This window comes from Myiozetetes cayanensis, unplaced genomic scaffold, assembly GCF_022539395.1.
Source record: "Myiozetetes cayanensis isolate MyiCay16 unplaced genomic scaffold, myiCay2020 scf6-25, whole genome shotgun sequence".
In the NCBI taxonomy this organism is placed as follows: domain Eukaryota; kingdom Metazoa; phylum Chordata; class Aves; order Passeriformes; family Tyrannidae; genus Myiozetetes; species Myiozetetes cayanensis.
The window spans coordinates 57,910,403-58,198,760 of NW_026087853.1; the positions used below are offsets into that span (position 1 = coordinate 57,910,403).

The 288,358-nt window shown below is 39.7% G+C and overlaps 3 protein-coding genes and 1 long non-coding RNA gene across 5 annotated transcripts; 1 reads left to right on the forward strand and 3 right to left on the reverse strand.

Moving 5' to 3' along the window:
• The first annotated feature begins 243 nt into the window (after window positions 1-243).
• Window positions 244-13,516, forward strand: CSRP3 (cysteine and glycine rich protein 3). The gene is given in 7 exon segments (XM_050335632.1): window positions 244-303; window positions 305-512; window positions 5,964-6,095; window positions 9,723-9,891; window positions 11,305-11,440; window positions 12,108-12,201; window positions 13,317-13,516. Coding segments are annotated over 7 exon segments (879 nt in total). The 3' UTR covers window positions 13,397-13,516.
• A 1,018-nt stretch (window positions 13,517-14,534) lies between these two features.
• Window positions 14,535-16,442, reverse strand: LOC126650626 (uncharacterized). The gene is made up of 2 exons (XR_007631454.1): window positions 16,300-16,442; window positions 14,535-15,411 (listed from the first exon to the last, which is right to left on the reverse strand). It is a non-coding gene; the product is annotated as an uncharacterized LOC126650626 (long non-coding RNA).
• Window positions 16,443-19,066: 2,624 nt separating this feature from the next.
• Window positions 19,067-33,872, reverse strand: ZDHHC13 (zinc finger DHHC-type palmitoyltransferase 13). 2 transcript variants are annotated; one of them, XM_050335630.1, is made up of 17 exons: window positions 33,806-33,872; window positions 33,206-33,339; window positions 32,566-32,688; window positions 32,020-32,097; window positions 31,397-31,541; window positions 30,091-30,155; window positions 29,353-29,515; window positions 28,445-28,570; window positions 27,979-28,112; window positions 27,095-27,199; window positions 25,308-25,428; window positions 24,557-24,619; window positions 24,085-24,178; window positions 22,620-22,703; window positions 21,308-21,465; window positions 19,959-20,056; window positions 19,067-19,274 (listed from the first exon to the last, which is right to left on the reverse strand). In XM_050335630.1, the coding sequence occupies exons 1-17, from the start codon at window positions 33,824-33,826 to the stop codon at window positions 19,139-19,141; spliced, it is 1,848 nt and encodes a 615-aa protein (XP_050191587.1). In that variant the 5' UTR covers window positions 33,827-33,872; the 3' UTR covers window positions 19,067-19,138. The 2 variants fall into 2 exon arrangements, with proteins under 2 accessions (XP_050191587.1, XP_050191588.1); XM_050335631.1 differs by lacking the exons at window positions 33,206-33,339; window positions 33,806-33,872 and having other exon boundaries at window positions 31,397-31,564; window positions 32,566-32,583.
• A 10,798-nt stretch (window positions 33,873-44,670) lies between these two features.
• SPON1 (spondin 1) lies at window positions 44,671-222,659 on the reverse strand. Its single transcript, XM_050335596.1, has 16 exons — window positions 222,246-222,659; window positions 215,427-215,533; window positions 187,380-187,513; window positions 166,764-166,837; window positions 166,011-166,133; window positions 161,006-161,154; window positions 75,070-75,134; window positions 55,380-55,581; window positions 54,251-54,391; window positions 53,834-53,909; window positions 53,215-53,397; window positions 52,702-52,872; window positions 52,420-52,587; window positions 51,386-51,550; window positions 49,207-49,470; window positions 44,671-48,449 (listed from the first exon to the last, which is right to left on the reverse strand). Exons 1-16 carry the CDS (start codon window positions 222,466-222,468, stop codon window positions 48,286-48,288), a joined length of 2,409 nt encoding a protein of 802 aa, XP_050191553.1. The 5' UTR covers window positions 222,469-222,659; the 3' UTR covers window positions 44,671-48,285.
• Between the last annotated feature and the right edge of the window lie 65,699 nt (window positions 222,660-288,358).

Below are 288,358 nucleotides of genomic sequence, written 5' to 3' on the forward strand. Positions count from 1 at the left end.
TCTATTAAATCATGAACTGCAGAATTAAATGCTATTTGGGTTACAAACACTGTGTTCCAGGGGATGCTACAAACAGTTTTTGATTCATTATTATTCTTGACAATTTAATACTGGCAATGTGACCATTAATAACTTAATCCTCACTTCAAGGGGCTGATATTTCATGATTCACATTTAAGCAATGCAGGAGAGTAACTATACAACTTCAATCTTTATTTCTGATCTGTTAGGCTGCAGTCAGGAATGTCCTTTAGGTGTAATCCAAGGGGCTGCATTGTTGTCCACCTACTCACAAGTGGACACAGGGGGGGCGGGGGGAACAAAATGCCAGGCTTTTGTCAGAGGTTATTTTCAGCTTGGTGATAGCAATGGCATTGCTCAGATCCCTGAAACTCTCATTCCCCTCCCCTCCCAGCTTATAGGGCTGACAGGGCATTTAAGGAGGGCAGGGACCCCTCCTGTTCCAACCCTTGGAGGCCCAAGGAGAGAGGGAGACACTTCAAGCAACTCTGGTGAGTTGAGTCCGGCGGGTTCTGCCAAGACTGTCTGATACGAGGGTTTGGGCAATTTTTTTCCGAACAGGTGGTTTCTTAACAAAGAAAAACGTGCCTGGATGGTACAGAAACATGATTCCTACAGAGCTGAGAGCAGTATTTTAGTTTTGGAGCAGCCAGCTGATAAGAGATTCTTCTGGGCTTCTCAGCCTGGGGAGTAGCTACTGGTGTTGCAAGAACAGAGTTGTGGGGATCCTCATTAGAGACGCTCATTTTGACTAGGAAAGGCTGGGTTACTGAAGTTTCGGAGTGCTTAAAAATTGTGTTTTAAAAGCTACTGAATTACTTGTTCTAAAAAGGATTGGGTTTTAAAAAGCATATGTACAAAGTATACAAATTTGGGTGCTTTCACGATTTCTCAGTTAATGGTAATGCAGAAGTAAAAAAACCAAAACAGCCACCTTCAACCTTCAAAATATTTAATGTTAGTGACCAATTGGCTTTATATCAAATAGGAATAGAACTTCTATGCAGACTTAGCAGAAAATGGCTAGGCAATTGGATGCAGGATGACAGAATTATTCCCACATCCATCACTTAAGCATTACAAGAGAGTGGGATTGGTCAAGTCTTCAGAAAAGCCCCAGTAATTTAAATAAATAAATACATGGTTTTACTCTGAAATAATTTTACCCTTAGGTAGAAAGCTTTTCAAAGAATAAGCCTTGTATGTAGATAAAATAATTCTGTGTCTTAATCATCACGGTGCTATTTCAAAGGAGGTAATAGCTTTACTTGGCACTTAAAAGACTTTAGTGCACAGAAAAGGATTTAGAGAAGGATCTTGTGAAAGGAAAAGTGAAAGCTGATAGCCCAGGATTAGGTCTGGAAAAAGGAATGGGACACATTTGTACAGCAGGATGCAGCTTTCCACAGCCACATGGATCAAACTGAACTCCGAGCACGTATTTACAAATATGTGAGTGTGGGGTGTCACTGGTTTTTAAGTCAGAACGAAGCACCTTGCCCTACCTGTAGGATGAATGAAGTGCCTTGTCAGGACACCGTATTTTTTGGAGATGCAAACTTAAATTTCTGCAAAAGTGTGCGTCAAGGAAGTTTCAAAAGAAACGTGGCATCCCTATGCTAGAAAATAACTGATAACTTGGAAGGTATGACACTATAACTAATAAACTTAAAATTCACCTGTATCCAAAGTCCACTGGATGAATGAGAAAAAATATGAGTATAAACAATAACATAGAGAGAAACTAGAGCAGCATTTTATTGCTACTGTATAAAGGAAGAGATATATTATTACCCCCACGGGGCTGGTGGGGCGAGTTACACCCAGGACGGTCAAATGAGTCACTGGTGGTCACAGGACAGGTCACAGCAGAGCTGTGATTAGATACCAGAGTGAAGTCCTGGCTGCATTGGCATCTCCCACGGACTTCAGAGGGGAAAAGAATTTCAAATGCAGCCTTGATACTTGAGTTTCAGTGTGGGCAGGGATATTTGGGTTTGATACCATTACTGCTTGTTCATTAGGTAAGGCACTGGTATTCTTTGAGTCCAGACAAACCATGTAGCTGGGACTAGAATGAAGAGACAGATGGAAGGCACACCCTACCCATCAGTCCCCATCCAGCAATTCCACTACCAAGTGCTCACAAAGACCAACATTTCCCATTCTGTTTATCCCCTCCAAAGCCATCCTGTAGCACATGTGGCACCCGAGATAATCCTCCCAGCCACACAACACACAACTTCTGCAGCCCATTCAGATAAGGCCTGAGCTCCAGACTGTCCAATACACCAGCATGTAGAAAGGAAAGCCTTGTGTTTAGAACAGAAGCACCAAAAAGCTACTTTCAACACCTTTTTTCACCTGCAGCACAGCCTGGCACTAGCACTGCCTTTTACTCCTCTACACAACTGCATCAGGCCAGCACTGCATCCACCACCCATTGAGATCAGGGGACCTAAATATATTTTTGGGTTATACTCTTATCAATAGCACTTTGATTAGAGTAAGGCACTCCGTGGCAGCGATGTGACACCCAGATTGGTACAGTATGACTAACAGCCCAAAAGAAGACGGCTCACAATGTTTCCATGCCTGTGCAGAGCACACAAGCACTTCAAAGGCTCCCTTGCTCCAAGCCTGGCCTATATAGTAGTGATATAAGCTCTAAATAACGGGAGGCATGTATCCCTGGCTGCACAATGTAAATTCTACTCCCTATAGTAACTGCATGTTGAGGAATGATACAAGCTGCAGAACAGCAACAGAGTGAGTACAAGAACACTCCTCCAGCTTAACAGTACCATGAGTTGCAGTACTAACACTTAAAAGTTTATTTAATAATAAATAAACACATTTACTACGTTTAGGATGAGTCCACTCTACTTCCCACTAGAATATCACAAGAATATAACAGAATATAACAAGCACCGTGTGGTCAGCAGACACTAAGATTAAGATTAAGACAACTAAGTTCAGGGAATTTCAAGGGGATTTAGATACTGACATCCAAAGAAATTATGTGAAATGAAGATTTTTGGGTATATTTTTTTTCTGATGACAAGTGGGAGACCGAGTTCCATTTGCACATTGTGAGGATGGAGATTTATCCACTGTTACAGTTTAGATGAGCAGAAAACTATGAATGCCATGTACCCTGTGGGGTTTATTTGCACAGGCAGCATCCACAGGGGTGGCACTGCAGTTCAGTGTCCAGAGAGATGATCAAAGCAAGGACAGGACCTGCCCTGGTACCTCACCCAGCTGTTCCTCCAGCCAGAGCAGACCTCGTGGCATACACTGCTCTTCCTACCCCGGCATCCTTATGGGAATAGTTTTACTGTGACTTTCTCCTTCCTCCTCCAGCTTCCCATCAGGTGATGCCAAGAAAACATGGAAAATGTGTATGCATGCCCAGTCATGTTACTATAATTATCCTCAGGGACAATGGTTCTTCTAAGAGCTCCAACCATGGCCCCTGACAGCACAAGGTTCACTATCACGCGTTATCAGACTTTTTCAGAGATTATTTTCCCCCTTCAGCTAATGATGTAATTGGAGCTGCTTTCCAACAGCAAAAGACAAAGTTGCTTGGTGCGCCTTTGAGGGGAACTAACACAGCACAAACAGCTTTACAGAGACCAGAGGTACAAACCTCCCTGGCAGCTGCCAGCGCTGCCTCAGCTGGGAAGGGATTCCACTGGAAACCTGATTTGAAAGGGAACACCACCAACACAAAAATCTCATTTTAATTTTCAGGAAAGTGTCACAAAACTGATTTTTACCCCCAGTCTCTCTTCCTTCTTTTAAAAATGTTTGAAGCATCACTTGAACTATTTTCATAAGAGAAAATGGCAGCAATATGAAAGTACTTAAAAAATACAGAATGGTAGAATGAGAATAAGATTCTACCTACATGAAAGATTTCTCTCTGTGCATTTAAAAGAAATGAAAAAAGAATTTAGCAGTGCTGTTCAGTAAAGGCTTCACTGAGGGAGAGGGATCAAATCCACTATATGTTTCTTGCATGCAGTTAGGTTTGTTTCTTATTCCAGCTACATCAGGTTTATGCTTCTTACTCGTTACACTACAGATAAACAGAATTAGAGGAAAGCTGAGTTTTCTTTTCCTTTTTGCATCATTATTGTTTTGGAACTGCCACGGCAGTTCATGAGCAGCCTCCCAGGAGAGCTGAGAGGGTCTGGAAGAGATTAATGATGGTGCTGCTGTGTGACAGCAAAGGACTGGGCTGACTGAGCTGGGGAGGGTGTTCAGCTGAGCATAAATCAGCCTCACAAAGAGGAGGGGAGATTGGATCCTGCATGAGGATGACAGGTGTGCTGTCTACCCACAGGTACCAGTCACAACAGAGACTATTTAATTACGCAGGGTTAAGGAGATACTAATCACTGCTGTGCTAAGGCAGAGAGGCTCGGATGTGCTGGTACCTGCACTGTTATCAAACACTTGACTGCACAACCTGCTCACATTGCCATGTCTCCGGTGCTGGGGCTTCAGTGTGTGCACACACTGCCATGCCACCTTCCTTTAGCTGGACAGATGTGTCTCTTACACCATTGTGGGATTTTTGGTGTATGCGTGCCCAGAAAGAATTCCCTCTGGGTTGCAGAGCTGGCACACAGACACTGTTCGTTTCACTCTGAAATTCAGAAGATTACAGAACAGAAGTCACTAAGATGATGATAAGCAGGAGACATTAGTGTCCAGTGTGAATATATAGTAAAATATTAGTCTAAAATGCAAGTAATTGAAAATACTGGCTTATGTTACATCACTACTGTGATTCAGATCACTGCAAACTCTCCTTTATCTCTCACTTGACCTCAGAAGAAAATCCTCAGGTGGCAGTCTCGATTCAGCCTTCAAAACCCTCTTCTTAGTTGAAAGTACCTTATGGTGAATTTAATCAAACACAAATAGCACAAGCAGGCTTCAAAATAACTATAATAAGAAGGTGAGTGGTTTTCCAAGAAGGAGAAGGAAGGTCCGTGCCAGGAGCTTGGAACAACCTGATAATATGATGTGCAGGTGACAAGATGACGTCCCAGCCTTTCCAGAAACGATGACTCAAACAAGAAAACAGAAGGGCAGCCTGAGGGCTGGGCTTGCTTCTGATGTGTGATAGCACAATCATCAGGAAGGGCACTGAGCCACCAGGCCACCTGAGCTGGGCTCCTGCCCCTCACACTGCCCTCCCGTGACCTTGGCCAAGTCACTTCAACAGACACCGCAACAGCAACTGCTGCTCTTCTTTTCCCTTATGTTTAGAGTTCAAAAACAATTGACAAAGAGAGAAAAAAAACCCACCTTAAGCGCCTTAGGAACCTGACTATTATAACCTCACAACGGCTGAGCAGCACAGGGACCTTGCAGCTGCCTCGTGAGGAATTCAGGGAAGCAACAAACAGCTTGTTTCTGTTGATGTGCCCTCTTCGAAGTGCCCTTGTTAAAACTTCAAGGTGGAATTACCCAGGTATGAACTGTATAAAAAAATATCATGCTGGCAAAAAAACACGTGACCAAGGCAGCTCATGGGGCAGTGGATGAAGCAGCACTTGCTTTGGAGAGGTATAAACAGTCTACCTGTTAACAGAGAGTCGAGGTAGGAAACTGTTCTGTAGAAAATTTAATGCCAGATACTGTCCACACTTTTGCTTCAACTCCAGTAAAGCTTCATAAAAATTTGCCTCAAAAACCAGATCAACCCACACTAAGCAAAAACTGAGGGGGAAAAGGCCACACTGGGGTACAGAGGAGGGCAGGACTGAAAGAAGATGACTATTTGATGGAAAATACATTGCAAGTATGCAAGAGCAGTTGACTGGAGAGGGGGAAAAATACAATACCTTTTTTTTTTTTTTTTTTTTTTTAAATCGAGCTGTTCTGCTTAAAATAATTCACTTTGCAATCTGATTTTCCAGGTTCCCTCTCAGAGACAGGGATGCCGAACTGGGGGGGCGGAGCCAAATGCGGTGCCTGCGAGAAGACCGTGTACCACGCTGAGGAAATCCAGTGCAATGGAAGGAGCTTCCACAAGTCCTGCTTCCTCTGCAGTAAGCTGGGCTGCCCTGGTTCAACTTCACAACATCCCCATAGCTCTGTATAAAACCTTCCATCAATTCTAGCACATTTGCTTTTATATTACTGTGCAGGCAGTTTTTTAGCCCTTTACCCCAAGCAATCTGCATCTTGGGCTCCTGGCTTTTCTCTTTCCAAGCATTAGCTGGTTTTTGTTAGGGACACTCGAGTGCTGCAGGGTCATGGTATTAGGGCTCATCTCCAAAAAACCCTTCCCCTCTCTCCCACAACTTGGCATACTACAGGTTTGCTTCAAGTTAAAAAGTCCAGCAGAACTAAACAAACACTCATCAGACAGAAGGATGTGTTATTAGGCTGTTAGAGGAGATGATTACTTTGACAGTGAGCCCTAACATTAATCCATTTCACACAGAAAAGCTGCAAGACATCATCCTGGTGGCACCAAAACCTTGCAACACTCTGCACTTACCTTAGTCTCCTCCTCCCCATATTTCCCTTTCATTTGCTCTTTCCCTCCCACACTCCACTGTGATGTTTGGCAGGTGGCTTCCAGAAATCTTGCTTTCTCTGCAGAAGAGCTAGCACTTAAAGAAACAAAAAAAATCAGAGAGAAGGTATCAATTCAGCTCTGCTTGCCCTTTGTGGAGAGAGAGCAAACAATTTGCTAAGAAGTAAAAGTAGATGAAGAGTTTATTTTGCAGACAATGCTTGAGATTTAGTACCTTTGCAGTATAAATTCCATCTGAATCCAATTTCTCACCCTCTTTTCCTGGATGGAAAGAAACTTCTTATTTGGAGGCACGAGGCTATTACACACTTAGCTGACGTGGTGCAGTCAATGCAGAACAAGTTTCAAAGGACACACTGGAGGCTTTCTTCAAGTGCCCTGCAAGTGATGCCTAAAAGGCAGAATAAGAAAGAATTCCTTCAAAAGCTTTTCAGCTATCTGACAACCTTCAGCCAATTCTTACAGAATGGTAAAAGAAAAAAAAAATCTCAGTCTCAACTGGTGCCTTCTTATTGCTTCCATGTGCAGCTTATAATAATTAATATTAAAAATCAGAGAAACTAATGAAAATAAGCATCTGTCCTAATAGAACATAGTTAACAATATTTCTCAAGTTTAATTTCATTCTTAGTATAACTGATTTTTTTTTTGGTGATTCATGATAAACAATATACATACATCACATTCTGACAACAGTTTGGTTTGTTTTGGTGGTTTTTTTGGTTGGTTAGATGGTTGTGTATTTTCTTGTGTATATTTTATTCTGCTTTATCTTTCCCTTGTGATTGTAAGTCTGAGCTAAATCACTGGTAGGTTAGATACTAAAAAAAGTATTCCCATCAGAAATATGTTTAAGGTCAAAAAGTAAAGATGCATCTAAGCCCAGTTGGCATAGGAGAGGTATGTTAATTGGCTTTACTTTTACCATGATTCACACACACCGTTCAGCAGCTCCAGATGCCTCAGGATCATGTATCACATTCAAGGGCTTTTCTATGAACCAATTATAGGATTTCATTTCTCAGCAGAAGGAAACCAATCCTCCCCAACGTAATCTCAAGGTATGGAAAGAGTTAACCCGTTTAGCTGAGCTTTTCTATATTTCAATATTAAAAATATTGCAAATATGTCCTATATTTTACATAATATTTGACAAATCAGACAAAGCAGAGCAGTAGTTTTCAACCAAAGAGTTCAATTTCAGCAAAATTATAAACAATTCAAAGCAATCTGTTGACACAGGAAGAATCAGACAAGCTAAACTCTAAATCCCACTCTCTCTGCTCCACAGTTTTTCCCTACAAACGTTATGAGAGAGAAACCTCTTTCCAGCAGTCCCTACTTCCCGTGCTGCTGTTTACCTGCAGATTGTTGCTTCCCTGTCAGGTTTTGCTCAAGCTGCAGCTGTGAGGGACAATTTGGCAGGATCTCCCACTGTCAACCCGAGCCTCCTCGGTGCCGGAGGGTGACCAGGATCTGCTGGCAGATGAGAGGTCTCAAAGTTATTTCAACAATAGCACTTCAAGGGCTTCTGCTCCATCTGTTGTGGTGAATTGATACCCTATCCCTGAGGTACCAGAAATAGAAACACTTTATCTGCTGCTAGAGTTTCCATCATCCCTTAACTCCCTTAGCAAACATAATTACCATCTCCGAGCAGAGGAGACTGGAGCACGAGGGGATCAGATTCACACATTTACAGAAGCCCTTCATTTTATCTCTGTTAACTATAAAGGTCTTTGCAAAACATTTTCCCCTCTGTGCAGTACAGGGAGGAGGAAAGCCAAAGATAAGCAGAGGGCTGGGGACACATGAGTAGTATTTTATGCAGTCTGGTCTAGCAGAAGGTCTCCCTGTCCATGGCAGGGGGTTGGAACTGGATGATTTTTAAAGTGCCTTCCAACCCAAATCATTCCAGGATTCTATAATTAAAGCCACAGAGATTCCAGTATTGGCTTAAATTACCTGAGGTGGATGAACTGGACTCACAGGAGGATATTTAAAATAAACACAGGGGCCAGGGACAGATCAAACCCTCAGTTGGCTCCTCTAGAGCTCGCACTTCCAGCCACTGTCAATACTTCTGTATTTCACAGCTTTCTGGTGCATACAGGAACTAAGAAACTCGATTTTCCAAGCCACCCGCAGCTCATGCATGACTGGAACGCCCTCTGCAGGACTTGTACTTGCTCAAAGCATAGATTCTCACTTAACCAAGGCCCCCAAATAAGCAGCTGTCAGTAGAGTCTAATCCTTCCAAGCTGAGGCTTGGCTTAAAGTAGTGCTGCAGAGGACATAACTTGTATTCCCTGGTGAAAGCTGGGCATTCCTATGGCATCTTCTGTCCAAAAGTCTCCCAGACCTTTCCTAGCGAGCTAAGCCAAGCAGTGTTTCTCCGTCACAAACACCACTTGTAAGAGGTCTCTGTTTTGGGCATGGCTTTAGTCATACTCCTGTCATCCCAGAGGAAGTCACACGGAGCTGAGATTTATTTGCTCTGCCTTGGTGCCACAGCTCAAACAAACAAATAATAGCAAAAAATCAAAACAACCCCCCCAACAAACAAACAAACAAACAAACTCAAACAAAAAACCAAACAAAAACCACCACACCACCTCCTCCCCCCCCAAAAAAAAAAACCAAACAAAAACAACCCAACAACATATTCTACCTGTCTCTGGACATGGTATGATGTTAAAGCCTCTTTTAGAAACAAACCTCATCAAAATAGCCTGGGCTGAGCTGAGAAAGCCACCACAGACTCATGAGAGAACATTCTGAAAGGTCCAGATGCACAGTGGAATCAATGCCCCTGCAACCTCCTTCCCCCCCCCTTTTTTAAGGAGTTTAGGATGGTTATCTCGAATCCATCTTAACTTCACAGACCTAGACAAATTGCCTTGCCAAGCCCACGGTTTCCCTGGGGTTACACCATAACTTCAGAGAGGCAAAACAGGAGCCTGTTGTGTGCACACACCCAATTTTAGCAACAGCCCAGTCAAGTTTCACACCGACCAGCTCCTTGTCCCGTATTTTTAAAGGTAAAACCCACTAAATGTAACTACTCTGAACTAGGTGAATTCGAATCCGAAAACACAGGTGTTGACAGGTGCCTCTCTCTGCCTGTACCCAGTGGCCTGCAGGAAAGCTCTGGACAGCACCACAGTGGCAGCTCACGAATCCGAAATCTACTGCAAGACCTGCTACGGGAGGAAATACGGTCCCAAAGGCGTCGGCTTTGGGCAAGGGGCCGGATGCCTCAGCACCGACACCGGAGACCACCTGGGCCTGAACCTGCAGCAGTGAGTTAAACCCCACCGACAGCACCTTTGTCTGGCCCTACTTTGCCTCTTAGCAGGGTGTTTTAGATGTTTTATTCTGTCTCCATAACAACACCCAGCGTTAGTAGCAGAGCAGGCTTTCCTGCACCCTTTCCTTCCAGGGGCACGGTAATTTACCCGTTTTTAATGATGCTCAGTCTCTCTAAGCCTTCTTCACAAATTATTTTCTCCTTCAATAGGCAATTATCGTGCAGAAGCAGCCTTTATATGCCACCACAGCTGTAAATATCCACTGCAATTGTATGCTGCCATTTGTAGCACAGTGGTAAAGTCACATTCACTATAGAAAATGAGAATATATTTTTTTTTTTTTAATTTTTTTTTTGCTATCAGAGGCTAAAATCCAGTTAGGTTTTACTCTTAAGAGAAATAATCACACTACCACATACTGCTAGCTCTCCTCTCAGTGGGGGAAATAACATTTCTAAATCCTCCCTGTGGCTTGAATAACACTTACAAACACACTGAGGATGTGTTTGAACAAAGGAATTCTAATGGGATACCATCTTCCAAAAGCACATAATTAGCTCTGACAGTACGTTTTTACAGGATTTTTTTTTTTTTTTTTTTTTTACAATTCTCAAAGCTGCACATTTCCAAATCAGCAACGCTTCCTTCTGGTATAACTACGAGGAAACCAATTAACCAGTATGCTGTGTGGGGAATAAAAGCTTAAACAATGTATTCAAATGTGGCTCCTTGTGCCATATGAAGCCATTGTGGGCAGAGTTCTGCATCAAAAACTGTCACATCCTGTAGATATAATGACCTGTTGCAGTCCAACAATCCAGTCATTCAGAAATCGTTCTGTGAAAGGCTTTAAGCACAAATCCATAACGCACAACGGCCAGAAACACAAAGCAAAGCTACTCCTCTGATGTTGCTTTTGACCCTGGGCCAGGTAAAAACCCCAATTCCCTTGTCCAAATGTTTCACTGCCTAATGAAACATCTGCATGCAAAAAATCTGTATTTTTTATTTTTATTTTCCACTCACTGAGTAAGAGCAGACAGCCAGTTACAAAGGAAGAGTGGTCTTCTGCTTGTATTTTCCTCCTTGCCTCTCCATAAAACAACACTGTTTTTTTACTCTCACTTTTCATTAAATGCAATCCTTTCTGCATGTGGCTGCTGTCAGCTCCATGTACTCAGCCCAGAACAGGTAACATCAGGGCCTACAGTACCAGCTTTTCCATCACACAACACAGAAGTCACTAGAGTACTTTGATTTTCTCCCTTTTTATCCCCAGTTTGCACGTCTGAGAACAGCAATTTAGTATTTTTCACCCCTTACCAAAAAACCCATGAAATACTTTTTCTAAGGAAGGTAACACTTGAAGCAGCATTTAAAAAGCGCTGAAACCTTGTGTTTTAGGGGGTCACCAAAGCCTGCTCGCCCTTCTACACCAACTAACGCTTCCAAGTTTGCCAAAAAGATGGTAGATGTGGATAAATGTCCCCGTTGTGGCAAGTCAGTGTATGCTGCAGAGAAGATCATGGGAGGAGGAAAAGTAAGTAGTTACTTCAGCACTAGAACCCAAACACAGTTTTATAAGGGTGATAAATTGTAGCTAATAGGTCCTTGATCATTTAAATTTCCACTCATAGTCTCGATGAAGAAAATACGAGGTAGCAAATTGCTCGAGTGGGATGTACTTTCAGGTCTTGAAATCATGTGCTTTTTGTAAATTTTCTTCAACTTTTCCCTTCTTTTTGATGTCTGAAGAACAACCCCTGGCTGCTGTAAAGCCTGGCTCTTCCTCCACCTCTGGGGGATGTTTAAAAACATTTATTTGCAGTGGCAATTACAGATACATTAAAGAGATCCTGTAACCAGAAAAGCAGAAGCCTTTCCCAAATGACATGCAAAGCTCTCTCCTCGAGGAACTCTCATAGAATGTGATCTCTGCACACTGAAGAAGTGGCCAAAATGAGAGCAGTATCTCCAGCTCCCTGCTTTTTACTAGACCTCCATTAACAAGTGTGCACCACTAACAAAGTCACTCGGTGACTCTTGACGTAACTGAAAAAAAAGACTAACCTGGGGTGACTAAGAGCGGAAGCCACGAGATCAGCAGAAAGATTTTAACCTTTTCACACCGCAAAAAGCGGCAGTTCTTCGCTTCTTGCACCTGTGCCCTTTCTGTGATGCACAATGAATTGTCTTCATCTCCTCAGCCTTGGCACAAGACGTGTTTCCGCTGCGCGATTTGTGGCAAGAGTTTGGAATCCACGAACGTTACGGACAAAGACGGAGAGCTCTACTGTAAAGGTGAGAGTTGTAGAGCTAAAATTAGTCCCCTCAGACCTAGGAAAGCCATCATGACTTACCTTGTCCCATGCTTAACAACTTCAGGAAATTTCATTTTGCCTTTTTTTTTTAACAACTTTCTGAAAGCAAAGCAAAGAGCCGTGGTGACGTTGCAATTGCAGCTTATGCTATCGACATTTAAAGTTTAAAGGTGTGATTTTTTCCTACAAATATCCCTCAGATCTACCCTCAGATCTTCTAACAGAACATTGGCCATATCTGCTGGGCAGGCTCTTGTTCACCTGCACCTCATCTCACTCAGTAAAATAAAAAATCCACGTAGATACAGATCTTCAGAGGTCATCTGGAATTCTTGCCAGTTAAAGATACTTCCACTGTATTGGTAGCACAGAAGATAATGCATTGATACTAAATGACATATCTTAGATGTTTTCAGATCCAAAAAGTTCACAGACTTCACTTGACTCTCAGAAACAGCCTGAGGGGGAAAAATATGCCAAGGTTTTATACCCCAGGCTAAACTTCATAGAGAGCCCTAAAGAAGAACACTGAAGTTCTGTGACTTTGGGTACAATCTGTCAGCCACGAGTGAGCAAATCACCACATTTGGAGAAACATGCTGATCATTACTGTTACTTCCTTAGCAGAGCTGTGACAAAAAACTATGCACAAACTGACCAACACACAGTTCAACTGGAATGGTTTAAATGCTCATCAATAGTTTCAGATCTGTGCTCCAGTTCTTTCACCTCCTAGAAAATCTCTGACTCACTTACTCAGCCTGTATTAGTCACCAGACCAAGTTTTACCAAGTATTTTCAGATAGGAAAGTAGCTTTAATGAAAATATTACTTAGCTCTTAAATGTGTAGTTTCTTAATTTTTTTTTTGAGATCACCAGATGAGACTTTGGTGTAATTCAAACGTGATTTTAGTTTCACTATTAAAACCTGCCAACACTCGTGGGAAATAGGCTATTTCAGATCTCCTTCCTGTTATTGACTCAAATTTGGTAGTGATCTAAAAACTAAAACCAAAAAGACATTTACCCCTACCTGAGAACATTCAGAATTCACAAACATTCATCTTTCTGCCCCCCACCTCCTTCTTTTGCAGTTTGCTATGCAAAAAATTTCGGTCCCAAAGGAATTGGGTTTGGTGGCCTCACTCAAGTGGAAAAGAAAGAATGTGAATGAGAAGAAATGGATGCAGCAGTCCCAAACTGATGTTGATGCCACCAAGTGAGAGCTGCTCAAGTAAAACATTAAACATCACATATTGCTAAGAACATAGGGCATTTGGGGCAAGATTTTCCACCTTGCAGGAAGAATTTGTGAGCTTATATCTTAAGAAATTCGTAGATTAGGTTACAAAGGTGCAGCGATAAAAGTTTTATAGTAAACAAAGACAAAAAACCCTTGTGTAATATTATTGCTTCTTAAACTAGTATTTAGCACATTTTAGACTGGAGTTTTAGACTCAGCTCAGTGTCCCATAGAGGTACCTTATGGAGTGCAGGGTCTGAGGGTCCCAGCTATTTTATTATTATTGTATTTTCCTCTGTTCACAGTGTTACTCTGTTCCTACCAATCTCCTAGGTGTGTTTTGAACATGTTGGCCTTCTGTGTTGTAGGTTAGAGGCAGAGGTTATTCACCTTGAGACAATTAAAAAGGGTTTGAAATTCTTTCTACCAAGGGGAGGTATTTCCAAAGAAAAACAAAGCTTTCCTAGAATGCAGCACTGTAAGTTTTGTTACTGTCTGTTTTCAAGCTACAATAAAGTACTGACTGCTTCACATTATTGTTATTTGAATTTGCTTGTGCTTTTCCATTCTACAGTGTTGCAGATTTCGAGATGAACCAAATCCCCCATTTCTTAACTACAAGAATTGAATTTCATTGCACTACTTGACTCTTATGTTGTCTAGATGGTATTTAACTTTAATTTTCTGACCTTGATCTCTTTCCCTGTGGGTTTTCATTGCTACCAACTTTGACTTACATTCACACACAGTGTCCCAGTGGCCCTCCCAGACTGACACTGTATCCTTTTCTTGGCTGACATCAGCCATTAAAGATCCATGCATGCAGCTGGGAATAATTCCCTCTTTTTATATACAGTGCTATTTTTCCATCATGAACTTACCCATTTTCATACACTCACGAGGCATATGAATAAATAAAGTAAAAAAAGAAAAAAATGATTACTTAATAAAACTAAACATCAGGCAGAGTCAGGCTTTCTCTTATGGTTTTGTGCCTACCTGCTCTTCAAAACCTCACTGGTCACATGTCCCTTGAACTTATTTCAGTGTGCAAAAATACACTTAGGAGTATGAAAGCTCTATTTTATTACATGTAAACCTTTCAAATACAAAGACTCATTGGAGGTTTTCACAGCATAAGAAACAAGATTACAATGTAACCATAACATTAAGTTTTTGAATATGAACATTCACCTTAGATTTCAAATGTAATTGTCTTCTACTATCTGCAAGGATAAAGCAGAGGGTACCAACGTGGTTTTGAAAGCACTTGGAGCCAACTCTGGGGGAAAACCCCTGTGCCTGCCAGGAGTTCTCAGTCTGTTTGTCCTGCCAGCTCCTGATCGGTGTCAGAGCCACTGGGAGGGACTCAAAACCCAAAGAAATCCCAAATCCTATCGAGGGACTCATCCAAAGGAAGAAAGCCACTATTGCCATTAACAGCTTCAAAACCTGTTCAAAATTGTAGGACAGCAATACTGGGATTCACAGGAACCTTCTTAGCGCTCTTAGTTCCATTTTAATGTATCTTTAGTCCTCAAGGAGCTGCTTTGGAGAACTTACCCTGGGATTTAGAGGCCAAGCAGGGCTTGCTTTGGATTGCCTTGGGCCAATGGGGTTAAACACACTCTCCTACCAAAACAACTGCTGTATCCCCTAGAGATTACCCCAAGTTTTCAGATAAAAATGTCACCTCTGTCCCCACTGAGTCACCCCAGGTTTTGCCAGTTGGGAGCTGCAAGGAGGCTGTAAATTCAAAGGCAGAAGGAGAAGATCTATCAGCAAAAGGCAGAAAGAAGGGGACAGGTTTCAGAAAACATTTCTGCAATGTCATTAATAACTATTTCCAGTTTCCCAGTGAGAAGAACATGAATGCACCGCCACCAAGGCCTGACAGTCCCCTGAAGCCAGAGCTCAGCACACATCCGGAGAGGCAACTCCATCATCTAAAAGAAAAAAAATAAGAGGTAATTTATTTTTTTTTAAAGTCATTTCAAGCTCTTCCAAGCAAAGCAAGACTTGCTCTGGTTTCAGTTGGGTGCACAGTGAGCGGTGGGCACAGGGCAGGTCATTAATGCCCACCGGGATGGTGCTTTCTGGGGGAAGAGCAGCTGATGGATGGCCTAAGTCCAACTGCTGCCCCTGGACTGATTTGCACAGGACAAACCCTCTGGCAGGAAGGGGTTTTGTTCCCTGCAATGGTCTTTGCCCAGTGTGTCCCTGTGGACAGTGCCAGGCCGGGGACAGGCACAGGGAGCTCTCAGCACTCTCTGCTCCACAGACAATTCTGGGCCCCTGGGCAAACTGCCTCTGCAGGGTTCAGGGGTCTGGTGGGTTGTTTATGGCTGATCCTGACCAGCCCAGGCCACCCCATCCAGCCCCCCATCACTGCTCCATCCCACACCCGGGGGGGGGGAATATTGATATCGTGTGGAAATACTCCCCTTCCTTTGCTACTCCGTCCTTCCTTACACACCCATGGAACAGGTTTGCTCCACCCTTTGTTCCCAACAACAGCTCTGCAGCCCGAATCCCAGCTCCCACAGACACAAACTAAACACGCCGAGGGCGATGCTTCCATCAGCCCCTGGCATTCCGAGCTCCCCGGAATATGTGATTAGGGATATGTGATTTCCGTGTGTATTTCCCACATAGCTGTTAACTGCTTCTAACAAGCTGCCGTTTGTTCCCGAGGCTGATAAGGAAGGCGGGGAGGGAAGTCTGGCACTGTAATTAAACTACACCAGCTGGGGACACCGAGAAGCTTCCTCTAAACAAGGAGCCAAAGTGATTTATATAGACGATAAGACTGGAAGGGGAGGAAAAATACCTACTAAAGGCGCATGCTCCAAGCCGGGTTCATCCTGCGGACATCGAGGAAGACAAAAAAATCTTCATCACAGAGACCCCGGCCCACAGAGAAACCCCCAGACCACGGACGCCGGTAACACAGCCCAGGAACATGCATGGGAAAAACTTTGCAGCTGAGCATGTGCAAAAAGCACATGCCCCGGACTATGTATGGATCAGAACCTATGTACTGAGCATGTCTGGACGGGAACCCGGAGGGTTCAAAAGGGAACGATTGAGAGCTTGGGGGGGCGGCGGCGAGCTGTGAGAGAACTTTGTTTTGTTCTAAACAGCCCCTCCCCCTCCCGGCGCGCCGATTGTTTATCTACCGCTTATTAATAAATTTGCTTGCTATTGTAAATTGGCTTCTTCAATTCCTTTAAGGCATTGCTGGTAACCTATAACAAGCCCAGCTCCAGCCCCTGGCAGAGCTGCAAACACCGCCCGGGCTCCTGAACCCCCAAACCAATGCTCAGGCTCCCCCACGGGCACCCGCCCGCCCCTCTCGGCACAGCCCGACCCCACAGCTCTGGGACCCCAGCGGCACCCGGCCCTCCGCCCCTGCCTCTCCACCCTTCCCAGCACACACGGCAAGGACCAGCCCGCAGTGGGGAAAAGAGCCGCTGCCCAGGGAGCAAACGCCAACAGGCAGGAGAGGGGAAACGTGTCCCTCTGACTCACCCCACCCCACGGGCGCCCCGCCGGGCCCCGCTCCCCCGCCGGGGACGATCTCCTGGAGAGCCTGAAGTTGTGTCTGCCGCCGTGTGCGGCTCCCGGGGGAGATCCCGGCGGCGCAGCCCCGACAGCATCTCCGGGGCACGGCGGGACCGAGCGCGGCGGAGCGGGGCGGGACGGGAGCGGAGTCCCCGCCCGGAGCTGCCCGCGGCGGTGCTGCCACCGCCCCCGAGCCGCCGAGCGCCCCACCCCGTCCCCACGGCGGGAAGCACCGCGGCGAGACGGGCTGCGAGTGCGGGGTGCGGGTCGGGGCGGAGGGGAGGTCAGGCTATAGGAGAGATGCCTCTCTGAGGCGGAGGAGGGGAGGGACTCCCGCCGCCATCTTGGCTATGGCTTTTGAAAACTTTCGGTCAGAGCGGTGCCGGCTTTAGTGGCACCAGTCCGGGTTTCCCTCCATTCCGCACTCCGGGAAAAATCCAGTCCGGGTTTTCCCCCATTCCGTACTCCGGGAAAAATCCAGTCCGGGTTTTCCCCATTCCGTACTCGGGAAAAATCCAGTCCGGGTTTTCCCCCATTCCGTACTCCGGAAAAATCCAGTCCGGGTTTTCCCCCATTCCGTACTCCGGAAAAATCCAGTCCGGGTTTTCCCCCATTCCGTACTTTGGAAAAGTCCAGTCCGGGTTTTCCCCCATTCCGTACTTTGGAAAAATCCAGTCCGGGTTTTCCCCCATTCCGTACTCCGGGAAAAATCCAGTCAGGTTTCCCCCATTCCGTACTCGGGAAAAATCCAGTCCAGGTTTTCCCCATTCCGTACTCCGGAAAAATCCAGTCGGGTTTTCCCCGCCCCCCTCCCCGCCCCCCTCCCCCCGCCCCCCTCCCCCGCCATCTTCTCCCGCTTTTCCCCATCCCCGCTCGCTCCCGCTGTTCCCGGAGGACGCTGCGGGACCGGCAGTCCCCGGAGCTGTGCGGGGTCCGGCGGGAGGGGCTGGGGGGCTGCGCTGGCGGTCGGGGCTCGGCTCGGCTCCCGGGGCTGGCGGGGCTCGCTGTGGAGCGCTCCGTGCCCGTTCCGTGCGGGGGCTCGTGGGAACTCCCCTTCCTCGAGGAATGACCCGTCCTGCGGCTTCTGGAGGGGTGAGCTGAGCTCGGAACAGCGCGGGGCGGCTGGATGGGCAAAGGCAGCCTCCTGCTGCTGCTGCTGGAGCGCTTGGCAACCCAAAAAGGGGTGCAGATTTTCTCCCCTTCTTACGGAGCACGGTACTGGGGCTGAATCGTTCCCAGGGAAGTGTCCGCTTGAACGAGGTGTTTCCCAGCGACATTCCAAGAGCCCTGAATGCTGGGCTTTGGGTCTTTGCGGGGACTGCTCTCTGGAAGCTCTTTGGAGAGAGGGCAGTCCGGCAGGTGTGCTGTCCCACACTCGGAGGGCAGGCGGCATCGCTTCCCTGTGCGCCCCCAGGGAGCCGCCACCTCTCCCCGGCTGGGAGAGGGGGAGCGGCGGGCGGAGGGAATCCCTCATCCCTCACCCCGGGGCTTCCGTGGAGAGCCGGTACTGCTGCTGCCGGTGCCCGGGTGCCCGTGGCCGGTGTCCCGGCGCTGCCGGATCCTGCCCGGCCGTTCCCTGTGGCGGAGCGGCCGCGGGGGCAGCGGGGCCAGCGGAGCCTCCGCGGCTCAGGGGCCGCGCGGCCGCGGGGGGAGCTGGAGGGGCCGGCGGCCCCCACGGGGAAGAACCCCCCTGTCCTTGGATCCCTGCGGCATCCCTTGGGAGCTGCAGCCCGGGCACGTGTGTTTTCCAAAGCTGTTCCTGACATGACTGGGGACAGGACAGGATTTGGGCAGGAGCTGCGTGGTGCCCTCAGCACTTGCCCTTGTGCAGTCCAAAGAAAAGGTGTTTTATTGCATTCCCAGGAACTGCTCCAACAGCTGTAGACTTCCCCCTGCCTTCTCAGGTTAAGGATGAGGTGACAGCAAGAAGGCAATTGGTGGGATTGGAGGCCACTTGCTGCATTTTGGTCAGATGTGTAACCTGTGGAATGGGTGTGTTTCCTATGAGAAAAAATTCCGGAGTAGCAGACACAAGAATTTGTAAAAATTAACAAAATATCCAGTTTTATTTAGATTTCAACTCAACCATTTCAGAAATTCAGCAAAACTTTACACAGAATGAACATTTTTCTCCTTTGCCAGATGAAAAACATTGTACTGCTTGGTCCAGTCAATTATGTTGGGTTTGAACATACCAAAGCAACTGCACTGAAAGAAGTCTGCAAGATTCTGGAAGCATCCAAGACTGAAAAGGAGAAAAATATGCATTAATAAACCTAAAAAAAAAAAAAGACTGCAAACATCAAAACTGCACATTCACCACATGACAGTACTTCAGATATAAACCTGTCAGTTTTACAATTGTGGAGTTGAGTTTTTTTTTAATTAAACAGTTCTCTATTGAGCATTATTCCTTTGCTGAACTTTTACAACCTGTTTTACATTAACATATCAGAGCAGATGAAGTTGAACTCAAATATTTAAACGTTAGTCCTTAGTAAGATCCCATCTGTTAACACGGAAACAAAGAAACAGGGAAACCTTGGTACCAATTTCTCTAAATACTGCATGAGAAGTTGTAAAGGGGCCAGTTCATGCCTTAATTCTCTTTCTGATCCTACACAACAGAGAGACTGATGAACAAATTGAAGGACAGCTCACCCTCACCCCAAAATATTATTTACTGATTAGTGCTACGGACTGATTTTGGCACAGCTATTTCCTGTGCACGCAGCCATGCACAAAAAACCCCCCAGGTCTTGTGCTGGTTGCTGATTTCCTAGAGAAAAGGAAGTTCTCTGTAAGGAAAACAAGGTCCACTTCCTCCCCTTAGCACAACTCTTAACAGGCATGACTGGCACATCATATTTTTTGCATTTATAAAGCAGTGAAGCAAATCACTCAAAATACTCTGTTAATCAACACCCACTTGTATGGAGTTCTCCTGAGTGAAACAGGATGCTTAGATGACTTTCTCTGCATCAGGAGGTTCATTCTTTCATGAGAGGTCAGCCCCAAGAATGCAATCTTAGTGAAAGGAAAATGTAAGTAATAGTTACAACGTGAACAGCACAAAGCAAAATCCTGGTGATGCAAAAAGATACCAGTGAGAAGGGAGGTTGCCCATATCTAACAAATGAGTAACTACTGCTATGAGTGATGGCTGAGAAGTGTGTTTTTAGATGTCACCTGGGCTAAAACAGAGGCCAGGAAGCTGTAACATGAATGCTCCCACTGACAAGGCAAGTTTAATTGGAGTTTTTTTGCAGAAGTCTAAGATCTATCACAGTTAAGCACCAATCTCCTCAGGGTTTGTCTACATTCTACCACACAAAACGGTAGAAAAAGATCCCCGGAAAAAAAGGCCAAAATGCTTCAACAATAACTTTTCCCTTTTCTTGACTCTCTGTTTTCTTTCACTGAGTTTCAGCAATGAACTTGGGTTTCTTTTCTGCATTTTTCCTTACCAATTCCATTTTAAAATTTTTTTAATCAACACAAATCTTACAAACCCTCATAAACAGCTGCAAGGGTCCTTCACTGAATAACACAGTAAATATCACAAAGAAGTACATTTACAAGTCTCAGTGACTTGGTACTACAGGAGTAGTACTTGGTACTATATCAGTACACCTTTACAGTTGTGGAGTTGTTTTGGTTTTTGTGGTTTTTTTTGTTTTTTTATTAAACAAGATGTAAGACAAGTCTTTAGCTCAGTATGCTTAACACACATTTCAGTGACATCTCTTCTAAAAGCTGCTAACGAGCTGTCTCCCCAGATGTTTTAGGACAGCTTTTCTCAGTTTTGTTTGCACAGACAAGCTCTGAGAAAAACGTGAACAAGAAATTTGACAGTCCTCAACAAGATAAAATCCAGGTCATATGCTTTTATTGTTGCAAGTGGAATTTAATACAGTCTAATGACACACTGCCCAGCTCTGCCACTGAATCTTAAACTCAGGACTAATTGTGCTATTGAGCATTTGTGTCATTTTTGGGGCACTAATACCGGTTCTGTTTGTCAAATACATTTCTCGTCTTTAAATACTTTCTAGAGGTTTGGAATTTTTGATGAGTAGTAAACCCAGAGCTCAGTTATAGGAATGATCTGCAGACTGTGATCCTGCTTTTAACAGGGTGCATTTCAGTACTGCCCTGAGATTAAAGGGAAGCTCCTCGATGTGACTGAAAACAGTTAAAGGAAAGCAGACACAAGGTTTTCATGGGAGCAAATCACCCAGGGAAAAGTTTTAAGCATAAACTGAAGGGAAACAGTACCTGATAAAGCTGAACAGCGAGCCACAAGGAGGCCCAAACAGTGTGGAAACAGGCTACTGCAGCGATGTAGGAAACCCAGGGGGAGCAGTACGTGACCTGTGTGAAGTACGTCCACGCTCCATCCTGCTGGTAACTTGTTGGGCAATGGTTGGACCAATCTGAGAAGACACACAACCAGTTACTTATTTTTTTAAGCCCTTAAGAACTGAGCAAGGATTATTTGCATGAAATGACTACTACATAGCAACATGCTCTAGAAATACCGTGTTTAACATATCCCCTTCCCACTTCAAAGCACCCACATAGATGCCTGACTGCTTGTTATTCTGGCTGCATCATCTTTACATTCTGGGTTCATAGTCCACAGAAAGAACATCCAAGAGTTTATCGTTTCTCTTAAACACCACCATTGACAAAAGGAGACCTGATGGTGACAGTTCCAAGACAGCAGTATTCCACCACTGTCAAACAGATGTAAACTAGCATGTCCAATTCCTGCAAATTTCTTATGAGCTACTTAAAGTTTATCACACCCACATTTAATGTATTAAAAAGAAAAAAAAAACAAACCCAAACTACAAGGAAAGCAACTCTTTTTTTTCTTCTCTGTATCAGTAGAGCAATAAAGAGGTTTTCCTCCCACATTCCTTCACATACCGAAAATGGAGAAAACTCTGTGGTGAGTATTGCCTCATAATGTGAAGCAAAATGAAATAAAATTAACTCCCTCTGCTTTTTAATTTAAAAGGTTGGTGCCGTGGTAATTCACCCCCAGGAAATACATTATAATGGTTCTCCTCTCCCCTCTAAGAAATTTCCTAATTTTTAAAAGCAACAGTTCGAATTTACTAATGATATACACAGTTCTCTTCAAAGTTATCACTACATTAAAAACAGAAAAGAAATTCTTGCAGGTATCCAATACAGATATTTCCAAATAACAAGAATCAACAAAGCTTTTGTAATAATGTGTTTACAAACTTATTTTCTATTACAGTAGAGGGCATCCAGATTAGAACCTGTAACCTGACCTTCCTCCACGTGGCTTCTCTATTTCACCTCTTAACAAAAATTCTTCCTGCTGAATGGACATCCCACTAGAGTTGTGTCTTTTGTGTTGAGCAAGAACTACGGTATTTGAGTAAAGACCATGATGTATTGCCACTTATTTACACAATAATGCCACTGCTGCAATATGGCATCACTTGTGCAGGTATAATTACACTTGCTGGAAACAAAATGCTGAAAAAAAATAAACACCAGGCACACACGCGCTTGAAAGGCAAAGTAAAATAAATTCAGGGATACGTACACAGAAGAGTTCCATAAAGCAGCCAGACACCTGTCATCGTTAGGAAAGTCAGGAACAACAGGTAATAACAATGGTTCCCAACACCTGAAATTGAGGCAAGGAAAAAATAATAAAAAAAAAAAGTTTGACAATTCAAAATTCAGCAGTATTTGCATTTCCCCTGAAGTTAACAGGAATAAAAAGCGAGTCAAAACCATTTCTTGTTATTACCTCAGCCATCCACAAGAGAGCTTGACAAGGCTGATCTCCCTCTCAACTTTCTCCTGTAAGCCACCCCAATTTATAGAATAGAATTAGTCCTGATAAAGTCAACCAGGATTTGTGTCTTCTTCAGAGCATGCCTTCAGCTGTTTTAGCTGGATGAGGACTAATTATGCAACCACAGCTCTCCCCCATGCACAGGAAAACTGTCTCATATCGCTGAAAAGTCTAAGCTATTCAATTTGATTGTTTGACCTTGTGTGCTCCAGAACTGCAAACATACACAAAAACATCCCAGACCTCTGTCAGAGAAATGTTCCATGAAGATATAAAATTATCTTTATTTATATTACAATCATATTGCTCAGAGCTTTCAGACAATGAATCAGAAGTATGTCCTACCACCTTTGTAAATAGCAAAAGCCCTAAGAGTATTTCCAAGGATTTAACATAACAAAAATATTTTAATATCACAAAAAAATTGGCAAAAAAAAAAAAGGCTAAAAATATATTGTTACAGATGAAAAGGTCTAACCTTCCTATCTTGAGTATCACCAGTGATGAGCCAGGAGGGAAGAACGAGGGTGAGAGGAAAGAACACAAGAGCATGAACAACGCCCTGCGGGGTTATCTCAGGGGTCCAGCTGCTCCTCTCACAACTGTCTCTAACAGTGAAGGAGGCAATGGAAGGCTGGGAGGACACCCAAGCCTGGCCAGTTTCTGGAGTTCACTCTCTTCACCCACAGCCACTGCATTAAAATGTCAGAGTGTGCACACTTGTCTAGTTCTTTTAGTATCTACTTTTGGACATGTTGCCCAAAAAAGTCTGTCTGACCCCCTTTCTGAGCCTTCTGACTCTGCCTGTATCTGCAAACCCTCACAGCAGCAAGCACCAAAATTTCACTGCCTGCCATGTAAAGACAGGACCAATTTTAAATCCCTATTTCTAGCACGATGTGCTTGTTAAGTGACAGCTCTGCATTCACTTTAGCCACCATCTTCATATTTTTTTCCTTTCTTTTTTAACGTCTCTGTCACATCCCCTGTTCCTTCTTCTCTCAAAAGACAGAGTTCTAGACTTTGTAGTGTCTACTCCTTAGGGTGACCACTCTATCCCTTTAATAATTTTATTTGACTTTCTCTCTTCCACCTAACTGCATATTCTTGTGTCATGTGGGCTCTCCCTCTTTCAGGAGATAAATGTTACTTCTGCAACCTTTAAAATATGTGGCATTTTCAAATTTGATAAAACACACGCTCTCACCTATGCACTGTCCAGTCCAGAGAGAATGCTGATCATATCTGGCCACACATGCTTGGCAAGCAAGGCAATGCACAGATCTCAGAGGCTTCCTTACCTAGTTGAGGATGAAGGAAAAGAATACACTCACAGCAGAAGCATCTGTTTTGCTCAAAGTTTAAAGCATCAGCTTACAGGTTGTGCACATTTTGCACAGTTACTGTGTAGCAGACCTCACAACAGAACACAGATGAGAGCCATACACCTTAATTTTACAAAAAAAAAAAAAGAGATGGAAATAGGTTTTTTTTAAAGATTAGAGTCCAAGCATCTCAAATCATCTCTTGTCACTGTAAAATATAAAGAAATTCAAACAACATAGAACAAACCCCTCATGTAACACTCAAATGACAAGCAGAGAGGAAAATGTTTTTTTACAGCAGCACTGAGTAAAATGCAGGTTCACAAGGAAAACAAATACCAAATGCCCACTTACCAGACACGATGTGCAGAACGTTCTGAAGTCCAAGCAACCTGCTTCTGCAAGAGCTATAATGTTCTGAAAGACAAAGTATTTTGTGCTTGCATTTGGATCACATTTTCATAAGTGCTGTGAAGATTTTTACATTATGACTTTTGCAGTCTGTAAGTATTTTGAGTGCCAAGCACTGACAGGAATAAAAACTTGCTATTTGAAAAGGTCCACAAGAAAACACAAACCAGTAAAGACTAATGCAGTTTAACCCATACAAGATTACACAGGAAAGTACCTCTGTGTTGCCAAAATTAATAAATAATGTGAATTAATTATTCTTTCAAGTGAGATGGTGTTTACATACAAGGCATCTCTCACATAGTCAGCCAGACTTCAGACTACAGTTCTCCTTGCTCGTCTCTCTTTTTAGCCACAGGCAACTGGAGCAGAAACCCCACAGTATTTCTATTTCTTAAGCGAAGTTCTATGTGAATTTATATCACAGATAACACTGGTAGCTCTGTAAGATGTTTGGCCAAGCTCACACTTCTGTGAAAAAGGATGGAGGCAAGGAAATCATGGCAGGATGATGAAGACAAGGAAACAAGCAGTGCAGGAGGAGAAATTCTCTTGCTGAAAACTCTTAAAGGAAGAATATTTCACTGCTCTCAAGTTTATCAAAGCTGCACACAGTGACAAACAGATCAACCTCAAGTACATACATATTGCACCAGGTTACAGGCCTCACATTTGCCTTGACAAAATCACCTACCTCTTTTCTTTCTTCTTCTGAAGTCTTTATATACCCAGGATCGGTACTCCAAGTTTTATAGAGATAATAAAGAAGACCCATCATGCTGAACATGACAATGATTTCAAGAATTATATTTGTTATATGTAATTGTCAGGTTAAGGAATATATTTTTATACCATGTATCACCACTGTTTGTCAAACAAACAAAATAGTCTAAAATTAGTTTATGTTGTTTTACAAGCAACACACACAAAAAAATTATCTTCACCCTTAGAGCAGGATCTTCTCTGTCCTTCAGAGGCCATCATATGAACAGTCCCTGATGCCCTCAAGGAGCAGGCAAAGAGCCCAAGCTTGAACTGCATCTCCAGTGACCCCTCAGTCACTCTATAAAACTGCACTGCAAATAACCCTTAAAATCAAAATCCAGTACTGCAGCCTCCAGGTTGCTTTGTCTTATGAACTAATGCCACTGCAAACAGTCCTGATTGAAATCAAGATGATAAACTATGAAATATTGGCACTGTATACTAGCAGCTGTGTTTGTTACAATGCAATTGCAGGGTGCAGTTGCAGGAGTCAAATGATGGTGCATTTCTTGTGGGTACTGCTGGTCTATTTGCGTTGCTATTGGTTTTTTGGAGCTAATTGAAATTGTTAATTAGAACAGCTGGATTTTCATTCGGTCCAGAGGAACAGTCTGACAGACAAATACAGGTAAATAAAATCCTGAAAACTTTTATAACACTCAGACCTGTGACCAGTTCCAGAAGGAAAACATATTAATGACAAAAAGGGGTTGGATAGCGAAATGGGAAACTATCCACTGACCCACCTCACCAAGCTATGGTTAGACCTTCAAGGACACCGCTGTGCTCATTATCTTCAGCAAAGTGCCTGATTCAAATCCCCTGTCCCTGGAACTATTTTTTTTTTCCCCTTATGATGACACCAAGAAAACCTTAAAGCTTCACAACACAGCACTGAATAACACAATTTTCATTTAGACAAGCACGTGTATTCCAGCAGGAATATACTTGATCAGTTCATCGAAGTTAATCCTGGTAATTCTATTATGGACATCTTAATTGGGAACAGCACAAAAAAAAAAGGCTGAATTAAAAATTAATTGAAACCGTGTAGCAATATATTATAGCTGGTTTAGTACAAAATTATTTACAGTTCTAAGTATCTTCCTAAGTGCCTTCTCACCAAACTTTACCAATAAGTACATGCCCCCTGTGTAACAAAAGAGCAAGGCACTGAAGAGAGTGCAAACTACTAAAATGGTTTTGTACTCAACAATGAAAAGCCTCTTCAAAGAAAGCAAGTGAGAGCTAGAAATTAATCCACTGTATACTAAGGATTCAGAGTGAATAAAGACAAACAGGAGACTGGACGATCTATTTTGCAGGAGCACAAAGAAATTTGTTCCTTTTTTGGGGGTGTGTGTGGAGGGTGTTGTTTTTAAAGGCAGAAGCAGGAACACCACTAACTGCCAAATCCTTGTCATTTTAGAAAGAAGAGATGCTTTTAAAATTATTATGAATGCATCTGTTATCCAGTTACATCACATGCCAAAATACATCATAGACTACATGATAGACTCCATGAGGAAGATTAAGAAGTCACAAGGAGATGCTAACAGAAACAACTGGATTTGTAACTGAAATCTTCATTTTGATATTCCAGTAAGATATGAAACAGTTCAGATTATAAAGAAGACAAAAATCTGCTAAAGACAGAAGAAGGTACATATTCTTAGTCTGTAAATAACTTTAAAGTATAAATTCTGAGTATAAAGGATATCGGGCAGGAACCAGAAAAACCAGGTCATGGACATCCAAAAAACTGAACTTAGCAGAAATGCTGTGGGAAGGTACCTTAGATTCTTGAGCCCCACAAGTTGCCTGAAAGAATATTAAAAGAAAAAAAATAATATCTTTCAAAATATATTTAAAACACAAGTCCACAGAATATAAATAATTTGGTTTGTTATTGTAGAAACTTCATGCACACGATATATTTCAAGCCTCTCAAAGCAATCAAGAGCTATCACTCAAAAGGATTCTTTATCCAGATGGGCAGGGGGTTGACAATGCAAAAATAAACCTGAAGAGTGCTCTGTTCCAGCCTAATATTATATATGAGAAGTGCTGTAGCACTGGGTGAGAAGTACAGTCTCTGTCTATTTGCCACATTAATGAACAGTGACTGTTGCAGGAGCTGTTGGAGAAAGCAGGAAAAAAGTACAAAACAGCCCAGGATAACACTGGGAGCTCTGGGGAGGCAGAAGGAGCGGGAATGGCTCACTAAAACCTGTTCTCTGTCAAAATACAGCAGGACAAAGTTGTGATAAAACACATTTGTGAGCACTGTGAATGGATCTCTCAGTGTCTATCAGATGAAAACCATCAATAACACTCTCTACATTAAAATTAGCTAACAAACTGTTTGTTGGTTTTTTTTTTTTTTTTAATCTTTCAGTGACAAGAAGCTGTTATTGTGTACACCTAAAGACATTCAATTTCTATGGTCATTCATTCTAAAAAGTACATACATTTAAATTCATCACACACTCTGCAACCACATCTCAGGAGGTATCTTTTAAACTATGTGGAACTAAACTTTGAAAATGTATCACGTCTCTGACAATTAAATACACACACAGAGAGAAAAAGCCACAAACCTGACAAACAGAGCCATCCCAAACAGCAGGCAGAGAAGCAAACCTCCTTTCAAAAGCCAAGAATCAGAACTTAAGTTCACGACGTATCCTACGGCCCACATGAACGCCAAGGAAGATGCCACCATCAGGAAGAGCTGTTAAAAGTATTATTGTGAAAATATTCAAGTTATTGCTTTATTGTTATTGTATTATTGTTAAAGTATTCAAGCAGGAATGTAATAACAGATGCTGAAAGACTCAAGATAGGGAAGACAAGGTGACACATCAACACATCAAAAGCAGGGGAGGAGGAATGACACAAAAAAACCCCACTCAAGACACTGCTGTGTGCTTTTAAAGAGTATTTTTTGTGCGCTCAATTTCAGTAATCTAAGAAATTGCTTGTTAGAATAGAGTTAATTTGCATATCACTCTAAACACAGCATGCTGTAGTTTTATTTCCATTAGTTATCACTCGGGAAATTACCTCGTATTTCTCTACTATTTTCAGCAACCTGTTATTTTTCCTGCTTCTCATTCTTTCTTCTTCTTTCATCATATAAACCATGAAGTGATTCTGACTTTGATAAGCAAGGTCAAGCGGTGTCTCTCCCTTTAACAACAGGAAAAGTTATTTATTTATGCACTTAACACATAAATACTTTCCCTTTTTAACAGAAGCACGAAATGAATATAGTTAAAACAAGAATAACTGGGCAGTTACTTCTCAGCTCCCCCTTCCCCCCCTCTATTTTTTAAGGCAAAGTAAGCTAAATTCAGAGTTTTAACATGCTTTGTAATTCTGAAAACTGACACTTGCAAACAGATTGCATCCATCTGAGTTATCTGCTGGACTGCCTCCAGTAACATATCTACATAGTCATAGGAATCGATACTTTCAACGTTTACAGTTCTCACTATCAGTTTTTACAAATATTAACAAGAAGCCTTTCATGTGTGACCAACCCAGGCATTGCCAAACGCCAGCTTTCACATGTATTTTGAAGTCTTTGTGAGTCTGACTGGACATGAAGGAACTGTCACTTTTTAAAATCTGCCCCAGGCCATTAGTCTTCAGGACAACATTTTGAAGTAGAAAGCAGCCAAATCAAGAAATGAAGAAATGAAACAACCCCCTCAAGAAAATGAAGCAATGTTGAGGGAACACAAGGCTTGGCTATTCATTAAACAAACGCTGTAAAGAACCTGTGCATTCATACTTTGAGCCACACCTCAAGGAAGCTGCTAAGTCCTTCTGGGGCAGTCTAAGAACTTCTGCTCTTAGTCAGCCCCTGTTCCAATTGACACCCAATGTGGAGAGGGCTCGGACTTTTCTTTACATTTCTTTTACACATTTATGCTACGTGGGATGAAATATCATGAAAGAAATCATACCTTGGCATTTTTTATGTCCAGGCTGGCACCAGCTTCCAGCAACAGATCCACTGCACTGATATTTCCTGATGCTATTGCCCAGTGCAGTGCAGTATTCTTTTGAACATTGTCTACAGCATTGAGAGAGGGGTTAAACTTTAAGAGAAACCTCGTGGGTTCTGGTCTAGATGAAAATAAAGTATAACAGTTAACGAGCAGAAGAGAATCTAGGCTGGAAATGAAACTTTTGAATGCCTTATAAATGAAAAAAAAAAAATCAGTGAAACAACAGGAGATATGCAACATCCTGTCTCAGAACAAGCTCATCAACAAGAGATCCAAGTTTAGAATTCAGGACCCGCCCTGAAGGCTTTTCTCCAGATCATGTAACCTTACGATTTTAACAAATAGGAGGTCTATAACACAGATTGTATCTTCTACAACACCAGGTGTAAGCTTCTATCTCCACATTTTACTTGTTCTAAATGCGTTTCACTGCGTCTGCTTCCATTTCTTTTCATTTTGGGGAAAGCACAAGGCGGCTGCAGATGATTCAGCCACAAACCTAAACTTCTTTTAGAAATTCTTTCTTTGCTATATCCAACGAGCTACTTCCTAACTCCTGATCTCTGAAACACTGCATGTTTTAGTGAAAGGAATGTCAGTTAAAAAAAAAAAAAAAAAAAAGGTAAGAAAAAATTCACCTCACTGCTTCTTGGGTACAATAAAATAGACCCTTCTGAGTTATTCACTACTTACCCCATGGCTTTTTGTGCTGTTAACATTAAAGGTGTTTGTCCATTGAGGTCTGTTGCGTCTATGTTCTAAGAATAAGGAAAAAAAAAACCAAGCAAGTGGTTACCAGTGATTTCAGGAAACAGCCAGGTGGTCACAACTGGCTTAGCTTCACGAATGAAAAGAAAAATGGAAAGAAACCAAATGACACCAGCCAAAAAGCCAACACTCATTTAAACTTTCTTCCTCCCTCTACGAGTCTTGCACGTCATTCCTTCCAGAATATTCTGTGTTTTCACTAAGGTCACTTCTAAGGGAGAGTCTCCACTAAGGATATTTTCAAGTGAATCACGTTAACCATCCTCCTTGTGTAAACAGAATGCATAACAGAACGACCAGGTACATCAAACAGGTTTATTAAAACAACAAAGGATTGGTTGATTGCATATCTCAAAACATAAACACGTAACTTGTATTACCTAATTTTCTCCCTTCTGAACCACGAAGGTTTCCTTGCTCCCTGCTCCCACCTATCATTACATTAGAACAGATTTACTTGAAAGAAATGATTAAACACTTGGATTTTTTCAGCAGAAGATAGGTGAGCTAACAGCTTTAGTAAGTCTGTGACATACACCACTATAGCTACATCCCAGAAGTCAGTTATTCTACCAAAGAGAACTCTATGAGAAAGAAAATAAACTTAGAAAATTTTTAAATCTTAACACTCAATGTTTCTAAGAAACAGTCTTGATTATATAAAACCTCTTCTCTCTTTTTTATTAGAAAACTGTTATGCTTGTCATTAATTCTGCTTATTTCAGATGCAAGCTAGGAGATATCCACTACCATGGATACAAAATAAAGAAAACACAGAAATTAATAAAAATTCAGACCTAGTCTGATGATCTATTCTGATCATACTTCAATTGATGGACAATTCCATGGATGACTAGTTACAAAACTGTAATCAAATCATAAATGATGTATATCCATCATATACTTTTTGTTCTCAGGTTTAAATGCCAGTTGTCATTTACACAGCACCACAAATCTGCTCAGCCTTAGCAACGCTCCTTAAATACTCTGAAATGGAGGTGAATCTGGAGATGGGGGGATGAGAGGAACAAGGGGGAGTGTTAAAAAAAATAATTAAAAAAATATATTAAAAAAAAAAAAGGTAAGTTTATCTGAACTTATAACACAGAAAAATAGTTCTAAAACACCTGCCTTTCACCTAGGAAACAAACCAGCAAATTCTGAAATGCATCCCACACACAGGCAGCTACTCACGAGTGGAACACAACACCTGGGACCATCACCAACATACCTGGCCTTTTGATATGAGGTAAGCTACGATGGGCATGTGTTGGAAGAGCACTGCTAAATGAATGCTACTGAATCCTTCCCCATCAATAAGACTGGGATCCGCTCCACACTTCAACAATAACATGACCATGGGTAGGTGTCCTTGTCTATAACGATACATGAAATGAAACTATAGAGATGGTGGAAAAAAAAATGGGTATTTTAATGAAAGCATTGCCCTAATAATTCTCAGAGAGACCCCACAAAAAAAAAAAACAATTCTCTTTCAGATTCTCATGCTTTTATTCAGGAAAATACTTTTAAGCTACAAGTTTGTATCAGGAAATTTATATTAAATATATACCTTAATAAATCAGCCTAGGGCAAACTGTTAATTTAGAATAAAGTGGTTTTTCTACAGTAATCTCTCCTGTAGGCAGTCATCCAAGCATCCAACTCTGGCAGAAGGCTGATAGTCCAGAAGAAAGCACTGATCTTCCAGTATGAGAATTGGCACTCAGAGAAGTTATCCCAGAATAATTATTTAAGGTTATGTTTTCTCCAGACAAGCAGTGCTTTGTTCTTTGGACCCCACAGAATGCTCCTATAGCTTTTAATATCAACAGATTTACACTTGCAACATACCTAATGGCCCAGTGAAGGGGAGTAGAATTCAGATCTCCACCCAGCTGATCCACTATTGCACCTTTGGAAATATAATATCTGTGTAATAACAACACAGTAAGATTAAGAACATAATAAGACATAATAAATATATACTAATGATAACATAGCTCTAGTAGTGTGGCAATGGCTCACAATAATAATAAAAAATCACTAGAGAAGCAAATCAACAAAAGTTTTTGCAGTGAAGGACACTTTTGTAGAAAACGTTTGATAAAATAATACAGTCATTAGCAAGGTACTTATAAAATCAGCTGTCATGTTTGTTAAACAAACCAAACCTAGGAAAATGATTTCATGTACTACATGATTTCACATAGAAAGAAACCATGCTATCTTCACATTGCAGCTGACATTTCCACAGAGGTAATTGGGTTAAAATTTGAATTTCATGCTTTACGCCTCAAGCAGCACGTTCCTTAGTTTTCAAGTACAAAAGCAACAAAGAGATTATAAGTAACGGTGGCAGAATACTTGTGTTACTTTCACAGGGACTCCTGAACTTACTTAACCAGTTCCTGTCTGTTGTTTATTGCTGCCCAGTGAAGAAGAGTCACATTTTCTCTGTCTGGTTGTCGAACATCGTATCCTGCTTCTACCAGTTCTCTGCATCGCTCTAGCATTCCATACCTTGAATGAGGGGAAAAAAAATCAGTTTATTTATCATTTGTTAAACATCTCTAGTTTGGAGACAGCCACATACTAAAAAAGAATAAATCTCTGTGAGCATCACCCAGCAGTTCCTATTTGAGCAAATTCCGCACTGCATTCAATGGAAGTCTTGCAAAAAGAGCTGGGCTCTTAACAAACCTTCTACTTAACAAACCTGCTTGAAATGAAATACCTTTGTTTATGATAAAAATATTTACAACAGTAGCTGTAAATGATCTTTCTTCACAGAAGCACAGAATATGCTGAGCTGGAAGGGACCCACGAGGATCATCGAGTCCAACTCTTAGCCCTACACAAGGGCCATCCCCAAGAGCCACACCATGTGCCCCAGAGTATGGTACAAACTTCTTCCACTACAGGAAGAAACTGAAACGAAACTGAAAATGTTTTTCTTTGTAAGAATATCCAGCCTGGCTCACGTTTGAGGACACTCCCATCTATTTCACCACTTGGCACACTCAGAACATGTACTTACTGTGTGGCCTTGACAATATCGCAGGTGCTGGGGTCTTCAACGATGGGGTACGGTCCCGGCAGACCTTCATCCCCGTGGGCGCCGTGATTGTTGTGCATGTGAGCTCGGTGAGGCCCATGGCAATGGCCTTTACACTGCCAGTTAACAAAGCATTTACCAGCCATTACTATTTATGCCTTGCACACCACAAACACCTCCCTCTTTACCACGGCGTGTGTCAAGTTCCGTTGATACAAACGAGGCCGTCAATTTCAGGCACAGTTAAACACAGCCAACAAGAGACGAGTCCTTTCATTCGCGGAGCACAGCAGGGATGTGCTTAAGATGTGCACCAGATTTCAGAGGCGCTCACCACCCTGCAGGGCTGGCCCCTTGGCAAAACGCCTTCACCCACAGCAGCCCCCGCCACAGCAGAAATCACGGCCCTGGGAAAGGCTTTAAACGCGCTCGGGAGCCGCAGTGCCACCCACGCAGCCTGGTGGGAACCCCCGCCGGGGACAGCCCGCCCGCGGCCCTCGGCGCTCCGCACCCCCCGCCCGGGCATCGCCGGCCCCTCCGCCCCGCTCCCGGTCCGATCGTATCCCCGGGCTCCCCGCTCACCGCCGGGCCGCTGCCCGCCATCCCCGCGCCCTCCAGCTTCCTGCTCCCGCTTCCTGGGAACGCCGGCGGGGCGGGACCGCGGCTCGGGGCGGCACCGGCGCCGTGAGGGGGCAGGCCGGGAGAGTCGAGCCTGCCTTCCCCGGGCCGTGCGGGGGGGAATCCGTCCCTGATCTCCCGTGGCCGTGCGGGGGATGGCAGGGGATCCGTCCCTGACCGTCCCTGACGAGCCCCAGCGCTCCGGCTCGCGCGGGCGGACCAGCGGCTTCCCAGCTCTCTTCGGTTGCGCCCGAAAAGAGGTTCCTTTCCCCCTTTTTTGCAGGGCAGCCAGCCGCACGGAAAAAAAAAAAAACAAAACCAAACCTCTTTCGGTTTCGCACAGTATATTTTTCACACACACACACACACAAGGTCTGGGACAAGAAGCGTTTTCTGCTGGCGAAACTTCGCCGCTGGAAAGGGATGCCCCCGGGAAGGGTCTGGATGGCGAGCCTGATGAGGAGCGGCTGAGGGAGATGGAGGGGGCTCAGCCTGGAGGAAAGGGATGCTCAGGGGGGACCTTCTCGCTCTCTACAGCTCCTTGAGAGGAATAGTGCCACCACTTGGCTGGCCTCGAGAATTCGGGGCCGTTTGGAAGTCATACCTCCAGCGCCCAGCCGAGCCCCGAAGCCCCCTCATTGTGACAACCAGGGCGAGGGAGGAGCCGCTGTTATGGGAGAGGCCGTGAGCGGGAGCGGTCGCCCCCTAAATAATCGGGGATGACCTGGGAGAACACCCACAGGTGTCCAACACCCACAGGTTCCAGCGAGCCCAGGGTCTCAACAGCTTTCAATTGTGAATGAGAAGGAAAGCCCGGAGAGAGAGAGGGTCAGTTCTTTTTCCTACCTCAAAGCTGAGGCTGAGAAGGGGAAACCTCGGAGCTGACAAAAAAGGACCACACACGAAACACCACTCAGCTTCTTGCCCATCCCACCTTTGTGAGTGGGAAATTTGGGCTGTCCCATGGGACAGTGCAAAGTCCTCGAGGAGGGTAAGCCCTGCTCAGCAACAACCCAACCACCACGTGAGATCTACAACATTCCCATTCTGGATCCAAGGACAGCATGTGCAAGCTACTGGGAAGAAAGGAGCTCTATCCCAGTCATAACCAGTCCAATGTGTTACTGTAAGTTGGCAAATAAAATCTTCTAAGACTCATTTTAGGGCAGGCATTATTTATTTATCCGTACTGGGCACACAGGGAGGCTCTTTCTTCTAATTGTGTGTGTCCTGTTTTCCCTCAGGTAGGGAATTACTTACTTACAATTTTCCATAATCATCAAGTGTCTTACATATGTGTGAACTTTCTGAGAGAAGCAGTGAATATGTAACTAGCTCTACAAAGTTCTTCAGAAGTCCTTATTTGGTCACTGGAGGTCTTCTGGTGGTCTCTTGAAGGTCTCTGGTGGTTGTTTGGAGCTCGAACTTGTCCACCGAGCAGTGTATTTGCAGTGTCTTTGCTCAGCATCTCTTATCGAGAACTTACTTGTGTGACAACTAATCTAACTCAAAGCATTCAGAAACTTGCTTATTTTGCAACTACCTGAACAGAAACTTCTTTTGTAAAGGCTGGGGGGAGAATTACTGAGCAACGGAGAATTATTGCTTGCAAGCAATCTGAGCCTCTGATATATCGGAAACCCTGCTCTAAACAGGTTTTTCCCAAAGAGCTGTCAACAGAAACCTCTTCCTGATCCTCAACAGCCACTTTGGAAGAGCTCCCTGGAGATGGGGGAATTCCAACTCCCTTTGTTGCTGGAGGAACGGGTCCAGCATAGAGGGGAGGGTGATGTCAGTTGACACCTCTGCAGTGTCCTGGGAGCTCTGGGGTGAATGCTGGTGGCTCCAGGACTCTTCCTGCTGTCCTGCTGCTGTGCTCCTGGGAACTCTTCACTGGAGCCAGCTGGGCTCCCATTTTTACTTCCAGGCCTTTCCTGGCCACATGCATCTTCAAGGATGAGCAATTTCTACTACTGATACCTGCAGCTCCAAGGGAGCAGGGAGACCTGTCCACAGGGTCTTGTTTGTCTGGAGTCCAGCAGGTCTCGCTGAGGCTCCCAGAGAGACAGATGCTTATGGAAGAAGACACTCAGAGGAATGTAGGGTTTTGGAAGGATGGAGGCTCTCAGAGGAACGGAGATTCCTGGAAAGATGGAGGCTTTTAGAGGGAAAGGAAGCTCTCAGAGGGAAGGAGGATGTTCAACAGAGGTTGATTCTTGGATGGATGGAGGATCTCTGATGGAAGGGCAGAGACTCTCCAAGGGGTGGGGACTCTTGGTGGGAGCAGCCTCTCAGAGGAATGGAGGCTCCCACAGGAGCTGGAGGAACTGGACAAGCCGTGGCAGGACAGGTGGCCTTGCTTCACCAGCTCCTGCAGTTCTACCCACAATGGGTTCCACCTGTGGGTGGGGACAGCTGTGTGATGTCAGAAACCCCATCCTGGTCCTCATGGCAGCACAAATGGAGGTGTTGGCTACTGCAAAATGTGAGGGTGGAATGGTGAGATCTTTGCAAGGTTTAGTGAAGGCTTTGTAGGAACAACCAGAAAAGGAATGCTCATAGGGATCTGTTGGATGGGAAGCAGTTTGGAGGTAGAGGAAATGAATCCATTGCTGCCATTGGCCCTTCAGGAGCAAGATGAATCTCTGGGAAAGCAGCTGGAAGGAAAGAATCCCACTGCCATAAGGTCACCTGGTGTGTTATGGGAAGGCAGTGCATGTTCTTTTTTGGGATTTTAGTTGGAGTTTTGATCACATCCCTCACAGAATCCTTTCGGAGAAGGTGTCCAGCTTTGAGATGAGCAGGTACAGGGTGTGCTGGGTGAAGAACTGAGAGCTGTACTGCTTTTTGCTGATAATTGGAGTTCCTTTCTTCATAGCAGCTGGCACAGCACTGGGTTTGGATTCAGGATGGGATAACCAGTTGGATGGTTGGGTTGTTGCTGAGCAGGGCTTGCCCTCCTCAAGGACTCTTCAGTGTCCCATGGGTCAAGCCGTGTCCCATGCTCTGCCAGCGAGGAGGTGACAACATCCTCCTTCTCCTCCTCATGACTGTGTCCTGCTTGGCTGAGAATGTTCCATCCGCTCTGCTCCATGGGGAACCCCTTTGTCCCCCACAAAGCCCTGGTGAGCACTGGGGTGAGGCAGGGCCATGACATGACACAGGTGTCCTCTCCCACAGGACTGACATCACCACACAAGAGGTGCCACCACCGCCCGGCTCCCAGCGGGGTCACGATGGGCCGTGTCGGAGCCATGAGCGACGGCAGCATCCTCCTCTCCTTGTTTGTCCTGCTGCTGGCCACTGCAGCTGTCTGGCTGGCCATCGGCCACTGGCAGCAACGGGTGCTGGGGACACCAAAGAACCAGGGGAGCCTGGCCAGGGTCTCCCCGAGCAGCCAGGTAGCCCCAGTGGAGGCTCCCAGTTCCTCCACAGCTCAGGCAAACGCTCCCCAGCATCCAGATGCTCCTGTGAGCCCCGAGTACATCCCCTGTGCCTGCGGCCCCAACTGCACCCCCTGCGTGGCAGTGGCCCAGGAGCTGCAGGATTTGGTGATGCTGGTGTGGGTTGGGAATGGGATGTCTTTCCCACTGGACTCTGAGATGTGGCAGGTGCTGTGGGAGAACCTGGAGGAGCTGGTGGAGCGAGGCCACCTGCCCTGCTGCAGCTCGTCCGGCTCCACCAAGAGCCCCCGTTCCTCCAAGAGCCAGACCCCACAGAGAACCTCTGTCCTTCCAAGAGCCCTCATCCGTCGGCAAGCCTCCGTCTTTTCTGTATCCTCATTCCTGCCAAGAACCCGATTCTGTAAGAGGCGCTCCATCCTTACAAAACGACCATGCCATAGGGGAGCCGTCATCCCTCCGAAAGCCTCCGTTCCCTCCAAGAGCCTCCATTCCTCTGAGAGCCTCCACCTTCCAAGAGCCTGCATTCCTTCCACAGGCCTCCTTTCCTCCGAGAGCATGCACCTTTCGGGAGCTTCCATCAGTTCCACAAGCCTCCAGTCCTCTGAGAGCCTCACTTCTTCCCAGAGTCTTCATCCCTCCAAGAGCTTCAGTGAGAACTGCCAGACTCCAGATGGAGCAGCCCCCGTAGACCAGTCTCCCTGCTCCCTCGAAACCACAGGTATCAGCAGAACTCACTCATCCCTGAAGATGCACATGGACGAGGAAAACCTGGAAGTAAAAATGGGAGCCCAGCCCATTCCAGTGATGTGTTCCCAGGAGCAAGCAGCACAGCGGGAAGAGTCCTGCAGCCACCAGCGTCCACCCCTTGACTCCTGGGATGCTGTGGCAGTGCCAGCTGGGAACACACCCTGTGTTGGAGAAGCACAGAGGAGCAGCCTCAGTGCAGGAGAAGACCCTCCAGTGGCACAGGAAGCTGGATATCCCCCATCTCCAGGGAGCTCTCCCCAGCCAGATGTTGAGGACCAGGATGAGGTTTCTGTTTGCAGCTTGGATACTTCTGCAGAGCATCTGTGTTAAATAAATCAGCTTCTTCCCGGAGAGCTGTGAGTGCTTCCACTGGTCTGGTTTTGACTGGCACAGGGGACATGTTCTAGACCTGGTTCCTGCATCTCCTGACACTGGCCAGAGTGCAGGAATGAAGAGGGAACATGGCTCAGTGGAGCCTGAGCAGGAGACAAGGCAGCATCCTTGGGGACACTCCCTGTACTGTGGGGCGTCCATCAGCCTGTGGGACAGAAGTGGGGGCACTCCCACCCCTTGGGGGGCTGCCCTCCCTTGACTTTTCCCCCTTTTCAGAGGGGATGTCCACAGGTAGATGGCTTTATGGATGCACTGAGCTGCTGGACAGGGCAGTTGTTTCGTGCCTTCTGTGGGGGTGAGTAAATGTCACTGGGAGAGCAATGAGGTGAGTGGGGGATGAGGGAGGGTCATGCGGGGTCCACCCCAAAAAAGCGAGGTTACAGCCCCAAAGTGCCTGAAAATTCATGAAGGATGTCTGTGTAAAATACTGAAAACTATAAAGTTTCTCATTTTTATATCTAATGGAAAAAATTAATCTATTAAAAATAGATTTCAAAATAAAACCCCATATCTGTTGTATTACATGCAGGATTTTAGATTATAAGGAATTCTGAACATGGATCTGTAGGGTTTGAAAACACAAATATTATGCCTATGTATATATATAAATGAAAAACTAAACAGCTCAAAAACAGGAGAAAATTTTATCTGTTTGAAGGAAATTGGTTACACAGAGCTGTTTCTGAGTTTTTTCCTCTCTCCCTTCGCTGTAACATCCCAAAACTGGGATCTGGAGTGGGACTTTAATTGGGGCTCGTTAACTCGGAGTGCCACGGCTGCCTCAACAAGCTGTGTGTGCTTTTCCAATCAGCACTGCTTCTTCCCAGGAGTGATGGAGGTGTGGAGATATTCCCTGTCCTGCTCCTCCCCAGCCTGCCTGCAGGGTCGTCTCCCGTGGCACTGCTGCAGCTTCCCGGGAGCCGTGGATTGGGCACGGACAATAAATGCTGTGCCATCTGCTGCTGGGAACGCCTCCCTGCAAAAGCACTCCCCGGCTTTCCCTGGCCACGTGCGATCGTGAAAGGTAAGTGGGGTCTGTTTGGTACCCGTGGCTCCCATGGAGTGTTTATTATTAATACATGATAATAGTATGAATGATACATTAATGCCAGTCCCTTCCCTTCACCAAAAAGGAGACATAGTGGTTAGTTTCCTCCTGGAATGGTTAATGGCATCACTGTGTTTTCAGGTAAGGAGTGCACACTTTTAGGCAACATTCTGGGTCGCTTTGGGTACTAAAACGAAATGTAAATTTTGCCTCCCAAGTCAAGACTAAATGAACTATCATCAGGAGAGCGAAACAAGACTTAAGCATTTTGTTTCTTCCCAGACAATTGATCAGTTAACTAAGGGGATTTGGCCTTTTTAATTCTGGAATAATGCATCCATGATTGTCTTGTTGAACCACTTCTACAATAAAGTGGGAACCTCTGTCTCATGACATTCCCAAAGCTATCCAGAATCTGGGTATTCTTGGATTCAACAGTGTTCTAGTCACTTTCCCAGCAGGTTTGGCACGTTTGTTGTTCTGTTTCTGTGTAAAACAAAGCCATTGCTGTGTGAAGTGTGTACACAACATAACAAAACAAAGAACCTCTAGAAAAACAAAATCAAGTGATTTGTGAGTATCAGCTCAGTTTTTAAAGCTTTTCAAAATACCTGAGTCAGCCTTGATTTCAGCTGTCAAATCACTGGCACCAGGAGATATTAATGATTATATTTATTATTCATTTGCTCTATTTTCTTCAGTAATTTAATTTGTTTTGTCCTTTCTTTGGCCTTTGTTACATTTTATCTCTTTTGTTGTTTCTTTCCTGTCATCTCCTGGCTGTGGGAAATGTGTAACTTGGAGATATAAAGAATTATGAATTTGTTGAAAAGTTAAGTATCAACCATGTGAATGTTATGTTTTTATACTACTTCTGCTGGTTTTATTGCAGCCAGAGAGGCACTCAGTTTTATGGGGCTCCCAGAGAGATTGATTAATATTTCTTTAATTATTAAAAACAAAAACAGTGTGAGAGGGTATTGAAGAGTTTCTAAAAGAGCAATGAAGGTTCAAAAAACGGTCTATGCATTTATTTCCTCTTAGAGACACTGAAATCTTGCAGCAGTCACTGGGCAGTTTGACTTCCACAGACTCACGCAGGAAAACTACTGAACTAGGTTATTTATCAGCAGTAACCCAAGCTTGAACTGAGGAAACACCAAAATTACATTGAAAACCACCCTTTATTTTTTTTTTTCTTGGTAAGATCTTTGAGTAAATATTTTTCCAGTTCTGGACAGTCAAGTTCTTTATTGTAGAAGGGGTTTGTTGGAGGACAAAGGGTAGGTGTAGACTCTTCTGCTCACTGTGTGGCTGAGCCAGCTGTAGTTGCAAAATACCAATACGTGGCACCATCTTTTTGCCAGTAGGCTGTTTGGAAAAAAAATTATCAGGAAATATTATCCATCAGGAAAACAAAACAAAGCAAATTGCAGCTGCTGGCGTGGACTGGTAATTAGTCAAAAACAAGCTGGTGTTTTGGGCAAGCTTTTTTAGCAACCCAGCATTTCATGGTATGAAACAACAAGCTGAGGGAATCGTCTCATAATTATGGTAATAATTAATATTATCTACAGTTGCCTTTAATCCAAAATGAAGTCAATGTCGTGTATAAAACCCATTTAAAAGGGCAGACATAGGTGTTGAGCAACTAAAAGCTTGCTGCTGGCCTCCTGTGCCTAGAGAAACTGCAGCACTGGCAGCAATCAAAAGAGATGGTTCACATATGGCAGTAAATCAACAGTGATTCATCCAAGAACCTTTTGAGAGAACATTATGGGGCAAAAATATATGCTTTAAGTAAATAGCATCACACAAATATCCGCTATCCATTGGATTACACGGATTTACCAACTGGTACTTGGATGGCTGCAGCCTAATTTAATCTGACCTGTGGACAATAGATTCTGTTCTTTTGGTGAATTGCACAATAATATAATGGCAAAAATCTCCTTTAACAGTAAGCATTCATTCAGAGTCGTCCATGTAAAAAGTATCGTATGCACCTGGAAAACATTAAATTGGAAGCACTCTGAAAGTATATGGTTGTCAAAGAGTCTGAAATGTGAACTTCCAGAAACTTTTCCTTTAAATACTGAGATTTTTTTCCCTCTTTTGTTCTTCCTGTTGGTGACTTTTAGTGCTGTGTTTGTTGGCTTCCAGTGCCATCTAGTGGAATGTCGTTTTATTTCTCTCAGAGGTGATGTTCCAGTACAGACGTTTCGAGCCTGTGTACATGCAGATGTTGATTTCTTTCTGTACGCTGGTGTGTCCTTCAGGAATGATCCATTTACAGATATCTATCCTCATTTCTGATATTTAAGGCACATATAAACTTGAATTCAAAACGTTGTGGAAATTTTAGAACTATATGTTTGCAAGTGGATTGATTCACAAATATTTCACTTTGCCTTTAATCGCAGAATCACAGAACATGCTGAGTTGGAAGGGACCCACAAGGATCATGGAGTCCAACCCCTGGCCCTGCACAGGACCATCCCCAAGAGTCACACCATGTGTCTGACAGTGTTGTCCAAACACTCCTTGAACTCTGTCAGGCTTGGTGCTGTGACCACTGCCCTGGGGAGCCTGTTCAGTTCCCAACCACCCTTTGGGTGAAGAACCTTTTTCTAATATCCACCCTAAACCTCCCCTGATACAATTTCAGGCCATTCCCTTGGTCCTGTCACTGGTCACCACAGAGAACAGATCAGTGCCTGCCCCTCCTCTTCCCCTCACGGCTTCTGAGAGAGCGTGTAAATGTTTTAACCATTCCAAATAGTTCAGCTGCTTGTTTGCACTCGGAAGTGCTATTCCTATACTTGTCTGTCTTGTTCTCTGTGTGTCTTTTTATGTGTGGTATAAAAGTTTTATTCTGCCATTCATAAAACTTCATGCACTTTGAATTCATGATGTAGTTATAATCTAATCCCTTCTTTTCTTTCCTTATAACTTACAGTCTAACCTCCTTCTTTTCTTCTCCAGACACTGCTTTGTTTCCTTCACTGCTGAAATGGGCTTAAAGATACTGTAAGTAAAAAACTTTTTTTTTGCTCTTTTAAATTCTGATTTATGTTGATAAAGTAGTATGTGATACCTTGAGGTTTATGGGTAAAGTGTGGGATCTGTTATTTATGAAGTATAAATCCTAACCATAGCCTCACTAGTCCTATCTGGGAAGGTTACTTAAGGACACTTAACCACTGGCTACTCCTATATATTGTGCTTACTTTACCTCCTCAGGAGCTGGATGATGATTTTCAGATCCCTTGTTCTGCTCTCCTGAGCTGTTCAGGGGCAGGGATAAGCCACTGGCTCTCTGCAAGTGATGCTCAATACCCCCTCCCCCAAAAAGTTTGATAGTGCCTCTAGAATGTCAGCTCTGGGACTTTTTATTCTTCTAAGCCTAGCCCTGGCATCAATCTTGTCCAGTTTAGTTTTACAGTCAGTATTAGTGGAACAACTGTGATGCTTTCTGTATAGACTCAATCACACCACCTTCTCTGTGCCAGCCCCAGCCACTGCAGGTGCAGGGGGGGATGAGTTTTTGGCAGCACCATCCAGGCCTTTCAGCAGGAAGGAGAGCATTGCTTGGAAAGGTTCTGTGATACAGCCACGATTCCTGGTTACTCTTTTTCTTTATATGCATGTGTGCTCTCTCTCTCTTTTTTTTTGTCTTTCTTTGAAATGTATATCAAATGTATATTTTAAAAGACCCGTTTCACAGTACCCTGCCCTGAAAAGGAAGCAAACTCTGAGTCAGGAGAGGCTTCATTTCTCCTACTTTTGCAAATGTGGTACATAAACAGAAAGGGAGTGCTTTCCTGCCTCAGTGTTTGCAAGTTTATTACTGATGGCAGAGTAACTGATGTTCATGAGGACTTCTGAAAAGAAGGTGATAATGCAGAGCTCCCAGCTTTAGCATTTTAGATGCATTAGGCTATCTAGACCACATGTGAAAAATGTCACTGCCTGCCGAGCAGCTAATGTGCCCATCAGTTATGGCACAAATTGTTCTGTCTTTTGGAAACCAGAGGAGGCAAAACTCGGTATCATTCAGGTCGCCTATAACTGCTTTGTTTTGCAAAATGCTATGTGAAGTGACTGAGTCCCAAAGTTGAAAGAGTTGCAATAAAGATCTTAAATGGGTTTGCACTTGCAGCAGAGAACAATAAGTGCCTTAAACTTGGTAGCAAGGGGTTTTTTAGCATATTTCTATTTACTGGTAAAGGTTCCCCCCACCCAAATAGTTAGTATGCTGCTTCCTAAGTGGAAAAAAAACCACAACCCAAACTAAACCATGAAAAAATTGTGTCAGTATGTGCACACTGTATACCCCATATATGTGTGTATGCATTTACACACACACACACTATAGCTTGCTTTACAGACTAAGAGCCATGTGACAAGATGCTGTGGCATCAATAGCTACATTAGAAATGGAAATGATAGTCTGCAATGATAGGGTTCAGATTTTAGCTTAGAGCTGTGCATAATTTCAGGGTTTTGCTGTTCTTTTTTTTTTTTCCCATCCCAAAAAACTCTGTTTCTGTGGCCCTGATACGGTCAGCTCTCTCTAGAAAGGGAGTGAATTGATTTACTGATATTACAAATCCCAGCTGAGGACCTGCTCCACCCACCATCTTTCTGCCATGCTGGTTGTGCATAGAGCACCCTAAGTGACGTCAGGGGGTGCAAGATGTTACACACAGTTGGATTTCTAGAGTAGCAGCATGGCTGAGTGGCTCCCCTCACCTCTGTGCTTTCTGTGTAATTATCAGTGACACACTTGCACTGGCAGTGTCCCAAAATAGTTTTCCAGTAGCACAAAATATCCATTGAAAGCTTCACGAAACCTCAGACTTTTTGGAAGTTCATTTTTAACAGTTTTTCCTTTCATGTATCACCAGGCTTTATTTTTTTTTTAATGGTTTCCCTTTTATTAAAAATCAACAACAGCAACAAAACCCACATGAGAGTAATACACAGCAATTTATGTAATGTTCTTGAGTTACCCTGTGACTTTTAGAGAGCAACAAACCATTTGACAAAGACCTTGATGCAGACAACTTCTGAGTAGAAAGGATGACTGGTTCTAGTAAAATCCCCCCACTCCCAATATTCTGTTACCTTGAACAGGAGTAAAATGTAAATAGGAACATGACTTGGCTCCTCATATTAATAAGTGGTTTTCGGTGTATGTGATCAGTTGAACAGAACCTCATACAAGTGTAAAATTCATAATAAAGATGTCTTTATTCCAAAATAATAATAATAATAACAATAATAATAATAATAATGTATTAGCCAGACACCTACAAAACATCTACACAAGACTTTGGTAAGAAACGTCCATGGTAGCTTTTTCATAATTCCACAGCAAACAAAAACAAAGAAGGAAATCAAAAAATGCAATTAAACAAAACTTTAACTTGGTATGCCACACACACAGAGTCCTACTGTACATTTGATAAGCCCCTAACTTTTCTTTTTTGTTATGTGTAAAGCTTCTACAGTTTGTATATTAGAAAAAAACCCAAAACATACGCACGATGCTAAGATCTGACAGTCGAGGTCTACAAAACTGGAGTGACATCTGTGCTTTCAGTTCAGCAGGATTATTCAGGACATCAGAACAATAACAGTTCTTATTTTTATTGACTGATAATCAGTGGCTATTACACTACTAGAAAGTTTACAGTAACAATGCAAGACTTCTACATATTGTATATCAGAGCTTTTTCTCTTTTTTTTTTCTGAATAGAAAATCAACCTCTTATTTTTTCTTCTTTTGTTTTTGTTTGTGTTTCTTTTTTTTACAAAATGTAACAAGCTTAAATATTTCTCTTGTATCAAGTTAGAAGAAAGACAAGTGATTTGTAAAATGTTTCAACAGAAAAACAGTGTGAAAAACTGAACCTAAGCAGGAACGATCACACATTTTTGACCCGGTGCAATCTACCTTGTCATTTCATATCTTAACAAGGTGGGGGAAAAAATAATTTCTAATTTTCGTAATTTACATGAGCCTAAGAGAAATGACTGGAAATCACACTGAACAGCCTTCTAAGAGGAAAAAAAAAAGTATATGGAGAATCAAGTTAGTGAGAACTACAGAGAAAGGAATGCCAGATTGTTTTAATGGGCAGTTTTGTGGGCACATTCAGAAAGATACTGAATATTTCCTGTACACCTAAAGATGTATTTGGACTATGTAGCCTTTGTCAGAGGGATTATTTAACAGGCAAAACAGCTTGATGAACTGGAACAAACGTGAAAATGGAAATACAGCAATGGTTTTAATTGGTTATTTGCTGAAACAGGCATGGTTTTGCAAGAACAGCTTTACCAGTGATAAGGGTTGATGAGATAAAATATGGTTCATGAACTCGTAGCACTCTTTTTCCATTCCGGAGAAACTTTCTTCTTCTGCTCTCCCTGTCCCAGGCTCTCGCAGATCCAAGCCTCCAAACCCACACATTTTATGCTCAGAGGTGATTTCTCTGAATGAACATTCTCAGCTGGGACAGCCTCTGTCAGCTCAGCCAGAGCGGCTCACAGGGGTAGGCGGGGGTGAGTAGATGTAGCTCTGCCCTGGCACTGATCACTGTAGCCCTTCTCTTGCAGCTATCTCTTTCTTCACCCAAAATATGCTCAGCTGGTCAGTCCTTCAGCTTCTATATCATCCCACATGGTTTTTTTGTTGGGTGTTTGTTTTGGTCACGAGAGGGTGATGTGCAAGGTAAGGTCATAAAGCGTCAGTGAGGGACCGACTCGCTGCTCTGCCGTAATGGCAGCGCTACAGAGACATAAACTGCAGGGTTTTTGAAGAGGCCCAAGAGGGCAAACTATCTGAATTAATATTATTAAGTGAGCCAAGCTGTGCAAAATGTAAAATGTTTGGTTTTAGCATTAAACCTTGCTGTGTTCTTTTTTTTCTCCTCGTTTGGTTGACCGCAGGCTTGCACCCATTTCATGTAGCAGCAGCAACAGGAGAGGTTTATTCCTGTGGTTGGTTCCATGGTTTTCCTGGCCCTTCCTTCATTCCAAATATGCAAAAAGCAGTACAATGCCTTGAAGGGGGTGGGATGCAGCAGCTGTGGAGGTGCTGAGCAGCACCTGCAGTGTTCAGTGGAGAAATAATTATGAAAAGCCCTATGACGTAATGCAACCAGCCCGTCTGGGTGCACCCTGTTCAGGTACAGGGGGGTAATGAGAGGATCCCCAGGGTGGTGATGGTGAAGCTGAACATCCTCAGTGGGTTGTGGTGCACACAGTTTAAGGGTGGGAACACTTAAAACCCAGGTGTCAGGGTTTTGACCAAGTGTTAAGGAAGTGAGTAAATTAAAATTACTTAAGGCTGCTTTGAAGACACCACAAAATGAAACTTTTCTCCATTCATTTCTCCCAAGCTTGTTTTAAGAGTCAGCATCAACAGTCTTTATTTTCAGTGCATTGTTATTACTTCTGTAGAGACATAGGTGTATGCTGCTTTTCCTGGGCCAAAAGACAACCACCTGTTATCTTTAATGCTGTTTTGTTAAACCTACAGGACAATATTGTATTCCAATAAGTGAAGCCCAAGGGTCTTGCTGATTACACCTGATTACACATAGGGACAAGAACTAATTTCTGCAGGAGAGGGTATAAAATAGCAATTAGAAAGGTGAGGAGCTATTTTCTAATCTCAGGCAGTTTGTTGATCACTCAAGTGGTCAGGGAGGGAATTTAACCTGGCTAGTATATCTACAAATGGCTAACCTTCACAAATTTAGTAATTTTTAGATTATTCTATACTCTGAGTAAAAAAAACCCATAAATGACAGTGCTGTAAATGTATTCTTGTGTCAGTCTGTAATTACCTTTTTTTTTTGTAAAGACTGTCATTTCATTTCAGAGGCTCCCTTCCCTCTGTTTGTTATAAGGGATACATGAGAACCTGGCTCACCTTTTCTCTACCATTTTTGGTATATTATAAACCTATTTCCCTGTTCACCTGTGATTAACATCCTCATGAAACTGAATCTAATTTTTTAGTGTCTCTCATGTGGGAAACTTTCTGTGACACAGCTTTTGCAACTCTATGGACCAATTTCTGTTGGTTTTGTATCTACTTTGAGAGGCAGTGGAGAGATCCAAAATAGGTGTATGGAACCTAAATATTCACATGTTTTCTTTCTGTGCTGTTTTGACTTGAGTGTGTAGTGGTCAGACATCACTACTGAGCTACACAAATTATTTTCTTCTTAAGTTTTAATGAAACAAAGACCATTTTGCATGGACCACAGCATCCATGTGAAGAAAAGTATTTAGGATTATTATTGTTATTATTATAACTATCAGCTTAACCCAATGGTGTAAAAAGATAAACATGCACCTTTAATATTATTGAACCAGCATTACTGAAATTACTCCTTGGCATAGTTGTGTAATTATGTAGGCACTGCTTTGGATTTTTAAAATCAAATCAAGAGAGAAACCCTCCCTCATATGAAACACTTATTTTAATATGCATGCATCCCATGTCTTTACAAGTAGTATTTCTATATGGCTATTCCATGTCCACAGATATGTCTGTATTTTAGTTAAATAACTCATGATGACTTACTATTTTTATGCATTAAGGGCTGGCTGGAGTACCAAAGATTTACTCTCAGCATAAATCTGTGAGGAAACATTTATAAAATATTTTTCTTGCACCAGCAAGACTAAAAAGCAAACCACACTGCAAAAATGAAAACTAATATACACTTTATATTTTTCGTTGTTGTTGTTGTTGTTGTTTTTAAAAACCAAACCAAGGTTGACTTTCCATTTAGCTCAGAGTGCATCACTTGGAACCTTGTGTTTTGTTAACAAGGATGAACATTACACGCTCTTAGCTCCTTTTTGTCTTTGCAACTGGTAAACTGAGTACTTTTGGACCTCTTCTTCACCATCATGTAGCGTTCCTGAATTCCACCTCCACAGAGTGTAGAACATTCTGTCCAAGCAGTCCATGGTTTCAGCCTACAAACTGAAAAAATAAGTGATTTGGTTAATTTTTTTAGTAGTAGAACCACCTGTTAAGTATAGTCAAGGTGCATTTGTCAAACACTGAAAAAAAAAGGTATTAAAAAAGAAATTTACTGTCTTCATTATCTACATTATAAAAGGCAAACTAACAAATTGTTAAATGTCAGACAAGCATGAACCACAACTTAGCAGTAATTCCTGTCCACATAATGTAAACTACAGCCCAGGGTATTGTGTTTTGTTGATCTGAGGAATCAGTACTTGATAATATTGTCCCCTATTGAAAAAGCAGCACTAACAGATCTCTCAGATCAGACCGAGCCTGAATCAGATTATTGAGATGGAAATTAATTCAGTTTTCAAATTCAGCATTGGATCCAGGAACAAATATTTCAGAAGTTCAAAGGCAACTGGATGGTAGAGATTATCACCCAGATCTGCAGAAACTGCAATCAGTCCTTTGCCAGGTGTAAATTTCAGATTTTTTTCACATTCCATACTTCTGTGTGGAGTAGCTAAAACACTTTCAGTGGTGGGACGTGGACAGATGTGAGCCTTTCCCTGACTCAGGGCACACCTCAATTTTATTGCACAGGTTTTTGGTGACGGCAAACACCGAAAAGGAGCTGCGTTTTATTTTATTGCTAAAACCTCCCCTAGACTGAAATGCTGGAGTTGTTCTTGCAGCACTGTGTAACTCCTGCTTATGCAGAAAAGACAACCAGCCTCGAGCATCCCAGGAATGGTTTCACGCTCACCTGGATATTGCTCGCTGTCTATGTTCTTTTTGGCTTGTTCGCTTCTCCTTTTCTCCCGGGCCTCTTTCCAGCGCCTTTTTTCCATGCCCGGGCCTCGCAGGCATTTCCTTACTCGACACTTTGAGCGCTGCACGGTTTCTGGGCATGCTGTTCCTCCAAACTGGGGCTCTATTTTAATCATCCTCGTCCTGATCATGTGGCCCTTTCCACACGAGGTGTTGCATTCGGACCACTGGGACCACTCGGTTAGCTCGCAGTCGATGGCTGCGGAGAAACAAGAAACACGACACGAAATCCATGAAATCTGAACGTAAGGTCAAGAAGCAAGATGTGCCTGATGAGTTTTTACGCCCCAAACACGTGAACACAACTTAAGACTCCAGGCTTCTCAGCCTTCTCAGATTTCCTGAGTCCATTCCTAGCAGAAGTGTCGTGTGACGCTTTCCTCAATTTCTTCTTCGAGAGTGGTGCTGGCAGATCACTAAAATTACAATGAGCACATAAATAATTCTCCTGCGTCTTCTTCAATTTTCCCACCCATATGTCTGTTTTGTAATGAAAAGCTGTTGAAAATTGAGTTATATTTAAAAAGAATTTGCTGCCTCTGAGATCTAAGCCTTGCTTTCTGGCAGTGTTATGCAATAAGCTATATTCACTAATACCATTAAAGTTTTCATCTTTCAGCACTGCTTAACACTTACAACCCCAGTGAATAATAATCAAAATGACTTTTCACATCATTTAAGAAAAGCTGAATGAGCAATTACAGTGTAAAAGCCTTTTTTAACCAACACTTTCTGTGGAAAATTATGTAATTTGTGATAAAACCTCATAAACCAGCTGGCAACAGGATGCTAAAAGCAATCATATCTCATTCATTCAGCGGCACCTTAGGCTATCACCCTTCACAATGACTGAAAAGCAACTAGAAATTTGCACTGCCCAACAAGTGGGGGATTTTAATGGAGTAAGGTAAAAAAATCATTGCAGCTGTCTCCACACCATGCACTGGCTTATATGATATTGCAGGTTGCAAAGTGTATCAAAGTTCACAGATGTATCAAAGACAGAGAAAGCCTCTTTTGTGCTCTTGGTGTGAGCCAAAAGAATCAATCCCACAGGTGATTTTAACTCTTATTTCCTTCCTTCCAAGAACACCTTCTGCCTTAGAGCAAAAAAAAAAAAAAAGGTTTTATAATTCTGACTTATTTACTATTAGGAAGCTCACAAACAGTTGCCTGAAGTGTGTTAAAGAAGCAGAACTGTATTCCAGTCCTGGAGTGCTGTGTCCATTTCTTGGCTCCCCAGTAGAAAAGAGACATGGACATACTAGAGATGACCACAAAGACAGGCAGGACACAGGCTGAAGCACATGAGGTGGAAAAAACTGAGGAGGATCTTATTGCTGTCTTCTACTACATAGTGGGGAGGGTACAGGTGAAATCGAGACAGAACCTCCTTAGAGGTACAAAATAGAAGGATGAGAGGCAACAGGCATAGAACACGGGAAGTTTTGAATAAGTGCAAGAAAAATATTTTTCTCTGTGAGGGTGGTTAGACACTGCAAGAGGGGCCCAGAGAGGCAGTGGTGTTGTTATATTTGGAGATAATAAAACTTCACTGAGCATGGCCTTGAGCAACTCTGACTGGATCTAATCCGAACAGGTTTTCTAATCTGAAAATCTTGGGTATCTGGGCAGGGCACACTGAGGTCCAGCTGAGCTTTAGGCATTCTCTGCCTCATCCTCTTCCCCTTTTCACAGGTAGAAGAGCTGCAGGCTGACCAGGGGGACCAGTTTGAATATATGCAGGTCTCAGGGGTATCATCTAAACACTAAGGAAAGGCATTGAATGTTAAAAATAGTCTTCCATTTTCTCCCCTTTACACAGCTGATGATTACTTTGGATTCTAAGAGGATATGTTCTTTCCCCCTGCATTCTGTATTGACCAATATTGATCACCAGCACAGGGTTAAGACAAGCTGAATTTAAGACATGATCATGTTCCAGCTCTCAATTGCTGAAGGTGCATAGTAACAATAATAATTATTTTTTAAACAATGCACAGCTGATGTCCCTCCCATCTAAGAAGTGGTGCTTAAATGGTGATAGAGTTTTGCCCCACAGACTGTTACACTTGGAATTATTCTCCTCTTTCCAGGGGATTGCCCAGACTCACGGCATTCAGGCAGCATGCATTTTTCTGCTTGTTCCAGCTCCTCGTTGCAGTCTCCAAGCTCAGCAGCAGATTTCAGCATCCTTTGCCGGGTTCTCATTCCCTTCCCACATGTTACACTGCAGTCACTCCACTCAGACCAAGGAGAGAGTAGACAGGGGATGGTATCTGACGTGAAAATAAAAAGGGAATGAGTTCTTGTCATAAATAAATTACGAAGGTGTGAGTTTTGAAAATAATACAGGTGGAAAATGTCCTATGTTTTATCTGTCATCAGCCAATTATACTTTCTTGTCACAAGCTAAATGATGTTGCTGAAGAAGCTCAGAAAACAGTATATTAAATTGAAAGGTTTGCTTGATTTTAATATCTTTTCTTTGCTATCTTTTTCTGTAGCTCATTCCTATCTGCAGAGCCCCAGTGCATCTGAGGAATAAATGCTTTAGGAAGCTATGTTTCAATCATAACTCCTGTAAAAAACCCCTGGATTGTTACAGTGGAGAGAACTGGAAGTCAAATTAACTTAGTCTAAAATGTGAAACTTCCATATTTTATCTACCAAAACCATTTTTAAACTTATCTCTGCTTTTGAAGAAAATCTTAATGTTTCTTAAGAAATTAAAAATTATATTAATAGGAAGGGTGAGACTAGCTGACTGCACAAAAGGAGCACCTGGATTTCTGAATGGCCCGTGGGCTAAAAGGAGAGGGCACGGTTTTATTTGTTTTATTCTAGCCTTATGACTAAATACACCTCATATTCCACAGCTTCAGAGTTGTTTAGGTATGGCTTGCTGATACACACACCATCGTGTGGGACATACCAGTAATAGGATACCAGTGAACTTTTTTTTTTACTGATGCTCTCATCCTGATGGTGAATGTGGTGCTTCATGCACATTCCCTAAGAAACCTAATTTTAAGGAGAATAAGTAAAAGCAACATTGCTTCTACTTTAGCTGTGTTCTTTGTGTGCTGGAACAACGTGTCAGGTGATGCCTCCCTGTAGCAGAGGAGATAAATTCCCAGACACTTACGGCATTCAGGCATCATGCATTTCTCTGCCTCTGTAGTTTCTGCCTTGCACATGGATCCATCAGCAGGAGTCATCTTGATCATTCTGTGCCGCCTCTTCATCCCTGTGCCACAGCTGGCACTGCATTCATCCCACTCGCCCCATTCAGTGACAAGGCAGCTGCTGGGAGCTGTTCAAAGTGGACAGAGGGAATTGTTCATAAGGAGGGCTCATATTAAAAAAAATGGTTTGGGCAGTGCTCGTATTACAGGCTGGATTTTATCAAGTTGAACAGAATACTTACAGCACTCCTCATTTACAATACACTTCTCGGTCTCTTCAGTAGGCACTTTGCACATGGAGCCATCCTCAGGGAACTGCTTTACATATCTCTCCCTAGATCTCGTTCCCATTCCACAGGAAACGCTACAGGGGGACCATGTAATCCAGTCAGACATCATGCAAGTGGAGCCATCTAAAATACAGAGAACCATTTCAATTGCAAGTATTGGCAGAACTGATGACAAACCTGTAGCTGCCCATTTCTGTGCAGCATTCACTCTGATGCTGCTTTTCACATCGTCCTTTCCCCCATTGCTTCCTTTACTCATTTCCTTTATACTTTGTGTTCTTCATGCCCTGACTCAGCTGAAATGCAGAATTAACCCCAGACAGCCTCAGTTTGTGTTCTTCAGCAGCTGTCCCTCTGTTTGCCATAACTGAAGCCATACTACAGGAACCAACAGCCTTAAGAACTTTAAAGGAAGAGAAAACCCTACAAGGTGTTCTTCTCCTCCACATTTCACTCCTGAATTACCTTCATCACTGCAGCCTGGACCCATGCATGGCTGAAAATCTTGGGTATCTGGGCAGGGCACACTGAGGTCCAGCTGAGCTTTAAGCATTCTCTGCCTCATCCTCTTCCCCTTTTCACAGGTAGAAGAGCTGCAGGCTGACCAGGGGGACCAGTTTGAATATATGCAGGTCTCAGGGGTATCATCTAAAAAGTAAAGAAAGGCATTGAATGTTAAAAATGGTCTTCCATTTTCTCCCCTTTACTTGGCTGATGATTACTTTAGATTCTAATAGGATACATTCTTTCCTTCAGCATTCCATCTTCTCCATTTTAGCCCAGGAGAAACAAGAATTACCAATTGCCAGCTTTCACTTTAAAAAAATAATTTTTATCTGAATCCCAAAAGGCTTCTCTCTTTTATCACCTGTATTGTTATTGCCATCTTCTAGGTATGTATGCAATTTCTTTGCTCTGTAAGGGAGGGCTAATAGTAGATAGCAGAAGAGATGAAAACCTAAATCACTGTTTGACACCGAGTGGAATTTTTGCTCCTGAGTCAGTTTTGTTCCTTATCTACACACGATAGGGGAGAATGAAACAAAATATAAATTAGTACTGCATGAACTAATTTAAAATGTACCTTCTTCTTTTTCCTCCGGTGCCAGATCTGCCACAATATCATCTATGTTATCGGGAACGATATTGCATTGCTCCCCCTGCAAAAACACCATTGTGGACACTGAATACAGGAAACTCACACATGAATGCACAGAGAGGGGCTCAACCAGTATAGTGGGAGGCATTACTGCATCTGCAGCACCTTTTTCTCTTTGAATTCCTAGGCATACTTAAAGAAAATCCCCAATTAAGCAGATGCAATAATTACCAGAAGTAGAACTAATACCTTTAGACAGTTGTAGGTTTGTTCTGCCATTAGCTTTGTTGTGAGCAGGGTAAAGAGTGTAGAGTTGGGTGGGAGGGGGAGGAAAGATTAATTTTCTGATTTATGGAGTGGGTTTTTTTGCACTCACTTGAGAATTTTACGTGTGTATTATACCTTGCGTGCAATTCTCTCGATGACAACTCTGGCTACCAGCTTGATAGACCCTCCTTCTGGATCATAAAATGGGCTTTGGGGATGATCTAAGCTTGTGAGTGGCCTGATCTTCTCTTGAGGCACTGTAGGTTTGTTAGGAGACTGCAATCAAAAAGAAAAAAAATGTTAAAAAAGAAATTAATAATTAATAATACCATTAATTTGCAGAAATAAAAATTTCTCCGAGACGCTAAATCGCAAAATTCCTGTGTAAGATGAACTCGGTACATTCATACTTAATGGTCAGGTTTTTTGGTGGTTTTTTGTGTGTGTGGGTGTGTGTTTGGGTTTTTTTGTGTGTTGTTTGCTTGGTTTTGTTTGTTTGTGTTTTGGTTTTTGTTGGTTTTTTTTTGTTTTACTTTGTCAGGAATTACTTCTCTAATAGTTCAGGATTCAGGCCTGAAGCTGCGTTAACAATAAGCTGCATGCTTTGTTGTCTGTTAAATATCTACATTAATAAAACAAAATAAATTATTCAACATGCCCCCAGAGCTGTATTATAACTGGAGAAATTCCTCAGGTTTTAAAGAGGCCGGGTCTGAAAGACAAAATCAATGGCATCTTGTCATCTGACATGGGAATACGTGTCCTATTTGAGGATGGGACTAGTCTAGTCTCACTTCAGCTGTCTGTGCTGTGTAGGTACCTGTTGCTTATTCAATTCACTTATAACTCATTTAGTCCAAACCTGGACTTTAGCTGAGGATGCTCTGCCCAGGGAAAGGTGTAGATATTCAAGAACCACAGACAATGCTGTGCAACGTGCTCTGGGATGACCCTGCTTAAAATAGGGAGGTTGGACCAGATGACTCGTGGTGGTTCCTTCCAGCCTTACCCGTTTGTGATTCTGTGGTGGTAACGTCCCAGGTGAAGTGATATTATCCCGTTAATAATAATGCTTAAGGACTTCAGACAAAATAACAACAGTAACTGTAGCTAACATCTGTTTAAATTACTTCTAACTCACTATAAGAAGAATTTTTGCTGGAGCAGTATAAATTCACATAGAACATCACCACGGATCAAATAGCTTTCATTCTGCAGTGCTTTAAGGTAATATATTAGAATACATTACAAATAGTCCCTGTACCTCATAGGTAACGCCACTGTCCGTGCCAGCATCCCAGGGGATTAAATCCTGAACGACTTTCTGGACCCAGCCACAGTCCTTGGTGCAGAGATCTTCAGCAGAGAGCCCCACATTCCAGTCGGGGCTGGGGCCCAGCATGGTAAGGAAGGACATCAGGTGCCGGTGGCGATCAACGGAGAACTCAGCAGAGGGAGCAGCTCTCCTGCAAATCCAGAGGAAGGGCATCAAAAACTGCATCCAGCTTTGCTGCTACAGGGAATTCAAACCGGGAAATACCGAACCCCAGCATGGTTCATGGGGATGGAGGAGCAGGACAGGGAGAGGGGCAGCTGCTCGGCACTCCTGAGTCTCGGTCTCCATAAGGCTTTGGCGTCATTCCAGGTTTGCAGTTTAAGGGATGAAAGAGATGTAGCAACTCAGAGCTGCAGCAGTATGCTTGTGTCTTAGTGGTATAGTAATAAAAGATCTGTTCATTACACTTAAAAAAATTAGGACAAAATATCAGAGGAATAACCTGAGGCCTTGACTGATGGGATGTTTTTTACCCCTCGTAAGGGATCATGTAAGTTCTAATGCTGAAAGTTCTTGGAAGCGCTACTGTGTGTGAAAAGCACTCATTAATAGAGTTTTAGTGCTCATGTAAGTGAGAGATTAATGGCCATTGCCAGCCCTAGAGAGTTCAGCCAAGGCTTCTGCAGCTCTTCTGCCAGTAGGTGTGAAAATGCCTCTATTCATCCAGCCTTTGTCAGCCGTTCCCTCAGGAAGAAATCTGCTGAATCACGTAGGGCTCTGCCACGCTGAGGAGCAACTGCCACGTCCCTGTGCACGTGGAAATAAAATCAGGCCTGACTGGAGGCTTCTGTTCACAGAAGCTGGGCTTCTTGGGGGTGTTTTTCTCATGAGCAACGACAAATGCAGAATTATTTAAAATTTTATTTTGGCAATTCTGCTCTAATAAATACTGGTCTGATGTCAACCCAAGTTTTCTTCAGCTACAGAACTTCAGGTCAAGGAAGTGTTGTTTTTTTTTTTTCTAATTTTGTGCCAAAACCCACTGTTTTAGAGCATCTAAAGACCACATTCATCTTATATATAAGAGGGTTTTACAGTATTATTTATCTTTCTGGTTTTTGTTTTGGTACCTTATAATAATGCACACACACATATGCATAATAGTGTACATGCAATGTTCTACTGGAGTCCTAAGGAGTTTATTCTTCCCATAAATCTTTGTATACCTGTAAAAATGCAGTATTTTACTTGTGTATTTTTTTCTCAGCACATTAGAAAAAAACAGAACAGCCCAAAGACAATGATTTTGAGTAGTTAACACACAGTTTCTGATGTCAGATATCTAAAAGTTAGCATGTTTAGTTCCCCTTCAAGAGGCAAGTTTCAGAAATAGGCATTTGCCAATGAATAAAATGGCCATTTCTGTTCCAGAGTCTTTAGAAGTTGTTTCTTACTGTGTAAATTATCTTACATAGAATTAAAGACTCTGAGCAGAAGAGTAGCTAAGTGTTTGATGCCATTAATCCTGCCTTTCCCAGAAAGTAATGCAAATTACTTTTTTTTTTTTTTTCCCCATGAGACATAGAAGTCTGGTTTCAATGTGTGTTTGTAAAGTAATAAAATAATGAATGATGATATCAACTTCACCCTGTGAACACAGTATCCTGCACATATTTGTCAAGTACATAACAGTGAGTGGCCTTCAAAAGCCTGTCAACTGACTTCAAGCAACTAAAGGATTTACTGCATTATGAGGATTTTAAAGAATTCCCTACAGGAATCTTGTATTTCAAACAGTACACAAAAACAGTCTAAGCAGTACACTGTAAAAATAACGCAGAGATGTGTGTTTGTATACCTGACTTTTAGGTGGAGAAGATGTCTAATGTGGATCTTGCAGAACAGAGATGCAGGTTCAACAAGGGCAGTGCAAAGAGAGGAAGACACAATCGCACCATTTAAAGGCAGAGGATTGGGAATCACTTGACTGCTTTAGACACGTAGGGATGGAAAACTCTTGTCACCTGTTAGGCTTCTGATAGGCACATACAATTAAGGCTTTGAATGCTTTTTTAGGAGAATTAGTATTATTCATCGTATCAATATAAATGATTTGAGTGTTTAAATTATGAGAGTATTTAAATTATAGTTGTATCAGTGTTGAAACTGTGTGAAGGAACACTTTAGAGGGAGATACTCTCTAGCCCACAAACTTCTGGAAGTGTTAAATGACATCAGTAAACTTCAGCCTCCCACATTTTTTCCAATTTCAGAGCACATTGCAAAAAGTCATCTATCTTAGACAGATAGGTAGTGTTATGGACATTATACTGTACTTTATCCCACCACAGATTAACACAGAAATGTGAAGATCAGTAGAGGACAAATGGGAGAATGTTCTCTTCTCTTCCTTCCTCCACTCCAGGGCAGACAGGTACCCAATGCACACACACTTTGGCTGCAGTGCAGCACAAAGTGCTAAGTTGGGCACTGTAAAAATCTTTAAATGCAGTTTGAGAATGAAGTATTTGAAATATTATATTTCATATATATAAATGTATATATATATATAAACATAAACATAAACCGGTGTTGTTGCACTTGCTACTTTATTCTCTTAATTAATTTCTGTGTGGATGCTTCTAAGCACTATGAATACAAATTTGAACAACTGTCACATAGTGTTGCCCAACGTTCAGCATTCTGAGTCCTTCTTGAGTTACTGTAATTAAGGAGAAATTGGCTGACCTAAGGCACCATCCACATCTACTCCTCGGGTGCGGGGATAGGCACTGAGTGGGCTTAGACAACAGAGAACTCTGATGGGTTTTGTTTGGGTTGCTTTTTAATAATCTGACAAATTTCAACTATTTCCAGTGTCATCCACGTGAATGATGGATTTCTGAAGTTGGCAGGAGTCTAAATCCTTTGTGTGTACCTCAGCAACACATGTGGCCCAAGCATCCTGAGGCTGCACTATGGAATTCCGTGAAGGAAACCAGTGTTAAAATGTGCTCAGTACAACCTAAACCCAACTTTTTTTTTTTTCATTCCTGTATTGCCAACTCGCTGGACGAAACAGGAATGTGGATCATCTTCTTTCTCTCTTTAAAGGCTTTCAAATGTCAAGGAAGTGTTCCAGGACAGGTTAAGCCCGTTTGGTGAAGCCCACAGGAAACCCTGAGGTTTGTAACGGAGCGATGTGAATTTGCACTGAGACCGACAGTTCCCTTTTCCTTCCCCTGCACATCTACATGCTACAAACCAAACAGGAGTTGCAAAGCAAATCCTAAACATCAGGTAAGTGCCAGATGACAACCCTGAGAGCCCCACAGGGCAGGGGAATCCTGCTTTCGTTGGCTGAAGCAGACAGTACTTTTCCACTGTGAGCCTGAGCAGCCTGCTGGCAATTCCTGTCACATAGTACAGAGTGAGGCAAAGTACTAGGCAGTGTCCTGCATCCTAATGTTTTCCATTCCCTTTATTTCTATTCTATTTTATTTTTCTTAGCACGATTAGGATCTCCAGCTATAAGGATGTTGTATACTGAGCAGTGTAAGAAAATGGTCTTTTTTTTCCTCCTCTGTTTTTGCATGTCTGTGTGTTTTGTGGAGTTTTGGATTGTGGGGTTTTGTTTAGGTTGTTTGAGATTTTTTTTTTCTTCCTTTTTTAAGGCTAAAAGAGCACAAACATGATTCTGCTTTGCAAGTTTTCTCCCTAAGTGACAATCTAGTTGCTATCACTACTGGGGGTGGGGGTTAAAAAAGCCTTTGACAAACCAACAGAAAGCTCAGCTTGCTGCAAAACACGTTTTTGAGTGTTGAATCAATATTGTTGTGCTCTGATGAGGTCCCTGAAAAAGGTAACAGAGCACACACAAGGAAGGTGGTTGTGTAGAGTTCCGGGATGGAAATAGCAAAAATTGTGTTCTGTGGAATAAAACTTTGTGGTTACTTTTGGTTTAATATTTGGTTGACACACAAGTAAAAGAAGCAGGAAAAGGCAGCCTGAGCATATACTGGTTTGTTGTTTTTTTTTTTTCTAGGATACTAACTAGCTCAAGAAATAAGACCATTTGTAGAGCTGAGCTTGCACCACGGTGCATTTTGCTACAGGATGCCACATGTACTATATTCATATAAGCAGATGATTTGCCTCACCCATGAATAAAGAATTTTCCAGCAACACAAAAGCTGATTATGTAAGGACAAATTTGAACATGAAGAGCATCAGTATTTCCACTGCAAAGGTCTGTGTGCTGCAGAGACTCTCTTGCTTGCTCCCCAGGCTGGCTACTCGAGATGATTTTAGCTGTGGCAGCACAAATGCAAATAATTTTTCGAAATAAAATAAACCAATGTATTAGATGCTTGTTTTGCAGCAGTGGAGGGAAAGCCAACAGTTCAAAGCATCTTCAGAAATACTGAATATGTGCAGTGCTTCATCACTATCCAAGTTCTGACTTTGGTCATGGGGGAAAAAAAATAATGTGATTAAGTGGGCAATTAGAGAGAGAACAGGGGAGTGTAAAATACTAATTTTTATGGTAGCCTTTTGAAATTAAATTTTAATTCAAGTAGTCTTATATATTTTATGCTGGGGGAAAAAAATCTGATATATACCATGGAGAGAATAACTACAGGGAGCATAAAGTAGTTTGAAAGAGCCCTCCAGATTTTTTCACAGAGCTGTATTAAGGTATAATCATCCTAAACCCACTGTTAGAGTCTGGACACTAGATTCATTTGAGTATACCAGGATTTGAGGATAAAACAGTATCCTTTTCAGATAGGAAGAAAAATGTAGAAACATCAGAGAAACCAAAGACTGATGATTGTTAGAGGTGGGAGGTATTTGAAAGCCACGTGGACCCCATTGCCACTGGTTTAGTATCAGTTATAAATGGTGCTGCTGATGGGGAAACACCTTATTTTTTTAAGTTAAGAGTTCAACCATGAAAACTGAATATTTTTGGAAATACCAAATGAATTAGTCCATTCTACCCCTGGTAAGCAAAAGCAGCGTCCTTCTTTTTTAGAGGCTTAGACAGCTTACCAGGATGAACATTCTTATTTACTCATCTTTAGAACTTCTTGTTATTGATACAAACAACTTTATGAGCATGGAAACACACTTCACACCCCTGAACTTCCAACTCTGCACCACCTACCTACCAGCAGCACCTACACAACATCTGTTTTGCTGAATAAACTTTAAAGTCATAACATCCTGAAAAGCGAACGAGCTTCAAAGAAGAGAAAGGAGGAAAATGAAGATCTAAAATTGAATGGAAAATACTCTCTTAGAAGCCTGAAAGTAACAGAAAAAATTAGGTAGCATATTTAGATGATGTATTGTTAAGAAAACCATGTGTTAATTGATGGAAAAGAGTTAATACTACTAAGTGAACAACAAAGTTTTATGCAAAGGTATCAACACCTGAAAGTAAACACAGAACTACAGAGTAGCACAGAAAGAATCCTTTTTAAGTTCTGCTTAAATGCAGGGCAGGTAAGCACTTCAGCTAATGAATAATTTAAACATGCACATGTCCCAAAAGAGCCAGGGAAGGGAAAGCTACAATAACATGAACATTGAATCAATGAAATTTGAGTGACATCCATATAGAAAGCTGAAAAGCACTTTAATGCCAAGCTGTTTGTACCTCAGAGCCCCAAATCAGGGGAGGTGACAGTAAGAGATTGGATGTTTTATTTCATAATGAAAGAATGAAGGAAACCACAAAACTTCTTATACATTTAGCTTTTGGACCACAAAAAGGCCTACATAACAATCTCTTACCTTGCTGTGTGTAAGTGCTTAAAATGAGAATGTTGCCTAAGACCAGCTAAAAAGGGGTGGGTATTTTATTGCATATGGAATTAGGGGATTATGTGGTTGCCATTGTATTTAAACCAACCATCAGAGCAAATGTTGCTCTGAAATATCATTAACCTGAGGGATTTTTTAAAGCATTACAGAAGGAAGGGACTTCATTCAGACATTTTCATATTGTCATCTAAGCATACCTGGACTGCTCGTGTAGGTAACAATGATATATTATTCATTAAAATAGCAGCTGTTTGATTTAATCCCTTCATTCATCAGTGGGTATGCCTTTTTTATACGATTAACAAATGTGAACAGGCTCTCTACACACACAAAAAATCTCAGATATCTCAGGGTAGGGCTGCAGTTTCTCAGACTGCTTATTTTTGTGTATGTTTTTTTGCAGGTTGTCACAAACCACTTAGGTGTGGTTATCCCACATGGTGCTGGCAACTTTTGCTCCTGCTTAGAATAACTTTGTGTCGCTTAGATCACTTACTGAGCATTCACAATCAAACTGTGTTTCAGGAATCACTGGGCAGATTCAGGAAACTTGTCTTCTTTGCTTCCCAGGAGATGATTTGCTATCATCAATTTAATTAATTCTGAATATTAGATTATAACAAATATCTCCATTTAACAAAAAAGTCCCATGACTCTTATTCACTGGAATATCTAAAAAAAAAATGTAGACACTCTTTCAAAATCCTCTCAAAAAGTTTAACATAGCGTTGTCTTGCTTTTCAAAACCATTTAATTTGCAAATGCCATAAGAATGGAATTGCATTTTATGTTTCCCAGGGTAATCTCTGAGGACTCCAACACCTTCATTAATACAAGGCACATTCCAGTTCATTGAGCACCTCTATCCATCCAACATGCACGTGCCTTTTGGTATCCAGAGGTGTGAATTCGAGAGAAAAATGCTTAATTATCATTGCATTAATAAAAACTCAAAGGGCTGACAGTGGGAAATTTGAAATCTCGCGAACAGATTTCTCTTCACCAGAAATTTCAATGGCAAATTGTTGCAGTTACTCGGTGAGTATTTACACAAGAATGAGGAGTCAGGATTAGTAAGTAGACATATTATTGCATGAAAATAATGCTTACTTGATTAATCACAAGATTATAAAGGGAAATTATTTTGGCTCGAGGAAAGACAACAGATGGCTGGGAAATAATCATAAAACAGTAACTACCAATGGGAGGAACATGTCCAGAAAAGCAAAGCAAGGACAGAATGGGATGGGTAAGTTTGATTTAACTGGATGGCCATTAAGTTCCGTGAACAACTAGTATAAAGTTCTTGCAGTGATTATTCTCAGTTAAATCTTTTTTGTGTGTTAATACTCAACTTTTTCCTTGCCTTGTGACATTTGAATTTTAAGTGGAAGGTAAATGGTGACAGAAAATGGAACTGCCATATGTGCTTGCTCTGACAAAAAATGATCCTTTTTTTTTTTTTTTTTTTTCTTTTCCAACAAACACATATGTTCTTACTTAGGGGTTTGGTTGGCTTCTTATTTTTTCTTGAGATTGAATTATGAATGTCTTAACGTGGGTGTCAGACCATCTGTCAGACAATGAAGCTCCCCCAGGTCTCAGTAATACACATAACACTTAAGACAATTCTTTTTTTGTAAGAATAAGAGTTTTGTGATTAGGGCTTTTTTTAGTCAACACTTAATAAGTGTGTTCAGCTATAAATGGTACTCAGGTAACATGGTACTTTGCTGTGAAAAAATAGGAGACTGTGTTATCTTCTCATTTAAATGGAGCTCTTTAGAGACATAAAAATAGAGTGAAATAACCATGTTGTAAGGGCAGCACATGCTGTTACGTTTATTCATTCTCCTTTAGCTCTTAAAATATTAGTAAGTATTAAAAAATTGTAATTCATATGATTAAAGCTTTTATCTTATATTAATTATTCAAATACATACATGCATACACACAATCTCAAATTTAGATGAATAATAAAACTCATAAAAATGTCGATTATTTTATATGAATTTTTTAAAAGTACTTCAAGTAGAATTTTTGGCTTTGGTGAAACAAACATTTCTACTTCTTGGATAAAATCTAGAACTCATGTTTAAAGAAAGCCTAAAAAAATGTGAAACAATAAGTTTACTGTTTAGACCCGAGTCTTACATGAACGCTTTCATCTTGAAGTCAAAGCCTTTCAACAGAGGTGTTTTGATCAGGTCTGCTGATGGATAAACTGCTCATTCAACACAAATTTCTCCTGCATCCATTTACTGACACGTCTGTGAACCTTCCAAAGTCACACAAGTGGGGATCACCTGACCTGATTAGGGGCCATGAGACAGGACATCAACCACGTGGGGGAATGACACCCAGCAGGCAGGAAGGATTTACCACAGGAAATATCCTGACATGAAATACAGTTTAGCCATCAGCCAAAGTGAAGAGCTGGAGCACACAGAATTATTTGATGGCTCCGAAGAAATTTATGCATTTTCCCCTCTGTTTTGTTTTTGTGCATTGGATTGTCCTTTAGGCATGACAATTTCTGATTAGACTGGGGGTTAGAATTCTGGTTTTGACAACATTAAACCTCACTGGATGAATCTATCTACAAAATCATAAAAGGAGAAAATAGCTGAGCTAGACACACCATGGTGTTGCCATAGAAACAAGAGCCTCTGGTCTGCTCATTCCTGTCATTTTGTACACAAAATCTCCAAACTTTCAAAATGTTCTCTGCTGTCATTTTGTGGAAGGAAACTTCCTTCACATCCAGACTGACAGATATTGGCTTTTACCCCATTTTTTGGGATAGACAAGCACAATGTGACAGTGGGAGATAACAAGAGAGATAAGGATTCACGGTGGGGGAAAAAAAAAACCTCCAGAGATTTACAGAAATAAAAAGTAAAGACATATGCTATAGTGGCACTGAGGAAATAAAATGTGCAAGAATCACAAAAAGCTGCTTTATAGAACACCATGTTTGGGGGTGGGGGGAAACAACAGAAATCTCTTTCCAGGCTATCATCATTTTCCATTCCTGGCATGCATGTCATCAAACAAGTTAATATAACTTTCAGCTCTAAGGCTCAAAATAGTACGGCCCCATTCATTAAACAGCACAGATCTACCAAAATGTTGTATTTTCATTTTTTTGTTGGTGTATCTCTTTGCAGTAGTAGGTACCATAGGATGCCTAGAAAGTTCTCCAAGAATTAATTGTTACTTTCCCAGCTTATGACTCACTAGATGTTTTGAAAGTCTAGCCTCAGAAATATTATTTATTAAAAATTACACTCCTGTTCCCTTTGGAGCAGCTGACTGTGAAACCTGAGTTTTTTACTGAGCCTTTTCATCATCTTCACGTAACACTCTGTGAGAAAAGTATTTTTTTCACAAAGCTATGACAAGAGATCTCATCCAAAAAATTGAGTCCATCAATCTGAACAAGATATTTAATTGAAGTGCTTTCCTTTCTCCTACAGGTAATGCATTTTTCCTCTGAGAACTGGCTTTTTTTTGCCTTTGCTATATTTCCTGAGAACGCTTTTATTATAAAGACCTTAATTTCTAAGAAAATCAGTTTGGATTCGAACATTTCTTAGTTTTAGGACTTCAAGATAATGTTTGTTTTTTTTTTTTTACTTGTAATTCATGTGAGGAAAATACCACGTATTGTTGAATCCCCAAAGAATGAGTATTTCCCATTTACATGCCTGTGTGTTATATAAATTCAGGTCCTGATTATATCTTGCAAGAGTAATACTGCCAGCCATGCTATAGTGTGCAAATGCCAATTCCATGTGCTGCTCTCCTCCCCTCCTTCCTGAGGTTTCACCAAAATAGCTCAGTTTTAACTACCAGAAATGGTTTTGCATTCCAAAAGCTTCAGTCCAAAAGCGCTTCCCCCATCAGCCTGAACTCTGCTTTCTGATTTTCTTCTCACTGCATTTCACTGGCTTGTGCAAAATTATTGTCCATCCATTTATGCTTTACATGGCATCTCTGATAAGGTCAGCTTCTGAAGAAATAAGGAGCTACCAGATGTTACCAAGCAATCCCAGGAATACTGAGATCTCTTTACATTCATTGAACTTGGTCAGATGTGGACGAGTTTTTCAACTCATTGATTGCCGAGTCATTTTTCCAAAGGATGGCAACACAAGACCCTAATCAATAACAGCCATTATAACACTCTAAACATAAGTAAAACGTTGTATTCTCCTCTAACTTGGCATGAAAAATTGAAATTTCCATACTCAGCATGCAGAGAAATTAAACCAATTGAAAACAAGTTACTGTAATCAGTCTCCTACAAAGTGATACACAACACTTCCCGCATTTTGCACTTGTTAGATAAATGAGTCCATTGGTCAAATTCACTCAGACAAGAAAATGATTGAACATGCTATTCCTCTCTGTTCAGGCAATCCTGAAATCACTTTCTCTTATTCTGTGCCAGCAATGAATTGTAAGGTGCAATGACACTGCACAGCATTGTGTGTGAGTGCAGAGGGACAAAGCGTCTCTGGGTGTTTTAGGTGAGATGCACTTCTGAGGTGAATTTCCCTTCGTGCTCTGCTTCATATCCTGGAGCAATCTCGGAGTGCAGACCTGATTTCTTCCTGACTAATCTACCTTGGAGCTTTTCCTCTGCCTTCCCGCTGCCACATTCCACGTGACCTGAGTGGTGGCTGCCCAAAGCAACCTCCCAGCCCCAAAATTTGTCACTGTTTCACACTCCAGATCCTGCTCCTGCTGCAGCGTGTTTCTTACAGATGCAGATAGTTTAGGTAGCTGTTCATTATAGACATTGCTCATGGCTATAAATACTTACACTATGGAGATTGTAATGCTTTCACCAAAGAACTAAAGCAGGTTTTTTAAGTTGAGACAAGACATGCCTCACACAAAACCTTTGGAAAGTATTCCCAGAGCGCCTATTTAAGGGAAAAATATGGGCCATACAATACAACATTGCAGCTTTTATTCTTATAAAAGCGTGGATGTACTCGCAGAGAGTCACTCAGGGAATTTAAAAAATACTTTCAAGCATCTCAAAATTTAAATCAACAATCATCTGTCAAGAGAAAAGCACATCATAATTCTTAAGGAAAAAAAATAGTATTTTCTTTTTGGATAACATAAATCCAGTGAGATGTCAAATATAACCACATTTCACTCATCCTACTTCATTACAATGGCAAGTCACTGAGAATGAATTTGTAACTCAGGCAGTTCATCAGCCTATCCCTCGTTTCAATTCTTCATGCTTTAGCTGCCAGCAATTTTATAGCCTTTTATTTTCAGTCGCTCGTGATGACTTGTTATCAATGAGGTGGGCTTGTACAAATTTAATTATTTCTTTGCTGCAAGTTTTATTTTCCTGGGTGCAGCTGCTGCTGATTGAAAGGATGCTGTTGTGAATTCAGGCAGGGCAGATCTGCTGTTGCAGTGGCAGGGACTGGTTTGGCTTTTATGGCTGACTTCCCAATATAAGGAATATAAGACATAGAAATAAATAATAAGCATCCTTATTTCTACATAACCTCCTGCTGACACAGAGTCACACAAGGAAAAAATATACAAGCATGATATATTTTTCAAATCATTAGGTGGAACAGTGTTTGTAAGCAATTTGTGTAACCAAATATTCATGATATCCAGTGCACAGATGATTAAAGGACTATGATACGACCTTTTCTTACCACTTTGGAGAAAATAACAAATAAAATTTATATGATGGCCATTACAGCTGGTTAATTGCAGTTCACTCTGCATTCTGAATGCCATTTAAACCCAAACACAAGTATGAGTGTTCAAATGTGTTGGTGGTTTTTTTTGGTTAGTTTTTTTTTTTTAACGTTCCCAGGACTTGATTAATTGAGCAACTGAATAATTTACTCATTTCTAATGTAAATTTTTATAAATTACATTCTGATGCCAATATCAGCTGCTTATGGGTAGCTATTTATTTATTTATTGCATGGCATCCAGGAAATAATTTCAGCACTCTTAATGGGACAGCACAAGAGTTACATCAACTAAAAAAGAGCATCCAGTCTCAGAATTTCCTCACCTAGACATCATGCAAAACTAAATGTTTGTGTCTTCATAATATTTTAAAAGAAATCATGGTACAATTTCATTTGATATCCAATATTTCAAGTGGAAGTGGAATGATTAAAGTAAATTAGTAGGTATTTTTCAATGAATTTTAGTTTGCAAGCTATGAGGAATTCGGTGTGGTACTTGTGAATAATTCTGTCAGCCCTCAATAAGATGCTCTAGGAAAGCTAATTCACAGAATTCATGTACAGACATGGTCAGGTCTCCAGTCTCCAGGGCTCTGGGTATTTAATTTTTTTTTTTAATCTCTGTTATCAAAGCTAAAAGGTCCATTGATTTTAATGTTCATCTCTCAGTGCTGCTTAAAATTTAGTAGAGAACAGCATTTGGCACTGACACAGCAAACATCTGCCTCCAGGGGGAAACAGAAGGAGGATTTCTGTTTGGGTTTGGTGTGTTGGTGTGTTCCCTACTGAGCCAGCAAGTTAGTGAGACACTCCAAACGTAGGTAGCAGAACAAGGTACCTACCTGATTCTTAATATAGCCTATAAATATATTTTAGTATAGGTCTTATTAAAAGAAAAGTGCCAGCTTTAGTTATGGCTCGTGTTCATGTGCATTTTATCTATGTATGCAGTTCAGAAAGAAATAGATTGTTCACACAGATGAATAGGTAAATTATTTTCTCAAATCCTGCAGAAAGACAGGTATACAGATTAATTACATAAATCCTAAAAAAAAAAAAGGTTACTTCTAGTAGATTTTCAGAAAATTTTAAAAAGATTCTTCAAATAATATATTTATTTTATAGGACAACACCAAAAGAAATGTCTACAGTAATTCTTTAATTCTAAAGAATTACTCCATCTATTAGGCAAATGTTGTAATTTTGTCCTATTTCCAGCACGAAGAAATTAAGCAAGTAATGGAAAGTCAATTTCAACTAGATAAGTAAATTGTACTTTAATTTTAAAAAGTGCATCTTTGAACAGAAACTCTGGGGTTTTGAAGTTGAATTCAGTAACTAACAGTCAAAAAAAGGAGTCAAATCCAAGTGTTTTCTTTTCAAAATTACTAATCCCTTCATTCCATTTTAAGCAATGTGAAGGTTGTTTAAAAAAAAGAAAAAAAAAAAAAGGCTAAAAATCTGGAAAGGGAACAAAATATTTTTGTTCTCCAGGAACAGACTCCCCTCCCAGGCAACCAGGGAACTGAAAAGTCCATCGATTGTCGTTTCAGAAGTGCACAAAATAAAGACGGAGGGATGGCTAATTAATGAGAACATGCAGCTGATTTGTACTCATTCCACACATACCCTCTCCCCGCCTTACAAAGTGGTTGTTAACTCACTGATTGCCAAACATTTCAGGGACTCATCTCCTTCAGAAAACTTCTGTCTCTCCTCCCTTCTTCTTAAGGGGAAAATCCTAGCGATTGCTGTCTTTCTATGGCTAATAAATATTCAATTATTCATGCAAAAGAGCAAGGCTTGAGCTAGAGGAAGGTGCTATGTGATAGTGGGTGCTGGCTGGAGTTTTACATTCAGAGGTAAAGGAGGGAACCAGGGGAAAGCAGAATCAAGTCCAGACAGTTCAAGTCCATGGGGTGATAACCTTTATTTTGCTGCTTATATGGATATGTGGCTGACTTGAAGATACTTGAAGATCAGGCCCTTACTGATGAAATAGGCAGGGCAACTGCTAAATTATGGAAGCTGGTAGGGTTTAGTTGCAATCTGTTGCCTAATAGAGGCCCCTTCCTTCTCGTGAAAATGTAGTGAGCTTTGGGAACGCTGAAACTTGGTTGTATTTTTTATGCATTTGGTAACATTGCTAATAGCTATTTAAGTGTGTAAACACTTCAGGAAATGATAGTTTGTGAATTAGGTGTTTACAGCAAACGGTGCTAAATGCCTTCCCATGTTCTTCTGTAAATTAGCCTCTCTCTGAAGCTCAGAAAAATTGCAACATGGGAGGTCAACAGAGAGGTTCAGTGACACATCGTGTTTACATGGAAAACGTTTGTGTTCAGCTCTCTGCCATCTGATGGAACTGATTAGGTAACATCAGTAATATCAACATAGGCACAAATTGTTATTAAAGCTCTTTTCACCACTGAACTTAACTTTTATGTATGCAGCTGTCCACATAATCTTGGGCAGTTTTACACAGGGTTGTTTATCAGTGAGATAACACCTCATTAAGGCTGTGTGAGTTGTAAAGAGTAGAGAATCAGACACAATAAATTGAGATGTTTAACAGTGAAGAATAAGACGAGGAAAAGGAGTTATTTCATTGCATTTCAGAAGACAGTGAAGAGTTCTGACTTTGGAGGTTCTCCACTTAACAGCATCAAAGTAATTGCTCACTGATCTAATGTGGAGGCCACTTTAAGGAATAGAAGTTCTATGGGCACAGGAATAGCAGCAAAGTAAAAAAAAAAAACAAACCCAAAACAACCAACTCCCAAAACTCAAAAATTAAAAACATAAGTAAAATAAAAATAAAACAAGAAAAAAAACCAAACACTGAAGCCCCAGATGGGGCTTGGCTTTCAATTCCCAAACGCCGTAATGAAAACTTATCGATCGTAGCAAATTCGCTGCAGGATCAAAACGTATAACAAACATTCTTTTGCCCCAGTTGTGACAGAAGAATCCTGGAAGATTGAAAGAGCTTTCGTTCAAGAATAAAGGAAGGAAAAATGCAGCAAAGTATGTCAGCATTTTTCCCTCCAGCTGGTATGATCTGTCAACTCAGACTTATTTTGGATCAGAGCAGTTTTGCCTTCCTCGTCACCTCTCCACAGAATACTCCGTGTTTGATTTGTGGGACAGTGTGCTTTGTTGCCCAGTTTAGTCACATTTTCTATCTCAGTGCTAAAACCTCCTTATTTGGGAATATGCTGGTATTTTCTGATATCCTCTTTGCAAGCCAGGGAAAAACAGCCCTAAGATCTTTCAGGTCAGAGAAAAGATACACAAAACTTGAAATGGAAAGAGGTTGTGGGATAAATTTAGGAGATAATGAGATAAGCATACTAACTTATAAACTTTGGACTAAATCCTTGTATCCATCTGAATTATGCTCCTTTTCTGCTACACTTCACATTCCAGTGTGAACACTGGGGTGTTTTCAGGTAATCTACAAATAAATGGAAAAGAGCTGCTTAAATGGATGAGAAAAAGAGTAAAACCAGAGGACCATGACTACTGACACAAACTGCACAGAGAGATGAAATGGAAACAGGAGAGACAATAAGGAAGGAAAAGATAGTTTTCCAAACTTCAAATAGTTCAGAATTACAATAAAGAAAAATGCCTTTCACTTCAGTGTATATTGGTTGTAACTAGGAATGGACTCAGGTGTAAAAAAGTTGGAAAGCAGTGGGGTTTTTTCATTAAAAAAAAACTAAAATGAGAGAGGAGTAAGAAAACTCTTCAGATTATTTCAGAAAAACCTAACCTTTTAATGTCAGGTGCTCTCAGCACACCCTTTACCTAGATAAAATTGTAATATTTTGTCTATAGGTTGATCCACTAAATTTAAAATTATTTAAAAAAACACCCAAAAATTAATAATTAAAAAACACATTATGTACTTAGTAATAATTACAGTCATACTGCTGGAAAGCCCTATCCAAACATATTTGTTCTTCTAGCTAGGAACGGGAAACAGGCGTCTTCTTTTTGCAGAGAGGTGAGGTCTTGACTTTTTTTAGCATCTGAAAGGTTTAAAAGAATGTTAAAGCTACTTTGGTTTTTTTTTGTTTGTTTTGTTTGTTTGTTTGTTTTTTTGTTTGGGGTTTTTTTGTGTCCAAATGAATATCGCCTTTTTGTGGACCAGGAAAAGACAGAATAAACAGCTAAAAATACTGGGAAACTCACACTATCTCTACTGATATTTAATAATTTTTAAGGTCTGAGCATTTCATAGTGGGATACATGACATTATTTCCATCCTGTATCTGATCCATGTTTGTATTTATCGATGTTATGCTACACATGTCCATGGAAGTTTGTATTCCCCAGTGTGCATGGGGATGTCTGCTTCCCTGGTTTACAGGGACAACAAATAAGGATTACACACAAGAACTGGGATTCAAATACTTCTCCCTCTGTGTCACAAGAGAGATGTCCAGATTTGAAATAAAAAAGAAATAATGAATAGAGCCAAAAATGGGGGAAAAAAAAATAAAATTAAAGAAAAGGGAATTCAAGGAAAATTTTAAAAAATTATTAGCTCCTGGCTAATTCGATGCATACTAAATTCAAAAGTCTTGCCTTCTTTATCCCAAATTCTTCTGTCATGGCTTGATTATTTTACAGGTGCCAGATATGCAGATTTGCACAGCAGTGGTATTATCTGGTTTTGATGTGTTTTATCCTCCACACTGCCAAAGGCCAGTGATTTGCAGCTGAGGCTGAACATAAAATTTGATTCTGCCTGAAACACGGCTGTGAGGAAGGGAGCAATGAGGTGTGCTCTTGTTTATACAAGCAAGATAAGAAAAACTGCTTTGATTTGACAGCTGTGCTGGATACTGATACCAGTGTGCTCAAGGAAGAATGCACTCCCTGCGAGCACTTTAAAGTCAGAATTTCAGGCACACGACTCGGTAATACAAATATAAGCAACAGCAGAATGTTTTATTACTTGGTCTGGCACTCGTCCTTCCCATGCTACCAATATTCTCCCTCAGCTGGGCAACCACAAAACTAGTTCACAAAGATCACCCAAATCTGTCTCCTCCTGCATGTGAGAACTCAGGAGGGTTTTCTGCATCCTGGAGCCCTGGATAAGAAATGGAATGAAGGATAATGAAAATGAGTGGTAGGAAGAATAATAATAATGGAAAACAGTGACAAAGAACACATATAGGGACTGAGAGAGGAATGATCAAAAGCAGACAGTGAAATATGGCAGGATACAGTTTCCACACCAATAATCCTACTGGGGGATGACAATATGCTAAAGGATATTAACCTTAATTGTAACTAACAGAAAGCATTTCAGAAAATTACTTACTGTCGTCGTTTCCTTCCCTGCTGAGGGCTGGCAACTTGTTTTGGCCCCTACTGTAATTTCTTTTATCTCATATCTGAAGCTAAAGAACTCTCCCTGGGGAGCCACAGTGCCTGTCCTGGCTGGCAGTTCCTCTGAGCAGGCAGTGGGGCTATCACACCATATTATACATTAGATATATAACCCATGATTGTGCAAAAGAAGAATATTCACAACTTTTAGTCAATTCTTGATTAGTAAGATGGTTGTGCTATGCATAATAGCAGACCAAATGTTTATCCTGAGGAGCCATTATCCAGTACTTGCACAGATCTAATCTAAATTCCAAGAAGGAGCATCCATTATAGCAAATGGGGAATTAACACCAGATAATGGATATTGGAAGTTTTCTCCTCTGGTGTGCTTGACCGTATTTTTAAATGGAATTTTGAAGTAGGACATCATGGCAATAGATGATTAAAAAATTGTATAAAAAGCCAAAAATCCAACACTACCTGTAAGGTGAAGGGTTAGAGGAAACCTTGAGGAGCATTTGAAAGCAAAAATATAAAGATTTTTTGATGTTACTGAAAGGTAAGAATTGTCATATAGAAAAGGTACGAATTGACTGGAAAAACATCTGGAGGATGTTGCCAAAGCATTTGCAGGCATGTCTGTAAAGAATATGCCTTAGAAAGTACCTGAAGTTGTTCACACTCAACTTTTTTGTGAAGCTTCTCAGGGCCATATTACACTCAGCACTATGATCAGGGGAAACACACTTTAATTAGCTTTGATTTTTGTGATGTAACATGTTCAAGATAATGGATTCAGAGTCTGGAGCAGGAGATCCTCTCTCCATCTTCTGTAAGAAAAATACAAACCTGCTCTCCTGTCAATGCCAAATCCATCCAAGCACCCACAGCAGTCAGTTCCTAGTAGTATTGCTCACTTTAATGCAGAAACATCATATATAAATGTTGCTTTATAGAAGTAAATGAAATTGGAATGAAAAAATGCCTGGCTTGTTTCAGTCTGAGAAGTCACCAGAGCAGAACAGAGAAGAGGACAAAAGTTTCCACTTAAAAAATTAATTTTGAGTGATAAAAAATTAATTTTGAGTGTTAATTTTGAGTGAACAGAAAGAAGACAGCAAGGGGAAAAAAAAAATGCTAACCACAGCCTCTACAAGGCAAACACCAGCAAATCCAAACCCTGAACATTTCAGTGGGATAAGACCATTAACATAGAGATTGCCATTACTGTCACCTCAACTGATCACTTGCACTACACCTGCCAAAAAAAAGCCTAACCTGAAATTCCTGTGCAGAGCCTACAGCTCTGTCTCAGGGTTAAAATACATTGAAGTGGTGGAAAATCCATCTCATGCTCAGGTAAGCTGCTCTGGAGGTCAGTCACAGTGGTAAAGTGTTTTCCCATACCTTTAGAGAGAGACTCCTTGTCACAAATTTCCTTAGCTTCCCTGCTAGGAAAGATTTCATACTTTGGTCTTATTTGTTTGTTTTAGTTGTTTGTTTTGTTGTTTGTTTTTCTTCCCCCACCCTAGATTAAAAAGGGATCATCTGTCAGAAATCTTTTCACTGTTTAAGATGTGTTCACCTCCTAGCCTCTTTTTTTTTTTCTTTTTTTTTTTTTTTTTTTCCTCAGAGAAGGAGGTGATAAAGTGAATAGCTTAAGTGCTAAGCTGCTTAAGAGTTTCTAAACCCCTTAGGGTAGGGAATGCTTTCTGAAAACTGAACTCTCTTGCAGTTTTTTTCTGACCACCCTCCAAATTTTCACACACTTCCTGAAATACAGATGACAAAGGCAGGCACAGTGTCTCGTTAACTGCTTCCCTTACACTTTTTACAGAGGAATCAGGACTACCTGGTCGGTACAGTCTTGCAGTAAACTAAATGACCTGCTTCTCAAAGGATTTAATGTGACTGTCAGCTAATCAGGTGACCCCTTCTACTGAGTTCTCATCTTTAGCCACCTCTTGTAGCTCTCACTCATTTGGGCTTGGATAATTAGTGTGAACTTCGGGCCAAGTACAGATAAGTTATTCAAGAAACATCCCCCAACCCAAACCTGTAAATTCAAGAATATCCTGAAAGAAGACTTTTGTCCTCTATGCTGCTGAGTGCCACAGAGCCCAGAGTTAGGACCCTGGGAAGGCAGTTTGCTGTCTCAGTTGGTGAAAAAACCGTGGTTATAGGACCATCAGGATCATGAGGACACCATGGAATGTTTCAGAAAGGTATTTTGAAGAATTAGTCCTTTGAGAGTCGCTGGATGAGGATTTGCTGTATCGATACAAAGCATTGTCACAGTGTTTGAGACAGGATGCTAAAAAACCACTGCTCCTACGTGCAGAATAGTATGACATATATTTGAGCAAACACTGAATAAACACCATCACTTATTTGTAGAAGGCACAAACTCCACAGGATAGACCTGCTGCAACAGCGAGGGAACAAAAGCATGGAAAAAATGAAGACGTGCTAAAGAGGAAAGAAAGTGAGAAGCAGTTTCTGGAAACAAACAAACAAACAAACAAAACCAAACTAAAAGCCAAAACAAACCCTCTCCATAGCCACTCACTCCCCCCCAAAAAAACCCCAACAAACCCAACCCAACCAACCAACCAAATAATTTATCAACGTATTTTTAGATGATTTCTTTACCAGAGTGGATGATCATGTGGGACAATTAGAGCAGCCCTTTAGCCCACACTCCACCCAAGGCTATCGAGACACACAGTTCCCCACTCACTTACACGTTCAGAGGTTGCCAGGCCGGCCACTGTGCTTTGGCTTTGATGACTGTTAAAACCTCATCGCTCTGTTAAAAGAGGCAAAACAAATACTCAGTGACTGGGACGGTTTTACAACGGGAGTGATGTGTCTTACAGAAAAAAACCAAACCAAAATAACACCAAAACCCAACTATGAGGCACTATATCAAACTGTGCCTCCCGATTCTGACCATGAGAAATGTGCTTTGTCCTTTTTGTTATCTGGGCACCTTGTGCCCTCAGCTGCACAGGGTCCAGCAGGAAGCCTTGATGAATGCAGGAGACAAGAGCAGCAAGCAAAGGCAGTCAGACCTTGGGCAGGACCTGGAGTGAGCTTAAAACACCGACGTCAGTTTGCAGACAACGCTATTTTTGCATCGTGAGCCAAGAGAAAGCTCTCACCAGGAATTCACCAGGTTAAAAAAAAAAAAAAAGGACAGAAAAATTGCTCTTAATACATTACAGATCTACGGACCAAAGTTAGAGGCAGCTCCTCCAGGCAAGCTAACACACTCTGTGAACATGTATGATATGTTATTTATTATTCTTATACATGTAAGGATGTAAAGAGTCCCAGGTGGATGCGCTGCAAACTCCTCCACTGACAGCATTTTCTCTCCGCTCTCCATTTATGCACATGAAAAGTATAGGGTGAAATACAGCAGCCATCTGTGGAAGCTCACAGTGTGGCAAAGCACTGGGCAGAGATTATTTCCTGAAGTCTGTTTTAATTCCTGCATCAGCAGTTTTAAACTTTATGTTGGCGCAGGAAACCCAGGACAAAGGCAGGAGACTGTTAACAAGGCTCTGGTGCCCAAAAGACATCTATCACACTTTTTTTGGAAGCATTTTCCCCATCTCCCCTAGGAATCCACCCGGAGGAACACAAAGTTCACAACTCACTCGCATTATTTCTACTGTCTTTTAAAAATATTTCCCAATTAGACCAAGAAACCCACTTCATACATTACCAGTAATTGGCACTTCCAACAGAGTTGACCTTTCAGTTTGGTGATAACAGTGCCATTTCTTGCTTGATAGCAACAGTTCTGACATCCCAGGCTGGTTCTAGGCCATACACACCCTTCTTCAAAGGAAACAAATTTCACTGGTTGTTTCTACCACTGTCACTATTTCCAGACTCCCTCTTTCCACCAAAGCAAGGGCACTGCAGCGCTGATGGGCCCTCTCTGTGACACACAAGGTTTTCAGTCTCAGGAACACATACGTGCTGTGACCTCTCCCTTCAGCTGAGTGGATGGGTAAGATGGATGGTCCAAGATGGATTTCTTGGAAATCGTTCATGTACGTACAGATGCTTGGCCAAAGCCCAGACTACACGAAGGGTGCCGAGCTAAGAGAGCTGAAAGTCCGACCCCGCAAAGGCGAGTAAGTATAAAAATACTTTCTCCAACTCCCATAACTAGTGATACAGTTGGAACAAAGAGAATTTTGAGTTGAGAGGGAGCAGTCAAACAGCAGGCAGGAGGGCTGTGCCAGCAGGCAGATCCACCAGGGCAGGCAGGCACAACCCTCTCTCCCAGCCTGCCTGCTGGGCTGGGTGGAACCAGACAGAGATTAAGATCCATGCAGGAAGGATGCAGCACATCCAGGTTCATCTACAGTAACCTCTACATCCCTGCCTTCAAAAATAGAAGGGAGCTTTGCACCCAAAGGGGTTTAAAAAGAAACTGATTCAATGAATGAAGTTAAAAGTCTGAGGTTAGAAGGCATTGCTCCTCTTTCACTGACAATGGAATTTGCCTCGATTTTTAATTTTCCTTGTTTCAACATCCTGAAACTTTTCAGCTAGGCATATCTCCATTTACTTGCCTTGAGAACACATTTGCATTCAAAATTATTAACCGTGTATTTTACCTCCCAACAGAAGTCTGTTATGAGCATAGATGATTACATTTATTAAAGGAATACAGTGCTTATCTAATAGAAGGCAGTAATTATGTCACTGCCATCCAAACCACTCATGTCTGAAAGCACTTCAACACATGCTATTCAAATTAAAAATGCATACCAAGAGTAGATGAACAATGACTAATAGATTAGTAGTAAGTGCAGAGGGAAGGAAATAAGGAACAGAGCATGGTGCATTCAGACATCCCTGAATTTTAAGGAAGGTGAAAATTCAGATGCAAGCGCTGAATTCATGGATACTTCCCAAACCAAAATGAAAAAACTCAGAATCCAGTGTTCTGTCGAGCCTGGAATGGAAATACAAGTTCTTTTGTACCTAGAGCTCCTTGACAGTTATGCTGGATTAAGATACAACTTGAATTAAATCATCGCTATTCCAGACTGATATTCTAATTGTGCAGTTGTCTCTATCATGCAGATTTGCCATATTTATATATGTATTTTTTAAAGTGTAACTCCTACACTGCTAGCAGTGCCAGTGTCTATTCACATGCACTGGCAGACAGACAGATGCATGAGCAGATACTTCATGCAGTAAAGAGCTTTCCTTGGACAAGTGTTTACATCAAGAGGATGAAATCCTGGAAAACAATACAGGAAATCCATCCTTGGGTCTGCAAGGCTGTTGGTCCAGGATCCCAGCTCCACCTGCCACACGTGCTGTCACCAGCCTGCACCTCCCCAGCCTCCTGCAGGGATCAGGCTCAGGGAGTCCCCCTGGAAAGCAGTGACCAACTTCTGCCTCCAGACTCCCCAGGTGACTTCCCCGTTTTTGGGGGAACATGATAAACTGAAACAACCCAGACAAACAGGTGTTATCCACCTGTTCAGAGCCTCGTGAACAACCCATAGACAGAAAGCAATCTACAGGAAAGATACAGTGCTTGGATTTCTGGCCAGTCTCTTTCAACTATGGTTATTGGCAGATGGTAGAAACTGAGAGGATGTGAAATGCCTGAAGAGAAACCCACAAATTAATAATATGTATTATTACATATTACATTAGCTGATGTAACCCAGCAGCCCTGAATAACCCAAATGCACAGACTTTATAGTAGAGGCATAGACCACCACATATTTTTTTTATGAATTTCATTAACATTTCCTTAGTGCTTGCTGTCCTGCGTTTGTACCCATTTTTCTCTTCTTGTCATATTCCCAGTGTTTTGCTTTGATTTTTGAAGTAAACAAACTCTCAAATTCACGTCAAAATACGGGAAAGAGAACGAGGATGTTTTGCTGTGGTATGCTGCAAGTTGTCTTGGGAGCAATGATTCACAAGTAATAAAAGTGTTACATTTCGAAAAAGAAAACTAAGATTGTTTATGAAATGATGGAGTGTCGGAATGTTACAACATCAGAACAAGGTGAAGAGAAGGGCACCAATGCTCTTGCTTGGAGCTGATGAAAATCCTTTAGGTCAAGTCTGATACACACCACTTCCAACAATGAAAGTGCACCTCACCTGCACTGGTGTGTCCATGGATGGAAGCAGCACCTCTGCTACCCCTAGTCATTAAATTAGTCCATCTCTGGAGTCATCATGGCAAATCCCTCTGAAATGTGTGGTTGGACGTCATCACTTGCAAAACTTGACTTTGTAGAGCCTACTGAAGCTTCTTCTCCAATCTCAGTTATCAGTACAATTATGTGATTCCAGTTTCCAGTTGAAAAAGAATTGCTCCTTCTCTACACACTTAAAACTTGCCCAGAAAAAGTCCAGTGGGGCCAAAGTAGTTTCTAGATTGACTTCGATATAATTTGGATTTTGGCCTAAATTAAAACATGCAAAAATATCAAACAATCCACCCTTTTCTCCAGATCCACTTTCTACATAGGTGTTCAAGCTGGGAGTGGGTGTTTGACTCACCAGCTGTTCTCCAAAAAGTCCTAATAGCATGATTTTAAAAGGATGATAATGTCATTCTAATACCTACAGACTGACTAACATTCTGAAGTTGATAAAAATCAACCATTTGCTTTACATCCATTTGTTCCTGCAACGTACAAATGAATGCTCGTGAAGAATAAAGTAATTAAAGGGCAACACATAGTGGTATAAAACCACTGCTGAGTTAGATTGCTCAACTTTGCACCTACAAAAGATTAAAAACATTTCCTCAGCTTCAACTGAAAAGTGGGACGTAGCTCAAAAAGGCAGCATTAAAGACAGAATTTGATCTGAAGCCTTTCTCAACCAAGGGGATTTAAAAGAACAATTTTAAAGGGTAATATCCATTAAAAAGTAATGAAAGCTCTCAGCAAAAGTTTTAAGTATCATCTGAATACCTTTAGAATGAAAATGAGATTAGTAGGATCTGGAAAGCCACGTAAACCATTCCATGTGCCCCTGCTGCCTCTTTGGTAAATGACACAATTAGTATCTTTCCTACACTGGAAGTTATTTTTACAAGTTTTATTGCTGTTTTTTATTTTATGTGTGCCAAACATCAGAAAATATCACTTAGCACCTCGTAATAAGGAAATGATTCGGTTCAGCTGAACAAATGACAGTGTGTTATCTGACATCCAAATCACAGCCAGATCCAATGAACCACGGGAATGAAAAACACCTGGTTTGGGCCAGAGCTTCATTTCACTCATTTCATACTGCTGCTGCTGCTTGGCATTCATTCCACTCTTTCAGAGCAGAGAACATTTAATTCCTTCCACAACACTCCTCATACTATCTGAATGCCTTTCTATCCACAGTGGACTCATTTTCACAAGTTTCTTGGAAAACAGTAAAAGTAGCATTATCTTCAGCTCACAGATGATGAATTGGATGTCTTCTGGAAACAAACCTACATATTTCAGTTTTAAGATAGCATCTCCCCTGCAGGATCATCCTTTCCCTCAAAAATAATTTGTTATTGAAGGAGAAAGAGAGAAAGTGAGAATGAAAAAGTATAATGCATAGTATGTCTTCTGTGGGGAACAAAAAGGCTATAAAAATTAGAATGATACAGTGCTTTGGAGGGAGAGTTGGGTGCTCTTAAAATCTGATTAGTCTTCTATGATTAGTATAAATAGACCCCCCTGTGGGCAGACACACAGAAATTACTTTAGGATGAGGAAAAAAAAAAGTATTTTCAGTATCCTGAAGACTTCTTCAGTTCAGAGGAAACTTTTAAGAGAATACAGACACCTGTTTGCATGCTCTGAGCAGCCAGGCAGTCTACAAGGACACCTGAAGTCCCAGCACCACAGGTAAGAGGATGGTACAAAATACAGGGCTAATTAATGGTCGACACATTATGGACTTCCATGATGTATTACTTGAAATACAGCATGTTTTCTCCAGGTTGATAAAATCTGTAGACATCTCGCCCACCTCAGTTTTACAGACGTATTTGAATGAAAAAGGGACACTGATGTGGGCACGCTGCTGAAATTTGTGAAAACTTCAAAAGAAGAGGGAAGTAGCTGTCTTTTCTGTGATAATAAAATATTTCTGTGATGATAAAATGTTTCTGTGATAAAAGCAGTTACATACAGCTTTCTTTGCTCTGGAGTTCAACTCCATGTAAATATACACGTTTGCTTTCGAGTAACTGCGAATGTTTGGTTAACTCCATCATCAATCAACCTGCTTTGGGTCTGCCCAGGTTTCTGAGGATTTCTTGTTTATGTGGAGCATGGCATAAGTTTCCTGTAGCTATCAGCATGCTCATTACCAGGACTTATTTTCAAGGCTACTCTCGTGAGGTGGCAATACATCTGTTTTTCTGTGGGTGCAGCCAAGAAGGCTGCTGAAGTTGTCCCAAGGCTGAAATGCAGTTCAGCATGAAGAGGTTTCTTAATGAAAGTATATGCAAAAGCTGTTTTTAACTAGTTCATAAAAAAAAGGAGCATTTTTGGAAAGGTTAAGCTTTTAGTTAGGAATTGCTTCATTTGGGAGCGAAAAAAGCCCATAATTAAAGACAAAGACTTATTTTTACCACGTGACAACAACTAAATTCTCTTTAAATCTATGATTGACTTAGATTCAGGCAGATTATCCTAAAGCCAGTAGCTCAAATTTGGAGTTATCATAAGCAACAGCAAAAATGCATTTCAGTCTGTGGAATTATACCAGGATCATGTTTGTCTATTTTACTTTGACTTCTCTATGTTTATGACAGCAGTTTTGTGGCAGCTGAGAAAACCACCCACATTATAAGATATATAAACATGCATGAGTAGAATTCATTATTTGTCCATAGTATGTACAAATTCAGTATTTGCCTGTACAAATAGCCACTTGTTTAATTAAAAAGTCTTATTTATTTCCTTAAAAAAATAGGTGATGACATTTCAGAGAATATAAAATCGGTGCTTTTCAGTTCACCAAATATGAAAATCTGGGGAATTTCCAGGCTTTTAATAGTAGCCAGTCAATCTGGGGCTTGAGATGGATAAAGAAATACTGCTGGCGTGCAACTGAATGAAAATGGAAGGAAAGCTGAGCATTTGCATTCAGTCCTGAATTGTTTCTGTCAGAAAACATCCCTGCTTAAGGAGAGCAAGTAACCCAGCACTTCAGACAGTCCCAGCTTAACTGATGGGCTGGACAGGAAAGCTTTCCTGAACTGGACACTTAGAAATTTTGTGTTCACTTCTACAAAGAAAATTCTCTCTCTTAGATAACAAGGCTGAGAATTTTTCCCAGATGTGGATGAGATTGCACAGATTACAGCTGAAAATGCATATTTAAAAAAACAAACAAACAAACAAAGCTTTCAAAAGGAATCATGGGAACTCCTGATTTGATTCAAAATCACTAGGATGGGATGTAAAAAGAAGCATGTTGATTGTTACTCTTAGTCCATCCCCCAAAAGCACTGACTCACTTTGCATGAACAACCTTCTGCATTACCTGTCCCAGGGGGTTTTTCTTTCAGTGAAGTGTTTGTTTCAGGAGGTGAATGTAGGCTGAAATTAATAACAGAGCTGTTGCTAATGGCAACCCTGAAAACTGAACACGTTATTTTATTTCCATTAAGTTGCTGTTACATCATCCAGAGTGGTCCCAATAAAGCAATAATTTATTTCTGCCTAGTATAAAGCTTATCAGTATGTGTAAATGAGCCCTAGGTATGCTCTGGGTATCTGAGCTGTCATTTTCCGTGGCTGAGCAGAATCTTTAGGAAAAGGGTCTCCCTTGGGAATCCAGTTCTTGATTGCATGTTGATTTTCAACTGCACGTTTTGCTTCCTTCTCCATAGAATGCTTTGCTGTCTCTAGGACTATAGAAATATTTTGGGATCCTAAACTACTTTGCCAAAAACAAGGGCAAATCTTTTTGCTGCATCTCAGAATGGCTACTTTTTAAAGTAGGGGATAAATCTAGATTTTGAAGCTGACCGTAAGTGATGTAACTCCCACCCTGTGGGAGTTAATAGGTTTATCCAACACATACCCTTCTGTCCTTCTTCTGTCTTAACCTTCCCAATTCCATCAATCCTTTAGACTAAACCAGCTTTTAGACCTATGTGCTGTAAAACTACTGTTAAATTCTCAAATGTTTGGAAATGGTGAGCACAGCAGGAAAACACAGGGGAAAAAAACCCCCTCAAACAACAACCCAACACACCCAGGCATTCTGTGTGCAATAAAGCAGCTGTATGCAACTGAGTGGCAACCTGCAAACAGCAAAACAAAAAACTGCATTCTCTGGAGATAATGATAAAAGTGTTTTTAAGCACTAGGTTCACTCACCACATCCATACTCAGGTAACTACAGCGGTTTTTTTGCTCAGGCTCCTTGAAATAGTTTCAAAACAGTCAGGGATGAAAGCATTAGACAGGCTCTTGGGCATGTGATGAATAAGTGAGTTTCAACTGCTTAAATATCAGCAGGAAACCTCAGGAGAAGGCTGGGGCTGTTCTGAGAAACAGCCCAGGGAATGGGGACAGAGAACAATTCTGTCATCTGGTAAATTCTGGCAGGGAGACTCCAGGTGTCACGATTTTTCATTCTGCTGCTTGGCTCACACATTAGCCAAATGTAGTAGTTTGAACAAAGAAGAAATAATTATTTGGATAATAGCAAGTGATTTTAAATAAGACCAGCAAATTAGCTCAGGAGGTGAGCTCTCCTGACCCTTCATAGCTCTTTGACAAATCAGTGTAGGCTTTCCCCCTCCCCCAATTTAGAATGTACAATAGAAGTATACTAAATGTGCTTTAGCTGTCTCACAGAGGCAATCACAACAGCTTAATTTTCCTTCTGTAAAGATGCTGCATCTAAGCCACCCTTTGCTGTTCCTTCCGAAAAAGCCCAACCCAAAACCACCAAAAAAACCTCAACCAGAATTACAGCCTTTAAACAAATTAAGGAATCGAGGATCCTACCATGAGTTACATTTTCTGGAATACTCTGGAAAGGAGTATTCTTTTGGAGACACTGATTTCACATCCCTTCCTCCCCCCACACGTGTTCAGCACTGCCCTGACAAACAGGTTGCTGCCATGGGGGCCGTTCCTCTGGCACTGTGTAGTCCCACTGCAGTGAGACTCAGGTTTATGCTTTGGCATTAACCTGTCTCGGAGTTTAATGATCAAAACACGTGCACCTCAGATTTTTAATACAGTCAGCTCAATCTCTGACAGGAGAGTGGGGTTTTAGGAAGAATGTCAGAGATTTCTGCAAGGAGCGGAGATGTTGCCGCTTTTCCCATCAGGGCCTGCCTTTACCACCTCCTTTCCTTGCAACATGCCCTTCCTTGGAAAAAACAGCTCAGTCTGCACTGTGTGACTCAAGACTATCCACTTAGCCCTCCACAGATAGCAGCTCCAGTCTGATATCCCTGATTCTGCCTGTCTACTTGAATTTTTCTCACCTTTGCTTCTGCCCTCCTGTAAGTCAGGACAGATAAACAGACAAGGTGATGGACTGCACTGCCCGTGCTGTGGGCAGGAGTGGCTTTTTGGGGGTGGTGGTGGTGGGTGGATGGATAGCTTCTGTTTTTCTCTGACAAGCAACTCTCCTGCCCTGCTTCCTAGTGGGGATTAGTACACAAGAAAGGTCTTGTTTAGGTAGATGCTACGTGAGCGTGGTGCTGTCCTCCCAGCCTACCACCTTCTGTGCTTAAGCAGTGCCACCAGTGTCAGTCATGCTGGATGTGTCCAGCTCAAGCTGGGCACTGGGGAGACAGATAACATCATAGTTAAAGGCTGTAAATACTGCTCAACAGCTATCTGTGCACGTGCCAACCAAAATACGGCTGGTGTGCAAATGTGACTGTAAGTCCATCGCCTCGGTCCGTAAATGGTGGGCAGCCCAAAGCCTGGTGGGCCAAAAAGGTTGCAGTGTGAGTAGGGATGCCTCTCAAGGTTACTCCTCGGGGTTCAGGGTGTCCTTATCACGTCAGATGCCTGGGAAGTGAGTTGGGAATAAGAGCTCTGAAGCTTTGAAGCGTGAGCTGTGCGTTAGGAGGGATTGATTGCGCACGTGCAGTCCTTTAGACATAAATTGTTGACCACCTCTGTGACTGAGCCTGGATTCATCTGCACCTGAACTCCCCTCTGAGAAGGAGTTTAGAACACAAGGGGGGCTTTTCTGAACCTCATGACTCAGTGGGAGGGTCTTCCTGACAGTTTTGTCTGATCCCATCCTTTACACAGTAAATTCTCGAGTGGACCTTGCCATCAAATCTTGTTAAACCACTGTCACATTTACCATTGAATTGTTTTAACTCACTGTCCTCTAAAAATCAAATATATTGCTGCTTCTCTCTTGTAAGAAGTGCATCTCCCCATCTGCAACAACAGAGGCAAATCCAGAAACCAAGATTGACCCTGAGAAGTTTCCTTTCTGCTTCCTAGATATTTATGGGATCTGAGCCTAGGTGATGTTCTCATCCATCTCTGAGGGCTTGCTCTTGTGCTCCAGCAGTTAGGCAGCAGGGAAATAGTTCTTTGTTGTTGCTTGGTGGTTTTTTGTTGTTGTTTTTGGTTTTTCGTTTGTTTATGTGTTTGTTTGGATTTTTTTTTCAAGCTATCCAGCACTAACTGTTCCCTCAGATGAACTAACTGTTCTCAGGTCAGCTGATGGTTATCTCCCTGCCTGGTGCCCACAGCACTTGTCACTTAAAGAGCTTCAGGTATCTTTAGTTCAGGTAATATGGCTATATTTTACATGTGCCACTGAGTAGAATTAATGTTAAAAGAGGAATCACATAATAATTACAGCTTTAAAATCAGTAGGAGCTGCTATTAGAGTGACATCTGCACTTGATATAATTAACATAGTAGGCAAGAGCTATTAATTCCACTGTGGAAAGCACTGTTTGGGTTTCTGTTTGCTTACTTAGAAAAGCAAAAATAGAAGGGAAAACCAAGAATTAAACCCTGTAGCCACAATGCTGCTTGTCATCCTAAAGGAATCAGAGGTAAATGGGTGATGTTGTCTCTGTAACAAGGCCCATATGAAAAGATGTGTTTGTCTGAAGGAACGTCTCTAAAGTACTCTGGAAAAGTCATAGGACATCAAATTGCTGAGTGCAGCATTCATGGAGTCATTTTATTATCAGGATATTTCTAAATTAAAGAACATAAACAGAGGCTTGCACTCTAAAAGAAGGTATTCACCATATTGCACTGTACTCACACGCCACAATATTAATTCTAAAAATAAGCAAATAGTGAGAAACAATCTCACTGCAGTGATGTCAGGAGGAATTTAAGGAATTTGGTTTTATCTGTGAGATAACGCTGACTGGTAGGGACCCACCTATAGCCTGTGTACCTCAGTGTACTGCTAAAAATGCTTGTGGTGATGTACATCCTTTGCTATTCACACAGCTGTTCTGAAATTACATGTACACTGCCCTAGTTATGTGCTTATCTCTAAAGCTTATGTTCTGAAGCTAGGTTTAAATGTTAGAATTTGGCTGTTAGTCATGTTATCATGAAATGACACACAGCATTATTATGACATGAAACAGGCATTTTGATTATTCCATGACATGTTTGGTGCCAAAAAAGCACGTTTCTCATTCCAGTAGTAAAACACACATTTCTGTTCTGATAATTTCATTTATATTCCTTTAAGTCTCTAATAGACCCTCTTCTGGTAACTCTGTGATCAGGATTGTGCAGTATTAGAATTGTCCTCAGTTCTTTTAAACCAGGGATACCATGTACAGATATTTATTCTCCTTCATCCTTTATTTTCTCTCCCTCAAGTCCTGTCTCAGACCAGGCTCCTGATGGGGCATTTCCAGAAGAACACTGAGCACAAACAGAATTCTCCTCTTTATTTTTACAAAAGTAGCAGGCCAGACTTGTCCCCACTGAAATCCTAATTCCAGGTGTTAGGCCACTTTATTAAAATGCTTCGCTATTCCATAAAATAAAATAAAACCAGGTTGTTTCCTTTTTATTAATCTCCAAAGAGATTAGAACTGCTCTGTTATTGCAGAGCAAATTTCCAAAAGTGGTTAATAATTGGAGCAGCAAAGCATGGTAAATGCCACGTCTCATTACCAAGCCAGTGCCTGGACTCTATTCACTGGAGTAACTTTAAAGACACTCCATCCTCTGGCTAATCAGAATGGATGTTTTTTTAGCATTCATGTTTCTAATGCAAAAGCATGCAAAATTCACGGGGCTGTTCCATCTTGTCTCCTCCTGACACTGCAACTGTACACTGAAATAAACTGGATGGAAATGTTCTCTTACAACAGAATTGCTGAGCTGTTGCACCACAGTAACTACTGAGAGTCTATTAAATATGCAATTACTGTGGCATTCTCTAAAGTCTGATGAGCCAATTAATAGCACTTTGTATTTTCATGGCACCTTGCCTCAAAGGGCTTTAAAATGCCTTTAAATAATGACGCTCCAGAGCTCTCCTGTAAATCATTTGCACCATCACACCCAGAAAAGTTAGCAGACCAACCAAACCACTTACAGCTCAGAAAGTTGTTTTTTTTTTCCAAGCACCCCTGACGAAGTGTGGTGTGTCTGACTGACAAGACTCCAACACTGACCTCAGCACTATGATGATGCAACAACGTGCCTTATGAAAATAAGCCTGGCAATCCACTGTCACTGGTCTTATCTGCAGCTCCAAAGAAGTGGCACCAGGTAACCCATAGGTAAAGGTGGGGACACTAAGCTTTGTCTACTTAGCCCTGAATAACCAGTTGCTCACCTTTCTGGAAGCCAAAGTAGCTACATACAAACACGGCACCACCTGCACTGTGGACTGTCAATTCGAATTTGCAGTCAAAACGTTAATTAATCAATCCAGCAAGCACAATCGAGTTCTCTGTGAAACACGTTGGCTACATTATTTTGTTATAAAATAACAAAGAGATAATCTGTGGCTCAAACCACATCTTTCACAGAACCAGAGCCCATGTAAAAGCCACCTGAAAGGCTGGCTATAAGCCAGACTGTGAGCAGGCAGGTTGTCAGCTTTGAAGAGCAAATGTATCTCTTTGGATATTCACCCAGCTATAACAGGCTTATTAATGAGGAAACTTGTCTAGGGAAGAAAGATGAAAATGTTGAACAATTTCCCTTTCCCCCAGTACCATCCACAAAGCTGGAGGCTTGCTATATCTCATCCTGTTCTGGAATCATTGAGTTATGATCTATGCTCGGGGAAAAAAAAAAAATCAACCATGAGAGAAAATTCTTTCCCACTACAAATTCACCCTCATTCATCTTTGCCTCAGTCAGAAACGAAGTGACCTTTTGCCATGCCATGCAGTACTGACAACTGAAATGTCAGAACTAAGTTTTGGACACGAACAGAACTTTGTACTGTGCCATGTGCTGTGCCAGAAATCCAAACAGAAGTCAAAACATTTCACAGGAGCTATGCAAATGAAACAAAAGAGAAAATATGACATGATCTAGAAAGAAATCACACAGCCAAGAAAAATGGAAACCCGGTCTCCAGTAAGATCTACTCTGATGATTAGGAAAACCTACAAAATCTTTTCAAAGCCTGGGAACTTAGATCCAGAAGTCTCTGTTGATGAACCATCCCTGCTGTCTTATATGGTCTTTCTCCTCCCCACCACCCAGTTGGTTAATTAATTAAACATAGTCAATGTTCAAACTTTAGAATTACTTGAAATTTTAAGCCCTATTTCTTCTGGTAAACTCTTCTCCCAACAGACAAACATTTGTGAAAACTCTGGGAACAAAACCCAGCTCTACTGAGCCAAGATTTAGTGCTCTGAGCCACCCAGCTTCAACTTCTCCAAAATGTTCTGCTCATTTTAGAGATGAAAGCAAACTTCTTTCTCACTCAAAGATCTGAAAAGACCCCGATTGCTAACAGGCTTACACCTTATCAATTATTCATTTTCTGAGTCAGAGTTGCTCTACACAACAGGCAAGAACATTTGAAAGGGCAGATATTATTCAGGAATTAATTTAGTTCTGAAATAACCGAATTATACAAAAGTTACGACTCTTTTTGAAGGAGGTGCTACTTGCTATAAGCATGGCCAGGTGAATCTGAATTTAACAATTACTGGAGTAATGAGGAAGTTTTTTCTTTCCATCTGTTTTACGTGTTTTCCAGGTACAGGTATCTCCAAACTGCTCTGAATTCCTTTCTTCCTGATCAGGGATACAGTTCCAATTGCATCACCCCTTCTCAAAGACTATTCTCTTAATCACTACTTCCTGCATCTCCACAGGAACTTACAAAAAGCCTTAAACCATTTACAGTTTCTTTTTTTAATGCTTTCAGGTCCGCATTTCTCCTGATTTGTTCTGCACAATTCTTCTACAGTAAATCATCCAGCATTATTGCTCCCACGTGGCTGCATGCCTTTCATTTTCCTGAACTAACATCCAACCATCTTATTGACTGCAGCTGCTATTAAATACACTTTGGTGTCAGCAGTGATTTACTTTTTAATTATATTATTTTCTTTTAGAGGAGTGGTCCTATTGTTTTCCTAACAGCTACTTTAAAGGCAGCGCTCAAATAAATGAAACCTCAGCCTCTGAGCCAGGAAAACAACTTAATTCACAATTCCTCAACAAAAGAATTCCCTACAATAACATTCTTGATGAAAATATCACCACGCTTCCCAAATCTTTTACATTTTAATGTGATGATAAAGGGGGTCATTTCCTTGAAGTATGTTCTAGCTGAGCATTCTTGGAAGATTCTTTTGCTGAAAAGACCAGGGGGGACAGTACAAAGATAAGATTATTTCTGCCTCTCTTCCAAAAGCCTGAGAGACTGTTTTACCAGTTTTCTATTTCAGCTGCAAAGACAAGCAGTGAATCAAATGCTCACCAAAATTAAAGGCTAGGGATTTGATCTCAGGAGAAGGCCCATTTCTGTCCTCTGATATGTGCATGTCATCTGTCTGCAGGAGCACAGTTATGCTGTGTCTGGGGAAATATGGAGCATACAGGTAAACTGGTATTTCTCCAGGGAGAGATCATAATCAGTAAAAACAAAAACGACCACAATCCACTGCAAACATGCACTCTCTGCAGTGGAAATGCGAGGCAAGAATACATTCCTGAACGGGGAAGGTACAAGTTTACCCACGTTCTGTTGAGTTGATTTGAAGCAATATTTCTTGAAAAAATGTTCTGGGAATGCACTTGTGTATTGTTTCTTTTACACATGCATGAAGTATCAGATACTAAAAATACTCGTGCAATCTTATTAAACATCTGATGCACTTCCATTACACAGAAATATTATGACCACAAATGATAAACTTGCCCACCAGTTTCAGATCAGGTAATTGCTTTCAATTTCTACACTACTGGCCTCTATTAATCTGACTGAATAAAGAACAAGGTATCGTGCATTTTTGTGACATTATTTGTTTTTAAATAGGATATGCAGAATTGAAAAGTAACCAAATTATATCTATGGCCACTATTTCTTCTGATTCTGTGCACCTGCCAAAGCAACCCAGTGCAGTGCAAGGGTAACTCCATAGGAGGCTGTGATTTTTTTCTCTGTTTTTTTCCAGCTACCTTAATCCTTCTGAAGGTCATTTTCTGTTCCTCGCAGCAACCATCTTCAAAAGAACAGAGAGGAGGGGAAAAAGGGAAAGAGCAGATGTTTTAGGCTAATGAGCAAACAACAACAAAGCAGTTGCCATGAGGGTCTTGACATTGCTTTGAATCCAGGCCTTGTTTATGCAGTATTAGAAACGTGTTTGGTTGCTGAAAAATCATTTTCCAAGGAGCAGTTTCCAGCCATTGTCCCCCTCTGCCACTGAACTCTGAAGGAAGTGCCAGGAAGAAGCCAAAGTGGTAAACCCCGCAAGGCCACCCCAAGAAAGCATTAACCACCAGTGTCTCCATTTACCCATTATCCAGACACAGCTCCAGCTGGAACTGAGCTGTGACAGCCATCCCCTTGCTCTTCCAGAGGTGTTCAAACCTCCCACTCTCCCTGTAGCTCAGAACAGCAGTGGTCTGGTTTTAAGTATTCTTCAGCCATGGACTGACTGGAAGAGGAAAATGAGCCTCAGATAAATGCCAAACATGCAGCCCATTTCACTTTGGGTCAAACCCTTCCTTTCAGATATAAATATTTACCTGCTGGAACTGAAAGCTTTACAGGTATTTCTGAGGATAGAATCTAACTTTTGGTGTCAAAGACAAGAGGCCAAGCATTTGTTCCTGCTGCAATCTCTTGCTGGTATTAGAGCAGAGAGCTCTTGAAGTATTCATTATCTCTGCCTGGTTTGGTTTTTGCATCTGTTTGCTTACCTAGGCAAACAAGGGAAGATATATTTAGGAGCTCCATCATTCTGCAGCCCACAGAAGGCTTCATGAACACACAGTGCCAGCATTTCAAAATCTATACCACCTACATACCACTCAGTTCCATTATCTTTACAACAACATTAGCTCTGATGTGTCACAGAAACCTCTAGGGCCTAGAAATGACTTAAGAATTAATTATATGAAGCACAATCATTAAAAAAAAATAAATTAAAACATCATGGTTTCTCATTCTATTTCATTAACATGATAGGAAAAAAAAAAAAGACATGCAGTAAGTTTTCATGTCCACATTCACAAATTTTTGTGCCAGAACAAGATATTGAAGGTGAAAAAAGAGGTTTGTGCCTATTGCAGTGAACAAAGGATTTCAGTCACATGGCTTTATGTTGGGCACCATAAAACATAGTTCTATGAAGTTAGACAAACCCCTCCAACAAAATGTCATGGATTCTTTTGTTAGTAACGTCACAAAGTTAAAGACAGGATCCAATTCCACGTTTGGAAAGTTCCTGCAGTATTTTGGGCTCCAAGCCTAATAAAATAAAACAAAATAGATGTGTTCAGCGGCTCAGGGTGTTTGCAGCTTTGGGCCTTTAGATGGTCAGATTGCACATCAGAGTCACTCACATATTCCAGGTGCAAAGAACCACCTGGCAAGATGCATGAAATTGAGTAATATTTGTAATCATCATGGTTTAAAGAACTGTGACAGATTCTTGAGGATAGCATCCTTTTCTCCCTTTTATTATGCTATATCTGTATGTTCTGAAAAGAGTCAGAAATGGTTTCACCTTGATTCATTTAGAGAGGAGAAGAAGAAAAACGAAACAGGATTCAGAGGAGTATTGAGGTTATTGCTGACATCTGTCTCAGAAAATTTAAAAAGTTTTAGAAAGAGTAAATTCATTTATCTCAAAATGATACCTGTGAAATACAGTGCTAAGGATTTCCATGAGTCAAAAAGGACCATTCTAGAAAGAGATCAGAAAAAAAGGAATAATGGCCTTCAGCCTCACAACTGGAGAGCCAATTGCAGTGGGACAGGCTGTCTTTTATTAGTCAAACTTCCAGACCTCACAGAAGACAAACAAATTCTCAGAAGAGACATCTAATAGTAATAACCATTTAGAAATTTATGTTTGTTTGTATTTTAACATAAGGCCATATGGATGCATCTTTGCTCTCTTGAGAAGCCAGAGGCCTCCCATGTTTGTAGAACTTCAAGTATTTATTGTGGTTTTCCAAAAACTTGGGTTTTTATTCCAGGCTGCAAAATTGAAATCCTTTACAAGGAATTTGGCCTTGGAAAAACCTAGTCCTTGAAATCACCACAAGCTATTGCTATTAATAAGGTGTGATTAAGGAAGCTCAAGATCGTTTGCAGCTTGAAATGCTGGAAGAGGGGATTTTCCATTTCGGTAGGAGATAGCTTTTCTTAAAATAACTTCAGTGAAAATAATCAATTGCTTATTCATCTTTGAAGCATAATTTCTTCTGGAATACATTATAACTCGAGGAGTTGCTGTTAAATAAAATGCCTGAAACAATTCCCCTACCGAATTCATCACCCTGATTTCCATCCAGCTCAGCAGGCAGGCGATGTCAGGGGGTCTTGTAGAACAATCTCTTCTCAGCACTGTCAACTGATCAATTAGCATGAAACTGGTTAACACCTTCTCCAGTCTTATCTTCCTATCCACACACTGCTTCTTGAACACCTGCCTGAGGGGTATTTTATCTCATGGCAAGTAAAGGACTTATTCTCATCAATGTATGCAAGATCTGAGAGAACTGGAATTCAGTAAGAACCAGTTTATCCAAGTTTTTGACATTCCTTGGCTGTTTGGTAAGTGAGGGTCCAAGCACAATAAAGAATATTATTTGGTAAGAACTCTTCATTTATTCATTATACACACATATCTGTAGGCAAAGTTCTTGTCATAAAGTTCTTATTGTCTCACGAATGGAGAAGCAACTCTTGAGTTACAGCTATTCTTGTGCAGACTAATTTACAGTATAGTACTGGTAATACATTGCCTTGAAAAGAGAAGAACCATGCTAATAGCCTGAGAAATTATTTTAGAAGAATAAGATCTCTATTGAAATAACAGAGTTCCTAGCCATTAATACTATTTAAAAGTTTGTATTACTGTTATAATTCTGCTATTTTATGTCAAACATAAAATCAACTTTTCAATAACACATTTTAACCTGCAGTTAAAGTGCTGTGATTTCTTACATGCATTCAGCCAATATACTGTGCAGCATAAATATGCAATTTTATCACACAGCAACTGCAGCACATATAAGTGCTTTTATTGTATTGTTTGCATAAACAGGATTCTGAAACCCTCTGTTTACACATACAGGGTGGTATTTTAAACAATAACAAATAGAAAATCATTGGTTTCTTTTCTACTGTACTTCATATAAGCATGGCATAAATGTCTTCATTCAAGTATTTGCCCTTATTTATTGTAGTAAGTTTCTGTTACAAATTGGACTTTTATAAGCAATTCCTTCTTTGGAAGAATGGCAGAATGCATGAAAACTGGAAGGCATAGTCAAGGAGGGGTAGGTATGATTCTTTAGGAAATAATAAGAAGATATTAATTCAATGAACCCACAGAATCAGTGAACATTGAGATGCTTCGCTGCTCTAAAATCCAAAGATGCAGCTTGTGTATACACTCTGAAAATCTGCAAGTCCTAATCTAGTTTCTAACATATCCTAAATCCACAGATGATCTGTGCTTGAAATAATAGAAGTGCAATGATATATTCACAATAGGCACGAGACTGAAAACTGATGCTTAAAAATAGGCTCTTATCTCTCTTGGTAGTGCTTTTCTGGGATGATACTGCAAGACAGGAATGCCTGCTTCAGTGGGAAGATGCCACCACAGTGAGATTCTACTCACTGTTTGTCTTGAGCCATCTGTGGTTACTCAGGCTCAGACACCCCAGTGCTCCCAGTGAAGGGCAATGCTACTGTCTGAGCTGGGAGAACATTGCAAGGAAAGGGAAGGCAAAGGGGAAACAATTACACTAATTGAATAAATAAGAACCAAAATTTAAAGTCAATATTCCAGTGCTTTAAGGCAGAGCAAGAGCAGAAGTTTCCAGGGTGCAGATCTCTCCCAGTTCCTAAACAGAGACAACTGAAACAGGGATATCCAGGAGCAGTGGACTTGACTCAGGGAGGCTTGTATAAGTGCAGTTATCAAAACAATAACTGTTAGCTGAAGTTAACCTTGACAAATTACACTGCCTCCACATGTGGAGCCTCATTTCAAGCAGTCATATTAGTATATTCATATATTCATATTAGTAGACCTTTCAGCATCGAATATCTGCTGCAATGCAGAACAAAATGTGATTTCTTGCTTTTTGTTTCAGGTATTTTCAATAGCATTAACAGTGCTATCCCCAGTTACCTTGCCTCAACTAATTAATATCCCAAAACACGATGAAAGCACATCAGTGTCGATTCTCTAACAGGAAGCATTTGTGGGTATTTGTGGGTCTATAGTGACCTGTTGTACGCCTTTTGTTAATGAACACATTCACATCCTAAGCACTGAAGTCACCACTTTATCCTATAATACATCAGTGATTAACATTAATTAACTTTCACACATGGTATGGGAGAAATAATAACACAGCTTCATCTTCCTGTTTCAGTATTATTCTCCTTGTCTGCTGCTTCACGTGCAGCTTTAATGATCTTGTTAATTCCCTTTTTCTCCCCATATATATTTTTAACATCCTGTTGGTTTTTGACTTGATAGCTGCCCAGGGCATGGATTATCTCTGTCTTACATGCCTATAAAAATATAACACACCTATACCTAGAGGCACTGGTCAGGTCTTTCAGGCACTGCTGCAGCAGCAAAAATCAATAATACTTGGTATAGCGGAAATGAAAGAAGGTTATTATATGTGAAACCATTTAGGAATTAATGGCTTTGCAGGTATGGCAACAGAGTTCCTTCCTAATTCCCTTCCTTTGCCCTTGTTGATTGTCCAAGGGGATTTAAACTGAGGCACACAGGTAGTGGTTTCTCTCTGTGGGATAAATTAGTTTGTGCAGGTCTCTTTGCTGCCATGGCTAGCCCAGTTCAAAGCTAGTTTGGGTATTTGTGCCCCGGGCTGTGATCACAGAATGAGGGGTTAGACACACAGAGGTAGATTTCCCTTCTCAGAACTCGGCTTCAGGGGCTACTCAATCCCTCTGGTTAAACTCCTGTGGTTTTGGAGTCATCTCAGGTCACTGCAATCTGCCCACAGCGTGGCCAAAGCCACCAGGCTTTCACAGGAAGCATCTCTATGCGCCTTATTCCCCCACATTCCTTACAGTTACATCAGTGGTGCCCTACGTGGTCAGAAGGATTTGATTTTCAGTCAGCCCAGTCCATCAGAGCAGCTATTGTGCTGTTAAACACCAGAAGCTGTGACTGGCAGAAAGGGTGAGTCATTTGCACGGTAAACACAAGATTTTGCCCTCTCATCTAAAGTCACGACCGCAGGCTGCTCTCGGGAGTCGTGTGCTCTCAGTCTTCTTGCCCCAGAATCATGAACACTGAGAGAAACAGGAGGAGAAAGAGACAGGAGGGAGAAGAAGAGTGCATTTTGATTAAGGCAGTAATTAAGTTCATGTTAAGGCAATATGTTGTGTATTATCCTTTTGTTGGTGCAACCTGTTATTCCTCGTTAAGTGGTATTCATCACAGAGCAGGAAATGAGTTCTGAAATGGCCAAGACACTGGGTAAACCAAGGGTTAATATCATTACAGCTGGATGACAGTCTTTCAGTGAAACAATACCAATTTACTGAGGTCAAAAGACATTGAAGAAATACACATTTCTTTCGATCAGCTCCTTCAAAATGTGGGCAGTTCTCTGCTGGAAGCACACTTGGTTTCCCATCCAGCAAAACTTGGGAGCCTGGGATCTCATTTAATTTGCTCACAACTGCTGCTTGAAGGTCTGACAAATCCAGGAGGAGCACACTGCACATGTTTCTAACAGGGACTCAGCTTTTCACTCAAGCCACGACTTTTAGGTTTTTTTTGGCTCCCTGCCACGGAGTCGAAATGAGGCCGATTCTCCCCCTCCTGTAGCTCTGGGTTTCCAAGCTGCCTGTTGGCTGTGCCCAGAGGAGCGAGCTGGAGAATCACAGGCTCCTTGCAACACTGGGAGCCTTGCCTGAATTTCAGGCTCCTCCATCACCCTGGCCAAGTTTCCGAGGGTTGAAGACAACCATTACTGTCTCCCTTTCGGAAAACAAACACGCAAACAAAAAACCCTCAACGCAAAACAGCCTCCGCAGAACTAGAAAAAAAATATTCCAGCTCCCTGGAAAAGCAAACATGGTGCTACCGAACGTCTATGAATAGCTGATGTAGCTGTCTTAGGCTGCAGGTTTATTTTAGGCTGCTCTGAGTTCAGAACTAAAATACTTGAGGTGCTGGAAGAGCATCTTAAAACGCCTCACACATTTTACAAAAATCATGTGTGAGTACTCAGGAATGCCTCTCCTCAAAAACACTACTGTATTTCCATAGCCTATTACTGTTGATTAGGAGATCAAAATGCAGAAAGAGATCTTATTAAACAGAAAAAAGTAGTTCAGTTCCATCCTTAAGCAAATTAGCATCCTAAACTGGATTTCTAAGTATACTTTAAAGAGAAACAGCTGTTATTAAGCCACTAGATATTTTGGCTTAAAAGGGACTAAAAAGTAGGGAATAGCCTCATTTAAACAGCATGCAAAAGAGATGTGGGAGGCAGGATTATTATCTACATTATGCATGACTGAAAAGTAAGCTCCAATTCTGTCTCCTTGTGCTTCTAAACCCCATTCTGTGGAGAGACATTATCAGAACAATTCACAGGAACGTGTGAGAGTGGTCTCAGTTTGGATCCTCTGTGGGGTTTTTGAGAAGCACGTGACCCTACTAGACATGAAGAGTACATTCTGCCAACAAACTCTGCCAGCAAAATTTCATATGTCTGCATCCAAGTGATGCCAACCACATCTAAATAAAACTATTTGTGTGGTCAGTTTATACGGATGCACATGGAAGTCCAGCTGAAAATCTGGCCCTTAGGGTATGAACTAGTTAAATAAAAAGATGCGTGTGCTCTGCAGTTGGAACCAAAGATTTCCTATGAGTAAAAATCTTACTGAAAACAGTGTTTCACGATTTCCATATTGGAAAGGTTCATATGCTGCATCCCCCTGCTACGAACAAACAAAACTGTTTTACCCTGCCAGCCCAGACACCGTGGTTTATCACATTTAGATGCAAAACTATCTCGAGAGAAAAAAACCAGGTTGAATGTTGAATAGAGAATGAGTTACATTCATAGATCCTAACAAATGTGTGCATGCTTAAAGATCTGTTTTGTTGACAGTCTTTAAATATTCAGTTCCCTCATTCTGCTCTCTGAAGAAAGATAAAAATCGTAGCTTGCAATTCTTCCAGTCTGAGAGTAAACCAACTGAACTGTCCAGCTTGATACTCCCTTATTCTGACCTTTTTTAAATCCACTGAAAATTCCCTTTGTCACAGCTGGTCATTTACTGAGTAACAAAATACAACCTCCTCTTTGTTCAGCCCCGTGACTTATTAGGTTGTACATACACTGCTCATGAAAATGAACATTGATTATTGCTGTGCCCTTTGCTGATGAACAAGCTTACTGTACCTATCATCCCTGTGCATCCCAGCTTGTAATGTTCCCAATGGACTCAGTGAAGATGTGAGGATAAACGTCAGCGCTGCTCCTACGTGGAGATATCCACAAATGAGGCCTGTGTGTTTCCAGTGAACTGTCAATTAAAACATTTTGGATGCTTTTCCCTTGGCGAGGAGCTGTACTCAGTAACATGTTTATAAACAGGTTTACACAGCCCTTTAAAATTCTATTTTTCCCAGATGATGCAGTAAACATTAAAATACATTAGTGATGAGCCATACACATAAACAAAATAAACCTCCCAATTAGAAAAAAAAAAAAAGAAGCCGAAAAACAAACATAATAAAAAATCAATGGAGTGGAAAAAATAAACCATCAACCATATGCTGACTTAGAATATATCAGACTTATTGGCAGCTTCTGTGGCTCTGCATAGTTCATTGGACCACAATGCAGTGGAGGGACATTTAGGCTGCCAACATGAGCCCTGGTAGATCTGAGACTGTAAGAGTGTAAATATCCCCCAAAGCCCCTTTTACCACATTTATTCTCATTTTTCTTTGAAATGCTCTTTGCCTGCACATTCAGAACTATAACAAAACACTAAAAGAGGTTTTGAGGTTGATTTAAATTTTATTCAAACCAGGTTTTATGGTGTTGGTTTTTTTTTTTTTAGGCTATTTTGGTAATTTCTTCATTTATGGGCATTTCTTTTCAGAATTGCCAGTGACCCCAAATTTCAGTTATTGCTAGGTTTAAGTGCATTAGTCACTCAAGCAGAGTGCTGACTGTTTTAGTGTTTATTGTTTTGTTACATTATATTATATTATATTATACTGTTCTATTACATACCTTATTCAAAAAGACCACAATGAACTAAGGCTCCTTTTCAACAATGAAAGAACTGAAGGAAGATGCTGTGCACCAATATTCAGCTATACTGGACTGAGATACCACTGACAGACAACACTTCTTTGCAAAAAACTCACAAATCAAAGTAATGACCAAAATCTAATAGGCTTTGCAGGAAGCTGACTGATGGGAGAAGTTTCCCCTTTATTCTGTTCTGCAGGTGGCACCAGGTTATTTGCCAAAATCTAGGGATTGCTGTGGTCTCAGAAGCCCCCACATGGCTCTTTCCCTTCCAAGGATGCCAGAGCTCCTCAAGCAACTTCAAGAAGTGAACAGGTTTGACAGTTTTTGCCTGGAGTTATTGCTTATTTCTCAGGTCTTTGTCAGTAACAGCTTCCATTAATTCACCTCAGAGATGCTGGATAGATGGGGTAATTGGGCTTTGGGGATTTTGATGGTCCTTTTTTTTTTTTTCTTTTCTTTTTTTCAATTGTACTGACCATTAGAGTATATTCCAGCCACAAGGAGTAGATGGGTAGAGGCTCATTTTTGCCTCATATAATAACACACCAGGGGACCACAAAGCTTATATGTGGCTTTCCATGTAACACAGCCACTTGCAGGTGAAAGAACTTTTTAAAGGACATGTTCTCAAATTAGCTACCGAATATTTTTATAATGACCATTCAAAAAAACCCAAAAAAACCTACCCACAAACAATCAAACAAACAAACAAAACCCCCTCTCTTCTCCACAGCATTATTTTTGAAAGTGCCCTCCCTGGTTCCTAACACCAGAGGAAGAAGTGAACCTGTTTGAAATAACTTACAAATATAAACTGTGCTCATGTGTGACCATTCTCTCTCTTTCTGGGAACTGAGGAGGATCTTTATTTATAAACTGCAACTAAGTTTGTGTTAAATGTCTTTCTTTGTGGAGTGAGATATCAACCAGGATAAAATCTTTGATACTCTGCTAAGTACGAGATGAAAGCAGAGCAATTAAAACAAAAAAATAAATTAACAAAACCAACCTCCAAAAGTCTCCTACGAGGAAATCAAAGTCTCTCACCTGATAGGCTTTCAGTCAGACAACTGATTTTGTGTGTAAATACTCATATTTTCAACAGCTTTGGAGTTCTGAGGCACTAGCAGCCTAAGACATTATGAAAAATAGGGCAGTCAAGACCAAAGAAGCAGAGAAAGATGTAGCTGAAAGTTAATCCTGAAACTGAGCTACAGAATTCAGTGACTGAGTGAGTGGAGTACCTGTCACACGAGGGGAGGCTGAGAGAGCTGGGACTGTTCAGCCTGGAGAAGAGAAGGCTCAAGGGTATGAAAGACAAAGCCAAGCTCTTCTCAGTGATGCCCAGTGACAGGGGAAGGGGTAATGGGAATGCCATTTAAAAACATGAAAATTGTGTTGGGGGCCATTGTTTGGTTGGTTGGTTTGGCTCCCTAGGAGGGTGGCCAAACACTGGCACCAGTGCCCAGATAGGCTGTGGGGTCTCTCTCTTTGGAGACTCTCAAAAGACACCTCCCTGAGCAATCTGCTCTGACTGAACCTGCTCTGAGTAGGGGTTTGGGGGAGATGGATTCCAAGGTTCCTTTCAACGTCAACAATTCTGGGACTCCCCCCTGCTTTTCACTCAGAAGTCCTCTCTGTGCTTGCACTTCACACCCTGACACAGGAAGAGGCAATGGAAAGCATTTCTTGCAAGTGTAGCGAAACTCATCCAGTTGCAAATCAAAAGTTGGGTATGAACTAGTGCTGATGGAAAAGGATGCTCAAAGACTTGAAATTCACACTTCAGCAACACAATTAACTTTCTTGTCAAAGACAGAAAAAGTGATATCGACCCAGCTGCAAAAAAGGTTATAGACAGAGCTGTTGTCTTATGCTCATAATTAAATATTTAATTTACAGTTATTACCAAATGTTAATTAGAATATGTTTCTGTCAGCCTTCTTTAAGCAAAACATTTCTGTCGAAAAAATCTACTGCCATCCTATTGAAGACAATATTTTGCCTCACATGGGGCTGCAAATAATGCTCCTGGTATTTTTTAACTCTACAGTTCCTGAGTATCTTGTTCCCACACCACATGGATAGGCAGGATGAATACCAAGCACAAGCAGAGTGAGTATTATTATCATTTACAGTGTGGTTACAATAAGGCACCTTTATACTTTGACAGTACCAAGAGATCTTCATTTGACCTCAGTAACAATGGACTGAGGAGCCTTCACACGCAATCTGTTTTAATTTGGTGTGCAATTTGAGAATATTTTCAATATTAGCTTTGAATCAGCTTTGTTCCTCTGGTTCTTAGACTATCCAAATACAAAAACTAGCTGGAAAAAAAAAAAAGTGTAATTATTTTCTTAATTATCTTTAACCAGAATTAACTGTTGTTCTAACTACGGGCAGAGGTTTGCACAGAAAAATGTGTACCTTTTTACTAATTTCAAACTTGCTATGGTTCTTACTGGAATGAATTCCAGCAGATCCAAGAATGAATACTGTCAGCTGGCTTTTATATGATTTTATTTTCATTGAGAAAACTAAAATATAAAATATTTCCAATAAACTACAGTAAATTATATAGAAATTTTTTATTTTGTGGCTCTATAAATGAGACACGAATTGGAGGTACCCCAGGACAGCTGATTCAATTAATATAAATTTAATAACAAAAGATACAGGTTTTGGTGTATAATCAGATTTTTTTGAGCTGACATTTTAGTGCAGTTACTTATGAATTTTTATTTCAATTTAATATATACTGGGTCTTGTGTAAAAAGTATAAGTAGAAGACTATTAATTATGCCTAACAAATTACATCTCCAATGGTCCAGAAAACTCATTGAAATGAAACTAGAATTTAATTTACCGGAGCCTAGGTCAATAAAATATTTGGAATTCTTCATTTTACTTCAGTATAATTTCTGTTATTACTCCACATAAAAGTCTTCTTGAACTTTAATGCGAATAAATATCCAACATCTAACTCTCAGAAAAGCTTTACCTTAGATTTCAAAATCAAAGAGCTATAAGGTGTGATTCTGTATAGATACAGAATAACATGAAAATTTACTTCCAAATTGGAGCACAGAACTGCAACACCAGAAAATAAAAAAAAACCCAAAAAGTATATCCATTTGAAATTCATATTCAGTTTTCATGTAGCTAGATGTGTTCAAAGGCCACTGTCAGACTCTCCTGCACATTTAAATGTTTATTAATACAGTGGTAATGATCAAGGCAATATATGCTTAAAAGACTAGTTCAGATTGCCAGTCTGCAAATAACGGAGCATTATTTGAATCTCACTTGGGCCCATCCAGAGAAATTCTTACCCTGCATCCACCCCTCAGAGAATGTCCTGTGTGGATGAAAATCTACTGCCAAGAGTGAGGGACTGAGTACAGACACGGTGTGGGTGTCCCCTCAGGGATGGGAAATCCCCAAAGGGAATCCAGACAGTTGTTGGGGTTATGTTGCCTGAAATATCTAAGCATACTCAGCAGATTTCTTCTGAGAAATTACAAATGTCCTGTTAAAACTCCTATTAGTTTGTTTTCATGTATTTCCATCACTGTTATTCGGAAGCAGATAGTTTAAAAAAAAAAAAATAGAGCAAATGGGAAGCCACATCCAGCCATTTCACCAGTAAACTTCCTCAGTATATACATGTCATTTGTATTCATTATTCTTCGTGCCAGATTGTAGGTTTTAGGCTATTGCACAACATAATGATTATGGAGTACCAATAATTAATACATGTTTTTAGTCTAAAACTTTTTTCTCCCCAGTACAGAGCTGTTTTCTCTACAGGCTTCACAGTGTTTCCTCAGATGAGGTACCCAGGTATTCTCCATTGTTTCATTACAGAAAACTTGAGGAATGTACAGAAGATATTTGATAAATGACAAGTTTTTACAACTGACCACTCGTGCTATGATTGTGGATTCTGCTGACACCTTAAAAACTTCCTGTGGAAAATATTCATATTGAGAACTGTTACCTCTGTCATGAGTAAAAATCGTCCTGTTGACTTCAAAGAAACTGTGAAAGCTCAGAAATTAGTGTAATCTGGGGAGACACAGGGGTTGTGTTGGTTCCCTTGGTATTTTTCCTGCTTTTCTATCTCAAATCATTAACTATTCCTTAAAAATGAAGTACTGATGGATGTGGACAAAAAAAAAAATTGAAAAAAAAATTTGTGCCATCAATTTACCTGCAGAAAAAATTACATTTATATTTCTCACCAATGTTCTGCCAGTAGGTGCCTATAGGACAACAATAAGGATATAAAAAAGCCATCAGCAAACTGGAGAACATGAAAAGGTGGCATCATTTTTCTAACATCCAGTACATCATCAGCCTGGACCTGGCAGCACCATTCAGAGTGAAGAAATAATTCATTCCCCAGTGCCAAGGTAGTCTTTGCAGTCCCAGGGAGCAGAACAGAAGAGTTAATCATATGCACACTGTGCACACTTGACTATTTAAAAATAAGTTGACATTAGGAACTCATTTTAGTCCAGCCTGTGAACAGTTACATTTCCTGACAGCTGCCCATTTGAGATGGGACCCAGGAGCTTGAATGCTCTGAGTACATGACTAACTTTAGTAGCCTTATTTCCTCTCAGTAACTAACAATTATAAATATTTATAGACAGTCACGGGCTGAAACTGGAAAAGAAGAAGATATGATGAACTAGTGAGAACCTCAGCCTTGGTCCTTGACTTTCCCTTTATTTTCTTGACAAAATGTGTTTTCTTTCACACAGCTTTGCCTGATTTATCCCGACAGCACGCCAGGCTTTGGTGGATGGGTAAATCTCTGGTGTTCATCACTCAGCACCTCCAACTGTTCTCTGGCAGCTCATCTGTACTCTGAACAGGCTGGCACACCACCGAAACACTGCATTCCTGGGACAGGTGAGCAGGTCAGGATGGAGGCTGTAAATGCACAGGTTGGCTCTACATTAATGTTTAGAAGAACCAAACAGCAGCAGCTCCCATTCAAGTTCGGGCAATTTTTTGTTAAAAAGTTAATGAGGCAAAAGATCAATTAATGTTTCATTATCTCTCTTCTGTTTTCTCACAATGTTTGTATGTGCCAAAGAGACAGCACAGGTGGCCACTCGTTGAAGGGGAGGAGTGATTGTGGCCATTACCCCAGAGAAATCAGAGTTGTGAGAGGAAGAAATGTGTGGATAGGAAAAAAAAAAAAAAAAAAAAAGAGAGAGAGAATCTGAAAAGCCAGTGGGGCAAAAGGGATATAAAGTCCGCTTCCAACTGAGCTGGCAGAAAGTCAAGGCCTGTCAAGGCAATAACTGCAGTAAAACTGAAATTGTCAGGCACTGTTAGTCACTGTGTTCATGTGCTACTGCTACTGGAAGCATTTAAAAGAGGTGTCAACCACTGCTATTTAAAAACACAACCCCTGCTCTACCCGCCCACAGCCCACTCCAACCACCACATGGGTGAGAAAAATAAATAAATCAGGCTACTCTATGTGACCTTTTTGTTCTGGGGGTCTCCAGCAGGGTCAGGAAGGAGACTGCTCAGGTTCTCTTTTGTGAAGGAGATGAAGGACGATGCTCCTCTGGCATGGCTAGAAACACATTGGAGATGTGTTGCTGATGGGGATGCTGAAGAAAAGGATTTTTTTAAAAGGCTACACATTTTGTATGTGGATACCTAAAATATTTTTTAGTTCATTCTTATTTCTAGGCTTTCTGATGCTGGATAATGTATTTCCAAGGTATATTATTCTTCATAAAGAACCAGCGGCCTCGCTGATGAAAACTTCTGAAGTATGTATAGAAAAATCAAAAAGCTTTGAGATGCCACCCACGCCTGGAGCTGCCACTTATTGAGGATCCTACAACCTCTACTTCAGTGGCAGTGCAAAATTGCACTGTATTACTGAAATATTGATGTAGGTAATAAATGAGGGATAATGGTATTTCTCTAATAGCAAGAGGGTACAGCCATTCATAAAAAAGTGGTACAAGAGATACTTGCACTTTAAAAGATGCTAAATAATACATAGTGTCTTTGATCACACTGTCATTAAAATTAATATATAAAAATTATGTACTCTCAAACGCAATACTAGGAAAGGTGGTCATTTGCCACCTCAGACTAGATGGCAAGCTCTGATCTGCAGATTTCCTCCTTTCCCAGTTCCCCAAGAATGAGGCCTCAGCACGCAGCTATGCTTAACCCTGGTAGTAATTTGGAAAGAAAAATACACTGAAAACTTGCTAAATAATTTTCGTGTGATGAAAAATTTGGCAACATACTGCAGAAATTCAGGAACAGACCAAATGTACTGCAAGGATCACTTATTAAGTGCAATTCACTCACTGAAAAGGTTTATAAATGCATATAAATATAATGCCCGGACTTTAGGAACAAAGCGTGTAGAATATATAATAAAAAATAAGATCCCAGAAAAATAAGGCTGGAAATGGGTTGGGAAGCTGCAGCTAGTCAAGTAAGATGAACCATGAAGACCACTAATTCAGACTTTTGTGTATAATCTTGTAAATAACAAGCAGGAGAAAGGAAATTATAGCATTTTGTCACCATGTTATGTAGACAAACACTAGTACTGGATTCTACATGCAGGGAAAAAACCAAAACAAACCAACAAACAAACCAAAACAAACCCAGCCAAGGGAAAAAAGCAGGAGGGAGAGAAAGAGAAAAGGCTTTTTAAAAATCCAGAATTAACCAGATATTAAAGAAAACGAAAGACTTGAGGACACTTGATTGATTAAACTTCTTTGCAGAAATGTTAAGAAATTGTTTCCTGTCTTTTATACCTTAACTGTGAAAATACTTCAGGTAGTAGCTAGTTCTCAAATCTGATACGAAACCCTCCCCCAAAACTCCACAAAACCCCACGAGATCCAAATGGCCTCAAGTTAGAAAAGCCAAGTATTAACCTTGACATTCTGAAACAACCTCTCCACTTCCACCCCTTTGTAAACAAATTAGAAATGTAACTTCCTCGCTTGCACATCTTTAGATTAGCAGTAGGCTTAGGAATCAACTGAGGAACTTCTCGGTGAAGTAATGACAAAAAAGTAAGAGGATGTTTCAGGGAATGCCAGAAACACTGATGAATTTAAGTCATCAGTTTTTTTTTAATTAGGCCCTGAGGCATGATGGTGCACGAATTATGATGATACATATCTCATTTGGAACTAGCAGGAAGGATGACAACGCTTTTTGATAATGATAAACTACGAAAGGTAAACATTAACACTCGACTGGCTTACAGGATGATATTTAAAACAGCTGCAAAGGATGAGATGGGTCTCTTCCCTGTATCGTTCAGCAGAGTAAATAAAAATAAAACATCTGGTATGAAAGGTATGAGAGAGGTCATGTGAACATTTAAAAGTACGGAGTTGAGAGCTCCTCTAAGACAGGAATTAAGAGGTATTTGTTAGCAGAGGAAAAGAAACTAAAACTCTTCAAATAGAAACAAATGAACCGGGTGAACCCCACTTCAAACCACCATCCTGGAAGGCTTGTGGGAAACACAGACATAGGTGGTTTTTGGTTTTGTTTTTTTTTTTTTTTTAAGGGGTAGCTTTTCAAACCCACTTTACAGCACCAGCAATACATGGGCAAAAATACAAAAGTTCCCAAAAACCTTGTGCATCACTGAAATGCCACTGAACAACCACCCAGGTGGAAAGCAAGGCAGAACGAGTTTTTAATCGTTTTTGAGGCATCTTCAGCATTTTTCACCTGATTGTTAAATGCATCAGATATTCAAAGGTGTTGCAACATTGGAATAAAACATGTTTTAAAACCCATAGGCATTTTGAATTTAAAAGCAATGGAATGGCTGCTGCTGATGGATGGAGCATCCCTTATCTAACAGCTTCTTTGAGAGGCAAGGCCATCCAATTGCTCTGCTCTCTCCCTGCATGATTTACACCATACCTTGTTTTTTTCCAAGGATAAAATGCAAAAATCCCCCTCTCCAATAAAACAGATGTATTCTCTGAATCCTTTAAAAAGAAAATACCTGTTTGAAAAATCATTTAACCAAGAAGAATCCAGTGAAATGAAAGCATCACTCTGTACTACAGTACTATTTTCCCTTTTTTGGACAGCCGTTAACTAAATTAATTACCTTGCTGCTGAGTTAATTAGGTAATATTAGTACATAAATACCCCAACTAATTATTCTAAGCTAATAAAAAGACAACTGCTTTCAAACCCGTTTGACACAAGCGTATATGTTGAATGTAAATTTTCCCATTTGCTTCCCAATCCCATTTTAATTAAAGCATTATAAATATCAGTCATTCTCATAAATGAGTTTTATAGCATCACAAGCTAATCACTCCAGAAAAATAAATGAAGAGACAATAATCCCTCGCATAATTATACTGCCAGTTAGAAGGAATGGGTTTAATAAATGGCTCATCAATTTCCAACTTTTAACATAAAATGTTCGCCAACCAAATAAATGTACCTGCAGCCTAATTGCCTGAAAATGAGCCCAGAAAGATATGGAGAAAACACATCTTTTTATTGGCCCTCATAATTGCTCATTTTGGCTACTTCTTTGCTGTTTTCCAAGGAACCATTTTTATAGCGTTAGTTATTAATGAAGACAAATGATATTAATGAAGAAAATCTTGACTGCTGTCAACTTTCTGGGCCCCTCAGTACTGTCTAGTGTTTTGTTTTGGTGTTTTAATAGTGAAGGCTTAGTTCTACTAGCATCAAATTTTGTTGTTTAATAACAGTGTGATTTATAAGAGGAAAATCAAGGGTTCAGGCCAATGCTAGTCAGTATTCAGAACTAAAGACACCAGCTAAAAGCTTATAAAATGGATAAAAGTTGATAACAAAAGCTTGATAAAAGCTCGTAAAGTGCGTGTTTTGTGATTTTATGGTTGGCTTTTTCCAATGCATTTGAAGAGAAAAGGATTTTCTGGCAGTCGTAGTCCAGAGTATTAAAAGCTCTTCTTTCTTTTAGGAAAATATTTTGAAATCTAGCAAAAAGAGAAGAAGGTAATTTCTTTAATTAAGATCCCATGTGGAGGAGCACACTAATTTCTTCAGCATATCTGTGAACCCACAATTTAAAGAATTACACAAAAGAAAATAAAAAAAAAAAGGAAGAGTCAACAATAAACACTACATGAACTGGGTAAAACAGATCTATCAAGAAAATGCATTTAAAGTAACATTTAGAACTTCCTGTGATTTCTACTAGCACCAGGAAAATATTAATCATGTTCAGCAAACATGTTTTCAAGATTTTCATCAGAAGTTTTTTTTTTTGCAAATGGAAAAACATAAAGTACTTCATTTCAGCCTTCTGAAAGAGTAAGATATAAACCTTATCTTCCCTATTTCTGTCCTTGGCTCATCAAACGTTATTTCTCTGATTCAAGAAGCTTAAGTCTATTTAAAAAGACCAAACCAGGTTCTCTGGTTGTCACTGACACAAACAAAAATAGGACTGAGTTTTTTTTTCTGCCAGCATCACTGAACTTTTCAACTTGTGACCTAGTCCTGGAAGTTTTTATTCAGTTTTCAGAGAGTGGCCCTGTGAACATCCCCTCTCCTCAGAGCCCAAACTCTTTGTTTGAACCTCATCACCAGCCCATCTCCACCTGCATTTTAAGCAAGTATATTATTTAAGCAAGTGTATAATTTGCACATTAAGAATCTGAGGATCACGGGGTCAGGCAGAATACTGATGGCAGCAATACCAAGGCAGCAATACCAAGCAATACCAATTTAGCTGTAAAACATTATGCTCACATTAGTACACCAAAAACAATAAGAAAGGGAAATTATGTCTCAGAGTACTCAGGTTTGAGTCGTGCCTGAGTTAAGGAGGTGACACCCTCACTACTTACTAATGTTCTATGTCATCTATCAAAACAAAAATATCCCAAATTTTGTTTATATGTTGTAAAGAACTATCCACGAAGCTCATATTTGACCTAAATTTATTTGAAAAGTGTGCAAATAATAAACCTTCTCCAGAAGTAAGCCTTTTTTACTACCTTCATTAATTTGATTGAAGATAGCTTCTAAGCAAATACTTCTTTGAAAACAATTTGAATGTAAAAAAGAGATGACAGTTCAAAATCAGCATGCCCCAGTCTGCAGGGACTATTTCTAAATCCCCAAAATGTGGTCTGAAATGAAGACTTGTGTTGGATTTTTAGAGACATGGCAGCCAGCAACACGGCAAAATTTTGAAAACGAGTTGTTTTCTTTTTCCAGTTACTCAAGGGCTAAGAAAGAAGATTTGTCTGCTTCAAATTTCCCTTCCAAATGCTGCTTTATCACTCCAGGAATTTTTAACCCTCCAAAGGTGCTTTTACTTCTTCCATCTCTACAGAACAGAGATCCATAACCCCAGGGGTCTGACCCAAGCACAGGGCTGTGGGCACGCAGAGATGTCTCTGGGAAGGCTGTTTGAGGAGAGGTGAACTCTTCCCAATAACCTGAAACACCGAAGCTGTGGGTGGGCTGAGTTCAGCATTTCACTGCACACAAGTCAGGCACGAACCTTCCTCCGAGCTGCATGGATAAACTTATCTGGCAAAGCCAAGACGGTTCTGAATCGCGATACTTTTTTTTGCAGAAGTACTTCTATCTGATTTACAGCCTATTCTCCACCTCCCTTCCCCCCATAAACTTAATTTCTTTTTTTTTTTGCTGGTTTCCTATATCGACTTTTGTTTAGCTTTCTGTAAACCTGTTTAGGCACATAATATATAAAGCTGGACATGTGAGTGCCCTGAATTCTGAACCTCATAGCAGGGGTGGGAAACCAGAGAGGGAAAAAAAAACCAGGATATGTTTATTTATCAGCTCTTAAGCACAGCCAACGCTGCCATGGACCATTGCCATATTTCTTTATCAAACACGATAGTGAGTGAGAAGTACAGCCTGTTTTCAGAGTGTTATGGACAGTGCACCCCCCGATCTTACTCTGAGTTTAGAGCATTAAAAAAAAAATGTTGCAGGAGATAAAGATCCCCAGTGTGTGGCAGCACCAGACTTAATGGCGTGTCACTACCACTCACTTTCACTGTGATTATCTCCAACAGGCAGGGATGGGGAGCCAGACTGGGAATCCATTTTCACTGAGCAGATATCAGTACAACATCTGCCCCACCATGTATTTATAAAAATCTCCCTGCTGTTCCAGGAATCACTTGAGCATGAAATAGCTGAGTTCCAATAAGTAAGAATTTCTGAATTTCTGGCATAACTGATGCCACAGTAAAACCCTTCAGCAGAAGCTTAGTAAAGATTATTCCAGCACTGGGCTAAAGGAGTAGCTTTCATTTTGTGCTACTTCTAACATATCTTAAATCTTCCCAGAAGTATAGCTGAGAAAATTAAAAACTATTTCTTAAATTATTTTCTCTTGTCTAGGTACACACAAGTCCTGTATATATATATATATATATTTTAAAGGCCTGCACTTTCACTTAGGTAATTCAAAGTTTAAATCAAGACTGCTGCCCTATTTAATCACTGGCAAAAAAAGAAAAGCAGCACCTAAAATACTTTTCCTTGCCAGATTGTTTTAGGTTGAGATCATTTTGGAGATCAGTTCCCATAGCATATATATACTCTATTTACTAGGCAACAAAAATGCACTGAGCTCTTCTAACCAAAGAAATTGAAATAATAAGGACTACAAAGTATACTTTTTGTCTTAACTCTTAGTTTTATACAACTAATACTATACAACAACGAAAATATTAGTCAGATTTCTATACTACATCTGCTCAGTAGTACTGAGTAGAAAATATTATTTTCCCATTAGCATTGTTCTTTCTAAATATGTGAGGCCTACAGGGATAGCAATTGACATTTTCCTTTGAGAAAGAGAACTTTCCATAGAAAACTCATTTATTTTTTGAACTAAAAATCACGTTCAGAAAGTGCTAACACTGCATATACTAGTTTGATTTCCCTAATCCTCTGAGAAAATCAGCTTAAATACAAACCTGCTCAATAGTTTTCACCAGAAAATTAAAGGAGGAGCAGAAGGACCCACCCACAGCTGTTTCCAGTAGCCAAGTGTCCAAAATGACCATGGCCAGCTGCAGTCCTAGCAACATCCTGGCTCCTTCCTGGAGCATCTCAGGAATGGCTGGGATCCAGCAGCAGCTTTCCTCTCTGGCAGGGTTTTCTGCCAAGCTCTGAACAAGTCACTGCCCTGCAAAAACAGACTCATCCACCTGCATGGTGGTGTCAGCCTTGATGCCCCCGGCCCCACGGAGACACATCACCTTTGTGACATGCAAGGTGTTTGAAAAATGATGTCTGAGGAGAAACTGGAAACCCCAAGCCCTTCCCGCCGACAGGGACGGGATTGGCAGCAGTCCTGTGTTTGGGCACGTTCGGGTCTGTGCCAGGAAACAAAACTCACCTTCCTGGCAGGGCTGACTCCTGTCTTTAGGGAAGCACTGGCATGCTTCCTCCCAACAGATGCCTGAGGACAAAGCCTCAGGAGGCACCCTCAGGGCTCTTGCCCTGTGCAGTGAAAGGAGCAGCACTGCAGCAGGAGAGTGATGAAAATCTCCTCCAATGCTTTCTGCATCCTGACAAACGCAAGAGCTTCCTCGGAAGGGGAAGCAACTGGGTTCATGTTTCTGAATTGTGCAGACAGTGGGTTTGTGGACGTGCAAGAAAGTCCAAAAATGTTGCTTATCCAAAGAAAGCACTAAGGATGTCCACTAAGTGTCTGAAAGCCGCTGTGGGAGAAACCCAGCTCTGAATTAAGGTGCAAGCTTCTACCAGGAAGGTTATTAAACACGAGAATACCCCTGATGGGGCAGTTTTATTGGGACTTCAAGCACTGAAGGGTATGACCATATATAGTTTAAAATGTATACTTGAAACTGAGGCTTTGGGAAATTCTATTAGCTGTGTAAACAAAGATCAAACCAGAAAACAGCTTTGCTCCTTTCAGGTCACAGCCTCCGGATGAATATCAAATGACACGATATTTGAAACTGGGCCATGAAGGGCTTCTTCTGGTGGGATAAGAACAGCAGATATGGAACCAGAGCCTCCTATTCCACGGTTAGATTACTTCTGCTGTGTTTATTGCATGTATTTAGAGCTCCCTTGCATCAAGCCTTCTGTTGCCTTCCATGTGCCAGAAAGCTCTAAGCCCTTCGCTCTGCTGAGTTTTGGGAAAAAACAGAGGCAGAATTCTGACTCCAGAAACTCTTCACTATGCAGCTCCAAGTTACTGACATTTCTAGACCTAAATGTAAAATACATTAAACAGCTACTATATCATATTATATTATATTTTGTAATTCTTTCTCATGTGAAAGCTGGGGACTTTCCAGTCCGAAGAGTTGGCTCTCGCTCTTCCTCTGCCATTAATTTCCTTCTCAGAGGATGGTCTGCTGAATTGGGGATTTTATGCTTTCCTTATGAAATCCAGCTTAACTTTTAAGCAGCACGATCACTTTTGCAAGGCATAGAATAATGTATCACCAGCATTTTTAAACACTGGCTGTTTCTCCGAAAAGCTGTCACAGATATTAGTTGCAAAGCTGGGGAGATGAGTTAGGAGTGTGAGGAGGCAAAATTTGTTTCTCAAATAGCCATCATCTCCCATTCAATGATGTATCATTTCCCAGCACTGCTGCCTTGGCTGAATTCCAGATGGATCCATGCCTACCAGTGGCACTTTTTGTTTTATTCCAGTCTCCTGAGATATCCATCACCGTAATAACAGAGTTGTCATTTAATTACAGGCCACATGTTGTAGTATTTTGTGTAATTTCTGCATTCTCTACACACATTATTTATACATTCTATATGAAAATAAAAAATGCTACCATAAACCAGATCATTATGAGAATTTAACACAGACAAATCTAAAAATACTCTAGAAAGGCTGTATCTCCCTTGCAAATATTTGCATTGCCATCTCACCACAATTAGGGAGCAAATAAGCAGCACACAGGCAGTAAATACCCACCCCATGTTCTTTTCCATCCCTCCTTCTGCCGTGGCAGTGGTGTTTCTCTGCTTGGCAAATTAAGAGCACAAACATGTAGAACATCTGGACGTGTGATGGGATGAAAGAGACGGTGGTTCCAAATTGTTCACTAAGTGAATGTTATTCCATGTGCCAAAAATGCTTTGACAGGCCCCCTTGAAACATAATTTCAATTATATATGCCTCTGCTTTCAGAAGCTGCACTGTAAACATCTGACAGCTTCGCTCAGTGAGTCTGGTTCCCTGGGGTGCCTGCAGTCCAATCTTCTGATTGAAGAATTAAGAATGCATTTTGCTCATCATTTCTGTTATCTCAGTTAAAGAGATCTGGGGAAACTTGTGTGTGTCTGCCTCTTATTAACAGAAACATTTACAGATTTCTTGCTGGATGTTGAATCCAGCTAAACCAACAGGGAGTACAGATCAGTGAAATCAGGGCCCTTATCTAGGAAAAAAACCATCAGATTGCTCAGTGTCAAGGATAGCCTTATTTAGCACAGGGGAATAGAGGAGTTAAAGACTTGTCAGACTGCATGCAAATTGCCAGTAGAGCAAATGGAAAAAAAGGCCTTTTCTTTATATTTAACACATATTAATACAGAAATCACTAAATGAGAATGAGTCCAGAACTCCACAACCCATATTTCACAACACAATTGCATTTTAAAGGAAACTTCTTTTACAAAATCCTTCACAGTGGATGGGTTGCAAAGTCAAAAGACTGAAAACTATCAATGTATCTGTTAACATTACTTGTTATAACAATATATTATGTAAAATAGGAATCTCTGATGCTTCCCTGAACCTTACCTACCTTTTAAGACAACTTTTCTTATCCAGATATCCTATGCTTACAGCTCTCCTAGAAGCTGTGGCTCCCATGCATGGCACACTATTTTTAAACTCCCTTTCCTTACATTTTAGATATTTCTGAAGTCCATTGAAATTTTGTAACAACACACACTGCAAATGAAGTATATGGGGCTTTACAAAGGCTGTTTTCAGAGCACATGCAGGATGAATTTACTACCAAGAGATATGATTAAGACTTACACAAAGAAAAGTCTTCACAGTGACCTTTCTCCAAAGGCAGAAATCATTTTTTTTTTTTTAAGGAATAGGTTAGCACAAGCACCCTTCATGTGAAGAACTACACTGTCTGAGAATATTCATTACAGAACAGCAGTCTACAAATAAATACAAATAATACTAGGCTTGTGCTGTGCTGGTGGCTTTTTGCCTCAGCTTGGGGAACAGGGACACAACAGGGACATTGCCCTTGGCTCTCCATGGGCTTGCAGGGTGCAGGATTCCTGGGATTGAATGTTCCCTCTGCTTCCCTCCAGTGCCTGAGCAGAGCTCCTTCAAACAGCTCTCAGCTCTCCTGTGCATCCTCTCAGCTTAAATATGGGGTGAATTAACTTCATTAAGGGGGAGAATTAGTTCCTCTAGGTCAGGAGGTCCTGGAGTGCCTGGAGACCTTCGTATTTCAGAAACCATCTGAACTGGAAGTAAATTAAAGCTCAAAACTAAACTCCATCTTAGGCTTTATGCATCATTTAAACACACCTCATTGTGAAGTTACAAGCTTAAAAGAACAACTTTTGACATCTTCACTCAGTTCTAAAATTACTCTTTCATCCACCAGATCTTTCAGAAGTTTGTTTAATTAGGGTAGAATGGGTGAGGGAACAGAGGCAGAAGGACTCCTAAGTCAATGACCTTCCTCCCAACTACTTTTCTCATTAGCTTTACTGGAAACATAACTTTCTGGCCCATGTTGGCTACGAAAATTTGCAGGGGAGGACAGTTCATGCAATAACTGGAGGCAAAGCTGCTTTTAGATTACATGGCTCTAGCTCATTTTTACATGTAATAGATGACACAAAAAGCCTTTTCTGTTGGGCTCCTCGAGTACACCATACACACAAAGATATAGATGGATAGATAGGTAGGCAGGTAGATAAGCAAAAATATATCTAGAAATGCCTGCAAACACCAGTATAGACTATGTGCTTATGTGGATCTGATGCTGTGACTTGGCAGCTGTGATGGCACAGACTGTCCAAAAAATAAAATCTTGTTCACAGAGCCACTGTGCTCAGACTGTGCACTCAATCCACAGTGACAGGGAGCAACACACTTGGCTCTAGCAGTTCTCACACGTGTTTGCCAAGAAATAAAAAGTCTCAGATTAATAAGCCACGAATATGGTTATGGAAAGCTTTGTCAGAGGAGGCCCTAATGGAATATTTGCACAGGAGCAGTTAATGCTGTGACATAATGCAGCCTTTGACTCAGGGATATTATGTTGGTGTATGCTTTATCTTGTTACTTATGCATATCTTATCTAGGTGCAAATACAGGTATTTTAGTCTACAAACACATGCATACATACAGGTTGCCATGCTCTGTCATGGCCCTAGGCACAACAGCATCCTTTTGACTCCTAGGAATCATTTCTTGGTCCCTCCCCTCCCCTGCACATAACCACTGTTACTTGTTTTTGAGTTTTCCTCACCCCTGTTTTATTTGCTTTTGGCCAACTCTCCTTAGCAAAGGCATCTGTTCTGTTGCTACTAAGAACTTGGAGAGGAGAACTGTCAAAGTTTCATTTTTCCTCCTCGTTGGTGCTATTTTTACCTTTCCTCTGTGTGTGTGACCTGCAGGAGGGAAGCTGGGCTCTTCCCTCTGGCACTCATTACCTTCATTACATCCTCCTCTGCCAAAAAAGGCACCTTATATTTGTTTGTCATCTGTTTACACCGCCTTACAAAGCAGAAGTGGGAAGCACCAAGGCTGTACTTCACTCATCATGCATTTTTCTGGAAGCTAATGGTCTCCAAGTTGTTGTATTATCTCCTGCCCTCCCTCTCCATAATCAGTGCATTGTTCGGGGACAGGTGAGGACTCTTAAAGGAGGTAAAAACCCTGAAAAAAGATAATAACCCAAATTTTTGCACTAGCCACTTTTGAGAGCTGCCTATGATTACACCCACACACACTTTTCCATGTAAACAATGCTGCAGCAGCTCAAAGAAGCCATGCAATCATAAATATAGGGGGAAATGACATGTGGGCTCAGAGGCAAGTAAAAGGGGGATTATAAATTCAGGCAGAAGAACAGAGGGAACTCATAAAACAATCTTTTCTGTGGTCACCCCTCCCCGTAAGATGAGGTTCATCAAATGGATTAAGTGCTTATGGATTGGCTGCTAGTGGATTGCTACAAATCTAGATAAATTAATAAGGAAAACCTTGCCATGTAGGACATGTATGTAGACAAACCATTTGGGTGAGATAACTACCAAGGTAATTTTCTTAATTGGTACCAATGTACTACTTTTTTTTTTTTTAATAGAGCTGCCATAAAAACAAAATGATATTTTTACATGTAGAGAATCTGCCAACTGTTCTATTTGTACCTGATGAAAGACTATGCAGCCAGCTTACTGAAAATCACTTGAAGGAATTTAAAAGCAGAATAATAACAAAACTGCTAGAGGGAAGAACAGGAGAAAGTCTGCTGTAAACATGAGAACATAATGAAAAAAGAATATAAAAAATCATGTAAGAGTACTGTCGCCTGGCTCTCAGAAAATCGAGCATGGCATAAAAATAGTGATGAGTAGCAACAGGAACAAAAATATGAATCCTTTGAGATCTTTCATCAAGACAGAGGAAAAAAGATTCGTTCTTCCTGCTGTTGCAGATGGTTTATCTATGCATATGTGCAAAGCATCATTTCAAGCTGCTGTTCTTCAACAAGCAACTACAATCGACTCCCAGGGTCAGTTTGCTGCCATTACATCCCAGCCCTGCAGGCATGCTCTTGGGGCTGCAACTCAGAGAGCAGTTGGTCTGGTTTAAAAACCAACCTGAGTGAAACAAGAAAATTAGAAAACCACAGGACTGTTTTTGAGGAATTCATTTGGAAAGGCCGAGATAAACATTTTGTGATCGTCACCGGTTACTGCACACCAGTACTTGGGAGTCAGACAGCCAGGTTGTTGAATGCAGTTACTCCACTCAGCAACACAAAAAGGAAATGTCCAGAACTGACTCTTTTCCTCCTACACACTTTTGTGGTTTTGGGAGAGAAAGGCCAAAGCAGTCTGACAGGGTTGGTTACAGTCCTTTCTTTCTGTTGCTGTTGGAAGGAAACTTCGCTCTCATTCCCTGTGCCTTTTCCAGAAACAACTTCCTACTCCCAGAACTGCCACATGAAAACTGTCAGTCAGGTACTTGCTAGGGGCTCAGATGCAGGCATGACTGAGCTGAGGCTCTGCCCTACCACCAAGAATGGAGCTGGTTCCCCAGACCACCTGAAATCACTGGGAACAAACAGCAGAACGGAGCAGATACATTATGGAGCTTCCAGGGGCTCATACTAAACCCAGAAGCTATATATTTGCACAGTTTCAGTAACTTGTTTGAATTCCCTATCTAAATTTTATGTGGCAATTTGGCTGCTATCTTTTGTCTAATTAGAACTAAATGTAGGCAGTACTTTAACTCTATTAATTCCCTTAATGTCATTATCTCAAGTTTGCAGAGGTATTCAGTAATGTCTACACTGCTGCCCTTTACGAAAGGTTCATTGCTTTTCCAAGTAATAACACAGGCTGAGGATTCAAGGAGTGATTTAGTTAGAGCTAAATAAGAATGACTTGAATTAAAAGAAGAGACTTCTTAATTTGTTCTGTAATTTTTTTTCTTCCTTTTGCATTATCATTGCTTTTCCATCTCTCCTTTAATAAGATGCCTCTCCCTCCTCCCTGGCACCTGTCTACTTGCAAGGACCTTTGCATCTATCTTTTTCTAGTCCTTCTATTTTTAGTGCACATCTGTTCCTGTTTTGACCTCAATTCTTTCTCATCTGGGGCTTAATTTTTCTACGTCTTCCTTCTGCCAGATCTTCTCACAGCTGTCGGATCACTTCTCTCTAGCAGATCCATAATCTTTCTGTTGGTGGTAAGTGCCTGGACTCCCTCTCTTGATGTGGTAGGAGAAGGCAGGACCCAGGAAACCCCTGGTCAGCTGTCCCACCTCCATCACCCCTGCTCCCTGACAGAGTGGGCGAGTTACAGAGGTTACAACTTGCTCTCTATTTTCTCCCTGTTCTTCTTTTATGCTTTTCTAATACCTCAAAATGCTACCAACAACTGCAAATCGAACTTGTTGGCACGCTTTGCCAGCGTGACAACAAATTCCCCTTTTGTTCCTTTCACGGGCAGAATTTCATTTTCCTTTGGATCAGTAACGAGGAGATTCGTTTCGTTCTACCTCGTTTCTTCCCTTGGCAGCGGGATTTGGAGCACGAACAAGGAGGTGGAGGAAGGTCTTTAAGGCTTTACTCTTGGCCACAGAAACATGTTTGCAGAAGGGGAGTGTTTGTCCTCATCTCTTGGGTGCACCTGCTGATGCACCCAGTGCTGCCCTGAGTGACAGGAGTGCCAACATCGCGGACAGCGATGGTGCCTGTGGGCACTGGCCCTACCCACACACCCCAGTGAGCAAAGCACACAAAGCCCTCTGCCCCTGTCATTACTGAGAACAAAAATGCTGTTGCTCCACCTGTAAAAGAGGGAGAAAAGAGTGTCGTGGTTGTGCAAACACGGACTGATGAACATAAATATTTCCCCTGTTTAGCTGATGTGCGCCGTACTTTTGTTGCAGTCAAGCACCCAGGCAGTTTCAGTGTTACAAAACAGTGGTGTGGTAACTGAATACATTAACATTTAAATAAGACACTCAGGCTAATATTTTTAAAAATTTAATTTAAAAAAAAATTACTTTGTGCTCAGCGTGTATTATCCGAAGGCCACGTATACCTTCAGCAAAATTCAGATTACACAGTGAACACGCCAGTGCTAGAAATTTCTACCTCTAATTGCATGTAATATTGAAGGAAAGAGACACATGCACTGCAAATAGTGCTCAACTGAAACGTTAAAAATTATCCCTTCTGCTTTTTCTTCCTCTTAGAGCACAAAGAGAATCTAATTAACATGCTTAGTGTCTCCCCAAGATTCAATTCAAACTCAAAGTACCCTATCAAAGGCTTAAACATCAGACAGAAAATGATTTGGGATGACTGAGCTATCTCTACAAATACACTAATTTAACTCTAATGGGCCCTTATGAAAAATGATACCAAATGCAGTTGAAAGGCCTCTACCTGCTTTTAAGGGAGAATAATAAAGTTATTAGGAATTTTCTTGCACCTTAAAGCTGTCTTGCAGTTGTTGAGCATGATCGTGTAACTTGATAAATGCAGCAAATGACAGAGTGCCTTGTGAGCAGACTTGTGCGTGACATCCCTCTTTTCAGTGATCTTTTCTCAATGAAGAAAGTTTTCTCTCTGTCTCACAGAGACAGAATCTTCCAGGATCTGCAATTTTTTAGGTTCTCTCAAATTTCACCCAAGAGTGTCATTTACAGGTTTGTCATTTTTTCCTATTTTGTACTTTTTTTTAAAAAGCAAGAAATTTCTGTGTATTAGATTTCCACCTACCCTGATAGCATTTCCCATCCAAGTAATTTCTTTGATGCCACACCCGTGCATCTCCACCTCGCAGATGATAAACCAGCTTTCACCATTGCTTATCACGTGCTCAGGGCTGGTGTGACATTTCAAGCAAATGCAGGATGTTAATCAGCTAAATTATAAAGAAGAAGGAAAGGAACACAACAGCTGCGTCTTCCAAAACCCCCTTACAGATTGCTACAAAGCAGACCCTCCCTCATCCAGCACACTAAAGGAATAGCTCCCTGTAATCTCTCAGTTTTCCTGTTTTATACAGGCAGGCTGTTCTGAGCACATTAAAGCAGTGTTGATAAGAGCAAAATGGTGTGCATTTTTTTCGGCCCAGCTTTCAAAGGAATGTTAAGAAGGAAGGTATGTCTAAGAACCGGGGCCTCACCACAGCACTCTTATTAGCATTTCTTCAAAGATGCCTTCTACTCAGGTCCCAGCTACAAAGCCCAAAATCTGCATTTGAATGCAGATGTTCGGAAATGAAGTTGAAAACTGTCGGGGTCTTGCACAAAAGATGGGCATGAGCCATAAAACCAAAATGCAGCAAGAGGAAAAAGACAGTAGGAGTGCACAGGTAAGCAGCCCTCGTGGTGCTGGACGTGGCATCAGAAAAAGGGAAGCTGCCTCTATTGCAGAAGCTCTGAGGTGATCACAAAAAAAGCAGGCAAATTTCAGTCATTTGACTTGCCACCAATTACCACCAGTGTTGATGCCAAGAAGGTCCCTTACTTTATGAAATTAGGAAGACTTTCAATGTCTCTAAGTAATTACTGCCAAGATCACTGAAACAGAGGTTCTAAGATACCCAGACCTGTGAGGTGAGATCCTGATCCTCCACAAAAACACACAAAAAACTCAGGAAGGATAATTATGCAGCCAATTATGCAGACAATTTTTCTTCACAAGCCCAGGCAATTAGGGTTCAAATCTCAGTAGGCTTATTTTATTCTATACAGTTTATTTGAGCCAAATGTGTATATAAAAATAAATATTAATCAGGCCTTTTGAAATAACTGTTTAGAACAGGACTTAGGGCCATGAATTCCATAGCCAAAACAACCCTGAATAAATATTATTTCTTATCCATTTTGTATTTTAAGACCTTTGATTTAATCAGTTATTCATATAATCTGGGGAAAAAAGTAAGTAGAATCTCCTGAATAACTTTTATTTACTATTCCTTAATTCATACTCCACGCAGAAAAAGACATTTAAGAGGCAGTTAAGGCCAAGAGACCCTAACAATAGCTGAAAGATAAAGGAAGACTACAAGAAACTAAATGCTGCCAAAATACATTGTAAAAAAAAAAAAAAAAGGATTCCCTGTAATTTCATGGAGCAGTATTCAAACCAAATGTTTGCTTATGCATGCCCTGTGAATTTGAAGCCATAAAAAGTTTGTCAGTAGTTCAAATTTCTTCTTTTATGCTTCCTCTCAGCTTTCTACACAGTATGCCTTGTGAAACTTTGTCTCAAACAGAACATCTCTGACAACCTGTGCCTCTCACAGTGCTGATGCTTCCCTGTTGCAATCACCTGAGCTGGGTTCTCACCACAAGAATACAATGTTTGTGCAAGAACTATGACTTATTTTTAACATTACTTGCAGGCTTTGATATTGCACATAAACGGATTAACTTCTCAAATTGACAGAAAAATGTTACATCATGTACAAATGTGACCATTTCAGTGGTTTTATTCCAGGAAGATAACTGACAGTGACACCTCATACCCAATTTTTTCAGCATCCTAGTGACTCCATTCATAACCCTTCTCAGTTATAAATTACTACACTGGGGCATGAAGACTTATTGCAATTTAGACCTTATCAATCAGTCCAATCTCCGGGACATAACACTTAATATAAAGTTTCGCTTAAAATACTTGTCAAGAACACATGACAGATAGCTGTCTTCATCTTGCCTGTAGTGAAAACCTATAAAGAAATTTGGATCCATTACAGTTTAGCTGTCTAGGAATATTCAGAGATTTCTTTTACAAAAACATATATTTACCTTTTTTTCTCCCCGTGTGCTTTACTTGTTTGCAAAATTCCTAACTAATCCCCCTAATTTTTTTGTCCATTTCATTTACCTCAGTTAATGTTTCCACAGACAGCCATTCTTTTTTTCTTCCATTCAGATGTCACTTTGGTTCACTTAAACTCTTTGAGAACTGCATTTCATCATTTAACCAAACTTGTGTTCCTGGCCTTTCCTTTCCTTTCCGCCTGTGGCAAACTTAGGTCTTATCAGGAAAAAAAACTCAAAACACTGAAGTTTAAACACGTGCTTTCAAAATGATTTTGGAAGACAACCTTTTAGATGGACTATGAAAAAAATTTTAGATGTTACACCCTAATTTTTTCAAACTAAATCCCTTGAAAGATTAGCTGGAATTCAGTGGAGAATTCCAAATAGCTTTAAATAAAATCTGACACTCTAAGCTGATGTTTCATTTATACCTGATCTTCAGCCAATAACTGAGCATGTTCACGACTATCAGGTCTGATTTACTAGCACTGTCAAGCATTGCAGAGTTTCTCTTTCAGGAGACTTGGAGAAACCTGCAACATTTCCAGAAGTCCACCAGTGATTAATCACTAAAGTAACCTACCAAGGAACCCACTGACTTCCTCATGCCTCTTCTCCAAGTTCAGCCTGGATTTCTTCCCAGAAGAGAAGACTCTGTCAAAGAGAGGCTGTGCTTGAGCCACACAGAAGTTCCTGATGTCAGTCTAAAAGCAGGTGTACAGTGGAAGGATCTATTGATCCCACAAAACTCAACTCTACCATGAATCTGCTATGGAATATGAACAGACATTTCCCCCTTTTTATTGGTAAGTTTTTTATAAGTGGACCCATTCTCATGCTTTATTCCTCACTCAAAATTGCCATGTAACTAGAACTGTGCTCATGTGAGATTTGCATAAAATTGTCCTTGTTGTCAAAGAGCTGTTGCAGAAGACATAAGTTACCTTAATCTTCCTATAAATTATCAAGTCTTTAAAGATACCTCCCTTGTAAGTCAATAAGGAATAAAGCATATTCTAATTATTTTTTTTTCAAGTTCATACTTATTTAACAGATCCTAGTTGCTTACCACATAATTACTTGATTAGTTTCTAATTACAAAGCTGATGGAAGTCTCCTGGATTTAAATTGCAAAATTTTGACTGATGAACTTTAACATTTTCAATTTGGAAAGGAGGAACTGAAGGCAAGAACAAATAAAAATATCCCCACTGGAGCGACAGAGACCGAGACATAGCAGGAAGAAAATTTTGGTGAACCTTATTCAGGATCAGGCAGATAAGCAAGCATTGTTTCTATCCTGATTGCTCAACTGTGAGGTCTATGCACACATTCACATATTATTACATGTCACTCAGTGTATAAAAAAAAACCAGTCCAATATCCATAACAAATTCAGGCTTTGGTCTGCAACAGTTAAATATGAATGGGTCAGATTTATTTGGAATACCTGAGAACTGCACGTCAGGGAAAGCCCAAAACAAAAATGACACCTTCATCTATCGTGAGACCAGAAATTCAATGACACATAAATGCTGTGTTATGATTCTGGACCATTTTATAAAGACCTATTGTTGTAATAGACGTGGCAGGAATTGTCTTTGTCACATAGCACCAGCTTACACTTTCGCCTTTTAAGCAGACTGGGCTTGTATGGAGAGATCTTAATTCAAAATATATAACTCTGAACATGCTCAGGAAGTAACAGGCTACATGACAAATAAAGAAAACAAATGTAATGAGGTTTTATAAAGGGGAAGGCATAGGTTCAGTAAGGGAAGGAGAATCACTAGTAAAATTGTCAGTCCCTACATAACCCTCCACGGGCTGAACCATTAATCTACTTCTTGCAAATCATGAACATTGTCTTAATATTTGTGTTATTGCTTTTTATGAGCTGCAGGGACAAATGACATAACTGCACTAATATAAATATTTGTCACAGCAAACTGTAACTGGCATCACTTCATCATCCTCATACACTGAGAATTACTGCCTCCATCAAACTTGGTACAATGTCTGCTCTGCATAGTTACAGGGAAAAAGAAAAAAAGAGAATAAAGAACAGAGGGAGAAGCCACAATTTATCTCAGGACTTTTCCTTTTGTGGCTTAATACAATGGTTATTATGCTACCTTGTCAAGCTGGAGATAAATGGAACAGTTGGACACTGAAGACCAAAACGGTTTCAAGCCAGGATGTGCTTATAAGTTAAGAAACAACTGGAGGCAGCCAGAGCTCAAGGAGAATTGAGTGCTCTGAGAGAGGATGTTATTCCAGAAAAACAGTATACTCTCCAGCTAGTCTTTTTTTTCTTTTCTCTTTTTCCCCCCTCCTGTTGTTGTTGAAATGTTAGCATCAGTTGGCACTCCCCATCTTTCTACTCCCCATCTGCCAACATTTCAGTAAAACACCGATCTGATGAGAAAGGTGAAAAAAACAACCAGGTTCAAACAGAAAGTTGCGTAAAAGTTCATGCATGATTCAGTCTCCTGTAGGGCTTTTTAGTCTACAGCATAAATCTCTAAAGCTGGAATGTAATAAAGAGGGAAAATAGTGAAGGAAAATGAGTCCTAAAACTTTAAAGACCGCATTTTACCCTCATTATTCACACAGAGCAGTACCCTACCCGCTGCCTTCAGCATGAACAAAACCCAGCTACTTTCAAAACAAGCAACAGGGAAAACTTGAGTGCTGCACGCATACACCTATTTTTAAAATGTATGGTCCCTGGCAATATTATAACTTTGGCACCAAAGTTTTTAATTTCCTGTGTGTTACAATTCTAAATGTAAGAGAATCAAATATACTCGGGTTCATAAAAGAATGGCCCTTCAACAGTGCAGGTGTCACTGAGCTCAAACCTCACGCTCACAACTTGGACTGCAGCGCTCCCAGACCAGCCCACGCATCAAGCAGATTGTCCAGACTCCATCTGGACAATTCTGCAGTGGATCACAGAATCCTTCTCCTCAACAGGTCAGGAAAGGCCTCTTCAGTTCAACGCAGAAGCAGCTCCAAATTGTAGCACTTTGTCCCCAACCCAAGATCCTGATTCCCTCTGTGCCATTCACAGCCTTTATCTGCCCCTCTCTTGCCGAGCAGGATGACACAGCCCCACAGCCAGCACTGCTGTTGCAGCTCAAGAGGTGGAAAACAGGTTGGCTGAGGACCCTGAAGGCTGAAGAAGGCTTTATGTTCCTAGTCAGGGACTGTCATAGGCACCAAGCTAGAGAAAGGATGCGTGTTCCACTAAATGGAAAACAAAAATTTGCAATCTCAATTTATCATTGTGTGTGAACTTAGGACAAAAATCCCCAAACGAACAGACAAAAGGTCAAAATTTAAAATGGAAACAACTCTACCCTTGAAAATATTAGAAACAAGAGGCATCATAATCAGAAATGCAGAAAATCATCTGATTTTCAGTGAAAATGTTACTGAAATATTGTCTTCTTTACTCACAAGTACTTTGCAGCTTCCCTACTCTACTTCCTATCTCCACAGTGCAATATATTTACAGGTTTTCACAGTTTTTAATGATTTCCAAAAGAGCTGGGGTGCTATGTGTAAACATTGATCCAGAAGTTTGAATCATTAACAGCTTAGACATAAACTGAGGAAAGGAATGAAGAGAATTGATTTTCTATTGTGTGGAAATCAACCACTGGAAGGTAACTTGGAGCTGGCTAGTAAGATAATTTATTTTAAACAAAATGTTTGCGTAACAGTAGCAAATTCTAGATTGTTCTATTCTTTTGAGGCAATGAAAACATTTTCTGTGCCATCTTTGTCTCTTGGAAATTGCAGTGCTGTAACTAAGCAAGAGCTAGTTGGCAAGCTCTTTTGGCATCTGTCCTGTTAAGTAATAAAATTCACTCAAACTGCAGTAATAAATGTTTATATAGGTGTTTTTATGTGTGTTGGGTTGCAACTACATGACACAGAAAATCAGAAAAAAACCCCAAACATTGAAAGCTCAAAGAAAGAAACAAGTTACAACATTTTTCTTCTCAGATGACACAAGATAATTTAATACCTCAAGAGCTTTCCTCACAGAAAAGCCATTGCCCTCCATTTCTCATAATCTGTCTTGTACTTTCTTATAAAGAAAGAAAGACATTCTAACTATATATTTCTTCAATCTGTCCATTCCCCTTTAAAATACCAATTAATCCTGTGAAGATGCCTGTTATCTAAAGGTACCATGCAGTCATTGGACACATCTTTCCAAACTTCAGTATCTTACCAGTGTGCCTAAAATTAGGCAGAAAGAGTATTGACCCAACAAGGAAAAAATTATCTGTTCTTCAGTAATGCAGGAAACATTATCTAGCTTTGATTATGTCCTTCAGAAGTCTGAGAGCCTTAAAAAAAAGGCCTCTCTCACCCTTAACTTTTCCCCTCTTACAAGTCTGAATAAACACATTAGACAGGCACTAAGCCACTTTTCTGAGCTGCACCAAGAGCATTTAAAGCTTATTTTTTGAAGTTACACGAAATGTATTCCTCCTCACAGCCTACAATCCATTTAGTTTATTCAAACCACCACGAAGGCTCTTAAAACCAAAGGTTAGTGCTAAGCTGGCATAGCAGGGGTAGCTGCTGTGCAAGACATTTCCACACCACCGCTGTAGCCGTCTGCAGCACCAGCCCTGAGCAGAGGCTGCCAACTCGGTCAAAAGGCAGCTGTTTTGAAAACTTCCTTAAGGGTAAGATCACTCCTGGTTTGACCAAAATTTTGGGCCTGTGGCTTTGGAGTGAAAAGTTCAGCAAAATAACTTCACTGCACAAACAGTTACCACTTGGGGCTGCCCTCAAGATACTTGGTTCTCCCAGTTTTTGGCCCGTGGTAAAGCAAAGCATTATGTCTGCAGAGGACCTTGGACCCATTTTGAAATCCTGTAAGCTGGCAAATGTAAGTTGCCATAATAAGTCATAACGTAAGCCAAATAATTGAAACACTTTAAAAAGAAGGGGAAAAAAAGAGTAATTTTAAGTTATTCCCACATAATATATGTATATATGTATTACATGAGTAAAACCCGCTGCTTGCCTGCATGTATACAATTTCAGCTGAAGGAAAGACACACAAAACTACTTTCTGTGATATAAGAAAGCTTATTATTATATATATGACTGTATATATAATATAAATATATATAATTGTTATAAAATTATATAAGAAAAAACCTTATTTTAAAAACTCTATGAATGACTGCCTCCACTGGGGTAGGAGTTTGGGTATGAAGCATTACTTCAAGCTGCTAGTATCTGTTCAGCAGCTGATCTCCTCAGAACAGGAACACATGTTTTTGAGTGAGTATCAAGGGCTGGTGCATTGCCAGAGATGCTCACTCTGCTTTCAGCTGTGTACACCAACTTCCACTCAGGTACACAGGAAGAGTAGATGCAATCAGTGTGAAGGCGCCTGAGAGAGGAATCTTCCACCCAAGCAGAGCTGTTGGACATTAACTCCTGTGGACAAGCTCCTTAGTTCTGCAAAAGAGGGATTTTGTAGTGCTCCCTCACCGACAGGTACTGTGGGTGCTCAGCCCTTTCATGCAGCACTAATTAAGGCGCTGCTTTCCCTGGTTCAGCAGCGTTTCACTTCCGTGCTGCTGAGCATCCCCATGTTGAGGGTTTTATTCCTCTGACTAATTTTAGGCAGGCAGGCAACTCTTCCTGTAATTAGGCAAGAAACATATGGCTGTTAGGCTGTACCTGTCAGGAGCTGCCACGCTGAGTTTGAGGAGGTATCGGCTGAATTCTGCAGGGAGCGCTCGCTGGATCTCCCGCAGCGCTCGCGCTCACTGCGTGGTTGCCACAGCACCAGGGATGTGCACAGCACGTCAGATCACATTACCAGGCTGCTGTCCATCCACCTCCCAGCAGACCCACACCTCCCTCCATCTGCTGAGGGCCAGCTGCTGCTTGCTGCACCCCTCAGAGATGCAGCAGCTTCTGCTCTCCCAGGCCCCGGCCGCTGGCCCTCCAGCACAGGCAGCACAGATGTTGTTCCTTATCTAAAGCAGCAGCCAAGCCTAAAACTGGCCCCCTCCCATTTGCACCAGACCTGACCCTAGTTCGACCCAGTTTACAAATGGAAAACATGAAACTGGGTAGATGCAAGAAGGTCTAAAATGCCCATCCTATTCCACCCTCCTGTTTTTCTTTCAGTTCCTTGGTCCTAAGCCAAAAAGGACAGCAAATTCAAAAAGACGTATCTAGCATGAAAGAATCCAGGGGATAACATTAGTATCTCTGTAGATAATCTCAGATAAATCATAGTCCCTGCTACTTATCTGAGATTTGCTCGATAGATCTAATAGGATGATTTTACTCTTCATGCATATCTGCTCCTAGACAGGCAATGTGATTACCCAACGTTGGATTTCCACTGTAAAATTAAACTTTCTTTCCCATATGGCAGTAATTGCAGTACAGGATCTCAGTAGGCGTATAAAACAGAGAGTACAAGAAAGATATATAGCAGAAGCAAACTATGCCAACTCCAAAAACATTTCTATGCAAATTGAAAGCTAAAACCAGCCCTTTTAACCAAACAACAGGAGTGCATTCTCAGATTTGGGAATCAAAAGAAATGTAGGTACATTAAGTTTAGGTCTATCTGTATATGAAGCAGTTATGTCATTGCTTATTTTAAGAAAATGACGTGTAACACAGATTAAAAATAATGCAAGGTTATGCAAATCTTAATAAACGTTAAAGGAAACATCCCTAATTTTGTGAAGAAATGGGCTATTCCAATATTTTTTCCTCCATTCCTTAATTTGAATCTTAGTTACTAACAGTGAATCAATAAGGTAGGGCTCAAAGAAATCTGGAAAAAATTAAACAAGTAGGGCAAAGAAAAGAAGATTGCTGCTGTTGATTTTCCTTTTCTTGAAGCCTTTATGTCAAGAAACAAAGGAGCAGTTGAGAGAGCACTTATTGAATCTAGAATGACCAAAAAGTTAAGGTTTTACTAGGGAACAGTGAGGGCCATAGGAGCCAGTATAACTTTTTTATGTGTAGTTTTGATGAGTATTTTTTATATATATAAAAACAAGCTCCATTTTTCATCTGAAGTCCTACTGGGCGTGTTCAGAGTGGCACTTGTGCAGTAAACTGATTTTTATTGCTTCTCCTTGCTGCTAACACTGCAATGCTACTTTAGAAAATGACAAATATTTTACTTTATCTCACATGCCAATGCTATTCTTAGTAAAGTCACCCATTGCTGCCACTTTGCACATGTGACACGAAGTGATGACACCAACAGTCTGAATAAGCCTCAACGGATTTTTTTGAGTTTGGTCCTGGTTTTGAAAGCTAGAAGTTTAGAAAACTGTGGGGGCATGCATTTCTAGGTAGATCTACACATATTTTATTATTTTGCTAATAAAAGAAGCCTGGTATACAACCTACTCAGTCTTTCATCGAGTTTCATTGCAAGGTATGTAATTTTTCAAAGTTAAAGACAAAATTTCAGAGTTCTGCTTCGATAGTATTTTCCCAGAATGTTGTATCTCATAAACCTCTGAAAAATAATTTTACATCCAAAATGACAGTCATAATCATAAACCATTGGAAAAACCCAACCATCATACATTTTTTCCTCTAAATCTTTCTGTAAAGGACTTAAAGATTCAGTACTCCTTTAACTCACTCTCTTGTCTACCATGGGTTCTTGTTTAATTCCAAAGACTTTCAAAACCTTACTGAATCACTATTAGTCTGCTTGTTAGAGATGGATATTTCCTTCTTTAACTGCAACATGTTACACTGAAGTTGTGTATCAGAAAGCCTGCCAGACGTGAGACACTGCTCAGACATAAGATACTGATCCTTAAATCAGTAAAACTGATCCACAGGCAGATGTGTTTTTTCGATTCATGAACCTAACTTCTCAGTAAAATTCTGTATTATTTCCTTTTCCCTCTTAAAGAGGGTATGGATGAGAACTTATCACCTAAATAAGATTAATTAAGTTTAAAAAACGCTTTGCTTTATAAGATCAAAACGTATTTTCTCTAATCCTAAAATATAGAGATAGGAAATGCCTAATATAAAGCAGGATTAATAAAAAAAGATATAAAATATTAATACAAATTTTTTCCCACTTCTTTTATCTTTCCAATATGTTTTGAATTCTTTACAGTGTAGAACAGATCAGCTGTTCCACCAAAACTGTTGCTAAGAGCTCGGAGTTCTCCATCCAGACATTTTATATAAATACAAGTTAGTGTGGTACAAAGTAAGAAAGTAATAAATTACAATGTCTCCTAATTTGTAATTAGCAGCATGCTGGAATCTGCCTCCATGGGGGAGCTACGCTGGCCTATTTGTTGGAACAGGCTTTGCTTATTTAGAAACCACAGAAATCCATCTCTGGCTCTCAGAGTACTGCCTGCTTACAACAAGCCCGTTTTATATTGGCATTGTTAAAGCCATTTATTGAAATAGCTCCAGGCTCTACAAGCAGAACCTCCTTCCAACCTCCCCTCTGCAAGATGAGAACACAAACTAAACAACTGCACAACAAGAATGGGAAGTACTTGAAGACAATAGTTAGTTAGGCGAGCAACTATTTAAAATATCAGCAAATCAGCGTGTGGCCCTGCAAAAGAGGACATTTAAAATCTCTCCCATTCTTTTCCTCACTTCTTATTGTTCTTTCGGAGGAATGAAGAAGTCATGATCAGCACTCGTTTAGGATTAGGAAAGACCTCGGTTTAACTGAGAGCTTGGGGAGTCTCAAGCTCAGGAAAGATCACTCATGAATTTGGTGGGACAAAAGAAACACCTGTGTTTATCAGTATGGCACCTCCTGGGGAAAATATCATTTATTTTTAAAGCACTAAATGTAAACAACCTTGCAAAGTGAATTCTGAGATCTCAAGGAATCCTATTACGACTTGATACATTCCTATAAAAGATACCGTATTTTCATCTTCTGTATGATACTTAAGGCAGCACAATATCAATAAATTGTTTATACTGCTCTGCAAATCATTTAAGGAGTTATATACAGCAGAAGAGTGTTATACATCAAATTAGTTTGTAAAAAAAAGCACATATAGGATGAATGGAACAGCAGTGCAAAAAAAGAAGCCTATTACTATCAAAATCAGTAGTAATATCCAATTTAAGAAGTACTTTAATTAATGCCAGTCCTTGAATGCTTGTGGTAACTGAAACAAATGAGCAGATTATTATGAGGTGCCAATGCTTTTCAGCCTAAGTAAATCCTCACATGATTATTTACAATGCTTTAATTGCCTGGGAGCAGAAATCGCCACTTTGGATTTTACCACGTACTCTTAATTTGTTCCTGCCTTTCCAAATATTATTTCAACAGCAATTCTGGTAGTGGTCCAGCCTTGAGAAAAACTGAACTACTGAGGCCAGTTTACCAAAACTGGGTGCTATACCACCAGAGCAGGTGAAGAAAGGCAGTCAGATAACAAACAGAGCCAAGCTGCACAAAACATCCTGGGAGCAAAAGATCAGATGGAAAAACTCTCCCAGGCTTCTTCTTTCAAAAATAACACTTTATTATCCTCTGGGCTGAGGAAATTAGAAAACATTATTTACTAATATCTTTCTCCACCTATTTGAGACTGGTACTCTGCACAGTAAACCCTTAACAGCGTGATTTCCCTCAAACCACTCATGATCATATTCCCTAAATATGGCTCTACAATAAAATCAGCAACAAGCTTCCCTGGCAGTGGGTAGGAAATCTATTTTGATAAACTGAGCGCTGTGCCTCAGTTTAATTTTTACGCTGTATGTGCAAATATTGATTCCCAGCATGTCCTGCACATTTCATCACGCTTCCTCCACAGTAAAGTTTACATAGATGCTACGTATTTGCATCTTTCCTAAGCCAAGCTCTAGCACTAAGCAGCAATTCAGCCAGAAAATGCATAATTCAACAGCTCCCCAAACTTTCCTGTTCACAGCCACATCACACATGCTCCTGCTTCAATTAAACACCACGAGGACCTTTGATAGACAAGCGTGTTACTACTGCAAATTTACACATACATGCATATCTTCTACGCATTTTCAGCGCTCACTTTTCCTAGGGTGTTTTTATTTGGGTGATCTGTTCTTACCACTTGCAGCTCTGAATTCCCAGCTACCCTTACACTGAATCAATATTGAAACAAATTTGACACCAAGCTGGTCTTTCCCCAGTACCAGAAGCTGCGCTGTGTGAAATAAGGATCTGCTTGAACAACTTGGTCCTCCTGAAAACGCACCCTCCTCGTCTCCACCCCTGCAGGGGAAGCTCAAAATTCCATCTGCCATTCCTGCTGATGCACCTGGAAGTAAATGGCTTTAAAAAAGAGAAGAGGCAGGCAGCAGAGACAATAAGCTCCTCTGAGACCATGGATGCTGGACCTATTTTTCCAGCTGTGTTCCCCCACAAATAATGAATGCAGTGGGGGGGAACAAAAAAAGGAAAATATCCTATGATTCCCTCTGAAAGGCACCGGTGTCAATTCCAGCTCTCAACACAATCTCTGCTTCTAGTTCCCATGTTCCTGGGTTTATCCCAAGTTTGTGTCCCCACTCAGCACCCTGGTGTGTCCCTCTCCCTGTTGCAAGCACTGGCTATCCAGAGGCCCACCCTCCACAGGACACAGTTGCAAGGCTGCTTTCTTGTCCTCTCTGAGAGCCTCCTGCCTTCTCTGGGAGGACTTTTGGGCAGCATCCCAGAATTCAGCGGGTGGTACCCACATTACACTTCGTCCTGTTGACTGGAGGTTTTGTGCTGGTGAATGGAGTTAAAAGAAACAGTAAATAATTCATTTCAGTGGAAAAGAGAGAACAGGAAATGAGGGAAGTTCTTCTGAGTCTCAGTGAAAACTGGGAGGTGAGGCAAGTTATCTTGATTCTTTCAGATGCCCAGCTTATCACCACGTCAGAGGTAGGGTAGTAATGCAACTCAAATTCCTGAGATGAGATCAGTGACTGGAATGATGTCCAACTCTAAGAAATGAGACCATTGCTCTGAGGATTTCTTTCATATTTAACAGAAAGTTCACAACTACTCTTCTACATGAGGCATTTCTGCTTATTAAATACCAAGTGGAACAGCATTCAGTGCATCCAATTCTGCCAAGCCACCCAGCCAAAACTCAGACTATTTCCCTGAGATCACAGGTCAAGCCAATAAAATTTTTCTTTTATTCTTTTCAGGAGACAGAGATTATATAAAATCCATCTGTTCTGTTAGCACTGTCAGACCTCTGCAATACACAGGTGCTTGATGTATGGTATTAGCTTTCCAGACGTTTTGATACCCTGTCATTCCAATAAACTATTGAGATTGAAAAGTGAATTGAGAAGGAGAAGAAAATGCCTCGGCTCCTCTGACAGCCATGAAGAATTTCACAAATGCTCTATTCCCCCTGAGGTATCACCAGATAAGCACAAGATCTGTTCCCATTCAGCTGGCACTTGCCCTGTCACAGGAATGAAGATGTGCTGCCTTCTTGGGAACGGCATGAGAAAATGTGACAAAAATAAAGAGTCATCAAGAAAATCTGCATTAACCTCTGTGACTGTCAAAACACTGCTTCTGCAGCTCGAGGTAAAACCCACAAGGCAGTGCAAACAAATGGATTTGGACAGAACTACAGCAGCATGCAGCACTTCTCAGCACTTTTAGATCTGGTTATTTGTGCTCAGTAATTGCATTAAGTGGACTAGATGTCATCAGGAAACTTTATTTCCTTATGAAGCTGTGCTGTTTTATTGTAATGTTTTGCCTGGTTTGCTCATATAAAGCTGTGCAGGACTGTTCCATGTGGCTTGCCTTATTTGAAAGGAACGACCAAACAGGTACTTTCAAAGCTCATTTGGAGGTGGAAGCATCAGTTGGTTATCCCCAGCTGCAGCTACCAAGCAGGAATTTCAGGTGGGCAGACCCACGCTTGGCAGAAAGCCCGAAGTGTCCCTGAGAGAGCTCTGCAGTTACAGCTCAAAGAAGCCTCTTCAGTGCCATCTGCAACCTGCCATGGGGTACCTCAAATTAGCCCTGAAACGAGCAGGCCTCAAAGAACCTGTCGCACAGAAACATCAGATTTTCCTACTTTATTATGTTTCCTACTTTATTATGAATTTTGGTTTGAGCAGAAATTCATTGTGATGGAATAAAACCACAAGATTTTTTTTTTCCCCACACACGAGGAGAAAACATAAGATTTTGCTTCACGCTTTTAGCTTTTTGATGCTAGAGAAGAAGCAATAGGCGATGTTCCCTACAGTTACTCTACCCAGGATCTCAAGGTGGCACATTTTACTGTATATCCACCTGTTCTCCATGGTTTTGAACTCCTCAAAGTACAGATGAAAACCCACCTTGACCATCTACATACCCCTCCATTCCTGGTGAGAGATGCTGCAAGCCACATGCAGAGCTCCCCTAAAATACCCTGAAAAAAACCCCAAAAAATCACAAGTGATTTTTTATGTTGGGCAAGAAGAGGTAAGCTAGGATACTCCCTATCAGAGACCAGCCATCAGGAAAAATGACTTGTTGAAGGGTGAAGAGAGGACTGGGACTGTAGATTGCATGATGCTGCAGGGCAGGTCTAACCACTCACAGGCAGGATGACCCAGCACTCACACCCCTGTTCAGAGCCTTTGAGAATCAACCTTCCCTGTTTGAAGATGCTGAATTAGCTTTTCTATTCAACTCTTCTTACTTTTCCCCACTCCTGGGAGGTGCACAGTGGGGGTCAGGGGGCTTAAATATGCCCAGGCAATTTGCATTTCACGCCATTGTGGTCCCATTTGTCCTCTTTCCTCATGTTTCCTCTAAAGGGCTCCTCACTGGGCTGGTCTGCTCCCCTCCTAACCCTGGATGAAGGATCTGCCTCCCCTCCTAACCCTGAGTAAGCATTAGCAACACCCTTGCTGGAGCTGCTGTAGGAAAAGGGGTGGTGTGCTCAGGAGCAGGCAGGAGGATGAAATGAATAAGAATGAAAAATAATTTCCAAGATTTTGGGATGCAGAAGTGATTGAGATGAGAACAGTCTAGTGAAGAGGTATGGGAACCTCACAGAATGAGCTATCCCACTCCAGGCAGTGCAGAGGCCCCCAGAATGTCATGCAGGGATATCATATATTCGTTATCTTGCAGGGTTTAATATTACTTTGTTCTGCCAAAATGCATTAGGCACATTTGAGCTGATTTATGCCACTGCTGCCATTTTTCTTCATGGAAATACAGGGAAGCTTCCTTGGTGCTAATACACAACAACAGGATACAGTGGAGAAATAACTGTTCAGTGAAGATACCTCTGCTGGGATAAAGCTCTTCAACTAAGCTTCCTGCACTCAGGCTAAAGAAAAATCTTCTTTATCTCAAGGATTAGAGCTATCATTCACTGAAAGGAAGCTGCTGACAATACATAACACTCTCCTTGTTATGATCTGGAAATATATTGGTGTATTACAATAAGTGTGTAGATTTGCTTTGATGTATTTTTAGTAATTTAAAAATTGTAATTACATAGCAAGACAAAGGGGTCTAAACTGTCAGATCTGCCACCGCAAGATTCTCCTCTCCCTTACTTTCCTCAGATTTTCATTTTCCCTTTTCGTTAAAATCTTCATGATATTTAAAAATATTTCATTCAGTTTGAAGAATAATGAAAATGTGTTCCTCAGTTACCTTTGCTTCAGCCCTGAAGTAAATTTTCCCTAATGCTAACAACATAAAACTCCAGCTTTACAAAATATTTAGCTAACAGAACTAAGCAGCTTTGCTACTAGAAATTCAGTTGTTCATTGTATTTGTAACAGGGTTTCTCTTATGCTTGTAAAATTGGATCAGAATCTCCTTCTTTTTAATTAAAAAGAAAGCAATTTCTTGGTTTCTTAGAATATCCCCTGACAGTTGTTATAAAATTCCATTGATTCCATTATCTGGTAGTAAAAGCACAGCTAAGTCCCTACATTGTAAAAATGTAATTAATACTAGTTAATCCAACGGGTTTTAAGTTCTTATGAATTACCACACCAAATATTTGATGTCTTCAAGTTATTCCTAAATATACAGCTAAATACATTAATTCTTTTATCAGAAGGCCTGATCTATCAACAGCATCCAACTACACCGTTTTCCTAATATTTGGTTAAGGATCTTCTACACAGGTTTGTTTTTTTTTCCTGACCAATGGATCCTTCAGTGCATAACAAGCATCCCAAACCAGAACCATTTGCAGCTTTTTTCCCCCTCCCACCTTATTGCAACTAAAGCTTTATATTTTATACAGCTGGTGAGTTCTATGGACTGAAGTTTTAAGAAATATGATTTGGTCCAGACTTAACACAGTTTTGACTATTTTTTTTTCATCATGATTTAATTTACCAGATTGATTAATGACAAATGAAGAAACAGTAATGCTCAATGCACTGAACATCAGTCTTGCAGTCCACAGCACTTAATGGAAAGACAAGTAACTTTTTGGCACTTGGGTTAATCCTGTTTGAGTCATTGAAAAAAAGAAAATACTATAATACAAGAAGTTTCAACACTAAGCGTGTTGGAAAGGTATAAATGCACATATAACTTCCAAAGCAGCATTTACAGGTAGGCAGTAATCTCATTAGATGAAGACTCTGCTCTCTCTTCTAGAGAAAATGATGGTTCCCATTTTCAGTAAAGCGCTCACAGAAAAACACCTTTACTGTGGAAGATGAGAAAGCCTGTATTTATGGTCCTGGACAAAATTAAGCATCATATTATTGTCATATGTGTATATATATATAATATATATCTCATGGGATGTACTTCAAAAGAAGAATTATGAAGAGAGCAACAGAGCTTTAGTCAATTATTTCATAAAGAATTAAAGTTTCAGCGTGATTTCGAACAAAATGGAGCAATTAATATAAAATACATTTGATAAAACCAGCAACACGATAGTAAGTCTTGTATCAAAGTAAGTATCCTATCAATATTTGAGTAGGTTAACAAATGCAGAAGAAAATAGTATTTGTTAAAGGACAGAATGTGAAAATAAATAGGATTGATAGAAACCTTATGGGTATTGGATGCTGCACTGGGAATCGTGGTGTCTGAACGTGTCATGTACTCCCTAGGGCATGACCAGGCTGTGAAATTACTATTTAAAACCAAAATTTTAAAGCCTGTATAAGGTGATGATGCTAGGAAAAAGAAATATTTCATATACATTCTCAAAGAATGCCTGATTTGAATGATGGCAACAAGGACAGCAGGACAAGATGTTTGTTTGTTTGATCATAAATGATGAGGAAAGCCCCTGTAGCAGGAGTGACATAACTTTAGGCATACTCAGCATATAGAATAGAAAAGAGTAGTGAACCTGAGGTTCTACATTAACTTTAATGACCAAGAATAGAAAATTAAAAAAGCTGAGAAAATGGGATTGTAATACATACAGAAATTAACAGGCCTATTTTAATGACCATTAGCATTTTAAATTTAACCACTGAAGCGAATCGTGGAGTGGTTTAAATCAACATTACTTCAATAACCCACCAGAGTTATTTTTGTACTCACTGAAAATTTGATCCCTAAACTCAATCATTTAGAGGACAGCCACAATCCAGCCACTGGAGGAACTTAAATCTTGAGAAATGATACTGATATATCTGAGAATTTTAAGATAGCCTGAACATGCTGACTAAAGAAATTGAAAGCTGCTACCTAAAGCACAAGAAGCATAATAAAAGGCTGAGCTATGGTATTAATGTTCAGGTTCTATACTTTTACCATTCTGCATTGTTGGAGATAAAAAGCAATATTCCATAATTCTTCAGAATATGCAAGGAAAATGGGAAAACTTTTGTTGGTGTCCAAACTGATGCATAGAAAAGTAATGAAATCAGATACTCACCAATCTGCTATATTGGTTTTGAGACAGTTGAGGAATCCATATGTCAATCTAACAGGCTCTCTGACATAAACCTGACAATACCCATTTAATGAGAGGGTCATAATCTGAAGCAGGTCTGTCCTTCAAGTATTTTCTTTCAAAAGATTCTGGCTTTATTACCTAAATAAACATCTGAGACCCCTCCAGTTTAGCTGGGAGATGAGTTTGCTTTAGCTCAGTCCAATTTAGCAAATCCACCAGTTCCATGAAGGGGATTCATCCCGAGCTGATGGACCTCTGACTGCTCTCCCACACAGAGCACAACACCAGAGACAGTCTTACCACAGGGTTCTCCCAAACTGAACTATCCTCACAAGTTTCACAGCCCAGGGCAAGGGATGCTGGGCAGCAAGGGCAGGGATAATGCCATGCCAAGTATTTTAGCAAACCTCACCATGAGATTCTACGTTCCTTCGTGCCGAAAAGCGAGAGCGGTGGAAGACGCTCCTGCTGCCCAAGCTCCGCTTCAAAGTGTGAGGTGGAAAAGCAGGAAATCTTTCATTGGCACTTCAGGGAAGGGTTGTACATTGTTCTGATAGGAACCATTAACATGGTGAGTGTCTGAGCGTGACTAGAGCAAGAAGGCAAGCTTGAAGTTTGCTTAGTTGCTCTGCATGAAGCAGAGAGCCTGAAAGGGAACATCTCTCTGTCGTGCCTCTCTGCCCTTCTCAGAGGAAGACAATTCATCTGCATCTTTCCCCTCCAGCTTCCTGACAATTTTCCCTAATTGTCGTCTTCTAATACAAATTCATGTTCAGTTTCTACCTTTTGTTCACGTTTGCTCAGTGGTTTTCGGATCCACAGCTGACAGATGAACAGCGCAACCACGCAAACCGCAGTTTCTTAGGAAACCAATCTGAAAACGAATATCCACGCTTTTCAGATCTTTTAACTACAGTGTCACAGTTCAAGACCCATGCTAAAGAAGAATGAATACATGTGACAAGGCAAGGCAAGCATTTAAGTGCTTTGAGAAGCTGGGATCTCGTTTATGCTCGCATGCCCTGGCTAATTGACAGGTGCAGAACACAGTGGCGCACACACTGCAGGGAATATAAAATTCAACAGCTTAAGGAAGGGGCAATGCACTGAAGATATATATAAGACTGGAGCCAGCAGGAGGCAAGCTGCTTCCTGGTCATATTTTATCCTAAAATACTTTGTGACGAACACAGGGATTAGTCTTGGATTTAGAGACTAGAGAGTAAAGAAGGGTGTAAAGTTTGGACAGATGGAAGGTTATGTGCAGTTAAAGCTCTTGCATTTTTATCAAAACTGTAACAACATTCAAGGTTCTACTCAAAATCTAATGAATTTTTTTTTTTTTCAAATCCACTTCTTTTAGCTGTAGCCCAATAATTGGAAATATAATCAAAAAATGAGCACTCACAGAAAGAGGAAGATTTCAGTTCTTCTAAGCTTCATTTTAACCTGTTCTTATACACTGATTTTAAAATGACTTTCATGACCCTGAGTGTGTGGGTGAAGCATTTCACTCTGTCCAAATCACAGCAAAGCTCTGCAAATTCTAAGTGGCAGAAATAATAAATAGCATTTTTTCTCACAGAAACTTACTCATGCTCAGCACTTTCTGTAACACAGCACCTGGGTAGGGAAATATATTTACTAATCATGAAAGAAAACTTACTCAAAACTTTTTAAGTTGAGAATCTTACTGGTTTTGATTTTTTTCTTTTCCTTTTTCATTCTGGCTACACGTATATTATTCTATTAAAACTGTATGATCAAGGGACACCCCTAATTTGTTCTGGAATATACGAAACAATAAATAGGTTTGGAAGACAGTTAAATGATGAAAATAGAGTTAAGGCATTTGAAAATTCTTTTTATTCCAAGCAGTTCCATTCCAAACCATTTACTTTTTTATTTTCTACTACATATGATCAGATAAAAACAGATAGAAAAGCCTACAGTGACTGAAGATAATAAAAGAATCACAATACAGCTGCCATATCCCTAAATTACATGGCACACTGATATTCCATGACTGGTGACATTTTGTTGTTCCTCTGTGAATTACTCTGAAGAAATATTTTAAGTTTAGAACTTAAAAAGTGCAATTTCTGAAGAAAAATCAACTTCATTGCACACGCAAATACATTTTTCAAATTTCATGGGAACTGCACACTATTTATGTATACACATTTGGTGGCCAACAATTTCCACACTTGTTTCCACTGTTTCCAAGCTACCTCACCTGTATTCAAAATATTTTTGTCTTACTTGGAATCCTAAGACTTGCCTACTAATTATCTGGGTATGAACTTCATACTACCATTAAAAAAATCAAGTTAGATATAAGAAGCATCTGATTATAAATGATTTAACTGAAATAGACTTTTTTGGGTAATGTTTACTTTTCACTTGAGTGTAAAAAAACACTTGTAAAATAAAAGTGTTTTTTTAAAATGAGACAAACTCCAATGCTAAGCACTCACATTTCACCTTATAGTCAGTGTTAATGGCTGTGCTGTGATTTCCTGAAACGCAGGGTCAGTGACAGAAAAACATGAATTTCATGTCAAGTAATAAATTCTTATAGCTACTTTTTTAAAAAACTGCCTTATAGTGGACTTTAAATGATTCTGATAAATCAAGAAGAGCTATCTATAACTGAGAGGTTTATCATCCTGTGATAGGTTGTTCTTGTAATTGACACTTTTTTCACTTTTTGACAAAATTAATAAATATTAAGGTCTACCTAAGACATTATTTCAGTCCTTGCTACAACTACCATCATCTGTCAAAGCAGCAAGAAGCGTGGCATGACAAAAATATCATTCCCAGAAAGTTATTCACTCTCAGCCAATTTTGGCAAATGATTGCCTTACCTGCATTTCTCAGCATCCAAACACAAAATCTGTAAGAAAAGCTGATATTCACACCAACAGGTCCCTTTTGGAAAATCACTGTGGCCACTACATATTGAAATGCCCTAAGCCAGGCTCACACCTCAGAAATTCATCCCCACAGTGGATGACGTCCTGACACACCCAAAGCACTGTGAGACCTACCAACTACACTGCCTTATTTAACTATTTTAGGCATGAAATCAGAGCTGTGCTGCGTATTAATAATGCAAAACACTGCACTTCAGCACAATGTGCTTCCACTGATGCATCAAGGCACGCTCCATTTAGAGGTAATGCAGGAGCTGACTCAGAAGAAACCCAGTGATTCAACTTCAGTCTAACTGATCATTATTTTTACATTCAAAATATGAATTCTTTCAAAAAGAAGGTGGCTAAAGCAAAAATCTAAAGAAAAGACTGAAGGTATAGACAGCAGAAATGCCTAAACTTCACAGTTACGATGTTTTTATGGTTCAGACTGTTTCCTGGGAAACACTGTTAGAAAAAATATTCAACAGCAATTAGGGGCAGAGATTTATGTATGTTTAGAAATTCCCTGTCAAGGAGGAAGATAAGGTATTTGAAGTAGACAGGTTGTAGCAGCCAGGCAGAATGGGGATGGATAAAGGCATGAAAATTTGCTGAAGTCTTTTAAAATAAAGTAATTCCTCACACAGTAGTATTAAATTAGTCTGCATTGTCAGCAAACACCTTAATGAGAAGGTCACAGACAAGCTACTTTATTCCACAGGCGCCATTAAGCCTATTAAATTTATTTCCACCTTATTGACACAATTTTGCATTTGAAAGCCTGGTACCAATGGCATTAAACCACTCCAAGGTTATTAACATTTAAACAAAAGTCCAATTTCACAGGAAGCCAAAGGCTCTGAGGGTCAAAACCAGTGCTGGTAGGGAGGCAGATACGCCCTAATAACATTTCCATGGAAAAAGAAGAAACTTTTCTGTCTGTGATGTGAGATGACACAGGTCTAAAAACAGGCCTGACATGTTGTGCTTACAGCTCCACACGCTCAGAGCCCTGTAGTGATCTGAGCTGCACACGCAGTGAGGCAGCAGCCAAAACAAGGATACACCTGCAGAACTGCTGCACAGATTTTCCCTGCACGCCAAGAGAAAGCAGGGCTCAGCCTTGGCCTCACCCCTTTGCTTGATAATGGGCAGCAAGAGTGGCATAACTCTACAAGGTCAAAAAGCTGGTGATGGAGGAGAAAACGTATGCAGAAAATTTCACTGTGCGACAGTCACAGTTAAGAACTGCAACACTCTTACAGCCAAATAAATAAATAAATAAATAAATTCTTCCATTCATATAGCTCTTTTCAGATTTTATTGTCTTAAAATTGGCAAGGACATCAGGTCTGAAATGCCCTCCCGGGAGACTCAAACAAAAATCTATTGACATTTTCAGAGATCTTAATCCAAAATTGTGTCTGCCACTCTAGAAGTTATTTCTTTTCTGAAACAAAACAAAAGTATTTGGCTAACTGAGTTTCTCTCCTGTTTATGAGACTCTTTTCATTCTGTTTTCCCCTGGGTTTCAAAGTGTGATTTGGAAGGAATGTGTGCATTGGAAAACGAAGGGAAGAACAGCTTCCAAGGTAAGAGAGAAATGATTTTCTATTAGCTTTGATTTGAGAGCATCAACACTGCAGACGGGGAGGCTGATCTGTGATTCAGGATATTTGCTTGGGGGGAATCCTGCCTATCAAGACTCCAAATGAGTTCCCTCTGCAAAGCTGGGAAATATGCTGTTTGCCAGGGTAATTTTCCTTTCCATTAATGTGACATGATTGTAGCAGTGTGCTGCTTCAGCAGAACCACACTCGTCCTTATCTGCCTTCCATCATCTGTCAGGGGGACTTCAACATCCTCAACAGAAATTTTGCTCTGGGAGCTAAATTTTTTTTTTTACTCCTCTCCCACCCCACATTAACTCTTTGGATTCCCAGTGTTGGCTGAACAGGGCATTTTTCATTCATGTCCTTTCTGTTGGTCGTTTCAATGCACAAAACAGATTTTCTAGTCCCACCACAATAAAAATGTCAGGTTAGGCAAGAACTGATTTAGGAAGAAAATAGGAGCCCGGTTCAATCATCGTATTTCAATTTTTTAAAATAAAATAAAGCATTTATGTTCTTAATTTCAAGTGGTTGGTTTTGTTGGAAGTTGCTAATTCTATAAATTACTTCATCACACAGTAGTGATGCTACATTTTCAGATGCTCCTTCTAGAATCTTATAAAGTACAATGTAACCATAAAACTACCAGGGGAAAAAAAAAGCCACAAAAAGCAACCTGTTTTACCAACATGAAATCTTATAAATAATCTAGGATGAGTTGGTCAAAGAATTTTCCTGCATATAAAACTGGAAGAGTCAAAGATTTTGCTCAAATTCATTAAACCCCTCTTTTATTAAAAAAAAAAATTTTTTTTTCTTTTAACACAACCCTTCACTTTGTATTGCAAATCTTCACAGAAAAGACTGGAGAGAAGTAACTCCAGCAGGGCAGGAATAGCTCAATTCAACTATACCCTTTCAAATTTTTTCTTTCCAGGAAATAATTACATTCTAAAGGAAGGAAGGAGAAAAGCGAGCGATGGGAGCGTGCAAGGAAGATGGGAAAATAAAATTAAGGGAAAAGAAAAGGGAAAAAAACAAACCACGAAACCGAATCAACAAGATGTAAACAAAGAGTCCTTTGAAGGGAGTCAAGAAGGAGAAAAAGACAAATACAGAAATGATGAAGTTAGAGCTGTGCAGGGTAAGAACTAAGATCTCCAGCCTGAGTCTTGGCTTTTACTCTGCACAATCAAATTCTTAGAGGTGGCATTAGACATCAAGCAGTGGAGCAAGTTTCTGTTCCACCAAAGATTTCCACCATGCCCTTCCAACAAAACACTTTGTCTGTGCCCAGTTCTTCGTGTACTCACTGGGGACAAGAGCATGTCCTACCCTTCAAGATGTGTTGTGAGATAAAACACATTTTGAACTGAGTCTTCAGACAAGAGCAGTAGCAGTGGTCATCAAATAAATCCTGCAGGTAAAATATGGCTATTAAAAGAAACTGAGCAATTAATGAGACAGGCTCGAATTTCTCTCTCCTGTGGCCAAGTCCTAAGTAATTGCAGTGGGAGCAAGAGCAGAACCACCCCAAAGAGCTATGGTGTGCTATGATGCAAATAAAACAATTAGGAATCAGGGAATTAATAAAGACTTCATTTGTGTCAGATCTGAAATATCTAACCAATATAACTGGCTTTAATTTGACATTTTTTTCTAGGGTATGTGACAGAAATTTAATTAAATCAATACATTTCTCCTCAGTGTTAACTATCCCTTTCTTTCATCTCTATACTTGCTTCTTGACCATTATTAAACTCAGTAACTCAAGTCAAGTAAATGTGAAAACTTTAAGGAAAAGCCTATGATAAGTAGACAATTATGTACTTTCTATTTTTAAACAGTATTTCTATTTCAGAGGAAAAAACTTTAACAGCTCAAACTTCTAGAGCCGTTTATTAAGCAGAAGGATATTAGGGAATAAATAATTATGGAAATAATGTACAAATTGTTGAATAATTAATTGAAAGTTTTCTGATGAAATTCTTTGTCTTGTTTGCAAAATTTACAGGTGAAATTTGTGAAAATGCACGTAAGAAAACCCAAACTGCTTTGATAGACATCTTGGAAACTTTGTCTGAATTTTGGACAAGCTATTATTATCCTACATGGCTGTGAAAGTGTCTTCTTTGAGGGGAAAAATGTCCCTTAAACCAGATAATTTTTTACAAACACATCTCAAGAGAGAAGTCTTTAATTTAATACTGAGATGACCCTTGTTTGGTTGGGTGGACTCGACGAAATCGTACGCATGAATCAACACCCAAACACCCACATCCACAAAACTCACAGCAACACACCGTGATTCTCAGGTTTAGATCCTGCCCTGTATCAGCTGAGCTCCCAGAAAAGGGAAAAGAAAGGGAACAGCAGCTCTGTTCTTTACTTGGAAGGGAAAGAAACAAGATGGGCTCCTTGCTGCTACACTAGAGGAAAGTACAAAAGTCTCATTGGAATGGGAAACAAAAGCTGGAGTGTTAAACACTCACCCTCACCAGTGCAAAATGGAACTTACGGATGCAAAAGCAGGAGGTTCCCTTCTATCAGCAACCAAAACAGCTGTAGAAAAGTTTATGATCCGTGCTTATATCAGACAGACTGTTGGATTAAGTCCTTGCAAGACCACTGTGCTCTTGAGTTTGAGAATATAGTCTTTTTTTTCATAATTTTATCTCTAAACTCATTTTAATTCAACTTCTAACAAGATTCTCCCACAGGTATTAACCTGTGCTGTGATGTGAAAATGCTCAACCTGCCTATTCCTTAGCAACCAGTTTACTCCGTGTATAAAGCAGCACTATTTCTAGAACCCAAACTGATTGCAGTGATCTGTGGCATTCCAGATGAGAACTTACGATTTTTTTTTGCCATTTGAAAAATCCCTTTTTGCCAGCTTTGCATTTCTCAAATGTAGCATTAAGAAGAATGCACTTTTTCCCCACCCTGTATGTTTCCTCTAGGCCCAATCAGCCTTTTTTGCTTAAAAAGATGGGGATTTGTGTGGTTTTGTTTTTTTTTTTGTTTGTTTCATTTGCTACTGAATCCTAAATCAAGGTAGAACAAGTGTAAAAGGCATTCTTAACAAAGATAGCTTTCTGAGTTCATCACCATTTAAATAGATCAGTTGAACCAATCCACTTCAGTAAGAACAGGATTAAGAGAGCAACCAGGCTGAATTATGCTTTTAACTTTAAAGGTGATTGTTGTGTTTACCTCCAGAGAGCATTCAGAGATAAATGGCTGCTATTAAAGTGATGATCTCATCAACACATGGCAGCCTTTCTCTTCTCATACACTGGGAAGAAAATAGAATTATCCTGCTGCCTGGAACACATCTTGTTTTCTCATGCCTCACAAACTGAGAGAAATTAAGGCAGTATCTTCAAGTCTTAGCCATCATATATAAAGAACTGGCCAAATTCTTTCCATTCACACTTGTGGATGAGCAGAATTGTTAATAGGATTTTAATTCATTCCTACAGAAGCTCGTATTTCTCCTCAAATGGTGACCAAATGGTTTGCCTTCTGCCCTAGAAACATTCAAATGATCCATCTCTACCCTCACAGTCAGCCTCCTGCACGGTGGCATTGAGTGTCAGCACAAACACGTCCAGTGTCATGGGATAACGTGACCAGAGCCAAGGAATTCCAAATGTTAGTTTTCTGCCTCAGACAGTCATCAAGACACTTTTCTTGACTAGTAAGAAAATATGTTGTACATCACCCATGCTATGTAATTAGTTAATATTCTCTCCAACTCTTAAGCATCAAGTTCTTGTGCAAACTAAACTTTGAAATCAGCTCTTTCAGCATCCCCTCCTAATCAGAGTTTAGTTTCAAGCAACCCTGAAAACCATGTACAGTCAAAAACACTATTCAAAGGCAGTGGCCAAAGAAAAGACCCTTTGACTTAGCTCTTGCTTTAAAAGGGAACACAATGTTCCTCTTTCACAATTCAGCCTTAGAGATAACACACAATGCGGAGACATCAACATAAAAATACTTATTGATGGAGATAAAGAAATATTTCTCCATAGCAACCATGAAAAGCTTTACAAATGTCCTTAAATTGGTCCAAAAGTTAATTCCCAGTTTTGTCACTGATTTATAACATATGCAAGGCACTTAACTGCTCTACACTGACAAAAACCCTTTAGCCAACTGGTCTGAGCATTAGGAAGTTTCTTAAATGTTTTTAACATGCTCTGAAACCACTAGATGAATCTTGGGTGAACAGGAAATATTGCTGGATATTACACTGGGAAGAGAATTCTTGTCTTAATGATGACATTGAGGAATTATGTCACCAGTTAAGCACAATAAATTAAAAAACCACTATAATTCAGTCCTTCCCCCCGCATTTTGATATGTTTCACTAGCATGTCCTAAATGAATATATTTTAATTTATTCTCCTAACATCATAATGAGAAAGGCAGTACAAATAACCTGTTTTGTTTTGTTTTGTTTTGTTCCAAAAGGGGTATAAGTTTCAGGGGACAAAAGGGACTATCCCAAGGAAAAAGCAGTGCCAAGCCTAGTGGTGACTCGGTCAGGTGCAAAGCCACTGACTGGGCTTTATCCCAAAATGGATATCCCCTTATTTTTCTGTATTTTAATTTCTTTCTTCTTAATCCTTTATCACAACTTGGGTCTACACAAGGCCAAATGGAAAAGTACTGAGCTCATCTAAGAGGAAAATAACAGGTAGCAATCAGGTTTGCTGCCTCAAAATATCCACAGGAATTCAGGGCATTGCATGCCAGCAGCAGAAGGTTATAAAAACCAAAATTATCATCAGCTATAAGCATTCAGATACACAGGCTATTGCTCCTCTCAAACCCCCTTATTCCAGAGATTTTTTTTGTTGAGTTTGACTTCAGGTGCTTCAAGCACAGAGCAGTGTTGTATTAGGGGGACAAGACCAATCTCCTCTGCTACTAAAAAGTTAAACTTTGCAGGATCACAAAGCTCTGATGTTTTCTGTAAAGAGCAAGATATTTTTCCTGCTTTATCAAAAAGATAACATGCCAACGTCACAGTTGTGAAAAGCCACTCATTTAACTGTTATTTGCTGGGGGGGAACTTGTATTGCAATTATTCTTTCTAGAAAAAGTCACCAGCGCATGGGAAAAGTTAGAGGGTTTAGTTACCATCTGGGCAGTGAAAACATATTATGAGTGTCCAGGAATTTATATAATTTACTTGTAAATTTAACAATTCTTCACAGTATCTTTTTTTCAGCATGCACTGGCCAAAACAAACCAGAATTGAAACAAAGCCTGGTTCTTCCTGGAACAGATGTTACAAAGACATAAAGGCAAAAATAAAAACTGACAGAGGGCCTTATAAGCTAGTTTATTATACCTTCCACGGAAAGAAAAAGAGGGTGAAAAATCTTCTCCTGTAGCATTATGGGTGAGTGAATGGCCTGCAATTGAATTATTTCACTTCATTTGAACAGTTATTTAAAGAAAAGAATATATATACCCTATAAACTCTGGAAAGTCCTACAGTAAAGTACAAAAGAATTGACCAAGTAATGGCATACAGCCTGGGAGAGGTTGCAACTTAGGTGCTCTTTGAGAGAAACCTGGAAAACCACTTCAGGAAAAGTTGATATATGTTTACTGAAGTGTTTTTCAGAGCAGTTATAGAAAGATTACAAGGAAAGGTGAGGAGAAAAGTAAAGGCAAGGCTGAACAGGCAAGGAACTAATTTCCTCTACTTTGCACAACAAGTACGTGAGAAATGGCACCACTGGCAGAAAACATTTACAGATGAGTGTCAAAGGATGAAATCATCTTGATTATTTATTGTGAATTCAGCTCCAGCCCTTGTCTCCAGTGGAGCTCCACTGAGGGGGTCAAGGGCACTCACTGCAGCTCTGGCAGGGCCTTTGGTTAGGAGGGGAGGCAGGGGCACAGCAACAGGCTTGGGTCAGGTAGATGTAATTGTCCTATGCCATAAAAAAAAAGATTCAGGTACTGACAGTGGGATCCACTCAAGGAGAACAGCAGAGAGGGAAAAGGGCCTCCAGGGTACTGGGGGTGACAGCAGAAGAGCATCTTCTGAGCAAACTGCCCTCTTCTGAAGATTGTTCTATAACGCTGACAGGACTGGCACATATCCAATCACGTTGCTAAATGGAGCACAAGCAATCACCTAATTATCTGTTTTACATAATGAGCGAGAGATGTGTTTTCACCCAAGGAAAACTCACAAAAAGAAGAAACCACATCTGCCATAACCATCACAGGGGCTGTGTTTCCAGTCAGACGACAAGGCAGACCACACTTCAGAGAGAGGTGTCAAAACACCAAGTCAAGCACCTTCCTCCCCAGCCTGAGCAGAAGGCAGCTGTTCCTTCTGAGATCAGATCAGCACCTGAACTGAACTCTAGTGTGGGTAGCTGAGCTGGCCCTGGAGATCTGGGAGCACTCAGGAATGTTTCTGCAGCTGGCAAAACTGAAGCACTGCTGAAGGTAAATTGTTGCGCTGATGGCAAAGATTTGTTATCTTAAAGGCTGAGTTCTCTCTGCATAAGCTCACAACATCAGTGTAGCCCTCCCAAGTTGCCTGTCTCTTCTTTCAAAGGTCCTAAACTCTCCTTTTTTTTTTTTTCCTGAGATCCAGCTAAAGCTCTCTGTTGAGCCACAGCGGTCTTCCCCTCTGGCTTGTCTTTCAGCACACTGGATGGCCTGTTCCTGAGCCTTTTTAAATTTCCTTCTTGAGGAATGTCCAGTCTTCCTGGACTCCTTCGCCCTTTAGGAATGCCTCCCAAGGGACTCTTTCAACCAGTCTCCTAAAGAGGCCAAGGTTTGTCCTTCCCAAGTCCAAGGCAGTAGTTCTGCTAACACCCCTCCTTCTCTGAGAATCAAAATATCATTCTGGGATCACCACGCCCAAGAAAGGATCCAGGATCCAACCAAATGGAATCACAGATGCCATTACAGCACACCAGACTTCCTGGGAAGAGGACTTTTCCCTTTAAGTACTACAGACATTAACACCATCATTTAAAAAGCTAATACAATAAACATAAGCTGGCATATCCCAAAGGTTCTCATTACAATCCTGAATTATATCAAATTGTAAATTTTTTCACTAATCTCAGAGCAGGCGGAAAAATGGCCCAGAACCAAGCACTGATGGACAGATCTCTAACACTCAGTAAAAATCAAAACTAGTGAATATTGATACTTCTCTGAATGCCTGTGAACACTGCAACTTTGGAGCCCTGATAGCATTAATAAAGAGCTAATCAATAAAATAAATCTGACTGCAATTTCTCCTTATAATAATTACTCACTCATTAATACTACATTGCTTTTGCAAAGTTTATCTAGTTCGGTGGACACTAAACAAGACCCTTACTTTCAAGAACAGCTTTGTAGTTATGCTGCTACATATATTTCATGTATTTTACATCTGTTAGTATTCAATCATAAAACAGAAGTGTCTTCTGTCTTCCCCATGTCCTTTGAAAATTACTTTAACCATTTGAAACATTCTCTTTTTCTTTCCTAGAAGAAAAGAGCAGTGGAGAAAAGTAATGAGGGACTACAGTGAATGAGGGAAACACACTGTTCTGAAAGACTGAATTTCTAAGCATAAAATACTGGGTTTGTTTCATGATTGAACACCTCTTTGCAAGTGCTTTATTAAATGCTTGCACACTGAAAATTGGGTTATTTCATATCTTTACAAACTCATATTCTCCACTGTTATTTGAACAAAAAAATAGATATAGAACACGATCTTTGACATTTTAATTAAAACCTATTAAAAAGTCTGCAGCAAGTAATAAAGTACAAATTGTCTCCCTAATTTCCACCTGCATTGCAACTGTGTCACGAATTCAGATAACCACGGATAAAAATCTTTCACAGCTAAGAACATGGGCTGAGCAAAAGAATTCTGGGCCTGACGCCTAATTGAGATGTACTTCCCCCTGATGAAGAAAGTTCTCCATCTATTACTATGTGTTACTCTGGTTCAGGGCTATATTTAAAAGATCATTAAAAATGTACCTGAAGGTAAAGTTAATCTTTGTATTTGACAGATAATAGCAGCTTTTTTGCAGTAAGTAGCAGAGTGAATATTTTATTTCTTTATGATCTAATGACCATTCTGTTTAATCTTAATGCAGTAAAGATGAGCAAGAAAATATGCTTAGGGGATATACTAATACATCAATTATGGAGAGTGGGAAAGTACTTAAAAAAAGTAGCAGTAATCTATTGTAAATGAACATCTCAATAAGCACTCCTAGCCACAGGGAGAGCTAAAAAAGATGCATTAAAAATCTATTCAGATTCTGCTCATTATAGATATGTTCTTCTCAGCTCTTAAGTAATGCAGCAATCACATAATTAACTTTTGAAAAGAGAAGCATTTAAAACAACTGTGGGTCTATGGAATACAGTAGGCTCTCTCCTTATTTTTTTCAGTGAAAACAAATTTTTTCATCTACTTTCCTTAACATTGCTGCAAAAGTGCTGAGATAGAGTGGAATTTCTCCTTAAGGTATTGCAAAAATATAAATGGGATTCCACAAACCAAATAGACAGTAATTTTTTATTTTTTTTTTTTCTGTCAAAGGAACAAGATAAGTAAAGGAAGATATATGAATAAACTCTCTTCTGCTTCACTACAAACACACTATCTAGCCCATACAGAAGTGGAAACTTGTCTCCCCCAGAATTTCACCCTGAAGTGAAGGTCTGGAAGAAGAAAGTTTATAGAACTTGCTGAGAGAAGTCACTGAGCCTGCAGCCAAGGAAGGACCTGCTGGGGAGATGTGAAGAACTGTTAGAATCCTGGTAAAGTGATGAGGAGCCTTTCAACTGAATCTAATGAGCATTGATACTGCATACAGTAATTCAGAGCAAGATGCCTCTATTCAGTAACTCTCAGGACAGGGAACTCTGGATTCTTGATGGATTTGTTTAGAATGGACCTTAAAGATAATACTGTTCCACCCTCCTGCCCTGGGAAGGACCTTTCACTGGAACGGGTTGCTCCAACCCCCATCCAACCTGGCTTGAACATTTCCAGGAATGGGAGAGCCACAGCTTCTCTGGACAACCTGTTTCAGAGCCTCACCACCCTCACCATGAAGAATTTCTTCCTAATATCTAATCTAATCCTACTCTCAGTTTGAAGTTGAGCCATATGACTGATGGGGAATCCAGAAACAACATCCTAAAAGGAATCTAGAGTTTGTAACCGGCAATTAACGACAATAACAGACATTTTCATCCAAGCTCTGTGTTAACTCTTGGTTCTGCAGCACATGCATACAGTTCCTAAGTTCATGCATATGTTATTTACATCAGTGTTTGACTTGTAAACTTCAAAGTGAACTACAGTCATCAAGAACATCATTCTTTCCTGAGCTAAAGACGAATCAACAAGACTAATCTTCCCCCCTGCTAAAAATAAGTAGTCCTTACATAAGAAGCTACAACACATTAGAGTTCTTTCGGATTCAGACTAGAAAAACAATCCAAGAAAACAAAGATAAAACTTTAAATAAAGACTTATGAATATACCCTCCCTATTCAGTGCCTTGGGCCATTTGATCCATTACACATTAACACATATGTAACATTAAAACCTGAACATGCCTTTTCACTGCACATTAAAGAGATTTTGAAATCAGCATGTGTGATTTAGATATTTAACTGAAAGGAACTGTCTTCTTAGAAAAGGACACGGGTCAAGTAGCTCTCATATATTTGCATCCATGTTTGGTTTTGGAAATATGTATGATATTTGTACCTGTTTTGTTTTTTTTTTTTTGAAGTGTGCTGCCGAATTTTAGGTGGAAATAAGCATTTGATACAAACAGAGTAGCAGAGTTCTGAACTGAGGTTCCTAAACAAAACCCCTCCTCCAAAGGTTAATGCCAGAATGATGAACTTGGCCTTGTAGGTTTTTCCCTTAGTTTATGTTTAAATTCTGTGTGATTAATTAAGCATTTGCAAGCCAAATGAGCTAGTAGGAGTCTCCAGCTTCAGCTGTCACTTCACGCTGTTTCCTTTGAACAATATTTACAATGCAACAAGAGAGAAAAACAAGGGAAGATCCTGCGGTTCCTGACAAATGCTGCTAATGAGAGTTCAGGCTCTTGTTTAGCCTTTGCAGCACCTCCTTAGCAGGCAGCTCAATGCCACTGGCTATTCGGCCACGGCATTTTAATCACAGGTCAAGCCACTGTAGAGGAAAGTATTCAGAGACTCTTTCCTAAGTTAACTTTTAGCAGTAATCTGACCCTTAAAAAGCAGACTTTGCCAAAGGCAACAGGAGTTCAGGCAGTGCCTCCCACGGAAGGAGGAGCTTAAACCTCTGCTGCGCCTGCCTGTCAAACGACACAACCTTATTGGAGTTCCCTCTTCTGCAGTTTCTGTTACTTGCCATTCTGCTTGTGTTGCTGCAAAACACCTCCTGAGAGCCTCAGAGTCGCTCCTGAAATGCATCTGCTGCGCCCTATTAGGATTTAGAGCTGCCCTTCTGAACCAGATCAGTTGCAAGCAATAGGACAGATTTCTCTGGTTGAAGTCTGGCGTTGCAAGTGCTGAACTTCCGCTATCAGGTGGAGCTTGTCCTTCGTTATTAGCAGCACAAGAAGAATCATTGCATCTCAAATGATCACTTTTTAAAAATACTACAATGGTAGAACTGAAAGAAGTTAATTTGAAACTTGGTTCATCACATCTTTCCACTGGGCCAACCTGCTACAAGAGGGTAACAATTCTGCGACAGCGGAACAGTGCGATAAAATCTAACTGCGGGAAATGAAGAGGCAAGGTATTTTAAAATACTAAAATTAGCAAATAATGTCTAGCAATCCAATCATATTGTCTCAAACAGATGCCATTTCTTGTTACTTTTATGTCTGTGCACTGGAGAGCTAAAATTATTGCATATCCTCCAAATGAACGGATCTATCAGAAGCAACTGTTACCCTCCTCTAGCATTGCTTTACTGAAATCCAGGCAGCTATCAAAGAGGCAGAAATCTTCATAAGCTTTGATGGGCCTCTCAGCTATCACAGATATCAAAAAAAACGAGTAGGAACTTTGGTAGTTCCAATTTCTACAGGACTTTGCATCAAAATTCACTAAAAAGACTAATACTTTTTTGTTTTCTTGAAGGGTCTCTCTTCTGAAGAAGAATGGTTGAAGATTTTTTTTTTTTTTTACTGAAAGAAAATGTGATTGTTGGATTTTACTGAAAAGATGTGTTTCTTCCTGGTTTATAATAAAAATGTAGGGTCTGTGGTGATTAGAGGAAAATAAGCAGCAAGGCAAATTGAGGTAAATAAAAGAGAAATTAAATGATGAGCTAACTGTTAACACCATAACTCATTATTTGGTTATGCAAAGCATTTCCTATCAATTACTGGGTAATTACTCAGAAGGCAAAACCTCAAAAGAATCCCATAAAAGTTAAAGGTGTGAAACCCCTGGAATTCATTAAAAAGATGAGAGCTCACAATCTGGAGTTTTAAAAATCGAGGTGTCTTACTGATTATCAAATGGTGAGGGCTGTTAAAAGCACAGAAAATAATTAAAAAAAAGCTTTAATTTTTCAAATATCATCTCTACTTGTCTGTTGAAGCAGTCCCCAAGCGACAAGAAAAGAGGGAAGACAGGAGGTTGTCAGTAACTTCTGAGAAAATATGTCAAGAAAGAAGGACTTGGCCAACAACAGGCCAAGTTCAACACAGGGAGGGAGAGGCACTTTCGATGCTCTGTTTGCATCAGAGCATCTCCACACAGTGTGCAGGAGTCAATGTCAAGGTTATTTTGCAAGCAAACAGTGTCCTAGCAGGAGTCTGTTCAGTGCTGACAATTTCCAAAAGCACTCTCTAATTGTAGGCAGCTGAAGAAATGTCCTGCAATGCAACACAACCCCCAGTATACTGAGACAGGATTTTTGACCCGACAACAGCACAGACCTCTCATCTTCAGGGCATGACTGTGCCAGGCACGTTAAATTGCAAAGGCTGCTTCTTGCAAGGGAAATACCCATCCACCACAGGACAAAACTACAGGGGTTTAACAGTTTCTAGGTCACAAGGACAAAAATCATGTGTGATCTTCACAGACCTTTAGCAGCAGAAAGGACCATCACTTGTCTATGTCAATAAGACAGCCCAGCTCTGCACATCACTAACCCAAGCAGATTAAAGATGTCCCACAAACCCAAACGAGCACTGGTAACCAGATTTACAGCTCTGCTCTCAAACAGTGCGAGTTTCCAGCAGATTTACAGCATTTCCCTGATCTTGTTACTAAATCTGGCAAAGAGCAACTCAACAAAATTTGAGAAAGCACCGTTAATTAAGCCACTATTTCGCTAAAGTTTTGACCAAAGGCTAAATAAAATTTAAAAATTCTATTATGCCTGGTGTTCCAAACCAGGGAGATGACCACAGTAATAGAAAAGACATTTTGCACAAAGACTGTTCAATATCTGCAAGCTCTCACAATCCTCCAAACAGGAGAACCACACATGGGGCAACTGTGGTATAAGGACTGTCCTCCAATCCCAGAATCAGCTGAGTTGGAAAAAAATGTCTGGGATCATCAAGTCCAACCCTTGATCCAACACTGCAGTAGTTCCCAGCCCATGGCACTGATGCCACATCCATTCTCATCTTAAAAACCTTCAGGGACAGAGAATCCACCACCTCCCTGGACTGCCCATTCCAATGTCTGATACTCTCTCTGTAAAAAAATTTCTTCCTAATATCCAACCTAAATGACCAAGAGTTTATCTGCACAATGATATTCTCAGAGTACTCAAATAAGCAACAATTTTTCTTTTCATTTTGATTGGCTGACTGAGTGAACTACTGAAAGGGTCTTGAATCTTTCATTTTTGGCCCAGAAAACAGTACACCATCTAAATAACAATTCATCAGAACTTAATTTTGTGAAAGAGTCTTTAACTTCAGTGGCTTTTAGACTAACCAAAGATGTTTTGTACTATTCAGGGTCAGTGCAAATGACACATGACATTTTCCAGTATTTACAGGGTTATTTCATTCAATAAAACAATAGTTGCTCTGCCTGAAATGGAAGACATTCCTTTGCTTAACATCAATAGCTGGATTCTTACCTTTTGGTATCCCAAAGTGAACTTCCCATGTTTAGTTATTTCTAAAGCTAAGACATGATTGCTTAACACTTGCATAAGCAATCAAAACTTCTGCAGTAAAATTACAGCTAGAGACTAAAGTAACTAGTGAAACCAAATACTAGTCTTCTGACAGAGTGACTATGTTGTTTTATATAAACATATGGAAGGAAAACTCTGCGAAGAAATTGAAATTTGTGGGTTTCCACACTGTCTTCAGAAGGAAAAGGATTTGTAGAAACCCAATTTACTTACTGTTACCTCTGAAAAAAGTTGATTTTCTCTTTCTGGCTTTCCTTTTAAAATGACATGACCTCTAAAGATCTGCCTTATAAGTCAAGATATAGGAGAAAATGAAATATTAATATTTAATATTTTAATTGCATTTCAACAATTGTCAGGGAACAAAAAGGCAGCTTTTAAACACGAGTCTTTTCAAAATGGATGTCATATTTTGGTCTACATTGGTATGGTCACAGCCATTAATCCTGTGGCCAGAAAGAGCAAAGTGGCACAGGATGCAACATCAGTTTCTTATCAGAGAAGCACATATTTATGATCACCAAGTACTAAAAAAGAATTTATTTATGATGAACAATTTTAATTTTTTTTTTTAAAGAAAACAACACAAACTGAACATCCCAATTACAGTTTCCAACATAAGTTTATAAAAAGATGGAAGCCCCCCTAGAAGAAGTGTTCTGAACCCTGTTGTATATTTACTGGCACGTAAAGTTTCTCTTTATGACATAAGTAGACAGCAATTTCTTTTTGGCAGAAACACTTCGTGAAATTTAGTGCAGTAAAAAGGGATTTCAAACCTTCTAATTACCAAAATGCCAGAGATTTAAAAGTCTTATGTCAGGTATACCTTCCAAAAGGAAAGGATGAAAAATCTACCACTTAACATTTTCAAAAAGCATAAAAAGTACCATAATTCACAGCAGAGGAGTATGCAGAGAGTGCAGAGGAGTCTAACTGAGCAAACAGGAGTCTAGATACCAATTTATGATCGAGCAGCTTGATCTGTCCAGAATTAGAATAAATACCACATTAAAACCATGCTGTCAGGCTGTAATTAAGTAGGAAATCATGCTGGGACAGTTTTCTGCTACTTCACTGTTAGACCAAGTCCAGAACTACTGAAAACTTCTGTGGGCTTTGCCCAGAACCCCAAAGGGCTTTCGGGCTGTTTGGAAGAACAGCAACTGTGCTTTCTCTGTTAGATTTTATGGCCACAATTATATTTCCTGTCACTCAACAAGGTGCCTCTGAAATCCAGAAGAGAACAAAAATGCCCTCCCTAGAGACAGAGGAGAAAGGAGGCTCTGTGGATATTTTGATGCCACTCCCTGAAGGTTTGGTTAAGCAAAGGTGAACATCCCAGTTGACCAATTTGTGATTTCCACGAGTAAAAAGAGAGTCAGAAATACCAACAGTAACACATGGCAAAACAAACCTGAGATCCTGTAGGTGTTTTAACCTCCTCCTGCAATGAAGGCCAAGCCAAACACGTTACCACTAATTTTTTTAGCTGCTTTAAACAAACACAGACTAAACTATTCCGACAGGGATTGCAGCTTTCAAGTGCAAAGTAGCCTTATTGTCAGACTTTGTTAGGTGTTAGGGGCTCTTGGGCTCTGAGGATTAAGAGTTCAGGGAGAATTTTCAGCTGTTCTGCCAAGCACAAAGTGCAACTGGGTTGAACCTCCTTGGCTGGCTGGCTGGCTGATTTTAACTTCTCTAAGCACACAATCACACAGGTGATTCCAAAAGCAGAATTTTGAGCTTGTTTCAGTAAACACGATGATTTGCCCAGCACTGTAACAAAAAGGGACCAATATACTGCAGGTTCCTGTTTGTAATTCAGGTGATTTACTATCAGTCAGAAAACTGTACTGACCCCATGCTTCTGTGGAAGAACATAGCACTGTGTTACCAAACAGGTAATAAAACAGTAACTGTTCAACTGAAATACTGAAATTACATTTCCCCATTAAAAAAAAAAAAATTAAATCAATGAATCAGGATCAATCCAGCAAAGAATTTACTGTAATTTTTACTCTTTTGTTTGTTTGTTTGTTTTAATTTTGTGGATATATTTAAAAAATCCATACCAGAACTATTTTGCAGAGATAAATGCCTGGATGGAATCATATTTGGATGAAATCATAGCAATTATACATTTTGTTCTATAGAATTTTTATTTTTTTTATGTTTCAGGTTTCATCTTCAATTCATACACGTAACTTAAATTATCAAGCGCCAAAAACTTTACAAGTATCTTCCTGGAAAGCAGAACTTGCCCTTCTGAAAGGTCTGGAGGCAAAGTCAGCTTTCATCTCAGGCCGCTAAAGACAATGTAAAAAGTCATCCCAATTCCTGACATTTCAGAGAGCATTAAACCAAACCCGAAAGAATGTCACCTATGTGTCCATAGGGAACAAGCAGAGAGTATAGACTGAACTTCCTGCAGAAGGTGGCAAGGCTTAATGACTTAATATTTATTCTAAAATAAATATTATTCTAAAATAATTAGGAAAAACCAAATGAGGTATCTTAAGGTGCGAGATATTTAAATCAACGTCTCTATTTTTGTCTTGATTTATCTGCATGGGATATGGCATCTAGCATTACACTTTACTCCTTCTGATTCGTGTTTTAACTGTATTTGTTTGTTCATTTGTTTAAACACAGCAGTCACAATTTGATTTTCCTTTCATATTCTGTATTTGTTTCTGACAGGGAGGTTTAGCAAATAATAGGTTCTGGAGATGTCAGACTTTCTAAACACAAGAATAAAGTGTGAATATATTTCGGAGATATGCGAGGTCAGTGCACATCCTTTCCCTCACATAATTCCTTTTCCATCCTTTGTTTGCTCATTTATAGCCCCTGAAGTATAACGCATGAATTATCCCATTGTACACATCAAGCGCTTGACAGATTGTTTTAGTAAAACTCTTATGTGCTGCTGGCTTTCCTTTCAGGCTGCCAGGAAGAGTTTTAACAAAAGGGCTGATTAGTTCCTTTAAGTTCTCCCAGATAAACAAACTACAAAGCAAGTTTACAGTGCCCAGGGTCATCCATGCAAAAATCCCACACAGGCTCTTTGCAGTAACAACACAAATCAGAGCACTCAAAGGTGCCTAGTCAGGAAAAAAAGCTGATGATGATGCAGCAGCCTGTCATATGGGGAGCAGAAATGTTCACGCTTGAGAATCTTAAGATAATGACATAATTGCTAGGACACTTCTTAACTGAGCTCCTTTAAGGAAAGATCGTTTTGTTTTTGTTTTGTTTTGTTTCATACACAGTATTATTTTGGTAATAAATCACAAAAATCACCAGACAGATTTTTTCTTCTCTTTAATAAAACCTCGGATAATGTCCATGACACAGATGCTGGTTACATATGTCTATATATTCACCTTAGAAACTGCCTACAAAGCACAGCAGACACACAGCAGATTCCCAAATCCAAGTCTGGCCCTGTAAGAAGGGCATTACCCACTGTGAAAATGCTGCACAGAGCTCTGAGTCCAGTCATCAGAATAAAGCACAGACATTGCTCTTCTTGTGTTTTCAAAAACATCAAAGCTGCTTGGACCGTGATCTTAATGAATTGCATCCTCCCACCAACCCACAACAAAAGGCTGGGAGGACAAGAGATAGGGGAAAGAAAGGTAGAATAAGAAATGGAAAAGAAGCAAATAGATCCTGAGGTAGACTGGGACATGTGGGGAAGGAAACAGTGTTGTCAAATTTCAAAGTAGTTACTACAAGGCACAAGGTGCAATTAAAAAAAAAAAAAAAAGGCAACCTGATTTAAATGTCAGCAAATTAGCTCCTGGCATTACTAGCTCTGCTGTCTTGGTTGCAGAATTTTACCTCAAAAGCTCTCAAAAATATTAGGGCAGCTCAAGCACATGTTAAAAAGTCAAATAAACTCAATGAAAACGTTATGGCATTTGATGAAACGCTGCACTGTTGTGGGTAATATCCAGTTATAACATTGGGTCGTTGCTTGGACAGTCTGAGTGAGGAGAATCTGGGGAATTATTGCAGGACTGATGCAATCAGACATCCTGATGCTGAAATTAACTGAGGCATTCATTAATTTCATGACCAATTTCAGCAGCCCCTGAAACTGCAGCCGGTTACCTACTTGATGTACTTTTAAAAGTCACAATCACCTCTGATTCGAATCCAGTGTATAAATACATGCCCTTTTTACAAATATGGCACATGGTGATAAGGCACCCAGACTTGGAAAGCAGAGAGAGTCATGATTTTCATTCTTTTCCGAATTCACTGCCTCTTCTCCCTGTACTCAGCGTGACCTTTCACAACAGCACCTCTACTTGCTCTTCATCCCGTACTCCTCCCATGACCCTGTTGCTTTAGGAGCAGACCTAATCTTTGTATAGTCATAACTGAGATGAGCCAACCCCCTGTTTATAAAGTATTTGTGAAAACTGTGCAAAGAAATCAACCTTTAAAGTACAAAGACAGTAGCTATATGATTTTCTTTATTTCATGTAGGCCTACTATGAGAAAAATCTCGATTTCCCAAGTCAGCAGCGAAAATGAGGAGTTACATATGGGATATGGAATACTCTGCTGTAATTTTAAACCATCTGGGTTTGTATCACATTGCTGGGATAAAATGCAGCTACTTCTCTGTAAAAGTGCAAAGGATCAAGGCCTACTTTCTATTTCCAGGTACACTGAGGTTTATTATGGGTTAAATAATATCAATCATCACATTTCCCTCCACACTGAAATTGTTTTTTTTTCCTGTTCACATTCCTTTCATCTCCCTTTTATATATTAAGTTATAAGCTGGATTTATTTTATTTTTCTTGGCCTTGGGAGTTTCATGTCCAACACACCAGCTGTTCTTCTACCATGATTATATAAACTTAAGCATCACAGAAGTGGGAATGAAATTTAGTGCATAAAATCTTTTGCTATACAAGTTTTCTCATGGGCAAAACAGTCTGAGGTTGTTTTGCACTGTTTATATAAATATAGTTGATTTTTTTGTTGGTTTTTTTGCTTCTCTCTATGTAACTCTGCATATGAGCTAAGTGTTACCTTGGAGTTCTCAGAATGCTGTCTCTTTACCAAGAAAGAGAATGATCAATCAACAATATCATTTTAAACACTGCTTTCAGTTCTGCTGACTTCACCCTCAGAAGTGTCAAATATAGGAAAGATCCAAACAAACCTAGCAAAAATGATTGTAGGTACAGAGGCTTTCTTACCAGTGTTCAAAATTAAGGAATATATTATTTTCTTTGGAAAGCAGATTATTAAGGACAGCATGCTTGTGATGCATAAATATTGATCAATAGGTAAACAGCATGTACATTTCTATATATTATATATTATTATATATATTTATATGTATGTATTCATATATTTGTATAACACTAAAATGAGGTGATTCATCAGGAAGCAAAACATGAAACATTCTGCAGAGTGCATCTAAATAGTAAATACTCATTCATAATTTTAAGACATATTTTTGTTCATTACTGAAGCATAAAGTACTGGTTTCCATTTCCACAACATTTATTTTGCTTTTTCTCATTAAAAATTTGTACCTCATAAAAAGAACAAACACATATAGCTACGTGACACTGTGAGTATAGCTGTGTTATATGTAATAACATTTATATTCTTTCTGTCTCATAACTAAACTCAGTTTCTAGCAAGGAAGGAAGACATCCTAAAAACAGCCATCATTGTGTCCTGCTATATTTTATTTGTCTGCTATTTGATGTAAAAAAATTAAAATCATCTCTAAACTATCAAAAGATTGGTTTCTGCTGTGTTGAACCGATCCCCTATAAGATGATACACTCTAAAGGCTCTTTCACCCTTAAACCATAATCCTAATTCATCAAGTATCATTAGTGCATTGCCTTCCTGCTCATCAACAAAATCACCTCAGTCTCTTGTTAGAACATTTCTAACTTGAATGAACCCGAAGAAAACTGCAAATAAAGTGCTTACCAGAAAATAAAAATACTACAATACACTATAAACTAAAACCAACCACTTCAAAAAGGGAATAAGGGCTATTTCTGGTGTCTTCAAGGTTTTCCTTTAACAGAATCCATGTTTTCACAATTCCTCTGGGAAACATGAGGTTTACTTTTCTACCTGTGATTTACGCCCACAGATATTTAGGGGCACGTAGATTTTCTAAGCTCAGAATGCTGTGACTCGCTTGTCCCTTCACAGACAAAACTCTTGCCAGAGTAAGAACGAGTCTAGAAAGACAGGCAGATCTCCTTACCCGCTTCACTGAGGGTTAGTCAGCAAAATTACATTCAGACCTTGCCAACAACAAATCATTTACAGGCCATGGAAGGATGTTTAGTTTTGGGTTTGGTTTTTTTTTTTGTTTGTTTTTTTTTTTAAAGTACGCACTAAAATACACTTACTTGCTGCCGAATCTCTTCTTCCATCTTTACTGGAGACCCAAGCTCTGCCACTTGTTTGACCCCTTCACTGGCATATCCTCCATACTCCCAAAGGATGTAGTTCTTGGAGTGAGAACTGCCGATGATCGCCGACCAGTGGTTGGTGCGTCCTTTCAGGGAAAACAAAACAAAACAAAACCCAAACAGCAATCAGCGCAGCCTCGAAGCATAGTCCCTGATTTTTATTGAAGATCTGAAGCCCCCCAGTCTTCACCAGCACCAAGGCTTTTGCAGGTGTTGCATGTTGTCAGTTCTCACTATATCACCACACCACATCTTCAGAGCAGTAAGAACAAGAGAGACTTACAGAAATTGAGCATAAAGGGTCACTAATTATTGGATATAACAACACAGGCAGAAATGGTAAGAAATACTGAATTCCAGCTCATCAAGCAGCCCCTCAGAACATACAGCCTTAGCATATATTTTCTTCACCAAAGTTCTCACACTTCTTCAGGAAGCTGAAGAAACCTTCAATTTTAGGTTTCCACATCAAATAGTTTTGAGAAGGGAACCTGCAAGGGAAGACTGCAGTGGTCACTCTCAGATTTAACAGCAAGTTGTTTCCTTGCTGAGAGATACCAGTTTGTATCAGCCCACTAGATCTGTGTTTGAGTGGCAACAGCAGATTACCAGCAAAGAGTAGATACAAGCATGATTGCATTGTCATTGAATGCTAAATTTTTGTTTATAGCTTGGTGACCAAACCTTGTCAGGCACAGGGCTCATAAAGTGCTTACAGCCAGGAACTTCCTCCAGCAGCTTTCTGCTGAAACAGGGGAGAAACATTTATTTTCTGTGGGCAAATGCTGTCTAGTATTTCTTCCAAGAAACTTTTGAAATACTGGTAAAGAACTGCTGGTAAAGAACTCTTATTTGCACTGACACACCTGGTTGTTTTTTTTCTACTTCTGCATATTTAAATTATACATGTACCCTGTCTCCTTTCCTCACCATTAGTAGGGATTCTCTTTAATTTAGGAAGGGAGCGAAGAAGTGAATTTTGGTGCTTCTATATTCACTAAGTTTTCTTGCTCAGATTTCTCACAGTGTAAGGGTTGTAGAGCTAGGCAAAAGGATTCCTGTTCTTGCTTCTTGACTTGTTGAGAACAAAAAAAAGTAAAAGTTTAAAGAAAAAATGTTAGAGAAGCATGATGGAGATGGAAAGAGAATGGAGAGGAAATAGGGAGTCACAGAAGTCCCACAGTCCTGGAAATAAAAATGAATTCACTTAAGTGCCAAATAACATTCTGCAAAGATATAAAGGAAAAGGATGAGAAAATGAACTGCTCACACAAACAGACAGCCTGGTAACAACAAAAAGGCTGTAGGAGATGAGGGAGACAGAGTGATGGAGTGAGACAATATTTAACATTTTTCTTTGCAATGCAAAAGGTAGAGAGTAGCAGTAACAACAGCTGGAAACTGAATAAATGAATGAAAAATGAATAATGAAGTAAATAAAAGGAATGCAAATTTAAGATGTGAAAGGTGGGACAATGAAATTGAAAAAGACAGTGTAGAGAATTTTATAAAGTCGGATGCAGGAACCTAATCATGGGAGAGTAGAAAACAGATTAGAAATGAAAAATGAACACCAATGGTAGGGGGAAAAAAAGCTGGAAAGGTGTAGCAAACGGAACAGATAGACGAGGGAGGTGGTCTAGCAGCACAGCAAAGAGACCTTCCATAGTTTCCTTAGTCCTAAACTTGGACCAAAATACACTCACTGAGTTCTGAGCTGTAGCAGGCCTGACATTTTCAGAATCAATTAAAACTCATCATTAATTAAGCCCTAAATGGAGAAAACCAAAACTCCTCCACAGGTAATAGCTGAAGAGACTACAACGACAGAAGATGGTTTCTTGATCTAAGATCTACCAACTGTTCCTTAAATACACCGTGGCACCACGTCAAACCACAGAGAGATACTGTCACTCAGCTCCAGTGAGGGGACCACCAGTTTTGCCCACTCTTTCATCCCAGCACGCAGGTCTGACTATCTCACAAGCCACAGACAGCAGCGTACCCTGAAACACAGTGACACTGCAGCTTACTGAAAGAGAAGGTTCCACATAGCCCCTACAAAACAAAAATGTATCACTGCAGAGAGGAACCAGAGTGCCTTTCAGGCTTTTGTCAAATGGATAATAAGTTGTTCCATGTGCTCCAAATCTTCTCTCCCTCCCTATTCCCTGAGCAGGACAAGAACATCTGGTGCCTTTGCAATCAGCTCTCCCTAAAGACACTGGCTCTAAAGAGACTGTACCTGGCCCACCTGCTTGCCCAAATAAGTTGTTTGAAGTAAAACCACATCCATCCTAAACTTTTCTCAGGACCTGTGCTACATTTGCAGCTGCTTCACTCCTCACCTTGACCCTTCCATTTCTTATGAGAACAAAGAGACAACTTGATATTTCTTAAGCTTTTCCTCTAAGCATCAAAGAAACTTCTCTGCACGAGATGATCTGAGCAGCACAAGGCCAGAGCTATTTTGCATCCGATGCCACTATCCAATTCTTAGAGCAGCAGACAGAACACTGACAGCTTTCCAACGCTGTTGTTTCACTCCATTTCTGTAGTTTGGAGCAGTTTCTCAGTTTATTCACTTCCATGTGTGCTTTTGCACAAAGATCAAGGTGCCATCGTGACATGAGAATGTATCCTCTGACACATTTCACATCACGATGGAGAGCATAAGTATTCCTGTTATCACACATGGGCGATGCCCAGAGAGAACAGATCCTTTTAAGCCACAAGGCATATGTAAATACAAATCTTTCTGACTGGCAAAATGTGATAGGAAATTTAACAGTTCCCCTCGAGCCAGATTTAATAACAACTGAAATACTCAGTTTCCATTTGCCTCGTAGCACAGGAGTTGTGGCAACCTGCAAAAGCTACCTGAAAAACAAGCTCCCATTTTATTTAAACCTCAGTTTGGAAATGAGTTTTGGTTTGTTTTTTTTTTCTTGTCAGTTTGAGGTCCACAAAAGCAAAATTGTTATAAGAATTAGTTTTTGACCCCTGTCTGCAGCTCTCTCCAGTCTGTAGTTGGCACACTCAGAACAAGATTGTGTGGTAATGGTTTTATTTTAACTCCTAAACAGACAACACTCTTTTAAATTTAATGGCACAGAGGTATTTTAATTACACTGGTATAATAAATGTAAAATTATTCCTGAGCCATGGTACCTGCAAAAACCTCAAAACAACTTCCCAAAATTAAAAGTTTTGCACAGTATGTTCCAGAAATATCTCCGTGTAATAGCATTTGGAAAAAAAGCAGTTCTTTGGAGAAAAGCTAAGCAACAAAGTACATATTCTTTAGGGATTTTAAAGCAAATATCAGAGGACTAGTTAAGGAAAATATGCAGAATATAAGTTTTATGATCTGCAGAACTTTCTGTGATGGCTCAGCAAATATTTAGTAATTTACCACAGTCCATAATGAAAAATATTTTATTTAATGCAATTACTGCACAAGTTCAACATTTCAAAGAATGGTATCAATGGTTAGTTTTCATTTTCAATATTACTATATCAGGATGAAACCTTTTCAGATAAGAGAAATAACTTTGAGACAACTTTCAGAAATTTCAGTGTAAAATCTTATTAGCTGCTATTGCCAGGATTAATCCTGTAAGTACCAAATGGGTATTTTTTCACTTTTTTGGTTTAAGTAAAATATTAATTTAATTCAGCACTTTGTAAGTGGGGAAAGCAGGCTACAGAACTATTGAAACTTGTTTATTTTCCATCATGCACCCCTACTCTTTATGAATTCACTGAGTTGGATGTAAAAGAAAAGGCCATTTATCCCCAGTATTACATCACTAAGTCACATTAATTCCATAGTTTTCGGTCATTTTCTCATGCCCTGTTTCTAACCACCAGCTGAATCCATACCAACAGTGCACATGAAGTGTCACACTCAGCAAACACACAAATCACCCAGCGGCCTGAAAGAGCATTCTGGCAATTATTGGCTTTGCTTGTTTTATCTCCCATGTGTTTATGCTGACCAACAGTATTCGAACAATGTGCAACTTCAGATGTATGAGACTCAGCAATATTGCTTAGGCTGGTGAAACTGTGAGCTGGTACAAACCTCACTGGAGTTAACGAAGATCTTCTGATGCTGTGACAATAATAACAATTTTTAAAAATCCACATAAATGCTCTATATAATAAACGTCAGCCACAGACAACATAACGAAGTTTAAAGACCCATAAATGTGACTCATGTTCTCAAATAGTTTCCTAGACCTTTTTTGCCACAGACTGCGGAGTCAGTAATGAAAAACCAAATGCATAACACACATTTTTGCAACTTCAGCTCTTTGCAGTTACTTGAGCTACCGTAAAAAGTAAACTTGCAACAAAAATATTTATTCTGTAGTTTAAAAACTTAAAAACCCAGACAGGAAAAGTTCAGAAGGTGGTTTTTTTATCTCTGTATTCAACCAACAAAGACAAAGAAGATGTCCTTGGGCAGCAAGACTCAAAATTCACCAAAAGTACCTGAAATCATTCAAAACACTTTACAGTAAAACAAAAAGGTTAGATAGGCATGTTGGAAAAAATCAACAAGTTACTATGTTGCCCATCCTTCGTGACTCTTTTCTTAAAATCTCATTTCCTAGCTGTACATTGTAAGCCAGCCTAAGCCTGCAGTAAGAAAAAAAAAAAAAAAAAAAAAGAAAGGAACCTTTCTCACCACAAAGGTATTTTAAAAATATGGTCTCATAAACACCTCAGCTCAAAATGTCAGGCAAATCAATAGGCTTTACTTGTAATGTATAGCACAGAAAGATCCATTGATTTTCAGTGCTGAAGGTTAGCAGGATTCCATACATGTCATGATTTTCGCTGCAGAGCTGCAAATAAGCAGTGGTTCGTCACACAGCAAGCTCCAACCCTCTTCACAGTCCCTACACGATGCAAGCAAAATCGTGGTACTCACGTGGGAAATCTTTGGGATGTGTTTTCTCTGACCAGTTTCCATAAAAAGTTAGCCTGTATTTGGCAGTTCCGCAGGCACAACAATCTAAAATCGGTTTGTCAGTCACGCCTTCCGAGGTCGAGTCTGAAAAAGCGGCAAAGCACCCACTGAAAATGGCTACAACTCAAAGCAAACACAGGACAGCAAAGTTGCCACAATAAATACTCCAGAAAATAAATCTGAGTTAAGCACTTGCTTGTTTAAAAGTTTACCATTACACTAAACTAGAACCCTGAAATACCTAGACCCTATTTATTAGTGGATATAATGACTGAAAACTAAATTTTAAATGAGGCACTCAGATTTAAAAGGGGATTGTTTCTAACTGTTACCTGATAAGGACAAAACCTCAGCTGACCTCAAAACACAAAAAGGTTTGAAATTTCTGCACAGCCAAAGCATATAACTATTCCAGCAGGATGCAATCACCAGCTGCCACATTTAGGTTTAGGAAAAGATGAAATGGGCCAGGATTCAATAAGCTAAGTGCCCTGGAATCAAATGGGTATCATAAAAGAACAGGTAAAAAGTTGCAAGCGTTTCATTTGGAGGGAAGCAAAGAAGACTTTATGAGGAATAGTATATGTGATAAGGAAGAAATTTGAACCTGGAGGAAATTATTCAAGGCCTCCAATTTTTAGCTTGATACAAAGAGTTAAGAGAAATACTCAGAACATGACGAGGAGGTCAGAAAGACATTTTACTTTACCTTACCTTGTTCACAAATTTTTTTGGTGAGAGAACCCTCATCTTGAAAATAAATGATGCGCTTCTGCACAATGCTGGCTCTACAAAGAAGAAAAAAAACAAAACAAAACAAAAAAGAAAGGTTTAAAATATGGTTATTCCTTTAAGCAAAAAGAAAATGCACGACAAAACAGCAAAAGGAGAAAGGAGAGAACTAAACTACTGCTATGACCTGTATTGACAATTCATATATAAAATGCAGGACTACAGATAAAACATTTTTATCTCAACTTGCACAAATGTGAATTTAGTCACATTTTACAGAAACTTGAAATGTATTTACATTCACTTTAGGGAAGTGAATGTAAATACACTTTACATTCACATTTACACACACTTTAAAGAAGTGATCATAGTCTTATGATGAGAACCTGTGCTCTTGAAATGCGTGATGGTCAACTCAATATTCAAAATTTCAATCAAATGTTATAGTAAAATACTGAAGTTATATTCAATTTCAGAAAAAGAGCACAGCTAAATTAAGCAGCTGTTTGTAGGAAATTACATGGCATTCTAAAGACATAAGTACTTCTGATATATGACAGCAATTCAGTGCAAACATCATGTAAAACAGAATTTAAAAGGACAGCTAGCATAAGGTAAAGTTTTTAAAACAATTCAAAGGTTCCAGAAGACAGACCACTTTAATTAAATCTAGAATATTTTATTAAGGTTTAGAGTGGAGAAAAATCGTAAATTGATAAGCCTCAGTGCCTCAGTTCCTCAGTTGAGGAGGGGTGGATATATTCCATCCTAAATAAATTTTAACTAGCTTTTTGACCGTTTTTAACTATAAAAATTAATTCACACATAAACTTTATCTTCTTTCTATAAGAAAACAGATGTTGGTTAAATTCAAAGACATTTTATGGACAGAGAGTTTCCTGACAACATGCTTTGAGAACAGGCACTCTTCTTTGTTTACCACCAGCAGTGCACATTCTTCTAGGAACATTGTGTACCACCACTTTATTTAAAGCTCTAAATAGCAAGGGCCAGTCTCTCATCTTTCTTCAATTTTAGTCAATAATTATCTTAATCTCTCTAGAATTATTCCTCACTCATGATAGCTCAAGTGAGAAGAAAAGTAAGACTGTGCATGCTTGTTTGACATGTTGTTACAGTCATGTAACCTTTCTTTGACAACATCCCACCCATAAAATTATCAAAAATAAGAGGCAATTTTACTGTGCTTTCTTTGCCAAGATGCAAGGTCGGAGTAGGAGAGGAAGGAATCCTCCTTTTCACCCACCGGAATAACTGGGTTTTGTAAACCCCTTAAAGATGGATCAAACTGCAAAGGGTGCAAAAACTACAGCCTGCTGTCATCCTTAACAGGGCTGGCATCTCTTAAAGGAAGGTGTGGTAAAGAGTAATACCAGGCTACCAACCATGGCTGTGAAAAACCAGCATGAAAAAACAGCATGAAACTTTTACTAAAAGCAAAGTCATGATCTGCCAGTCTTTGGTAAAAGGAAATTGCTAGGGGAAAATATGAGCCTGTAGCAAATAACAGGAAGTGATTGAAACCTAGAGTTAGTTAGATGTCTCTTATTAATATAGGAACTGGCATGGGATGACCTAAATGGTGGCGGAAGAGACTGACCAAGAGAAGCAGAATGAAAATTTTCTGAGAAACCATTTTCAGGGTTTCTGACAAGAAATAGGGGGAAAAAGTTAAACCAAGCATAACTATCAGGACAACTGCTGGAAAGAATAAGAGCCCAGTGGCCTACCTGGGAAAGTAGCATGCTATCTTTGTTTTTTCAGACTTAAGCCTGAAAACCAAAGCCTACTTCAAAGACTTTTTGGACAAAATGTGTTTCACCACGAGGATGGTCAAAGTGATCAGACGCTGGAATGAGCTGCCTAGAGAGTTTGTGCAATCTCCACTGCTGGAGATATTCAGAACTTCATCAGATCCATGCCTCGGCCACCGACTGATGTAACAACCTAACTGATGTAACATCTGCTTCAAGCAGGCTAAATGACACCCAGGAGTCCCTCCCGATCTAAATTTTCCATGATCCTAATCCAAACAAACAAGATATCAGCTGTTTGATAAAGATCTCAGTTCTGCAGATAACGAAGACATTATCAGCATTTAACTCGAGAAGCAGTTTTTAGTCAGTTTAGAAATAAAATACATGAAGATGGTTTGAAGCCTGAAGTGTACTTACATTACTCTTTTTGCTGCAGTTAGTTTGTCACTGTGAAATGTCAAAGGAAGAGTTCCTTTTCTAATAACAAAAGCTTCACAGTTTTCTCAGTCATTGTCTCTTCAGCTGTGTTTGAAACTACACAGGGAGCCAATAATTTAAATGGGAGTTTTGTTAATGATTCCAAAAGGACTGGGATTGGTACCTTAGATGGCTGCATAAATATCAAAAGCAGGCACACAGCTTTACAAATCCTCAGTCAGAAATAATTTTAAAATATTACTTGTTTTAATAATCAGTTTCTAGATTAGAAACAGACAAAAACATCTGATCCTTGCATTTGATAGCTTTTACCCCACAATATTTTTTGACATAATTTTTATTCTTCTAGAAAAGTTCTGGTCTTTGGACTAAACATTCTTTCCTTTGGTTTTGAGGCTTACAAAACCAGCTGAAAATGGAATGGCTAACTTTTAATGAGAACTAAGAAAGCTTTTAAGAATTTACACAGGGTACATCTCTGTTTAGCCTACATAAATCCTTCCCACCACTTCAAACATTCAGTGCTCTAAGAACTTAATGGGAAGGGGAGATCCAATTCCTTTCCTCCATATATTAACCCATATAAGTGGATCTTTGATTTCTAATTATTCTTCTTGACTTGTTTCTCTCTCTGACTATCAGAAAACCATGAATAAAAAAAATAAAAAGGGAACAAAAATGACTACAAAAATCTGTTTGTTTCCCCATTTCTTCAAAGTGGTGCTTCTGGATTTACCCTGAAGCTTTTCCATCCCCAAACTAAGAAGCAAAACTGTAAGTTATAAGCATATATAAACCTAGCAGCACTTGCTTTTATTAAAGAGAACCAAATAAACAAATCATCCTGAAAGTGTAAATTTTTTTCTGTTTTGTAATTCTCACAGCAAAATGAAGGAACATCTAGTTGTTTCTGTAATATTTGGTTTGGCAATACTACTTCAGAACCCTGCAGTTTGGATACAAGCAGGTCAGAGTCTCTGTCCTGGCTCAGTTTGGTCAGAACACATCTAAGGGGTGTGTGAAAAGACTGCCTTGAAAGACTTCCATGGAATAAGAAAAATTCACTATCCAGCACAGTTCCACAAAAATTGTATCATTCTGTGGTGAAAAAACTCCAGCAAGGACACATAACTTGCATGTGGTTATATGAACAAACAGGAAATGTTGTAAGCCATAAAAATCCAGACCAGCTTTGGGAATGCTCCAATTCATACCAGAAACAGAGGAGTTAGTTGGGGGTTTGTTGGGTTTTTTTTGTTTTTTTTTTTTTTTTTCTTTCCTTCTTTCATAGAAACAGCTTTAAATCATCTTCCTTGCTACTTTTGTCAAATCCTAGCATGAACGGAAATACTCTTATTTCAAATTACTTATGTGGGAGTAGTGATTTTACAAAAGAAGAAAGGAAGAGGACCTGTAAGAATTGTCCCTATGACATTTTTTAAGCTTACATCAAAACCATTAAGTATAATATTAGAGTAACATTTTAATAAAACAAGTTTTTTCAGAGCTGGTGAGAATGCCCTAAGTTTTACTTGGATATTGAGAAATAATAATAAAGAATCAGATTGCAGATAAGAAACTTTTTCTGTTTTGTATTACCTGTGAGTTAACCTTGTCTTGCCCTTCCAGCTATAAAAATGACTTTCCTTAATTATTCCATGCCTCAATAATTTAATAACAGATTATAAGTTGTTTCTCACCCCAGAAAGCTACTGAGAACAACTAACAGGATATGTTCATTTGCTTTTTTGGTTTTGTTGTCTTTTGGAAAGAAAGAATTTCTAAATGTACCATTTTCTTCAGCACTAGAAAGTGAGGTGAAAACCATGCATTTACATCTACTGTAATTTTGCTAGTGCTAGTAGATTTCATTATTCTAATGCATTATTTAGGATGTTCTCATTTTATTTCCCTCTACGCTGGTCTTACAAAAAAGCCAACCCTGTGTTTCTGACAAGCACTTACAATGTCAGGAAATGCACAAACTCGCTAAAGTTTATCAACAATATTTACTTCTTCTTTCTAATATTTAAGAGACTTTCATTAAAAACAAATATAAATTCACCTGAAAGCATATCCAATCCTTTAGCTAACAGATGTCAAGTAATTTTTACACCGGTAGTGTATTTGAAAGAACACATTCTTCAAAGCAACTTTCTGCTAGGAAAGTGTGCTGTCTCACCCAAGGACAGGCTCCATCTACACCAAAATCTAAGTCTGTCATCAGCTATCACTGACGTGTCAATGCCATTAAAAATTTGCAGTAAATTATTGCTTTCTTAATGCCTAATTTCAAAGCTAATACAGAAGGTGCTTTTTTTTTTTTTACTGTCATTTTGTTGGCCTTGTTAATTTGTTTGTTAAGTTATGTTGTTAACACAGTCTGAACAAACCAACCAGATTTGGTATTTGATGTTGGATAAAACACAGCAAAGTTAACACGAACTTTATCAATGTTGCCATAATTCCACGTTTGCATCCCTGCACAGGGTGAAGGTCTTTAATAGATTAGCCACATGAAAAACAATACAAGATGTTCACTTCCAAAAAAAAATTCAGGGCATACAAACACACCAGAATATCCTTTTTCAGCTTTATTTTTCAACATTTCACATACACTGTCAGAAAACATAATTCAGAGAAACCCCACAGCAAGAGCAAAGGACTTTAAACTTGTCTTACAAATTTGCTCTATTTTTAGAATCCTCTTGGTGTCCTTCATCTCATACTCAGGTTTACCATCACACACCTACACGGGAGCTCACTGACTTCAGGACTAATCTGGCCATCATCTATAATACAACAAAAAGCTCCAAGGGAAAACATAATTATACATTCTGCTACCTGATATTTTTCCTCGGAAAATCTCTCTGTTCTTTGCTTGAACAGCCACGAGACATAAATGTTGTATCTAAAATCGTCAGAATAAAAACTCATATTGCCAAAATCAGTTTCTGACATGTGCACTACCCCTATTACTTGTAAAAAAAGAAAACAAAACAAAAAGTCACCAAAGGAAAATAAAATGAAAGAACGAATGTCTAGGGCTCCTGAGAAATTTTCACGTGGCATAAAGCCCATTGCTATTCGTGGGTTATACCTTCACCAGGGATTTTGATAGTGTCCACTTTTTGTAGCAGGTACAATCTCCTTGAATTCCAAAGCTAAGCATTACAAGTTATATTGCAAAGAAAAGTCAGAAAAGTTTGGAGAGGACTGGGTGGTTGGAGTATTTATTTTGTCATTTTAAGTAGTGGGTCTGTACAGTAGATGGAAACAATCTTTCAAAGGTGGAAGAAAAGGGGTTTTTTTTCAACCTAGTGAGCCAAAAGTCCTATGCCTGACATCTGCATTCATTGAGCCAACTTGTGATCAAGAATCAATGCAAACAACTTAGGTATTAAAAAAATCCTAAAAACAAAATGAAAAATAAATCCAAAAAATCCTTTATCAAGCATCCTTATCGTGCCTTATCATTCCCTTATCATCCCCCCCTTTGTCAGCCTGCAGCCTGCTTTACCTGCCATGCAGGATGTGGCAGAAAACAAACCACCCAGGCAAAGGCCACATTTCAAACCCCTTCCTTCACCAGTCCCCAAGTTCCTTCTTGTCACTTCTTGACCCCTGTTGATTTTGCCATTATTGAACAGGAAGTGTGGATTAAAAAAGGCAAAAGAAGCAAAACATAACCATGACCATGAGTGTCCAGCTAATGAAGCTGGAAAAAAACACATCACCCAGAGCTTCAGAAAAATTGCTCTAAATCTCTAATATTGTTAAGAGTGGAAAAAAAGTAAAATAATTTGAAGTTAAAACAAACAATCATTCTCCAACTAAAGTTGCCAATTAGCAATATACAGAAGTTGTGTTATAATGAGTAAATTATTTGCTTGGACGGACAGAAATTTGTATGTCAAGAGCAACATCCTAACAGCATCCACCCACTGGTAAAATATTGATTACCAGATAGTCAGTAGTAGGAGTCTTAATTGGAATAAAATGTTTTCTGTTTTCAAATCCATACAAATCTTCACCTCATTTCAACTGACAGGAGCCTGAAGGTGAAAGCACCACAAAAAAACCAGAACAAATTAAAACCCACTGAAACTAATATACCGTAATTTGATATTAAAATGCTTCATCATGCTTCTTAAAAGAGACCTTAATATCACGAATGTAATTGCCTAAGGAAGTTTTTGACACAGTATCTTTAGTACTTTGAGGTTAAGTCTGACACCACAAATCCACTGGAACTGGAGCCACAAGGAGAGACTTGTCAGTTGTTAAGCACAGCCGAGACATCCATTTCATCTGCCTGTAACAACTGAATCTCATCTACCTGAGCTGTTCTGAGAGCTTTTACTGACAGCTGAGACTGCACAGCCTGCTGAACGTTCAGCCAGCTAATGCCAGGAGATACTGGCTGTTTGTGCTGAAGGAACATCAGAGCAGAGAAATGAAAGCAAATAAAGGACCAATAAAGATAAAAGGGTTGATATCAGTAACTTTGCCACTTTCCCCATTCTGGAGTGGCAGGGTATGGGAAGAAGGCACATACAAACTGTATTTGAGAAACAGCTGAAAAGACCGCCCTGATCATGCAACACATAATTATCAAAGAAAGATCAAATTGATCATTTAAATTATTCTACGTCATTTGGGAGGTTTTCACCAAGCTTCTCCTCCTACCCCTTGTTCAGCATCTGCTGCAACCAGTTCGTGGCTAAGAACAGTGTCAGTGCCTCTAGTTCATACAACTGGCCTGGTTGAAAATATTACCTGCAGTAGGGATTGGGAGCAGATACTGTTACAAAACTTTGGTACATAGATTTTTGGAGAACACAATGGCAGGGAGCCTGTACATCAGGGCCCTTGGTCTTCTGCCTTCAGCCCTGAAAGTGCCAAAATCAATACAACCCTCTCCTGTCCGATCAGCTGCCAATAGCCAGTGGCACTCACAGAAGCTTTGCTACAACAGAGCAAACAAACAATGGAGAAAGAAGGATTGCTAAATACACTGCACGAAAATCAGAAAAATACTCTCAATGGACAAGGAAACAGCAGTGTGGAAGGGTACAGACACAGGTTAGGAAACAGATCAAAAATCATCCAAGTCATGCTTAGGAAGGGCAAGAACAAAGTCCAGTCAACATCTCTTTGCTGCAGCAAAAGTCAGAGTGTGGATTGAGTACGTATAGGTTATATACATCAGCCCCCCAAATCATTCTGGGCCAGTGAAACTCCTTGAAAGTGTGTGATTGCTTTTCACAGCGATTTCAAGTGTTTTCTATACAACAAAATACATCTGCAAGGAAAGGAAACCAACCCAACAGTATCAAGAAGCCTTTTGCCTCAGAGGGGTTCCCGAGGTCTTGGTGATCCGGATAAAGGTCAACATTTCATGGAGGAAGTGATTAGAGCTGTGCTTAAAGGACCAGAGATTAAGCAAAAGCTGCACAGTCTGTATCTCCCTCAATCATCAGGACAAGGAGAGCACATGAATAAGACTATTAAAGGAGCATTGTCAACAGTAGTAAGTAGTAATGAAAGGGATTAGGATGATAAATTACCCTTCATACTCTTTGAGAAGCAGGCATAGATTAGGAACCGGAATTCAGCCCTATCAAGTTTTATTTGGAACAAAAGTGCAGCTAATTAGATTCTTAACTTCATTAGAAACTCCAAGAGGGAGATGTTTTAATGTGGATAATTGAGATACACCAGGTGCTATTAGAGATACAAGAGGAAATAGAGCAAGGGTTCAGATATTGTGGAAACAAGCAGGGATGCTCCTTCAGCTATCTGTATGGGAAATACATAAATCCATTACATTTTTGAGACTGACACCCAAACAGTGCAATTTAAACTTCTCCAATAGTTGGTTTAGATTTCAAAACTGAAGCAACAAGGACAACGAATCTCCTGATCTTCAAGAGAAAGACATAAGGTATACATAAGTGACCTGTTTATTATTGCAGGGAGTCATTTGTTCTCAGCAAACATTCACAGAGAGAAAGGGAGGAAAAAAATGACGTGCTTTGAAAGTTAAAAGCGTACAATTATCAGATAGGCTGATGTAAAGGGTGTTTTGAAAACTTGGATGTGCCCTGCAACTTTGTGCTGTTGATGATTGTGAGATAACACTCTAATTAAAGACCTGACTGACCCACTGAAATCAATTGCCAACTTCAGTTTCACTTTATCAGAGGAGAACCACAGCCTGAATTTCTTCTGATGCACGAGTAGCCACTGGAAAACTAGAAAATTATAAGGACAGCCCTTAAAACTCTATTCTCATCAAGCTAAGTGTCTTCCTGAAAAAGACAATGCAGGCAACACATATCCGAGTACCTGTCAAATTTGCCTCCTCTTCATGAGTTTAGTTTTATTTTACTTACTTCTTGAAGTTAGTACTTTGTGGGTAGAACTGCATGTGGCAGAAATGCAGATTACTATTATAAAAATGGAAAGAATGATGAGCTATTGGTGCTTCCTCACTATATTGCAGACAATGTTTTGGCCATGATTAATTCAGAGAAATTAGATAAATGCCTATTCATTAGAATTTTGTTATCTAAGTTAAATCTGATGTGCTTCAGCAAACAACTGCAAGGCAATGGCACCATAAGAGAGCACACCTATTTTTCCATGTCCAAAACAAGTGTATATTCCATTTGAAGAGATATCTAAGGGAAGACACTATAGGTAATCTGTAAAACTTAAATGAATGTGTACATATGAACGGCATCATGAGGTTACACACCCTGTGTAGTGAGAGGGCATCAAGCTCATTATGATCCTAATGAACAGAACCGATTCCCTCCCTTAAACACAGCCTGTGAGACCGTCCTTTCTGCAGCAAATGAAAACCCAGGAACCATTAAAGAAATCAGCTGTGCCTCCTGGTGCATGGCAAGGCTTTAAACGACATTCTGCTGGGGCAGTGAGTTGATGGAGCAACAAATTCCATTTCTTCGGGAAAGCAGCTCAAAAAGCGTTCAGGCTGCTGCTGTTCAGGTAGCAAAGATACCTAATGCATGTCTAATGAAGTAGAAATGATAGAAAAAAGCAGGTACCTAATTGCTGCGTGGAAAAGAAAGGAATGGCCCACCAATTGTTGGTTGAATTTAGTATTTCAATCCTTTCAAAATCGCCTTAAGGAACTGTCAGCCCAGGCAGTGAGAAAGACTGTCAGACAAGGTAACTAGAAAGACAACATCAGCTCCATAGTCAGCTTACACAAAGAGAAATTCCTTTTCTGGCTGTTTTTTACCTTTCATAATTTCTAAAGAACTGCAATAATACAGATAGATGCTCCTTTAAGGAGACAAATCAGAATTGATTTTGTGGTGCTTCTCATGAAGCGAAGAGTGAAGATAAATACAGTGTTCAGGTTCTGAGAGCTTTATTGATATTATATGCCACTCTTAGAGAACCTCCAGCTGATAAATGTAAATTTGGATGAGAACTGAAATACTATTCAATATAAGTAAGGATGGTCAGAATCCAACACACTGTTAATTCAGCCATTGGCCTTTCATTGTATAATAGAGCTGTGCTTGAAATTTGAACTGTAAAATGTGCTCTGCAGAGCTGTTCTAGATTTCTGTGGGCATGAAGACACTTCAGCAAATATTTACAGCAGCACGTTAGAAAAATGTTGCTAATATTGAGAATCTCATACAAAATGGCCCATCCAATTTTTATTTTAATTGCAGGTTTGCTTATATACCTTCATAGAATACAAACTTGAAATACCTGAACAGACTGTATTATGAAGGAGAAAATGACCAGCAAGTTGAGCCACATTTATGACTAATTTAAACCAGACTTTGTAACATCTAAGAATTCCAAAGTGTTTTAGGACTGAGACCATTCACTGCTAATGTTCCACTCCTTTGTCTGGGTCAACAGACATTTTGAATAATGGGAGAATCTTGACAAGATATTCTAACAGTACTTTGTAATAAAACCTCCTAGTCACTGGGCACATACTGGATAAAATCACTACATTACCACATTTAAGAAAAGAATTAAAAATTTTAACTAAAAGTTAACCACATTAAGCCACTTAGATTTTTTAATTATCTCCTTTCATCAACACTGTACTCAATTTACCCTTCTCATTCACTGATCTGAAATGGGAATGCTACCATACCACAGTAAAAAACATCCTGTTGATGTATGACAGTGGGCCCCCACTGGTGTCCTGGTTCTAATATAGAGACAAAAATACCTTTATCTGTAAAACCACACATTTTGATTCATGGATAAAATACATATCTTAAAAATGTATCATATTATATTAAAATAACACCTTCGCCTTCTGACAGAAGACAAAGCGGTTCCTTAAGATGTTACCAAATATTCAGTTCATGCAGTTATTAAAAAACTGACTTAAAATATTCAGTAATAGAAAATGACAACGCTTCTGATGTCATCAATAGTGACTCCGCTGTATGTTTTGAAAGGAAGTCAAATTATGGCTATCATTATTATTTCTATTCCTGTCCTCTCTTTGTTTCTGCTCAAAAACTGACAATGGTCTCGAAGTCAAATTAAACATCTGTTTGTAAAATAAACTGGAGAGCTACTGACAGCTGCTGCCAAATGGCAAATGTTCTACAGCTGTCAGGCTCCTAAATTAACAATGATTTTCATTTACAAACAACAAACAACAAGAAAATTATGGAGTTGTGTTTTCTTTTTCCATCCCACTACTTGAAATTCACGAAAATACAGACTCTACTAGAGACTTAGAAAGAAAACAGAGTTTACTGTTATATTTTCCCACTTACAGAGAGCAAAAAGTCAGACAAAATCAGTACCAGAAGAACTTCCCTCCTTACATGTCTTAAATCCTATTTTGCATTTGCTTCTAAGATATGCAAATAGAATTAATAATTCATTGAGGGTTTATCTTTCTCCAATGCAAATTTTGTCAATAAAGAAAACTATTGAAAACCATTTTTCTTGATTTTCCATACATCTATTCAGATTTGTAAATACACAGATGCATCAAAATAGCAGAGTTTTTCAAAATTTTACTTAAAATGCTTACATATTTATCACATCAGGAATAGATGGCAGGATTTTTTAGACAGCAATGTTTGTATTTTTTAAACAAATTAATTTGCTTTTTCTTATGTTTAGAGCTCAGCTGGAACTCACTGAAGAGTTTCAAGTTCAGTATGATTATGCATACATCAATATTTTCATTAATAGCTTGAATGATGAAACAAGAACAAGTTACTGACTGCAGACAGTATCCAGCTGTAATTAAATAATCTTAGGCACAAAGCCCTAGTTTTATATAAGTGTAATTATACCCACAAAGAAAGGGAAAAGCCTTTGTATTGAAATATTTGATAGTAGGATAAAGCTGAACGCAAGAAAATGTTACTCTTAGAAAAACTATTAAACATTACAAGTGCACAATTTAAACACGTGAGTATCCTTAGAACAGTGTTGAGAATCTAGAAGGACCGAGAAATTTATCACGTATAATTGTTAAGAAATAAAAGCTAAAGTTTGAAACATCCTGTGTATTTTCGTAAAATAACAAATCAGAACACAGGTGACTTCTGAACAGTTCTGTGCTTGTGTTCACTGTTAACCTTAATAAGGGATTTTTCTTGAAGTATTTCCCCATAAAGTCTGGAGAAACCACAATGATGATCAGAAAGAGAATTGATAGCAGTGTCTTGCCATAAAGCACGCTGAACTTCTCTAATGCCTAAATTCCAAACCCTCTGCACAATTCTCTTATTTTTTTGCAAAACAGCTTGTTTTACGAAAATGCATTTGTGACAAATAATAACCATATGGGCCAATAAAAGTAACTGCACGTTACTTCAATTTACCACAAAATGTGCAATAACACTGATTTTTATTTTCTTCGATACGAAATTATCGTGGGCATTTTCAAGGCATTGTGTGAAACAGTTAAAAAATATTATCTTTCTTAATAAGGCCATAACTGCATTCCCCCTATCACTAGAGGAAAGACCACCATCCTTCTCCTTACTCCTTGTTCTCACTGTTTTTTCTATTGCTTTGCACTCCTTGAGGAATAAACCCATCTTTGAGTAGCAAAACCATTAAGCTGCTTTGTAACACTCTGCCTTTGCAAACAAAACAGCACAAGAATGAATCTAACCAGATTTTATAGGATTACTACATTAATTCTGCCATAAAATAGATGATTTAGAAGAACACGAATTTACGAGAAATTCCATTTATAACGCTTGCCAAACCCATGTGCTCCCACTGTGAAGTTAAAGAAGCAATTTTAAATCTGTGAGAAAATGAAAGTGAAACAGATTTTTGTTTTAAATGTAGATGTGTCAGTAGATCCAGAGGGCTTACTCTGTATGCATTGAAATGCAAATATGCATTTTTACATCTAATATTAGAGCTGCTATAGATATAGGAGCTATATAGGAAGGCAAAAAGTAATTCTTTCTCCCTAATACAAGTAAACTCTCTGGGGGTATTTAACCTATAAAATGAAATATAGGGCTGTAAGTTAGTTTCATACACTTTTTCCCTATTTGTTTGGGGTTTTTGAGGTTTTTTTTAAATAACTGGGTGAAGAAAACATTTAAATTACTTTTAAGGAGCCTCAATACTGCACTATTAACATACAAGCTTTTCTATCTTGAAGTGGTTTATGAAGAGTCACTGGCCTCTGGTTGCTCTTGAGAAAACAGAGGCATTGAAAAATGAGTTGAGCTGTATATAATAACCCAGTGCGAAGGACAGGGATGCACCCAAATCTACTCACTTCCAACCTATGTCCCTGGCCATTTAAAACTGTGCACAGCCCTATTGCAACTCCTGAAAGTGAAGAAGGGGGAAAAATGAATGCACACACAAAGGATCACCTATGGAAAACTGTACTTTTTCTCTATGTCAAAGGTTAAGTTTGTTCTGTGGACTGTTGGGATGTATAGACATACCTTAGTTTGCTGTCTCATGCAGAAATGCATGAAGTGTCTATATAAAATATTTTATTTAAGCTATACTACTATTGCCTCTGTCAAAAAATGTTCAGCAACTATTGCTGCTGTAGAGTGGCAGTTAAATGGAGGATTTTTTTTTTTTTTTAAAAAACTATTAGCACAGAAATTGTGATAATTTCTCTGCATGCAGGAGACTCATTAATTCCACTGGGAAAAATCAACACAGCTATTTATAATATGAGAACTGTTATCTTCTATTGTTCCATAAACAGATTGTTCTTGCAGGTAAGGAAGGTAGATTGTTCTCTATTTTGCCTTGGCCATTGTGTTTAGTCATAAGGGAAAGCTGTTGGTAAGTGCTTTACAACTCTGCTCAATTGCTCCACTGTCGGTATTCTAATAAACAGTCAGGTAAAATTGTTGACATGAATTATTTGGACAACTGCACAGGGAGGCTGAAAGGATAAATGGAAAAGACTGAGTAACAAATTTAACATCCAGTTCAAACAGCAGGATTTTCTTTTTGTTCTTTTGTGGTTAGTCTTTAGACTTTGAATATTTAGAGGCATAGTTTTTTAGTGAACTCCTCATAGCTCTTCAACTATATGAGCTTCTGCTCATCTGCTTCACAATAGTGTGATTTTTCAGTGAGTATAAACCTATGAATCCCCTTACAGACCATGAATATTTAGGAATCCTAAAAGATTATGTAAGATCATCACATTTCACATGTTTTGTAACAAATAAGATGCATTTAACAAATGCATTCCATGTAAAGCATTTAAAGAAACACTCAAATAAGCATAGGGAAAAAGACTTGAGATACATTTTAATCAGGCTAGTGACTCAAAAAACCAAGGAAAGTTGTACTCATTGGGCTAAGTACAGCCTAGCAGAGAAAATAAAATGTTTTAGTGGTGAAAGCATCAGAGAGGACAGAAGAATCTCCTTATATTGCTTAATCACCTTAGTCTAGTAACCTGAATAACTTAAAACCGTGCCCAGCTTCTCCCTCTGCCAGGTCACAGACACCGATGAGGGATTTAGGACAAGCATGAAAAGTAGCACACAAAAATTCCAGCTGTAATGGTACATTATTCTCTTCTTTTAATTGTTTGGGGTTTTTTTAAAGTTCAACCCTGTGATCATCTATCAGATGTTGCTTTTGCGTGACTGGCAACAGTTTCAGAAGCACTGCAGCTTCCACCCATGTAAAGGAGCCTGACTGATGCAGACCCACCCTGAAGCTCGCTGACAACTGGAACTTCTTTCTCCTGGGAGCAAATCTGTGCAGCATTGTTTTTGTGAGAACCACAACATCAGCACTTTCAGCAAGAGATGTTCATCCTCAAGAGCATTTTTATTCTGACCGTCTCAATTTGGCATTTCTGATAAACGCTCCTCTTAATGCACTGATAGGGAGTTGGTGATATATTAATTTACACACCCCAGAGCTGCTCTTATGGTTTTGGGGTTTTGCCCAGATACCCTGTGCTCTGTTTCTGGACCAAGGAGCTCGTAATGAGTTTTGAGGGTAGGGAAGAGATTTGGCCGCATAACAAGACAGTTTCAGGATGCAGTTAAGAACTCATGGGGGGTTATGACATTTCGTTCCTCTCTTAGTCTCTCCAACGCCACATTTGAGCACATTGTTTACTCAGAGTGACATGCCAAGTGACCTGAATAATTATAACGCTTGAAGTTACAAGAAATCAGAAAGTACATATCCAAAAACTCTTACTGGAGTTCATTTGCCCTCAGAGCTTTGAAGCTTGAGAGCAAGAGTGCTGTCAAAATCCACATGGATTAACACATGAGTGTTACATCCGAGGTGACCCACGGACTAGAACTTAAGTTATCCCTGTAGGGACAACAGCTTTGCTACAATAGCACAACTCTCTAAAAGATTTTGCCAATATGGATTTTATATACACTAAATATATCATAGTTTTCCTTTAGGAGATGGAAATTCTTTAAAATTCCCCTACTCTCTGATTGCATACAAACCAAACCTAATGTAATTAAAATCATGAAGATAATCAGATATTCAGAAAAACAGTGAGTTCCACACTTTCCCTCAAATATTATAAAACATTTCCCTAGAGATGGCTCAGAACACATTTCCAGAAACAAACAGCAGAGGCACTAAGATGAATACAGAGGATTTCTGCAAGTAGTAATGGGAATGCACTATTTACAGACACCAGGCTTTAATTTGTTTGTTTAAGCATGATATGTATAACAAAAATAAATGACTCATCAGCGAGAACTTTTGCTACATTTACCATACAAGACACATGAGTTGCCTGAGAACTTGATTATTTCATGAGCCAATTAGAGAACTGTGCTTTCTCTTCTAAATAGTAAATTGAATAGAACTTATCTGCATGTGGCCATCCTTTACTACATTTAACAATTAATCTCAGACTCAGTGAAAATCACCAAATGCTAAAGGAGGAAAAGATAATTACCATCTCTCAGCACTTGACTCTTCATGAGATCCATACCAGCTGACAGATTTACTCAATTTGGATATTAACAAGATTCTCCCTACCATGAAATTTTAATATATAACAAGCTAAGACAATTTACAAAATTTTCTTCACTTTTATATTATATTGCAGAATTCTAAAGGACTTGCAGAAAACTGTTTGTTCTGTATTTCCCATCAATTAAAGGGGTCAGACCTTTACCTACCTGTTCAGTACCACACTTAACTAAGACACTATCTTGAGGAATACAACTAATCAGTCAAATCTAGAAACTTAGGGCTCAAAGTGGTCTGAAAGAGGTGATTCTTCATCACTGCTAAGAAACTTTCAATAAACTTTTGTCTTTTTTTTTTTCCTTAATCAATGGTGTAAATCCTATTTGAAATCAATATTTATGACTTTTGTTGTTAAACAAGATAAATCTCCAGTAGTTGTTTTTCTTTTTACAGAATTAAGCAGTCTCTCAATATTAGCTGTCAGATAAAAATAATGCATGTGTACTGCTCCACAATTTAGGAAAAGTAGAATATGCTAACCCAAGCTTAACAACCTACATGAAGTAAAAAAGAGGGGGAGTGTTAAAAGTTAAAAGTTTTTACTCGTTTAAACAAAATATTAAAACAGAATGACCAAGACAAGTTTCAGACCCCAGAAAATTTCTCTACTTCCATGTGATGATACAAATACCACCAGGCTCTGCCATTGCTCTACTGTCTATGTAATTCTTTCTATATAAATTTCACATCCCAAAAACAAACACAAACATCTCCCAAGAAAGTTCTAACAGTAGGTTTTCAAAGATTCTAGAAAGCAAATGCATTCTGAAGAGCTCAGAAATCTAGTGAGGAAGCTTTAGAACAGGAACTTTTATCAGAGGATGAAGGAAATGACCTGGTCCTCCCATACTGAACACATGTGGCAATCACAAGAGACAAGGAGAAGAAAATAGGGATGGAAGGATGTTGCACTGTGAACATGAAAACAAGCAGACTGCTCACAGCATGACAGCTTGGAAGGGTCGAAACAGATAACCTCAGCCAGAGAAGCAAGAAAGATAGAGTTGTAAGCACTTTCCTGCTCACGCTGATACTTGGGTAGCTTCTGCAGCCAGCGCAGATGCTGAGGCAGCCAAGTGAATCCTTATTGCCAAGTATGATCCAAGTGCATCCTGTTGATTTATCTTTAATAACTTCATCCCACGCAGCAAAACTTTCGATTCAAGTACCTAGCGCTGTGATGGGGCCGACCAGGCTGTCTGACGGACGACAATGAATTCCATTGCCATCAGGTCGTTCTCAAAATTCTAGCTGCTTAAAATTGTCTTGCGGCATCTGGGGCCCTCCCCGAAGCGCTAGGATGTTTCTCCGAGTCCATCCATCTGCAGAAATCATTTTAAGAACCGCTCCATGCTGGAGTGTCTGTGTACCTTCCCGTAATTGGATTTAGCTGCGCAGTGTTCTGAGCACACCTCAGGCGAGTGGAGAGGGCTTCAAGCTTGAGGGTCTCCCAAGCAGCGTGTAACATGTAAGCAAAGCCTTTTATCTTGTGTCTTCAGCGCAACTCAAGCATAGGCTGGAGTGTGTGGGTAAATGTTTGCATCCTGGGAGCGCATTCGGTACTGGCAGCTTCAGCAGTCTGGAAAGATTTGCACCTTTAGGGTATTTCACTGTCCTCACTTATTGGGAACGAAGAGAATGAATGAATTATTCTCAACTAAGCAATTACATCGTAAGTTAATCTATTTCCTTCTCTCTTTTTTTTTTTTTTTTTTGACTCCCAATTCTAAGTCTTCACACAGAAAGAGGTGTTTTAGAAAGCAAGGTAGTGATAGTAAGCCAAATTCAAATATGCTTATTCTCCTAAATTTTGTTTCCCGCACTCACCCAGAAAGTTAGGATTGCACACACATGTGCTCGTGCCAAATGATTCTTACTGAACCCTAGAAATACAGATTATCATTTCTCTGTGTCACTTTATGCTTTTCACTGCCAAACTGACCACGTGCACTATATATGCCTGGAAAGCACTGGGAAGACTACCGAGCCAAATTTGAACAATCAAGTGTTGCCATCAAAGGTATCAGACGTCACAAACTGCAGAAAAATAGCCGGTCCCAGGCCTCAGTGCTAGTCCAGGAAAAGCTTCCTGGAAGAGTCTGTACTTAATTATACCACTATAAATCTGGAAAAACCCCATTATTTGGCACTAAAACTGTAATAAGTTTTTATGGATGAACTATGTTTAACTTGTGACTGCATTTAACTTGTCTACATATTGAAGCCAGGAGACAAGGACATAGTGAAAAAGTATATTCTTATGATTCAGAATGGGCTCCAGAATGTTGCCATTTTGTTTTGGAAATTCTAAGACAAAAGTAAGGATCCAAGGATTGAAACAGATATGTGTTGATAATAATAAAAAAATATTTGCACGTCCATCATAGAGAGAAGAACGAAAAATACAGAGGGTTTGTTTCCTCTAAAGTTCAAGGTTTCAGAATTTTTCCATGGTGAGTTTGGACTTAACTATTTAAAACACTAACTGCTTTTAGACTTTTGTTTTTATCATATAGAATAACTATGAAAATTGCATCCAACATTTCCAAGCTATTTTACGGGAGCTGACCACAAGGAAGGTTTATAAAGAATGCTGAAGGCAAACTCTAATTCAGGTGCCATCAAAGCTTTACATACAGAAGAGAAAATGTAAATGTTGTTAATGCCAAAACCTCATCAGACTGCTGCGTAGGTGCCACAGAGGACTGCACTGCAGCAAAAACAAATACCACGTTAGGATGTTAATTTCTGGCATCAGCAACTCTTACTAATGGCCACTGTTTCATTCTTTTTTTGAACTGTCCTTGGGACTAAAGTTATTACTTATCCTCCAAGGTCAATAAAGCAATCACTGGGAGGAAGCTTACATTTTTCACATAATTTTTACTGGAAAGTACTGAACTTCCTTCCACTTTTCAGGAGCATGTAGATACCAAAGATGCCCACAGCAATCTGTAAATAGGTGGTCATAACACCAAAATTTTACTTTCCCCATGAACCTAAATTTCCAAGATGTTGTTTCAGCTTCCCAAACAGATTATGGGAACCAGGGGCAGTCAGCTAATTTAACTGCAATACTGAAAATACTGCGGAGGGAAAGATCAGAGTGTTGAACATCCACCAGGACCTGACTAGCAGAGAAGAGAGAGAAGAAACACTCATCCAGATCCTGCAGTTGCTGGTACTTTACTGCATTCCTTTGCTGGTAAGACCCAGGCAGGCAGGCAGGCAGGCCCCCTCAACCGACTTCAGCCACAGATGTTTCAGTTCAGTGAGAAAAGTATAGGTCTGTGTTAATTTATTTTGCTAATGGCAATTTTATTTAGGACAACAATTCGTGTGTGTGTGGGGAATCCATCAGTTTGGGTTGTTGCATATCATTACTGGATTAAAGTTTAAATCTTGTCTTTTTTAAAAGGCTCTATAAAACACCATCACCTTATTATTACTTTACTTAAGTAGTAAAGCACCTCAAGCAATATTTGCTATGCAGCCAAGAGGAGGGCAGTCCTGAGGGGAAGACCAAGGAGCTTTACTGATAAACAGCTTAGCAACACTGAAGAATCTTCCTGATTGCCAAAGGAAGTCTTGAAAAATTCCATCTATAAACTTCTAACCCAACTTGTCTCGCCGTGCAGCAAGCAGCAGGTTTCACAGTTTTACTGCAGAGCCTGATGTAAACTTGCCTGTGCTGAGCTTAAGAAAAGGCTGGAAGTGTATTCCTGAATGGCTTTCTTGCACATTAAACCAAGTGATTTTTAAACAAAATTGTTTTACTGAAAGTGAGAGGCAGCAAGTAGAACTGGAAAAGATTTGAGATTGTTCCACAGCCAGTGTAAGAGCTGGGACTAGATCACCCTCACAGATGTGGAAGAGGAGGGTGTCTTTCTTTTGTGCCCATCAGCAGACAAGTGAAGCACAGAGAGAGAGGAAAGCAGCCATGGGCCATTTTTGCTGGTGGTAATTTCACAACCCGTTCAGAAATCAACGGTGATTTTAATAACACATTTTTCTGAATGGTCTGGGCTATCTTCAGCAGAACGTTTGTGACAGCCCTCCCTTAAAAGCCTAAACGTTTTGTGTCACTTAAAGGCATCCCAGTCCTGATAAGACTCTTTGAAATTCTTTGGCCTGCTGCAGGGCAAATCTTGGCAATTTCAAAGGCTTTTCCCACACGTGGATTCAAAGCAAGCAAAGAAATCCCGATTGTCCATGCATATTTGACCGATCTGTCCTATTAAATCCAGCAAGCCAAGTCTTAAGAGACAGGGCAATGTTTCTCTGGCACTCTTCATGGTCCTACAGACAAATGAGTGCACCTAAAGCAAAGTTCACCTACATGGTGTTACCTCTGTCTATTGCTTAAAAAGCATGAATACACGTGCTAGTGTGAACTAAAACATCAGTGAATGATCACTGGCTCTAAACCAAAAACATTCACCTCTAAACAAACAGATCTGTTTTTACTGATAAAGGTCCATTCAGAAAATCCTGACTCTGCAGAATGTTCCTATTTTTCATCTCTGCTAAGATCATGTTTTTCGCCTGAGTCCCAGCCAAGATGGATGCAGTTTTGATCGTAAAAATTAATATTTCTTTCTTGATTCTTATGTGAAAAGAATGGCTGAGAGCCTAACAAGTTCAGTTAGGGTTTCTGATTCAATGCTGACTGAAGGCTTGGAGTAACTTCTGAATATTTAGGCTTTAAATTGCTAACATTTCACTGTGCAAGCACAACTAAACTTGACCCAGCGTGTCAAGGAGAAAAAAAGAATTTAAGAACTCCGTTCGTTCTCAATCCAATAAATATTAGACTTATCAACTGAATTTCATTTTAACTGTTAGTTTTAATATGCCTTAAAATACTTACTTCAGGATCACACAGCCTGTCCCTGCAGGAGGAGCCGTCCAAAACACCTGAATGCGCGTCCTCCTCCGGGGTGTGCTCTCAGTCACAGCAACAGGACAATTGCTCATGAACTGTGTTTCTTCCTCATCTATGATCTAGGGAAATTGCAAGAGAAGATGGTGAAAAGATAAGGACATATACATAGCCAGTGTCTCTCGAGTATGTTTTGTCAGTTCATGTTTTCTCCGAGTGGAATATTTATAATATCCTCTGCTTAGCTCAGCAGTACTTCAGTAAATTTATTTATAACATGCAGATTGCTCGCTGAATTGAAAACAAAAGGTTCACAAAATAAAGGCAGAACAATAATTCAGTTCTAGGTGAAGAGAATCCAGACCTTTCTGAGCATGGCTGCAAATAACCCTTTATGTTGATCCTGATTACTGGAGTTTCCTGCAAATATTTATACATTTAAAAACCAAAATTATTTATAATTCCAAGATATTTTTTTTAATACTACAGCAATCAGCTGGTTAGGACAGATTGAACATGCTAGAGAAGAAGAGCTTTCTGTTCACTTATTCTTTGCTTGCTTTTTAAACCAGCATTTGTTTAAACAATACTATTCTTAAGGTATCAAAAGACTGTCCAGGTCAAAAGAGGTAATATGTGGATCATAATAATTTATAATTCAGAGTCCATTATTTAGCCCAAACTGCAGACACTTCTCCTTTTTTGATTGATTGATGTTCAACAGAAAAGTTTAAGTCAGAAACCAGAGAGGCTGATTTGGAACTGGTGTTCTAAGGATTTTACTCAAAGGTGCCATGACAAAATAGCTTTCTCACTACATATGTGCCTCATGGATTGTACTTTGAGCCTTCTGTTCGTCAGATCTCAAAGAAGTTTCATCAGAAACTGCTAAGTTTTATTTGGAAACAGGCAATGCTGTGATACTGCAAAATTTCTCTTCAAACTTGCTCACTGGTTCCCCTGTCATTCAATGAAGCTGCAATTCACACTGCACTGGGTCAAGATTCAGGCAATGAGCTACCATGTTGAGAAAGAAGCTGTATTTATCAATTTATCACATGATTCAACTCTGAAGTTGCTTTTACAGAATTCTGGTTCTAATAACAACGCACACCCTTCTACCGAATAACAATTTAAAAAAAAAATCTTCAGGCAGTCAGCATAAGTTTAAACAAGCATTTGGACAAAAAAAAAAAAAACACAAAACAACCTACTTTACATTGTAAAAAATTGACAATTTCTACAGTCTCACCAGATCTGCTCCAGTGAGCAGGCACGCTCTCTATCTTACCCAATGATACCACCAGCAGTCCCAAACATTTTTAGCCAAGCCAACAAACATTTCTGTATTTCCGTGGCAGAGTGAAGCAGCAGTGGCCCAGAGGAGTGCTGAGAAACTCTATTTAGCTGGTCAATAGGGCAACAGTTAACGAGTTTTAAATTTTAAGCCATTAATATTCTGCAAGTTTTTTAACGCTTCGCAGAATCTGCGTAACCAAACACAATGTGCACATTTGCTGGAGTTTAATTAACATGAAGCTGTGGGAAGCATGGGATCTAGTGCAGGCTTAAGCTGACTGCACAGTTTCTACTTCCACTGGACACAATTTAATGCGTTTAACTTGAGCATCAAGAAATCCCTAATCTGCAATTCTGTCTCGGCCATCGATTGTGTTTATTCAGTCTGCCTTATTCCTGCAACAGTAAAATAAAGAAATAAAACTGTCTACTTATCTCTCAGAAAGGTTGCCTCAACTATTTCAGGACTATATCAATTGACCTTTTATCCATATCTCAGGGTAATTCATTCTTCATTCAGAACCCAATTTTAGTGGAAGCTCTGAGAGAAGAATGGGTGATTTTATACCACCTCACACACAATAAAATACTACTGCACATTACACAAAAGTGTGATAATTCCCACTGAAAAGGCTCCTAGAAGGTCATCAGAAAATTCTTAAAAAGGACAGCTTTTCTGGAGAAACAGAAATATTGCAAATTACTCTAGAAGTTACACAAGCTCCATATTCTCTTATCAGATGCAAGATTCTGCTGCAGTATAACTCACATTCCCCCTAAAAAACTTCAAAAATATGTTCAATTCAGGTCAAGGTTAGATAATGTCAGCTATGTATAAACACAACTCATCAGACACAAGCTATTCAACAGTGACCAAGGAAAATCTTCCAGATCTAGTTTAGCTCTTGCCTGACACACACTCCATCAGTGAACGTTTCTCGAGAAGCCCAAGTGAAACAAAGCCATGCTCTGTTGAGTACAGAGTTGCTGCTTTCAGTTAGTGAGAACTTAGCTACTTTTTTGTCCCTAAAGATCATTCCTCCAGCAGCCATCACTGCAGACTCATCTGTGATGCATTTGCGTGTTTGGTAAATTCTTACCTCCAGGTGAATCAATCCTGCTTTTCACCCCCACAAACAATGAATGGAATCACAAGGAATCCCAAAACCAAACCCAAACCCAACAACTAATACTTAAGGAAGGAGTTGTGAGGAGTTGTAACAACTCTGAGTAGTCATCACAAGTCAAATTTCTGACTACTGCAAAAGCAGAACCTGGAAATATCTGTTTGAATTCTAGATAGTCACTAGGTTGGAGCACATCCAGGCCCCTTTCCAGCTGCAACAAATGAACATGGAAACACAGCCATATTTTGTACTTCTTTTCCCTACCTAATTCCTGCCACTCAGCACGTAAGGAATTTTCTCAAGGAATACAGATGCCTATAATGAAGTAATTCAAAAGTTCTGGTTGGATTTTTAGAATATAATCCTGGGAGAACAGGAAATGGCTGGGCCTCAAGGCTACATCACGACTTCCTGCATCACTAACCATCAAAGCAGAAGACTTATGCAATAAGTGTCTACTGGAAAAACCTGACCATAAAATAATGTCTTCCAAAAAGTGTTCCTTTGAAGAAAAATTAGACTGAAAGCTTTCTCAATAAAGACTCCTGGTGTTGACAGAATACAGTGCAGCTCTCCTAAATTAGTTGGAAAGGCTCAAATGTCAGTTGATTTGAGATGATTAAAGCTAATTTATGATACAGTAGAAAACTCAGAACTGTCCAGATTCTAGCATTTCAGATAAATATAAAACTATCTCAAATGCCTCTGCTAAGAAGATGATTTTTGTGGGTTTTTTCCATATCCATGGAGGTTCTATCCTTTATATAAAGTTCTTAGGAGCAATAAGAAAGGGTTCCTGATTGATACAGCAGGATTACCAAACATGATATTTTAAGGTGGTGGATGCTATTATTCCACTCACATGCAACACAGGAGAAAAGCAATAGTCTCCTGGCCAACTGTAGGGGGATAAAAAAGAGACACATAATACAATCCTGCTTTTTCTTCTGGAGTCAAGTCAGACCACAGGCGTGAAGGAAAGAATTGGCAGGGGAAAGGCACACGGATTAAAGTGTAGCATTTGCAAAATTACAGCTTCTAAACCCCAGGTTATCTGTAATGGGAAGCCTTACATTTTCAGGAATGGGCCAGCAAATGACCCACATGTTGGACACAAACCCTAAAAACAAAAAATAAACACTTGGCCAAAGAGTCTGAGGCCTCAGAGGGGGGGATCTCTATGTGATTAATTCCTTCCAATCCACAAATGCAATGACATTGGGTTTTAATATTCTATCCAGTTTTTCTTGTGGAGGGGTTTTTGCCCATTATTGTTGTAGTATTATTGGACCAATTTACTCCTTCAGGGAAAACACTGTAAATCCTGAGTTAGATCCTTGGAGTTAACCAAGATCTGATCGAGTATCACAGCAAGTAAAATTTGGCTGAACCTGGGTAAATCCGCAAACATAAAAGTAAGGATATTATGAGGGAAAATTTACCAGCTCCAGGCTCAGTCTTGCATTCTTTGCATATTCCAAACATTGATGAGGTTGAGGACAAGTTTTGGGTGTTCCTGAAAAGCAGGACTGGATAACTGCTGAGTTGTTAAACAGAAGAACAAGTGGTTTTCTCAGAACTGGAACATTTCATGCTGAGGGAAAGAGCTTGCTATCTGTTTCTGATTTCTATAAACTGTTAGTCAGATAAACAGGGTAGTTAACCACTTTAACACTAAATTTATATCAGTATTTAAAAAAATTTAAAAAATTCAAAATTATATTCATCACAAAGAAAGGGATTAGTATCAAGTACAAAAGGAGATGAAGTTACATAAATCCTCTACTGGCTTGTGTCCACTTCCTTAGTTAAAACCACTGGCTAGGATCTTCAGCACCATTTCTTGTTCTGTGGACACATCATCACTTTCCACCCACTGAAACAGCTGCATTCTACTGGAACAACTGAATTAAAAAAAAAAAAAAAAAAGAAGCCAATCTAAAGTTCACAAGATAAGTGACTTTGTCAGTTTTCCTCTTTGGAAGAGCTAATACAAAGCGTGACTTCCAGAATGTTGCAAAACTGTCTTCTCCTCCCTGAGGAAACTTTCCAACTATAAAAAGAACTTTGGGTCTACATAACAGGAATAATATTTGGCCTTTAGGGATTAATCCAGAACAGTGATTATTATATGGAATGTAAAATTAACGATGTACAAAGTCAGTTTAAAAAACTTACCTCAAAGATATGCTTCACATGACCATAGTCTTTGACCAAAGGACATATTATTTTCTTCAGATTCTGTGCTCAGAATGAGAAGAATCAGAAGTGGGACTTTTTATGCAGTGTCAGTAATCAGCCTTGCTGCAGACCATGATACAAAGCCATACGGAATCACTGAGCACTGCTGGGCTCTCAGTAAGATTTGCCATCTCTAGCAATGCACCAGAGGGCTGGAGCTGCCTGATAACCAGCCACTCCTTGGAACACTGAGAACAGTGCAGACCTATGGAAGAAAGGCATTGCTAACACACACTCTGAGATTGTCACTACGTTCTGGCATCTTGCAGCACAAACTTTAGGTACGTGTCCCACGATGCTGCTAATTAAGAAATCAAATTTAGTTCTGCAATCATTACCTGAGAACATACTTTATCAAGTAAAGATGAAAAGCACTAGATGACATGATGGTAAGTTCTGTGAGAGCAGCATCAGCACCATTTCTGTGCTCTCCATCTACCTGTCCTCGTGCTGTTTGTTTTCCATCCCAGTCACAAGGTAGTAGGAACCATGAGGGGAGAGAGAGGGGAAGGGAAAGGACCCTTTCCAGTTCCACAAAGTATGATGCTAGGCACTCAGATCAGTTCTTTGAAGTACATTAGGGAAAGAAGAGGAAAAAAACAAGGGATTTATAAATCATCTTCCAAGAAATAAAATAAAAAAACCCCAAACCAAACAAAACCCCAAACCCACAACAAAACGTAAAAACAAACACCAAACCAAATGTCTGTGTGTGAGATGTTCTAAAGGAAGGTATTTTAATTCTGCCCAGCTGGACACCAGAGAGTGTTTTCATTGCAAAAAAGGCTGTGTTGGATGACCAGAAGGAAAAAAGCTACTGAGATAATCCTATATGGCAATCTGATGCATTAAAGTGTCCCAAAAATTTTTGCTATTGAGAATCTCCTTCCATGTCGCTTTTCAGTCTAAACAAACCTAAGAACTATATTATACCTACTGTAGGGCAGGCAGCAGGGGCTGTTCTAAGCTGCAATTCAAACAAAAGGAGGAAGAAGTGCACTAAAGAGACAGCACTGTCAACTTTTACACTGAACAGCCTTTCCTGCCTGAGACTGACTATGGAAAGCTCCACAAATCAGCTGTTTCTTCTCCACTTGATTTGATATGTATGAAAAGATTAAAGGGATTATGTATATTGAAACAGATAAAAGTAACTTGACAGCATTTAGTAAACGTAAAATGTTATATTGCATATTTTTCTTGCTTTGGAATGATTCCTAATTAACTTAATCAGCAATAACATCCTGAATTATAAAGCTTACACTGAAGGCTTATGCTTGTAAATTGAAAATGGCTAGCTAAGTAAATGCTGTCCATGACAGTCAAGAGGTGAATGAACATGGCTTGTTGTGAATTGAGAAAGTTTCACCTCAGTAAGTGTAATCTTCATTTCCTATGAAGTTTTCTCCTTGACTTCAACATCAACATCTCTATGAAAACAGTCTGGTAAATTGATTCAAGCTACTTTATCAGATTATATTACTAGGGTTTTTTTGACAGATAATCCAGCTTTTCCCAGGTAACATAACAGAGAAACTATATCAGGCACAGAAAGCTGTAATTATTCTCAGAGCTATAAATCTCATTCGTTTCCATCAACAGCTTCTCTTTAAAAAAGAAAATTCACTTTCAATAAGGAACAATTCTCTCATTCCATGTTTAAAAAGCAGTTTGCAAACACTAAGTTCCAGCAGGGAAAGGACAACATCTTTGTAAACAGTATCATCTTCTGAAATCCCTTCACATCTTCTGGTTTCTTGATGCATCCAATACTATCCAACAACACACATCAGGAACAGGGAATTATTCTGAAGACTGAACTTGCTTTTCACACCTTGGCACATAAAGATTCAGGGTGCACCAGCTGGCTCTTGCCAAAGAGAGTGCCCTGGCACGAGCATCAGAGCATACAAATCAGCCACAGCATCAGGGACAGCAGAGCGAGTAAATTGTGTACAGGAACTTGGTGTGATGTTCTGCACAAAAGCGACGAGTCAGTCTGTGCTTTGCATGACAAAAGGCTTAACTTTATTCTCACTGCTTTGTGTCCAGTCTGCACAGCTCCTTTTGCAACATTTGAAATGATGCGTGAGGACTCTGGGAAAGATTGAAAAGTTCAGTTTCAGAGAAACAGGACTTTTGGCTCGCTTCGATGTACAGTTTAATCAAGTTAGACCTAAATCTAGAGTAAATTTACTGAGGTCGGACTCTATGCTGACCAATTGAACTTTGTGGTTATAGGGTTTTTTCCATTATATTCAGGCAGCAAGTAGCTGAAGGAATGAATTTGCTTTTCTATGAAATGAGAGAGGTTTTTTTATGGTCCAAATATAATTTAAATTATGAAGCCTGAAACAGCAGATGAAAAAAGGGTAAATTTTATGACTGTGAAACGAAAATGAAGAAATTTGACTTCCAAAACTCTGTCCCAAGGATTAGGAAGTAGAACTGTCCCATTGCAGCCCTAAAACAGACTAATAACTGGTGAGGATGATGGGGACAAAGATCAAGGCTCTGCTGTGATGATCCTTAGCTGGTCCCCTGGGAACAGAGTCAGCATTAATCAGAGCAGTCCTTTAACCAGTTCCCTACACGTGAGCCAAGGCCAACCCAAAATAGCAGCCAAAGAAAATAAGGTCCCATATTGAAAAATAAATAAAAAAAAGGAGCACAGCCACTTAGGGTTCTCACTGGCTCTCATGGATTTCTCATTTCTCTCTTCCTTGTAATGGAGAGATCAGAGTGCAAACAGTTCTTCCAAGATTACAAAACTAACACACTCATATCAGATAAGACTGTAACCAAACAATAAACAAAGATACATGCAGAATTTATTGTGGAGTACTTCTACAGAGAAATAATTTATAATCACTGTTTTGTTGTCAAATTCGTTCAGTATGAACACCATTTATTTGGCAAAAAAATAGGCACTATTTCAGTCTAGTAAAAAACTTTCAGAGAGGGAAAAAAATAACGTTTGATAGATGATTTCTCAAGTGCTTTAGCCTGGGAGAAACATCACTTGCTGAATAGGATATTGTATAGAAATCAATCTCACAATCAATAATTTTTAGATAACAATCACTTGAAAGCAGTAAAAGTTTAAGGATTTTGTGTATTTCTTGTGCAGTCTGTACAGTTAGGACCTTTCACTCAAGTCCATAATACACATATTTCTTTGGAAAGAGAGAAAACTTCTGTCATCTGTTAAATGTATTTCCCACCATCTCACCTAGCTATATATAATTCAATTAACTACCTGATACTAAGGAGCGCATTTTAATCTGACTTTCTGGGTAGACAAAAGGCACTGGAAGGTTGTGCAAAGAAATAAATGCTTTTGCAGCCTCATAAAGGAAAGTGACACAAAGCAAGGCAATGTGGAGACAACACTTGGCTGGAAGTGAGACGTGACCTGCATTGCTGAGCAACCTCCCTTGAATCATTTCAGTGTGGTCTGTCCCTCAGTTGTAAAGCAGGGACGTGGACACTGAGATCCTTTTTCAAAACAACGCATTAAATCCTCTATGAAAACACACTTATTGCCCTTAACAGCTTGTCAGACCTCTAATGGGTCTCAGCCTCCACAAAGGGAAGTTCTCTGGGAGGAGATTAGGTACGATATTCCAGACCTTTAGCCTGCTCTGTGACGTGCCAAGAGCCCAAATGAAATGGAAAAGTAGCTTGGAGAATCGAGTAGAATTTAAGCCAGGGAAATTCGTGGAAGTCATAAAGTTGAGATGGCCCACTGTGTAGAAAGAAGAGCCAAAGATCTCCCAGCTTGATGCCCACAGAACCCGGGAAGCAGAACAAAAACAAATCTGGCAGAGCTGCAGTTTGACAATTGCATCTTTTACACAAGAGTACTTTTTCAGTGTTTCCAGGGATTGTGAGACAATTAATTTAAAAGGAAATTTAAACAGTGCTAAAAAATTACCTTTCTTTGGAGAAAAAAAAAAGAAACTTGCATTTTCATTTGGCTGCACACTGGGATCAGAAGACAAACCTTATTTACTTATTTCTCTTGTAAAAGCTGAGAGACATTGTATTTAGAGCGTGCTCTGGGACCAGCATGGAAGACTCTGCTTCTGATATGGAAGATGTAGGTTCACAAATCCGTTCTGAATCAGGCAGTTCACTGTCAGTGTGAGATTTCACAAAATGAGCAGCCTTCAGCCAGTCTCTTTTCTAAACTCTTCTACCTCATGTATATACTGAACCAAGGGGAAAAACTGCCCTGACAGTCAGGGAATGAAAGCCCTGATGTGTCTTCAAATCTCTGCTCTGTTTATTTTGATGACTTTCCCCTCCACAAGATACAAAGCCAGCCTCTTCCCTGCTGTTCCAGGGAAGTGTTTAAATAGTTTTACGGAGCAGAGGGATTCAAGAGGAAGAGGCTGAGTGAAATCTATCCTGAAACAGACTGTTGCTGCATGGAGAAGCACATTTTAGGGCTACAAAACTCCCTCCTACAGTCTTTGTTCTAATGACTCAGACACTTGAACCTTCTTCCCTCACCCATGTTCAAGTCCTTTTGCCACTCATGATGGATTTCTACTTCTGACTGGAAATTATATCTGGATGAAAAGTTCTACCAACCAAAAAATTGTGAAAACCATTATACTCCATTAAAAGGGTCAATATACTTGTGTTTCTTTCTGTAGAGACAGAAGACTAAAAAATTTCCCTTAAACATTAGGAATTCCTTCTAGTATAGATTTGCTAGTGCAGGACTGAGATCTGCATCAGTTCTAAGAGTGCTAACTTCGGGTTTCTTAAAATGCTCAATTAAAAACAAATAACAGAACTCCTGCATTTATTTCTCTCACAAATTTGTCCCTTGTTTAAAAAGGGACAAAACAGACCTCTGAGACTCTTTGCCAGACCTGGCCTTGTGTTTTGCCTTGTGTGTTGAACTAGGGCTCAACAACAGCCACCTATAGCAGGTCTCTGTCAAGAATTTATGTTTAAGTCACCATAAGCACTTTGGCAGCCTATATATATATATATATATATATATATATATATATACACACACACACATATAATCCCTGGTTGACACAGTGGGTCACTCCTGAATGCAGAAACACATGCACATAAACCAAACTCTAACAATACATATTTCCCACATACACATTTTTCAAATCCCTATAATACAGAATTCATTCAGATCCCTTCTGTCTCAGCACAAACCAAAGATTTATAAATATGCACCCAAACCAACTTCCAGGTCTGACGCTAAATCTACGATTTAAGGCTATTAAGAAGTCAGATGCAGAGTACTCAGGATCTGGCAGGACTGAATCCAGGATAAATCAGAATTATGTTTATGGACACGTGTGTGGAAAGTTGAAGGACTACGAGCAAAACTCAGCATTTTCATTTTTGCTAAATGCAAATTAAAATCTTGTCAGAACATTCCTAATTTATCACAACTATGCGAAACTTTTCATACTAATACAAGGATTTTATTCAATTTCTGCAGCAACTCCTTTACTTACCTGAGCCCCTGCATCTTCACTTCTGTCAATGCATATAATTCTTTGCCCAAAAATACCATCCATAAATGCTTGACAGAATGTGCCTTCACTGTGCCTAATAGGTATTAGTAAGAACCTCTACTCACCATTCCAGTCCAGTCAATAATATATTTTAAATTCTGTGGTTCAGAATTTCTGTTCGCCCTGAAAATCAGCTTTAAGCACCCATATGGTTAAGAATTTTAAATAACAAAAAACCTGACACTCACGTTCATAATGAAACAATACTTGAGAGAAACAATAATCTAATCCTAAACCCACTATTCTTATCATCAGTTCTAGAAATCTCAACTAGGAGCAGCCTGGAAAATCTGACCTTGATATGATGAGCAAACCACATGGACTGGGTGGAAGTCATTAGTTACTAATTATTGCATTTCAGTGGTTTTCTAAAGCCTAAATGATACTGCTGAGGTGTGTCTTCCATTTGAAGCTCATTACATCATTATTTTTTGATAAGATCATCATTATTCATGTACTGTTGCCACAATTGTGCATTCCCAAGGTCTTGAGCACCATAATGAGCAATGCAAAAGTAATGTGAGTGCTAGGGAAATATTTGCTGTGGACTCACAGAGAAGACCTTATGGTGGAGCTTTATCTTCTCCTCACACGGGCACTTCTCATTTACATTTCTGTGGCAAGGAACTCCAGGTTCTTTGTCAGTTCAATTTAAAACCCAGGAACTGGCATTTTTATTTCAGGAACGAAATCCCAGATAAGAACACAGCTGCGGGGCCAGTCGGTGGAAGAAAAAGGAATGTTAAATTTGAGGAGACACATAAAACATCTGATAAGGGAGAAATTTTATAGTGGCTGGTCAAACAACATACACAGCTCTTCCAGTGAAGGCACCTTCCTGTGTCAGGTGCTCCCTGCAGAGCAATGATAACAGCCTGCCTTCCTCCTCCACCATTCTCTCTTTTCCCCTTGTCAGAGCGTTAATTGCCGGCCAAAGGAACCCTTTCTAATTACAGTTTTGTGAGTACAAAGTGCAACATTTGGGCTTAAGCCTAGATTGGGCTTCTTTACTAATGCAATCAATAATAATGTTATTATTAGAGGTGACATTTTTTCTGCAACACAACATCACAGCATTTAGTAGTCAAGTACAAAGGAAGTGACTCTTCTGCTCTTGGGTACACCAGAACTGATGAAGGTCATTTGAAATACATAGTAAACTATGAGTCTGCACATTTTACCAGATCAGCACTTCTCAGTGGCTTAGTTCATTCAGGCTTTTCATTTAACCTTCATTTCAGAAAATATTACACTACTCAGCATTATGACTATAGTGCCAAGAATAGCTACCTCACCCGGAGCTCCTCACTTAAGAAGGGATTTAGGGATTACAGAAAATACATATTTTTAATAGCATTATTGTCCTGCTTGGTGCTTTGAAGCATCAGCAGCTCTGGCACACGTGCTACTCATGTTCCTTGTGAGCCTCTCAGTGCCAAAATATACATCCCAGCCTAACGCAAGAGGATTCCACACAAAATTCTCAGTCAGCCTTCAGATGACTGTGTACAGAACATAATCTGTTTCTGAGAGACTTAATCCACTGCTAAAACCACAGTTACAGCAAAAATACTGGTGATCTGGAACCACAGGCTTTATGCAGATAAACTTCAGAAGGCATTTACCTCCTTTAAAAAAAAAAAAAAAAACAAACCACCTCTCAAATCTTTCGCTTAACAATTTGCATCAACTGCCAGATCAGGAATACTGCTCGTGCAGAAGAGCTGCAGGAAGTCAGGAAGGGTTTCTGGCAGCACTGACAGTAGTTGTGAGCAATTATAAAGCCACCACATAATTTGTGTGCGTGTGAGTGCGTGTCTGAACGTCAGACTGAGTGAAGAGATAATAATCCAGGCTATGGCTCCCCTTAGTTTTGATATGCTGATGATCTACTGATGCACAGATTCTCAAATTCTTTCCTTACTTAGAGGACATCACAGACTACACAGTCTATTCATGAACAATTCCCTTGCCTGCTGCTCTGTCCAAGGCTTTCTCTAAAGCCTAATTTCACATTACTTTGAGTACCCTTCCAGCAAATTAAACCTGCTTGCCAAGAATTTCCAAGAAACCAAAAAGTTATGCTTTCTCCCCTTCAGGATGGGAGGATTCTGCTTCAGAAAGACACACTGCACTCAGACAACAGAGTGCCATAGCCTGGGAAAAAGAAGAGTCTTGTGGGCAGACCAGATTTCTTTTCGAGAGCTTGGTGGGGTCTCTTCCAACAGGTCTGCCCTGGTCTAATGCAGGAGGAGCATTTAGGAGTCTGGGGAAGAAAGTGGAACATGTCCTGCCTCCATCAGCCTGCCAAGCTGCATACAAAATAAAAAGCTAATGTTTACTGCACTGGCACAGAACAGCTAAAGCTGCAAGCAGATTCCAGAGCAGCCCTATATATAAGCATCAGGCTAAGTTTTCGTCTCATGATGCTTTGGCATGTCTTGTTTTGAAAGGAAAGGGTTTTTTATGTGTGTCCATTTTGTGGCTGTGAATGGACTTTCCCACTCAAATAGTGTACTTATCATGTATGGCAACACAAAACCCTTCAGAAAAAAGCCTCAAATCTATCTCAGTCCCAAAGGGATTTGATTCCTATGAATAGGGTTTTCAAGACAATAAAGTTGTTTTATTTGAAGTTTTATTAGGGTGAGTGGAAATTCAATATATGTAATCACAGACCAAGAGGGTGGTAAGGACGTTTTCTTTGTGGGGGTCCCTTCCAACTCAGCATATCCTATGATTCTGTGATAAAAAATTCTTTACAATGAGAACAATCAGTCAGTTGAATAACCTCCACAGGAATGTGGTAAAACCCATCCCTGGAGATTTTCAAGAATTAGTTAGACAAGGTTCTAGATAATCTAATCCAGGTTCCCTCTCTCATGAACTGTTGGACTGTTGATGTTTCAAGGTCCCTTCCAACCTACACTGCTCTGTGACTTTATGAAGTACACAGTCAATGAATTCCTGTTTTTCATTTTTCATATGTATTACAAAATGTGTCTTTGCACTTCCTTGCCTTTTTTTACTACACTTAATCTGCTACAGGTAGTTTTTCCAACCTGGAAAAAAATGCTTTTTTCAGTCACATGACTTATTTTTTACATTTTACTTCTCTCTAAAACACTTATAAAGTGCAGCACCAAACCTGAGTCCAGACAATACCACCTTCTCCAACCAGTGAAGTGTTGGTGTGTAGGAATAAAAACAGCTGTTCCTTTCTTCTTGGTTCCCCCTAAATCTGAGAGAATCTGAAGGATTTAACTGTGAAAGTTTTTATCCGAGAATTTCAGCATAAGTGACATAAATAGTCTAACCTGTCTATCCAAGCATTTGCAGAACATGAGCACAGAAGCACTAGAAATAAGTCATATTTTCACTGCAGAAACTTAATATTGCCCTGCAGGTCAGCTCGTACTCATGAGGAGTTTCATGCCATCCTTCACTCCTAGAGCCGAATTTTGTTGCTATAGGAAATCTACCTCAGTATTTATGGATAACCAGTCACACCAGTGTTTGTTCAGAGACATTTGAGAGTTTCAATGTTATTCTGAACCATTGTCAATAAATTTCAATGAAAAGATGCATAAAGCTCCAAGACAGCATTCTGGATCTGTTATTTCTCTGTGCTTTTTTTTTTTTCATCTTTTGAAGAGTAATTGTAGAAATTTTGCATAGGTACTAGAGAAAACAATTCTATAATGTATGCAACTGCAAAACAACTCTAGCAAAGAAGGATTAAAAAAAATTGGTTCAAAAAAGTCAGAAATTCAACTAGATAGAAAGGAAAAACTAATTTGCAGGAGATACCAACACCTTGTAAATGGCAGCTAATCTCCAGAATATGAACTATGTAATTAGAGAAGTATCAAAATTAAAGACCATAATTCATATTTAAAGATGAGATGGTTATTACTTATTTTCACTGAAAAAAACCCAAAACACAACACTTCCATATTATACAGAGCACAGTAGGAACTACACCATCATCCAGTTTAGTAATCCAAACTACATGGAAATGTTGCTGTTTCCGTGCCAGCAACAGGAAGAACTAAAACATGGTATGACTCCAAACACATCTATTTGTTTAAGTGACTAAGCCTAGAGTGCTAAGAGAATATTTGGAGGGGTTTTGTCACTTTAATCTTTTAGTAGGAAAGATTTGCTTATCTCCTTGATACACACCAGCACAACAGCTATTATTACTGGAACTGTTTTTCACCATATAGATAGAATTAGACTGTGTTCCCGTGTTTTAAAATCTCTGTGCCACATTTTACACCCATGGTTGGAATGTTATGCATTTTACAAACATTTGTTATTTCATGCATGGACAGTATTTACATGCAAGAAGACAGATGACTATTTAAACATTCCTGGCTTGGGAGGCAAACACTGTATGGGAAGAGCAGAACCCCTGAAGTTTAGCAGTGGCTGAAATGTGATATGTGATCTTGAGCAAGTTCCTTCAACATTTACTCTTGTGTGAAGTGGCTAAGACAAATTCACATTCTAGACAAAAATGTTTATGGAATTTAATTTACCCAAAAAACTTTGAAGTCTTCGTCAGAAAGACAATGTAAAAGCACATTTGAAAGCTGTATTATATCCATAAATGTAAATGCAAATGTGGAGCACTGACAACAGAAAATCATTAGGACAAGATACAGAAAATTCAACTGGAAAAAAATTTAGCCATGATTTCTCAAAATTCAAGACGCACATATCAAGAATCAAGTATCTTAACAGCAATGAGTTCAGTATTTGATCTTGCCTTTATATTTTTATCATGTTTTTAATCTTGTAATGTTCCTTTCCACATTTATGCAAGTTTTCCTTATTTGGCTCTGGCTTAACTAAGTTTTTAGTGTACATCACACGTATAGAAGTAAAAATATGAACAGAAATGGTCCAGGACCAGCATTCACACAGGTTGTATCAGGTTTGTTGCTCCCAAGAAGAAATACCCAGTGTCTCTCACAGTCAGCAGTTAAGAGGGCAAGGGGATTTAGAAACCCAAGAACACATTGTGATGTGCACAATGTTCTTCCTGTGAGAGCTGGCAGTTGCATAACATCTGCACCACATGCAAAGCTGGTTGTTCATAATGTGGGTTTAATGCATTTTTCAAGTAATGTAATCAAAGGAGCATCAGATGGACTAAAAGAAAAGAAACAGATGAATATACGGAGAGTTTTGAGAAGGTGGCACACAGGGTTTTTTCACCCTTTAGGGAAACCTTACACAGCGTCTGAGAAAAAGTTCCAAATTCTTGCTTGGAACATACAGTATTTAAACTAAGGCTATTATATAATCCCAGTGTCTAAATATATCATAACCCAATTTAATACATACAAGCACTTTGTATAACCTTTATGGACAATAAAACTAGGTTACTGAAAGAATCTAAAGGAAGCCAAGAAACTTTGAACACCCAAAAAACTCACTGGTCCTATGCATGCAGCCAATGCAGAAAACATTTATTATTATCTTAATCTGGGATTTATCACAATGTGTGGACAGATTTTCTTAACAGGAAGGATTAGTGGGGGTGGGGGGTGTGGTTTACTAATGGGAGGTTTTTGCTGTACTCCTACATCTGGGATTCCCACTATCATGTAAAGAAGGGCCAGAGTGAAAGGACAGCAAAAAGGACCAAACTGCTGCCTTAGCAACCATTTAAAGTACCTCCCTAAAGCTTCCAGAAAGGCATTCTTCACTTAATGGTATTAAATAGATAATTAATTTTCCTATGAAAGTGACCTATTGCTCGAGAGAGATTGCAGTGTAAAATATTTCTCCATTATCATTATTCATTTGCTACTTTATGTCCCCTCTCCCCTTCTCCCTTTTCTTCATCTTTAAAAAGCAGTAGGTTAACTAAAATAAGTTTGTGATAAGCAGGCTAAACTGAGCAATATCAGGTATAATTAAGCTTCCCATACAGGCAGAGTCAGCTTTACTCATACAAGTGAAATTAGGAAGAAAAAAAAGAAAAAAAAACCATTAAATGAGCTCCAAGAGAACAAAACTCTGATGTGTGGCTGACAAATAATGAATAAACACTGGCAATGCCCTAAGAAACCTCTACTCCAGTACTGACTGTATTGAGATACATAATCATTAAAGTTATAGAACAGCAAGTACTAAAGCTACTTCTTACACACTCGTTCTTTCAAATGTTTCTTTTGAAAAGGAAAGCAGGTTCAAATGAACTGTGCCCACCCACAAGGAGAAAAAAAGAGGCAAGAGCAACAACAGTGCCTCAGTTCACACAGAAGAGAATAATTGGAGCCCAGTTCAATCTGTGAAGTAAACAGAAGCAGGAGGAAGGCTTTTCAATTTACACCTACAGCCTACAAATTAGTAAGGAGTCTGGTAGGATGAGCTTGCCAGAGATTGCATAATAACCCTACCACCAGCAACAATGCAGGGAACAGGGAACAAAATGGTAGCTCTATACCAGCAGGGAATTTCCCTTTCTAATTACTGAGTACTATGAAAAGCATTCTCAAGAGCCAAACGTTAGCTTTTGTGCAACTGGATCGGGAATTTCTTCATTATTCTGCAGTTATTTTCATGTGAAAATTAATTTCAATGCTGTTTTAATACTCAGAAATAACTGTGCATAAAAAATACAAAATACTGTCCAGCAAACACTACTTGGGATTTTTTTTCCATCAAAACTTCAACAGATTACCAGTAATAATGGCTTGTTGAAATGTCTTGCCTGTGTCACTATTCATTAGGTATTTGCTTGTCTCTATCAATTGAAACCAAAAGCACCTAAACCAGAAAATTCTGCTTTTGCTGTACGTGTAGGGTACATTCAGATCCTGCCCCTTACACAGCCCTGAGAAAAGTAAAGCTGAATACATGATTTTTCAGTTCTTCTCACAGCAACTCAAAAAGGAAACAAAAGAGAGCAGAGGGGGGGCTGGTTTGAGATAACTAGTTAAAAACAAAAATGCAATCCATCTCTGAGGAACGTAATTACTCTCAAGAAACTTCTCTGTCCCCTTTCAGTGATGGTTCATATGTTGATTTCCACCATGGGTGATTCCCAATAACAGGTCCTTCCAGAAGCACAACTCCTTGGAGCAGGAGTCAAGAATCACTTGACAAAACAGAACTACATAACTACAGTGACGAGTGATGCACTATTTCTAGATATATTCTTGAGTTTGTAGTGCCTGATTAGTAAGAGAAGCTCCTGTAAGTCAGTGCTATAAATGGCTGTCCTGATAATATCCCAAATGGGAACATCCATACCATGGCTTGAGAAACAGTCTGACTCAGAAGTGGCCTGTGGTAAGATCATATCTACTTCCAGCTGTCCTCTGGTGTTACAACCTTATCTCCTGCTTGAAGTGAAAGTCAGATCTCCTGGCTTCATCTGCTGATTAAAATGACAGTCCTGCACAGGGCAGTTCTGTCAGAGGAAATTCAGCAGATGAGAAACAATCCATAAAGACATTATTCTTATAGCAGCAATTACCACAGTCAGGAAGTCCACACAGACCAAGATGCGGGGAGAGGCTGGGGTCAGTGCAAGTGGCTAACAGAAAGGTCACAAAATCACAGAACATGCCGAGTTGGAAGGCACCCACAAGGATTATCGAGTCTGACTCTTAGCCCTGCACGGAGGACATCCACAGGAGTCACACCCTGTGCCTGAGAGTATCATCCAAACGCTTCTTGAACTCTGTCAGGCTTGGTGCTGTGACCACTTCGCTGGAGAAGCCTGTCCCAGTGCCCAACCACCCTCTGGGTGAAGAATCCTTTTCTAATATCAAACCTAAACCTCCCCTGACACAACTTCAGGCCATTCCCTCTGGTCCTGTCACTTGAGGCTTCCCCTCAAGGCCCTTCACCATCTTTGTTGCCCTCCTTTGGATGCTTTCTAACAGCTTAATATCTTTCTTATATTATGGTGACCAAAACTGCACACGATATTCAAGGTGAGGCTGCCCCAGTGCAGAGTAGATCACAGAAGAACAGACACAACTGAATACAAATCTCACTGGTGGGAGTGGTCACTGGGGCAGTGCCTTAGGAGGCCTTTGAAAAATTATAGTTGTGTAGCAACTAAGCACTGCAAACCTCTCTGTCAGGGCTTTATGCTCATGGAAGGATGCATCATACAGCTGATCATGAGGCTGAGGTGGACAGCAAGTGATTGAAGAAAATCAGGATGTGGGATGACAGACCAGGAGAAATTCTGATGACTGAACTTGGTCCATGTGTCCGAAGAGATCCTCCTGTGTAAGTACTTTCAGCTAGAGGTATCCTTACAATCCCAGACCTCACAAACCAGGGATGAACAAGGTTACTTTACACTAAAGCAATCCAGTGTCATGCTGGATGAGACAAGTTCCATGAGAGTAATATGAAAGAAAAAGCAATATTATATGGCTTTTTGGTCTGGGACTTCCAAATAGTCTCAACCTTGTCAGGGAAAGAAGACTTCTTAAAGCTACATCCCAGGCTTACCTTGCAGTTTTCAGAGAAAGCGGACCAAAGAAAAATCAAGCATCCTGATCAGAAACACGTCTGCAAAGTCTCTTCAGTAAAGACCAGCACTGACACAAAACAACTGACGTGATTGGGATGATATTTTTCAGTTGTATGAGTCCGTGCTCATCATTCTGAGGACATCATTATGGATTTCCACTGATCACTGCATGAAGTGGAATGACTGTGGAGATGATATATTAGGATGAAGCACCCAAAGGCAAACACGTTGAATGCAACAGAATCAGAAGGTATGGTCATTTCCTGACCAGGTCTTGTATCATTCTGAGGTAAAATAAATACACCGTGATCAGATGACTAATGATCCTGGGTTATTAGGTCATGAGAAAGAGCCATCACAGCAAAGAGAATAATGAATTACAACTGCTCAGGGCAGCAGTGGAAGTTGAAACACTATCCCTTGGCAAACACTGAGGGGGTCCCTGCCATCATTAGAAAGGGAACAGTTGTAAAGGAGGAAGACTGACAGGGTACTCCACAGCTAGGTCTGAGAAGGGTACATACTCAGTCTAGAATAACAGAAGCTAAATATATTGTCACTTGGATAATGCAAAAGTGCCTTCTGAAACCAGAAAGCAGTTCTCAAGACAACAGGCATAGCAAGCAGCATGTTTAGTCTGGCAGCAATTAATTCAGCAATGAGTTGCAGTGAGAACTGACTTGCCTCACTTGACTATAAAGTATGGAGGAAGGATTTTTTGTACAGCAGCCATTCAGGAACGAGTCAGGCAGGTAAACTCCTGAGTTAAAAAAAGCTGTTCCGTTTCTAAGTCACCAGAACCTCTCTTAACACAGTGGAGGGAAAAAGAGGGGGAAAGACCACCATTTAACTTTAATTGGGAGACTTCCTACTGGCATCTGTCTACATTCAAAAGTCCAGAGGACTGACAGCAGGATTTCCTAATATTAGAAATGTCCATATAACCTGGAGAAAGTTGAGCCTCAGCCTTTATCATCACCTTCACTCATCCTTCTCACCTCTTCCCCCACCACCCCAAATCACTTGGGAAAACACATCACAAGAAAAGACTCTCAAGCACAGACGTAATTCCATATGTCTACAGCCTAGTCATTGTAGGCTAGTAGCTGACAGTTCCCGTTTGGAGAGAAGTGTAGGAATAAACACATTTCCCCAGAATAACCCTTCCTTTTAAAGCCCTGTGTCATCATGGGGGTAGCACAGATGTCCAGATCCATAGTTATCATAGCAAGGATTGCAGGCAGTGATAGCTGAAGTCCGGATCAGCAGGGAATACCTGATAAACACTTTCTAACCTGATGTAAAGTGGAAGTGCAAAGAACAAACTCTTGTTCTGAGGTCCCACTGATTGGAACTGACATGCTGAAGGTTTCCTGATGCTGCAGAATGGCAAATCACTACATCAGAGGTAATTCTTGGAGCATCAAAGGACAGTGATAGGAGCTGATGGGATAAGAGTGCTGATCTTTTTCGGCAGAGATACAAAGAATCCGGAGTCATTGATGAGTGCCTTAGATGAAGGCTGGGAAAATAACAGGCTACCTAAAGGGAAATCTAGGAAGGAAAGCCTGATGACAACACTAGGAATGAAGAAAGAGATACTGAATAGATGTTCAGATGAACCTGAAGCCTATACAGAGATAGAGTTATAACCCATGACAGCTGCCATATGGCAACTGTGAAGCATCTGACTGTTGCCAGAGGGGTTAAATGTCTTCCCTAAAATTTCATGGCCTAGGTGTCACCATCTGAAGAAAGACTATCTGAGAGTGGAATAACAATGAGTTAGGCAGATTACCTGGGCTGGAGAAAAGGGATATTTGAAATAAATCCCTTTAGAGTCACTGAGATAGATATGTCCTCTTAAACACTGCCTGGGGAAGAACATGCAGCTTTTACTGATTGACAAAACAGAGTTAACAGGATCTGCACTTCCAAGATCCAGACTTTGGCTCTGAATGAAACAATTGCAAATGCAAAACTGGCTTCAAGACTGGAAGCAAGACATGAAAAGAGAACCCTCGTAAAGCTTCAAGTGATCCTAAGCCTCAAAAGGCCTAGAATGGGACTCTGAACACTGATGTGTCTGAAGAGAAGACTGGAGTCTCCAAGGCAGAAAGGGACAGTGTTTCCAGTGTAATTTCCTCTCTTGAGGATTTCTTTGTTAAGTGCCAGTGCCAAATTCCAGGAAAAAAATTCTCTAATGAGTCTCTTTGGAGGCTTCTTAGAACGGGGAAATCTTGCAGTTTAATCCAAGAAACAGAATAAACTAATAGATACCATTCTTTAACAGGAGATTTAATCAGGCAGTTCTGATATTTCACTATGACGTAGTTTGGCTCTGTGTGCATTGGCAGTCTGCAAGGCAGGGCAGAAGTTACCCTTGAGATAACCTGCCTGTGATAAGCCTTGGATCTGAAAAGGTGTCTGGAGTTTTAGCTGACCTATCTCAAGAGACATACTTCCTATTCTTGGTTTTAGGGTTTGTAGAGGGTTTCTTTGGTTTGTGTTTTGGCTGTGTCTTCTGAAAAACAGAACTTGAATCATCAACAAATTAAATATTTGTTTAGGCATAACCCTTTCCAAAAAACATAAGCTCTTACTGTGACACAATAATCATTTGAAGTCATTCTCAGGAAAAAACATTTCCCCAGAAAACATAAAAATAAAGAGAATAAATAAGATTAGATATAAACAACAAAAAAAAAAAAGCATTAATTATTACATGGCCAGAAGCTAGGTGATCTTTTCCATAGCCAAACAGAGAGACAGGGAAAGGGCAAAGAATAAGAAATGTCAGAACAGAAATTAAAGCCAAATTAATGAAAATTAAAAATAATAAAAGAAGTTTTAGAAGTGATGGTAATAACAGAGCAAGAAAGCCTTTAGAACAGGCACTCCAGCATACTTAAAATTAAGGTGGCTGAGAGGGATGTAGTGTTACACAATTAGTCTTCCACCAGCATGAGTATTCCCCATATCAAAGAGGGGCTGAAAGAAAGAGGTCCAAGGGTCTGAATCTTTAGCACAAAGGTACATATAGGCAAGTTTTTGGGAGAGTCTGAGCCACATATTTCTCAGGGGGCTTTCAGAGAAAGCCTCTTGGCTCCTTCCCTGTCACACCATAAACCAGGAAGCTCCATGAAAACCAGCAGAGTTGAGATAAGCAAGTTGACACCAGAAGGGCGAGCCCGGGCTAAGAAGCTGAACCCCCTTTTTTTTATTCAGTAGTGACCTAAGCTGTGTTGCAAGCAGGCACAATTCAATGTTTGTTTCCTCTTTGCTGGTTCAAAGTTCCTCTCTAATAAAATAATAACAGAATAGTAATCTGAATTTTTTTTGTGTTTTCTGATTTTGGCGGTGAAGTGTCATGGTTTGGATCATTAATTCTAAATGGCACAGCAGGTGTGCACACTGTGAGTTGAGGGAGTTCCCAAGGTGTAACAAACCAAAGTTTGGGTGAAAAACTGGAAAACGTTACAATGCAAAAAATTTTGCCTTGCTCACAACACAAGCTGAAACCAGAAAAATAAATATAAAGGAAGAATGCAAAAAAAACCCCAAACAAACCAACAAACCTACGTGGCTGGACTCTAGTTTGCTTTTTCTACAGCCTCATCAGTAGCAAATAATGACTATCAGAGCTCTTTCTGTTCTGCTAGTTCTTCATCACTCTCTTAAATTATCTTTTACTGTCTGAAGCAAGGCATAACTATCCCCTGAGACCATTTTTCAACTGAAACCTCGCCAACAAGTGGTTCAGGTTGAGGTTTCTCCAGTGTGCCAGAGATATTTCTATTTAATCTCATACAAAGGGTTCACATTTTCCGGTCAAAGCTAGAACTGGCAGTGGCAAACACCTTTTGGGGTTCTTTTGTTTGGTTTGGGGCTTTTTTTAAATGTCATATTTAATCCCTGAATGTCATGGTATGGAACCTGCAGTTCCAGAAAAATGAGTGAAAATTTTCACCAAGGTTAATAAATTCCACTCTGCAGGAAAAGTGAACTAGAGCTTGATTAACTATTATAAAATATACAGATTTTTTTATGCCTTGAATAATATTTGCAATGATTCTTATAGAAAGAACATTCAGGATTACTCTTGCAAATACAAAAGAACTTTAGTTTTACAGACTCAGAATTCGTGTCCACCTGCTCAGTCTCCAAATTACATACCTGGCATGTTCTGATTCTTTCATATTTAACTTACTCCTGTAATTATAGCTTTGGATCATTACTTCCATATGCTTTCATGCAGTAAGATGACAGAGTCTGTCTCAGTGGTGAGATGCTGGGAAAGGGAATGTAGAGAATGCAAACAGGAGCAAAACACTTGTAAGTTCTGAACACTTGTTAAACAAAACTACATCACTTCATGCACCTCAGAATAAGCTGTTTACTAAGTAACCTGGCCAGTCTATATTGGGATACAAGGTTAAAAAACCAAACATACAGGCCAAATGCGACATCAGTATTATATGGGTACATCTTAACTTTTAATGTAAAAAGCTTAATAAGTAATTGCAGTCATTAATTCTTTGAAAAACTATTTAAAAACCTTTGCTGATAAATACAAGAAATAAATCCTTTGACATGGCTAAAAGCCTTTTGAGACTGCATCTTTCAAAATACACTGCATCAACTGCTTAAGAAGATGTAAGACTCCCATAAAATGCAGAGAAACACAGCATTTGAGGAACTGCTTTTCTAAGAGGTTGTAAAAATACCTTTTAATCTCAGTGTCTATGCCTTGCTAAGCACATCAGTCAGCTAAACAGCATCAAATGAACAGGTTGTGGTGGACACATATTCAAAAACAAAGGCAATGTTTGGGCCATTGTCTCAGGGTAAACCTTGAAACGGAGGACTTCTGATAAAAGACCCCTTACCTTACTGAGCTCACTATTAACTCCAATTTTCCTCAAATGTTTTCTTCTGTAGCACACATCTCTAGCTTTTATAAAAGCCACACCTTTAATGAAACCTTCACCCTTTCTACTGCTCCACCTGCTCAGGCTCCTGCATTGGTTTTGAACCAGCGGGTCGTTAAATTCAGTGGCCTAAACTAAGAATTTCTTGAGTCATTCTAGAGCTAAACAAGTCAAAAGGACACCCCCAGGAACACTGATATGATGAAGGCATTTAACACTAAACTATTACAAACGTAGTTTACACGGCATAAGAATCTAACAACTGATTATGCCAAGGCAATACAAAGAAGTGCCTAACTCTGAGTCTTCGTGACTCAGTTTACCAGGTCATGTTTTCACAAAATATTTCATATTGAGTGTTTAATTATCGAACGTGTTCACAAAGCACCGATTTTGGGGAGAATTAACAGCACTTCGAAGGACAGAATTGTAGTTCAGGACTTCCTTGATAAATTGGATGAAGCTCCACACTTAATAGGAACAAAACCTCATGACAGCAATACCTGCAGGAAAGGATTTAGGACTTTTATCAGGCACCTCCTGTACAATACTCAGATGCTCCTGCAATAAAGGTAAGTTGCACACTCTTACAAGATTCTGCATAAAGACAATGGCACTCCAAAGGATTACTGTATCTTAATTCCATATGATTTTATGCTGAGAGTCCAGACTGCCTACTGTGTAAAATTCCGAGGAACACAAGACTGAAATGTCAGCTTAACTGCAGAAATAGCAAAACTGAAAGAAGATGCCCTACAATGAAAATGTAGAAATATTAATAAGGAAAAGATAAGGAGTGTGTGTAATCGGAAGGAGAATAAAGGAAACTTCAGAATATCTGCTTCATAAGATATGAAGATAAACCTTAATTTAGGAAGACAATCTCATAAGAGAGCAATTTAACCACTATTAGTGAAGACTCGGTTTAGATGTCAGTAAGAGCTCTACAACGTTGTCCTTTAATTTTCTATAAAATATAATATATTGAAGAGTTTAAACAGGCCACTTTGAGAGATGAATTTGTTGTTGTTGTTGTTGAACACTTCAGAAGAGATTCACAAAACATCCACCAAGAATTTTCCTGGAATATTTATCCTTCCTCAGAGAACAAGGAAGACAGATGAGGTGAAGTTCAGCACTAAGTCTCCATCATTGTACATTATTTATCAAACTGAATCTATTACACTGCATACAGATGTTGATTAAAATGGCCTGTATAGGTAGTGTTGTATAGTCAACCAGTGCCTGATTGTTGCCCTTGAGTATAATTTGCCTTCCAAACGATTTGCAGACTGTTGCTAAACATCACAAAAGAGAAAGATCAGCGGTCTGCATGGCAACAGTTGGGAATGGCTTGTGTAAAGAGGCCAGTGGGACAGGATACCCAAAGCTTCCAGAGTGCCTCACTGCACCCCCGAGTTGTACAATTACCACTGGCATAAGTAAGAGCTATATCATTACACCCCCCAGACTTCTGTGACTGAGTTTGGCATCTTGAATTCCCCAGCCATATTTAATTTAGCTATTTAACGTGTGTTTGAGTGTTTGTGAGAGACGATGTGATTTATTTCAAAGCTGAATTGTGCCCTGTGTGTACTACAGGGACACAGAAAAAGAAGTTTGGCTGCATTAAATAAACAAATAACAGTAAAATCAGATTTTAAAGCCTCAGTTGCCTCATAGTAAAACAAATTTAGAATGGTGGAGTCCAAACTACACTTCTCTAAATGCCTCTACTTGATGGCAAGTATCGAGTTAACCAAAAACGGTACAGAAAACAAATACCTGTCCCACCCAAAATTTTAACAGCTGTGGTATTTATGGGATCAAGACCCTGCAGCTTGATGATTAATGAAGATTGACCATACCTGCTGACTTGCAGAGTCACACAAGAGCAAATGAGCCATGAGGAGGTTGTAAAAGGCAGAGCAGAGCCCCTGCAGGTCCAGCCTGCGGCACAACCTGCTGCAGCTCGGCTGTGATCCCTGCGAACGAGGTTTTCCCAGCCTAAGCCTGCTGTGTCTGCCTCAAAAACTCAAGTGATAGTCTTTATTTAACACCTTGCTGCTCTAGCACATGCTCCTCTACAGCACTTTGAGGCTCTACAGCCCTGATCAGCTGAACACTCAAAAATAGCTGTGCAAAACAGAAGCCAGGGCTCCGATGGGATCCTGCCCTCAGGACAGACTGTGGATTCTGGTTTTCCCTGTGAAAGACTTTGTAACTCACACTTCACAGTTTGGGGAGCAGCACTCACAGGCTTGAAAAATCAGGTGTTTCACAGTCCCTAAGTCACGGAGGGAAAGCATATGTTTTACTTGGTCAACTTTCATTTCGAAGCACTTGCTTCATACAGCGCTCAGTTTTGACCATTATTTTAACAGCACATATTTCTCCTCGTGGAGGCAGAGGGTTATATCTGTAGTCCAGAAGCAGCATTTAGTCTCTTGTCACTATTAAGGAGTTTCCACTGCGTTCTATTCCACCTGGGTAACTCATTGAGTAACATATGCTCCACCTGAGCACAGGAGAAACATAAGTGCAAGTGGCATGCAATTTACTGTACACACAGTTTTTTTCCTTACTCTGTACAGCTGTCTAGCCATCCTTGGGATCTTCACTTTATAACAGAAACACAGTGCAAACCCTTGAACTAAATCTCTTTTTCTTCTAATTACTAGCACCTAGCTAGTAATACAAGGGACATAATTATTTATCTCTGCAAGCATTCTTTGGATACTTAAATAAGAATCTTACATCTGTATCCACAAAGGGAGAACAAGCAGACGCCATCTGAATAAACTTCCGTTAATTGTGCTAATGTGGGATGAGCACAGCGAGGACTATTTGTGCCACAGACACGCAAATTTACTTATGCATAAACTTTGAAACTCCCACCTGCAAAACTAGAACACCAAGTTCAGGTTGCAATCCATACAATAAAGCTAATTAAACAACCTTCCCTCAGCTGAGATCCACTGGGGTTTTTTTTCAATCTAAGTAGAACTTCCATTTGCTTCCCACTCTGATAACTTCAAATTCCTCTGTTAGTTCAGCAAAGCTTAGAGAGTTTTTCACTGTGAATCAAACATAAAGGCAAAACTCAGGCCAATTTTTTTCCCATTTGCCACAGCCATAGAGACATTAACAACTGAAATGAGGGAATTAATGGTGACAAGTTTCTTTTAAAATAGATGAAGCACCACCATTTCTACTTCTTAATAGTAGCTGATCCTTCAGTACTCTCTTATTTTTTTAAAAACCCCAACTTTATTAAGAAGGCCATATGAAGAATATTTCTCCCAAATAATATTAAGAAATTATTTCATTTTAAGGAAGATGGAGTTATTCCAACATCAAATAAGTTCTTGCTTATTCTAGATTTTCTTATGAAATGTATGAAAACCAGGCAGAGGCCTCTAAGCAAACTCAAAAGGAAAAGAGGGCAATTAGTTGAGTTTGTGCACCTTATCTGCTATATAAAAACACAGAAGTTGTTTCAGGAATTCACGTTGATTTCTGTCTCCTTGTAGGTCACCTAAGTTATAACTTTTGAGTATTTCCCTTGAAAATCTAGGAATGCTTCTCTGAAGCAAGTGAAATCTATCTAAAAATCATTATTAAAATTAATATCAATACCTATCCTGTAAATTATAATCAGTATCATCCAACAATATTTCTAAGCTTGGAAAGTCAAATAGCAAGCAATACCCCATCTGAGAATCAAACCTACCTACAGAAGTTCCACATTCTTTAATAAAAATTATGTATATTCTCAATTTCCAGAATCCCCTTCATGAAGGAGCTGAAAATACCATTTTGTGAATCATCACTCTGGATTCTAAACCTTTTAATAATGATAAACATTTTATCCCACTGACTGTGTTCATTAAGTAAAGTACTACTGAGCATAAATAAAACAACAGAATCTAATTTATGACTGATAAAAACAGTCATTTACAGCTGTGGCAAACGCTTCTCAGAGTCATATTCTGCACCTCAGTGAACAAAAATATCAAGGCAAAGAAATACAAAAAGCAAAACGTGAATAGAACAATTCTCATATTCACTTTGCATAACAATTTCAGGTGTCCCAGGCTCCAGTTCAAATAACTGATGCTCATTTGTAACTGCAAGAGTGAGGAAAGGCAAGCTGAAGTCGAGGTGCAATAGCCCTGATCCCTTGAACAGGTAGCATGGAATATAAAGCATGCCATGCTGTCCTCATGTCAACACCCACAAATATTTTTGCTTACTTTAGCACAGAGTCTGCATTCTGTTGTGCATATCAAACCTCCCCTTGAGCCAAGCATGCAGTAGGGAAAACTCCAAGAGAGGTAGGACAGGGAAAGTTCTCTCACCTGGAAAGTTCCTGCGTGGTCTTCCTCTTTGTCACCTTCTTTTCCCTCCTTGAGGGCGATCAACGTGAAGCCACGAAAGTAAGCAGGGGTGGCAGCAGAAAGTGTCACTGGGTTACAATGGACAGAGAAATAATGAAAACACAATATTAATTAGGAAATCAGCCACTTGCACATCATTTTGCAGCTTGAAAGGTGCGTGGTTTAAGTTGGTATCAACCAAAGCTGGAGCACTTAACAAAGTGGAGCCAAGCCAACCAGAACACAAAATGTTCAGTCCAGGTTTCCAAGTAAACTGAAAAACGCTGGCATGATGTGAAATAACCCCAGATCTTTTTGTTTTTTTAAAGCAGATTGATAATCTACTCAGATCTACAGAGGGTTATTTTATGGTTGGTTTGGGGGTGGGGACAAGCGTGTTAGGTTTTGGGTTTATTTTTGTTTTAAATGTGAGGGAGCATTTCCTAAATATTTAAATTCATCTTTTGCCCTGCTCTGAGCACAGACAAGGATCCAGGCATTTTAGTACACAGAAAGCCTCTCTATCTATAATGGGAGATGACCACATTGCCTGCTTCAGCTCAGCTACACTCAGCACAGCACTCCAGCTGGTGGAAATGGGGCATCTTAAACTATCCTTCTTTCGCTTTATCCTCAGGGCAAAACAGGATGCAAAGCCAAACTCATGGCTAAAGCTGACCTCTGAAGATTGTGGTGCCAGCTCTGATCCCCAAACCAGCCCACACATCAGCAAACACACTCTTCACACACTTGTCCTGACCGGTAAGGCAGCATTACATCCACCAGGAGAGAACAGATAAAGTCATGCTGACTAATCTGATTTTATCGTGCTCAGCATCAGAATTAAATCCCTCATTTTTCTGCTAGTGCAAGATATCCTTGTACAACTTTTCTGTTTACCATCAGCAGCACCCAAGCACCAACCAGCAACACTTGAGTTCCGTCAGCTGAGGCTCTTCTGAACACTTTCAGAAAGACATAATGAGGCAGAACTTTTGAAATGGCCAAACCCTTTTCAACAACTCATGAGAATCCTTTTCTGAATCAGGGGTAAATTTTAGGGGGAAATTCTTTTTGAACGAAAGGAAAAGAGACAGAAAATTGAACTATGAATACTTTTAAGTAGCTTTTTTTTTTTTTTTACTTTAAGCATGTTGAAGACAGTTTTGCTTGTGGTAATTATTGTCACACTCTCCAGCTCTGACTGGCACAATTAACACTGAAGACCACACACAGTTTTCATGAGCAAACTGCAACCACCAGTGCTGCTTCATTGAAGATTATCCAAAATAGACTCCCTCTCACACAGATAGGCCATGAGGGGATGAATCACCTTGCTAAAAATGATAAATAGCCCTTAAAATATATCTATTTCAAAATATACCCAGAGTTCATTTGGAACACAGCAAGAGAGCTTTGATCTAGAAATTCAGTAGTGGAAAAATATAAAATAGGCTATTTGGAAATTTCTAGCATTATGCAGCTGTGTTTGGGTCTAACAATCATGATTTTTGTACAAATATGATTTTTGTACAAATATGATTTATGTACAAATACATAACTTTTCTGGCTGTATATGTAGAAAAAAAGGATTGGAGAGACTCATTTCAATTTTTAACCTTTTGAGAGTGCCATGCTTAGACCTGTACACCTGAAAACACCAATGCAAATTCAGAGTAGTGATTGGCATAATCCTCAGCTCTCAGGATTTTCAACAGGTTTCATTCCATGGAATTTTATTATGAAGCTAAACATTATAATTTTGAGGGAGAAAGAAAAGCTCACATTTTATACAGAGAAACTGAGTAGTAGCATTCCACCATTAAAATTTCTGCTAACTTTACTAAATATTTCCCCAATTCATTAATTCATGATTATAATTAGCATGATTAGTCTAATTTTGCAAACTTCTGCAGGTCTACCCAAATGAAAACCCACAGCCAGCCTCTCAGTTGCAGTAGCTGAGAACAGAACACTGCTGAACCCAACAAGGGCAAACATATTACTCTTGCTTGAACACTAATTCTTAGAAATTAACTGCAATAAAGGCCTTATACATGCCACAAATTTTTCCATACCATTTGCAATTCAGAAGCCTGAATCACTAGGAGTAAAATGTGACACCAGAAATACTTAAATACGTATGCAAGCAAAGGGAGAATCCAGCTGTGAACTGACTCAACAGTTTTCATCCTTCTCCTCACAGATTTGCAGACCAAACCAAATAGTTTTCAAAATTCCAAACACTCTAAACAAACACATATCTATAAAACAGAGGAGATCTGAAACGCAACAGAAGCATCAAAAGAGAAAGAAAGAAAAAAGAGGAAGGTAATTTCAAAACCTGACTCATAGTTTTTGGATGCCTGGGGTTAGCAATACTCACGCTGTGGTTGCAGTCATTTAAAACACAGAATAAATCCACGCTTCCTCCAGCATGAGTGATCCCACCCTCCCCAGCCCGCACTGCTCACACAGCAGCCACATCCAGGCAGCTGTGCTCTCAGCTGGACTGGGGAACACAGCCAGCTGAACAGTCAAACAGGCCAACCCCAACTGGAGGGTTCAGCTGGGTCCAGTCCCCGAGCGGCCGCTCTGCAGGCCTGGGAGAGCTTCTGCCAGTGCCGGGGACACTCAGATACAAGTGAGGGGCCAGGAGGGTAAAGACACGCAGGAACAGAGAGGACTCGTGGGATTTTAGAGTCTGTGCAACCTCAGCTCAAGGATACCAAGAGGGATGTGTGCTTTAGTCACCCCTGGGTTAGGTCAGAGCACGGGTTAACACCTGAGCTGAGAAGGTTTCTGTGGATTGTTTTGAACTACCGGTGTGCTGAGAACATCACAGCACAAGGGTTTATTCTGAGCCCTCCTAAAGCAGAGCCTTGTTCTGGTGATGCTCCTGTAGTCACTGGCTCTGGCCTGAGTGTTTCAGCACAGCAGAGGCTCGCACTGCACAGGCAGCTGTGGGAAGCTGTCAGACCACATCTGGTTTTCACAAGAGAGTGGTCCTTTGTTGCAAAAGAGCTGAGAACTCTCCTTCTTGGGCTAAACTCTGCCATTTTAAACAACAGCTGAGTACTGCTCACATGTGTGTTCACACTAATTAATGTTCACTGAACAATATGAACTTCCTGTAAAGATCAGTTAGGATCAGCGCAATCTCAAAGTCAAGGATTTTACTTTAAAGGGAAGATTACGTATCAGCAGTTACTTTTGTCTGCTTCCATCCCCTCCAGCAAATATCCAATTACCTTACAAGCTGCACTTTGGCACACACCTTCAACATGCTCCTCTTTCCCCTGTGTCCCAAGCTAAAGGTGGGGTGATCAAAGCTATTGCTCCTTTGGTTTCAGGCAGGAAATCTGACTTCCCACATCCTACTCTACTGCACATCCTGTGCCGTGCATCGCACAAGTACCAACAAATACACTTTCAAAATCTACTTTTATCCATATTTTGTGAAACACGAGAATGGCTGAAAGAGTTACAGCATGAGCTCTTGTAAGCACTCGTGAGAAGTGTTTGCATGTTGAGTGGCAGAAAGAAATGGGAAGAAAAAGACTCCACATTCCTTAGGAGTCCCCAAACCAGTGCAATGAAGTGTGTCACATTAAGGGAGCCTTTCCTCAAAAACTGAGGAAGTGAACTGACCTGCAAATGGAAATTCCATTAAAAACAGAAACAGCATCAGCATAGAAGGAATGTCTAAGGATTAAAAGTGGTCAAATCTCCCTTTTTTTCTTCAAAACAACAACTTCATTATCCTATAGTGGAAAGTATGTCCACTGCATGTTAGCACGTGAAATGGACATACTACCGTCTTTACATTTTAATAGGATTAAACTTGCCTCACCTTTTCATGGAAACCTCATGCAATCATTAATCTAACTCAGCAATCAGTAAAGGAGGGAGTGAGTATTTGCAAGGATCATTAATTACCCTGTAACACTGCCTAAACTTAAGGCTCACTTGTGCCTTTGACCTTCAGTGGAAACAAGAGCACCCACATCAAGGTCAAAGTTAACCAGCAGGCAGGAGAGGGCCTCGACCCCACAAACCTGGCACTCACAGGAAGACCTGCCTCAGTGCATTTGTCTGCCTGCTTCACAAGGGGAGAGACAACAACCTCACAGCCTGAATGACCAGGCAGACAAGGCCACTTGCAGGCTGCAGCATCAGAAGTCCCAAACGAGGTGTCAGAAATCAGTCATGCCACTTCCCCTGCGAGACACCACAAAGACCACAGCCACTGCTGCTTTGTTAGACATGAGGGAGGAAAGGAGGATGGCTCCTTAGCCCTGCTGCTACCTCACTTTTAACCATCTGAGACAGGAAAATGTGCCCTCATTTACTGCTGCCGGTGTCTGCAGACCAGAGGAGGTGCACAACTACTCAGATGGGTTATTCAGTGCTCAGGGCCATTGTTCTCTATCACAGCCCCAGAGGTGGAAAACCAAGGCTTCACAGATCCATGCACAGAGATACACCCAGGATTTCCCCTTGGGGCAGGTAGGTTCTGATTGATCTAAAGGTGAATAACTGCAGGAGAGCCATAAAAACTTCCCCAAAGACAAATAGCAGCGGTGAACTCTGGTCTGATTCCCAAACTGCAAGAGTGCTGAGATATTTCCTCCAGCCATTGCAGACTGAGGGTCTTATGCAAGTGTCACATCAACCCATGAGCGAGACCATCATGAAGATGAATGGATGTCCCTCTGCTATCACACTTTGGGGAGTACAGCATTTGCATGTACAGTTAATTCCTGTGTTATCCACCTTGAAAATACTAGTTTATTCCAAGAGCCCACTAGGGAATGTGCCAAGGATCCAGACTGCATTAAATCAAGCAGGGGCCATGGAAACAAGGCACATTTGGCTCCAAGGCAGAGGAGGTTGTGCAAGTCTTTAGCCATGTTGCATAAATAGTAATTTGCAGATTAAAAAAAAACAACACAGACCTGTCATAACATCTAATTGTTTTAATCATTAGTTGGATTTTCCACCCCATATATAAAACAGTAATAGAGTTCCAGTTGTACTGCAGAAACTCCTTTGAAAATGAGCTCTTAAAACTTTCTGCATGCTGTTAGTTTTAACTACTGCCATAGATAATGTATGTCTTTCAGTAACATTTACTTCCAACCATTCAGGAAGCATCCTTAAAGTACAATCTTCACAGGCTAATGTGCTACCTGAATACTTCAGTCTAAACTATCAGAAATGTAGGCACATATTTTGTTCTACATTTTAACTTTTTTTCCATTAGCCATAATTTTCTCACTTCCAAGAAGCTATAATATCCTAATGTGATTTTATTAATTGAGTTCCTAATGCCAAGACCTAATATCTCCCGAAAATTAGTTCTGCTAATTCATCTGGGAGTTTCTTTCTTCCATTCTCTCCATGTAATAAAAACTTCCTTGTAGATGACTGAAAATACCCAGTAATGCTTTTACAGAAGTGAACTCCAAAACTTTTAAAGAACATTCAGATTTGTCACTATCAAGGAACTTGACACATCGTTATCCTGCTTAGTAGATGTATCAAACTGACATGCAACATGAAATCTTTCCGACTCAGGGTACTAATCCTCATGTTTGGAGCAGCTCACCAATTTGTGAGAAATGTTCATTTCCTCACACCACATTAAAATAAAAAAATTTTTTTTTGAGAAAAGACATCAAGTAAAACCATGCATAGTTACAGACTGATGTTCAAAACAGGTAAATCACTGCTGCAGATGTATTTTTCAACCTCTGAGAAAACACAATGATTATGTTGCATGCACACTTTTTTCTCCCTATCTATACTAAGATTCCCACACCTGTGCAATTAGAAAACATTGCTCTTTATCCTGAACCTAAGAAAGGTCGGAAGAAACACTCTGAATAATCTCCAAAATTTTTTTTTCCAAAGTGATGCCTACAAAGTACATCACTTATGGAACTTAAAAATGTCCAAATTCTTTTTAAAGTGTTTTTAAAATACAAGGTTAACAGTACATTACAAGAAGGTTTATTTCCAAAGGCATCATATAGTGAGGCAGGAAAAGTGACCCAAACCTGCCTTTGCCTATCAATTAAAAAAATACACTGAGATGTGCTTTGGACTTCATTTCAAGGATTGTATATGACATGCTCAAGGAAGAAGGAATGCCTCCATCTCTTATTTACAGTGGTCATTAGCACTGTCTCTGCCTCTTTCCTGTTTGAACCATCTGTTCATCTACCCAGAAAAAAAAAAAAAAAAAAAAAAGAGGGTGGGATAAATGCAAGTGGAAAATGTGGGAAGTTGGCAGCATGCTGCATCACTGTTTGCCCATATGCTAACTCATTATATTAACATTCATATTTCAGGGCAAGAACGATTAGCTCCGAGTTTCCTCTCCTTCCTGCCCAGTGCTAAAGCTTCTCCTGTGCACTGTGCTACGTTTGAAGGGATAGGAAGAAATCCCACAGAAGTAGGTAAACGGGGGAAGAGTGCCGTCTGTGTCACAGCAACTTGTGATCTCGTGCTGGGGCTGAGCCGGCAGAGAGGAATCGTAAAGAGAAGGAAATTCCTCTTAATGAGGAATGCTTGGGAGTAAAGTGATACACTGAAACCCAACTCCCTCTCACTTGTCATGAAAGCATCCCCAATAAAGTAATGCGTGGGAGTATATTACCCTGTCTTAACCCACACAGTCACAAACACACACGCCAAGAGGGATCCAGAGATGACAGGCAGAGACACGTTACAGTTTCAGAGCCACTCATCCTGGCCATTATCGTTAGCACGGGATGTAGAGGATGTCCGACTTACCCCGGTAACTGTTTCCAGGCTTGTAAAATTCTGGATCGCCCTCCACCCTGAGGCTGAATTCATTGTACCCTTCCCTCCTGGTGCCTTGGGCTCGCAGGATCCGACTGCAATATCCCTCGGATTTCGCGGCTTTCTCCAAGGTTTCGTCGGAGAAACCCTTCGCCACCAAGGGGAAAGTCAGCGCCAGGAGCCGCAGGGCCAGCGGCTGCAGATGCGCTCCCATCCTCGGAGCAACTTTTTTTATCGCCGGGAGCGGGGCAGGGTGGGCGCCGGGCCGGGAGGCGGCGGGACGGGCAGGACAGGGCAGGACAAGGCAGGGCAGGACAAGGCAGGGCGGGCAGCGCCGTCTCGGGCAGCCCCAGCCGGCAGCGGCCCCCAGCGTGAGCCTGCCAGGTCGGATCGGAGGGACCGGCTCGGCGGCTGCCGGGGAGAAGAGGGGAGGGGAAAAGCAGGGAGGGGGCAGAGAGGGAGGGGAGGGGAAAGCAGGGGAGGGAAGTCTGATCTTGCCCAGATCCCGAAGCGAAGTGCTGTTTTGTCTCAGGGCGTGTGATTAGCGGCTCGGTGGTGTTTACTTAGCCGAGGGAATTCACAGGGTTTGGTGGGAGAGCGGAGCAGGGGACGCCGCTGTCTCCCAGACACCCAGCGCGGAGCTGCTGCCGCTAGAGCTGAGCCCACAGACCTGAAATTAATCACCCGCATTCCTGCCAAAGTCTATAGTTACCGTAGGGATAACAAGGCTCAAAGAATTTCCCGACACCCCTCCGCACCCCCATCTTTCTCCAAACCAGCAGACATGATAAACATCACCAACCGAATGAGCGCAGATGGACCAAGACAGCCGCCTGCTCGCTGCACGCCTGGCAAGCGAGGAGCATCGGCTGCAGCTTCTCGGGTACCACGGAGGGAAGATGGGGAGGTGGATGTGCCAGAAACACGAGATTCATTTCTACACGAGCCTGCAGCTGTGCACACCCAAGATGCAGCCCATGTAAGTGCACTCACAACAGCTGCGAACACAGTTCACCCCGGTGAATGTGGGAGGTCTGCTCCAACACCCGGAAAAACCCCAGCAGATGCAAATAGGAGAAAGCCAGGAGAGAGCAGGGCTCATTATTTTGCCTTTACACAGGGCACACTGAGGCGCAATGACACTGAATGACTTCTCTAAATCCACAAAAGAAGATTACAGCAGTGGTTTAAAAAGAAAAAGTGAACCTAGACCCCTGCGGTCCCTAACTGCAGGGTTTTAATCCCAAAATGCTGATCTTCTCTCTCCCCTTCCCTCCACTGCTTTGTAAGTGGAGGAAAAAAGTCAGAAAGGTCTTCAAGCAGGACCTGAATACTTTTGAGATGCCAGATGTACAAGAGGGCACAAACCCCTTTCTAACCACTATCTCCAGGAGTGGACTGTAGCAGACTCATGAGTACAACCACATTTAAGCACAACTTCCAAGAAAGTATGAGAAACAGCAAGCAGTTTGAAATCCTGCTAGAACGTACTAAGACATTTGCTAGCATAAGATTTGCAAATGTTTGGGTTCCAAGCTTACCTTTGGGAGGTGATTAGCAACAACCTCACGTTGTGTGACAAATAAAGGCGTTTCCTCAAGGTGTCTGTGAGAATGCTGATCTTACCTCCTGAAAGGTTACTTGCCAAGAGCTTTGCTACTATAAGGTTATTAATATTTTTGGTCTCTATGCTACTTGTTTATAAAGAACACAGCCTCAAAACAAACATTCAGCGAAGACAGTGTTGGCATTTGGACAAGATTTTACCTTTTACTGCAAACAGGGAGCTGCTGACAATGTCTCTCCACGTGTCTGTGAAGAGGTGACAGTCAAGCTCTCATAACCACTGAGTGGTGACATCCAATTCTTAAGCACATTGCCTGCTTAGGCCCCTGCAACAGTGGCTGGGGTACCATCTATATTGCTTCTGCCAGAGCACTTGGAGAGCCAGGCTGACTGCAGAGACTTCCACTGATGAGAAAAGAGTTGGACTACGGGAGGACAAGCAGCCTTTCCAGCACAGGTTGCTTTTTCTGCTCCTCTCATCGTGCTGAATGAGGGAGAGTGAGCAATCCTGACTTTAACAGTGTCATATGCCAGGTCATCTGCCTCCACTCAGTCTGGTCCCCTCACCATTCCCCTGCCAGTACGAGGGCAAATCAACTCACCATCTTTAAGGCAACGATATTCAGTCTGCTTTTGATACTGAAGCTTTGAGTTGGCATAACTATGCAGAATATTTTGTTGCATGATTCCAAAAACCCATGTTCATTGGGTAATTAGGTGACTACAGTTCAGTAATGTCATAGGCTCTTGGGTCTCATTTGACCATGATCATCTCATTCATTTTATGAGAACAAGCTTTGCTTAATCCAGGTTCTTCAGTCAAATTTATCAGTGAAGAGGAGCAAACTCTGAAATGGGTAAGACAACTGTAACTGTACCTGGGAATTCGATCCATTCTCCACACTTGACTTCTCAATTCTCTTGCTGAGATTGATTGAAAAGCAATTACCTGACTAAAGCATTCACAACAGGAACCACACAGGCTTCTGCACAATCCACCTTTGTTTTGAGCCAGAGTTTTGTGTTCTAACTCAACACTTCTCAAAGGATATCATTTCAAGTCCTTTTCAGATTTTTGAGGGTTTATGTGGTAACCAATTCATCAGCATCTATTGACTCTAAACTTTCAATAGATTCTATATCTCCTACTTTTTAATTCCCAAATTGGCCTGGCCTGTTACTCTTAGTTTCTTTTTTGTTCAAAAGCTGAAGTGCAGTAAAGTTTCCTTGAAAGGTGTAACAGAGTCTCTTGTTAAAAGTGAATGCTTCAACTTAGCAACTGATACAGATAAATTAACTTGCACTGCCTACAGCCGTGAAATGAGTAATTTGTCGTAGGGATGGTTTAGAATGTGGGCAATGTCATTAAGCATGGGCATCCTCAGGGTTTTCTATTTGTTCTACTAATTAGTGTGTGTTTGCCTAAAGCATCCAGCATGATGTATCAGTCAAAGATTGCATGCAAACTGATGAATCCAACCATCCATGGCAAATTTAACAGAGGAAGCCTCGTATCTGGGAGACTGCAGCGCTTCTTTCCTTTGTGTGCTCTCCAGGATGAATAAAGTTGCTGTCCATGACTATTAGGCATAACAATCGTTACTTGGGATAATATTGCATCTGACAGAGCTGTAATGGTCGGAGGAAACTCTCCACCTCCCCCTCATCCCCCGCCCAAAGTGGGCTTTTCTAACAAACAAAACCATTTCACAAGATCAGCAGTCTTTCTCACTTTCAGCTTCTCCAATAAGGACCCCATTTTAAGGGGCGCTTTAGAAGACTGCTCTAGCTACTGCAGAATACCCCTGCACTGGGCTGGAAGGTCTGGTAGGTGGAATTTAAATTGTTTTGCTTCTGCTTCTATGATTTCAAAGAGTTTATTTGAAGTCTTGGGAATTGTCTACAAAGCAACAATGTGCAGTGCAATGCTTGACTTGACAACACCTGATTTTAGGGACCTTAGCCCTTAAAGTAAACCAGTACCTCAGGTAACTTGTCTGGGCTGTAGGATTCACCTCCCTAAACCCAGGAGCTGGAACTTAAGTTCAGCTTTAACATCTTATATAAATAAATATAGTAATAATAACAACAGAGGAATCCACCTCTTTCGCAAGATGACTTGCAAAAATGATACCTACTCTCTTACACAAGAACTACTGACTGAAATATCCCTGTAGAACGTCAGATACGTGGGTTTCAGTTCCTTGTTTGGTTTGGATCTTCAGATCCCCATCTCTCACTCCTCAGGAAGCTGCTAATCATAAAAAAATATAGCTCTTCTGGAAACACCCTCAGTCCCTCATGGAAATTTTAGGCTTCTGAAGCTGGACTGAAGCTCAAATGAGAGCAAGGAAATTGAGGGTTTGGTATCAATTAAAATGCATTTTCCAGAGACTAAGAAGGTGCTTTTTCCTTCTCCTGAGACATTAACTGTATTGGGATCAAAAGCTATTCAGGGGTTCAGGTGATCACCTCACACTTAAAGTTTCTAGTAAGTGCATCCTAAATACCTCTACCAAACTAGGAGACACCTGTAGAGGCAAGTCCCCAAAAGATGTTTCTCTCATGAGCTAAATATGTTCAGCTGTTCACAAGTGCCAAGACAGAGGATGCTGCTGTTGGGTCTAAGGAAGAGGGCACTGGATGGCTGGCAAACAACACTGCAACATCATCTGCAATAAAACCTTTGGTGGCTGGGAGGGTAAGCAGGGAATTTGGGGACTGCACTTTCAAATATGCCTATCTCACTTCTAGATCTTTATGTGTTACTATAGATTTAGCTATTAATCTAATATGCATCTCTCTCCCTTCCCACTGCCCTAGCAGCACAGCCACTTCTTCTTCAACAAGATAGAAACTCACCCTATTGATTTAGATGGAATAATAGTCGTGTTGCTATTAAAATTCCCCTCTATCCCATAGCAAGAATGAGGCTTTTCTAATACAGATTGGTTCGTGCTGCCTTTGAAGAGTGTTTAGAAAGGGATCTGGAGATATCTGCTGTCCTGTTAGACAAAGGAAAGAGCTTGGGAGACACTCACAATGATTTCTTCCTGCTCTGTAGCACTGTTCTTGACTTCTTTTCTCTTCAGAACCTAAGCAGCAACGAGTAACGACAGTGAATGTTTGCAGAGGTCTGTTTGCCATTTATACCACTGTCAGTCAATACAATGTATCTCCAATATTAAAGTTCCCAGTAGCTCGTTACATTTGCCTGTTCAGTCATGCATGTCTTCAGCATATTTTTACACTGACAATAAAGGGAGTTTTCATTTCCAGCACATTTTGTAGAAATATTTGGTTCCTGCCATGATGAGAATAGCATCACACATATTACTAGAGAAACACTGCAATGCTGAGAGAAACAGGGGCAGAGAGAGACCAGCTCTGTTAAACATTCCTCTTCGGCTTAACTGGGGCAAAAACCGAATGAAGCTGGAAAACCAGCGCAGAGGCTGCAAAAGATCTAGAAAAGTCTTGCCAGCACCCCAAATATAACACAGGCAGAAAGGGATTTAAAAACTAAGGCTCTTCTTGAATGGATTTTTCAAGATCAGATGTTGACAGAAAATCATCTTCTACACACAGTCTATTTTGGGGACGAGGTTGGCTAAGGGTTCTTGGGATATTTAAACTCAGGATTCCTTCCACCACAGGAAAGTAAATATGTTCTTAAAACATCTCTCCCTTTATCCCACACAACTACCCAAGAGATATCTTGGAAACCCCTGAAAACTCCCAAGAGTAGAATGAACAAAACCAGTTTTAAAGGTTTAAAAACCCTTAATACTAACCCAAAATTCAACACCCTGGTAATTTATTCCATCACCTCCCACTGATTTTACATGCTTGCTGGTTCTCCTGCATCAGCCTTGACCTCAGTGCCCCTAACTTGACCATGTCTGGCTAAAATACCAATGAACAATAACCAAACTGAATTCAGCTTTTTGGCATCTTTGCCACTTAGACTCAGCTATTCAGTCCGTTTTCTTTAAGTTCCTGAATTGCTCAAAACCTGTAGATTGGCTATTGCTTTCCCCTGCTCACCCCGTATTTTTATTTCTCTAAGCCATGGGATATGCGATAAAGTTCCTGGGTTTCTTTCAGTGGATGAACTCTCAAAGTTGTAAGGAGATTTGCAAGATTGGCCAGGATAAAAATTCAGGGTAAATTTTAATATAAATGGAATTCTGCATACAGAAGAACACCATTATTTACTGATTCTCGGGCTGGAAGTTTTTCCAGGAAGAATAGAAAAAGCAACTTAACACTATCTAGGAAAATGAATGGTTTATATCTAGACAAATAATTCTTAAAAAAAATTCATTGAGTTCTATGTATGCTTATTACTTATTCAATCAATCCACCCTCCTCTCTAAAAAGCATTTTTATAGTGATATAGTAAGTAATTAAAGCTTCAGTCAACTCTGATAAGAATAGGACTTAATTAGATTACAAATATGGAAAGAAAATGTGCAGTAACACATCCCACCAACACAAAAGCAAGAATCACATCATCTTCAGAGACAAAAAAAAATAAATTAATCCAAACCCACAAACAAACCACCCCAGGAACTGAAAACAGGACAACAAAAACTCACAGCCAAACAGATAAGCAAAGGATGAAAAATTCTTTGCGATTTCTGGCACTGACCATGAAATCAAGACAGCAGAAAACTGGAATAAATCACAACTATGAGGTGATGCCATCTGTGAACTCGCTGACACATTTGCAAATGGGGACCATCCTTCAAGCACATTGATATTTGCTGAACAGAATTGTATCCCAAAGCAAGCTCTTTACAGCAACCTCCTGCTACATGTTATGAATTTATTTTGCCCACGTTCTCCTGCTGGATTCAACAGCCATTCCTTTTAAAGAAAATATTTACTGTAACATATTAGACCATGGCATTTTCTTTCATCATAGATGGCAGGTTTATTTGAACTTCAGGCTGGCAACTTCAGCACTTCCATAGTTTATAGGCTGTTGACACTTCCCTTACAAGACCCACTGTCCCTGGGAATCTAAATGAGCTACTTATACCTTCATCCCAATGCAAATTAAATATTTGGAAGCACAATGAATTCTAAGGGGGAAGTGCTCATGTGACACAGCACAATATTGATGAGAGAGCACGGCCAAGCTGAGAGCGCAGGACTAAGGGACTTGATTTCAAAATTCATTCTGCCACTGAGCTCACCACGCCTCTCTGTAGCTCTCTGTCAGATGGGGTAGCAGAACATCTTCGTAAAGCACAGAGATCTACAGGTAAAAACATAACCCAAGAACAGCCATTACTGCATGCAGTGGTTAAAACTCTACAAGTACTAGAACATGGTTTCAAAGAGGTTTTTCGAGCAACGAAAGGTTTTTTGGAAAGTTTTCCTTCCCTTTATTTGTGCAATCCACAGTTATGTCAAATATTGCTGGATATTCATGTGGATCACTGGGAGCTCAGATGAAGAACAGATAATCACTACCCACTGAATCCCTGCAGAGACATTCTGCAGTTGGGGATATCAGAAAAAAACCTCACAACAATAATTGTTCAAGAAAGTTTCTTAAATCTCAGATTTCCAGTTCAAATATTAAAGGAGCTTGGGGAAATCTCCCAAAGATTTACAAACCCACATCTTTTTCATATCAAAGGAAGTTTTGTGTCTGTAATTTGAAAAGGAATCTAAACTGTCTGACAGCTAACGGGGTAAAAAACACATATATGAAGAACTTTCAAATATGTACATTCATACACATGGGGGAAAAAACCTCACTTATTAAAAGCTAATATTTCTTGCTTGGTAAACAGATGAAAGATCAAATAGGCAAAGGTACTATGCCAACAATGTGCCTCGTTGTGAGTTCTGTGGATGTGTCATCTTATTTTAATTGTTATCAGCATACAAGGTTCAAACTGCAAGCTGGTAATGCAAAACAGGGTTTGTGGGAGGAGGAAATATCTTTTCCCCAACCAGCTGGCATAGCTGAAAAAAAAAAAAAAAAAACTCTACAAGCTTTCAAACACACCAGCCCTTCTACAGGTCTGGGAAAAAAAAAAAAAAAAGGCTATTTCACAAAGCTAAATGAACCTTCTCAACAATTTCTCAGAGTTTGCTGAACTACACATTCATTAGACTATCTCTGAGGAGAAAGGTAATTGCTACCTATGAACTGAAGAGAATGTTAAAGGGGAGGAAGCAGGGAGGTGTCAGAAAGAGAGAAGGAGGGTGATAAGGAGGTGAAAGAGTTATTTAATAGCCTGCAGAATAGACAGAAGTGAGGGTGGGAGAGGAATCCTAGAGCGTGCCATGGACCAACATCTCCACCAAATCTCCTGGGATTTGGTGTCCCATATTGTGCTGCAGTGTAGTTTATAAGCTCAGCTTTGGAAAGTGTTTTGCAAGTTTACCTTAATGGTCAGAACAGAGAGAGAGGGAGGGGAGAGAGAGAGAGAGAGAGAGAGGGAGGGAGAGAAAGATGCTTTTTTTTCGGGGTGGTGGTGGGGGAAGTGTTTGGAAATGGCAGCTTTATAGATTGTGCTTTATAGATCTCCCCAAAAAGGTTCACCTGCTGTTCTGAGAGAGGATGCCACTTTCTCTGAGACATAATCCATTAGCAACCACAGGCACAGTGGTGACTGGCAAATTGCCAGCAAATAATCTTCTCTTTTTTTTTTTTTTTTTTTAATTTCACTTTCCCAAGTCACATTTTTGCCTGAGGAGACAACGAAGTCTGACAGGCCCCAGACTTGAGTTCTGTAAACTGACAGAACATTCATTGGGAATGTTTCTAGATGAATCAGAAGAATTACTAAGAGAAATTCTGAACACTGAAATACGTATGCTTCTCTAACCCCACCCTTAAAAAAGCCTAGAATCCGATACATCCATGAAACATATAATTTTTTCCTTTTAAAATTAAATCACAGGAGTAGCAAAGGAGTATGGGTTTCTTGAACTAACAAGTGTCTTGCCTTCTCCTGCCCAAAATAAAGTATCATGTAACACCATATTTGATTAATCCCCTTAAGTCATCATTTGCACTGCCAAATACGAAAATCGAGTGTTAATCATGAGCGTCCAAAATTTTATATTTTATACCACAATTTTATACCCACGCCTTTTCTGCGTACACAACAAAAAGTTTCTGCTCTTAGTAAAATATATTGCTTTTTTAAACCCACGTTATTCAGTATTACTAAAAGTTACTTGTAACACTGCCTGCAAGTTAACAAAGGCCTTTAGATTGTGTGTAGCATCCCCACAGTCATGCAGGGAAAAGAACCAAAATTCTCAAGACAACCATAAAAGCAGGCAATACTGGTGGTTTTCAGCTGATTAAATCATCTCTTCTGAAATATATATCACAATCCTTGCTGTATCATGGTACTGAAAAAGTAAATATGTGAAGTTTGCAGAGCTTAGATAAATATGGTAAGTATTAGATAAATATGGTAAGTATTTACAACCATTAATTCTTAGTCAACTGATGGAGTAACATATTAGTCACTCATGTGCTAACACAACAAAGTAGAAAAGAAATTTGATTTGTGAATAGATACATAGATATCGATCATAATACGAAAAATGACATTGCAGATAGCACTCTTGGTTTGGGATTTGATTCTGTGGGGACAAACACTGTGAAGCTCACTATTTTTTCAAACTATATTGCTTGCACAGCGTAGCAGAGAAAGTTAAACTGTCTCTCACCGCCCTAAAGTGAATATATCTCTTTCAGTCAGAATATCTATATATAATATGTCACGTAAGCATCCATGAAAGATGTGTACCCCAACATTTTAGTGTGACAGAGAAGACAGTATTGTACAGGGTTTTTATTTTTTTTTTTTTGTATTTTTAATGGGGCTGTCACTATCAGCTAGAGCTACTAGTACATAATAGAAATATTAACTTGTCAATGTCTCTAATGTTTCCTCTTTTTCTTTAAGAAAATTTAATCTACCTATATACAAACACATAGCTCCTTGAGCCTGTCATGTTACTCTGAAAATTATGTCCAAAACTAATTTTTTTTTTTTTTTTTTGAGTAGACAGTCTTAGGAATAGCTTTTGTAGAAATACTATTGTGGCACTATAAAATACCACTACAAAATTTAAGCCAAATTATACCTTTTTTTTTTTTCCCCCTCTGATTTTTAATCATGACTCTAATAGACTGGTAATTTCTTGTAATCATCACAAAATCAGTAATAGAGGCACATGTTTATAACAGTCTACAATCAGTGAAAGTCTTATTTGTCCACAGCAGGACTTCTGGGAAGGTTAGGATTGCACACAGTCCCAATTCCCAAATGCAAATGGGATCAGTGCTGCCTTTCAAGACATCTTTAGAGCGCTGGAAAAGTTTGAAATTGTATAAATAAAAATCAAAAACATAAGAAAGGGACCAAAAAAAAAAAAAAGGCTCTGATGAAGATACATGTGATAAAGAACACACGTGAGATTAAATAGAAAGGCTTGGAGGAAGAATTCCGGAGAGGATGGTCCTATGTTCTGCAAGTAAGAATGGCAGAATTATCTCAAGATATTAACAGCCTACGAAGGAATTCTGTGATGATTTTCATAAAGCAAAAATAGAAAAAGCACATGAGGTGAAGCCTTGGTGATGGAAACGAGTGAGCTGGAAAAAGCACAGGAACACAGAGGTATCTGGAGACAGCAGCGCACCCTTGGAAAAGTTCACATCCCCACAAGAAAAATCAAAATACGACTGATTAGGCTTTCAAATTGCCTGTGCACTCAGGAACTTCAGGAATACTTGAGGAAATCAGTCTTCATTCCTTTGACAAAAAATAATTAATTCACAGCCGCAGACTGTGAATAATGCAAAGGCATAAACTTGATGAGCTGTGCTGGGAGAAGGACATACAACCAGTGAGAATTACTTGATCATTAAGATCAGTCCCATCTAATTTCAGGTGAAAAGGCAATAAATGCTTTCAGTCCCGAACAGCTCAAAAATTCTATTACATCACTCAGACAAACATGAGAAGACAAAAAGCATTCCCCAATATTTCGAGAGAAACTCTAGAGTTCCCTGCAGTTCCTGTCAATTTGACTGGGAGCATATTTCTTGCTGATCAATCTAATTTGTAACACAGAGACAAGCGTAATAAACTTGAGAATGTTTAATTTCAGGCAAACAGACCATTTGAAACCATTATAGGACAAATAAACAAGGCATATGGAGTACAAAGGGACACAAGTCAGCTGGGCTTACTGACCTATTGCAGTCAGGCAATTTATTAAAGTGACTATTTATTAATAAAACTGCTCTTTGAAGTCTTTATAACTGTTCAAAATCTGATCTGAACTTATCAGTAAATGTGCACTTAAATAAACTTCATAAAATAACACATGCTCAAATTATTTAAATTAAGACTTCGAAAATCCTGAAATGGCTTTAACTTAAAGGTTCAACAAGCCATGATATTATTCTATGGAGTAAATATATGTACAGTTATATGTTCTTATTACTAAAATGTGTGAGAAAAATAATTTTCACACTGAAGAGTTTAATTAGTTGTCTTTTAATAATACATAGAGGTACATAAACACAACTCTTCCTATTTTTTTCCACTTATTAGACCCACTTGTAAGAACTCACAATTCTCCTCTGCTTCTTAAGGTACATCATGAATGGAGACGGCCAAACTAGAAGCCATAAAGCAAATTTTTTTTAGTATTTTTTAAGTCTCTATGTTCTTTCACTTACCGAAATACAGCATGTTACTACTCAGTTTCCACAGTGGACCCCAGTTATGAAAAATTAGTCATAATACAACTATTGACAAAGGTGCTATTTATGACCGAGATTTAACCACTGGAACAATCCTATGAAACTTTATAGCAGAGAATGCACTACACAGGCCATAAAACTTTCATCAGTGTTAAGGTGTGCAATGACATGGACAGAAGCACCTCTGTTGGTTTGTCACTACCTAAATCCCAGCTAGCCCAGTGTTACATTATTGCCTTCTCCTGTTTGGTAAGGACAAAATAGTACAGTCTATTTAAGAATATGAGTTCTCAACAGACAGGCTTTTGAAAACCATAAAGCATTTGGAAAAGAAAATGTGCTTTAGCTTGTCCTCAGAAATTATTTGAAAATTGAAAGTGTCTAAAAACACAACAAGTATTTTTATCAGTGTGTGCACAAAGGTAATGGCATCAAAGGTGATTTAAACTTGCAGCTATGGAAACAGCATATTTTTTTCAAAAGGCCATAGCCTGAGCTCATTGAAATGGAGAAAAAAATAATCCTTTAATGAAATAAGCCATCTTCTTGAAGTTTTGGTGGTTTTTTTTTTAATTACTTGGACATTTCATCAAAGGAAGGGTCACCATATATGGAGTCTATCCATAACAAATCCCTAATGACTCCGAAGCAAAAATTAACCCACATCCTACCAAATGCTATCCTATGGGAGAGACTTCTGGGAGTCAAAATGCTCTCTGACTTAGCTCTCTAGACACTCTCTTGCACTTCCCTAAAATTCCAGAGCCACCCATACTGTGCAAATTCAATGCCACCATTTGAGGATCTTAACACACAGTGGGAAGTGAAAAGATTGATTAAAGGACCCTGTGATTTTCTTGATTGGTCCTGTTTTACCCTAATTGAAAGCACAACGACATTCCTGCACCTTATATATCCTTCCACTGTAACAGGGAAGATTGCCTTTGAAAAGATGATGCATAATTGAAGCAGAAGCGCCTCGTGCACAGGAAAAATCTGAATGATATTTGATAAGAGAATTACATTTTTGAAAAGTGATTGTGGAACACTTTTAGAAAAAAAAACTTTTTCATGCGAGCAGTGGGTATGTTGTATCATGGGGAACAGCTGGAGACAAAATAAGTCAGTGATAAACGCTTTTCTGAGGGAAAATTAGACCCAAAACTACAGCCTGGAGTGGCAATTTCTTACAATATTCCTTTGCTGTACTGATTGCAAGAATTTATGATCACATACAGGTCCTTACAATTCAGTTAATTTATGCAACAAGTGAGGGGTCAGAGGAAACAGAAAACAGGCTGTTGAGCTACAACTATTGAAACATATTGAAGACAAATACACGTAGATTTTTCCAGAATCAGAGAAAAATCAGCACTTTATGATTTCCAGAGGAATAGGCAATCAAAAATAAGTAACTATAAATTAAGAGCAAATAACTCTCACCTGTGTATCTGGAGTTTGTGGCTGCAAGTGAACTAGGGTTGGAAAATACCTTCAAAATTATATTTTAGAAGAGTTTCAGCTTTTTGAAGCTGAGTTACAGATGATACTCAGAGAGTCCACAGTAGCATGGTCATGAAAGGTATCAGGATAAGACTTGAGTACCTAATGCTGCAAATACATCAGTAGGACCTCCTGAAAGAATTAAGAACCCAGCTGTCTTGGTTTTTTTTATTTTTTCCTAATCTAATTTTTCAGCCTTTTCTTTGTGCAAACTGACACAGCTGTTAAATTATGCACTCTTACCCCCACAAACTTTTAACTCTTTTGTGAAAATATACAGCAGTATTTTACATTTCTTTTGTAAAGGCATGAGCATTTCCTACAGCAAGTGCAGGACATCACAGCAGCTGGTCATTAATGCCTAAGCGCTCATTTAATTACCAACAAATCGGTAAATTTAGCGTTTGGAAATGGTTTGACTGCTTGTTTTGTCATTTCACGTTTTTTTTCCTAAAGACAGAAATAAAAGCCACACTGTAATTTTATCAGAAATAACATGCCAATTAAGAAAGGGCAATACTATCGCAGTTACACATGAAATATTTTTTAAAAATCAAAAGCCCCAGAAAACACTGCAGACAAACACTAAAACCCCTTATGGGCTGGGCAAGCACGTTTCCCTAAGCAGCAGCTTACTACTGTGTGATTCTCAAAGTCTTACGTGAAGCTGGCAAATAAAGAGGCCAAGAACTCCTGAAACATATTTATAACTGATCTACAAAATGTTTGCCAAAGCCAAATAAAATGAAGCGTAGACTGAACAGAGGAAGAACCAACGACAAGGGGAGTAAAACAAACGAGTAGAGCATCTCTGAATCTTTAGTTCCAGGGCTCATTTGCAGCATCTGCGTGTTTCTGATAGTCTTTTGGGTCAGTTTAAGATACAAAATAAAGGAAGGCACTGCTGTAAGCCAAACCCAGCTTGCTCCAAAAAGATACAAAAGGAATACAAGATCCCAGCTCCAGGGATTAGAGGTGTGGAGAAAAAAAGTCTCTCAGAGAAGAGCAAGCCTTTGTGTCAAAGTTACTTTGTGCTAATTTTTAGGTCACTGTGGTCTCAAAGCTGCTGCACCCCTCAGAGGATTGATTTAAAACATACAATAATCTGCAAGTAAGAGACATAATAATCTGTAATCTGTAAGAGAGAGTGCCTTCAGGAATGCCAGATCTCTGGCTGGAGTATGTCCCACTCTGGGATGTGGAGTAACCAGAGGTGATTCTAAGATTATGGCCAAATCCTCTTCATATGAATATGAGGCATCTCATTCCATTCTTTTAACTTAAATACTGACTTTAAGGATTTTTCATGAGTCTTTTGCTTGACCAGGAGGCTTATCTGGCAGTGGAAGCAAGATAAACCACCCAGACCTCAGTCCAGCTCTTCTCCACAAAGGCAGTGGAATCCACATCAAACAAAAAATAGTTTGAAACATTTCAAGGAATCGTATTTAGGAGCCTGGGTTTGCAGAGAAATAAAAGCTAAGGAATGATCTGTGAAAGCAGTTAGACATTAGACATTATAATACCACAACTCCCCTTTAAAGGGCACACACCCTGTTGCTCTGACAAGCATTTCCTGGCTTTTGGTTAATCTTTACTTTTTGGAAGAAGATTTAAAAATTTATCTTGCGAAAGGATAAGCACCTAAATTTGCAAATTTGATTTTAAGTAAGTCATCTTCAGATACAAGTCTTGTGAATCAAAAGAAGCCCAGTAGAAATTCCACCTTTTTAAAAGATTCTGATGTTTCAGCTACTGCAGAATTGCATAATTTTGAGATACAAAAAGATATGCTACCAACTGTTCCCAAAGCTAAAATAATTTCTTTCAGAACAGATGAAAATTAAAGGGCAGAAAATTACTATGACTCAATATAGATGGTGAAGTAACAAATAAATCTCCAAATCATCACTCCTTGTATATTATCAGCTTTCTTCTAAATTTTATGTCACTGATTGCAGTAAAACAGATGACAATGGTAAACATGTTAAAAAAAAAAAAAGAAAAAAAAGAAAAGAAATTTTTAGTCTCTGTTAAAGAAACCTTAGTCAGTCCTGACCTAATTAAGGACATTTTTCAAGAGAACTCCCTCATAATGAAAATATAAGCCTTCCCCTGAAATGCTGCCAGAGAAACCTTCCTCTGGGATTACAATTGTCTACAGCAAAGAGAATTAGACCAACTGGTGCCCCAAGTGGTTTTCTACTAATGAATTTTTTTCTTTGTTTTAGTTCTTGTTTAGATGTTTAGATTTCTTTAGGCCTTTGTCCTTGTCCCTCCCACAAAACATATGCTCTGCCAAATGTGGAGGAAGCTGTATTTTTGCATTGTAATGGCAGGCAAATGGTACGTTACATAAATTAGTTCTTAAAATGATTAATCTTATTGCAAAGAGAAGCTGAAGTGCACACTGAAAGTTTAATTTATACTAAATGTGGAAAACAACACTGAACGTTGTGGAAACAGCAAGTCAACAGAGTTTTGGAAAGGATTAGATATTTTCGTTCCAAAAGTTATGCGCAAGAAACTTATAAAATGATTTATACTGCTAAACTACAGAATAAAAGTTTACACACAGTGATGCTAAGAAGGATGTCCTCAGCATTTTAAGTCTCCTTTGTGCCTAGCTAATGTAACTGGAGAACACTCGGGCTCAGAGCTGTCCATCCCTTCAGCCAAAGGCAGCTCCTTTCTGGTCTGCAAAAATAACAGGTCTCTGCTTGCCTTTGTGACAGACTGAAACACAACTGAACATACAGATAGACACCCAAAAAACCCCAGTAAATTAACTGTCTCATTGCCCAGCACTGCACACAGGGTATGGAAAGTACTGCCAGGCATTAGTCAGAGTTTACAGAGTTCTGATGATTGTGGCACTTTAAGAGAAAGTTATCAAGGCAGGTCTTTTGAAATGGTCTGACAAGTTCTTCAGCAGTCAGCAGCATCTGATTAACCAGAAAAAGCTGAACTAAACCCAAATATCTCTAGTCCAATGGGTAATATTGTCATTACATTGGGGGGCTCCCTATTCTTTAAAAAAACTCTACATTCTATCATCAGACTTTTTAAAAAATATACAATTATATCCTTTGGTAGGTGTGCATTAAGGTGATTAGATTACGTCTAAGTAGAAATGCACATGCATGATGAGACAATCTAATTCCACAACTGCACTGTTTTAGATGGTTCTGTCTGCTTTGCTAAATAGAAGACCAATGCATACTAACTGAAGGCACAACTTTTTATCCTTCTGTTGTAATGTACAGCTTTGTGCATTATTTATGGGCTCTGTCACTCGAGGCTCCTGTACAAAAACGGTGCTAAATCCACAGGGGAACTCTGGTGCCAAAATTACACAGAATCTTAAAATCCTCAGTCAGCACCACCCACCCATTAGATGTTTAAAGATGTCTAGTTATGAGAAACAACACGGAATAATAAACAACCATAGCATCACAAGAGATTCCTAAAACAGTACAGTTCCAGAAGGAATGACTGCAGGAAAGCTCCTAATCAAAAAGGCTGGCACTTGTCTCCCTTTCAAGCCACTCAGATCACGTTTGCCCCATGCTTTGCACAATATCTGAGTTTCATCTGAATGTATTTCTGCTTAATGTTGTCAAGTGCATATGGCAGCAGCCTCCTAACTGGATGGTGCATATATAGGAACTTAAAATAATTAAAGCAGACCAGTCTGGGGAGGAGGAATTACAAGCAGCATCACTTGCATGGTACGTTTACGTTTTTACTTTAGTTGGTTGATTGGTTTTTTAACTCCCATGAATCTTTAGTACACATCAATTTACAAAAGTTCATGAATGTGGTTAAAAACCGCCTCCACCAAGTTTTTTGCCTATAATACAAATGGGTTTTAAAATGGAAGAAGAGAGTCACATTTGTGAATAAGGATATGCTCCATACAAACCCTGATGTCCATTTTGCTTTGTGTCCCTTTCACTTTCCCAGAAATCCTCCAACACTGTATTTCCAGGCAAAGCTGGGAGATCCTGGAAGCAACAATGTTTAGAGCAGTGATGACATCTTGATGCTAAGTTACCTCAGGCTTCACTGAGCTTTGGACCCTCAGTGACAAACGGTCAATTAGCCACTCTAGAAAAAGTAACCATTTCACAAACAAACTAGCCCTCCAAGAAAAAAAAAAAAAAAACCCAGGTTTCACAAAGCACAGTTTAGAAAACGTGTTTCGCTTCCCGAATTCACCTGATATCAGAAAGTCTCCCAGTAAGATACCACAACCTGAAGTCCATGATCCCTGTCTGGGCAAAACCAAATTATAGTTCCAGAGCTCAAAGGAGTACTGGGGTAAGCCAGGCTATGGGCATTTTATTTTCACTCTCTTAGAGCTCTCTCATGCTTAGCGTGAGAACAGAAGATTTGTTGGAGGCAGTGCCTTAATTTCGAGGCACCAGAATTAACTTTCCATCCAATCTCCAGCCTTCCCAGCTGAAAGTGTTCAATATCACCTGAATTATTAATTTTGCCAAGTGACAGCCCATACTGCCTGTATAATTTCTTAGGCTATAGAAAGGCATTTTAAGCCCCTGCCCAGAACACAATATTAGTCTCTTCCAATATATCTCCTGAAGCACGGACAAGTCACTTTTTGTGTTTCACTTCTTTCAACAGCAGGATGAGATAATATTAAGAAGCTAGTTTACATAGTTTAGAAATAGTTTAGGACAATTTTATTACATATTTGTCTAAGAGGACAGTATTTCCACAACAGACTGGAGGTATAATTTCAAATAAATGAGGCTTTATAACAGTAATAATTCTCTTTTTTTTGCACTTCTATTGTTACTTTTAATTGCATTTATTCTAAATGTCAGAATTCGTAGCTTTGTGATGTTGTAAGAACAACATAATTTATGTTTTTCTGATCATCAAATATACTTTGTCAATCATAACTTACTTCAACAACTACACACATGAACATTTAAAAATCGAAGACAAAAATACTCAACTGCAGATTGTCACCACGGTGCTTTTATTTTGGTCTAATTCTGTTTATCATGAAAGGGGAGAACTAGGATTCCCTCTGCATTGATTCATCCATCACAGAAATCTGTTCAGTGAACTGTTATTCACAGCACGATGTTTCAGGTATCTGTGCTCAGAGGGAGATGGTGGAGAGAGCATTACTTGGCTCATTCAGATTCTGAATATAAAATGTATTAGGGAGACAGAAAACATCATGGAACGATGCCAAGAGAGAGAGTAAGATGCAATAAAGAGCAATTCTCTAGCTCCTCTGACCCTACAGTCTGTAAAATTAAGCACACCCCTTGTACGAATACACTTTTAAATAATTCTATTTTTTGTTCAGGACCACAACATCTACAAGAATAACGCCTTTCACAACACATTTTAGCATTTGCAATTTCAGTCATAGGTAGGCAACGCAGAAATAATCAGGAAAAAGCAACAATTATTCAATTTTCAGAATACAGATGAGTCTCTAGACAAGTTCATTCCAGCTTCAAACCCCCCCCTTAATCTTCCTGGAGTTGATGAAAGTAATGCCAGAGACTCTAATGAGATCAGCTCTTTCTTTTAAACCAGTATTGCATGTTCTTCCCCCAAAGCTGCCTTAATGCAAGAGGTACTCGGTGGAACTCATAAACGTGCAGTGTTCACCCCAAATTTTTATGTGCTTTGGTTGACAAGGAAAGAAATGGCCATGTCTGTTCTGTGTCAGTTATTCAAATCTAGAACTTCGCAGCAATTTTTAGAAATTAGATTAATGATTAAAAGAAACTGCTCCTGCAAGCCAGAAAAAACAACAGTGTTAAAATCCAACTGGGTAGTGGTATAATAAGGTATCTGAGGTCAAGTAAAACCCAGATCAGTAAATTAACACATGTTGTAACGTTGAGTAATGCTAGGCTGCATTGATTTCCAGTTTTTGCTCACAGTAGATATTGTCCCTGCTTTACACATAGGTACATGAAACAGAAAATGAGACCACGGACCCGAGGACTCAAAATATCGAGCAAGTACCACGAAAAAAAGCACTTTAAAAGTGGAACATGGACATATTCACGGAAGTACCTTGTGTATTTGAAATAAAGGTAACAGTGTTTTATATATATATATATATTCACCTATGCTGTAAAGGTCACCTGAATTATTTCACCTATAAAATACACTAAAGTAACATTTTATCCTTTGTCCCACTAAGTTATAACCTCTCAATACACCATTTACCTTCTCTATTTTTGTTATTACTGTCATGCCTTGGCCTGAAACATTTAGATGTAAGTGCAACCTGACTCCATTCCAAGAGTTGTCACTGTCCACAGTTTTTGACATAATGGGTTAGGATTCTTTCACTGATCCTGTGAAAAGTAGAGCTCAGTTCACAGAGCCAAATGACCACAAAACTTCAGCTGGAGAAACGAGATCCTGCACTGTTACTGGGAAAAGACTAAATTCTGTGGGTTTTTTTCAGATAAATTTCTTGCCAGTCTGAGCCATAGAACTTGACCTGCTGTCAGGAAAGGAATTAAGCTAAAAACACATATATTTCAATTTTATGTTCAATCATATATTTAACTCATGCACCTCTACAAGTTTTTACTCACTGAGTTAACAGCATATTCACAGTAAACAACCTTCAGTGCTGTAATGCCATAGTATCTAGTAATGATTAATGCTGTTATATGAGTAATGTAATTTAGTATGGATCACAAATCCTCTACTGGATAATCACTTCTAATTATTGGGAATTTATGTTCTACAGTCCATCAATCAGAAAATGGCAGACTGAGCGGTTGAGCTCAATCTAAACAAAAGTAGTCAACTGTTCCTAAGTCTACAATATTTCCCATGCAAGTCTCTATAAATTCTGTAAGTGCCAGGTACTTAAATAAATTCCAGTAAATCCAGGTCAGTCCTTGATTGACTACTTCAACGCTATGTCACTTTTTGAGAAAATCCTTAGAGACATTATTTTTGGGGAGTTGTTACTGAAGCAATTCAATATTTAATGTCATCAATCATATTGCTTATAATTTGATTGTCAAAGTAAACCTGAAATAACGAGGGACAAAAACTCCTCTAATAGCATTTAACTTCTAACTATTCCTCTTTTGATCAGGGAACAAGGAAGCACCTAAACTCCTACAGTGATTTTATGATTCAGTGTTTAGCTTAAATTGCCTGCTGGCTTAGAAGTTAACTCCTCTGACTCTCCCAGTTCCTAGTAAGGGCATTCATTCGGGAGGCAATTAAGTAATTTTTCCTTAATTGTTATATCAAAACAGTAAAACACTAGAACTAAGCAGCAGCTTATTTACATACCAAAAGCTGGAGGCTGGTCTGTTGAAAAGTGTGTTAAATCTCCCAGAGCTTTCAACAAAGCCTGGGCTGCAGCCTGAGAAACGTCCGAATCTGTTTAGCACTTTAAGAGGAAAGCACAAGGAGCAAAGAAACCGAGGAAAATGTTTGGATTTCAACTTCCAGTATTTGAGTTCGCAAATAACCTCTTCCAGAGGCTGAGTACATCTCTAGATCTCAAAAAGCATTCAAATGCTGGGCTTTGTTTAGATTCCCGAGATTAAAAGCCAAGCTCAAATTTAAGCGTGTAAATATTGAACACAATCAAAGAATTTCTATTTACTTGAGAATTCAATTCCCCTAAGAAATATTACAGCTTTGGGGATATATGCTAATTCTAATTGCATTTATAAATCAACCAAACAAAACCAAACTCTGAAATAACTTCTAGTGAAAAACATGACTCAGTCTGACTGAAAGATTCAGCAACTAGACCTCAATAAATACAAAGGCCTAATGCAAGGCAATCTTAGCTGATAAACTGTGCAGTGGGATGTAGCAGAAAGTCATCTCCTGCATTTTTAGGTGAATGTCAGTGGAGGTATTTTAAGAACCGTTTGTGTTTAGTGCCTGCAGTTTTTAAGAGGTTTATGAAGCACCAAAATAGTTCTGCACAACCCTGTCCGAGGGTAAGAAGAGGATCTTCATCATTAAGGCTTCTTCAGGAATAATTAAAAAATCCAGGAATTCTGATCCAGACATTTAGGACAAGAATAAACTTCATTCCTCCTTAAGAATGACTTCAAAAAATTGTCACTGTCAATCGAGGAATTGGGATAGAAAAATATTATTGAAGTATGGAAACAACACCACTTAGGCAAGAAACCAGCAAGTCACACACACACACACACTTCTGACAGAATATTTGTATATTTCTACTTCAATCACAGCACAAAGATATTGAGGTATATCACAGATAACAACCTGTTACCACTTTTTTCCTCAGCCCAGTAGTCATATCCACCATTACTTGACTTGACTTCATTCAATCTGATTTGATCTCCATCTGATTTCAGACTTCATTGTTGATATTTTTCTTTTTTCCAATTTGGAACTGGCCAAAAAAAAAAAAAAAAAAAAAAAAAGTGAAATGTGGCCTCTGTAGAGACTCCCCAGGCTAATCACTTAGGACCTAACAGAACACGAAAAGGATTCTCAGCTTTTAAGGTGCTACATTATACTGTAAATGAGGGATACATCTCCCAGCCTCAAACCTGTTGACAGAGATGAAGGCCACTAATGCTTGAGTGACCCAGTACTTCCAAACCAACTCTTTATTTCAGCCCAGAGAATTCTGTGCCAGAACCTGACAGTCTCCAGAGGCTCCAGCTTTCTGTTTAACAGAGATAAACAGCTATCTATTACACAAAAATGAAAGGAATCTGCTGTACTGGAAAATATTTTAGTGATGTAACAAGCAAGGAGCAGTTACTTGTACTGGGAATTTTTTAACACATCGTACCCAGGAAATAAGATAAATAAGCAACTCAATGGGAACCTTTTCATCAAATCTGCCCATAAATTAGTGAAGGCTGAATTACAATCAGGTACAGTATATTTAGAAATGGAATATTTTAATTAATCTATCATACTACCATTCAAGATTAAAACTACAAGACATTAAAATTCTCATGATTTCAAATTCCCACTTAAAACTCAACTTGCTTTCAAATAGTTGGAATACCATTTTCATCCTTTGCCTCCTGATCTGGAGATATTTTTAAAATATAAATTGATCGTTATGATGCATTTCTTAGGGGCAGATAAAACAATTTGGATAAAAAATATAAATCTAGAATTACAGTTCACAGCTAAATCTAATTAATTTGGGATACTTACTCAAAATTTCCATGTTTACAAAACAATTTATGATTTATGTCCATCAAACATAAATGATTCATTTCTTTATACTTCTAAGTTATATAAATTGAGCATCAAGCAGAAGACAGTGTTTTGTGTCTTTTACATGACCAAGGTCAGATGACCTGGAACAGATAATAAAAGTTCTACGTAATTTGTAATAGAGACCTAAAAGTATTTTTGTCAATTTTTTTTTCTGGTCACCTCTTAGATTAAAATATATTATGTCTGTATTCTAGAAGAGATTTTTATCAGTCTTACCCTTAAACAACCTTATCCTTATTACTCTCCTAGAACTGGAAATTTTTACCAGCACTGCTGCAAAATTCCAACTTTTCCTGACAGGACTTTGCCCCCTGCTAAAGATTTTGCAGAAAGGGGCTATAGAAGCAAGGACTACAACCGTAAAACTCTTTAAAGGAGTATGGGGGAAAAATTTCAACAAGATTCCACCTGTGTTTGCCCATATACAAAAGAATAAATGTTTCCACAGGAGACAACCTATTCTCATAGATTACACATCTCATCTTTGTTGGCTGATCCCAAGAGGTTGGAATGGATAATGTTTAGCCAAATCTGTTCTTATTGCTGAAGTTCTCCATTAAAGTCAAAGAGAGCTTCCCCAGTGTCAGGCCAATTCCCCAAAGCCATCTATTTCCAGCATATTAATTAGCTGCATAGATACCTCAGAGGATCTGAAGCTTCAGATTTCTGCCTGTCACCCTTACCCTTATTTCTGTGATGTACTCCAGCAGTTTCCTCCCCCTCAAGCCGTGCCACTTAACCCAGAAGCTCCACATGACATGAACAAGCAGCTCTTTAACAACTCCTCACCATCAAGTGGACAAGACCAGCGCTTAAATCTGCATCAAATCAAGAGAAAACGAAAAGGAAGGAATATTAAATAATACTAATAACCCACAATCAAAGCTGTCATGGCTGTTATCTCGTTAGTGGATTAGCCAGGGAGGTCTGGTAATGACACTCTCGGTCGGGGCTCATATAAAAATGTTCCAGGTCTGACTGACCGGCACTGAGGTGCTTCAGTCAGCAGATGGAGCTGCTTCTTTCCAGCGCTCTCCATCGCTGCTGGATCAGGGACACTGCCTCGCATTCCCACACATCTGGGGAAAGACGGGTTCTGCAGCGCTTCTGCCTTCCCACCCGGCCAAAGGAAAGGCGAGCCCCCTCCCTGTATCAGCACAACTCACATAAACCTGGTCATAAAGGCTATTTATTGTGGAATAGAGGGCGGGAGAACCACACTCAGGCTCTGGTTCTCCGCCTTTGGAAAGGTAAGGTTTAAATACCTAACAGGTGCCGTGGTGTTCCCAGTCCTCGAGATACTTTGCACACGCAGAAAAAGCGCATTCACTAATTGTGAAGATGGAATGAAGATGGAAGAGTCACTCCTTCACTGGCATGGATGATTCTCAGCCTTCAAAACCTTCTACCACCAGTCCTTGGGTTACATCAACTTGACAATCAGAGAGAAATGAAGGAGGAATTGCTGCAGAAAGCCACTTTCTCCCTGAACCAAACTAGATTGTCACTGCACCATTGGTGTGTAGGATCATGCTGAAGGCACCATTTTGCACAACTGGTAAAAGCAGATGCCCTGAACTGCTGCTAACACTGCCCCAACCCAACGCAGGTCATCAGCTCCCTGCCTACTCCTGTTCCATCCCACTTCCAAATACAGCCTTTTCTACCCTCAGGACTATTTCTGTTCCCCTATGCTGCTACGAAATTCCTGGGTTTTGCCTCAAAAGGACACTTAGACGCCAGAAAATGATTTTAAGCTGTATGAGTAAGATTAATAAAAACACTCAAGCATGTTAAGATGTATAAAAGAATGCACCACAATTAAGCCCTTCCTAGGATGCAGCAGCAGCCAGTTACTTAGTCCATTTATAGGATTTTATAGATTCCAGCAAATCCAAGTATATCCTCATGCACTATCCAAGTTCTTGCTGCTTGCTGAGCTGGCCTATCTCAGAAGAATAATTGCTAAAGAAATCGTATGAATGACCTTGAAACATCACAGCATACTCTTAGTTCTTCTGATCCATTGACACAGCAGGTCTGCAGACGTAACAGGTCACAAGAATGACCTGGTGGGGAAAATCCTTCAAGTTTTACCACTAAGTGTTGGGACTGGTCTGCTGGCCTCAAGCCACACGGGAAGGAACACAAGGTTCACAGGAGTTTCCCGGTCCTCGTTTTTTTTTTGGTTCATTGGTGAATTTAATCTGGATGTTCTGTAAACAGCACACACCACTTCAGGTTCTTTTCAAATTTCCTAAGCAAAAGGCCTTGCATCTTGACAAGAACATGATCTAAGGCATTTCTTGGTCTCTCTGATTGAAAGAGAAGAAAAAAAAAATCTTAAGGTAAGCCTCTTGCTTTGTTTTGATCCTGACAGTTATAGATGAAATGTGAAAGCAGAAGTGTACCAAAAAACAAAAAGCAATGAAAACTGGCCTAGAAGCTCTAAAATTAGTTTATCCACTATATATGATTAGAAAATTAGTTGATTCAGTTCTCATTTCGTCCATATGTGCTCATCCAGATAATTTACTCTGAGCAACATATGTTTTCTGTGACACAGAAGAGAGGTTTTTATTATTTTTTTTTAATCAGCTTTAAAGGAATAAAGCTTTACTCACACAGCCTTATTATGTTAACAATGATAGTAAAAGCCAACCCCAATTATAGTCACTTGGTCATAAAAAAAAATTAATTGCAATTGACCAATATCATTTTAGCTTGTACTAAAATGTAAATTATAAAGCCCCTCCTTTGTTTTATTTCACATATTCTGTAAGAAGGAAGCATTAACTCTAGAACAGTATATTAAACAACTTTTAAGAAAATTCTGCATAATATTCTGGTCTATAAACACAAAGAGTCAAAGTTATGCAGGCCAGAAAAGGAAATTGCAAAAGAAAGGTCATTGTAGAATTGTATTCTAAGAACACCCTGCCAACCAGCACAAGTGAAAAAGCATAGTTTTCCCCTCTGAAAACCCAAATATAACTACCAAAAAACCAAAAAATTAGGATTTTAAAGTATATTCCTCACAAAGTAATGTCTGTGCCTGGAAGAAAGATATCTACCAAAGTACAGTAAGTGTTATCATTTCCCTAATAGTTATCTTCAGCCATTTGAAAGGTGGTCTTTCAAGGGAAATCATGCATTTTCCAATATTTGCTCATGTGGAAGATGCAGAAATGAGCTCCTTCAAAAAGGACAGAAAGAGATAGCACTTCTAGAACTGGGGGGAAGCCTCTGCCTACTTTTCTCTCCCAGTGATTAAGAACTGGAAAAGACAGTGCCTGTGAAAGGTAACTTCCCATTTTTGATAGCATTTCAATACCCTTTCCCCAAAAACCTCTATCCAAGGCTGCTCCACGAATGTTCACGCACATCCTTGCCACTGTAATACTCCAGCAAGACAGCACAGCTCTCAGTGCCACCACTTCACTGCTGGAGCAAGGTGTGATCTGTCCCCCACCTTTCATCACTAAGTACATTCCAGCTCTACTTACCAGCTCATTGTTCTCTTCAAATACCAGTACAGACCTACTGAAGTGCCAGAAGGAAAAAGACTAAGTCCTCATAAGAAAAAAACACACCAAAAATATCTGTGTAGACATATAATTTATAAACCCCTAGATGCTACAACTTTTTCCTACATCATCCAGAAAACATGAAGTCATACATATTGAATTTAAAGAATTGAATTACATTCCCTGTGTCCCAGGTCACTTTATTTATCTGCCTCTTCTGACCTGGTGTGTCCAAAGGGTATGTCCTGCACTGCCCAAAAATAACACTAAGATATCATAACACTGGGAACTGGTTTAGGAGGGTTTTTTTTAGGAATTGCTACACTATAATCCAAATGTGCACCATGGACATGGCATTAACACACATAGCACACAGCTCAGTGGCCTTGTACTGTTCTTGAAAGACTTTGCTTCTTTTCAGCCCTGCATGTTTTAAAATGCCTTCTAATTTTCCTAATTTTCAGGCAAGCATGACAGTAGCTTGATAAAAGCCTCAAAAGGCTGAGAAATGGTTCAGGGGGTTGAAGCAACTAATAATAGAGTTCATAAGATCTGCTGGCATTTGCTTATCATAGCCTTCCCTCAGGGGATTCTCATTTACCTTTTTGGAGAGGCAGCTGCTAGCAATAAATAAGATAATGCAGAAAGAGTATTGCAGAGCAAAACCAACACAGTTATTTTCTTTCCTTTTGAATTTTTATGTATCTTTTCAGATCAGAATTACATTTTGCATCACTTTTCTTAAGCACTTGAGCTCAAACCGCCCAGTTATTCAACTATTCATATGAAACAATATTACTCTGGCAAAGTTATTCATTTAAGAATAAACACCCATTTTTCTCCTGGTTTTCCTTTGTGCTCATCTAAACAAAAAAGGTTTTAAAACTTCACTGACAATCAACACACTTTTGATTCCAAAACTAGAACCTTCCAAAGTTGCTTCTGAGTTATTCAACTTACAAGGTCAACAGTAATTTTCTTTTAAAACCGCTCTATTGACCAGCCTGCCATGAGATTTCAGATAAACCAGGCATATTTTGATCATGTTGCCTTAGTCCTCTGGTCTAACTTTCATACCCAGTGTGCATGTGGTGCCCCAAATTCTTGTGTTTCTCCCCAGTTTAGCTAAACTTTGTACGAAAAAGAACTCTTGGCAAAGATGAAAAAGAGACCCAAACCAACAACAGAGCGATAAATAATGCAACTCTGAATTAAACCCTAACACAACTAGAGCATAAGGAGCCACATTGTTACACCATAAAATTAGGAAATGGTAATGAGTAATGAGTACTAACCCCACTATATTGTTTAAAAGAGATAAATGTCAAGTTTCCACACGTGTATTCCACATAGGTGGAAGACCTACGTACTTGTGCCTGCAAACAAAGCTACAAACAGTTTTCATCCTGCCAGCTGCTAAGATAATTTGATACTAAAAAAATGATCAAACTTTCTGAAAATCAAATTATCTGTAATCAAGTTTTTATGTGTATGCTAAAGCAAAATTCTGTTTAATATATATCCTACAGCAAACATACCTTGCATTAACTACTACAAATTAATTAATACAGGCTTCAAAAGTCATGGTTTTGGTTTATTTTTCTTCCCTAACAATTTCATCATCAGTGTCTGTAAATTGCATGAAACAGAATCTCATTCTTCTAATGGGCTGGAATTTATTTTTCATTGAAAATTTTGGTTTTACTCCATAAAAACCAATATGTCCATTTATGAAATCTCTGGTCTCAAGAGAGAAAGCCATAATAATAATAATAATAATGCAATAATATAGCAACACCATCTTCTTTGCCTCAAAACACTACATAAAATAACTTAACTGCAAGTAATAAGTTTGATAAACTTGGTAAAATTAAAAATAAACAAACAAAAACCTATAAGCAAACATCACACATACTGCCCCCCAAAAAAAAAAGAAGGAAAAAGAGAAAACCAGTAAATTTAAGATTTTACACTTGCTAGAAATCACACAACACAAAACACCAGAGGCACCACAGTCAAAAGTGATGTCAAAAGACAAAAAAACCCCCGAAAACCTCAGTTTAAAAACCTCAGTTTAGAATTCAAGACTTGAATTTCCTGAGAAACAAAGAAACCTTGGGAACTGCACTACGGAGCTCTCCCAGTCTAACAGCTGTAAAAGAAGAAAAACAAAGCTTCATGGAACACCGTGACTCACATAAAATAGTTTGTGTCTGGTAAACTCAGAACACAGAGCTGGCCCTCCGTTCTGCACATGAATCTTGAACTAGAGGAAAATATCATAGTCACCATGAGGTAACTTCTACAGTAAAAAAACCCCAAAAGAACTCAAGTTTCCCATCACAGTGAAAAATGGAAGTGTTCTGTAAACCTTCCAATTTTTTATTGCTATCTTTTTTTCTTGCAAGCTTCAATATACTTAGTTTTCCAAATCACATGGGGGGACACAGACATTCAGATTAATTTGGCATTTGCTTTTGAAGCACTTTTAGCTGATACCAATATACCAATACCAACCCCACCTCTACTTCCGAAGTGGCAGAGCTTGGCTGCACCTACTACAAATCAGCAAGAGAAAAATAATAACAATGGCATAAAATCAGAGGGAGAGTTGAGATATTAAGTGGTTTTTGCAGAAGACATTTGCATTGGGAAACATAATCCACTACAAGAACACCTATTCAAGCTTGTTTGCTACCATAAGCAAGTATTTAGTCTTCTTTTTTTTGTGTTGAAATCATTTTTCTTTAAAGCTTTTGTTAAAGTAGGGTCTTTGATCTTTACCTGTGTAGGCCACAAAGAATCTTTTTGCCACCTTTTCCCTAACTTACTAGATGAGCCTGTATTTCACCTACATAAAATTATCCATACATTACTTGCAGGATGAGATGGGTAGTTCTGTTTTCTGCCCAACTTAAATACGAGATCATTGATCTGTCAAGATGCTTTTCAATATTTTCAGCTTCGAGTCTGGGTGGGGAAGTGATAAACGTTTATACTGTTAAGAAGCAGAACAGATATGGGACAATACTGTTATAGGATTTTTGGATGGAGGGTTTTTTTTGGGGGGGCAATTGTTTTACTGGGTGTTGGAGTATTGTTTTATAGGTTTGTGTGGGGTTTTTTTTTTAAATTCTGAAAATACAATTGTTCTGTAGCTGAATAATCAGATCTTGGAATGAACCGAGTAAATGGCAAGACTCCCAGTGGTTTTAATGGGATTAGGATTTGCTGCTGTAAAACAACTGGCTGCTCTCCTCCTCAACCCCATGACACCCATCATGTCATTTATTATGTGGCATTAAAACGATGGGTGGTATAAATGCCTGCCCTGTGTCATTTTAGTGCAAACTGTAGCTTAACCTCATACTGTAACACAATTCACACGCAGTAAAGTTTCCTGGGAAGGAGATGCAATATGAAGTAATTAAAATTACAGCAGGATTTGCCTTTTTAACACTGAATTAGCAATTCTGTAAGTGCACAAAAAGCCATATTGAACACATTGACTTTAAAAAGTTATGTTTCTGCTTAGAGGTGATTTAATTTTAAGACTCAGAGAAACAAGTTTGCTTCCACTTGATTGTCTTCTGAGGAACTTTCCCATAACAGCTACACTAACATTTAGCTAAAAATATTTCTGTATCAAAGACGAGTAATACCTCACATGGGATATCTAATCTCTGCATTTCAGCAACATTGACAGTAAATTATAATTAGAGAATGTCCTGAAAGAAGAAAAGTTAATTTCTTTAATTTCACATCCCTCAATTATAGGGCAACCTCATTCATCCAATCTCTGGCTTCTAAATCTGATCCTGTTCAGATTAAACAAATATATATTCATTTTGGAATGAAGCCACGCATCCATGCTTTCTCAGTCAGAAATCATAGAGAAAGCCTCAATAAGTACTGACTGTAAGGGGAACAAAGATATGCATAGCAACAAATAGATAGCAACTGGAGAAGAGTTTCCTGTAGTTGCAGTCTCAGTCTGTGTGGGAAGCTCAGTTTTAAAGGAAAAATCTCTAAGATTTCCAAGTACTAAATGCAGAGAAAACTTTACTGTTGTGGTGAGTCTCCATATGCAGCACAATATTCAAACTTTAGGGTCAAATTCAAACCCAAAGTATTGTCAAAAATATTGGAAATAAAGAAACAGTAAATGATGGTAAAATGTTAGAGGAAGATGTGTTACTCATATAAAACCTTCACAGTCTTTAATTCAGAAGGAAATTTGCAGCTTGTATATAGAAGAGAAAACACTTTTGTTTTACTGTGAGCAACACTGAATCTGGGAGAAGGAGCTCCCACATAAAAAATTAGTCACAGTAATCCACAGTCTGCTCTGCATTTTCATTTTCATGCCCCTTCCTGCTTGAAAACCTCTACTGAAGACTGAGAGGCAAAGCTGCAAGATCTCAGAGGCTCAAGATTCTGCAAAACCATTGACTGGACACATTGCAGCCATTTCTTGCATATTTTATTATGTGCCTTTAGCAGTAAACTCATTTTTCATTTGTAACTATCAACAGAAAGAAGAAGTGAAAAACATAACTAGAAACGTCAAGACCAGGATCATAAGCTACATGAGATCCTGGCTTTCCAGAGCACATCTCCATGCTGGCAGAGCTCAGCCTCTACCTGTACTTGTTCAGTATAGATCAGTTACTGTGAGGATTTTGCTGCCTCTTTCTTCATATTTTCAGCAGCAGCATCTTCCTCAGTTCAGCTGAAATCAATCAGTCAGTTGTGCTGAAGACAAGCAGTTGAAACTTCACTGTTGAAGTGAATGGTCTGTTCTGAAATGCCCTCTCCCCTCTATTTCATGACCTTGGTGATCCCTCCAGCTCTGTGGCAAACAGTATCCATTTCTCACTTAAAGAGTTCCATTTTTTGTGGTTTCTACAAATCTTATGTAACAGTTTCTAAGACAGGAAAAAAAAAAAAGTATTTCACATCTGTCTGTCTGGCTACCACTTGCTATTTCCTTTGTCATCGAGTAACATTTCCCATCCCCCTTCTCTTTGAGGCCCCATCAGTTTCCATGTGGGACACAAAAATTCCTGCTGATTTTTCAATGAACACAAAGCCAGAAATTAGACAACACCCTGCTAAATACTGTAGGTGCCTTCCTTTACAGCATCTAGTGTTGATATCCTTAAAGAAATACATGCAGTGATCCAGCACCACTCATGTGTGAACATTTCATTAAATAGCAAAATCCACCCAGAGGTGTTCATAATCAGAGCTACCCTCTGATAGGCCTAAGAAATCATCTAAGACCTCCAGCTAATTCCACAGGTTTCACCTGTAAGTGTTAAGCAACCACTTTATCCAATGACACCATTGCACCAAGGCCAGGTGAAATAGCCTTTTTTCACAAAGCAGCAAGGTCACGAGAATCTTATTACATGCCAGCTTTAGCAGTAATTCTTCTCTGAAGCATATTTGCTATCAAATTTAGCATGCATAATTTTTAATATAAATTTGAGAAGTATCCACAGGATCCCATATTGGAAAGAGAAGACTAGAAAACCCAAGCAAAGAAGAAGGAAGAAAAGAACTATATCCATACTAGAAGAGAATACCATGGGGGGTTTTTTTGGTGGGTGCAAGTTAAATACTTTTCACTCTACAAAACACAAATTTTGCTGCCTTTCAGAACATGAAAATGTAACTTCCATATGACCCTGGCAATGCCACCACTCTGTAACTATTCTATAGCTAATGGTCTGTTCAAATACTCAAACAGAAGACAGACAACAGATTGTTCTCCCAGGATTGTTGGTAAGAGGATACAGGATCAGAAAATATATTGAGATCCATATGCTGCTGAACAAGCTTTCCACCTCTTCCTTCCACTCCAAGCAAGGACAAATATAGAAATTATCCAGTAACGAGTTATATGAGGGATTGCACAGAGACCAGAGCATATTTATAATTTTTTACTCGAATAACCAAAGAAAATTAAACAAACAAACAAACAAACAACACACAAAAGAGAGCAGAGCCCTGAGCCAGCAAGTCCTCAGAAGCCCTATCAGTGACCTTAGGGAAGAGTTTTTGTCACAGTATAGTCACAGAATCACAGAGTATTCTGAGTTGGAAGGTACCCACAAGGATCATCAAGTCCAACTCCTAAATGAATGCCCACATGGGGATTAAACCCACAACCTTGGCATTATTAGCAGCATGCTCTAACCCACTGAGCTAATCTCAGGGTCACACCATCATCTTAGATTAAGATGCCAATTTAAAACTTAATCAAGTAGCTTTGTTTTCCTGCTTTCAGATATACTTACTTTATAAAACTTTCCTTCCAGGTTTCAGATAGGCTAAGCGTAAAAACATTCAAGTACAAATAGCTGTTGGATGGTTTTGTTTGCAAACATTTTAAAACACAGTATGTTCATTAAAAAACATCTGTTCTTATAACAAAACATTATAATAACTGTTAAGGAAAATATTTTTTCTTTAATTATTAGCAGATGCTAATAATTAAAAAGTAGCATGCTTAGAAATATTTCTTGGAACATATGATTTCTGCCAAGGGGACTAATTATGATGACTAATTTCATTCTTTAACCAAGGCAACACAAGCACCAACAGCAGCAAAGTTGTGGCCAGGCAGCTTCAACATCTATTGTACAACTGCATGCAAAAGTCACAGCATGCAGCCTGAACAGAAATCTGAGCTGCTTTAAGTTCCTTTAAGCATCCCTTAAAGTGGACTTAAAAAAAAAAATAAAATCCACATTTTGCTTTCTGAACATTTGTTTTATTTTTTACTGTCACTTAACTTCTTCCTTTTGACCTCCCTATTAGACTGGGATGTTCTGGGCTGATAAAGGAATGGCAGTGATCCAGAGTCACTAACCCTAACCCAAAGGGAGTCACCACACAGCAGGTGTGTTTGTTTCAGTCCAGGACCAGTGGGAAAAACTGGTCCCAGTTTGAACTGTGGGCTGGTGATGCAAGCAGCAAACCACACAGAGGGGATCTGGAGCCAAACGAGAAGGTTCCCAACAGGCACAGCTGGGCCTCCCCACCTTGTTGAGAGGTGTTTTTAAAAGAGATGAGAGCCTGAAGACTGGGGATGTACCAAACAGGAAGAGGGAACAGTCCCTCGAATGGAATGGTGGAAACTCAAAGGCTTCTCCAAACGACATGCCTCATACAAGGGACAGTTCTGCATGTGGATGTTGATTGTTCTTCACTTTCTTCTCTGTGCATCTTTTGCACTTTGACAACAGGTAAAATGTGACTGCTTTATAAAACGGTTCGCAAAGTCCATGTGCCCTGAATTTCAGTGTCTGCAAGATGGTGATGGCCTAGAGGGTCCAGATCTTCTTTAAGGAAGACTTGTTGGAAGATGTGCTCCCTACATTATTGGGATAGAGTTGAATTCTGTCTCCAGCAAACTGGCCTCTGTAGTAACATCCAACACACAGCTCTGCAGCTGAGGGAATTTGCATCCACCAGGTTTCTAACACAAACTATGGCAAACTACAGAACAGATTGATTCCTTGTGAACAATCAGTCATATCTCAGCATAAAGGACATATATAATTTTCCCAGGTAACAGAAAGTAAGTTGATTTATTTTCCTTCTTGGGCATCACCAGAACAGTTATCCAATCGTTCTGGTCAGCTACACCTCTGCAAGCCCAGCAGCATAATTCCTCTTGATGAACTTTTCCTGCACCAGTGAAAATGGACCAAAAACAAAACAAACAAAAAAAATGAACAAAAACCATGCAGCTTATACAATCTAACCTGAGTTTTCAGATATGGGGTTTATCAAGCAACACTTTCAACAATAAATATACTTGACATTTAGCTGCTGAAGTAAAGTAAATATAGGACCCAACAGTGTCATTTTTATGGAGTAGAACTACACTTCAGAGTATATGTCAAAAGTGAAATTCATTTACCTAAACTGAAAAGAACCATCTAAAACTGACAAGGGATACGAAAATAGGTGGATACAAAACATTTCAAAGATTTCTTTACTAGGTGTCCCTGAGGGGGAGAAACTGTAAGACCATCAAAGAGCATTATCATGCTACCTACAGAGACTCGTTTTGTTAGATATTGCATTTATGCTGCAAAGACTTTGCTGTCCATTAGAACCATTTTGATATTCATGTCTTGTTTCTCCTATGCTATTATAAACTCCAAACTTGCTCATTAAGTCCCAACACTTGTTTATCAAAAGCATGTCAACCCAACAACAAATTTGGAGTTCAAATTCAGACAATGCATATGATCAAGGAAAAAAACCCAACGCTGAATTCTCTTGTCTGGTGTGAACTCGTTACTGTGTATTTGCATTATGTTGTTTTCAAAGCCAATGAAATGACACTCTGGTTTTGAACCTGTTGTTCTTACAAGAGAGAGGCTGGGAGGGAGGGGCAGGGAAGGATAGATCAGGAAGACCTGCCTCTGAGAAACAGCCAAGAACAGGTTGAGAGCCTGTGGGTAAAACAGGCTGCCTGATCAGGGAGAGCCTGCTGGTGAGGCCTTCTCGTTTCAGCTCCAGGAAGCATCACGCTCACAGGCTCTCATCCTGGTGTGGGATTTCACCAACCACCCAGATGTCTCCTGGGAAAGAAATACGGCTGTCTGAAAGCAATCCGGGAAGGAGACTGCTGGTGTGCAAGAAGGAAATTTTCAGGTCCAAGTATTAGACAAACCAAGAGCAAAGTAGGAGTGTTACTGGACCTGGTGCCTACCAATACAGATGAACTCATTAGAGAAATTAGGACTGGAGGCAGCCTGGGCTGTAGTGACCATGCCTTGGCTGAGTTCCTGATCTAAAGGAATGGATCTAGTAAAGAGCAAAGTCATGAGCCTGAAATATGGAAGACTTAATTTCTAGTTGTTTAAAAATGACTGGATGAGATCCCCTGGGAAACTGTCCTTGGGGACAGAGAGAGCTGACCAGACCTGGCCACTTTTTAGGACCACTTTTCTTAGAGGACAAGAGCTCTCCATCCTGATATGTAAGAAATCAAGCAAGGCAGGCTCCTGCTTTTACCACGGGGGCAAAGGAAGACATGGGGAAATACAGACCTCACCTCTGTGTCTGGGAAGATTGTGGAGCAGATCCTCACAGAAGCAATGTTAAGACACAGGCAAGACAAGGATCTTGATCCAAGCAAGCCAGCATGGCTTCACTAATGGCAAATCATTCCTGACCAGCCTGGTAGCCTTCTATGATGGAGTGACTGCAACAGTCAAAAGAGAACACTGACTGATGCCATCCACCTACTTTCTTTATGTATGAACTTTCAGAAGGAAAAATTGCTTCCATGTAAACATTCACAAGCAAGCCATGCAGGAAGCTATCAGAATTAAATTATATTCAACAGAATGTCTTACTGCAGGAAAATAATTAATCTTGTGTTCAAAAGGATTACAATGAGCTTGAAATACTTCGTTGAGGAAGCCAATTTTTCAAAAGCCTTTGCAATCAGCTCTGTAGCTAAAAGGAAATAAAAAAAGAACAAGAAAAGTCACTCACACCTGTGCTTTCTAAATGATAGCTGTATAAAATAACTGATTAAAGAAAGCTGTAAATGTCAGATCAGATCACCTAATTTAAAAACAATTTCTAAAATAAATTCAGCCCTCATTAAGAAGTCCTTTAGTTGATGTGCATTGTTATTTCATTTAATTCATTATTTGAAGTCATTTTCTCCTGCTGCATGCCAGGGGGAAGAGGGGGAAGTCAGACTGTAGTTCTCCATAAAATCTGGTGTCATTTTCAGTTTCTACTTCCTTTTCTCCTTCTTATGTTCTTTTAAAGTTCTATACCTCTTACTCTTTCTTCTTCTTGTATATTGCTGTCAACAACTATGTACTCAGCTCTCTCTATCATTCCTAATCTTTACAGGAGTTTCTATGGGCTGGGCAGGTTGTGGTGGCTCCTAAAACTCTTACTTCAAGTTAGCAGGAAGATCCTGAGGAGATCAGTCCTGAGCCCAGCTTATCATACCCTGTACTTGCCCGGGTTTAGCATCTTTACCTCTTCCAAATGTCACCTGTGTGGTTGTCCCACCAAAGCATCAGGCTCACCTTATTCTTACTGTACCACTCTTCTGAATTCACTTTGAATTACTTCAGCTTCTGCTTTGACCAGCTCCTTAACTATTTCCATGTGATTTATCTGATTATTCCTTCTAACTGCCAGGCATCTCAACATCACTTTCCACTGTTTTCGCTCATCAGAGGTGGTTCAGTGCATCTTTCAGCCAGTTTTGTCTGCTCCACTCCCCTGATGAGTTTATGTGTCATTCCATAGTGCATGTGACCTTTTTTTTTAAACTCTTTTGCACCCAATATCCAATCTATGAACCAGTGAAAGTCCTCTCCCTGATGACACCTGCTTTGGCTGCTACTCTGCAAAGCATCTTTGTTCCAATTCCTGCTGGTTTTCCCTTTAGATGCTTCCTCTCTTCTTTGTTTCTGTTGTACTTCTGGCTGAGTAGCTCTACTTCACCCAATTTAACCTGACCCCACAGCCATAAGCTCTCTTCTGAAACCACCTCTTCAAATGCATCTCCCACTGGTCACCCTGGAAAGGATTTTGCATGTTTCTTCTAGACAATAATTGGTTAAATGTAGTCACTGTTTCCTTCTCTTCCAACTTCTGTCCCCTTTCTTCTCCAGGTATTTTCTTTTGCCATAGAACACACAGAGGTCTCTCATCCGCTCTCCTTCTCTAATCCTTGCACTTGCCTGCTGATATTATTTCTCTTCCACTCACCCTCAGGTTCTCTATCTTCTGGAATACTTTGTTCTGTCTGTGCAGCACAGAATTACACAGTCCTGGCCCATGATGAGATGTCATTACAGCTATGAAAATATCTCAGAACTATTAGCATTGTTTAGAAGAGAAATCCTTATTTTCTCTGAAACAAAGAAGAGATGGATTTGATTACTATCTGAATCTCCTACAAAAATACTACTTAACGCCAAGACAAACTAGGGCAGTTCATTCCATGAATTTCTTGGAAAATTAATATAAGCTTTTGCAAATTGGAAGTCCCACAGAATGCTACAATGAAATTATTATTATCAACCTCTCATTTTCTTTTAAATCATGACATCATATATGGGGAAGTTTTTCTGCAATTTTGAAATGCTTTCTTCTTTATAAAGCCAAAACCTGACCTATCTTTGTATCAATTTGTGAGTGGCTTGCCTGGAAAATACCACGTTAAAGAAATGGGCCACAACTAAATGTCTTAAAATCTACCTTAAAAAAATTCCATTTATAAAAGCAAGCAAATGCACTTGAAACTGAAAAACAGAGGGACTACCAGCTGAGCTGTAATGACCTCAACCATTTAAAGAACATCAATAAGCTCAAGGTTATTTCAGCAGCTCATCTATGACAGGAAGACAACTATCACACAACAAGGCAGCCAAATTGTTTTGTCTTCCAGACTCACCCTAAATCACCTTAGGGGTCTGCTCTGTCTTCCCTGGATCTCACTGCTATACAACCAGTAAATTCCCACATGCACTATCTCCAGTGCTCCTCTCATTATTATAAATTTGTTTCCAAAACATCCAAGAAAGACAGGTGGAGCTGGAAAAGTTTTGCATTTCATCGATTAAAAAGCTCATTCCCACCCACACCCCCCTTGAAAATCTTGATTTAGAGTATTCCAAAACAGACAATTCTGTTTCAAAATAACCAGTTATACCTATCTAAAATTCCAACCACAGTCCCGGAAGAGAGAATTAAATTGATATGTGCCATGAAAATTCACTGTAATTATGTTATGGGTTTTACATAACAACAGAAAGCCGAACAATTTCAGAGTACTTAACACTGTAAAACACTGAGCTTTGTCTAATTCTAGGATAATGTTTTATGCTCACTGATAATCAGACTTTTTTGTTCCTCAGCAAGCAGAAGGTGGCTCACAAGAAACACTCAAACCATAAGCAATATTAAGAAAAGATAATCCTGTTATAGATACCCAATTCATGTTTGTCATTGGAAAGTACACCTGACACAGTTTGTTTCATAGTTGCATATTGAGCTGTTTCCTCCTTTTCTCCAGGCTCCTTCTGAGGGAATTAATTAACTAATTAATTGATTCATTAATTTTTCTGAGAATTTCTGGCCCAAAGGGACCACGATTTATTACAGGATTGCAGATCTATTTCAATACAAGCACCTGTTTCCACCCATCTCCTCCCCATGGTATAAAAATCGTGATTTAAAAAAAAACCAAAACTTTCCCACAGAACACCCTTGCTTTTTTAAAACAGAAATTTGCTAAACTCTGTTCATCATTGATTGCACCAAACTTCTCCTCCAACACCTCTGTCATTTACCAGTTATTTTTACAACTCAAAACAACCCTGGTCCAAAATTTATTTAGCATCTCGAAACCGCACACCTCCTTCTGCTTCAGGCAGTACCTCAGGACGGTCACTGCATCTTGGAACTGAAAGAAGCATTTTATTTCTGAGAGGAAAACCATTCCCAGGGCTCCTTCTGAGCACCTGGCGTTGTCCTACCCCACCAGAACTCAAGAGGTGATGGACATGCAGGTGCTCTTGTTTGCCTCAAGGCAAAAACCATCCACTGCTATTGCTTGCTCTTTGTCGTGTGTGTTTGTGTCCCTGCACGACAACAAATAACTGCTTGTAAAGTTTTGCCCTCCTCAGCCACTCTTAAAGTGACTATGAACTCAATTCATTTTAATGATGGGTTCTGTCCTCTCACACTTGCAGCACATTATTTGTTAAATTAGCTTTGCCTCTCTTCTCTTTCAAAAGAACAACACAAACAGCCTTTCCCAGCACAAAATAGGTATTTGATTATTTTTCTTTGACCGATGCATTACCACGAGGTGCTGTTCTGCTCTTGTTGTGCAATCTATCAATTAACAGATAGTCCTAGGAGTGTAAAATACTCAAAACACACAGTAGAAATAGGAATCTATGTCTCTGTAACGAGGTACACGGAGTGAGCTCCTGCTCTGAAGTGACTGAGAATCCAAGATGCTGTAAGATAAGTGACCTGAAATAAAGACATGGAAAACACAGAGCCAAAGCCTGACAGCCTCCCCTGCAAGTGGCACTCACTGCAACGAGCAGTCCAGAAGTCAGGACACTGCTGCAGACTGGAGAAAGGAAATAAGAACCAGAATCACTTTCACGGATTAACAGCACTGCCGTGGCTCTCGCCACGAAGAAAGAGCTAATATGGGTTTTTCACGAAGGTGATACACTAAGTTGTGACAGTAAGGTGAGCTGTCATCAAAACAACTGTGCTTCCTTGGAAGATTGACACTTGCAAGTGGGAGCTGTTTATAATCCTCATCGCCTAAAAAAAAAGGCAGCGGAAGGCAAGCGACTGAAACAGAGGAATCCTGGTGATGTTTTTAAGTGAACAGCCGAGTGAAAAGATAAATAAAACACAGTTTATAGTACTACCAGGGAATACAAAACACCAGTCACTGAGTTTAACCAGTCAGACCCACTCTGACTTCTTCCATTGATCTAATCTTGAAGCATGCAGCTGTGTAAACTACAAAATCCATCCAAGGGGAACACTAAGCAGAAACTTTTAATTTCTCTGACTGTAATTTGATACTTTAGACCAGAACACAACTACTGTCACTCTTTCCTTTCACTTTCATTTTCTCCCTCTCAAAAATAATTTGGCAATCTTTTTTTCCCCATGCAGTTTTACATTATTTGAGAAAGTATATGTAAATATATGAGAAATGGAAAATGGCAGGCTGATGGGAATACTTTGGTAAAACTCCATATGAATAAAAGATGTGAAAACATACTGTTATAAATGTCTTCATCTATTAAGTTTTAGTATCAAGTACATTTTCAGCCATACAGAACCACTCTTCACATCTTCCTTTCTCTACAGAAGACACATTTGGATCATTATATGTGCTTCAGAATTGAAAGAAAATACTATCACCTCTCAAAAGTTGCCCCCAAATTAGTAAATCAAAAGAATTCAATTCCTCTAGCATCACAATATTTAGTTTATCTATGAACAATGGAAACTATTACTGTGTACAATTCCAAAGTTACTGGAGTTTCTGTACATCTTTGAGTAATCCTGCTATAATTATAAACTTTTCCTTCTTTCATCTAATCATGTACTTACCATATGGCTACATATATTATTCATGAATAGGATTACATGACTTGGTACCTTACAAAATACATTATACACTTTGTTTCAACTATAATTTACCATATAATCATGAAAACAGTGAATTATTTCAATTTAAACTCATACTTCAAACTCACTGTAGTGTACAATTTAATCACCAGAATAGCCTGAGAGATTAGGAAAATACTTCAGAAACTAAAAATAAGCATTTATGAAAGATCAGCGAGATTTCAGTAGTGGAGGTAAATCTACAATCAGATGGAGAGACCGCCAAAAAGCAGGGGCCAAAGACAAACATTTTATTCACCCTTAGCCATTTTCCACTCTTTTGGCACGCAGCCAGCATATCCAGATTTTATTCAGGAGCACTTTATGTGCCGTAATGATGATGATAGCCCGTGAGACGGCTGATGAATGCTCCCAGAATGATGAAGGGGCACAGCTATACGGTAATACAACCACTTTTACATGCACTGGCAAGAGCTATCCCGAGTATTGGAGGACACAAAACTACAGATAAATAGCAGTAAGACATCAGCCTGTCAGAGAAAAACATGAGAGCTTAGAAACTGTTCTCAAGTTGCACAAGAACAAGTGGTTTCTCCCTCCACATTTTACCAATCCGAGGGAAAGTTGCAAAACTGAGAAGTGTGTTTATGTCCACGTGATAGATCAGGGCAGCTGGGAGAGGGGGGTTATTTTTATTGTAGAGGCAAGAACATTTGAAATTGTGGCACTTGCTGCTGCCAGATTCTAGGGGAGTTTGTGCTAAAAGCAAGGTCTAGGTATTTACTGTATAATAAGAAATTATAAACCACGTACAAACTAATTGTATAAAATTTAAAATATTAATATCTTCTGAATACTTCATTTAGAGAAGTAGCCTAGGTAAAAAGACTGTGTCCTGACTGGAATAGAAAACCAGTTCTAACAATCCACGTTCTGCTTCATATCAACAAAGTATCCATCACAGGTTATGTAAACTCTTCCTGCAGAACTAAGGACTGGGAAATTGCAGAAGGAAGAACTTGGCAATCAAAACACCCAACTTATTCCCCCAAAATGTCTGCATATCATGCTCCCAAGCCCTGCTACTTTGATTTAATGGTTAAAAAGTAATTGTCTCCATATACTTTTGTGCTATTTTAAATTACCTGATCACCTAAGAAAATAAGATACTGCCTGTCACTACTCTGAAATTTGACTAAATTGAATTTTTTCTATTGTTGGATTGTTGTATTGAATATTTCAGAGAGAATTTTCCAAGAGTTCATGGCTGGAGCATTTCGATTAATGATGCAGGCAGCAAAAGAAGTCTAGTTTTCTAATCAATTACATCGTAGAGTGTTGCCCAAGTTAATCATTTTAAAGAGTACATGGTTATGCTCCAAGCACAAAATTTTAATGAACTATAAGTTATAATCAACTGGTAACCACAGCATCACAAAATATTGCCAACAACAAGGAATACGGACAAAAGACTCTGTTTGTTTTCCAATTTACCGCCTTCAAACTCCATGAAAGACCCAAAAGCCTTTTGCTGCCTTTCTAAGATTAATGTTAGTTTGGGGAAGATCAATGATTCCTTAGCCAGCAGCCAAGGGAAAAAAAAAATCTCTCATTTTTATATCCCACTTGTCAGTTTGTCACAGGTAAGAGTGAGGATGCATTTGGGCTCATAGATAAAGAAAATAGTGACTGGAGCAATATACTGGGAATGGCTAAACATGTTTTATTTTTATGCCTGCTTCTTCCCTCATTCCAACCTCAAAAACACCTCCATAGGATCCGTAAATTTCCAAGGGAAGATGTGCAAGACCTCCTGCAAGGTGACGTCTCTCAGCTGTCATCCCTTGACACAAATGGGTTGGGTACACCTACCCCTAAATTTTTTTGGTGATTTTAGCAGAGCTCAATAATTATTGTCTTCTATAATTTGCCTTTGAAGAGGGTAATACACTGATTTTACCCGGTTTTTTTTCCTCACATAAGGTAAGAGTAACTTCTTAATTTATTACAAACTGCTAGTATAAACAACCTATAGACTTACTTTTAATTACTACTTCCCAACAGTTACATCAGAAGTGTTATGAGATTTTTAAATATTTAAAGTCTGATGTTGCCTGATGGCAGACAACAATTTCTATTCACCATGAAAACCATCACATTGTGGGGGGAAAAAAAAAAAAAAAAAATAGAAGTGAAGAAACACACACAAGAAAGGAAAGAAAGAAAAAGGTTAAAAAAATAAATATATGTGGATAATGCCCAGTGACATAGAGCTCATTGATGACAGCTGAACAGAACAGTTAAGGAGTAAACAGACATTTGAAGGGAGGGAGTCAGAGAAGAAAGGTGAGACAGATTCTGATATCAATTGTATGATTAATTTCTCCCTTTGTAATATCTGTGTGCTTTCCATGCTACGTTTTAGTATCCAGCAAAAAAAAGGCTTTGATGACAAATGTTATTTTGAAATAAAAGATATTTTTGCAGTGAGAATTTTTTCCCCAAAAAGCACCAGGAAAAAACAACAAATATTCTACATGAAATTGAAATTTTGACAGTGGTTCCTTTGAAAATTTAAAGCTAGATCTCATTTCCAGGGAACCTGTTAGAACTATCGGTTGGAGGCATTCCTGCATTAACAAATTTGTATTTCTGTATTTCTATATTTCTAAATTCTGTGTGTCTACCTTACTCCACTCTAATCCTGCAGAACTTTTTGCTAAGATTTAATTCTTTATGCCACAATTTCTATATATGATGGGGATGTAACTCGCTAAAATGTTGGGATGCCATGTGACTGTACAGTTTTATTAGAAGTGGGTAAACAAACAAACAAAACAAAAAAAGAAAACCACAAAGCAGTGAGCTCTTTTAACTCTACATGAAGAGCAAATATAGGAGATTTAATCAGATTATTCATAGCAGGCAAATAGCAGTCAGGAACATTCATTAGGGCACTGCCCTGATCTCTGAATGGAAGCCCTTTAAAGACCACTGATTAATAAATTTCTAGGTATTCTTGAAATCTACAGCAATCACTACAAACATAGACTGGAGAAAAGACTGGAAAATAGAGGCAATTTCCTTCTAGATGCTATTCTAATTCACTTTTAACTGCTGAACAAACATTAGAAAGCCACCAGAAATCTGTGCATAAAACACATCAAAAGATTCCACACTTTGACATCAGTCCAAATAAAACATATAAGCCAACTTCTGAACAATGTAGGACTGGAAAAATATGGATTCTGTTTCCCATGTATGACTGTACAAATAATATCTCTGCATATGATTTTTATAATTCCTTTTTTTTTTGGTTCCATGTCCTATTGGAAGTCATCATATGTGCACTGTTACATACCAAATGAAGAAATGGGATACTAAATCTTGATCACACATAATCCTTCTGACAAATGAGAGGTGTTGAAACCCACCAGGCACTGAGATCAAGGATTTCAAACAGTAAAATTTTTCTCCTTTCCCAACACTCTTCTCTGTCCTAGTTTCAGTAGCACTGCCTTGGCTGTCAAGCTGCTACACTCCTTGAACTTTACTCCAACTGTAAAAGGAAAAGAATTCCAAAAGTGAGTTCTGAAGCTTTCCTAATACTTCAGGCCTCCTCAATACAGTGCATAAGAAGGAAGAAGTCATTTCTTCTCTTTTGAGACATAATTTTTTATACACTAAAAATGATAAGTCACATGAAAATGATGTTTCAGAAAGGAGAACAGGAAGGTTCTGAATGTTTCTGAAATCTTGTGGAAAAGTCAGCACCTGCTCCATGGGCAGGGATTTATTCTCCTTGAGAGAGTGCACTTAAACTAACCTTTTCAGCCACATACAGAGGAAAACATGCCCAGCACTTCCTTCCCCTCAAAAAAGTACCTTTAGCATCATTACATCTTCTCATCTTAGAACTAAAATTAATTTAGAGTTTTCAAGTGGATACATCACCTATGTACTTTGTTTACTCACCCACACTGTTTAATTAATTAGGAAAGTTTGAAGGAATTAGTCTTAAAACAGACACCCTCAAATGCATATGAAAATACCAAAGGAGATTCCACGAGATCTTAAGGAATGCTTGAAAACCCAAATGGACATGAAAGAGACCTAGGAGAGAGTCTTCTCAGGTGCAGATGAAGTATTGACAGAAACAAGTGTTTGGGAAACAAAGGAATAAGCTTAAATGTGATTCTGAACAAATACCAATAAGTCAATGAAGAGTAAAAGCAGACACTGACGTGAATAGGGCTTTTCAAATTGGAAAATTGACCACTTAGTTAAAACAACTAGGACAGCATTTTATGTGTTTAAAGGTCAGAGGTTTGGATATACTAATAAATAAGCTGACTTCTGTCAGTGTCATCCATGACATCTGCATGGCAGTAAGTAAAAGTAATGTTTTCAATTTAGAGACTGTCTGAGCTGAATCCTAAAGTCTTAACTCCCCAAAAAATAAATCCTACAACCCAGAAAAGTTAAGCAGCTTCTTATTCTTTCAGGAAAAACTTCAGGAAGTAAAATGGTAGAAGGTGGCAGTGAACAGGAATAGACAAAGAGGAGGATCAGGAGTGAACTATAAAGAATGAAGAGTTAATACAGTCTGAGGCCGTTTCTCATTTTTGATATTTACACTGAACTCAAAGACAGATGGAAACAGTATTTGACCTAAAAACAAAGACCACTAACACCTAAATCATAAGGGCTTATTTGCTTGCATATTAAGCCTTCAGTTTTCAAAGATTCAATATCCAACTTTCATCCTCATGATCTGCTGATCTCTTTGGGCAGCTGGATTTTGAACTTGCAGCCACAGGGGAGCACTTACAGACTCCAGCATTTTTGTCAGGGCTACAGAGGATGCAAAAGCTTTTCCTGCAGTGGGGGCTTCTTTCCTATCTCTTCTTGAGGGAATCCAGTCTGAATTTTGGGACATTCCACTCTTCTTTCTCTTTCAAGGGAAGAGCAATCTGACGTGGCTGCAGGAATCTTCCAGGTGTGCCTCCTGCTGATGGCAGCTGTCAGCATCAACCAGCCTTTCCTCTCTTCTGAAGAGAATGGAATTGTTGCTTAGAACCTGGAAATCCTTCAGAGGATGCAGGAATGGGGGGTGAGCCTTTGGCTGGGACAGCTGACACTAAGAGCAGGAAATTGCTGATGATTAGATTTAAATGACAAGGACAAAGCATTCCTAAACTGAACACTAAATGTCAAAACCATTGAATTTTGGGATGGAATAGTAGGAAATACTTCCTTCAGTGGTGTCAATAGATGTTCCTACACGCTAAGGAAGAATTTAATTCCTTGGATGCCTGGATGGAGACTTGAATGCACAGTGCATGCTTTGAACTTTCAGGGTTTGGAGGATACACTGTGGGATGTTAAGAAATACATTCCTAGCACTTATTTTCCAGTTATTAACATCCTAAAGTGTTTCAGGTCAAGCACTGTAAGACTGCTTCATATTATGAACCAAAAATCAGTAGAGCATGGATAATAGGAAATTCAAAAGCATGCTCCTGATCAAAAATCAGCACAGGAACAGCACTCAAAGGCAGCAAAAAGAAGGTCCTTAATCATTGCCCCAAGAGATTCCAAAAGGAAATATGGAAGTATGAAATGGAAGCTCCATGTATGGCTTAGTAGAGAAGAAAGTTATTTGTCATTTAATCAAAGGAACTGATTGACAGAGGTTGATAAGATTATTGCTACGACAATCATGTAATTTCCTTTTCAAAAGCTCAATGAGGAATCACTGAATACCAAGTTTCTTTGTTCAAGAGACGAATTTAAGCAGCTGGACATCAAGAGCAAAATGCTGCTAGATATAACACAGAAACACAGGATCAGATGGAAAGAGAAATAGTTTTCCTGCCTTATGCAAACATCTGAGATGTTACAGTAAAGCCAACTTAATACTTCGAAAAGCTGTTAAGCCTATGGCCACTTACATTCTCAAAACTGAGATAATTTTGTTTAGAGTACTCAGGAAACCGAGGTTTAAGGAGACTTAAATTTGTGTTTAAAATAGGAAGATGAGGGCTCTTGTACTGGCATATCCGAATCTCAGCGAACATCAGCCCTTAGCCTACTGTAAGTTTTTGGGGTAAAGGGAGGTAGGATTATACCTTCCCTTGTCCCCTGCCTTACAAGAATGACTGGCTGCAGTTACATCAAACTTTGTTTGTTTGAAATGGATCAACATCTCCTGAAAATTCCTTTTCAGCTCCAGAGTTTGTGATGTGACAGTAAGAAGAAAAATCTCCAAACTAGAGCCTAATACAAATGCATCAGCCTGTTCCTCGGTGCCTGCTTATGGATAATACCTGCTACTATTGCTAGACATTACACAAGCATGTGAAAAGAGTTATTTAGAAAGCAGGAGGCAGAAATATATCATCCCGGACACCAGTGAGTTACATAATTTAAAATATAAACATTATTACAGAGACAGATTTCTAACAGCTTCCGCAAGAAACTGAGTTATTTAGTAACCTATTTTAAGTATAATGCCTTCACATCAGACTCATCACTAGACAGTCAACTAAGCCTAGAATACAGCAATCATTTTGGAGTGCCTTCAAACATTCCCCAGTATTGAGCCAATCACACAGCAAATCCACTCCAGCAAATCTGCTCCAACTTTTCAGCCTGGAGCACGGCAGACAAGGCAGGGACCCTTCCCTGGGGCACCAGCAGGAGGGCACTGCACGGGAGGGCTAACACAGGGGGGACAGGCTCACTGCAGCTCTACATCTCATGCTTTAAATGCTGGCACTGTCAGCCCACCACTGTATTATCCACTACCTCCAGCCACAGCTCTAAAGATAAGGCTGAATCACCACCTCATCAATTTTACCACCAAGCACTGATCTGTTTATAAACGTTTCTGAAAGATAATCTGTGTAATGTGGGTTCAGAAGTACGTACTAGGGAAAAGAGTCAAGGAGCACAGCAATATATTTTAGATTTCTACTGAACATTTAAACATTAAACAGAAAAATCCTTTTATCGTGTTTTATCTGTGCAACCTTTCCTTTGGTGCCTTTGTAAAACATCCACGCACATGGACGGCTATCTCAGTGCTGTCCAACCATATGTGTGTTCTTCAAACACATGAGAGCATTGTGCTCTTAAAAAAAAAAAAAAAAGAAAAAGAACAAAAGCCTTACAAGCAATGTTTTTCTTTTCTGTTTTTCTCTTTTCTTTTAAGGTATTTTAAAAACGCTTTTCCTCTCTATCTCCCCAAAAGCACCAGGGTGCTTTGTTTACAAGATAAACTGACTTTATCTTACAACATTCTGGATCTCCTGTTTATGTGCAACGGCCACTGACTGAGTCCACAAGATGCAAGCCATTCTGGAAAATAAGAACTGAACACATAAGTTAATGTCCAGGTTAAGAAGGTTTTTCAAAACTGAGAACAGCTACCCATCTGAGGTGAAAAACTAGTAGATCTTGAGAGTCATTTGCAGTGGTGAGCAACTTCTTTATTTGCCCAGATTGGTCAACAAAATACAAAATTAATCCCCATGAGGCTGCATAAATTGCTATTGTTACAAGCAGTTCTCTCCTTTGATTACCATTTCACTAGAGAGGCAGTAATCCTCTTTTGAGAGAAACTGGAATAAAATCATGCATGGCAATGTTTTAAGAGCAAAGAGATAAAGTAGATGCAAAACCTATAACAGGTTTAAACATTCTCTAATCACTGCCTTAATAAAGAACTGATTTGATGATAAAGCATTTATGTCCAAATTTTGATGCTACGACAAAGCGGCCAAAGGTCCCTCTGGATTGGCACTACGAAGTTCCAGCAGTGGCTTAAAAAGACCCAGATAATACTGAAGAACAGGGAAAGTTTACACAGCATTCTTTCCTCAGAATAAACCCTCCCTAAAAATGTAGGGGACTGGAAAAGTTTGTTTGTATACAATAACCTTTCTTGATTATTATGTTTTAATATCAAAAATTAAGATATCTACTTATCTTACTGCTGAAGTTTTTCATCTCTGAAACTGCTACAGTCTAACACAAAAATACAATTAGAGACCTCATCCTGCCATTATTGCCAACTCCTCTGTGCAGGAACTTCAACAAAATAGCTAAGATTCCCAGGACCTGCACATGCAGACAGAAGAATTTGCTCTGTGGATATACTGAAGTCCCTCTCAGAGGGGAAAAAATGGACATGTTAACTGTCATGAGGGATAATGGATGAGCCCCGGGTTACATGTGACCTCAGGCCATACTGCTGGTCTTGAGAGGCATTGACAAACAACCCTGCACACCTCCCAAACTGATGTCTCAATAAAGAAGCGAAAGCAACAGCTCCCTTTGCCATAGTCCTCTTTTATCTCATTCAAGACTTCTTTTCACCTCAAGCCAGGGGAGAGCTAAGAAACCTAACCAGGCAGGTATTTAGAACAGCAAAGGGCAATAAAGCCATTTATTATAGTGCCTTACAGTGCCTTTTGAGTGCGACAGTGCAAGATGAACAGAATCATAGAATGGTTTAGGTTGGAAGGGACCTTAAAGCTGGTTCCAATTCCCTTGGATTGGATGCCACTCACTAGACTAGATCAGGTCACTCAGGACCCCATCCAACCCACCCTGAATTCCTTTGTCTATTTATGCATAAATACAAATAAGCAAACAGACAGCAAAAAATCAGGCTAAAATAATCCATCATGTGAACAATAAACAGGGAAGCACTACAGGACCAGAACAGGTAGCCAGGGAAATTAAGCACAGCTTATTCTTTGTGATAGGATATATAGCACGTTATCTTTGCTAGGCTCCATTTTAAACAATGCTTATTAATAATGCATCGTTTAATTTAACAATGCCTTTTAGTAAGAGAAGAAAGGTTAATGATTACCGATTTAGCGCTCGTAGAATGTGCTTTTAAGAAAAATCCCGAAATACCGTGTGTAGCAAAGTGCTGCAGCTATTAATATAATCTCTGAGGGGTTACAGACTCCGTCTTTTAAGCAAAAAATATCAGTGGCATTCGGAACCGTTTGTTTAAAGCTGCAGACTGACAGAATGGGGACACTAAAACATAAGGCTAAAGAGAATAGATGCAGCAATGTTACACACATCTACTTGCTCCCCTGACTTTTCAAACATGTTCCTTGACGTGCGTGCTTTTCTGTGTTTTCACAAATTAGTTTTCTGTAAAGTGCCTGCTGCAATTGAAAGGATGATAATTGGACTTATTTTTAACACAAAAAAATAAACACTTTAATGACTCCCCATAATGTGATGGGTTTTTTTCTTGTAGAGCTATCTGTCAGCTGTCAGAAGCACTTTAAAGCCCTGAAAAATTAAAACTATTTTTAAGTCCTGAAACTAAGGTAGTTTAAGAGAGTTTTACAATCCCAAATTTAGTCCAGTATGCACCAAACTGAGAACATCCTGCTAGTGAACCAGTAGAAAAAAGGTGGTCAAAATAAATAATTGTCTGTTACTGTGCAGGGAAATGGCTCAATCTCTGCTATTTACTGAGGTTTGCACTGTTCACATTACACAGATAATTCCCGAAATATGAAGCCTATGATGCCACAGAGAAGGATTGTATTATCACACCATCCCCCTTTCTCCTTAAAACCAGGAGCTCATGGAGATGCAAGGTTGGTGTAAGCAAGGATTTAGACCATCTCAAGATATGGGCAAGTTAAATATCTCCTAAATCCAATTATTTGACATTTCCTGTTTTCTCTCAGCTTGCTTGCCTCCACTGAAAGTAAGATAATTCTTCCACTCAGGATCATCAAACATCAGCATGTTGTAACTTCCATTTAACCGTTAGGAAGAATAACTTTGGAAATTTTAAGTCTGAAAGACAGACCTGAACTAAGAACTAAAACTAAGAATTGTCACCAAACTTCAATCAAATGCAGATTTTGGTGTAAACCTGCAGCTTGAGGCCACATTTTTCTCCTGATAATCTTCCTTACTATTACAGTGGGTAGTCACGTACCGCACTCTCCCTTCACAGCACTGCATTTCGTGGTGCTGACCCTATAACAGATAGTGCCTGCAATCATTTAGGAAAGGTTTAAGATGTGTTTTGCATTCATTTTTAGCATTCTTATTTTTTTTTTCTTCTTGGAGAATTTTTTTTTTCTCTCTCTACCTCAACACTAAGCTCAGAAAGCCCCTTTACCACAGGATGTATCTTTGAGAGTTGTCAGGGAAACTGAGAGAACGAGAAGAATCTGAGACAAAAAGAATGCAGCCAAGTACTACAAAACCATCTCACTCAAAGTAAAACAAGTAAAAGCAGAGACCAAGGACAAAACACCAGTGGCGATTGTTTTGAAGACCTGAGAAAGAGGGGATTCACAATAAAATGAAACAGAACCACTTAAATTAAAAATGTCTTGATTAATAACTTGAAGGGACAAGCACAGACTCCAAGCTGTAGGACCAGTAAGAAGAGTCAAAGAATTATCACTATTATTACCTTTGGAGACATCCACTATTGTTTCAAGGCATCCTTATTCATAAGGAAAAAATAAGAACAGCTCCAGCTGTCAGGCACCCTCTTTAATAAAGATCCTAAGGGGAAACTGGAATGCCACAGAAATATATATCAAACAGCAATTGATACCACACCTAGGCACATCTCACTCCATTTTTTGACTGCTGCAGATACTTGACAGCAAATGCATCTTCATCCCTGCTATTTGGTGTGCTGTACAAAGTAAAATCTCCCAGATTAATTGGCTTAATTTACTTGTTTACTGCAATCTTAAACTGTAAAATGGGTTATCTGTAGGAAATGTAATGGGCTGTGATATGTAAAAAGTCACACTGAATAAACCTAATGGTTCTTTCTGCTTCTGAACTAGAAAAAGAAGAAGAGTCTAATCATCACTGCTTACAGAGCTTATTTAACAATAATTTGATGACACAGACATATTTCAGATCACTAGCAAAGTATAACTACAGGTGTTACAAGTAAGACATAACCTAACAATAAAGAACACTACAAGTTTAGAAATACAAATGAATACTATACCCCCTTTCAAACAGGCACCAGAAATACTGCTAGAATTGTCACCTGAACGTAGGAAAACTTGTGCATTGCTCATCAACCACCGTCTTGTCCTTCTAGTTTCTCACAGGTTCACCAGAACTCACATTAAACCTTTCCTTGGCACCTTTTTTTTTTTTTTTTAAATTTTATCAATCCCATTAATTTTGTTCCCAATTTCTTTTGACTAGGCTTTAGCAGCCACTGGGGTATATATTGAACAGAATGTCACTTTTACCTTCCCTGCTCACATCACCCCACCTGAAGAATGTCTCTCAGGCAGAGAATTTGTTTCTACACATCCAGAAAGGAGGTAAGGGTCTGCAATGAAGTAAATAAGGTATTCAGCCCGTGCCTCAATAATTTATTGAAAACAACAGAAATATTTATTTCATTTCAGTGATGTTATATACATATTATATGAATATACATATTCTTTAAACATCTGCTTTAGTTTTCCTGTATTCAATCATGTGTGTAAGGAGTATCTAATTATGAAGAGTTAGCATTTGGATTTACAGGACAACCAGTAAAAACAATTAACTGAAAAAAAAGTACCAGGCGCTCATTAAGCACTACTTTTTTGAAGGAACTGACAGTACAAATGTTTTTCCAGAGATTTCTGTGAGACTGTTTAAAAATTCATCAAAGCATTTCCACTTAAATTTGGGCTTTGAAATATATAATCAAACTTGGTGTTAGTATAGATCTCCCTGCCCATTTTTAGCCTGATTGCCTAAGGAAGCACAGAAAATTTGCCCACCCTCCACGCCAGCCTCCCTCTTCCAGCCCCTGCACTTCCAAAACTGCTCGCTGGTTTCCTTCAAAGACAGCAAAGTGTTAAAAGACTCCAAAACAACAGTATTTCCTCAAGTTTGAAAAACTGTCTTGCAAGGTGCAGAATGGACATGTATTAATGGCTCTTCTGATAGAAAGCTGGGCTTTACAGACTCTGTTTAACCAGCAGCTGGGCAGGCAATCAGCTTCACAAAGCTGCAGTGAACACGCCACGTGTTTCTTAGAAGTATTAGAGGTACCCAGTGCTCTAGTGCAGCAAGACACACAGTGGATCAGCATCACTCAGCTCAACATCTCAGGCAAAATCTTCTCTGCTTGCAAACACTACAGAGAGCACTTTCAGCAAAGAAAAAAAAAAAAAGAAAAAAAAAGAAAAAAAGAGCCCAGTCAAAAACATCTTAGAGCTTCAGCAGCTGTTTAGAAACCCAGTGTGGAGTCAGGGCTTGAACCTCTGAAAGCCTCAGTTAACGCTGTAAACTGAATGACATCCTGAGATACGAGCACATTTTAGCTCTTGTTGTCTGCACCCGAAGTTTGCAGAGTGAGGAAACAAAAGGAATAACCTGTGGCTCAAACTGAAAAGCACCACAGAGAAGAGTCTCCACTTCAACAAACTGGAAGAACTGAAGATACTCTTAGACTGTCCAATAATACATAATAGCCTGGTGCAAAGAAAGCATCTGCATTTTAAGAATTAAACTCCTGGCTGTGTTCAGAGGTGCTTGGCTTTCCCCTGTAAAAACTTTAAAATTAGCTTTTGGTGGAAAATTGCATAAGTTGGATTTCTATGTAATTCATGTTCCAGTGAATTTGGATTCCCACAGAAGTCACTAGAATTGGTGGGTAGCAGCTGCCTTAGGTGGTACACAGGTGAAGCAATGAATAAGAAAGGCAAATGAAATAGGTGCAAAGGAGGAACTCCTTTTGGCAATGATTTTCTTCCTTGAATTCTCTGTATTAGGGGACCAAATCTTATGGGAGGAAAAAAAACCCAAACAAAACAAAACAAACAAACAAACAAAACCACAAACCACAAAACCAAAACAAACAAAAAAACCCAAACAGCCAACAACAAGTTCATAAAATCTGTCTACCTTTAGCAACTTTTAATTCAATTTATTACAGAGCTGTGTCCATTAACATCCCACAGACTACAGAGCCTGGGACTCATGGCTGGGATGACAGTGCTACATGACAAAGTTTCTTTAACCAACAACCAACCAATGAACCAACCAACCAACTAACCAAAGATTTCCACACCCTACTTGTTCAAAAGGAAGGCACTGCCAATCAGCTCAGAAAAGTTTCTCCAGACATAGCACTACTGGCAAGAGCACTGGAAAATTTTTTCACACTCAGAAACTTTCTTGTGACTGGCAGCTGATGAAAGACTTAGTGAGAATTACTGAAGCAACATGTACTCCATGTGGCAATCTGTCCCTTCATGTTGTTACTGAAATAAAACAAGCACTCAGTACATTTATAGAGAACTTATTACACTTCTTCTTTTTCTTTTTAAGCTTAGATTCTTTAGTTTATGCAACTTCCCTGACAACAATCTTTGTTAAGTCAAAGAGTAATACACTCCCATGTCCAAGGCCTTGAAGTGACAATAAAATGATGAACTACTTTTTGTCACCTCCTCCTGAAAAGTATCTGCTTTACCTTGGCAGAACATCCATCCTGCAGTACTACACTGTCTCACTGTCTGCTATGAGCAAAGCTGCAGGTCTAGGCCATTTGTATTTTGCCTTGCTCTACTTCAAAAGATTTCCATCAGAACTTGGATATTGCCCTCTGATACGAACAGGGAAAAAAACCCCGAAAGCTATCTGAATTAAATTTTGCACAAAACATTGCTCTGAAAGTATTATTTAACTACTTTTAGCCTGCAGCAAGGTTTTACAGCCAAGCTATAAACTCCCTAATAATAAGATGCCTAATAAAAGTGCTGACAGACCATTCACAGCTTCAGCAGTGCTCATTAAAATGCACTAGAAGAGAACATTCTCAGGATGACGGATTTTCAGTGCCGAGGAACACCCAATATCTTGATAAAAACATGCACATTTCTCAGCATGTTCACTGCATACTCACTTCTTCTCTCTGGACAGCATGTAATTACATTACTTTCTGAAAAATAATGACTTTGGCACTGAATATTAATGACTTGTTTAACAACTAACATAAAATCGTACCCTACCTCTATGAAACTACATGCAACTTTGCCCAGTATTTCCATAAAAATTAACTTTAAAGGAATACTTTTACTGAAGGATTTCATAATGGATTGGTTTGCCTCAGGGTTTTATTTTTTCTGGGTGTCCTAACTCTTCCTTTTTTTTTTTTTTTTTTCCCATAAATCTGTTTAATTTTGAAAATAGCTTCATGTGTTACAGGATTTCCCTTTAATCACACAAAGTCATTCCCCTGAAATAGCAGGAAAGGACATAAGTGTGGTTTTCTGGTCTAAAAGTCCCATGTTAGCATTGAGGATACGTAAAAGTACTTTGCTACTTGGTCCCAGGAATGGCAAAATAGCATCCAGACTTGGATTAGTAGCCTGAAAAGATGAAGGCCAGGAGGATTTTAGTTCCTATAGAGGGGATTCCCAAAAAGCAGCAACCAGAAACCTCACAGATGTTTACGAGACTTTTAAAATTATTATGAAATTTCATAGCATAATTAAATTAAAATAATCATAGCATAATTTGTGCTTTTGCTTAACACTACTTCCTTCCCAGAGCAGGTCTAACTTCAAGGATAAGGCAAGGATAACTTCAAGGATAAGTCAAGGATAACTTCAAGGATAAGTTAAGGATAACTTCAAGGATAAGTCAAGGATAACTTCAAGGATAAGTCAAGGATAACTTCAAGGATAACTCAGTTTGCTTATGGCCTTGACTCATCAAATTTTGGGGTTTGGTCCAGATGATCTTTAGGCGTCCCTTCCAACCCTAACTATTCTTTGATTCTTTGAATTTTGAGTGTCTCAAGGAAGGAGGTCCTACATCCTCGTTTGGAAAAGTCTCTCAGAGATTCAGACCCACATTTTCCCCCATGAAGCCACAGAGGTGTTCCTAATCGTCTTGAAAATGGTTCTGGCATACTTGTAATCATTAAATATTTGCTGAGCTCCAGTGTAAGGGCTAAGCAAACCAGTCACATGAGAGAGCACAGTCATCCTCCGTGTTCCAGTCACTGTGAGCAGTTTGCATTCATCACAATTTAATAAAATGCAAAAGAGATGCTGGAGCAAGAACTGGAATTGCAACCCAACCCCCGGAATCAATGGCTGGAACATCAGTTACTGGAGCCTTTCCTAATCCCTTCATACCTGTGTTGTTCTGTGCAGAGCAGAACATAACACAAAGGAAGTCCACTGATTCCTTCAGTCACAAATCCCTCCCATAAAGTGATTTCCTTAAAGCAGAAATGAAGGTTTGATACAAAGCCATGCTGACAGGACACTGCTCAGCAGAGTGCTGAAATCCAATAACACGAAAGGCAGAAAAAAACCAAAACAGGAATATTGACTAAAGAGCACAGGTAAGAGTTTACTACTTAACAGAGGTAAATGGACTATCTAATTCAAATGTACATGACAAACAATATTTTTTTGTCCTAAATCTTTTCTGATTTATAAAATGTGGCTTCCTTTTTATTTCTTAATTGCCTATAAAGCATCTGTTTTCCAGCACGAAAACCTAATTTGTCATAGCAATTATCGATCTCTAACAGAGCCTCTAATGGGACTGGCAGTCACAGAACCACACAGTTTCCAACATCCACAATGCAGCTGCAGGAAATATTTCTGCACTTTTACAAGGCACTCGAAGTCTGGACTACCAGGTTACTTGAAACATCATTTCTCAGTGGGAAATAGCTGTAACAGACAAGGATCCCAGTTGTCAGTTGTCAACTACTTTTTCTTTTTCTTTAAAAACTCAGTGAGTGTACAACAAGGTTTTTTTCCACCAAACAGGGATTGTTTGTTGCTCAGGGATGGCTTCTAGAGCCCTGGATCCAACACTGACCAGTGCCCATGTTCCCAACTCTTTGTAGGTCAAAAAGTTCTCCTTAAATTAACTACTCCTACTTTATGGTGACCTATTTATTCAAGCTGTCTATTTAATTAGGACACGTGTGAGATGAGAAAAATTACAGAATAATTACAGAAACCTACAAAATGCTGTTAACAGATATGTTACAGAATAGTCAGAGAAATTACACCCTCATACCATGTCACAAAAGAGTCCAGGAATGCCAGGGGGCTCAGAAGAGATCTTCAGCCACTATTTTGTGTTTGCTTGCCTTACACATTTCTTCCCATAGTCTTAAAGTCTTGGATGTTTCTAAGACCCAGAGATGTCTTATGCAGCCTTCACCAGTGTCCAGGAAAGCATTTTATGCTCTTTCTTTTCTTTGTGAGAGAGTTTATGAATCCTCTCAAATTTCTGACTATTATACAATTCTTTGTTGGAAATCAGAACTTTTGCCATAGGAAACCATGTACCCAAGAATTTAGCCTGTTATTACCCTACCTATTACTTTATTACAAGATTTAGTTCATGTTAGAGTATTTTTTAAAAAGCTTCTCACTTTTTTTCTCAGAGCTCCTTTGCCATGGGGAAAAAAAAAAGAAAAAAGAGACTTCTGCTGGACTGCCTGGTTTTTGCAGCCTGAAGTCTTAACTGCAAGAGATTCAACATTCATTGAACTCAGATATGTGATATCAGGTTGCTCTCAGATTTTGCTTGCAACCAGAATCACTGATTCAAGAGCAGAAATCTTTCTATCACAGATGAAAAACATTCCAGGAGCACCCGAACACCACTACAGAAACAGGAGCCTTATGCCCTTTGAGAATATGGTAGATAAAGGAAACAAAACTTCAGGTCACTTATTTATTCCACAAATAAAGTTCATTGAAGTCTTAAACCCCCACAACAAAAGGTGACCTCTGTAACTCATACGAATCGACGTCTAACAATTTAATTGTTTCTGCAACAGACACTTTACCGTGTGGCAAAGTCACAAAAACCAGCTACTGATCAGGAAAATTTGAAATCAGAAAAAAACCAAACAAAAACAAAAACAAAAACCAAACCACAATCAATAACAAAATCCCCCAAATTCTGCCTCAGTTCACTTTCTAATGCTGTTCTACCTGATACAGCGTTTCAGAGCATCACATAACAAACCAAAGCCACAGCACAAAATCTCTTTGATAATCTAGCTAAGAGGAGTTGTAAATTAGTGTGCCTTAGAGATAGATAAAACTATAGCACAGCAAAGAAATGCAGATGAGCATTATCATCTGATCAGGTTCGCTTACAGTTTTTTAACACTGGATTGGGCCTTTTTTTTTATAGGGATTAGGTTAAGGTTAGAGGAAAAAAAGACCACAGAAACTTGGGGATGATGTGTCAAACTCTAAGGATGTATTGTATAGAAAATTAGCAAAACCAGAAATTGACTATTAGAATTGAAACACGGGGGATTTTTGAAAAAACTAATTTTTAATAGCTTGAGAACCCACTTCCAGAACTCTTAGATTTAGAACTGTCACCATTTTGGTGGATCCAGGGGCAGAAGTCCATTGTAAGAGATTGCTGCGTGCCAAATACACACCAGCCACTGTTTGATTACCAGAAAATGTCTCTTCCACAATAATCCTTTATATGACCAGCTACCAAAACACCCCATCCGGCTCAACTGTGATGTCCCTTGTATCCCAAGTGTCCTGTTTTGGGGTACTGAGACCTGCAAGAGTAAAGCAGCAAGTCTGTGTATAGGATTACTGTGCCAACACACTGTCATATTTAGATTCACCCAATTTACCAAAGAACTTCTTATCATTCCTGGGTTGATCCATATATAAAGTGCTGAAGAATTATCCAGTGGTGGATTTCTGCTCCACATACCACACTGAGAATGCCCCTCCTGAAAGACTTTCCTGTCATTCTACCTATTAAATGACAAAGCATTAATCCAGTCAAAATTAAAATCTCCTTCCAAATCCTAGGGTTTATAAACAGGTACAGTTTTTAATATACTGAAAATTAAAAGCACAGGAACATAAGAACATCCCTGTTGGGATGTTTCATTGGTACCTTGTTAGATGAAAGATATTGGAAAGCACACCCCTGCCTGTTCACTTACTACCTCTGCATGGACTTGCTGCCCATGAATTTGAATTTGCCTCCACATCCTCCCTTGGCAGTAAATTTCAGAAGTCCAGGAAGTGCTTTCTTCCAAGCTTTAAACCAAACTCCTAATAGTTTCATCAATGCACTGTGGCTCAAACGTTTCAGGGCTGGGAAATAACAACTCTGTATTCATTTTCCCCCGTGACCTTCATGATTTTCTGAACATCGATCATATCAACTTTCAGCCTTATTATCTCCCAGCTGCCTTTTTTTCCACAGCCTTGTCTCTCCCTTATAAAGTGACTGCTCTGTTCCATTAATCATCTTGACTCCCATACACAAATATATTGTGAAAATAATTCTCTTATACAGACAGACATAAATAATGCATGAGCTTATTCAACAGCTCTTGATCAAGACTCAACTTAGTACTTGATAAAGATGGAGATGAATTCTGCTAAACCCAGCCCTGGTCTTGTGGCAGGATTACATCAGTGATTTACCACAAAAGGCACAGCAAAAAGTCTGACAGGATCATCCCACAGGTCAGGAGAACCCTAGAAATTTTAAGTCTGATACCCACTGTTTTCGGCAGGAAAAATTAAAAACTATCTTATGACAAATGCCACCTGCTTCTTCCATTTCTCACCATACAATTGTTTGGATAGTTCCCCAAATCAACACCAAATACAAGCAACTCTTAGAGAAATAGAAGATATGCTGGTGTTAGGAAGGACAGGTTTGTAAGGAAGCACAAACTTCACTGTTTAATCAAGTGTTTCATGTTCCCTTTTACTTTTGGGTTTTGGGTTTTTTTCTTTCTTTTAAGAGATTTTTCTCATTCAATGCCCTAAAGGAATTCAAAAGTGCAGAGGACACTTCTCAGAACTACCTTTAACTGAGCATCATTTCTAAACAAAAGTGAGGTTAACAGTAGTTCAGAGCAGTTGCAAAATTAGATCCCTCCTCCAGAAGTGTTGATGGAAAAAAAATTGGTGCAGAGGAGCTGTAAGGAAAGCAGTGTATCTCTGGAATTCTTGGTATTGGAACAGTCAGGACTGCCACTTCCCTGTGCTCTAAACGGCAAAAGTTTTAGACCTATTTTAAGTACAGTTCTGTATTATGTAAGATAGTGTCCCTATACACTTTCTCCATACTTCAAGAGAGGGATATTGCCCTTCACTGCCACAACTCCTCAGGAAAAAAAAAAAAAGAATACATTTGGAAATTCTTCTCTTGCAGAATTTGAATCAGAGCAGACCATCTTGCTTTTTTTCTTAATATACATAAATTTTGTCCTGCTTTAAGTAACGTAAATCTGAATAGTTGCTATTCAAAATAAATGAGGGATCGTTTGAACTGCCAAAAAGAAAATGCCAAAATGTTACTCTCTTTCAAGCTTGTAAACTGGATTTTCTTGACAACAGAGTCGCATTTGAGTTTAAGTCACAAATTTCTTTGCAGAAATATACCTATCAATCTATATACATTTATAGACAGATATAGATGGATTAGTGATGGTGTTTAGACAGATCATGGTATCCATCTCTCTGAGAATGCCTCTTCAGAAGCACAAACAGTATACTAGTTACGTTCATCACCCTGTAAGCAATGTCTCTATTCCAAAAGATGCAGTCACTGAAAATTAAAACTATAATGACACGTGTAAGGAAAGGTGGTTTTTTTGTGAAACAAAAAGAGTCAGCTAGAAATATGTGGAAGCACTGTGTTAACTGAAGCAACTTTCCCCATTTTATTTGCATTTCAGGTTACCTGTTAGCATTTTCTTGATCACCAAAAAACCCTGTCACCACAACCAATAAAAAGAGCTTGGCTATTTACAGCTGGGAGGAGGTGCTTGCTCTCACGTGCTTTAGGACTTTTCTTGCACAAATTCTGCTTGCAGTAACCAGTTTCCTACAAAACCTTCTTGCCCAAAGATCAAACTCTGCAGTTTTATTCAAGCAAAAGTGCCTTTGAGAATTCTACTTGATTAAGGCATGATTAAAGACCACATGTTAACACCCAAAGGCTAGAATTTTCAGAACATGCAGAGAATTCAGCTACTCTTTTTCCATCAATTTTAATCAATGATCTCCTTTGAAAGCCTCAATCCAATTGTGTATCAGATTAAAACAGAAGACCCAGCTGCTGAGGCAGTTCACAACTTCACCTGCAGATTTAAACAATACCAAACAGATAAGGAGCTGGCCTAAAGGGACGGGTCTTTCAGGAGTGTTTACCCATGTTCCTCATCGAATTTGATCACAGAAATTCCATTAATTTTAATGGAGCAGAGTTCAGACAACTTTTACTATGCTTCTACAGTATTAGCTGATTTATAATGGCTACCCATCTCTTGCAGGATACATCTTCTAACTTGTCACTTCAATCTACTCCTCTCCTTGGTTTGCAGCATTTTATAGGTTCATAGACCAATATATATTACAGTTTATTGTTTCATTCAGAGCTGGCTTTCGTGCAAAACCCTTTATGGCATAGCTGTACCCAGCCACCATGAACTAAACAACCCCAATAATGTACAACAATTCGAAAACAGTTAAGTTTGGCAAGAGCTTTTTTTTCTGCTGGCCCATCCAGTCACTCAGACCTCTTGCTACCCAAGAAGCAGCACAGTACTCCAATCCCTGATTTGAATCTACCTTAATGTATTCTTTCAACCAACTGTGAAATAGCACAAGTTAAACTAAGATTTCAATTCCAAGTGTTACCATGGCAAACAAACAGCACTCTCCTATTCCGGTTTGTACCCTAGAGGTAAAATCTATTTAACCAAGTTGCTTTAAAGAAATGTTATTTCCTGGTTCACCTGGGTTAAATAAAAGCAGATTCTCAGACAGGGCTATCAAAAGCTGCATAAAACTTCGTGAAATTTGCTACATGACTACACTTCCCTTCTACAAGAGTCTTCTGAAATGGGTCATGAGAGTTTGCATACAATCCCACTCAGCTGCTTATCAAAGACAAAGCACACTTCTCCCATCATCCAGATGCGGAAAGCTGCAACCAGCATTCCTCACTGACATCCCAAATGCATCCCAAATGCCAAGTATTCATCTGGAGCACTTGGGCCTCACGTGCTGTGTGTCATTTGTAGCTGATTTACACGCACATCTGAGTGCTAGAGCCAGAGGTGTTGCAGGTGTTCCTGACAGGCATTTATACTGCTGTGGAAGAGGCACAAATGTTGCTTCTTTCCTGAGCTGCTCCCAGAAAAATGGAACTGAGTTAAAAAAAGCTGAGAGCTTGCACACAATGCTCTACTAAAAGTAACACACAAGCAAACCTAAAGACTAGACAAATATTTCCTCATTTTCTACTGACCATAAGCAGTTCTTGGGAGAATCATAATCTCTCCTTAAAATATTTCCAGATTTCTGGATGTATGTAATTACTAGCAGGTATTTTTGCTTTTGGAATTCTGATTGCACCTGCTATAATTTTGTTTTGGTTTGGTTTTTTGTTTGCTTTGGTTTGATTTTTTTTTTTTTTTTTTATCATTACCTTGCAGAGGGAAGGTGCATTGCTTCTATTCCATGTTAAAATCAGTTCCTGGAGTACACTTCAGAATGAAGAGTCCTTGAGGAAAAGGGAAAACAAAAAAGAGAGGGGAAAATAAGGAGTTAGTGGCTGGATTACAAATCTAAATATCAAGCAAGTCTGAAAAGCTTTCTATAAACTATTTAATATCTCTAAGCTCCATGACATCAGCTTCAACTCAAGATTTTACAAGACCTGTTTTAAACAAGAGTCTTTTCAGTGACTTCAGCAGTTTTTGGTCAGTCACTCCACAGCTACTTAAGAGGCAAAACCACAAACTGTGGCCAAAAGTCTCTGGATACACCCAGAGCTACAGGCACAGAGATAAAAAAGTAATTTCACCAGTGTACCTGCTAACAAACAGCATCATATATCCTTACAGATAGCTTTCAGTGTGACACAGAGCTTTACATCATTTAAAGATACTGCTGCCTTCTGGGACTTTTCTTTTACATAGCTGAAGTGGTTTGAAGTAGCATTCATTCATGCACAGTCGTACCAACCATCCAGGAAGCATAAAAAGGAGGAATATTTTTATTCAGTCTTCTTTTATAAACATTTGAAAAACCACGCTTGGCTAAAAATTACGCATTTTTCAGCGAAGAGCGGGCTTTTTGAATCATTAGCAGTGGTTTTCATTTCTTTCAGAAGTACACTGATTTCAGTGGGTTTTACATTCACAATTCAGTTTCAATATAAATTTGTATCGACCTTGATGAGGCTAGTTTGAGATATCTGTATATCTCATCCAAGTCTACTCAGTGACAAAATAACACAATTTCCCTTTCCTTCTGCTCTACATTATTTATTAAGGAGTTTGTCCAAAGAGTTATTTCACCATATTTATATATTAAGAATACCTACTCCATCACCCTTTTCTTCCCTCTTGTAATTGCAGCACCACTTGTACTACTACTACTACTAAACAGGGCTGTGTCTCCTCTTGCACAAAGTTTATACAGATAATTATGAAACCTGCATATCACACAAGGCTCAAAGTAAGCCTAGAAAGGAAGACCCTTTGTGTTTAAGAACTGTACCTACACTTCTGGGCAGTACAATCACCCTTCAAGTCCTTTCTTTGTAAGCTCATCCCTTGTTGCAGTCAGTGGAGTCAGTCTACAATATTGAGGGGCTCATAAGACTGGAAGAAAAGCCTCTTACTGACATAAAAACAGGCTCTCTTTTATCAATAATCCACCAGTACCTCACCTATGAAACAGCTTTTACTATCAATGGTTTCTTAATGGATGGACTTTCTACTTGATTACACACAGAGCCTAAAATCTCAACTCCAACCCATATCTGGCTACCTGGAAACCACCTTTATTCTGCTCCCCACGAACTGCCATTGCAGATGAGGTCATAATTCCTCTGCTAAAGCTCTACTGTTCAAGGTTTTAGTGTTTCCTTTTTGCAACCTGTGCATTCTAACAGCGCATACTCCCTTCGTGTTCTGAGTTGAAAAGACAACATATTAAATCAAACCCCCAACTTTGGAACTTGATAATGTCCGCAGATCACTGTTTGTCCTGAACTGCTCCCTCCCAGCAAAACAAACCCTGCCTGAATGAAACCATTTTTCTTGGCATAACAGCATCTATTACTCCATACACTGCTTCCCAGACAGGCTTGCAGGACCATTTGTGTGACAACTCCTAAAACACTTACAATGCAACACTTCACAAGAGGCTATTTCAGCTGTACTTGTGGCTTCTGACATTCCTGTTAGCACCTAAGTGTTCCATGATTTTTTTTTTTTTGGAATATTTAATAGCAGGGAAAGGTTATTTTAAAGGGGATTTTAGAAGGTCTATGTGTGACAGGGATGCATGAAAGCAGGTTATCTATGAGAAACTGGAAAATGGGAGCTTCTTTTTCCCTACATATTATTTTTCCCATTTGGGCTCAAGGATACAACACACTGGATGCTCTTATAATATTGTATTTACAAAGACAAGAGATTATCTCTCTCTATATATATATATAAATATATGTGATCAACTTGTTAAAAAAACAGCAGTCACCCATTGCCAGTGGCTTTTTAACCAAAACCAGGACACATTTAACAGCCACAAATCAAAGTTAAGAACTCTTGCCTTGCCTTAAACACTTCTCAAACTCTCTTTCAGCACTATCTCCAAAGAACGGGTTCTTCATGTCCCAAATATAAATGCATCAAAGAAAAAAAAAAAAGGTTGAGAACAGGTAGTTTCAAATGTAGGGAAAACAGATTCAAATTAAGTTGTGAACACTCCAGTTCAAGCACACCAGGAAGGCACTCTGAGAGAGACATGAAACCAACACACAGATTTTTCAGTCGCATTTGAAGCTGATCAAAGCTAACTGCACAAAGCTATATGTAAGCTAAGTGGCAGAAGATTAAACAACGTCCAGAACAAAAGGAAACGCTCCTTTTCCTTTTTTTTTTTCCCCTGAGCCGCTTTGTCTGACCAGAACATTGTTTCATTAAGCCTTTTTCCATCTTCCAGTTCAATCATATCATTGCCAGAGTAACTATCTAAAGCTGTGCCTTCACAGCTGCCTGAGGAGACTGATGCCCTTGTTACAGCTCAGCTGCAAATCACGCATCTACGACAGCTTTATGATTAGGTGTAAGGGAAGGATGAGGAAAGGCAGCTAATATATCCATATTTTAATATGGATCTGAGGTACCTAATGATAACAACATGTTGATTTGAACAGCTACTCGCTTCAATCTTCTAATTTACTGGCTGACGGAAGAACTAATTTATTTTATGCAAAAATTCGATGGAAAGTTCAAGAAGACAGCCTGAGAAGCGTTCTATAAAAAGATACCTACTTTCAAATGATTGACACTGCTGCAGCTATCTGCAAGGCATTTCGAGCAAGCATTGATTGTGTTGATGTAAGAGAAATTCGTGGATAACTGCTGCTCCACAGAACACCCTGTTTACAGAATTTTCTGTGAGACTAAGAAGAAAAACTTTTTGATCAAGTAAGTGACTTGGGAAAAAAAAAATGTTGCTTTGGGAAAACTAACAATCTTTTTCCTGTGTTTGCCTGTTTAATGGAAACACGGAACTGATTGGTGAAATACGAATAAAGTGAGTACATTTTCATAGAAAGTCAATATGAACGGTTATTTTTTTCCCCCCACAGAATATGAAAGTTAAGACTTACCAAATTTTATGAGGGGGGAAAAACAACCCAAATTTAAATGGGGTTTTTGTTTCTGGGGTTTTATTTGATTGTTTGATGTTCACCTGGGCTTTTTTAAGATGACAGAGGAGGCACTCCCTACCCTCCCAACAAGGGTGTTCAGTCATGGTTTATGCCAATCTCTGTCAGCAGGAGAGAGGGAGAGGTAAAGCACCCCGAGGCCTCATCAAGCTCAATCCAAAATACATTTTGGCAATTCCAGAGCTCGCAGGATCACAACTCCACATCTGCTTATTTCCATCAACCCCACAGCAGACAGAAAAACTGGGAGCACAAGCAATTGCTCCCTTTCATAGAAACGGAAGAAATAAATTTCTTCATTTTCAGGGACAAGTTTAATTAAAGGGACGAAGCCTAAAAAACGAAAATCCAAAAATTTATAGAAATATGGGATACAAAAAATTATTTTCCTTTTGAAGGTATGGGATGGAATGTATGGATCATTCCATTAGGAGCTGGATGAGTTCACAGACTTGTTTTTGTAACTGACCCAAAATTAACTAAAGCAGTGACTGAGCCCAGGGAGGCACGGAGGGCTGGGAGGGGAACTGAGTGGCAGCACCTCAGGAAAAATATATTTAAAAAGGGGCACTGAGGGGTGAGGGGAAAAGTGTGAGAAACAGCCCTTGTGACGTGCCAGCCATAGGAGTCAGAAAGGACAAGACAAAATTCAGCACGGATTCCCCTGTGGACCAGGCTGCTGCAAGGGAGAGAGCGAAGGAGGAGCTGCACAGATGAACCACTGTGGTTCCCACTCCCCACCCCCTGCTCTGCTCGGGAGAGAAGTTACAGCTTTAATCTGGTTTTTTTTTCCCCTCACCACACAAATCTATCCACATCGGAAACAGCTTCGTTTCCCCGAGTCGAGCCTGTTTTGCCCACGACAGAAACGGGTAAATTCTCTCCCTGTCCTTATTTTGACCCACATGCTTTTTCACCATCCTTTTCTTTTTTCCCCCCTGTTCTGCTGAGGAGGAGGGTGAGAGAGCAGCGGGGTGGGCGCCGGGCAGCCGGCCAAGGCCACCCTACACACACAGACTGCACTTGTGCTTCGGGTAAAAAGGAACCTTAGATCCCTAGGAAGCCAAAAAAAAAAAAAAAAAAGTTAGCAGAAAAGAGTTTAAATGCTCCACCTGCACAGATGAGTGACCCAAAACAACCTCGCCAGCCCGCTACTCTGGGGCATGACTCACTGAGGTGTTCATCTCACACAGTGCTTGAAAACGCTGCTGTTCCAGCAGGAGGGCTGCCAAAAAACCCAAACCAAACCAAACAAAACCAACCAACCAAACAAACAAAAACACGTTTTGTTTTTGTTTTTTTTTTTGAAAAAGAGGATCTACAGATTTGACAGGAAGACAATATTAAGTCACAGCTTCTAGGTAGAAAGAAAATTATGAAATCTCCCTTTTGAACAAACTTCATTTTAAGATCTGTCTTTTAAAAATGGAAATTTAATCTACACTTAGCATGATGTGCTGAGAACCTGTGAGAGCTCTAGTAAAAAGCAGTGGTTTATCATTTATTCTGTGTTATTT

What these genes read in the sequence shown, in the direction of transcription:
- ZDHHC13 (XM_050335630.1), bottom strand. Translation starts at nt 33,826, where the DNA reads ATGGCGGGCAGCGGCCCGGCG. An exon ending in AACAGACAGGAACTGGTTAA is followed by an intron (nt 32,098 to 32,565) that starts GTAAGTTCAGGA and finishes GTTATTACACAG; the next exon opens with ATATTATATTTCCAAAGGTG. An exon ending in CCCCTTCACTGGGCCATTAG is followed by an intron (nt 31,542 to 32,019) that starts GTATGTTGCAAG and finishes GTATCGTTATAG; the next exon opens with ACAAGGACACCTACCCATGG.
- SPON1 (XM_050335596.1), bottom strand. Translation starts at nt 222,468, where the DNA reads ATGGGAGCGCATCTGCAGCCGCTGGCCCTGCGGCTCCTGGCGCTGACT. An exon ending in ACCGGAGGAAAAAGAAGAAG is followed by an intron (nt 53,398 to 53,833) that starts GTACATTTTAAA and finishes TTTACTTTTTAG; the next exon opens with ATGATACCCCTGAGACCTGC. An exon ending in TCCAGGCTGCAGTGATGAAG is followed by an intron (nt 52,873 to 53,214) that starts GTAATTCAGGAG and finishes TCTGTATTTTAG; the next exon opens with ATGGCTCCACTTGCATGATG.